Source organism: Mytilus galloprovincialis, chromosome 13 (assembly GCF_965363235.1).
Source record: "Mytilus galloprovincialis chromosome 13, xbMytGall1.hap1.1, whole genome shotgun sequence".
NCBI classification, from domain to species: Eukaryota; Metazoa; Mollusca; class Bivalvia; order Mytilida; family Mytilidae; genus Mytilus; species Mytilus galloprovincialis.
In genome coordinates, this window is record NC_134850.1 from 49,990,802 (window position 1) to 50,279,101 (window position 288,300).

A 288,300-nucleotide genomic window follows, 5' to 3' on the forward strand; every position below is an offset into this window, starting at 1 on the left:
TCGACCCCTACCCCCAATTTGGATAGCCAGAGGCCAATATTGACCATACCTACCCCGGATCTTTTCACCCTAGGGACCAAACTGAGCCTATCATTGGTCTATACAAGGTGTCATTTTCATTGTAAAGGCCTTGGCAAACTTTGAGATGTGTTTTCCAACATAAATAGGTTCCTCATTAAGCGGAAAACACGATAAACCATCCTAAAAGCCTAGAAAACCAACATAAAGGCAAATATCCATAAGAGTGAAAATATTCTCCCAGCGCCGCCCAGGCATGCCATTGGGGTATACTATAGCTCAAACTAATGTTTAGGGTGTCTACTACATACCTGAAACTTTATTTATGCTAAAATATGTGCAGGTAAGCCAAAAAAAATATTTAATCGACCCCTACCCCAATTTGGATAGCCAGACAACAATATTGACCATACCAACCCCGGATCTTTTCACCCTAGGGACCAAACTGAGCATGTCATTGGTCTATACAAGGTGTCATTTTAATCGTAAAGGCCTTGGCTAACTAAAAGATGTGTTTTCCAACATAAATAGTTCCTCATTAAGCGGTAAACACGATAAACCATCATAAAAGCCTAGAAAATCAACATAAAGGCAAATTTCCATTAAAGTGAAAATCTTCCCTCAGCACCGCCCAGACATGCCATTGGGGTATACTACAGCTCAAACTCAAGCTCAGGGTGTCTACTACATGCCTGAATCTTTATTGAAACTAAAATATGTGAACGTAAGCCAAGAAAATATTTAATCGACCCCTACCCCCAATTTGGATAGCAAGAGGCCAATGTTGACCATACCTACCCCGGATCTTTTCACCCTAGGGACCAAACTGAACTTATCATTGGTCTATACAAGGTGTCATTTTCATCGTAAAGGCCTTGGCTAATTTAAAGATGTGTTTTCCAACATAAATAGGTTTCTCATTAAGTGGAAAACACGATAAACACCATCAAATCGATAGCCAGACAACAATATTGACCATACCAACCCCGGATCTGTTCACCCTAGGGACCAAACTGAGCATGTCATTGGTCTATACAAGGTGTCATTTTCATCGTAAAGGCCTTGGCTAACTAAAAAGATGTGTTTTTCAACATAAATAGGTTTCTCATTAAGTGGAAAACACGATAAACCACCATCAAAGCCTAGAAAACCAACATAAAGGCAACTACCCATAAGAGTGAAAATCTTCCCCCATCACCGTCCAGACATGCCATTGGGGTATACTACAGCTCAAACTAAAGCTCAGGGTGTCTACTACATGCCTGAATCTTTATTTATGCTAAAATATATTGAGGTAAGCCAAAAAAATATTTAATCGACCCCTACCCCCAATTTGGATAGCCAGACAACAATATTGACCATACCAACCCCGGATCTTTTCACCCTAGGGACCAAACTGAGCATGTCATTGGTCTATACAAGGTGTCATTTTAATCGTAAAGGCCTTGGCTAACTAAAAGATGTGTTTTCTAACATAAATAGTTCCTCATTAAGCGGTAAACACGATAAACCATCATAAAAGCCTAGAAAATCAACATAAAGGCAAATTTCCATTAAAGTGAAAATCTTCCCTCAGCACCGCTCAGGCATGCCATTGGGTTATACTATAGCTCAAACTAAAGCTCAGGGTGTCTACTACATGCCTGAATCTTTATTTATGCTAAAATATATTAAGGTAAGCCAAAAAAATATTTAATCGACCCATACCCCCAATTTGGATAGCCAGACAACAATATTGACCATACCGACCCCGGATCTTTTCACCCTAGGGACCAAACTGAGCATGTCATTGGTCTATACAAGGTGTCATTTTCACCGTAAAGGCCTTGGCTAACTTTAAGATGTGTTTTCCAACATAAATAGTTGCCTTTCTAAAAGGAAAACACGATAAACCATCATAAAAGCCTAGAAAACCAACATAAAGGCAACTACACATCAGAGTGAAAATATTCCCCCAGCACCGCCCAGGCATGCCATTGGGGTATAATATAGCTCAAACTGGAGCTAAGTGTATCTACTACATGCCTGAATCTTTATTTATACTAAAATATGTGCAAGTAAGCCAAAAAAATATTTAATCGACCCCTACCCCCAATTTGGATAGCCAGACAACAATATTGACCATACCAACCCCGGATCTTTTCACCCTAGGGACCAAACTGAGCATATCATTGGTCTATACAAGGTGTCATTTTCACCGTAAAGGCCTTGGCTAACTGTAAGATGTGTTTTCCAACATAAATAGTTGCCTTTCTAAAAGGAAAACACGATAAACCATCATAAAAGCCTAGAAAACCAACATAAAGTCAACTACCCATAACAGTGAAAATCTTCCCCCAGCACCGCCCAGACATGCCATTGGGGTATACTATAGCTCAAACTAAAGCTAAGTGTGTCTACTACATGCCTGATTCTTTATTTATACTAAAATATGTGAACGTAAGCCAAAAAAATATTTAATCGACCTCTACCCCCAATTTGGATAGCCAGACGCCAATATTGACCGTACCGTCCCCAGATCTTTTCACCCTAGGGAACAAACTGAGTGTATCATTGGTCTATACAAGGTGTCATTTTCATCGTAGAGGCCTTGGCTAACTTAAAGATGTGTTTTCCAACATAAATAGGTTTCTCATTAAGTGGAAAACACGATAAACCACCATCAAATCGATAGCCAGACAACAATATTGACCATACCAACCCCGGATCTGTTCACCCTAGGGACCAAACTGAGCATGTCATTGGTCTATACAAGGTGTCATTTTCGTCGTAAAGGCCTTGGCTAACTAAACAGATGTGTTTTTCAACATAAATAGGTTTCTCATTAAGTGGAAAACACGATAAACCACCATCAAAGCCTAGAAAACCAACATAAAGGCAACTACCCATAAGAGTGAAAATCTTCCCCCAGCACCGTCCAGACATGCCATTGGGGTATACTACAGCTCAAACTAAAGCTCAGGGTGTCTACTACATGCCTGAATCTTTATTTATGCTAAAATATATTGAGGTAAGCCAAAAAAATATTTAATCGACCCCTACCCCCAATTTGGATAGCCAGACAACAATATTGACCATACCAACCCCGGATCTTTTCACCCTAGGGACCAAACTGAGCATGTCATTGGTCTATACAAGGTGTCATTTTAATCGTAAAGGCCTTGGCTAACTAAAAGATGTGTTTTCCAACATAAATAGTTCCTCATTAAGCGGTAAACACGATAAACCATCATAAAAGCCTAGAAAATCAACATAAAGGCAAATTTCCATTAAAGTGAAAATCTTCCCTCAGCACCGCTCAGGCATGCCATTGGGGTATACTATAGCTCAAACTAAAGCTCAGGGTGTCTACTACATGCCTGAATCTTTATTTATGCTAAAATATATTGAGGTAAGCCAAAAAAATATTTAATCGACCCCTACCCCCAATTTGGATAGCCAGACAACAATATTGACCATACCAACCCCGGATCTTTTCACCCTAGGGACCAAACTGAGCATATCATTGGTCTATACAAGGTGTCATTTTCACCGTAAAGGCCTTGGCTAACTTTAAGATGTGTTTTCCAACATAAATAGTTGCCTTTCTAAAAGGAAAACACGATAAACCATCATAAAAGCCTAGAAAACCAACATAAAGGCAACTACACATCAGAGTGAAAATATTCCCCCAGCACCGCCCAGGCATGCCATTGGGGTATAATATAGCTCAAACTGGAGCTAAGTGTGTCTACTACATGCCTGAATCTTTATTTATACTAAAATATGTGCAAGTAAGCCAAAAAAATATTTAATCGACCCCTACCCCCAATTTGGATAGCCAGACAACAATATTGACCATACCAACCCCGGATCTTTTCACCCTAGGGACCAAACTGAGCATATCATTGGTCTATACAAGGTGTCATTTTCACCGTAAAGGCCTTGGCTAACTGTAAGATATGTTTTCCAACATAAATAGTTGCCTTTCTAAAAGGAAAACACGATAAACCATCATAAAAGCCTAGAAAACCAACATAAAGTCAACTACCCATAACAGTGAAAATCTTCCCCCAGCACCGCCCAGACATGCCATTGGGGTATACTATAGCTCAAACTAAAGCTAAGTGTGTCTACTACATGCCTGATTCTTTATTTATACTAAAATATGTGAACGTAAGCCAAAAAAATATTTAATCGACCTCTACCCCCAATTTGGATAGCCAGACGCCAATATTGACCGTACCGTCCCCAGATCTTTTCACCCTAGGGAACAAACTGAGTGTATCATTGGTCTATACAAGGTGTCATTTTCATCGTAGAGGCCTTGGCTAACTTAAAGATGTGTTTTCTAACATTAATAGGTGCTTCATTAAGCGGAAATCACGATGAACCATCATAAAAGCATAGAAAACCAACATAAAGGCAAATATCCAAAAGAGCGAAAATCTTCCCCCAGCACCGCCCAGGCATGCCATTGGGGTATAATATAGCTCAAACTGGAGCTAAGGGTGTCTACTACATGCCTGAATCTTTATTTATACTTAAATATGTGCAGGTAAGCCAAAAAAATATTTAATCGACCCCTACCCCCAATTTGGATAGCCAGACAACAATATTGACCATACCAACCCCGGATCTTTTCACCCTAGGGACCAAACTGAGCATATCATTGGTCTATACAAGGTGTCATTTTCACCGTAAAGGCCTTGGCTAACTTTAAGATGTGTTTTCCAACATAAATAGTTGCTTTTCTAAAAGGAAAACACGATAAACCGACATAAAAGCATAGAAAACCAACATAAAGGCAACTATCCATAAGAGTAAAAATCTTCCCCCAGCACCGCCCAGACATGCCATTGGGGTATACTATAGCTCAAACTGGAGCTAAGGGTGTCTACTACATGCCTGAATCTTTATTTATACTAAAATATGTGCAGGTAAGCCAAAAAAATATGTAATCGACCCCTACCCCCAATTTGGATAGCCAGACAACAATATTGACCATACCATCCCCGGATCTTTTCACCCTAGGGACCAAACTGAGCTGATCATTGGTCTATACAAGGTGTCATTTTCATCGTAAAGGCCATGGCAAACTTTAAGATGTGTTTTCCAACATAAATTGGTGCCTTATCAAGCGAAAAACACGTTAAACTACCATAAAAGCCTAGAAAACCAACATAAAGTCAACTACCCATAACAGTGAAAATCTTCCTTCAGCACCGCTCAGGCATGCCATTTGGGTATACTATAGCTCAAACTAAAGCTCAGGGTGTCTATTACATGCATGAGTCTTTATTTATGCTAAAATATGTGGAGGTAAGCCAAAAAAGTATTTAATCGACCCCTACCCCCAATTTGGATAGCCAGACAACAATATTGACCATACCAACCCCGGATCTTTTCACCCTAGGGACCAAAATGAGCATATCATTGGTCTATACAAGGTGTCATTTTCACCGTAAAGGCCTTGGCTAACTTTAAGATGTGTTTTCCAACATAAATAGTTGCCTTTCTAAAAGGAAAACACGATAAACCATCATAAAAGCCTAGAAAACCAACATAAAGGCAACTACGCATAAGAGTGAAAATATTCCCCCCAGCACCGCCCAGGCATGCCATTGGGGTATAATATAGCTCAAACTGGAGCTAAGGGTGTCTACTACATGCCTGAATCTTTATTTATACTAAAATATGTGCAGGTAAGCCAAAAAAAAAATATTTAATCGACCCCTACCCCCAATTTGGATAGCCAGACAACAATATTGACCATACCAACCCCGGATCTTTTCACCCTAGGGACCAAACTGAGCTGATCATTGGTCTATACAAGGTGTCATTTTCATCGTAAAGGCCTTGGCTAACTGAAAGATGTGTTTTCCAACATAAAGAGTTCCTCATTAAGTGGAAAACACGATAAACCATAATAAAAGCCTAGAAAACCAACATAAAGGCAAATTTCCATTAAAGTGAAAATATTCCCCCAGCACCGCCCAGACATGCCATTGGGGTATATTATAGCTCAAACTAAAGCTAAGTGTGTCTACTACATGACTGAATCTTTATTTATACTAAAATATGTGCAGGTAAGCCAAAACAAATATTTAATCGACCCCTACCCCCAATTTGGATAGCCAGACAACAATATTGACCATACCAACCCCGGATCTTTTCAACCTAGGGACCAAACTGAGCATGTCATTGGTCTATACAAGGTGTCATTTTCATCGTAAAGGCCTTGGCTAACTGAAAGATGTGTTTTCCAACATAAAGAGTTCCTCATTAGGCGGTAAACACGATAAACCATCATAAAAGCCTAGAAAATCAACATAAAGGCAAATTTCCATTAAAGTGAAAATCTTCCCTCAGCACCGCTCAGGCATGCCATTTGGGTATACTATAGCTCAAACTAAAGCTCAGGGTGTCTATTACATGCCTGAGTCTTTATTTATGCTAAAATATGTGGAGGTAAGCCAAAAAAATATTTAATCGACCCCTACCCCCAATTTGGATAGCCAGACAACAATATTGACCATACCAACCCCGGATCTTTTCACCCTAGGGACCAAACTGAGCATATCATTGGTCTATACAAGGTGTCATTTTCACCGTAAAGGCCTTGGCTAACTTTAAGATGTGTTTTCCAACATAAATAGTTGCCTTTCTAAAAGGAAAACACGATAAACCATCATAAAAGCCTAGAAAACCAACATAAAGGCAACTACACATAAGAGTGAAAATATTCCCCCAGCACCGCCCAGGCATGCCATTGGGGTATAATATAGCTCAAACTGGAGCTAAGTGTGTCTACTACATGCCTGAATCTTTATTTATACTAAAATATGTGCAAGTAAGCCAAAAAAATATTTAATCGACCCCTACCCCCAATTTGGATAGCCAGACAACAATATTGACCATACCAACCCCGGATCTTTTCACCCTAGGGACCAAACTGAGCATATCATTGGTCTATACAAGGTGTCATTTTCACCGTAAAGGCCTTGGCTAACTGTAAGATGTGTTTTCCAACATAAATAGTTGCCTTTCTAAAAGGAAAACACGATAAACCATCATAAAAGCCTAGAAAACCAACATAAAGTCAACTACCCATAACAGTGAAAATCTTCCCCCAGCACCGCCCAGACATGCCATTGGGGTATACTATAGCTCAAACTAAAGCTAAGTGTGTCTACTACATGCCTGATTCTTTATTTATACTAAAATATGTGAACGTAAGCCAAAAAAATATTTAATCGACCTCTACCCCCAATTTGGATAGCCAGACGCCAATATTGACCGTACCGTCCCCAGATCTTTTCACCCTAGGGAACAAACTGAGTGTATCATTGGTCTATACAAGGTGTCATTTTCATCGTAAAGGCCTTGGCTAACTTAAAGATGTGTTTTCTAACATTAATAGGTGCTTCATTAAGCGGAAATCACGATGAACCATCATAAAAGCATAGAAAACCAACATAAAGGCAAATATCCAAAAGAGCGAAAATCTTCCCCCAGCACCGCCCAGGCATGCCATTGGGGTATAATATAGCTCAAACTGGAGCTAAGGGTGTCTACTACATGCCTGAATCTTTATTTATACTTAAATATGTGCAGGTAAGCCAAAAAAATATTTAAACGACCCCTACCCCCAATTTGGATAGCCAGACAACAATATTGACCATACCAACCCCGGATCTTTTCACCCTAGGGACCAAACTGAGCATATCATTGGTCTATACAAGGTGTCATTTTCACCGTAAAGGCCTTGGCTAACTTTAAGATGTGTTTTCCAACATAAATAGTTGCTTTTCTAAAAGGAAAACACGATAAACCGACATAAAAGCATAGAAAACCAACATAAAGGCAACTATCCATAAGAGTGAAAATCTTCCCCCAGCACCGCCCAGACATGCCATTGGGGTATACTATAGCTCAAACTGGAGCTAAGGGTGTCTACTACATGCCTGAATCTTTATTTATACTAAAATATGTACAGGTAAGCCAAAAAAATATGTAATCGACCCCTACCCCCAATTTGGATAGCCAGACAACAATATTGACCATACCATCCCCGGATCTTTTCACCCTAGGGACCAAACTGAGCTTATCATTGGTCTATACAAGGTGTCATTTTCATCGTAAAGGCCTTGGCAAACTTTAAGATGTGTTTTCCAACATAAATAGGTGCATTATCAAGCGAAAAACACGTTAAACCACCATAAAAGCCTAGAAAACCAACATAAAGTCAACTACCCATCACAGTAAAAATCTTCCTTCAGCACCGCTCAGGCATGCCATTGGGGTATACTATAGCTCAAACTAAAGCTCAGGGTATCTATTACATGCCTGAGTCTTTATTTATGCTAAAATATGTGGAGGTAAGCCAAAAAAGTATTTAATCGACCCCTACCCCCAATTTGGATAGCCAGACAACAATATTGACCATACCAACCCCGGATCTTTTCACCCTAGGGACCAAAATGAGCATATCATTGGTCTATACAAGGTGTCATTTTCACCGTAAAGGCCTTGGCTAACTTTAAGATGTGTTTTCCAACATAAATAGTTGCCTTTCTAAAAGGAAAACACGATAAACCATCATAAAAGCCTAGAAAACCAACATAAAGGCAACTACGCATAAGAGTGAAAATATTCCCCCAGCACCGCCCAGGCATGCCATTGGGGTATAATATAGCTCAAACTGGAGCTAAGGGTGTCTACTACATGCCTGAATCTTTATTTATACTAAAATATGTGCAGGTAAGCCAAAAAAAAATATTTAATCGACCCCTACCCCCAATTTGGATAGCCAGACAACAATATTGACCATACCAACCCCGGATCTTTTCACCCTAGGGACCAAACTGAGCTGATCATTGGTCTATACAAGGTGTCATTTTCATCGTAAAGGCCTTGGCTAACTGAAAGATGTGTTTTCCAACATAAAGAGTTCCTCATTAAGTGGAAAACACGATAAACCATCATAAAAGCCTAGAAAACCAACATAAAGGCAAATTTCCATTAAAGTGAAAATATTCCCCCAGCACCGCCCAGACATGCCATTGGGGTATATTATAGCTCAAACTAAAGCTAAGTGTGTCTACTACATGACTGAATCTTTATTTATACTAAAATATGTGCAGGTAAGCCAAAACAAATATTTAATCGACCCTACCCCCAATTTGGATAGCCAGACAACAATATTGACCATACCAACCCCGGATCTTTTCAACCTAGGGACCAAACTGAGCATGTCATTGGTCTATACAAGGTGTCATTTTCATCGTAAAGGCCTTGGCTAACTAAAAGATGTGTTTTTCAACATAAATAGGTTTCTCATTAAGCGGAAAACACGATAAGCCATCATCAAAGCCTATAAAACCAACATATAAAGGCAACTACCGAGCTTTAAAATCGAGTGGGTTGTAACAACTGATCAATATTTTTTTCATTTTATGGTAGTATATTGATTACCCTTAGTGTTAAACATCATTATTCCGATATATATCACATGGTTATAAAAATAAGAAGATTTTATGTGTCCTTTTTTTTACTAATTCATCATTCAGTCCGGAATTTTCCGGAGTGTATATTTTTGTAATTTTTTGATATTACATTTCTGGTATTTATATTCATTTATTGAGGGAAAACAAATTGGTTCTTAACAAACAATACATTATCGACCAAAAACACTTGAAGAAATACAGTTATAATAGATCAATAGACAAAAAATATGTATGTATATATGATCGTTGGTAAGCAATATCAAAATCCAAAAATATCAAAATATGACACTAACTTGTTTTACCTTAAAAATCGAGTAGATTATAACAACTGATTGGTGGGTTTTTGATTTTATGGTAGTATATTGATTACCCTTAATGTAAAATATCATTATTCCGATATATATGACATTGTTAAAGAAATATGAAGCTTTTTATGTGTCCTTTTTTTCTAATTTGCTCATTCAGTCCGGAATTTTCCGGAGTGTATATTTTTGTAAATTTTTGATATTACATTTTTGCAATTTGTATTCATTTATTGAGGGAAAACTGATTGTTTCTTAACAAACAATACATAATCTATCATAGACACTTGAAGAAATACAGTTAATACAGCTAAATAGACAAAAAAATGTATTTGTGTATGGCCATAGGTAAACAATATCAAAATCCCAAAATATCAAAATATGACACTAATTTGTTTTACCTTATAAATCGAGTGGGTTATAACAACTGATTGATGGGTTTTTGATTTTATGGTAGTTTATTGATTACCCCTAATGTAAAATATCATTATTCCGATATATATCACGTTGTTAAAAAAATTAGAAGCTTTTTATGTGTCCTTTTTTTCTAATTTCTCATTCAGTCCGGAATTTTCCGGAGTGTATATTTTTGTAAATGTTTGATATTACATTTCTGCAATTTGTATTTATTTATTGAGGGAAAACTAATCGTTTCCTAACGAACAATACATAATATATCATAAACGCTTGAAGAAATACAGTTATAACAGCTAAATAGACAAAAATATAGTATTTGTATATGATCCTTGGTAAGCAATATCAAAATCCCAAAATATCAAAATATGACACTAATTTATGTACCTTAAAAATCGAGTGGGTTGGTGAAATAAATCAATGGGTTCTAATTCGGTCATTCATATATATCCATATGTAAATGTTTAGCTTTGAATGGCCTGTTTATTTTGCGCAGTAAAAAAAATAAAGCATATTTTTGAATGAGGTGTATATCCGGCGAGCGGGAATCCAATTCTGAAAAGGGTTCATAAAATATTATCCTTTTTTCCTCAAATACCAAAGAATAAACAGTTATCGGTGAATGATCAATGGAAAGCAACATATTCAGAGTTTACAAAAAATGTAAGAATGGTTAGTCTAAGTGATACATTATTGAAATAATGACGATTTTATTTTTTGGGTCCGGACCCGGTCGGAGGGAATCCGGATTTACTCGGTCGGCGGGAGGATATAGGGGGATTGACTGGTCCTGCAAAATGCCACTTATTAGGTCCACAAAGAGTTGTTGTAGTGGTTCGAATTCTTTTAACGTGCAAATGGCAGGGCACTCTCAATGCAGGTCATAGGAGTGAATGTCACAAATATAAACGAACGTGTTTGCTAATTAAGACATTCATCATAGCCAAACGAACACCCAATTTCAGAACAGGTTGTACTGCCGGTCGGAAGAAGACCAAGGGGACCATATGTTTATACCCCAGTTACCCTTGACGTCGTCGGTATAAATGATACAGTTGGACAAAGCATCAATCATATACATAACTTTATATATTTGCTTTGTTGCGTCTTTCATGCATGTCTTTATAAACAATCCAAGTTGGTACTGGTGAAACTGCCCTGCAAAATTACTGGAGCCCCATGTGTTAATGACACTCGTATTGATAATGCATGATTGTTGTTTGCTTAACGTTCACTTGCAAATAGTTCATGAATGTCCAGGGTGAACACAAAGTACCAATACTACAGGTTGGTTTTGAAAGGAGGCCGTCCGGAGTAATATCGCGGAAGTTTGAACTGGCACTGGATAAAAGAAAGTATTTTGGATAAGGACAAAAATGTTGCCTTGCAACAGGCGATTTACGGACCTCTCGTAGAGTTTTTCAAGGGTTCGTAAAGTGTAGAGAGGGTGGTGCTCTCTCTACATGAGACATTGCATCTTATATTCCCATTCTGACTGGACGTGGTAGCGTTTACATCCCACACAGCTCAACAGGTGTACCACTTCGGAGAGGGTTTAACCTCTGGTCGGAAAAATACCAAAGTGACCATAACTATTCCCCAGTCAGCCTTTGGGGTCACAGGTACATACTAGTAATGCGCTTTGATGAATCATGTTTGCAAGTCCATCATCTACCTAAACTATGACAATGGTGTAAAACACAAGATGAACCTCGTCATGAAAACCTGAAAATGCATGAAATACTTGTCACCGGATGAAATACATATAACAATCAAGCAATCTCTACTAAATCCGCTCAACCTGTACATACGGGGTTTTTGTTTAGGTGGTTTCTCTATGCACGTATCTATTTACATTGAAAGTTTTAAAGCGGTTATAATAGAGTGTTCCGCGTATACCCGAATCCCAAACGATAATCACAAGTTAATTGTTTGCATAATATTCTTTCTGCTCTTGGTCTACATGTAGTTCTAAGTTTATGACGCCTATAATGGTTACAAGAGGAGAACGACTTGCGGTATCTTTTTGTCTTAAAAATAAATGCAAAAAATCCTGGGTGAAATATAATTCCACACTTCGTTAACTGAAGGCACTATTTTAGAATGTTGAGCACCATCCTGTGGTCCTATAAAAACTACTGCGGGTGAATTAAACGATTTCTATTGTACACAATAACTTGCGTAGGTATAGAATACTGGTATGTGGAGTAAAATTATGCCCAAGGCTCCGAGTGTGGTCTGTAAATGACATGAAGATTGCTGTCGATTGCCGCTATCGCTGTAAGCATAGTATGCCACCCTCCTCGTTGTTTTCACCAATATTCTATTGTCAAATAAAAGGTATTTAGTGCATAGATTTCACACAGAATCGATAGGATAAGCAGATATATGTGCACTCGCAGCATGTGCAGAAAGTGCTAATACAAATGTGCAGGAGTATGTATTTCGAATATCAAACCGGAGAAAAAGGAGTCACATGTTACATATATACCCGTACATTAGAGGGAGTACTTTTCTGACTATTTGAAAGGCTGAATGGTCAAGCGAGTAAGAAAATTTCATACCTCAAGAATTGCGATGCGATTTTTTTTTGAAACTTTACATGACTATGTATAGCTTGATCTACACGTTTGTGTACCATGCACGTTCATACTGCAGTCCTACTACGCTCTCAGTAATACCGTCAATATCATGTACAATAAAACAACTGTTCTATTCCTTCTATTATTCATGCATACGTAGATTTCTGGGAAACAACACAGTTATGCCACAATAATCTACCAGGACTCATTGGCGTGGTAGTAGGGATAGAAGTAGAGGCAGATGATGACCTCTGGTCAATTCCTGCATTATCCAGTAGACAGGTCGACTGACCAATCCAACCTGAATCAACCTATATTAATTGCTGGTCCGTTAAAATTAAATGACGATTTTTTAGTGAACGACAGCGGGTCGTAATATAAACGTAGTCAGTTCGTAAGAAGAGCGTGATGAGGATGGCATGAGCGTACTATACTCGTACTATAAGCTTGAACAGCGTCGTATGAACGTGGAACAGTCGAAGTAGAAGCGTGGTTAAGTCGCAATGAGAATATGATGGTCGTAGTATAAAGGTCGTAACATAGTCGCTGTGAAATCGTAGCGCAGCCTCTTCGACAATAATCGTGCTTTTGCTACGCTCTCGCTACGTAAGTACAGTTACTTTATGATCTTACCACGACCTAACTACACTCTCCCTATCATTTCTACCGCGACCTGATTTCGCCACGACCGCATCACGATTGTTTGGAACATGTTCAAAGTTTGTCCTCGCTCAGCACGATCAAAAAGACTTCATTGATCATTCATGCTCACCACAAACATATACCACTACTTTACTTTGATCTACACGATTGCACTACGATCGTCAAAATTTGCATTTGAGATCATAGTGCGACCGTGACCAAGTGTGACGGGGGTATAAGCCACACACCCTCCTCTCATGCATAATACAAGTTTAATAATTCTATACGTATAGTTAAACTTTTATGCGATTTTGTCACGATTCCAGTTCAAACTATCACAGGCACTTGTCTCAGAGTGTATATATAGGGAGATGTATTATTTTTTTTTACAGACACCAATGAAAACCATCAAACCCAACTTTATTTTCAATCTCGGGGAGGGGGGTGGGGGTCACTTACTATGTAATGAGTGGTAGGGATGGACCCCTGGAATAGGTCACTTTATCATGCTTCATCGGCATGATATATGAAAAGGGGGAGAAATTGAATTCAGATTAAATATATCAATATATCAATAGGTTGTTATTTTTACTTGCTTGATTATATCATAAGTGTCTGAAACTAATCAGATGTCCTTATTTTTTGTAATGCGGTTAAACCACAGTCGTAAATGCATCAACTATTTGTCAAACCATTTAAACTCTATTTAGACCTATGTAGTATTTCCGCTAATGCTAGATACAGATGCTATAAATCTCGTCATTTTGACATTTGCACCTAATTTACATTCAAAGGTTTGTTTACATGAAACATGATAGCAATTATTTAAAGAAATTCCATAGTGTCGGCTATGAGATGGAACGGCAATGTAACTTTTGATAGTTTTACATTAATATAAAACTCAGTGAAAGTGTTTTTCTCTTGAGTGTTACTATACTTATCTGACCAAGCATCTTTTATTTTTTCTTTTGAATTTTTTTTTTTTTTTTTATAAAAGATATAAAAGGGGCAAATAGAGGAAAGTGTTTTAAGATGTGACCAATTTATTAAATTAATTGTGATTATTGCAACTGCGTTGCTTCTAAACAAGAACGTGAAAATAAGTGGGACCCAAAACAAATTATAAATACTAAGTACCTCAATAGGTTTTTTTTGTTCGTTGATATATGACAAGGTATATATTTTTGATAAACAAAACATATGAAAAGGGTGGCCGGTACTTGATGTATCAGCTGCTCAACACTACCAAAAAAAGCTTGATCCCCCCTCCCGAGCTTTCAATATAAACTGTCTTTCAAGTAAAGTTTTTTCCATTCTGTTGGTGTTGTTAAACCACTCCCAAAAGTTGAGGTAACGTTACATAAAACCTTGCAGTTTAAAGTGAAAAGAAGTTAATAGCATGATATTATGAATTTACGTTTACAATATACATTTTTACTTTCAACATTAACATATCGAAACGTATAATATTTCGAAAATAAGGACCACCGTATGTAATGGTTATATCCAGTGGGTAATACACATGCTGGTTCTTTTCTTTTTCTTATCATATTTTATTGCTAGAGATGCTAATTGGGTGGTATATCCTTCTAATGTTACCTCTTTGATTGACCCAATACTCGGAAGGAAGTATTATATTGAATACACCGTATGGTTAACCGTTATCATGTTTATTCTTAAATCAGTAGAACTTTCGCGGTACAATAATAATTTTGGGATTATTGTGTGGCCAGTGATGGATTATGTCGCGTGTTTTGTAATACACGCAGTACTGTAAAGTGAAACGAGGTCATTCTGCTGTGTACTTTAGTCAAAGGAAGAGAAAGATGGAGTCCCTTAGAAAAAGAAAATGAGACTGATGGAATTTCGTTTTAAAGGAAGAAGAGTCTGAAGCTATCGTGTATACCTACGAGAGTTCTGGTAAGATATACTTTTTAATCCATAGAAAATATGAAGAGAACAAAAAACCCAAATTGTGTTGATATTTAAAATATGATTTAATATGATTAGGCAGCAACCATTTGATTTTCTAGGGGGGGGGGGGGAGCTATGGCTTTTTTCTGGACAGCCTTTTTTTTCGTCTGCAGGGAAAAACAATCTTTCTTTTGCGACAAGTCGAACACAATTCTTTTCTTTCAATTTTAGCAGTACATATAGTGGCAGCTGAGGGTGAAACAAGCATTTTTTTCTCAGAATCAAAAACATTTTTTTTTTCCTAAAACTTTTTTTCCCCAAAAAAATCCATAGCCACGAATAAAGTGTCTGAAGCCTATTTAACATTCAAAAAGGATATTTCTTATTAAACTTTAGATTTACTTAGCATGATAACTTAGCACAATAAAAGTGCCAATCTTTATTAATTTCTAGCAGTTATTAAAACAGTTTGGAATGTTATATATATATAATTGTATCTATCTGCGGAAACATGTTATTTGCATTTGTATTAAGAATTCAGTCAAAACTATAAGAAAATATTTGTTAACATCGTTAAGTAATTTATTTACCAAAATAAGGCTCGATCCAGTCAGTAACCATACTTGTACTTAGTTAAAATGAGATAATTTCTAAAGCTTACTGCCATTTATGTGCCAGTAAAACTGTTTTCTTGTGCAATTTTATATCTCTGATGCTCAAATGAGAAGTGGTCAATATGATGAGTACAGATATAATAAGCATAATTGTGGGTGAATTAGTACTTTTAACTTTATATATTTCCACTGCCTATTCTTATTGGTTATGCGTACTTCAAAGCAACTTAAAGAATATAGATTTTCAATGTTAAGATATTTTGCTAGCTCTTTATATTTTGAATTGTATATGTGTTGTTATGAATTCTATCTCATATAGGGTCGATTCGTTTTTTGGAAAGCTTATTGAAAATGCTTCCTATTAATGAACTCTCATTTATAATAATATAATAATGTGATGCAGTCTTACGATTTTTTTTCTTTAATTTTCATTTAAAAACATATAAACAGTAAAAATAGACAATACCTGCTTCATATGCTTAGATATGGTCAAAATATAAAATTAGAAGATATGGTATGATTGCATATTGGCAAAGTCAAATATGTGTGAAAATCCTGTTTTTTCAATACATTTTTAAAGAAAAAAATATATACAATTACTTGTTATATGCACTGTTCTAACTTTTTGTGAAACTCTGTTAAAAACTGTGTAATTTTTATTTAAACAGACGAATCACCAAAGAAAAAGAATAACTCAAAGTTCTGGTGGCCTGGGTGCAGTGAATTCGAAATATCAACAACGACCCTCAAATACAGAATATGAAAGAAAAAGGTGAGGTTACAAAATTTTATTTGCAAACTTAACTTTATAACTTCCAGGTATCACTGCTAACAGTCAGGGGAATTACTTAAATGATCAAATTTTATTAGAGGCTAGCTTTAAATATATATCATACCAAGCGGAAACCCAGTTGAAATCGAAGCTCTTTGTTAGAGAAGGCGATAAATGCTAACTGCAATGTTTACTATAGTAACACAATTTTTAAAAATTAATATAGAAACAAACACAACGACAATTTTCTTCTCAATAACGAAGTGTTTTATTTTAAAAACACTATTTGCATAAGTTTTCAATTTATCTACATAGCAATGCAGACCCAATGCTGTAGAACAATTCGATATCAAGTCGACGACATAGGAATCTATCAAGTTGGATATAGAAAATGCATAACCTCCGATTTTTTTTTAGATTACCGCGAACGGAGAACATATCAATCTATTAGTTCAGTAATTTTCGTGTCTGCCTTTCCATTATGTGACTTGAGAAAAAATTCCAAAAAATGATTTAACAATTGTATCGAAAAGAGAAAATCGAGTGCACCCTTTTAGCTCACCTGGCCCAAAGGGCCAAGTGAGATTTTCTCATCACTTTCAGTCCGTCGTCCGTCGTCGTCGTCTGTTAACTTTCACAAAAATCTTCTCCTCTTAAACTACTGGGCCAAATTAAACCAAACCTTGCTACAATCATCATTGGGGTATCTTGTTTAAAATATGTGTCCGGTGACCTGGTCAACTAACCAAGATGGCTACCATGGCTAAAAATAGAACATAGGGGTAAAATGCAGTTTTTGACTCATACATGTATATCTCAAAAACCAAAGCAAATCTGACATGGGATAAAATTGTTAACCAGATAAAGATCTATCTGCCCTGAAATTTTATGATGAATTGGGCAACTCGTTGTTAGGTTGTTGCCCCTGAATTGGTAATTTTAAGGAAATTTGGCCGTTTCTGGTTATTATCTTGAATATTATTATATAGATAGAGATAAACTGTTACAGCAATAATGTACAGCAAAGTAAAACCTAACTAGAGGCTCTAAAGAGCCTTTATCGGAGCGCAGATGAAATATCACGTTGTGATTGGTTAACGCCGTCACGTGGTGACCCCCTATGAGGCGTATGGGGTTAGTAAGTTTCATATGATATCCATCCGAACTTGGCCATGAGGTTCTTGACGCGTTAATGGCGACGTCATCTATTAATGTTGTTGTATTTCATTGTTTATTTTTCAACAAAACGCCGCAGAAAAAGTCCAGCGTCCGATCAATTCGTTATACGGTTAACTACTGACCCCTTACGGATCCATAGAGGGTGAATAAAATTCATAGGGGACTCGGACTCCGGCCTCACCCTCTACAGATTTTACTAATTAGTTAACCCTCTATGGATCTGTATGGGGTCAGTAGCGAACCATATTACTTATAATGTTACTATACAACAAAAGGGTTATTGCATGAATATTGAGAAATATTGTCCCTCGTAGAACATATACATGTTTTGCACTCGTAAGCTCGTGCAATATAAAATTCTACTAAGAACAATATTCCAGAATATTCATGCAATAACCCTATATTATATGAGATATCTCATTTAGTTTATAAGATATCTTATATACTTTATAAGATATCCAATAAAGTATACGAGATATCTGATATATATTTTTAATATAAGAATATCTGTGGACGGCAACAACTGAATGTATGATCGCTATGTCTCGCTTTTTCGACAAAAGTCGAAGGCTCGACAAAAATGCATTTACAAAGAATGGTATTATTCTCACTATTTAAATGATCTTTTTTTTTCTGAAATAGGTCTTTAGCATAATTTATTTTCGTTTTTAGACTTTACTATCTATGAGAACCAACATAATCTTTAAGCAGATCAATGGATTTTGAATCCAGACCAGACAGTCAAGAGAATTTACCGTAAATAGAAAATTAGCAAAAGTGACAGCAACACACGTATGTTTCGATTGGTGTGTTAGATTTTGGACAGGAGTAGCAGACTGTGGTGCATTGATCCCAAAATCTTGACAAAACAACAACTGAACACCTTTTTGTCTCTTTCAAGTAGGATTGTGCTTTTTTTGTTTTTAAATGCCAGAAATTAATATGGGATAGTTTGAAAGAAGAACTTTCAAAATGACACATATTAGCACAAGGATTCATTGCAATTAGACAATTTCTGATTTTGTGTATTTTCAACTTTTTATGTTTTTATAAACTTTAAATAATTTGATGAACTGCAAGTATTATTTGAATATGAACACGTAAGTCTCAAGTGTGGTTCATGCAGTTTGTAACTGCTTTTCGTTTAAAAAGGGTTTTCCCTTAAAAGAAAATTTAATCAAGACATCAAAATAAAATATTGAACTCGATTTCAAATTCATTTTATTTTCCTATTTTTGCCATGTTTTTATCAAATCTTAGCATATTTTTAAGTGAGAAAAGAAGACTTCTTGATGCTTCTAGTGTTCCACACTCAATTTTCAACATTGTGACATTTCATATGTTATATTCTGGCTTTCAATGTTTTATGTATTTTTTGTTTGTTTGTGAACGTGCAAATTGTGTTCTGACCAATGTAACTTTTCAAGCAGTTTATTGAGCTTGATTTTGTTGTTCTTTAAACAATGAAAAACCATTTTTATTAATCTAAAAAATAGGAGAAATTCATCATCTGTTCATCTCTAAGGTTGCTTCTACTCAATGAGATACTACCATTTTTATAGATCAATAATATTAAATATATCAGTATGTCACGTGCAGGTGAAGTCATTTCTTCTAAATGAAACATCATTACTTTCCTCATTTTCATAAAATTATAAATTCTTGAAAAAAATTAAAAACATTTGGAAAGTTTGGATCTCTTTGGTATGATTACAAATGAGACAGTTATCTCGAAGTATGTGCATTTATTGCTCAATTGAATATAACTGCGTAAACCTAATTTTGTGACTGAATTCAGTCATTCTATTTTTTACTTTTGCAGAATTGGTCTATTTTCAACAAATATTTACTGAATTTGTCTTGACTGAATTCAGTCATCTGTTTTATAAATGTTTTAAATACTATGTAATCTCACTTGGTGTAATTTAAGTCTTATGAAACACTCTTGTTTAGTTCAATTTCTTGTAGCTTCTTTCAAATGTTGTGTGACTGAATTCAGTCAACATTTTGTGAAAATAATGAACAGGATACAGAGTTAATTTCATTTAGCTGTTGTTCTGTTATCATGGTTATATGTTGTTTGTATTTAATCTGTATTCCGAATTCTGTTTCCGAATCTACAGTTTGGGCTTTATTTAAGAAGCAACAAGTACAAATAAGATTTATGTTTCTTTCAAATATACTGATTGAATTCTTTGATATAAAGATGAAATCGAGCGACTGAATTCAGTCACTCAAATAATAATAACAATACAATTTTCTTTTTCTTCTTCATATGTTGTAAGTTAACAATACTAATAAAGTATTTATGCAAATATTTCTTTGCCACGGTTGACGTTTTAATACGTTTTAAATAAAATGGAAATGAAATGATGCCCATTGCAAACAATGTTGAATGTTAAATGGTATAATATAATGAATAATATATCTACTAAGTTCAACCCTTGAGATTTGACAAATCAGAATATTGACAAGTTGAAACAGAATGTGTTTTGAGCCGAACATCTATGCTGAGACTACTATAACACATGTGTTATAGTAGTCTCAGATCTATGACAAGTCGTTTTATTACTTTATTCTAACTTCATGATATCTTATATAATATATATAAGATATCTCATATAATATATAAGATCTTTTATAAGATATCTTATATAAATTAATCTAGTTTTTCTACTGAGAAACTTATATCATGACATTATACACTTTGACATTATATATCATATAGTTTATATAAGATAACTTTTATACTTTACATGAGAGTTTTCTAATACCACATCTTCTTATTTATTTTATAATTATAAGATACATTTAAAAGTTTGTAAGATATTATATACGATATCTACAAAGTATAAGATATTTTACATGCATATATTGTTTATATAAGATATCTTATACACCTTATATGATATTTATCAGATATCGAAATTCTTATATATTCTATAAGATATTTTATAAAGAATATTATATGAGATATCTTATAAATTGTATTAGATATCTAATAAACTATATAAGATGTCTTATAAACCATATTTGATTTTCACATGATGCACACATGATGTTTCACTAAACTGATATAGTTTTGTGCTATAGCATATCAGTAACTGTTAGTGTGTCTTTTGTTAATTTATTTTGTCATTTAAATTTTGCTTATGCGGGGTTCACACATTGCCGATTATTGCTCCCGTTTGAGATCAGACAGCGATACGACACGAAAAGTGAAAAAGTCGGATTAGTATCCTCAATTATCTGGAATGTCCTATTATTGTCTGAACGCAGTCGTTTTAGTTCGTAACAGATTCTTACTGGTCGGGAAGGGTCTGAATAGTTCGGCAAAGCACCCCGACAGTTAGGTGCGTCCCGTAACATTCGGGGAAACTCAGCCGATTTTTTTTTTAGTCGGATTAAAATCGTGCCTATGTCGTGACAGATTCTGCTGTATCGGATCGAATTCCTAACAATGTTCTGTGTATTCGGGACGGTGTCCTTTGGAACGGGAATGATCTGGAGAAGTCCCGACAATAACAGAATACAATACGACTGAGACCAGACAAAGCCGTTTGCAATGCGATAGAGCGGACCGTGATAGGATTACGTTCCTACAGTACCCGATCATCCCGATTATGCCGACAGTTTTCGAACGGATAACTTCCGTCAACGTCGGTTCACTGTCTTGTCACTATCTGATCTCTGTCGGATTACATTCGGTAGAATCGGGACGCAGTCGTGACAGACTCGGTCGAATTTTACCTGGCGAAAGATACAAATCGAATTTCCATCCACGATTCACACGATCTTGATCAGACTTTTGACAAATTTTAATCGGGAATGGTCCTGTCAAGGACGGCAGTAAAAATCGTGAATGTGTGACCCCAGCTTAAGTTTCTTCTGTTACCTATTCTGGTTAACATAGACTGACTCGGACGTCTTTTAAACTGAGAGTATTGCCTTGTTTTCTTTTTTTATTCAACATTTGCTAGAAGAATAGAGCAGGGAGGGTCGAGATCTTACAAAACATGATTAACACTGCCACATTTATGCGTCTGTCCCTAGTCCAGAACCTCTAGCCTTTGTCAGTCTTGGGTTGGTTTTTTTTCTCCATTTGTATATATGTCTCCTCCATTTCGCTGAACTAGTATACAAGTTCTTTTTTAATGGTCATTCATGGAAGTAATATTAATTACTTCCATAACCATGGAAGTAATATTACTTCAATGGGTCAACTAACCCGGCTTCATAGCTCCATGTGGGATATTCTCGTCACCTCTGTTGAAAACTCATTGATGCATGGCCTTGGGTTGTTGTATACTCTATGGTACAGTTGTTGTCTCTTTGGCACATTTTTCATTTATTTGATTCTGAACTGACTCACTGTTTGAGACATAACATTATTGACTAGGCTACATGTATATGTTTTAATAATCCTTACTTTTGCAACTTTCAATTTAAATCCATAAAGAATCTACGTTTATAAAGTAAAGGATTTTGTATATCAGGAATCCTTGATAAAGAAAAATTCAGAAAAACATATTTTATACATAAATATCAAATAAGTTCTATTTCAAGTCGGTACGTTAAATGACAATACAATATAAGCTCTAAGCGAGCGTTTTGACCGAAATACAAACGTACACAGTAAACGAAAGACATGGATATTATAAACAATGCGCGCAAACACAACTGACTATACAACTAAGAAATTTGATCTTCCTCTACATACATGATAAATATTTAAATAGCACTGAATATATATACGGTTACGTTAAATGGTTGAAAAGTTAAATATTGCATATATGAAAACCAGTGATCCGTAACAAAAATACTACCGGGTTTGTGTGATCATCGAATTACCATAAAATAATGAATTCATAACAATGAAGACAGTTTGGATTGTTAGACTTCTAATCTTTGCTATTCTTATTCATGGTAAGTTTTTGGTTTCGAATTTCGAACCGAGTATTCAAAAGATTCGAACATGGCTGAAACCTTTTTGGTTATTGGCAAAACATAACTACGCCATTTCAATATGGAAATTAATTTACCACTGCCCATCCACCCGTCCGTCCGTTCATTCGTCCGTTCGTCCATCCGGATATAGATACATATTCAATATTACTTCCATGGTCCGACTATATATATTTACTACTCTCAAAATTCTAGGTATTTGGAATTGGTCATTTTTGTACTTAAAGTTTGAAAGGGGGATGTTTTGGATATTCACACAAAACGCTATATAATTGAACACATGGTTTGTACTAATAAAGTTAAATGTTTAAATGCACTATACATAAGATTTTTTTTAGTATTGTCAAAAATGTAATCAATACCGGGTAGTTGACAACTGGAAACTGAAAGTTGAACTTGGTAAATATAAAAACTGGAAAATTGTAACCCTCCGACTGATTTCAGAACTGACATCCTGCTGCAAGTGTAGACATTCAGAATAAAAATAAAAGATAGGTCAGCATACATACTGTTAAGTTTATAATTTTTTTATGATCAGACGGGGGCATTATTTGTGTCTTGCAGAAAGTCGTATTAATTTCAAGTCGTACTTCAACATCATTCATTCATTCATTCATTCATTCACAAAATCAATTAATGCACAACGAAAAAACATGTCTTGAAAATAAATCGGGCGACAGTAATCATTTTAAAATATAACATAATTGATCTACACATATAAATGGTTCATGACTACACAATTAAAATGTATTTGAAGATAAGAATATAAAAATCATATAACGTGTATAAATGTATTGTTTGAATTGAATAGACTCGAACGAGGAAGTTTTCACATTTGATCGATCACCAATAAACGTCTCTGAGTAGTTATGTTGGGTTATTATGTGTGGATTTTAAATGCATTTAATTTGTTCTTTATTTATTTACATATTGGTATTCGATGACTAATTAAATCTATGAAAAATGAATTATTTCATTCCAAGAAAATCTTTGAAATTTCAGACATTTGCCACTTTTTAGCTCACCTGCTCCAAAGGGTCAAGTGAGCTTTTCTCATCACTTTGCGTCCGGCGTCGGCGTCGTCGTCGTCCGACGTCGTCTGTTAACTTTAACAAAAACCTCTGAAACTACTGGGTCAAATTTAACCAAACTTGGCCCCAATTGTAATTGGCCCCAATTACAGGTATATAATTGGGGCATCTAGTTTAGAAAATGTGTCCGTTGACCCGGCCAGCCAACCAAGATGGACACCATGGCTAAAAATAGAACATAGGGGTAAAATGTAGATTTTGGCTTATAACTCTGAAACCAAAGCAGTTAGAGCAAGTCTGACATGGGTGAAATTGTTTATCAAGTAAAGATCTATCTGCTCTGAAATTTTCAGATAAATCGGACAACCGGTTGTTGGGTTGCCAATTTGTAATTTTAAGGAAATTTTGCCGTTTTTGGTTATCTTGAATATTATTATTGATAGAGATATAGAGATAAATTGTAAACAGCAATAATGTTCAGCAAAATAAGATATACAAATAAGTCAACATGACCAAAATGGTCAGTTGACACCTTAAGGAGTTATTGCCCTTTATAGTCAATTTTACCAATTCTCTTCTCCTCTGAAACTACTAAAACAAATATAACCAAACTTGTCCATAATCATCAGAAGAGTATCTAGTTTGAAAAATGTGTCTGATGACCCTGCCTGTGAACCATAATGGCAGACATGGCTAAACATAGTACATAGGGTAAAATGCAGTTTTTGGTTTATATCTCTGAAACTAAAGCATTTAGAGCAAATCTGACTGGTGGCAAAAATGTTCATCAGATTTAGATATATCTGCCCTGAAATTTTCAGACAATTCCGACAACCAGTTGTTAGGTTGCTGCCCTTGAGTTAGTAATTTTATGGAAATTTTGCAGTGTTTTTCTATTATCTAAAATATAATTATATAGTATCTAATAATATCTTATACTATAAATTATGATTTTAACCTTAATTTACATGATTTCCAAAGCATAAGAAAAAGCCTCTAGTTGTGGTATTTAAGAATTGATTTCCACACAGTGATAGTACATTATTATGAGCTAAAATTGTCTCCTTCCTACTATTTTATCGTTTTATTTTACATTGTAAATGTATAAAACTTTGACTGTTGATACTGAAATACAGATAATGTATAATTAAAGGCAACTCTTCAAAAACATCACATCTGCTAAAATAATGATTTCTGGATTTCAATCTGTATGTCAATTTGAAATTATGAAACCAAAATTCCGTAGTGCTATATAGATTATCGAATCATGTTTGAAATGAAATATAATATTGATTATATACTTGCAGTTATTCAAACGAAAATATTTTACTATCATATCCTTACTTTGAATTCATTGTAAGTACGCGTACATCTATAAGTGAGTTAGCCCGCTTGGTTCTAGTATACACCATGCTATTATGTATAATTCAAAGTAATACAGATTTCAAATTAAAAATTAGGAGTGGGTATTTCAGAAATTGCCATTGCTTCTTTGAAATGCATGATAAATGCAGAATATTCAATAACAACTAAAGGCATTACTCAGGGTGTAAATATGCTTTCATATGTACCAGCAAAGTAATTGTATATGGCTTGGCTGCTTTTCCTAATGTGTGAACCAAAGCTCCGTGTTGAAGACCGTATTTTGACCTATAATGGTTTATTTTTATATATTGTGACTTGGATGGAGTTTTTTTCTCATTTGTACTTATACCACATCTTCTTATAATGATCTATGTATAAAGATTGGCCAATTAACCTAGCTAACGGTGGCTTGTGCTTCGGAGGTGTGCCTATATATAATTGCCTAAGGTTTAAAATTTATCTTTCTTAACATAAGACATAAGTGAAAGTGATGTGAAATTGATTGTAATTGGATTCTTCTTAAATGTTTCAGAAACACAATGTGAGACTGGTATGTGCTTTGCCTGCAGGGACTCTTCAAGCAACAAGGGTAAAAATGACTGCCAGGTGAACACAAAAAGGATGGAAGAGCTTCATACTAAGCTATTTCATGAGTATGGTAACAATACGGATGTTTTTATGAAAGATTTTAAAGACGACCCGTACGTACAGAATTGTAGTGCTTTAGCTAACCATAGCTATTGTTGCATAGAGGAATTTGAAGGAGGAGGTATGTGATTGAACTATTCATGGCTATTGTCTATATATAAAAAGAAGATGTGGTATGATTGCCAATGAGACAACTTTCCACAAGAGACCAAAATGACACAGAAATTAACAATTATAGGTCACCGTACTGCCTTCAACAATGAGCAAAGCCCATACCGCATAGTCAGCTATAAAAGGCAAATAACAAATGTAGTCTTAATTTTTTTTTAAACATAGCATATACGTTAATAAGATGATAATGTGGATGGGGGTTCACAAAATCAGAATAATGGGTAAAAAATATAAAAAATAAAAAAAACATGGACCCAAAAAATAAAATAAGGAGAATAATGAGGTGCTTAATTATAAAATAAAGAATAATGGACACAAATGTATAAGGAATAGAAAGAAAATGGCAAAAAAATAAAAATATACATAAATGAAATGAAGGACTAGTGATAATCCATACTCTAAGTCATAATATATTCTATACGTTTTATGTAAAATAAAGACGGGAGCATGCAAGGGACATAATAAACATTTGTCGAAGACTATCAAATTCGTATATTCCAAAAACAACGACATTCTCAAAAACACAGGGAAAATCCCACCATAAGGACCATAACAGTTTATTCAAGCTTGCACATTCCGAATAGATAAATATTAGCGTATAACAATTAGAAGCAATAAACAATTGGCCTTACCTACACACTCAATGCAATTGGCTGTAAATGTCTCTAATTCTTTTTCCCGTTTAACTTTCACTGATGAGGGACAAAACACAAGAACAACAAAAACACAACCAAATAAAATTGAATATCAACAGTATTGAACAAGTCAACATTTACTCATATATAAACATTAACTTTTTTTTATTCGAGCGTCACTGGTGAGTCTTTTGTAGACGAAACGCTCGTCTGGCGTAATTAAAGAACTTAATACTGGTACCTATGATGAGTTTATGGTATATATTTTACATTTCAGGATTCATAAAAGCGTATATAAGAACATGTTGTGATGGTATTACCTGGTCGTTTGATACTAATAAGTTAAAAACACTGAAGAATATCGCAACGAACAACGATTCTTTGTGTCAACATAATACAGAAAGTCTAACAACAACTTGTGTTAGAATGTGTCGGGGAAATTTCTGTAATGGACCAACATCCGCGGCAAATAATTTACGCACATATGAAACTTTGACACTATTTTCGTTCATATTTTTTTGCATGTTTTTTTGTAAACATGACAATTGACAATCTCAAAGAAAGCATTTATTAGTGTTATCAATACACAGCCTTATCAAATGTCTTTGAAGAAAGTTTCATAATTTAGTGAAAACATATATATTTCTGAAAAAAATATTATAATATTAATGAATGGTTGTTTTTATAATGGCCCTGTTATATGTCCAAGGTCTGTAATAATGGTCGAGGAAGTCTGTAATGGCCCGAGGCAACGCCAAGGGCTATTACAGACATCCGAGGCCATTATTACTGACCGAGGACATATAACAGGGCCATTATGAAAACACCCTTTTCTTAATACATTTATTAACCAACTGAAAAAAAGTGTATGTGTTGCTGCTAACTTGATGTAATGTCTTACTCTTTTAATGACAGTTTAGTTTGAACAAAATAATGTGTACTTCACCATTATAAAGCTTTAAGTATACCAAATATCCAAGATATTAAGTTGAAAGAGATATGTGTTAAAAAACAGGATGAACAGTGATCCCTTTATATGGTTCTTTAATGTTGGTTGCTGGTTACTAATTTAAATAAAATACAAAAAGGTATTATACTCTTTACAACTTAGTTTTATTAACTTTATTAAAAACCCTAACAGGGCTTAATACAGACAAACTGGGCATTAATACAGGGCCATTACAGAAAAACAGGGCCATTACAGAAAAAACAGGGCCATTACAGAAAAAACAGGGCCATTACAGAAAAACAGGGCCATTACAGAAAAAAACAGGGCCATTACAGAAAAACAGGGCCATTACAGAAAATATGTAATTTTTAATAAACAGTCACTTTTGGCAATAATGCACTTAGTTGGTTAATAAAGATGGATAAAAGTGACGAAAAAATATATATATATTTATGAAAAACTTCCTTCACCATGAATGCTTTGGTAATACAGGGTATCAAATTCAGGGTTGAATATTTTGAGTGACGTGAATAAACTTATGACTACTTCGAAAATATTTGATATTGGTCAGTTCTAGGTTATGAAATATTGGGCTAAATAAAGCAATTCTCAAAGTAACTGAACTCTATTACATTGATATTTGTAAGTCATGGATATCAGATGACATATGATTTGCCTTATCCTACTTTGTTATGTTACCAATGTATATTTATTGTTTCAGATTAATAAAATATGAAGCCTCACGTTTTAAATAAAAAAAAAATGTCCACTTAACTATACAAGTCCATCCCATATACGATACATAGAGAATATCATATGTCTTTTTAATATCGCATCCGTATGAACCCGAGACACCAATATAATCCCAAGAGCTCTGCTCGAGGGATTATATTGGTTGAGGGTTGATATCATCGAATGTCATGTGTACACTAGTCTCTCGTCCTTAGTGAATGGAATATTGGATCATAGAATTCGAATGTTTTTACGATTTTAACTTATATAGAAACTGTAAACTAGAACTTTGGTTCAAATCATTTTACTTCTATCAACAAAAACTTGAATGAACCTCAACTTAGACACATAAGTTTTTTAATGAGTTGTTGTTAGTTTTCAACTAGCTTTCCACTTTGTCTTCACCCGACTTGCCAATGTTCGTCGTCCGTTTGGCTGTGCAGGATGTATAAATACGCAGTCACGTCTTGTCAGAATAGGAACATTAAATCCGATGCCTAGTTGTAGAGAGAATGCAACTCTTTGAGGAGTTCGTAGTTGGTCTACTGAAAGGCAAAATGTTTGCTCCTATCCAATAATCCCTCATTTTCCAATGCATGGCATTCTTAAATTTCCAGACCTTCGTCCTGGACGACACCTACTACAGGACCTATCTCCAAGTTGTATTTATTGTAAAAAAAAAATTTCAACGGTCCTGAACTTGCATAAATATTTGACACTGGATGTAAAAAAATCAATCAATCAACTGGCTTCCAGTAATTTTGAGTACTCTCAAATCTGCGTGTAATGGCCACAATTATTCAAAATTACTAAGCAGGTAGGGATTTTACAGTAGAGGATATATACATTTTTTTTAATTTTGTCTGTATTTGTTTGTGTGGCTAGGGTGAAGGTTTAAGATTCAAAAGATTGATGGTTGATGTCTAGCCAAAAGGATAGTTTTATGTTATATTAGTAGTATGCTTATTATTTTTAATGAAGGATAGTCAAAATGTACTATTAATTAAGTTAAACGTATATATATAAATCAGAACGAAATAGATATGACTATACCAAACAGGGTGTACTGCTTAATTGAAGGGATACGCTGATCTACGCTGGGCAATGCATACTGTAAATATTTTTTTTAATGATAATTACGGATTGCACTGCGTTATTTTATTCACCGGTCAGATGTTATGGTACATTATTCATAATTCTTCGAACTTTTCATCATGTATATGATTAAATAACCAGTAAATTTAATATTTTTGTAAATAAAATTTTGCAGCTACAACGCTGAAAACCGTTTTCCGTCGGGGGGCTTCGCCCCCTGAACCCCCTACAAGAGCTCTGCCCTGGACATGCTGGGGCCTTAAGTCAAGTCAAACATACTTATGAAGTCTTCTCCTTTTAACATTTATAGCAATATAATACAAAAATATATGTAAGAGCATGCATGTATAGAATGGTATATCTACTTATTATATGTATATATATAAATATGGACCTGAAAAGACGGAAAATTGAAGAAAAAAGAAAATAATAATACTACAGAAAAAAAAATTAAAAGAAAATGAATATTTAGAAAACAAAAACACAAAAAATAAAATACACACAAATTGAAAAAAAAAAACGAAAAAAAAGGACAATTAAGGGGAAAGAATTTTACTTAGATGATGATGTGTGTGCGATCATAGTTTGCTATCTAGACAATTTGAAATCTTCCAGAACTTTTGATAAACTCGATGCAGTTCATGTCCATGCAGTGTTTTGGGTTTATTTTTATGCTCGTCCGTCCGGAGCAATGCTGTTAGTGTCCATGCATGCATTGAAATGGGCAATGTTCATGTAGTGGTTTAAGGGCTTGCATGTTGTGGTTTTAGGGCTTGCTCGTCCAAAGTAATGCTGTTTATGTCCATGCAGTGTTAAGTTTCAGATGTTTATGTATGCGTACACGTCCAAAGCAACGCTGTTAATGTCCATGCAGTGTCTTGGGTTTATGTTTATGCATACACGTACAAAGTAATGCTGTTTAAGTCCATGCAGTGCTGAGTTTATGTTTATGCGGACACGTACAAAGCAATGCTGTTTATATCAATGCAGTGTTGAGTTGATGTTTATGCTTACACGTCAAAAGCAATGATATTTATGTCCATGCAGTGTTGAGTTTATATTTATGCTTACACGTCCAAAGCAATTGTTGTTAACTTACTATGTCCATGCAGTGTTTTGGGGTTTATGTTTATGCTTACGCGTCCAAACCAATATTGTGTATGTTCATGTAGTGTTTTGGGGTTTATGTTTATGCTCACGCGTCCAAACCAATATTGTGTATGTCCATGCAGTGTTTTGGGGTTTATGTTTATGCTTACATATCCACAGCAATGTTGTGTATGTCCATGCAGTGTTTTGGGTTCATGTTTATGCGTACACGTACAAAGCAATGCTGTTCATGTCCATGCAGTGTTTAGGGTTTATGTGTATGTGTATACGTCCAAAGCCATGTTGTTTATGTCCATGGAGTGTTTTTGGGTTTATGTTTATACTTACAAGTACAAAGCAATGCTGTTAATGTCCGTGCAGTATTGAGTTTATGTTTATGCGTACATGTACAATCAAATCAATGTTGTGTATGTCCATGCAGTGTTGCGTTAATGTTTATGCGTACACGTACAAAGCAATGCTGTTTATATTCGTGCAGTGTTGGGTTTATGTTTATGCGTACACGTACAAAGCAATGCTGTTTATGTCCACGCAGTGTTGAGTTTATGGGTATGCTTATACGTCATAAGCAATGCTGTTAATGTCCATGAAGTTTTTAGTTTATGCTTGTCCAAAGCAATGTTGTAACAATCCCTGAAGCGTTTTTGGGGTTCATATACATACTAGTAAGCTTACACTTCCAAAATTGTGATGTTACTGTCCATACAATGTGTTGTGTCATAATGTTATTTCCTTTCAACTTTAGTTTTTAGTTTTGTTGGCTTTATCAGGTCATTAAAGGTGACATTTGTTTGGAACTTATATTGATTCCCTCACGGGGTTTTTGCATCGGAAATAAACAAATTTATTTTTGAAATAAGTTGTTGGCAAGATACGGATTATGTTCTTATCGTTTATTTTATGAAGGTATGATATTAAACCCCTAACGGGAGGGAGTGTGCTTTATTTTCATATGATGTAAACATAATCTTTCAATCAGTAACTGCTTAAGTATAAGTAACTCCTTTTTTATACGACCGCAAAAATTGAACATTTTTTGGTCGTATATTGGTATCACGTTGGCGTCGTCGTCGGCGTCGTCGTCCGAATATTTTTAGTTTTCGCACTCTAACTTTAGTAAAAGTGAATAGAAATCTATGAAATTTTAACACAAGGTTTATGACCACAAAAGGAAGGTTGGGATTGACTTTGGAAGTTTTGGTCCCAACATTTTAGGAATTAGGGGCCAAAAAGGGCCCAAATAAGCATTTTCTTGGTTTTCGCACTATAACTTTAGTTTAAGTAAATAGAAATCTATGAAATTTAAACACAAGGTTTATGACCATAAAAGGAAGGTTGGGATTGATTTTTTGAAGTTTTGGTCTCAACAGTTTAGGAATAAGGGGCCCAAAGGGTCCAAAATTAAACTTTGTTTGATTTCATCAAAAATTGAATAATTGGGGTTCTTTGATATGTCGAATCTAACTGTGTATGTAGATTCTTAATTTTTGGTCCCGTTTTCAAATTGGTCTACATTAAGGTCCAAAGGGTCCAAAATTAAACTTAGTTTGATTTTAACAAAAATTGAATTCTTGGGGTTCTGTGATATGCTGAATCTAAAAATGTACTTAGATTTTTGATTATTTGCCCAGTTTTCAAGTTGGTCCAAATCGGGGTCCAAAATTAAACTTTGTTTGATTTCATCAAAAATTGAATAATTGGGGTTCTTGGATATACCAAATCTAACTGTGTATGTAGATTCTTAATTTTTGGTCCCGTTTTCAAATTGGTCTACATTAAAGTCCAAAGGGTCCAAAATTAAACTAAGTTTGATTTTAACAAAAAGTGAATTCTTGGGCTTCTTTGAAATGCTGAATCTAAACATGTACTTAGATTTTTGATTATGTGCCTGGTTTTCAAGTTGGTCCAAATCAGGATCCAAAATTATTATATTAAGTATTGTGCAATAGCAAGAAATTTTTAATTGCACAGTATTCAGCAATAGCAAAAAATCTTCAATTGCACAGTATTGTGCAATTGCAAGAAATTTTCAATTGCACAATATTGTGCAATAGCAAGAAATCTTCAATTGCACAGTATTGTGCAATAGCAAATATTTTCAATTGCACAGTATTGCGCAATAGCAAGAAATATCTAATTGCACAATATTGTGCAATAGCAAGAAATTTTCAATTGGAGTTATCTTTCTTTGTCCAGAATAGTAGTTGAATCAACTTAAATCATTGTTTTATACAATATACAATGTATATTCACTTTTACTACCAACTGATAAATTAAAACAATCTTTACCATTCAGTGATAACAAGCACTTTTTTTACATTTTAATATGTATTTAAATGAGAAGTTTTTCAGTGTTGCAAACTCCATTTGAAATTTGAATTGAGATCAGTTTTGGAATGAGGGAAAGGGGAATGTGAAAAAAATGGGGGGGGGGTCATTTTTTTTCATTTCAGATTTCATAAATAAAAAGAAAAAATTTCTTCAAACATTTTTTTGAGAGGATTAATATTCAACAGCATAGTGAATTGCTCAAAGGCAAAAAAAAAAGTATTTTAAGTTCATTAGACCACATTCATTCTGTCAGAAACCTATGCTATGTCAACTATTTAATCACAATCCAAATTTAGAGCTGAATCCAGCTTGAATGTTGTGTCCATACTTGCCCCAACCGTTCAGGGTTCAACCTCTGCGGTCGTATAAAGTTGCGCACTGCGGAGCATCTGGTTACTTTATGTATCATTGTCATTTTGCTTAGTTTCTCTGACATCGGACTCGGACTCCATTTAAGCCGGTATGGGAGTCTAAATTAAAAATGATAGAATTTGTTCATACTTTGCCAAAATGTACTATTTATATATATTGATATATGTTCAAAAATATATTAAAAATGACAGGTCACCGCGCATTTTCTCAGGCTACAAGTTGTGACAAAATGACACATTTTGTATGGATTATACAGGAAAAAGCATTATTAATTATGTGATTAGAAGGTAAACTAAATAATAGAATTGTGAAATAAAATACGAGAAGATAGCTTTTATGAGATGCTTTTAGAATATCAAAAGAAAAGAAAGGGTCACCGTAGAAAAATCCATGTAGATTCCTTCAGAAAAGAGGGACGAAAGATACCAAAGGGACAGTCAAACTCATAAATCTAAAACAAACTGACAACGCCATGGCTGAAAATGAAAAAGACAAACAGAAAAACAATAGTACACATGACACACCATAGAAAACTAAAGAATAAACAACACGAACCTCAGAAAATGCACCATTTCAGAGTTACCTCCCCTTAAAATGCCGGTTTGAAAATATTAAAAATCAAGCAGAAATAATCTACACTTGTACAAATACTAATATTTATAAGTTATAATCTTATAAATTTGTTGCAAATTCACATTAGTTATCTGCATTCCTGCATTACATTTTGCTAATCTGATTGAAAATCTGGACCTTAGATTTCTCTGGTTTGTTTTACAATCCAAGATGGCGAAAGACACCCATACTACCTTTAAACGAGTTTTACTGTTTGTTTGTTTATTCTACATTGGATTGAGGAATTAGTGGGGAAGCGATCTCACAAAACATGATGAACCCCATCGCATTTTGGCGCCTGTTACTCTTAACTAGTACACTTCTTGCTTTAAGAGCCAGTTGAAACCCGCTTCCGGGTGCGGAATTTGCTCGCAATGTTGAAGATCCATTTGACTTTCACTTTGTGCTCTTTGGTCGGTTTTGTTGTCTCTTTGACACACCCCGTTTCCATTCTCAATTTTATCGTCTTCCTATGGCTCTTCTTATTTTTCAAAGGACCCTTGTTTGCCTCTTATTTCAATTTACCTTTAAAACTGTAGCATATTTCATAATTGCTTATAATGATATATGCAATGGTTATACTGTGTAAACTTTAACGTGTGTGTATTGAACGGCTCAGCGAAATATGATAGTCTGTGCATGTATTCCGATGGTATTTAAATATTTATTCTATTGTTCCTGATTGAAAGGTTTAAAATTACGAAACGTTTACCGAGAAGTTTTTAAAGTGGAAAGCATCGAGTCGTAACATACACATCGAAACAACTACCGGGTTTGGTACACCCTATGTTCTAAAAACCGTAATTAAAAATGGTAGTGTAAGATGGCGAAAATTGTTCTTAGTTTATCTGTGTTCGCTTTGTTTAACTCCGGTAAGTATATTTGACATTTTTGCTATGCTTTTAAACTATTTTAATTGATAATATAGAGCTTTTTTAGTAGATTCAAGAATTTCATAATTATACTTTTAACTTCTTTGTGATGTTCTGATGAATGTAAAAAAAGAACTCTGGATCTTCGAAGTTATATAAAATAGAAAGTTTCCGATAGTACCTATTTGTGTGATGAAATTATTATATTACAATGAAAGGATATCCTTTTTGTGCTCACCTGGTTTAAAGAATACATTTGAATTTTTATATGTTTATAACCATGATAACATGGTTATTGAAAGCTAGTCGTTTCTTTGTCTACCAGTTTGCCTCTTGAGCCTTTAAATCCTCTATAGATTTCAACATTAAAGGAGGGGGTCTTTCAGCAATTGGACTTTATACTGTGGAAAATCATTATGAATGTAAGATATGTGTAGTACTATGTACTTTTTGTTTTGATATTTCAGTTGTCGGAGTAAGTGACTTCTGTTTTGGATGTAGAGACACTTCCGATGCAGAGGGTAAAGATGACTGTCAAAAACAAACAGAAGGAATGGACAGCCTGCATTATACTTATAAGACTCAATATGGAAACAACAGTAAAGACTTTTTAGCAAAATACGGAAAAGATCCATTGGTACATGACTGTCGGCCATACCACAAATATAATATGACACATTGTTGTATTGAAGAACTGGAAAGATTAGGTAAAAGTTGTGAATAGTTGGGAAAATCCTCAATGAGGCAGCAACTGTACAACGAACAAAGTAGAAAGACTTATAAGGTCTTCAGTGGCGGATCTAGAAATGTTCATAAGTGGGGGTCCACTGGCTGCCTAAGAGGGGCCCCGATTTCTTCACGCTTCAGTGATTCCCTATATAAGCAACCAATTTTTTTTTCTCAACAGGACCGCCCCCCCCCCCCCCCCCCCAAATCCGCCTCTGGTCTTCAACAACAGACATTTCAATGACAAGCTTTAAATTGTCTCCAGTCTACATAAGTTGAGTCTATATCCTTTATGTCCTTGCTTTCATTAGCTTTCCAACATATGTCTAAGATTTTGGGTTTTGAAAATATATTGACATCACGTATGATATATTAATAGTTTGCAGTGAAATTGTAACGAAGTCATCATTGGAATAAATAATTTTATTATGTAATACAAAGTCAAGAAAGATTCTAAAGTTCAATTGTTCGAATGTTCACAAACTGTCTTTAAAGCTGAATTGTTCGAATGTTCAATATCTCACACGGGCACGTGATCGTATAGTGGTATAACTGTTCGTTCCTGTTAGAGTATTTCGGATATTAAGCGCATGTTTTCCAGCCTACCCACGAGGGGGGGAGACCTTGGCGGAATCTCCGGTACCAATCCCTTGTACCAATCTGTCCTCTTCCAAGTCCAAAGCTGGATCTTATATAGTCCAGTGGTCCATAAACATTGGCCCATAGCTGATGGCCGGTTACGTATTAGTCTGGATGTTGAATAATTCTAGTCTGTGGTTAATTGTCAAACTATACAATTAACCCCTGCAGGATACATGTTATTTCACAGCAGACATGGTCATTTATTGGCTGCAGGTTATATGTTTATAATATTCGTACAGATCGTTATTAAGTGTCCAAAGGGTACATGTCATTGAATTGTTCGGGTATGCTGTAATTAATTCCTTTTTAATGAATTTCCTAATTAATACTCCGGTAATAATAATAATAATTAATGATATGAAACACAATTGTGTTACAAAATTGGCTCTGTAAGTGTTATGGTAAATGGAGTTGTAAAACTGAATGACATACCCTTAACACCCATTTCTTATAAAAGCAACATAATTAAGATATATATGTGTCAAGTTATTTTAAAAACTTTCTCAACCTTTCCTATTTTAATTTTAAATTTTGTTTATCATGTTCTATTTCTAGTAATATGTTCCTGACTGTTTCTATTTAATTACCCCATAATTTGTTATTTCTGGCAAAGTACATAATGCACATCCAGACGCTGGCAAGGTTTTACTGCCGATTGTTAGAAGACAAATGTATAGCCATGCTATTTTTTTTTTTATACCCAGTCACCCTTTGCCTGTGGGTTATAAAATATCAATGAGAAACATATTGAAGAAAATATTATTTGTACTTGAATAAGTATATAATAGGAAGTTAACATCATCACTAAACATACTATTTTTTTTATATATTCTAGGTACAATCCAGTCTTACATACGGGGATGTTGTGATGGGAAAAACTTTTCGATACCAGCAAATGATATTCCACGTTTAAAGTTTATTTCGGATAACAATCAGACATTATGTGCTTACTATGAAAACAAAGGATTAGTTATGTGTGCGACAATGTGTGACGGTAACTTTTGTAATGGACCGTCTGTGGCTGAATCTGTCCATATTTATTCCATCGGATTGATGGTTTTCTGCTCTTTCATTTTGGCATTATATATGACATAAAATTTAATACAAAAAATATATGTGGAGCAAATGATTTATCTAGAAAGTAAGATTTATGAATTGGTAAAACCTAGTACACATTTACCCTCTAATCCATGCAGTAATACACTTACAGCACTATGACTGGTTAAATTTAATAGCACCTCCCACTCTTACTGCAAATAATAATAAAAGTAGGCGACAATAAGTTTTTTGCCAATAATTATGCATATTTGTTCTTTCTTTTCTGCATAAGTCTCAAAGAACGTACAATGTATAATTATGTAGTTTTGTCCCTTTCCTGTAACCCATGACGGCTGACAAACTGGACCTCGTTTTTTTAGTATTATATATAGATGTATAGATTCTGATTTGTTCATTGATTCATCACTTTAGAATAAATAATTTAACCTGATATTCTTTGTGTGAAATATTTAGATACTCTGTTATTGTGTTACGAAATAAAAGTTTATTATCGAATACCTTGTTTTTTTTACGATGACAAACATGAATCTTAAATCATTTTTTGTACTTACAGTATCATATGGTACAATTATCATATTTGACTTAAATCATGTTTAAGTGCAAATTCAAAATAAGCTTATGATAAATAATGTGTTTATTTGTTTTTATGAATTATTGCCTTACAAATTATTTCCATGAATATGAAAATATATACATGTAATCTCCATGCTTGTGTACTACAGATGAGAAATATGCGATAGAGTATTGCACTGTTATACTTATTCTTTTCAAGAACAATATTTGAAAGATTTCAGACACTCTAAGGCAGCTGACAATTTAAAAATGATTTCTCCGTGCAAATATACTTGAATTTGGAAATGCTGTCATAGACAGAAATTCACTGTGAAATATTATTAGGGACAATATGACAGCGAAAAAATCCCGAACAACCTAACAAAAATTCATAGACGGAAGGACAGCCACTGTGTCATAATGAAATACTGTACTGGACAGTATTCCCTTATTATATATATTGTCTGCGGACGATATCATCTATGAAAGTGTGTCCAGTAGACAATACTTCAAGATGCATATTATTTTATTTCACCCCTACAATCTAGATCATCAGCTATTGATTTATTCACGTATGTGATATAATTCTTATTCGGTGATGTCACATTCGAGGAAAGAGGACAGGATTGTGGTTATGATAATTTGAGCTTATTCAACTATAAAGATTTCATTTTAAATCGGCAAGTTTGATAATAATACAACAAAATCGCTAAACGAGCTTGTTATATGATATACAGTGCGTGCAGATACAATAGGACAACGCAAGACATACAAAAATTTACACGTACGCAATTGTCACATGCATAAAGGGAATAGTATAGCATAAAACATGTAGTTTTAAGTTAAGAAAGTGTAAAGCAAAATTAGATCAGGGTGAAATTTGATCCGGAGGAAAAAATGTCACAGTAGTTGTTGTTATTTCTTTATATGCTGCTGCATACATGTATTGATGGAAATTTGGGCAATATTTAAAAGCAAAAACACAGGAACAGTCATGTTTATCACTCCTTCACGAGATCATTGGAATAAACTTGACTCATTAAAATTTATTCACCGTCTGGATTTCTTTAAGGAAGGAGTTCCAGAGAACTTGAGCATCATACCTAAAAGATTTTTTTTACCATGATACCTTGTTCTTCTTATTTGAGGTATCTGTAAAATATTCATTGTTCTTATCCTTCTAACGTGTAGGCTAGGTCTTAGTCATTGAAAAGGTAAAATCCACGAAAAGACTGTCATGCGACGTCCACACTAAAGTCATTTGTTTGAAAATTAGCAATTAAATTATGATATGATATGTTGTTTTCATCCATTTCTTCAATAAGTAAACTTAGTCAAATATAAAGTCCACGTCCACTTGTATGTTTGTCCATCTGATGAGTTAAGCCTTTTTCAACTGATTTTTATAGTTCGTTCTTATGTTGTACTGTTATACCTCTGTCCCGGTTAGGGGGGGGGGGGGATCCCGCTAACATGTTTAATCCCGCCACATTATTTATGTATGTGCCTGTCCCAAGTCAGGAGCCTGTTATTCAGTGGTTGTCGTTTGTTTATGTGTTACATATTTGTTTTTCGTTCATTTTTTTTACATAACTTGATAAGGCCGTTAGTTTTCTCGTTTGAATTGTTTTACATTGTCTTATCGGGGCCCTTTATAGCTGACTATGCGGTATGGGCTTTGCTCATTGTTGAAGAACGTACGGTGACCTATAGTTGTTAATGTCTGTGTCATTTTGGTCTTTTGTGGATAGTTGTCTCATTGGCAATCATACCATATCTTCTTTTTTATATTAGTAATGGCCTTGACTAAATTGTCAAATTCTTCAATAATGATTTGGAGAAAAATAGAACAGAATATCAGTTATTCTATTCTTACGAATCTTTTTTGTTTTAAAAGATAAACACAAATTGTTTTTTGTTAAATAATTTGTAATTTCTGTAAGTTAAAAGTATCCTAAACATTTATACATTTTTTATTCAGAAATAACTCATATTTATCAAATTGTCATGAATTGAGAAAAAAAACGTCATTTTTTTGCTGTATATTTATCAAAATTAAAAAAAATGCACTATTTACAGTTTTATAAAACTTGGTCCACATGATCTCCCTGGAAAATGAAACAAAATGTCGTTTTAAAAAATAGGGGTCCATGTACTCGTTTTCAAATTAAATCAGTTTGAATGATAAAAATCAGTCGAAAAAAGCATCTTTTCCCGATATGTCACAGTTTGACGTCGCGAAATAACATTTTACGTTAGCAACGTCATTACCTCCCCTGTAACTGTATCGTATGCCCTTAACATGTTAACAACACCTCGATTTTGGCAAAAACAGTTAACAACAAATTAAAAAATGCTGATAACAGTTAACACAGTGGGTTGAAAACAGTTAACAGTTTAAATTCATTTCAGATAAGAGTAAACAACACCTTGAAAAAGGCCAAAACATCAAATCTATATAATCTGTCAGAGCTTAACTTTGGATAAATTCTTTACTTTTTCCTTTGCAAAATTACTATAACAAAGACTTTATAAATAAACAATTTCTGATGGCACTAACTACACACTGTAGACTGGAATCTCCACTGGAACCAGTAATTATTACGTCACTATCAATAGTTATTTTTAGATATTAGACGACTGGCCATGTGATCTAAATACGCATCAACTAGATATTACGCCACGTAATTACCAAAATCATTGGAACAATAAAGTCAGTTATAATCTTCGTCACAGCAAACCAAAATATATATTTTATGAATATAGACTCAAATTGAAACGTATAAATTAAAAAGAAAATAGAACTATTTTAGTGTGCGGAGTAATTATTTTGTTTATATCCGAAATCGGCCATATTTGTTGACAATTTGTTGCATCAAACAGAAAGGAGAAAAATCTTTAAACGTATTTAAAAGAAACAATGAAGTGGGAATATAAAGAAGAACATCCCTTTGAGAAAAGGCGTGCTGAGGGTGAAAAAATCCGGAAGAAGTATCCAGATCGCGTTCCTGTAAGTTCTGAACAAGGAAATTAACAATAATAATGGCGAAGGAAAAAATATAATTTCTATTTCTTATAAAAATGTTGTCTGCCCCAAGACAAGAGTCCTATCATTTGTCACTTAGTTGTCCTTTGTCATATCTTCTTTACATTTGGAGAATTGAGTTAGATTGACAAATTTTTGAAATGTGTCTGTCAAAGCTGTGCACATCCTTTTGGATTTAAGGTGATTAAAAAAGTAAAAACATATTGTCTGTTGTTTTAGGTTTGTCAGCGGTTGACTTACAGTGAACAACGATCAATCCAACTATTGTTGAATACTGCAAATTGCCCTATTGATGAATATCAGACGCCATAGACACTTGTTCTGTCATAGTGAAATTCCCCTATTGTTAAATTTTATTCCATGGAGATCCCTGGTTACACATAGTCCAAATAATTATGCTGTTTTTGTATGGCTTTTTGACAATTTTTTTTGGCAAGCCCTCCTTCAGTCGTAGGAAGGCATAAATTTAATCAGAAATAGCCTTCCTAGATAATTGGACTGATTTTGCCACAAGTTTACTGTAAAGACGCCTCAAAGAAAAGTGATTGTTGTATTGTGTCAATAGTACAACTGTCACATAATATCTTGTCAAGTGTTAAAGATTCCCAAATAGTAATGGATTTCTAAAGCAGTAATAATAATGGGATTTAAACCATTTTACAAGTGGGGCAATTTGGTAAACCAGTTTGGGGTGTTTTTTTTTTTTTTTAAGTGGGACAATTAGGTGTGGGGTGATTTGCCAGTGGGGCCATTTGTCATGGATTCATTAAGGGCATACGATACAGTTTTGATCCCATTTTGAAATTTTCCTGACAATTTGCATATAGACTAATTTTTGCCAGATTAAATAAATTAAATCAATTATGTTATGAAAAATATACCTTCATATGATACTATTTGAGAAAAAAAAGTCAAAATTTTATATATTTGCTCAAAATTCAGATTTGTGGACGTATGTATGTATTTTTCCTGTTTAAAAAGATAAAAACAGTCTGTTTTTTGTTAAATTATTTGTAAATTGTGTTTTATGTCATTGCCCTTTAAATTTGTGCAACTTGTTTTTTTAAAATAACTCATATTTATCTGATGTTCAGAAATGTAGAAAAAAACATATATTTTTGTTGTATATTTATCAAATTTTAAAAAATTGCACTATTGACGTTTTCATGAAAACTGGCACACATAACCTTTTTACGTAATCAAATCAAATGGCCTTTCAAAAAAGAGGGGTCCATGAACTTGTTTTCAAGTTAAATAAGTTTGAATGATAAAAATCAGTTCAAAACTGAATCTTTTCTCAATAAGTCATAGTTTGTCGTCGCAAAAATAACAATTTTAAGTCAGCAACGTCATTACCTCTCCTGTAGCTGTATAGTATGCCCTTAAACTAAGTCCCCCGCTGGCAGCTATCTAGGATGATTGATTGGCTTCAAACTCAAAGGAACATTCATGCTATGTTTGGTTTCAAAGGAACATTCATGCTATGTTTGGTTTCAAAGGAACATTCATGCTATGTTTGGCTTCAAAGGAACATATATCGTTCATTATCACTGAACTAGTATATATTTGTTTAGGGGCCAGCTGAAGGATGCCTCTGGATGCGGGAATTTCTCGCTACATTGAAGACCTGTTAGTGACCTTCTGCTGTTGTTTTTTCTATGGTCGGGTTGTTGTCTCTTTGCCACATTCCCCATTTCCATTCTCAGTTTTATTCATGCTATGTTTGGTTTCAATCCATTCAGTGGTTCTGCAGAAGAAGTTCAAAGTGTAAAAAGTTCAGACAAAAATGGATGACAATATATAATGCCAAGTGAAGAGAATAGCTCACTTGGTCCTTTAGGCCAGGTGAGCTAAAACATGAGGTATTAGGAAATTGGTTGGTTACAAGCAGTTTTCCTTAAAGCTTCATGTCAACAATATTTACTGAGCACCTAGATGCAAATCAGGTTGGTGAGAACAAATTCATTATAAAGGTAGATATGTTTTTACAAATTTACATGTACATGTACCTCCAAATATACAATGTAAATAAATGTTCGACACTGTAAAAAATACATGTATATTTACCATGATTACTTTAAGTTGTCATAAACAGTGTAAATAGTGATGCATTACTTTTATATTATAGGTTATTGTTGAGAAAGCGCCAAAGGCCAGAGTTGGAGATTTAGACAAGAAAAAATATCTGGTGCCATCAGATTTAACAGTTGGACAGTTTTATTTCTTGATCAGAAAGAGAATTCATCTGAGACCTGAAGATGCTTTGTTTTTCTTTGTAAATAATGTGATTCCTCCAACAAGTGCAACAATGGGATCTCTCTATCAGGTATAAAACTATTAAGTTTAACATCTTGAAAGGCTATAAAGCAAGACAAGGTTCTCGCCATACTCACTTAAGGATTTCAGCAGGTCTCATCATTTTTGGCAATGGCAAATCCAACAATAAGAAGATGAAATTGTATTGCCATATATGTATATTTAATTATTTCAGTCCCATTGACAAAACAAAGCAAGGAAATGACAGTGAAGTTAGATTATTTTTAAACTTATGACAATAATGTGCTCAGTTAGTACACCATTTTATAATCTTGATGCATTGCTGGACTCATCAGTTTTGAAATTCATGAGTCTTAGACAGATTTACATGAGTTAGGACTCCTTGACTTACCTAGTAGTAGAATTAATCCATGACATAATCACATTATCATTTAAAGTTGAAATTAATATGAAATTATACATCTAAGTAATCCTCAATCATTCAGTCACACAAGCACACACAAAGACACTTAAGAAGAACATGTACAAGATATCTATGTTAGAAATAAAAAAAAAGATCACTATTGATAGGATCATGGTGAGAAGTACATGATGATGTACATGTATTATTTTATGTATGTATGCTCCGATGATGAAAAGAGACCCACTTGTAGTAAAACATACTTCAAACTAAAAGAGGAGCGAAAGATACCAGAGACATTCAAACTCGTAGATCAAAAATTAAATAAACTGGCTAAAATAGAAAAAAAACCCAGAAAAACAAAAGTTCACAAGACAAAAAGTAAAATAAGAATTTAGTTAAGTTAAAAGTGATCTACTTTCATAATTTCTACAAAAATACCACTAGAAACATCCATGAGAACAACTACACAGACATGTGAGAACAACAGCTAACCACATCACTAATAACTTTATTGACTAACTTTCACTTTTAACTTAACTAGATTCTTATTTTACTTTCACATTCTATTTATATTTATGATGTCGTCATATCAACCTTTATACTGCAACTAGTTGTGTTTATTTCCTAAATATATCCTAAATATAGTAACACAGCTATATTTTGTGCAATGTCAATTTCATCATGGAACACTTTTTCCATAGTCAGGGGTTCATTGAGGGATGAAAATAAGTTTGAAATTTGTGTTACGATTTAAATAGCTATGAATTTATTTATTTAAGTTGCAGTATAAAAACAATATTAGGTCAATGTCAGAAATAATCAACTTTTTTGTACTCGGCGCAAAACTGGGGAAGGGCTCAGTAGAACCTCGCTCTTCCCCAGTTTCTCAGCCTCATACAAAAAAGTTTATATTTTTCTGACATTGACCTAATATTGTATATTTATTGTAACATTACTTCCGTCGAACTGCACAACCCCCAAATTTGTACTTATTATTGGCGAATATGTCGACCAGAATAAACTCTTACCATGCAGTAATTGATCGGTGGTGTTGCCTTTATTATCGTTTTATTAATTCAAATGCAGTTTGTTAAAGCTGTAATTTTAAACATACAAAATGTGTGTAGCACATATTTTAAAAATACACTTACAATATTATTTATTTGTTTTTCAGGAGCATCATGAAGAAGACTTCTTTCTATACATAGCTTACAGTGATGAAAGTGTGTATGGAGCCTAACTAAAGAGTGGACTGATGATGACCAAAACTGTACCGGGAACCAGTTGTTTTTAATCTAATGCTTGTGTATGGTAGATGTGATCACACACGTTATATATGTTGCTTATGCAGAATTTTACCTGACTTTTTAAAGTTTCTGTAATTCATGTGGTGACATTTTATAAACACAATGGCAAAGATCATACACACGTTTTAAATTTAAGTCTCAATACTTGTTCTAATATTTTGTAGTCTTCAAAAAAAATTGCTTTGAAAAAGAAAAAAAGAAATTAAAATTTTACTTCTGACTGTTCATATCTTGATATATTTATAGATTAAAAAAAATCTTATATCCTTTTAATATTATAATTCTCTGTCTAGCAAAGACAACAATTTTTCAACTTTTTTTTATAACTTTGATATTCTATCAATATTCTACAAACACACAGAAAGGTATTGTTTGGATCAAGTGAAGAATTGTACACATTAGTGTACCCCTATGTTAAAAACAGATAACACTGACCCTTTAAAGATACCAGAAATTTGAAGTAAATATACACGTTTTGAACACCCCTCGGTAGACACATGTTTATTCATTAAAAAATTGCTCTTATATTTGTTGAATTCCGTGTGAAAGAAAATTGCTGATTATTTTTGTTGATAACAACAATAGTGTCATGCAATTAATACTGAAAATACAAACATGAAAAGTTATAATGTAAGACTAGAGTGAATTACCAGCATTTATTAAAAATTCACCATTGAAATCAGCCTGTGTGTGTATTGTATATGTTGTTATGATATATTCTACCAACTAACTGATTTTAAATAATTTGTGATAATTATGTATATAAGTAGTGTATATTGTTATTATCTCTTGTTTTATTGTTATTTTATCTGTATGAATGATCAGAGAAATAGATGTAAATATTTTAATTTTGTTGTGGTATCATTTTATCAGCTGGTAACTGGATGTCTCATATCAGTGGGATAGATATGGGATAAGACTGCTTTTGTTATCACAGTACACACAAGATGTTATGGTTTAAAATCAACTTGTATACAATTAGCTACAGCAGTTCACTGTAAAATGAGATATTTTATATTATGACAGCTTTCTACGATTTAAATTTTGTTGTTTTTGGTCTTTAATTTGATACTAATTTTTCATTGGTAATAGTTTTTTTCGCTATAAAAATGACGTAAATAAGTCCCAATTTTGTTTTCCTCATGTGAAGTTTGTCCCCAACAAATTGACTTAAAAAACTGTTTTGGTTATTTACCTTAATTAATTAGTAATTTATTCAAAATAAATCACTTAATACATGTAATATTTATTATTATCAAATTTACCTCAACATGTTGTGTGTATTGTACTAATTTTCATCAGTTTTATCAATCTGAAAGCTTATAATACATGTATGATGTAACAGAGGTCTTTTATGGTGAATGAATTAGTATTACCTTTTATTGTAAAAGCTGACTTAATATGCAGGTTTTTTTAGCAACATGTCTATTACAATCTTTTTGTTTTAATATGTGGACAATGAAAATAAATTTCGTTGAAATCAAAGTTCTGAAAGAGCTGAAGTTAATTTTTGTTAAAATTTCGTTAATATGCCTTTTCTCAGATGGAATAAATAACATTGATAAGTGAATGAAAATATGTGTATAGTATTTTGGTTGTTGCTGTTCAGTTGCAAAATGAATTTAATCTTTCTTATGTGGATTTTTTTGGTCAGTATGATCCATTTAACTTATTTGTTTATGATCTATTAAATGGAATGGTTCTGTCAATAGTTTTCTCATGTTAACCTAAATGATCTATAATTTATATATTTATACAAGATATTTATTCTTAGATGGTATGTACCAAAAAAGGCATTTAGGTTAAAAATAATTGCAATGTTTAGTGTATAGGTCTTTCAACAAATTTCATTGATAGTAATACTGCCAAAAGATTTTGACATATCACATAACTTTCTAAAATTAAATTCTGTTTCTCAGGTCTTTTACAGTAATACTTGAAAAAGGGACCACATCTAGTATTTTATTTGAATTCATAAATTAGATTATATTTGAAAGATATGAATATTATTGATTAATTGTAAGAACAGTATAGATTGATGTGAAGACCACAGTCGTAACATTAAGCTCCTAGATGTTTTTGAGCTCTGTCTCCTTAACATATATACCAAATATACCGGTATTTTATTCAAACATGTATATATTAAAATTATAAAGGCCTGTTAAACAGACTATAAATTTTAGATGTCCTAACTATTTTACATAAAATAACTGATAATGCTAAAGACAGTCTCTTTGTGCAGATAAATTTTAATTTTAAACCACTTTCAACTTACATTTGTTTTGGCATATATTGCATCTTGTAAATGTTCATTAATAAAATAAAATATTGTTCATCTAAACATTCTCAATCTATTTTTCCCTCCATCTCAGAACTGCATTTGTGGGATCATGGTCTCTATTTTTCTCTCCATCTCAAAACTAGTGGTCTCATGGTCTCTATTTTTCTCTCCATCTCAAAACTAGTGGTCTCATGTTCTCTATTTTTCTCTCCATCTCAAAACTAGTGGTCTCATGGTCTCTATTTTTCTCTCCATCTCAAAACTAGTTGTCTCATGGTCTCTATTTTTCTCTCCATCTCAAAACTAGTGGTCTCATGGTCTCTATTTTTCTCTCCATCTCAGAACTGCATAGTGGTCTCATGGTCTTGTTCTCATTTCAAAATTGAAGTGTTGAAGGTTAATCCTGGGCTTGATCAAACAAAATAACTAGAAATTTCCTGCTTCTTTACAAAGCAGATGCCATTTAAACATAGTATGAAGCTTAATGTGAATGGTTCAGAGTCAGAATAATGTGTCTGCTGAATCGTATGTTGTAATCTATATAAAATAAGATGTTGTATAATAGCCAATGAAACATCTCTTCACAAGAGACCAAATAACACAGAAATTAACAACTATAGGTCACCCTAAGACCATCAACCATGAGCAATGCCCATACCACATAGTCAGCCACAAAAGACTATATATGTAATCTAGCTTTTTATTTGTGAGCAGCAAGGTATACTCATTTTTAGTGGAAGAAGACGTCAAGTCTTCTGAAGACTTAAGGGGCCGACCATTGGCTTTGAGTCTCCGTATGCCGCATTCATTTCGTGTATTACAATTTCAAAACAACTTAGATTCCTGACACCGATTTTTACACATGATTGGGCATCTGAATCATTTAATTTGTAAATTATGATTGTAAAACAATCACTATCGTAAATATGACCCTTTTATTTATGTAAATTATTAGATTTCATCTCATCCACATGAACGTAATTTGTTTACTGTAACAGGATGTAGATATTTGTATTACGCATGCGTGAATTTGGTATCGGTACAACTCGCCCTGTTTACAAGTTCGCCCTTAAAGTTACGAATTTGCAATCCTGCAGACAAGAAGATTTTATTTTTATATAAATAAAAAGGATATATAAAGTGTTATCTTTATTCATGGGTTTCCTTTGTCATGTGAATTAGATGCCCTTCGTAACATACATGTGAATCTTCCGTTTAGGAGAAAAAACTCCCGTGTATGAAATTTTTCAGACGCCATATTTGATCATTTCTTACTACTGTACGGGTGTAATTGACACCTGTGTTAAATTTTACCTGAACATCAAAGAAGATGTATAATTATATGGCTTCACTTGACAGCTTGGGTGTCAAACATACTGGTAATCAACGATGTTTACCTCCGGCTAACTGCCGTTGTGTTATCAAAACGATGTGTATTGGGAATATTGAAATACTTTTTTGTTACTTCCCTTTGTTTTATCCTGTTTTCAGTTATTTTGCTTTTAAAAATGTAAATGGTAAAAAGACTATAAATGATTAATATTTTAATCAAATAATCATAAAAGGATGTTGATTAAATGAATTTAAATGATTTTGGACAAATAAAAAAATTAAAATTTATAAATTATTTTATTAATTTAGACCTCCTTTCAAGGATTGAATTGAAGTTTATATATTAAATTTGTTTATCACTGGTTAGATGTTAACATACAAAATGTGCAACTAGGCTAATAGTCTAGCTTCTGCTAGCTTCATGTATAATTTTTCTACCGATTTAATATATAACTAGAATTATGCAAACAGACTTTAGGAAAAGGCATGTAAGTCATGTAAGTTCATACAAATATGACACTTTTTCTAGACAATCCAGATCTTGCAAAATACATCGCTAAAAATTGTAACCTTTAATTTTGTTGTTGTGCAGTAAAAACCCATATGGGAACTTTCAAAAGTTGGCAGGTATGTAACAAGTCTTACTATTTTTATACTCCATTTATGGGCAATATGTTTTCTAGTCTGTCCGTCCGTCCTGCTTCTGGTTATAAAGTTTATGGTCGAGGTAGTTTTTGATGAAGTTGAAATCCAATCAACTTGAAACTTAGTACACATGTGTTCCTCTTGATATGATCTTCTTAATTACTGCCAAATTAAAGATTTTACCTAATTTTCATAGTCAACTGAACATAGAAAATGATTGTACGGATGGGAAATCCATGTACTTATGACCTTTTCTTGTCTGAAGAAAAAAAATACATTTTAACGATAATGGAACAAAGCAGCCTGGGTAAGTGGGGCTGCTTTTATGGTAATTCAAGTTACCTTTTATTCACCTTCTTCCACTTCAGAGCTATCAGCTCTTTGATTCCTCAGCAAGTTATTGTTCTGAAACAGCTGTTAGGAAGCCACCACCTTATCAAGATCAAAATAAGATGCAGTGCCAACAGGACGAATATCTACCAGAGTCCAAATAACATTGATGTAAGCAACTATCATGTGCTGTACAGCCTTCAACAATGAGCAAAAATCACACCCCCACCGAAAGCTTTACAAAGTCTGGACATGAAAATGTAAAACACTATATTCAAATGTCCTAACAACAAACGAAATACAAATATGATACACAGTGTCAGGTCTGACATCTATTTACTTTACAAATAATCTTTCTAGGCCAATAGGAGCCAAAAGTTCACCACAGTCATCTTATAGTTAAAACTAGAGAGTTGATCCAGTGATACCCCTGCTGCATCAATCAGGAAATCCAAAAGTTCAATATTTATCAAATTTAAGGGTTTGGAATATCAAATCCACCAAAAGCAAAGTTTTACTCGATTTTAAAGTCCATTCTTATATTTTTTTTGGTAGATTAGAAGAAACAAGAGGCTGTCACAACGACAGCAAACCGGATTTATTAACATTTATTTGTGTCCTGGCAATATCACAAGAACCATAACTGATGAATGGTGAAAGTGAAAATCGTCAATATCAAATTTGACCTCCATTTTGTCATCAGTATCAACATATTTAAATTTGAAAGAGCTTAGGTTGAATGGTTCACGAGTAAATGCAACAACATGAATAGAAACACAAACGCCATTTTTCAAACTTTCAAGAACCATAACTTCTGAACGGTAAAAGTCAAAATCGTCATTCATGAACTTAACCTCCATTTTGTCATCAGTAACAACATATTAAAATTTAGGAAGCTTTGGTTGAACAGTTCATGCATAAATGCACGGACACGACTGGAAACACCATTTTTCAATCTTTCAAGAACCATAACTCCTGAACAGTAAAAGTCAAAATCGTCATTCTTGAACTTGACCTCCATTTTGTCATCAGTAACAACATATTAAAATTTGGGAAGCTTTGGTTGAACAGTTCATGCGTAAATGCATGGACACGACTGGAAACGCTATTTTTCAATCTTTCAAGAACCATAACTCCTGAATGGTAAAAGTTAAAATCGTCATTCTTGAACTTGACCTTCATATTGTTGTCAGTAACAACATATTAAAATTTTAAAAGCTTTGGATGAACGGTTCATGAGTAAATGCACGGACAACATTTGGTTGCCGCCCGCCCTCTGTACATCCCCAAATCAATAACCGACATTTTTGTCACAAAAATCTGGTTAAAAATGATTAACTAGAAACTACTGTGTGATGGACAGACATTAGGATCACTATACACTCATGAGTATAATTGATATAGTTTACACGGTCAAATAGTACAAAACACTATATTTAAATTTAATCCATTTCTTTATTTATCATCTGGAAACCTACAACTCAGGAATGGTAAATGAGGGGGAAAAAAACAGGTCAGCAAGTCAAGATCTTCAAATAAGTCAACACATGGTCAAAATTTTAACTATATAATATATAATGCTGCCCTTGAAAAATTAAATTTACCATTTGTTGTCTCGCCTTTTAAGAAAGTCGTTGATAGCAAAACAGAAATTACTTTCCATTGAGGGGGTTAATATTGATTTTCAAAACCATGTGTTATTGTCTCATTCAAATAGCAAAATGTAATTAAGAATTGAATGCTTCTTTTTGTAACTTCATTGGGGTGTAAAAGCATTGATCATGTTTTAGAATGAAGCACTTCTACGCATCATAAAAAATGTACTTCAGTACATGCAACCCCCATGAAGTTACAAAAAGAAGCATTCAATACTTATAATTACTTTTTGTCGAGCCTGCGACTTAAGTTGCAGAAAGCTCGACATAGGGATAGTGATCCGGCGGCTACTGCAGCGGCGGTGTTAGCTAACTTCTTAAAAGCTTCATATTTTAGAAGGTAGAAGACCTGGATGCTTCATACTTTGTTTATGGAGGCCTCATGTTATGAAGTTTCTGTCAGTCACATGTCCAATGTCCTTGACCTCATTTTCATGGTTCAGTGACTACTTGAAAAAAAGTTAAAATTTTGTGTAATGTTAAGTTCTCTCTTATTATAAGTAGTAGGATAACTTTATTTGGTATGTGCATACCTTGCAAGGTCCTCATGCCCGTCAGACAGTTTTCACTTGACCTCGACCTCATTTCATGGAGCAGAGAACAAGGTTAAGTTTTGGTGGTCAAGTCCATATCTCAGCTACTATAAGCAATAGGTCTAGTATATTTAGTGTATGGAAGGACTGTAAGGTATACATGTCCAACTGGCAGGTGTCATCTGACCTTGACCTCATTTTCATGGTTCTTTGGTGATTATTTAAGTTTTTGTGTTTTGGTCTGTTTTGCTTATACTGTATGCAATTGGTCTACTATATTTGGTGTATGGAATGATTGTAAGGTGTACATGTCTAGCTGGTAGGTGTCATCTGACCTTGACCTCATTTTCATGGTTCAGTGGTTTTTATACGACCGCAAAAATTTTAATTTTTTGGTCGTATATTGCTATCACGTTTGCGTCGTCGTCCTGCGTCGTCGTCGTCCGAATACTTTTAGTTTTCGCACTCTAACTTTAGTTTAAGTGAATAGAAATCAATGAAATTTTAACACAAGGTTTATGACCACAAAAGGAAGGTTGGGATTGATTTTGGGAGTTTTGGTCCCAACATTTTAGGAATTAGGGGCCAAAAAGGGCCCAAATAAGCATTTTCTTGGTTTTCGCACTATAACTTTAGTTTAAGTGAATAGAAATCTATGAAATTATGACACAAGGTTTATGACCACAAAAGGAAGGTTGGGATTGATTTTGGGAGTTTTGGTTCCAACACTTTAGGAATTAAGTGCCAAAAAAGGGCCCAAATAAGCATTATTCTTGGTTTTCGCACAATAACTTAAGTATAAGTAAATAGAAATCAATGAAATTTTAACACAAGGTTTATGACCTCAAAAGGAAGGTTGGGTTTGATTTTGGTAGTTTTGGTCCTAACAGTTTAGGAATTAAAGAACCTTAGTGAGCACGCTCACATACCCCATGTCCCCACATTGTCATTGGAGAAATTAAATAAGTATAAGAAAAAATATTGTATAAGAAAAAATATTGAATAATAATATACATAGTATGTCCTTATTATCTACAAAACTTCATGAAATTCTGTTGTGTGTTTTCAGAGGAGTTGAGATGACAAACTGTTGCAGAAGTACATTGAAGCAAATAAGTTCAAAGGGGCATAACTCCTAGAAAAAAAATTGAACCGTAATTTCCTGTCGATATGCACAACTACATAGTATGTCCTTATTATCTGAAAAGGTTTCGTGAAATTCTGTTGTGTGGTTTGAGAGGAGTTGCGATGACAAACTGTTGCAGTAGTACATTAAAGTAAATAAGTTCAAAGGGGCGTAACTCCTAGAAAAAAAATTGAATCACGATTTCCCGTCGATATGCACAACTACATAGTATGTCCTTATTATCTGAAAAGGTTTCGTGAAATTCTGTTGTGTGGTTTGAGAGGAGTTGCGATGACAAACTGTTGCAGTAGTACATTAAAGTAAATAAGTTCAAAGGGGCGTAACTCCTAGAAAAAAAATTGAATCGCAATTTCCTGTCGATATGCACAACTACATAGTATGTCCTTATTATCTGAAAAGGTTTCGTGAAATTCTGTTGTGGGGTTTGAAAGGAGTTGCGATGACATCTCAGAACTACATAGTTGTCTCATGGTCTTGTTCTCATTTCAAAATTCAAGTGTTGAAGGTTAATCCTGGGCTTGATCAAACAAAATAATTAGAAATTTCCTGCTTCTTTACAAAGCAGATGCCATTTAAACATAGTATGAAGCTTAATGTGAATGGTTCAGAGTCAGAATAATGTGTCTGCTGAATCGTATGTTGTAATCTATATAAAATAAGATGTTGTATAATAGCCAATGAAACATCTCTTCACAAGAGACCAAATAACACAGAAATTAACAACTACAGATCACCCTAAGACCATCAACCATGAGCAATGCCCATACCACATAGTCAGCCACAAAAGTATGTAATCTAGCTTTTTATTTGTGAGCAGCAAGGTATACTCATTTTTCCTCAGCAAGTTATTGTTCTGAAACAGCTGTTAGGAAGCCACCACCTTATCAAGATCAAAATAAGATGCAGTGCCAACAGGACGAATATCTACCAGAGTCCAAATAACATTGATGTAAGCAACTATCATGTGCTGTACAGCCTTCAACAATGAGCAAAAATCACACCCCCACCGAAAGCTTTACTAAGTCTGGACATGAAAATGTAAAACACTATATTCAAATGTCCTAACAACAAACGAAATACAAATATGATACACAGTGTCAGGTCTGACATCTATTTACTTTACAAATAATCTTTCTAGGCCAATAGGAGCCAAAAGTTCACCACAGTCATCTTATAGTTAAAACTAGAGAGTTGATCCAGTGATACCCCTGCTGCATCAATCAGGAAATCCAAAAGTTCAATATTTATCAAATTTAAGGGTTTGGAATATCAAATCCACCAAAAGCAAAGTTTTACTCGATTTTAAAGTCCATTCTTATATTTTTTTTGGTAGATTAGAAGAAACAAGAGGCTGTCACAACGACAGCAAACCGGATTTATTAACATTTATTTGTGTCCTGGCAATATCACAAGAACCATAACTGATGAACGGTGAAAGTGAAAATCGTCAATATCAAATTTGACCTCCATTTTGTCATCAGTATCAACATATTTAAATTTGAAAGAGCTTAGGTTGAATGGTTCACGAGTAAATGCAACAACATGAATAGAAACACAAACGCCATTTTTCAAACTTTCAAGAACCATAACTTCTGAACGGTAAAAGTCAAAATCGTCATTCTTGAACTTAATTACCTCCATTTTGTCATCAGTAACAACATATTAAAATTTAGGAAGCTTTGGTTGAACAGTTCATGCATAAATGCACGGACACGACTGGAAACACCATTTTTCAATCTTTCAAGAACCATAACTCCTGAACAGTAAAAGTCAAAATCGTCATTCTTGAACTTGACCTCCATTTTGTCATCAGTAACAACATATTAAAATTTGGGAAGCTTTGGTTGAACAGTTCATGCGTAAATGCATGGACACGACTGGAAACGCTATTTTTCAATCTTTCAAGAACCATAACTCCTGAGTGGTAAAAGTTAAAATCGTCATTCTTGAACTTGACCTTCATATTGTTGTCAGTAACAACATATTAAAATTTTAAAAGCTTTGGATGAACGGTTCATGAGTAAATGCACGGACAACATTTGGTTGCCGCCCGCCCTCTGTACAACCCCAAATCAATAACCGACATTTTTGTCACAAAAATCTGGTTAAAAATGATTAACTAGAAACTACTGTGTGATGGACAGACATTAGGATCACTATACACTCATGAGTATAATTGATATAGTTTACACGGTCAAATAGTACAAAACACTATATTTAAATTTAATCCATTTCTTTATTTATCATCCAGAAACCCACTACTCGGGGAATGGTAAATGAGAAAAAAACAGTTCAGCAAGTCAAAATCTTCAAATAAGTCAACATGGTCAAAATTTTAACTATATAATATATAATGCTGCCCTTGAAAAATTAAATTTACCATTTGTTGTCTCACCTTTTAAGAAAGTCGTTGATAGCAAAACAGAAATTACTTTCCATTGAGGGGGTTAATATTGATTTTCAAAACCATGTGTTATTGTCTCATTCAAATAGCAAAATTTAATTAAGAATTGAATGCTTCTTTTTGTAACTTCATTGGGGTGTAAAAGCATTGATCATGTTTTAGAATGAAGCACTTCTACGCTTCATACAAAATGTACTTCAGTACATGCAACCACCATGAAGTTACAAAAAGAAACATTCAATACTTATAATTACTTTTTGTCGAGCCTGCGACTTTAGTTGCAGAAAGCTCGACATAGGGATAGTGATCCGGCGGCTACTGCAGCGGCGGTGTTAGCCAACTTCTTAAAAGTTTTATATTTTAGAAGGTAGAAGACCTGGATGCTTCATACTTTGTTTATGGAGGCCTCATGTTATGAAGTTTCTGTCAGTCACATGTCCAATGTCCTTGACCTCATTTTCATGGTTCAGTGACTACTTGAAAAAAAGTTAAAATTTTGTGTAATGTTAAGTTCTCTCTTATTATAAGTAGTAGGCTAACTTTTTTTGGTATGTGCATACCTTGCAAGGTCCTCATGCCCGTCAGACAGTTTTCACTTGACCTCGACCTCATTTCATGGATCAGTGAACAAGGTTAAGTTTTGGTGGTCAAGTCCATATCTCAGCTACTATAAGCAATAGGTCTAGTATATTTAGTGTAAGGAAGGACTGTAAGGTGTACATGTCCAACTGGTAGGTGTCATCTGACCTTGACCTCATTTTCATGGTTCAGTGGTTATAGTTAAGTTTTTGTGTTTTGGTCTGTTTTGCTTATACTGTATGCAATTGGTCTACTATATTTGGTGTATGGAATGATTGTAAGGTGTACATATCTAGCTGGTAGGTGTCATCTGACCTTGACCTCATTTTCATGATCCAGTGGTTTTTAAGTTTTGGTCTATTTTTTTAATACAATAACCAATAGGCCAACTATATTTGGTGGATGTAAATATTTTATGATCTATATGTCAGTCGCGCAGATTTTATTTGACCTTGACCTCATTCTCACAGTTCATTGCTCAGTGTTAAGTTTTTGTGTTTTGGTCTGTTTTTCTTAAACTATAAGCTATAGGTCAACTACATTTGTTGTATGGAAGAATTGTTAGCTGTACATGTCTGCCTGGCATGGTTTATCATGTTTATCTGACCTTGACATCATTTTCATGGTTCATTGATCAATGTTAAGTTTATGTGACAGTTGTAATAAAGCTTTACATTTAGGACTATCAACATAAAATCAATGATTAGTAAAGAAGGCAAGACATTTCTGTGTGTGCACACTTGTTTAAGCTAGGATCATGAAAACACGATTTTTATCAAGTTTTTATTTGAATTACCTGTCCACTTTATTGTGGGACCTTGTGTCATTATGAATGATACATTTTATGCTGTTATGAAGTTGCTTAAGAAATAATGTGAGATTGCAGTGTAGCCAATAAGAATAACGTAGAATAATGAAACATACATCTAATGTAATTATTTCGGCATATCGATCTCAGTTTTTAATAGCTTCACCATAGGCAAAGCAGAACTGGACTGATGCATCTTCATTACAAACCCTTTCTGATTTGGCTTGCTTATTTATCTAGCTCATTTCATAGGGCCAAAAATAGACAAGCTATAATGTATGAGTAAAGAAATTCTTTATTTCTTTATAACATTTGTAAGTTAATAATAACAGACACATGATTGTAATAGACAGGAATGTGACAAGAACGTTACATTAGATACGTAAATAAAACAAGATCGTAAAAGACGTTATATAAAATACAACATAAGAGAAAAAGTCATATTATATAAAACACATATAAACATATATACTATGTTTTATAAAACAAAAATAAACACATACTGGAGTTCTATGTTTTATAAAACACAAAAAAAAAACATTCTATATTTTGTAAAACTTAAATAAACATACTAAGTCTTAAAGAACAAACAAACATACATATGGTACTACAATACAATTCAAAGAAAAACCTATATATCTGAATGAAATAATTTTGGTTTATTTCAATTTATTTCAATTTTTAAATCAGCTGCATTCATTTTTATAACCAAAAAAAGTCTTAAAAAGATATCTTAAAAGATATGATATCTTAAAAATAAAATAACAATGTTGAAAAGGGTTGACATAGAATTGTAAAAAAAATAAAATACTATTTATTATAAGAAGAAACAATAAACAAGGGTGTGAGATTCCTACACCAGGTTGTTTATGACACTAGTACAAATGAACTTGATATGGTTTGATGAATTATTGTTATGCTGGAAAGGAAAGATGATATCTACTGATTTCTAAATATTGACAAAACTGAGGAAAACTAGTCTCATTGGCGGATCCAGGGGTTGGAACCCCCCTTTTTTGGGACGATCAATGCATTTGAATGGAAGCATATAGTTTAAACCCACCCCTTTTAAAATGACTGGATCCGCCCCTGAGTCTCCCTGGAGGTGTCCACCAATGTACAAGGCAAAGGTAAAATGCTCTACGATAAGTATTAAGTAATCTCTTTTTATTGTATTTTAAACATTTTGAACATGTTTCTTCAGGATATTATTTAGAGTTTTCACAGTTGTTAATTAATAAAACTTGGCAAAAAAGCTAAATTAGCACAAATAAATTATCATGTAACAAGAAATATAAACAAAATATGAGATTCATTCAGAGTTGTATTATGCTATATTATTTTAAAACTTTATCATAAAAAATAGAATATAATGTAACAAGAGTGCACACGCTGAAATGTCTCGCCTTCTATACTAATCATTGATATTATGTTGATAGTCCTAAGCATAAATCTAAGCTTTATTACAACTGTCACATAAACTTAACATTAACCAAGATAACTAAACATAGACCAATGAACCTTGAAAATGAGGTCAAGGTCAGATGAACCATGCCAGGCAGACATGTACAGCTAACAATTCTTCTATACAACATATTTAGTTGACCCATTACTTATAGTTTAAGAAAAACAGACCAAAACACAAAAACTTAACATTTTGCAATGAACTGTGAAAATGAAGTCACGGTCAAATAAAACCTGCTCGACTGACATAAAAGGTCAAGGTCAGATGACACCTGCCAGTTGGACATGTACACCTTACAGTCCTTCCATACACCGAATATACTAGCCCTATTGCTTATAGTATCTGAGATATGGACTTGACCACCAAAACTTAACCTTGTTCACTGATCCATGAAATGAGGTTGAGGTCAAGTGAAAACTGTCTGACAGACATGCAGACCTTGCAAGGTACCCACATATCAAATATAGTTATCCTATTACTTATAATAAGAGAGAATTCAACATTACAAAAAAATTGAACAGTTTTTTCAAGTGGTCACTGAACCATGAAAATGAGGTCGAGGACATTGGACATGTAACTGTTGGAAACTTCGTAACACGAAGCATCTATATACAAAGTATGAAGCATCCAGGTCTTCCACCTTCTAAAATATAAAGCTTTTAAGAAGTGAGCTAACGCCGCCGCCGCCGGATCACTATCCCTATGTCGAGCTTTCCGCAACAAAAGTTGCAGGCTCAACAATTACATAGGTTGAAATATTTGTGAGTATCAATGTAGTGTTTTAAGGGATCTGCTGTTGTAGAACTGTAAAAGTTGATGATTACAATATAAGATACCTTTTAGTGAGTTTGATGGAACAAATTAAGTCCCCAAGTCTGGAATTATGTCCAAAAATTCTTCAAACAATTCAATAATAGCACTTGCACTTGTGCAAAAACATTCTGTGATGTGTTAGGGATCTTGGTTGAAAATTGTAGGAGACATTGCAAAATTCTGCCTTCTTTCAGAAATTTGTTGAAAACGTTCCCCAGTCTGGAGAAATGAGATAAAATTCCTCCATAAATTCCATTATAGCAGGTGCACAACTTCAAAATTTGTGGAATCTTCCTGGGAAGTTTCAGTGATTTGGGTTGAAACCTACAGGAGTTGATTTAGACCTTGTCAAATATGGCCAAAAAATAATTACAATTATACACAATCGATATACATATTAAAGCCTTTATTCATCATACCAAAAAAAAATACATTTTACAGGTTATGACTAAATTCATAAAAATATGGTTTTTGTCAAACATTGCAATTATAATCCAATCAATGAGGAAACTTAATTCAGGAGACTTGCATTATTTACTTTATGCAAATGGTACGAATTCTGTCCCCAATGGAGCCATTGTAGTTTGATTAATGTTCAGTTGCAAATATTTCATGCATATAGTCAGGACATGATTATTGATGAGGAGATTGGAGAAGTAAATGTAACAAATTTTTGCCCATTAAAATAAATATCTTTAAGTGACATGAAAAATATTAATAATAGCATCAAATAAGTATGAAACTTAGCATATTGCTTGACCAACTCTTGGTCTTAATGTGTGTGCTCATATTATATAATTAAATAAAATTGTCCAAACAATGCATTTTGGAATACATCATGGTCGACTAATTCAATACTCTTATTTAATACATGTATAGATGATACCTTGTTAGAATTGGACTAGATATAACAATTTTGCAACCTTTTAATTTCCACACTCACTATATTTTGGACTATAAATATGAAATGATTTTATGGACATAAAATATATGAATTCATTACAACAAACCAATCGTTTTTTCTTATTTGTAGAACCAGTTTGGGGTGTAAAGCTTACAAAATGTAAATCTCCTCTCAATATATTTTTATGGAACAAATTACAAAGATGTATGCATGATTCACATTTAATTTTAACTCTCTCTCTCTCTTTTTAAATCTGATCATTATTTTGCTCATCTCACTTTTATGGAAATGAAATTTTACTTCTTTGACATTATACATAAACCAGGTGCTCCGCAGGGCACAGCTTTATATGACCACAGAGGTCGAACCTTCAATGGCATTGCATCAAAACAAAGTGTAAAATAGATTTTTATAATGCCTCTAGGTTAAACAGAAGGCTTCTCCATTGAAACAAATAATCTAAATTAACCAATTTTGGTACACAAAATATTAATTATACATCACTGATTAGTGATTACCCTTATTCTCAATCTGACATAAAATTTGAAAAGTTAATAATAAATGTAACAACCTTCAATAATAACAATCAACACATCTTTTAACGATGTCCAATCCATTTTCACAATGAGAAAAACACCAAATATATGACATTTAGTGCTTATACATATGATATGATGATATTAAATGTTGACACTGTCAGCTTATCCTCTAACTGACAAACAATGTATGACAAATGAACCTTACCCTCTGATCTTTACTATTCTGAACATTGACCAATCAGACATTGATATCTGTGTAATTTTGTCTAAACAGTCTTAAATTGGGACGAACATCAAATAATCTTAACCATACACTTATCTAATCAAGACAGGTTCCAATGCAGAGCAGCTGTAAACAAGAATGCGTCCCTAGTACACGGATGCCCCATACGAACGGACGCACGGACAAACGAACGGACGCACAGACCAGAAAACATAATGCCCATAAATGGGGCATAAAAAAAAGTCATTTAGAAAAGACATGATAAACATTTTTTGCTCTAAAAGGAAAACAGCTTTATTTTTTCGTACTGTTTCTTTAGTATATAAACACTGGTATAATTCCAGTAACTTTGTTTTTGTTAAGTGATAAGCTTCAAATTAGATATAGATCTGTAAAAATTTGAACACTTTACTATTTGGTTAAGTCAATACCTTTTGGTCCAGTAAATATTGTTTGGTTCTATTTATCTTGTATGTTACATATAACGTTAAACACAGACTGTTTGATCCAGTAAATATTGTTTGGTTCTATTTATCTTGTATGTTACACATAACGTTAAACACAGACTGTTTGATCCAGTAAATATTGTTTGGTTCTATTTATCTTGTATGTTACACATAACGTTAAACACAGACTGTTTGATCCAGTAAATATTGTTTGGTTCTATTTATCTTGTATGTTACACATAACGTTAAACACAGACTGTTTGATCCAGTAAATATTGTTTGGTTCTATTTATCTTGTATGTTACATATAACGTTAAACACAGACTGTTTGATCCAGTAAATATTGTTTGGTTCTATTTATCTTGTATGTTACACATAACGTTAAACACAGACTGTTTGATCCAGTAAATATTGTTTGGTTCTATTTATCTTGTATGTTACATATAACGTTAAACACAGACTGTTTGATCCAGTAAATATTGTTTGGTTCTATTTATCTTGTATGTTATATATTACGTTAAACACAGAGCATTGTCCATTGGATAAATTGAGTCTAAAGTGACTCAGAGCTACTTCCCATTCCTGCTACGATTTTTCACTTTTTTTTATAGCACTATCAATTTTTACTGATATCTTCTCAAGATCTTCGTCTTCTTCATCTAAGCCACGAGCCATCTGTAAAATTAAATATATAAACTGTGAAATTATTGCCACATTTGTAATGCTAAAACAATCATTATATAAAGAACAGGTTCTTGTAGGCTTTATGATTTTTTCTTTTAAAATTGCCTCGTCTGGCAATGTTTTTAATCTGTTTGGAACCAACTGAGTACTAGTTGCATTGAGTGTGTAGGTAAAGGAATTACCTTTGGTGAGTTGCTGAAGTCATTATTAGGTAAGGTATACTACCCTCCTTTCGGAGTAGCCTAATCCTAGACAGATAGATTGATGGTTATCTATTGGACTAGTCTACTCTTAAAGGTAGTTTACCTAACCTAATAATGACTTCATGGTCCAGCTAGCAAGCAAGCACACCAAAGATATTACCTTTACCTACAAACTCATTGCAATCTGCTGTAACAGCTATCTGTTATTGTATGAAATCCTTGTAACAGCTCTTTGTTATATACTCATTGACATTAAATATTATTAATCTATAACTAAGTTTTCACAGACAGAATAAAGTTCTTAAAATCTAAAATTTTTAAAAACTCTGCTTTAGTAATTATAAAGTAAAGATTTGATTAAACACATAAAAAGGTTTTTTTTCTGTATTCATGCCTCCAAGTGTTGGCTTGCTTTGTCTTTGAGAGTTGCCACCCATGAGCATGTCTCATACACAGCAAATCTATGGAAAGGATGTTTCTCAATTCTTTTTCTTCTAAATTGGAATAATTTAATTTTGGACCGTCATCAATGTTTTTTCATGGTTAACTCCTGTTTAAAATGGAATTTTGAATTAAGTTATAAGAAAATAATGATTGTAATATTTTGTCTGTCTATTCGAAACAACATAAATGATTATTTCTAATTCAAAAATATTTCAATTGTGACATAATAAAGAGCCTGTGTCGCTCACCTTGGTCTATGTGCATATTAAACAATAGACGTATTACACTTGTATGCAAATTTGTCCGCCATTACGTAAAATCACACAGGTTCCCGTAAACTTTGACATAATAATTTAAAATATTTGACGTCACAATTTAAAAGTGATTGTTGCTTGACGTCAAAAGGTGATTTGGAGTAGATCTAATGTCATTCGGAGGCAAGATTCAGCTAAATACCAAAAGTGTAAATACGTTTATGGACACAGACTATAATGAACTTGGCCCAGTAATTACAGTGGAAAATATATTCTAAAAATTTACAAAAATTTATGAAAATTGTGAAAAAAATGTCTATAAAGGACAATAACTCCTTAAGGGGTAAACTGACAATTTTGGTCATGTTTGACTTATTTGTAGATCTTATTTTGCTGAACATTATTGCTGTTTACAGTTTATCTCTATCTATTATAATATTCAAGATAATAACCAAAAACTGCAAAATTTCCTTATGTTCTATTTTTAGCCATGGCAGCCATCTTGGTTGGTTGGCAGGGTCACGCTACACATTTTTAAAACTAAATACCCAAATGATGATTGTCGGCCAAGTTTGGTTAAATTTGGCCCACTAGTTTCAGAGGAGAAGATTTTTTAAAAGAATACTAAAATTTTAGAAAAATGGTTAAAAAATGACTATAAAGGGCAATAACTCCTTAATGGGTTAACTGACAATTTTGGTCATCTTGACTTATTTGTAGATCTTTCTTTGCTGAACATTATTGCTGTTTACAGTTTATCTCTATCTATAATAATATTCAAGATAATAAGCAAAAACTGCAAAATTTCCTTAAAATTACTATTTCAGGGGCAACAACCCAACAACGGGTTGTCCGATTTGTCTAAAAATTTCAGGGCAGATAGATCTTGACCTAATAGATTATTTTACCCCAGGTCAGATTTGCTCTAAATGCTTTGGTTTTTGAGTTATAAGCCAAAAACTGCATTTTACCCCTATGTTCTATTTTTAGCCATGGCGGCCATCTTGGTTGGTTTGGCGGGTCGCCGGACACAATTTTTAAACTAGATACCCCAATGATGGTTATGGCCAAGTTTGGTTAAATTTGGCCCAGTAGTTTCAGAGATGAAGATTTTTGTAAAAGAACACTAAAATTTACGAAAAATGGTTAACAATTGACTATAAAGGGCAATAACTCCTAAAGGGGTCAACTGACCATTTCAGTCATGTTGACTTATTTGTAAATCTTACTCTTCTGAACATTATTGCTGTTTACAGTTTATCTCTATCTATAATAATATTCAAGATAATAACCAAAAACAGTAAAATTTCTTTAAAAATTACCAATTTAGGGGCAGCAACCCAACAACGGGTTGTCCGATTCATCTGAAAATTTCAGGGCAGATAGATCTTGACCTGATAAACAATTTTACTCCTATCAGATTTGCTCTAAATGCTTTGGTTTTTGAGAAATAAGCCAAAAACTGCATTTTACCCCTATGTTCTATTTTTAGCCATGGTGGCCATCTTGGTTGGTTTGGCGGGTCACCGGACATAATTTTTAAACTAGATACCCCAATGGTGGCCAAGTTTGGTTAAATTTGGTCCAGCAGTTTCAGAGGAGAAGATTTTTGTAAAAGTTAACGACGACGGACGACGACGACGACGATGGACGCCAAGTGATGAGAAAAGCTCACTTGGCCCTTTGGGCCAGGTGCGCTAAAAAATGACGATTATACGTTTTATTTGCGTAAAAAATGAGAAAATCGTCCACAGAGGACTAAGTTTATGATATATACATGCATTGGTAAAAGAATTGAATAAACATTTTTTTTCACCACTGGCGCGTTTCATATGATTTTAATTAACAGTAACTTCTAAAAATAAATTTACAGCTAACACATCTCAAGCCTTTAACATAATTTTCAAGCAGTGTATAAAAACAGATTTTACACTAAACATTAGGTTCTAAAAATAAAATTTCAAAAGAGATACCCTGCTCCAACCTAAAGCAACGGCAGACTATAGTTTGGTAAGGGAAACTCCAAAAATAATTCATCTAAATAACACTAGAGGCTCTCAAGAGCCTGTGTCGCTCACCTGTTACTCTATTTACTGATGTCGGCCATCTTGGTTGGTAGGAGGGGTCATTAGACACTTTTTTTAAATAGATACCCTAGTAATGATTGTGGCCAAGTTTTGTTAAATTTGGCCCATAGCTTTAGAAAAGAAGATTTTTGTACAAGTTACAAAAATGACGAAAAGTTGTTCAATATTGACTATAAAGGACAATAACTCCTTAAGGGGTCCTCTAACAATTTTGATCATGTTGACTTATTTGTAGATGTTAATTTGCTGAACATTATTGCTGTTTACAGTTTATCTCTGTCTATAATAGTATTCAATATAATAACCAAAAACTGCAAAATTTCCTTAAAATTACTAATTTTAGGGCAGCAACCCAACAATCATCTGAAAATTTGTGAGGGGATAGATCTTATTCTGATGGACATTAAAATCTTGAAAGATTTGCCCTAAATGTCTTAGTTTCAAAGATATAAAGCAAAAACTGCATTTTACCACTATGTTCTAATTTTAGCCATGTCGGCCATTTTATTTGGTAGGCGGGGTCATCGGACACATTTTTTTAACTATATACCACAATGATAATTGTGGTCAAGTTTGGTTAAATTTGGCCAAGTAGTTTCAGAGAAGAAGATTTTTGTACAAGTTACAAAAAAATGACGAAAAGTTGTTAAAAATTGACTATAAAGGGCAACAACTCCTTAAGGGGTTGACTGACAATTTTGGTCATGTTGACTTATTTGTAGGTCTTACTTTGCTGAACATTATTGCTGTTTACCGATTATCTCTATCTATAATAGTATTCAAGATAATAACCAAAAACTGCAAAATTTCCTTAAAATAACCAATTCAGGGGCAGCAACCCAACAACAGGTTGTCCAATTTGTCTGAAAATTTCAGGGCAGATAGATCTTGAATTGATCAACAATTTTACCCCATGTCAGATTTGCTCTAAATGCTTTGGTTTCAAAGATATAAGCCAAAATATACATTTTACCCCTGTGTTCTATTTTTAGCCATGGTGGCCATCTTGGTTAGATGGCCAGGTCATCGGACACATTTTTGAAACTAGATACCCCAAGGATGATTGTGGCCAAGTTTCGTTAAATTGGGCCCAGTAGTTTCAGAGAAGATTTTACGGACGCCGGACGACAGACGACGGACGCCAAGTGATGAGAAAAGCTCACTTGACCTTTCAGGTCAGGTGAGCTAATAAAAAAAATGTATTTCAAACATTTAATTAAAACAAGCATTTTCCATGTTCAATGGACCGTGAAATTTGGTACAAAATCTCATTTGGCATTAAAATTCGAAAGATCATACCATAGGGGACATGTGTACTAAATTTCAAGTTGATTGGGTTTCAACTTCATCAAAAACTTTAACCTGAAACTTGCACTTTCATTTTCTATGTTCAGTGGACCTTGAAATTGGGGTCAAAAGTCTAATTTGGCTTTAAAATTAGAAAGATCATATCATAAGCAACATGTGTACTAAGTTCAAGTCGATTGGACTTCAGCTTCTTCAAAAACTACCTTGACCAAAAACTTTAACCTGAAGCTGGACGAAAGGTACGATGAACGAACAGATGGATGAACGAACAAACAGACCAACAGACCAGAAAACATAATGACCCTCTACTATCGTAGGTGGGGCATAAAAAATTATCAAAAGCACATCACAAACATGAAATAGTGGTTACATAGACAAATATTCCTAAGTACAAATTTAGAGCTATAGATAAACTGCAATTGGATTATACAGAATATTTGTTTACAACAGCTATATATATATTATAGACTATATCTTCATACAAACGCAACATTCATTGTGTTGAAAAATAAAAAGAAAAAATTTCGCTGATAATATTTGAAAAAAAAAATATGTATTTCTAAAATAATACAATGATAATATTTCACTTTGTTTTTTGAGCACTTAGTGGACAGCATATAAAATATATAATTCAGTGGTAAATACATTATAGAAATAAAAACAAAGTTACTTAAAACAGCTGACAAAATAAATATGCAGCAAGAAAAATCTAGTGATTTTATCTAACCATATGAAAACAATATTCTCAATATATTGTGTAAATGACTATATTTGGTACATGAATAATAATTTATACCTTCCATATGCTGAGACGCATACAAGAACCCCAAAATTATAGAAGTATTACTCCACTTTAAGATACTTTAAAGCAAATATGATAATACATTGGACAATTGGATTATAATTTGTCATACACATAGAATTTGTTTTAATGCCTTTAATTTTATTTGGTATTAAATATAAACTTTGTTTTTTTCACACACAATAAAGATAAAGAATGTGTGACAGCTATTATCTACAATAACTGTCAGTACTTATATAACAGTAATTTTCATTGAAGATTTGGATCATTATTACAAAAGTGTCTTAAAAAATATGTAAAGATAAAGTCATCTGTGATGCAATTGTGAAATTTCTAAAATTGTGTGTAAAACAAGAGGCTCTGTGTGCTATTTAACTTACTACACTTCTGTTATATGGTCTTCTAATTCCTTTTGTTAAAATGCAAAAATAATGTTATTTTAAATGTAGCTAACTGATGAAAAAATATTATCTCTGCAGAATTTGGAATGAAATTGTTTTCAGTTGGTTTACATATCCTACAAACAAATGGCTAAAAGAATATGGTATTTTTTCATTCAGAAACACAAAATATATATTTATAGATATACATTTTGACAGGAGCACATGCTGAAAAGAAATACTATAAAGGCAAACAGACATTTCAAATTCAACATCTATAGGCCATAAACAGGAATGAGGTTCTATGGAATCCTTGTAGTACTCATACACATATTACTTCTCATAACTTAGCATTATTCTCTCTAATTAATATTACTAGAACTATTATAGACCAATTTCTCTCCCCCCTTTTAATTCTTCAATTCTGTATTGCATTGAGGTATGAGAATAACTGTATGGGATGAATACAGCAATCCAAAAAGTTCCAAAGTACCTATTCAAGCAGACACACTACAAAAGGCCCCTTCATGGTTAGTAAGGCCATATTGAATAAGGGGCAGATTTTTTTGAAAGATGTGGAAACAGTATGAAAGTATGGGAAATCCTATGCTTGTTTCTAAGCAACTGGTATTTTTCACACACCATTTTTACCTCCATTATGAAAATCTGCCCCTATCCAATATGACTGAACTAACTGTGAAGGGGCCTATTCAATCCTTATATACTGAACAACAAGAGGATAATAATCATATCATCTATACACAGTTGGTCACTGAAATGACAACATTTAGACTTACTTCTACATCAATTACATTATCATCATCATCATCCTCTAGATCCTCACCAGCGTCCGAGGAATCGTTCTGATTCAAAAGGGGGAAATAAGTTCAAAAGGTCAAGTTTTTTAAAAGGGGGAATAATCCATTATTACATGTCTACATACATATATGCAGATTCTTCCAATTAAACATTAAAAATCCTCTATAGACCCTTCACAAGATATTAGGTTTTCGTAACGGTCAAGTTTTTATGAAAGGGGGAATAATCCATTATTACATGTCTACATACAAATATGCAGATTCTTTCAATTACACATTTAAAATCATCTATAGCCCCAACAGAAGATATTAGGTTTTCGTAACGGTCAAGTTTTATTTAAGGGGGAATAATCCATTATTACATGTCTACATACATGTATGCAGATTCTTCCAATTAAACATTAAAAATCATCTATAGACCCTTCACAAGATATTAGGTTTTCATACAAATAATGTCCTCTTATTAAGATCAAATCTTCTTAAGACATATTTGATGTTCGTTTAATTCATAAATATAAAGTACTTTTGAAGTAGAAATCATTTGTCAATTTTTTGTAAGAAGGAATTGAAAAGCAGTGACACTTTTAAGTATATGTTTTTTTTTTAGTCAATTGTTTTTAATCTGTTTTTTAACAAACGGAGTTATTGCAAAGAATGCTTATAAAACAATAACAAATTTTACCACTTTTTAAATATTCATATTTTGGGTCATACTCTGCATAGTTTTAACTACCACTAGGTGGACATTTATACTAACCATCATGATTGTGTCTGTATCAGCAAGAGCTTGCTTAGCCAGATATCTCTCACGTTTTATTTTAATCTCCAAAGCCTCTGGAACATCTGGTACCATAAAGTCTATCAGTCGACAAAAACCAAATACTACATGCTGCAATACAACAGACAATAATTTAATTTTGGATGTAACATGTCTTCTGACTGGCTGACGTCGTTTTGTTTATCATATCAAACTGATAAAATGGTAGCAAAATGCAAACAATTATGTGAATATAAAATACATGTACAATAAAATAATTTAGTTTTGGATGATTCAGGTCTTTTGATTGGCTGAAAGTGTATGGTCTATCAGCTCATATATGTAATTTTGTCATGTGACTGTAACGTAACCGATGTTTTATCAAAGTTTTGTTCTCCTTACAAACTGTAATTAGATTATAAGGAATGATCGTAACATTTTTTCTGTCTATTTGAAATACCCTTAAAAATGTTGAGCACACTTTTAAATAACCAGCTGCATTTGAGCCACAAGGTTATATTTCATTTGCCCCAAAAAATAAAATCAACAATTGTCTGTAAAAATATCTCCACAATCAATATTTCAAAATAAATTTGAACTTTTGATAGCAGTATTAAAATTCTTTTGAAACTATCTATTTAAGGGGTCATCCATAATTGTCAACTATTTTCCAAAGTGTACAAAACATACACTTTTTTCCAACCCCCCACCCTCCTTCAAAAAGTGTACATCAACCATTTTCAGATTTCAAGACAAGAATCAATCATTCTTAATAAAAAGAAGATCCTCTCTATTATGAATTAGTTTAATATAAAAAATTGCATTGAAAATAAACTGAAACATATCTGACTGTTTTATTTTTATTATTTTTTAAAAAGTGTAAGTTGTAAAAATGTTGATTTTTTAACCCCCTCCCACCAAGTGTACATTTTGTACACTTTGGAAAATGGTTGACAATATGGATGACCCTTAACCAAAACATCATCTTACCTCAAATACAATAACAAATCCTAGTCGTATAGCTAGTAAATGCCAGTAAAATAACGTATAATGGCCTTCTTTGTCTCGGAAATCTCTATACCTAAAATTAATAATCAAACAAAATAATTGACATACAATGGAAAAAGTTAAGCAACTTCCTTCTTTCATAAGTCACACTTAAAAGTCAAATCCGAAGTCGACCTTTATCTAGAATTAACAATTGAAAGCTTGTAATGTAAATCCCAAATTTTGGCTAAAAAAAATGTAAATAATTTAAATTTGAACTCTTAATATTTGTCTTAAGGTTGTTTAATAAAAACATACATGGGACCCAGGGAAGGCAACTTAAATTTGCCACTAAGGGTGGGTTATGAAATATTGTGTTGACCTGGCCTAAAATGTATGCAGGACTCTAAAATTGCTTCTATGGCTGGTCACTGTGTTTTTAAAATGCCGTCCCTGGGTACTATGTATGTTTTAATGGAACAGCCCTTATTTGATATTGATTTATAAATCAATGTTTACCACATTTTTTATCAATTTTTTCAAGCAGCCTACCTGCAAGTCTGATTCATTGTACCATTTGGAGAAACGGCTAAAGAGAAATCTGTAAAACCATCTAAATTAGAGTCATACTGAAACTGATACAACAGTCTGGGTAAAAACTCTGATGTAAAGGCTATAAGGAATGCCTGTAATGAGAAAGTAATTATGTAAGTAAATAAAATCACAGCAGTCTTTACAACAAGAATGTGTCCATAGGTACATGGATGCCCCACTCGACTATCATTTTCTATGTTCAATGGACTGTGAAATTGGTATAAAAACTCTTATTTGGCATTAAAATTAGAAAGATCATATCATAGGGAACATGTGTACTAAGTTTCAAGTTGTTCAGACTTCATCTTCATCAAAAACTATCTTGACCAAAAACTTTAACCTGAAGCGGGACAGACAAACGAACGGACAAATGGACGAAGGAACAAACGGAGGCACAGACCAGAAAACATAATACCTCTCTAATATTGTAGCTGAGGCATAATAAAACCTGTTGAACTACAAGCAAGAAAAAAAACTGGTCATAAAATCTCTTAAAATGTAGATGGCTGACGTTTCTTGGAAGGAAAATTAATTAACGACACTTTTGAACAACTGGGCCCTGGTTTATATCCTTAAAATCTTTTCATGCATTGATTTCTTACTAGACATGGAGCCTCCTCTCTAAAAGTCTGTCTTGCATTATGTGTGATCATATCACAAAAAAAAGGTTGAAGTCCAAAATAAAGTTTTTAGAAGATGTGCAATGGACTGACAGTTAGTCATACTAACAGATCAAAAACTAAATACCTCTTCTACTTCTTATAAAAGAGAAATATTAGAAGACATTTAAAGATTATAATTTATTGAGATGTAACTTTTTCATACCATTACATTTTAGTTTAAATACTTAGCAATTTTTTTTAACCTACATTGCTTATTACTGCTAACTGAGCCATGCCATCCAGTATAGAAAACCAGACTCCTATATCTTGTGCCCTGTCAGCCACTGGTCTCCTGGTCTCGCATACATATTTCTGTGCATCCAGGCGAATTTCTACCCAGTTGTTTAACAAAGCAAATAAAGGAGCAAGTGGAAAAGCTGCTACAAATATAGTGATGAATCCAAACTGTAAAACTGAAATAGACAAAGAAAATGTAAGTTATATGCTCTGATAAGTTCACCTGTTAATTCGAAAATGTCTTCTTTTACTTTTATACAAGACTTCATGGCCTTCAACAATGAGCAGAACCTATTCTTTATCACAAAAGAATTACCGGATTAATGCTTTAATGTATAATCAATAAAAAATTGGCAAATATTGAATTGTATAAAACCATATGAAACCCAGTTGATATATTTTTCTGACCTTCGTTGACAACATTAACTCATGAATGCCTAGTCAATGAAAAATGGATAATAAATCATTCCAAATTAACTCTTTAATATCTAAATTATACATAAAGCTTTAAGTATCACTACCTACCCATTTCTAAGTATTCATCAAACAAGCCTTGACTTTCTATTAAGTTATAATCCTCTTCCCACCTTGTTTTTATGGCATTCTTATTCATCTTTATTTTCATATGGTGTATAAAAGTTTTCATTTTTCTGAAATCAAAATAATGGCAAAAGTTAGTATGAAAAGGTAAAAAATATTTCAGAAGTCACATGTAAAAAATAAACCAAAATGTATGACTATTTTGTAATTTTTATTGTAAAAATACTACATCTTTTCATACTACGTGTTATGCAAGCTATGGAGTTAAGAGATTATTTTCCTCATAACTACCTTAGCTTGCAAGTTATTTCTTCAACTTGATTTGAAATTTCGATTAAAATTTATGAGCATGCTCAATAAAACTTCCTAGTTGTGATGTTTTTAATCTTGCAAAAAATGCGACAGGGTTATATAATCGCAATTATTTAAACTCACATTTTGATTTTTTTTATATGAATTAAAATTAGATTTTTCTCCACATCACAAAAATTAAAATCGATTTTTTAGTCTAAAATGATAAAATTGAAATAATAAATGCATGCAATAATTTCTTAATTTACAGTACATAATAGAATAACAGAATAATACACATTGGCAGGCTTGGATCAGATTTTGCAATGAAAAATCCTCTATCTCTTTCTGTGCTCATAAAAGGTCATTTGACAAAATTTAAGCAGATTCTTGATTTTCTTTCTTTTCATTTAAGACCCACATAAAACCAGTTCAAATATAAGGTAAAAGTCTGAGTCAGTCTTTTCCCGCCATATTTTATAAATCAAATATTTCAAAAAAAGCTCCATGACCTATCAATATTTTTAGCTTATTTTGATCCTTAACTAATACTCTTCCAGCTTATAGTATCAATTTTTAATTCTTGATTTATCTAATTTCACCTAAGATCACCTTACATCCTTAAGGGGATTATAATTGTGTCAAAGCAATTCAGTTTCCACATTTCTTTTTCTTATCAGAAATTAAATCAACTCTATATACACCAGTATTTTTATAGTATATTATTCATTATAATAATTAATCACTATCATAGCTAAGAAGTATTATCTTACCTCCTATATATTTCTAGGAATGTGATTGGTTAAAAGCGAACTCGTGTAAACCGTGTATATTTGATATTAGGTTAGTAGGGAGGCAGGGCTTATTTCATACACGGTTAGTAACGGAGTTACGTCCCTTTATATTCCATATAAGGAATGAGGGAGGCGGGGCTTATTTCATACACGGTTAGGAGTGGTGTTACGTACCTTTAGATAAACAAAACAGTACTGAGAAAAAATCTTAAAGGTTTCAACAGACGAAGAAAGTGATGATTAAGATTGAAATAAATTCATAAAACACATTTAAATTTAACAAGTTGTCATTGTTGACATCTGTTTTTGTAGGATCAATGGAGTAATTTCTTAATCGTGTTAATGCTAACTGTATTGAAGACTTGCTCATTTTGATAGATAGTCGGTAAGATAAATTCGTTACATAGTGTGCTAGTGACCTAATACAGTATATATGGGGTCAGTAAATTCCATATGGGGTGAGAGCGAAGCTAACTAATAATATTACAATCTCTCAAGGTCATACCTGTCAACTCACCCGTTTTTTGCGGGTGACACCCGTTATTTTCACCTCTCACCCGGGAGTTTTTCTTTACCCGGCGGGTCCCGGGAATTTCTAACATTACCCGTTTCACCCGGATTTCTGACCGGAATTGTTTCTGGTATTTAGAAGTAATACGACCTTCGGTTTTATCGGTCTTTTTCAATGTAACCAAAAGTCAAAATGTAGGACTGTTTACCTGAGCTACGTAACGATATTTTATTAGATGAACTTCCACTTTGCACTTCCCCTGAAACTGACATTGGTACATTTTGGGGAGAAATGTCCAAGTTGCATGACATTTTTCTTAACAAGCCAAGATTTTTTGTTTTGTCAAAACTTGCTAAAACATTACTGGATTTGCCAAACAGCAATGCAGACAGTGAGAGGGCATTTTCTTTAGTAAAGAAAATAGCTAGAGTTTAGGGCTGATCTTAATAAGGATACACTGTGTGCTCTTCTTTCTTGTAAAATGAATACACATTTGCATTGCTATGAACTGAAACCAAGTGCAGTTCTTTTTAAGAATGCCAAGTCTGCTACTATGGAATATAACAATAGTCTGAAATAAACTTGTATACATGTTCTAACTGTTTCATATACATATTGACTATATAAATTATATGTAAACATATTTTTGTTCTTCAATTGAGCCCGCAAAATGTTGTACGCGTTATGACCTGAGATTTTTTTTCTCAATGCAGGTCATGACCTGACTTTTCATTTTCAGAGGTTGACAGGTATGCAAGGTATTTCTACTTACGGCACTATTATTTCTTGTGCATTATTTATAATCTGTTTACCAATCATAATAACAGCCAACTGTTGAGCTAATTCTACTAGACATCCACCATTATTGCACTAAAATGGAATATTTAGATTTAAGGCTGTATTTAGCTGAACTTTTTGTATTTTAAGTTTTTAATGCTTTTCAACTTTGTATTTTAATTGGACATTTCATCTTTTTTTTATTCAAGCACCACTTGAGGATTCTTATGTAGACAAACAACTTTCCTAAAAACCAAATTACAAGCCTAGTATCTTTAATGAGTTTTTACATTAATGTAATTTGGACTTGGGTGCATAGCTGTCTCATCAGCTGTCATATCACATTTCCATATTTTCATATAACTGTTGATTCATTTATTTTCATGGGTATCAATTTTTGTGAATTTAAGAAAACTTACACGGGTATATATATGATTTCATGGTTTTGTCAATCTCTGCATACAAATTACAAAGCCTATAGAGAAAGTGTAATTCGTTGAAAATTTGAATTCATGGTTCACCTGTACAGAGGAAAACCATGAAAAAATAGAATCAAAAAAATAATTATGATTCCACAGTACTATGAGTAGCTACACATAAAACTTTGCTCAGTGCTCGGAGCACAAAAATCATGCTTGAAACATGAAATCCAGCAATTCGATTGGTTGATTTTCAAGTCTGAGAACAAAAATCATGCTTGAAAGTTTTATGACCGTGAGGCCAGTGCTGAGCAATTATAAACTTGTCAAGAAGAGGTTTAAAACAGTTTACAGTCTTCTAGAAGTAACTTTTTCTGAGTTTTCCCACCTGTAGTTTTCTTTTTGCCTTTTGTGAAAATTTAAAAAAAATAATTCACGACTAAATAATAAATACTATTTACATACCTCTTCACTTCTCAAACCAAAAAATGAATTATAATGACCAGGATACCCAACAAATCTAAAATGGAGATACAAAAATATAATTAATTTTGAGCTGTTATTTCAAACATAAAAGCAATGTTTTAAAACTAAGATATAACTTATGTCTATTGCCTTTCTTTCCCCTTTTTTAAAAGATCAAAATCAATCTACATTTGTAAATTACATATTTTAAAGGCAGAACACATTGTACTTGTTGAACTAAATATTTTTCTGAGAAAAAATGTCTTGAAAATACTAAAAGGATTTCATTAACTGCTTTCTTATTTTGAAATGATTTTTCTTGACTGCAATAGAAATTAAGTTGCAGCATGTACTTTGTTCCTTTTTTTATGCAGACCTGCCAACTATCCCGATTTTCGCGGTATCATCCCGATTTTTATCCCTCAACCCGAATCCTGATATCGGGATCGTAAAACAAGTCAAAAACCCGATTTTCACAAAATATACCCGAAAAAATTATTGGTTACCGATTTTGAAGTTTTTCTGATCAATTTTTAAAAATCTATAATTTTACCTGGGGACATATTATGACAAGTTTATATAAAACCCTGTGCTAATCAACGGTCACAACAGGTGTCATAATTTGTTGTTGCAAGTAATCGGATTACCTGATGGGTCATAACAATCCTCAAAATTAGTTAATATTTGTAAACAGAAATTCAGTCAGATGGCCTTTGATTTTTAACCAATTTATCATATAAGCACAATTTGCAACGTTTACCGTAGTTCCATGACAAAATCATATTAACTAAAAGATGAAAACAGTGTAATGAACTCTTAAGAAAACATCGTTTTAATATCTTGAAATCCATTTAATTTTTGAAATCAGACATGAGTCTGTTGATTTAAAATCGATGCCATTTTGTATACACTTCTACTGTATATAAGCCTCCGCCGGTAAGAGCACCTCTGAACACAAAGAAAGACAACTCAAATTTTATCAATTTTCTCATTAATACTGGCAGACTTAATAAAAATCTGAATTTATTTTTCTAACTTTAGGACATATAGGTTCATGTCTTTTGAGTCGTGGTCTAAAGACAAGCAGGTCTTTGGAGGGGGAAAGGGGGGTCTTCATTTTAAATCCTTCATTTTTTATTGTCATCTTTCTCTTTTCTAAAATTGTTTTGTCAATTTTAAAATAAGTACAAGAAGCATGCAAATAAAAGAAATCAAGGCTTATAAGCTTATCATCAGTATACCAAAAGAAAAAAGAAGAGATATGAGACTATTTGAAGAGTTAAAAACAGTGCACGCAGAAATGCCGGAAAAACTGTAACCCTTAAAAATCTGGTCGCGCACTAAATCCCCCATGGGGATTTTAAAAAGTTGGCAGGTCTGTTTATGTATGAATTCATATAAAAAATTTAATTCCATGCAATACACATTAACTAGAACACAAACTATGGATTGATGTAACAGAAGGTTATTTGGTTAAAAAATACTACTTACCGATAAAAATAAATTCAGTCAATTAATTAGCTCAGTGTTGTATTCATATGATTTTTGGCCTCCTGAAGAATCAGGAATAACGTATTCATGTTTAATCATTAAAAAAGAAATATGATTATTTTACTGGCCATGATTACCCTAGCCAATTTATGTAGATGTATCATTAGCTATACATTTAAAAATTACTTACCTCCCTTTGAAAAAAGCAATATAAAATATTGAAGAATAGAAATTGACAAACTGGAAAATGAACACTTTAAATGTCAGTTGATCATCAAATTCTGTCTGGGTTCTGTGCATTTCTAAAAAAGAATAATAAATGTAGAATAAATGAAGAATATATGAAGAATAATTGACGAATTGTTTGTTTGTATAGATAGAATTTGCATCTTTATTTTGTGAAAGGAAAAACAAGAAAATGTCCATAGTACATGGATGCCCAATCCCACTATCATTTTCCATAATCAATGGACCGTGAAATTGTAGAAAATCTCTAATTTGGCATTAAAATTAGAAAGATCATATCATAGGGAACATGTGTTCTAAGTTTTAAGGTAATTGGACTTCAGCTTCATCAAAAACTACCTTGACCAAAAACTTTAATCTGATTTGTTAAAATTTTATTGATTTCTACATACTTATACTAAAGATATTATCCGGAAACCATCCGTCTTTGGAAGATGCTGAAGACAACGAAGACAACAACATGATACCAATATATGACCAATTTTTTTTTAATTTTTGCGGTTGTATAAAAACCTCATTCATTTCTGTAGGAACAGCAACTCCTTTAAATTCTAAATCTGAGAAACCAACTACTTGATCAGATATCAACATTCTTCATTTTGTTTTAAATTGTTATTCTTGCATCATAGAAATTTAATATCCTGCATATGCTTGTGCATCTCTAATAAACTTTTTCAAATACTGTGGATTTAATTATTTTCATTCATATATCAATTTCTGTGGATTGTGGAACAATTGTAGTTTGCTATTATTGTTTTTCTAACATCTGCATACAAACCTTTAGTAAATGAACATTGAAATACATGATTACCTATATCCACTTAATCAATTGAATTGTTATTTGTCTTTCTAGTGGTCGTTACACATCTTCTTATTTTAATAAAGTCTCCCCAAAATTAGACGAGTCTTTAAGAAAACAATGTAAACTACTGTGGATTCATGTAAATTCGTGGGTACCAATTTTCGTGGATTGAAGAAAAGTTGCATTTTCGTGAATATTTGGTTTCGTGGTTTTGCCAAAGTCTGCATACTGGCCTATATAAAATTTGTCATTCATTGAACATCTTAACTTTGTGGTTTACCTGTACCCACGAAATCCACGAAGATTGGTATCCAACGAATAATAATGAATACACAGTATTATAAACCTACCCCACTGTGTCATTTTAAATGCCAACTTCTCATACACTTTACTCAGTGACATGATCAGGATTAAGTTGACCACTGCCGATGACATACTGGCAATTAGAGATGCTTTGCCTCGTAAAGTTTTACTTTGAAACAATGGTATACTGACAAGAACTCTGTACATTATAACAGCTATTATGAATACTATAACAATGGTTATCTGAAAATAGAAAACATATTTTTTCATATAAAAGTTCTCCAGTTTTAAGGGTGAGGCCTATAGATATTACAAAGACTCTGCATAAAACAAAAGGTAAAACATGTGAAGACTAGTATTTCTACCAGTTACTCAGTAATTTTGTGAATTAAATCATTTATAAATTGTGATCTCAAAAACAATCATAAAACTTCCACCATTTTAAGGATCTTTTATGATTTTCAATGTTTTCAAAAACACCATGCCTTAAATTAATGTTTTTTTATAGTTTTTGCATTTCATTAACTCTTTCTCAAAACATTTAGTAGAGCAAAGTCATATGGCTCTCACCATGATAGTTATTGCAGCAAAACCAGATATAATTCTTGGCAGTCTGGCTCGCTCAGGAAAATATGGTTCCTTCACACCTGTGATAGGGTTCTTCTCATATGTAGGAGCTTTGACAACATACTCTGGTCTTGGTCTTTCCTGGAAACATAAATCATATATCAAATGTCATTGAGGTAGTGAATTTCATTTACTACAAGTATTTATTTACCCTTTATTTTTATATCACAACTTGAAATTCAGATCATGATTAATTAAATCAGATTTTACGAGTCACTATTTATTAAAATGATACCCAATACTATTTACCACAAATCATAAAACAATTTATCGTGTTATTTAAAATTTCTGAAGAAATTATTCATCATATTTTACCATTCAAATTCTAATAAGTGAATGGTTATAAAGTTTAGAAAAATTAAAATTTTGTATTCATTTACTGTTTTAATGTCTACACATCAATATCTTTATGTATGTTAAGAGCTGTGTCTCTCCTTGTCAAAAGGTTCTATCAGCAATCCACAATATATAGTAAACCTTTAAATGAAATGCCACCCTTTTTCATTTTTCATTTTTTTTCACGATTGAGAAACAAGAATGTGTCCGTAGTACACGAATGCCCCATGCGCACTATCATTTTCTATGTTCATAGGACCATGAAAATGGGATAAAAGCTCTAATTTGGAATTAAAATTAGAAAGATCATATCATAGGGAACATGTTTACTAAATTTCATGTTGATCAGACTTCAACTTAATCAAAAACTACCATGACAAAACCTTTACCTAAACTTTAACCTGAAAATGGGACAGGTGGACGAATGGACGAACGAACAGACAGAGGCACAGACCAAAAAAGATAATGCCCATAAATGGGGCATAAAAAAAATGGGTGATAAAAAAGCTGACCTCTTCCTCTTCAAAGTCCAATACATCCCAATGATGAGCAAGACTGGCATTCTTTCTTTTCCAATATTCTAAAAATGTCACAGCTGAGACAGAAATAAAAGAAATTATTCATATTGATAAAAAACTTTAGTAGGGTTTTCTGTATAAATGGGATTTTGAATAAATAAGCATATTCATCTGCTGAAAAAGTATATTCACGGTGCTAAACATTGCCTGCTTTTACATTTATAGTTTTGGTAAAAAAACATTTGATGTACAATAAGTTTTGGGAAATAATTTTCATTACATACATTTCTCTTAATATGGAATAAAACAATTAATGCCCTTTCTTTCAGTAAATATGTGGTTTAATTGACTTTTGAAAAACTGATATTCACTTCACTTTAGGTGCTTACATTTCTTTTTTTGTTGAGAGGGAAAATCCCAAACTGGTAATTAATCCAGATTAATTATCCTGGTTTAGACCCGGAGTATTTTTCATAGTGTGAACACAGTATACGAGATACTTACCCCAAAATGATGTGAAGACAGCATACAATACTGTACCGGGATGATCAAATAAATAAGATATTTTAACATAGATACACACATCAGATATGTACCAATACGGACAACCTATATTTTCTGGACAAATAGGACACATCTTAAATGTCTCGCCACTGTTACAAATTTCATTTCTGTAAAAATAAAAGATTATCAATCAGAATTACAAGCAAACCAAGTACTCTATGTTTCTAAACTAAACCATTATTGTGCTACTATAATAACTACTGGTTTTGGGTCAGGTTATGTCACTCAGCCTTTATCTATATTGTGTTTTGGAGACTGTCAGGGTTTTTTTTCGCCATAAAACAAATATTCTAATTCTAACTGCTTAGGTTTGACAAGACTGAAAAATTGTCATTTCACTAAAGCTCAGTTAGACAACCTTTCAATTTCTAGGATTGATCATTTTGAATAAAATGTATTACTTATTCTGTAACTTTTTCACCATTATATGCATGTAAACATACAAATAGTATCAACAAACACGAGACATCAGTAACATTTTATACCTCTCCCACTCATAAATATAATTGATATGACTCTGTGCCTAAAAATCAATACTATATAACACACGGGGGATGATTTTGATAACCAGTTGGTAATATTTACTTTGAATAGAAAGTTGGATTTTAAAATTGTGCTTTTTTAACAGTTCTGAAAAATTTTTGGTCCTTTCACAAGTGTTTCTAAGATAAATACTTCAGACAAATTTGAACACAATGTTATGAATGTTTCAAGATGTTAGATACATGGGTTAATGTTATACTCACGCTGGCACATTAGATGTCATAGTAAAAACACCATATAAGAACACAATTACACCAATAACAGAAGCTGGCAATAACCAAGCTGTATAAAAACCTACAATTAAAAAAAAATGATATTACTACCGTAGTAAAGAAAATATATTCAACAAAATTATTACACCAGGGTTTTCGATATCACAAACTAGTCAAAACATTTACTAAATTTTATCATCGGTATAAATAAATATAGCTCAACATGCAGACTTCTAATACGTTCAGGTATTTCACATCCAACGTTTTATGGAAATATTCTTTATAAAGCACAAAGGTGTCAGTATTCACCTCAGAAACTTACAAAACCTTTGAATAGACTTATTAAGAAGGGACATAATTACGATACTGTTGTCAAGTCATTAAAGATTGCATATTTTGGCGTTAATATTGAGTCACTGATAAGGTCTTTGCATCGGAACTAAACACATTTATTCTAAAAACAGTTGTTGGCATGACACAGGTTATGTTCTTCTCATATATGTCATGATGGTATGATACTAAACCCCTAACGGGAAGGATTGCGCCTGATGTTCATATGATGAAATCATAATCTTTCAGTCAGTTTAATTGAAGTGTCTGGAGCTGGCATGTCAGTTAACTGCTAGTAGTCTGTTGTTATTTATGTATTATTGTCATTTTGTTTATTTTGTTTGGTTACATCTTCTGACATCAGACTCGGACTTCTCTTGAACTGAATTTTAATGTGCGTATTGTTATGCGTTTACTTTTCTACATTGGTTAGAGGTATAGGAGGAGGGTTGAGATCTCACAAACATGTTTAACCCCGCCGCATTTTTGCGCCTGTCCCAAGTCAGGAGCCTCTGGCCTTTGTTAGTCTAGCTTGTATTATTTTAATTTTAGTTTCTTGTGTACAATTTGGAAATTAGTATGGCGTTCATTATCACTGGACTAGTATATATTTGTTTAGGGGCCAGCTGAAGGACGCCTCCGGGTGCGGGAATTTCTCGCTACATTGAAGACCTGTTGGTGACCTTCTGCTGTTGTTTTTTATTTGGTCGGGTTGTTGTCTCTTTGACACATTCCCCATTTCCATTCTCAATTTTAACATCTTACTATATTAACTTAATTTCTGTACAATAGATTTTTTTTTCATAATTTACCAAAAGGTGCAAGCTTAAAAGCATTAATAAGGTCAGTCTCTTGACAGAGAGAAGTACAATTTTAAAATCCTCAGTAAAATATCACAATTTAACCCTGCTTCCATTTACTGTCTCCTGCCATTAAGGAATATGGAGGGGGCCATAAAAAAAAGACAGTTTGTCTGTCCATTCATCTGTGCTTCTGGCTACTCAGGTGTTTTGTTTTTGTCATTATATATGTTAAGACAGACTGTCAAAATTTGCCAATTTATTAAGTTAAATGTTTGTGTAGAAAACAATTTATAAATTGTAAGCAAAAAAACTTAGATCAAAGTGTATTGGACTAGATAAGCAGATATGTAATTATAATACTTTACCTAACCATGCAAAATATATTCCTACTTTTTCTCCAAAATATTCCCGTATATGGTCTAGTGGTTGGTACTTAAACCATTTGCCCCACCTTGCCCAATATTCATATAATATTTGTCTGTCGTTTAGTTTTTCAGGTCTTATTGGTTGCTTTGGTTTCTCAAAAGTTCCCTGCAATAAAAAAAAAAAAATTCTATAAAGTAAAAATTATTACAGAAGAAATCAAAGTATTTGTAATCAGTTAATCCAAAGGTATTCTTTTTTATGTTAACCCTAAACAGTCTAAGAGTCTTTGGTCTTTGCATCCAATCGTTTCAATATATTTTCATACGTTGTAGATTTTTAAATAATTTGTTGAGAACTTGAACTGACATGTCCTCTTTTCTATAATACTTCCTATTAAAATGTTCAGCTAGTCTTTTTTTCATGTTATCTAATTTTTAATTTTAGTTTCTTGTGTATAATTCAGAGTTTAGTTTGACGTCCATTATCGCTGTACTAGTATACATATTTTTTAAGGGGCCAGGTGAAGAAGGCCTACAGGCAAGGGAGTTTCTCGCTACATTGAAGATCCATTGGTGGCCTTTGGCTGTTGTCAGGTCTTTGGTCGGGTTGTTGTCGCTTTGACACATTCCCCATTTCCTTTCTCAATTTTATATTTAATATCTGTCATACATTCTTAGGTTCTGTATAGAGGGATCTCTGTCATCATATTTTCATTGTGTACAAGGTTTACAATTAAGTTTACATCTATTAATACTGTGGATTCATTTATTTGCGAGGGTTCCAATTTTTCGTGAATTGCTGAAAATTGCCTTTTCATGGATATGTAATTTCATGGTTTTGCCAAAGTCTGCATACAACCTGATAGAAAATTTGTAATTGATTGAACATTTAAATTAGTGGTTAACCTGTACCAACTAAATCCACGAAGATTGGTATCCAACAAATAATAATGAATCCACAATATTGTCTTTGAAATTGAATGTCTCAAGTTTAATTTCTCCTTCATTTCTATAAATATTTCACAATTCGACATTCTTCTATGCATGTTTTGATGATGTTATTGTTGCCAAGTAATTTTCATTTTATTAAGTTTCCCATGTACTTTTTTATTCTAAGTTTCTATCTCTTTAATGTAAGCTGCAAACAGTGGTTCTGGAAAATTTTCTTTCATAAATTCACAGTTATGTGAAAACATTAATCCTATCTTTCACAATGTCATGTATATCTGGTTGTAGAAAGGTATGCATAATAATAAGTGTTGTCTTAATGATATTTGATTTCCTGTGTAATAGTTCTTTACTATTAATGCTGTCTTCTCTTTTCAGTTGGTTTTTTATAAATTTTCTATTGCAACTTTTTGATCCTTGGTTGTTTTGTAACTTCTTGTCTGCATGGTTCTTTGATAGCCTTCTTCACTCTTGCAAATTATTCTGAGTTTTAATACAGAATTGTTCTTTATACCTTTTTCAGATGATATCAGCACAATTTCTGTGTCATTTGGTCTCTTGTGATTCGTCTCATTGCAATCATACCACATCTTTCTTATAAGTTATATAGAAGTGTTTGTTAGTCGGTTTGGTCTAAAGATCTGTCATTATTTTGCTATTTTTAATTTTAACTAGGAATTCAATATGACTGCTGTGAATTTTACTTCTACGATCATGTTGTCATTAATTAAGTTTGCCAAATCATAAATTCCTAAATCTCCCCCCCCCCCCCCCCCCATCCCCCTTTTCCCTCCAAATATTAACACTAGCTTACATCATGTAAAGCATATGCAGCTTTATATATCTCCTCTTCTAGTAATCTCTCCACTCCAATCTCTGCATGTTTACGTTTACCATACGCTGTCGTTGCTAAGATCTCCCACACTATCCTACCTCGTTGTGTTATTGAGAAATATGTCTCCTGATTATCACTTCCTAAAAACCTGCATAGAAAATTACATGACAACTTATTTCAATATTATTTATAAATACAAAAAATTTCAAGTCAAATAGAATTGAGAAAGGAAATGGGGTATATGTCAAAGAGAAAACAATTCAACAAAAGAGCTGATAAAAGCCAAAGGTCACCAATGGGTCTTAATTAACACAGTGAGAGAATCCTGCAACCAGATGATGTAAATAAATTATTTCTTAATATGGCAAACAGAATGTTGTTGCTCTGACACTAATGTATATGATAACAGCTTGATAAAAAAAATCAGTGTTTTTAAAACAAAAATATAATTTATCTGTGAGACTGTAAGATTTAAATATTCCTATAGAGAGAATTTTAGGTCACACTTTCTCAAAAGCTCTTATATTGAGTGGTGATAACTTTTGTCGAGATGAATAACTGCAATATAGTATGGTTCTTTTCATGCATTGGTTATTGCCTAGTACATTGTAGGTCTATTTGTCTCATGTATATCTTAACAATATTCTGTCATCCAAATTAAACTTTATAACTTTAAGGTCATAGATCAATCAGATGAGTATTTTAGTTAGTACTATGGATTAATTTATTTTCGTGGATACCAATATTCATTCACTTGTAAAAAAAATGTTTTGTGAATTTTCAATTTCATTGATGTTCCAAAAATTTAACTTAGTTGAACATATACAATTTGGTGGAAAAACTAAACAGACAAAAGCCACCAAAATGTTCATCCCAAAATATACCTGGGCTCTCGGTCATAAAACTTTACTCAGTATTCCGAGTACAAAATAAGTGCTCGAAACACAAAATCCAGTATTTTGATTGGTTGATTCTTGAGTCTGAGTACAAAAATCGTGCTGGAAAGTTTTATGACCGCAAGGCCAGGTATATAAACTTTACATCATTTATATATGTCTCATTAATAACCTTACCTATTCAATTTAGATTTTTTAAAAGCACATGTATAATAATCTAATGGTTTGTTAGGAACTTCTTCAGCCATCACATTGGGTATTCTCAGCATCTTAAGGATTTTACCTGACCAGTTATTTGAAGGGTTTGGATGTGCCTGAAATAGATAAAATACAATTGTATCAAGATAACTTAGGGTTCAATTCTAGATTATGGTAGTGTGCTTGCCTCAATTGGGTGAGGATGTTGGTTGGTTGTAAGTGTACTTTCATTCCTGTGTGCACAACTTGCATTAAAATTGCATGCACCAGTGTATTCCTCCATCACCCTAGTGAGTTTATTTCGTCGGAAATGAAACCCTAGGTAAAATATGCCAAGAAATGTTTGAACTAGAGTATTTCTTCCAAAAGGAATAAGTACACTGCCGCAAAGGTTCACATTTACACACCTTACTAATGATAAGGGTTGTTTAGAAGCAAATTAATCTAAGAGAAATATTTGTGCATGTACAGTTTCTTATTTGTAGCATATATATATATTTATATATATATATATATATATATATATATATATATGCATATTTTTCTTTAATTTTTTTCTCTTTTTATTGAATTATCTTCAGTTCACAGGCCCTCATATAATAAGACTTTTAACAACCATGAACTTTATATATATATATAAAAGTTCATGGTTGTTAAAAGTCTTATTATATGAGGGCCTGTGAACTGAAGATAATTCACTAAAAAGAGAAAAAAATTAAAGAAAATTATGCACCTAATTGTAACTGGTTGCTTTAATTGTACTTTAGTTAGAATATCTATTCATAGCATATATAAGAAATAAGATGAAAATCTATTACATCTATGCTCTATCAGACTGTCTGAGAGGGACATCCGATGGTTTATGTAAATTCCCAAATCAAAAACTAACTGACTGAGAAACAGCAGGTGTTTCTTAGTGATATTAACCATTATTGAGAGTGAAGTAATGATTTGTCACCACCAGGAGTACTTGGTTTAATGAACAATTCTCCCTACAAAACATTGTTTATGACATCACCTAATAGAGTATCATCTTACGGCAAAAACTGTAATGACCATGCAATCTTCACCACCTGATAATATTTTGCAGAATGAAGTTAACAGCAGAAAATTTAGAAAAAGAAGTTTGACCCTGTTACATATTCATGCAGAGGTTCCGACTTACGGACTAATTAAAAAAAAAATTTCAGGATATTTCATATCTTTAAGACAAATTGTATTCCGGCCCAATTAAATTTGTCATTTGCCTCATCAAATGGCAAGCACAATTTCCAAACAATGAAAAAATTATTCATGTGCATTGCCTAACACAAGAACCCTGTATGTCATACATTGTATCTTAATATGTTTTGTTATTTGGAGAATTGAGTGTTTAGTTTCTCACAATTTAATGTATTCACAGCATTGGTTGAAATCATGATGATTAGAGCTTTAATAAATTTGTATCTGCATCATTACCAAAAAGATAAATGGCAATAATAAGGACCTATTCTTCTTTTAGAGATGATATAAGTGTCATGTTATTCATAAGTATTTGTAAATTATAAATAAGGCCACGGTTTTTTAATTTGATGGTTTACGGATTTTCCCCATGAAAAAGTCGGGTCAGTCGGTCGGGAAAAAAAAAAAAAATCATCTTTGAAGACAGAAAAATATGCAAAATCAATATATATTTCACCTTTCTAACAATATGTTTGTTGTGCTATTTTATCATCAATTCTTCAATTTTAGTTCGATGAAATAATATTGCTCAACTGTTATAAACATCGCATGACATTGTCTAATAATTTACAGTAAAAAAAGGGGGGTGCACGGACAAAGACGAAATTAAATCGTCATTTCAGAAACAAGAAAAATAAATTCGCGTAGCTCTTTATCAATTCCAGAAAACTTGGTGAATAATGATCTTCAAGCACGAAAACTGATAAAGAAAAAAATGTAAAAACGTCGTACGAAAATAAGTTTCAACACACGGGTCAAAAACCTAATAGACTCGTCCACTGGAAAACGAGATTATCGGGTTAATCTGTTGTCTCGCATTCCCGTTTTTTATCCAAATGGACGATAATTTTTTTATTATCTATGAAACAAGAAAATTCCAAATGATTTGTTAATATTCAGTACTTCAACTTGACGCCTTTACCTTGTCCACATTTGGACAAGTCTATTTTTATGAGATGATGCATCTTACGGACTGATGACAAATAAGGGAAACGAACTTATTGTGTAATTGGTTTTAAACACAAGTTTTGTTCCGCAATATTATTTGCGCAAACGACATTTCAAGGTCAGTTATAATTGATTTGTCTATTTTTAGAAACGTAAACTGGAAGTTTTATTTTTTCACAACAGAAAGTGTTATCAATTTTGTTAGTGATTAATGCATTTCATTTCATAAAAAACAAAAATTTAATTATTTTTCAGGGATAATGCATTTGTTAGGGTCGGCGGGAATAAAAAAGCATGAAAAGTCAATTTTATTTTTATTCTGGAAATTGGAAAAATCGGGTCGGCGGATCCGTAAACCAACAAATTAAAAAATCCTGGCCTAAATATCAATTAAAGTTCAGCAGAGTATTTTGTTTATCAATAATTCTAAAAAAAGAATAAAAAAAGAGACTTGAATTTTGTTTTCTTTAAACTTAATAAAACCAAAAACTTCATCCTAAATGTATGTATAAAATCAAGATGATGCGGTAAGATGATTGCAAATAACAAACCCTCCACCCAAGACCAAAAGACATAGAAGGTTGCTTTGGTTATGGATTTAAACTTCAATTGTACAGTACTTCCTTAGAGATTTATTAGGTAGTAATCCTAGGTTTACCTGACAAAAGATATCAGATAATAAAACATAGACATCTAATGCATGGTTTGCATGACAGATATATAATCATACATCAAATTATACCCAAAAGATATTAAATAAAAATTGTAGTGAAAGGCTACAGAATAATTTCTTTACCATTAGTTTATATTTTACTGGCAGAAATTCCCAAGAAATATCTTTGATCTGACTAGGGCCCACACAATAATGGATATACAATATGAATATTAGCTGTAAATGTTGTCTCAAGGCTAATAAAATGGTCATTACCATTTGATAAAGTATAGAACCAAGTGTTATGTAATTCAATGTACTATAATTTGAAATGTACTTAAAACATTATAAGAAAGCATCTTTAAAACACTGTAGATAGTTTCATGAATATATCAGATTATTAAGTTCTTTATGTTTAGTCCTATAAATAGTTTATCATTGATTGATTGATTGTTGGTTGCTTTACGCCTCATTAGCACAAAAAGGCTATATCGCGGCGAGAGCTGAGTCGAATATTTTTACAATTTAAAGCATATTTTTAAAATAAGACATAAAGTCCTTCAATATACTAAAATTCTAGACTAAAGCAAATTGATTATTTACAAATAAAAATCAACAGTAAGATAACTTGATAATAATTAAAAACGACTTAAATATAATAACATTTTTATATTTTATAATAAATTCCCATTTCTTTCAAAATTCCACAATATTTGTAAATGGAACATTATTAAATAAATCATACATATTATTGACATTGATACTTCTTATGAATATCAGCAAAGTCAATATAATTAATTAAAACATGTTTAATAGTATACTTGCAGTTGCAAGGTACACATTGTGGTTCATCTTCATTTTTTAAAAGATACTTGTGTGTTATTCTAGTATGACCTATACGACATCTAGAAATAAGACACTGATCTTTTCTGCACATAAAATTATTAAAAGGTTTGCCTAAATTAGGTTTAATTTCATGTAATTTAAATAGTTTATCAAGTACTATTGACATTGCATTGCATCATCAACAGTTCATAACTTGATCTACCTCTTCTGCTTATATTGATGTTTTTTAAAGGTAAGCTACACAAATCAAGATAAAAGGTTATATGATTGTTTGGTCTTATAGCTTTTCAACTGTTTCTATTCTGATACATCCTTGGCTTTCAAATATTTGGCATTGAGCATTGAACATCAGTCCTGATGAAAGATATTTGTTACGTGTTGTTTTCATTTTTTTCATTTTGACTACATATTTTGTTATTTATTGCAGATTTTACTACCACACCACCAATAATTATCATGGAAAAGGGGATTCATGTGTGGAATGTGTACAAAATATTATTTATCAGTCCTAACTCATACTCATGAGAAATATGCAATACAAATTGAATGCAGTTATGAATATTCTGTAAAGAGAGACAACTCTTAGATCTACAATACACTACTTTGAAACTTTTGAGTATACCAAAAAAAAATTGAACAGTCAGTATAAGGAGAACCATAACCTTTTTTTCTGTGTACCTAACATGCTGCATATCAAAAAATAAAACTAAATATCTATGTTTGCTGCCATTCACATCATTCAGACTCTGGTGGATAGTTGTCTAATAATGACAATAATACAACATCTCCATATTTTACACTTTTTCATATTTAATAGTTTCCCTTTTTATAACTTGCATGATTGTTAAACAGAATAATACTTCATAAGCAAACAATTCATTTATCTAACATCAAATGAGTAAATACTACTTCAAAGGAATAATATCTGGCAGTAATTTAAATATTTGAAGTACTCGTTATTACATAATACAAGTTTTGTTAATTAAGATGCATCTGAAAAGAATTATACCGTCTGACTTGAACACCCCCAACTAACTATAAGAGTCAGATTGCAGAATTGCTCCAACAGAGATGTTATTTGTATTGTGATTGAATGGAAAAGTTGATGAGAAATTTCATCAACAATTTTTTAAACACAGGAAATTGAGTCCCACACGAATGTTTTTTGTCAAAGCTTTGAAAATCAAACATTGGATATTACTGTGGATTACGTGTGAACCACAAAATTAAATGTTGAACGAATAATAAAATTTCTATAGGCTTGTAAAACCACAAAATTAAATATCCACGAACATGTGAGTTTTCCTTATACCACGAAAATTGGTACCCACGAAAATAAATGAATCCACTGTAGGCAATATGTTTTGGAATACCAAGTCTCTTATAATTTTCTTCTTATATTGACATTCTATTCTTCCGTTTGAAAAAAAATCAAATTAAAACCTGAGATTGCCCAACTTCAAACTGTTTTACAAATCCCAAGTATAATCAATCAATTTACAAGAAATAAAAATCTACTTTTAACACCTTCAGCAAATTAGAGATATTCTATAACTCAATCTTACATTCCTGCAGAAGTGAAATAGTTCTAATTTCATTTTGTTTCCTGAAATGTTGATTATTAATCTAGATTTCTTTATAGAACATACCTTAAAGTCCATGCAGTTTATTAAATTCTCATGTTGCTGAGTGGCCAGAATTTTTTTACTGAACTAAAATAACTGAACTTAAAATGTATCAAGCTTAGCTAATAGATCTTACAGGAATTCGCTTTATCGAAAGAAAGACAATTTGTTTATTAGGATTTAATTTTCAGTTAATTTAAGGCTGACAAATAATGAAAATAAAAGGGAAATACATAAAATTTGTAGACACATTTGACAAAACTTAAAGCAAGGGAACACTTAGGCATGAGATAACTAGTCGTGAAAACCAGTAAAATGACACTTTAACCATAAGGGATTCATAGAAAACTTTTACTGATATCGTGCATCATATTTATATAAAAATTATATATACCACCATCAGTATGCTTAATCTGATAAATATATCATTAATCTGTTATCTCATCCTTATACACACATATTATATATATATATATATATATCTCAATATTGCAACTAAATGTTGTTAAAAGTACAACTTTTTAATTTCAAAAAGACTGATGAACAAAAGGATAGAATGAAAACTAGACATCATTGAGATGGGAGCCATCGCTTTGGCCCCAGCTGTATTAAACATGTGGTAAAACAATTGTCTTTACCTAAGACATGGTGTAGTCAACTGAAACCAAAGTTTTTGACCTTGAATTTTGACCTACAAAGTTGTACATATATTATGACACATCCTCTGGTGTTGGTAAATATACATGTTAAGTATAAACTTTGAAATCATTATCAAAATGGTTCTCAAGTCATAGATCAGACACGATATTTACCATTGGACATGGTGTTGTCAACTGAAACCCAAGTTTTGACCTTGACCTTTGACCTAGGATGTTGTACCGGTACATACATTATGACACACCCTCTGATGTTTGTCAATATACATGTAGAGTGTTAAGTAAGAAATCCTAACAGTTCTCTATATATAGCTGACACACTTTGTTACAGACAGACAGACTGATCACTAAAGGGCCCTAATCATGGTAACACTATATACTCTGGTTACAAAAGTAAATGTATCTTTGTAACAATTGTTTTCTTATTGTTCAATGCTTAAAAAATATTATACAAGCACAATAATAAAATGGATGCTCTAAGATTTTCATATCCCCAATCCAGCATACAAATTTTTTAAAAATGGGGGTTAACATATAAATATGGTCAGCAAATAATCTACATTAAAGGGAAAGTCATCATGCAAAAACAACTTACGTTACTTTTCCTATCAAATATCTGTAGTCATAGTCGTAAAAATGTATTAAATTACTCTACTGTTAAATATGATTAATAGACTAAAAATCAAAACTTTTTTTTTCAAATGCCTGCAATCACCTGTATATAAATGTTAAAGGGGCACTAGCTGTCAAATTCATGGTCACCGATTTGACTCAAATTCTCATATTTGATTTATAACAATGTAAAACATTTATCCAAACTATCAAAAGTCTAAAATTAACAGTTTACAGAGCATGGGGTAGATATAAATATATAGGTTCGTTTCGTGTGTATTTTAGTCCAGACGCCATGTAATTACCTATCCATTTGACCTCAGATGACCATATAAGCGATGTAAACATAAATAAAGATATGAATAGATTAAACCAACAAGTGCAATTGGATTTTTATAGGTCTGTTTGATTTTATTTTATAGATTAAAAATAGATGTTTCTCATTGCTTTTAACCGTATAAGAATGATTTTATGTGCATCGAATTAGTAATCAAATGATTTACCGTAGTTTCACTTTCATTGTTGACATTCTTTTTCTTTAAATAACCAGTACACGTACAATGCATGCGTTGTCAACCTCTAGCTAGGGATTAAATTGAAGTTCACATGAATACGGATTTAAAGAGGTCGACTCATTCACTTGCAAGTGAATTCCTAATTATCAATGTTTCTTAGCGTAATTTGACAAAATTGAACCTTTTTGGCTGCAAAAAGCGAATTGCTATTTCACTATTGCACTTTCATACCTGTCAACCTGTGACGATGAAAATGCAGGTCATGACCTGCATTGAAGAATCAAATCTCAGGTCATAACGCGTACGAACTTTTTCGAGCTGAATTTCAGGATTTATGGTACATTTTCTTATAATGTACATCAAAGACACCAAAACATCAATGCATGTTCACTTGGTTAAGTCATTTTAAATCTTATTTATTATTATTTCATTACACTTTTAAAGATTTTTATTATTAAACTTGTGTATCACAGTTTTATGTCCTTTACTTTTTGTCATCATCTAAATTTTATTTTTTCAAATGTAATTTTAAAATGAGACTACTAGCCTTTAAACATACCTTGTAGAGGTATTACATGTTTGAACATTCATCTCTCAAATGACAAGGAAATTAGACTATGATAAAATATAGTAACACAGTTAAAGGAAGTATAAATGTAAAAAATAATTTGCAACTTTTTTTTAAAAATTGTATAAAGGTATAAAAATAATGAAAAGTTATTTTTCAATATGTATTTGAATTTTATATTAGAATGAAATTCAAAACAGTGTGGCTGTGGCCATTGATTGACACATTAAATTCATCCATTGACTGGGACAATTTAGGTAAACGTTTGTATGTAACGACCATTGCTCACTGTGTACTTTTTAAAGACACTTAAACTATGGGGTCACCAAAGGTTCTCAACACCTTAATAAAGTAATTCGAAAAAATTAATCAGAAATAACACGATGTTTTGATTTATATCAATTATATAAATCAAAACATAAAGGTTATTTCTGATTAATTTTTCGAATTATTTTATGATAAAAGCGTTAAGAAACCTTGGTGACCCCACAGTTTAAATGTCTATCGTAGGTACGTCGTGAACAGTGGTCGTTACAGACAAACGTTCACGTAAATTGTCCCAGTCAATGGATGAATTTAATGTGTCAATCAATGGCCACAGCCACACTGTTTTGAATTTCATTCTATTATGATTTAATCTTTTTCACCCATAAAACGTAAATATAAGGAATAATTTTGAATGGTGACAAATAAGGGGAAGTAACTCTTAGTTGAAATATCTTTGTAAAACAACAGGGCAATTTATTTACGACCTAAAGCTAAGGTAATTGGTGTTAATCAACAGTGTGTTTGACACCAAAGCTGTCAAGTGAAGCCATGCACTTAATGGGTCACTTAATTTGACAGTTTACATAGCTAGATGAACTGCATGTTTATGGAAGAATTACGAATTTGCCGGTATTTCAAAGGAATATTACTTATGAAAATCAATCTCAAGGCTAAGAAATACGGGTGAAATCGGGTCATTTTTGGAATTTCCGGGTTATTTCAATGACCCAGCGGGTGATCCGGGTGATCCCTCAGAATTGTGAAAATCTCGGGTCACACCAGCAGAATCCGGGTCAGTTGACAGGTATGCACTTTCATTATTGATTGAACAAACAGAAAAAAATGAAACTTTAGATTTTTTATATATCTCGTAGCTAGTGCCCCTTTAATCACATATAATAATAATAAAAATAACATATCAAAAGCAATTAATTAAATTATAATTATTAGTATGTGATAAGGAAAATGCAAGAAAAATTGTGTTTTTGTGTGTTATAGTTATATATTTATATAAACCTGCAGGTCTCAATTTGCATGCAGTCAATTGTATCATGATAGTTACATTGGTAGCCTTTTAAAGTGAGGAACCAAGTTTAATCAGTACTTGGACTCACATTACAGCTGATTGCATCGAGTGTGTAGGCAAAGGTAATATCTTTGGCTAGATTGCTTGCTAGCTAAACCTTGAAGTCAGTATTAGGTAAGATTTAATACCTTCCTTTGAAATAGTGTATTTCTACAGACAGATAGATTGGTTATCTGCTAGTCTGGTCTACTTTTGAAGGAGGGTAGTTTACCTAACCTAATAATGACTTCATGGTTCAACTAGCAAGCAAGTTAACCAAAGATATAACCTTTGAAATTGAGATATTCAAAACTGCTCTATTGGAAAAATTGATTTTGCTGACTCCAAAATCTATCAGATTTTAGTTAAAAAAGTTGTTGGCTGAATAAATCAGAATAGAATTGTTAACATGCATGCACATTTTGATTAGGTTTAGATGTAAAATTTTAACCAAAATGACAATAAAAAAACAACATGTAGAGAGAATATTAGCTATAAATAATGTGTAATATATATGAAAAGTCTATAATATAAGTCTTGCTAATATTTCAATTAAAAAGTAACATTTATTAAAAAAAAAGATTGCAACAATTACTTCCTCAACTTAACATAAGGAATCAAAACACTCAGAATTATTGCTAAAAATATTGAAACATGAAAATAGAGATCAGTAAAAAATGGAAATTTCTATTTAATTTATGAAAAGTATATATATTTTTTTTTATTTATAAACTACTCATCTACAGATATAAGGCAAAATACGCTTACATCTATAAAGCTAAATTTGCTTCAATTTACCAAAGATCTGTCTCTTATAAAACTTCTGGCGTCATGCAACAATCCCGTTTTAATCATGACTAATGGTTAAAAAATTTGCATGAAAGTGTAAGTACATCTATTCAAACTTTTTCAAAAGTGTACCAAAAAAATAGACTTTTACATATAATCATAATGAAAAGGTGCTTGTTTGTGAGTGTAGGTTTATATGTGAAGACATAAAAAGTTTTCAAAATGAAGAGAATCCCCCACTATACCTGTAATGGGGCTCTCATGCAAAGGTCCTCTGCGTAGAAACAGCATACATCCCATGGCGCATGAAGTTTGATGAATGTTGTGATCTTTTTCTGACTTTGCACATTTTCCTAATTAGAAAAAAAAACACATGATTAGATACTATTTGCCATTTTAAAATGCAAACAATTGCAGTTACTGACTAAGGCCACAACAATATATAGATATGGTCTTTTAAAAAAAAGATGATGTGGTATGATTGCCAATGAGACAACTCTTCACAAGAACCAAAATGACACAAATTAACAACTATAGGCCATCAACAATTAGCAAAGCCCATACCACATAGATCTGGACTTTGAATTTTTCAGAAACAAAAAAGAAGTTAGACAAGCTATTGAAATGAAGAGGAACTTATACAGCATGTAAGAGAGCAGTCTTCCATTAGTTTTTAGTATACTAAATTGAAACCTGGAGTATAAATGTCTCATTGTCTATCACATCACATCCGTTATTTCTATATTACACACTAGATATAGTGCATAGAGAATGCTTTCCAGTTTGCTTGTAGGGAAACAAAAAACATGATATGTCATTACTGTTTTTTTTAGATAAATGTATCTAGGTGACACAACATATTGTCTCAATGTATCTAGTTTGAAATAATTATGTGAATCTAAATGTATCTACTGTCATATAATAATTTTTAATATGCATGTCTTAATGTATCTAATTGATATAATCTTTGTCTGAATGTATCTAGGTGACATAATATGTGTCTATCGGTATCTAGGTGACATAATATGTGTCTTTCGGTATCTAGGTGACATAATATGTGTCTTTCGGTATCTAGGTGACATAGTCTGTGTCTTTATGTATCTAGGTGACATAGTCTGTGTATCTTAATAATGTATCTAACTGACATGGCATATTGTCTTAATGTATGATCTAGTTTGACATAATCTGTGTATCATGATGTGTCTAGGTGACATGACACTCAGTCTTAATGTATCCATTTTGACATAATTATGTTTGTCATAATGTATCTAACCCACATAATCTTTGTCTTTATGTATATAGGTGACATGACAGACTGTCGTAATGTATCTAGGTAACATCATTTGTGTGTCTTAATGTATCTAGGTGACATCATCTGTGTCTTAATGTGTCTATGTGACATGGTATACTGTCTTAATGTATCTATGTGACATGGTACACTATCTTAATGTATCTAGGTGACATCATCTGTGTCTTAATGTGTCTATGTGACATATTGTGTGTGTCTTAATGTGTCTATGTGACACATTGTGTGTGTCTTAATGTGTCTAGGTGAGTCTTAATGTGTCTAGGTGACATGACATACTGGCTTAATGTGTTTGGTTGACATATTCTGTGTATCTTAATGTATCTATGTGACATAGGATTCTGTCTTACTATATCTAGGTGACATGGTACACTGTCTTAATGTATATATCTGACATGGTACACTGTCTTAATGTATCTATGTTACATGGTACACTGTTTTAATGTATCTATGTGACATGGTACACTGTTTTAATGTATCTAGGTGACATGGTACACTGTCTTAATGTATCTAGATGACATGTATACTATCTTAACGAATCTATGTGACATGGTACACTGTCTTAATGTATCTATGTGACATGGTACACTGTCTTAATGTATCTATGTGACATGGTACACTGTCTTAATGTATCTATGTGACATGGTACACTGTCTTAATGTATCTAGATGACATGGCATAATGTCTTACTATATCAAGGTGACATGTACACTATCTTAATGTATCTAGGTGACATGGTACATTGTCTTAATGTATCTATCTGACATAGTATACTATCTTAATGTATCTAAATGACATAATTTCTGTGTTTTAATGTATCTAGGTGACATAATTTCTGTGTCTTAACCCTTTCCTCCATAATGACGCCTTTTGAAGCCTGTGTAGTGCCTCAGTTTAAATGTCTTTTGTCTTTCCTACCAAAAAACTTTATCAGACAAAAAAATAAAATTGTATCTGATATAAAAAGGATATTCATGAGAATTTCTGAGTGGAATTTCATTGATGAAATATGCATTTTCACAATGCATAAATACTTTAAACCTCATGATTCTTTTTTATTGAAAAAATCCTATGCGAACCAGGTATGTGAAAAAAAAAATCCATAGAGGAAAGGGCTAATGTATCTAGTTTGACATAATTGTGTTTCCTAATGTATACAAGTGACATAATCTGTGTGTCTTTATGTGTTGAGAAAGAATTAATATTGATGTTTTAAAGTATCTTAGAACATAATTTGAGTTTTTATTGTTCAAGGTGACAAGACATTTTTTCACTTAATATCTGGTGAACTGTTTTAGAATTTATAACTCTTTAATCAATGGACCTTCCACACATATTACAATAAAAGTTTCACATAAATCACTTCAAACAGCAATAACCAATATTAACTTCTAAAATTCAACTTTATCATGTTAACACTTTACAGAAGAAAATTCGAACTCATTAAAATTGATTAATAAAGCTGCACCATCATATAAAGAATGCAATTATGGACCTGAATTGTCTAATAACATGATCAATAATCTTCTATTTAACACCCTGCAAATTACTTTTAAAGGTTAGATTCTTAATAATTCAATTATTATATCATGTGCAAACCTCTTCCATTTCTAAACCAACTTTGCGTAAATTTTTCATGAATTTTTGTCTCCATTTTCCTACTTTTACCACCTCACTGTTACTGCTTTTAGTTTCTAATAACTCCTCATAAACCAGGATAAAATCTGTGAAACAAAACAAATAAGAAAGATCAATAAAGTAATTAGGAAAAAATACTTAATCAATAGAAATTAATTAAAATTCTATATATAATAATATTATACCTACTTAGTGTTAGTAAGATGTAAACTTTTCAGGTGATGTATTATGTACAGCAGCCCACAATATTCAGTCTTTTTTTTTTAATTTGTGGAATTATGTGAAAACCTCAAAATTGACTATTAATTCAGAAATCTTTATGTAAATTGTACAAGGTTAAAATACCTTACAGAGGCAGGAGGGGTAGCTCTGGGGAATGGACCCTCCTTTATTTTGGACGATCAATACTTTTGAATGGGGACAAACGGTTGGAATCCCCCTTTAATCAAAGAGCAGATTGCTCTGAGGGATATGATTGCCATTGTTTTCATTGACACATGTATACATGTAGCTGGATAACATTATTTTCACAACTATAAATTCAACTGCACATGTAAAATGTAATTTACATAATCTGAATAGTTACAAAATACCGGTAGCCAATCCGGGTTAAAAGTGTATGAACAATGTACTTACGGCATATGGTGTTTTATTTTTGTACTATCAATTTCAAGTTTACTTTCCACAGCAGTCACTGAGATTCAGAGTGAGAGAAGTATTTCACTTCGTATCTTATCACCTATTTTCCTACGTTAATTCTTGGAGGAACCCCATTCCTAACTCTTTCAATATTTAATTTCCTTTGGGTCAGTGATCATGACTCCTTTCTGTACACATTCCTCGGCTTAAATTGCGATCGTTTTTAATATAATACGACGTTGATCGACAGAACGAGTTAATTTTTCTCAACGTGTTGTTTTGATTCAGAATTCACGAAAGAGACTTCCGGAAGGGAGACAAGTCGAAATGATAATATGGAAGACTCCATTTCGCCTGAAGGGGTGTTGAAAGTAAACCTTTACGATGTGGACTACATTTATTTTAATTTAGATGATGCATATGATGTAAAATTATGCAACAACAATAACCCTCAATAGCAGACATACATAGAAAGGATCACATGAGTTATAAATTAATCAATTGAGTGGGGAATCCAGAGCAACCATTTAACCTAGTACCCCTTGAAGTCAAGAAAACTATACGCATGCGCATAATTACCTTAACAAACCCTGCAGTAAGAACGTATATCAAACCTCTCTATTTTTTTCTATGGAAGTACAATATCAAATATCAGTTTAATAACGGTGACATATAAGTAAAACTCCACTTCAGTTCTTATATGACAGAAATAGATTTATCGGAATTCAGAGAACTCTCGCATTTTTATCACAACTGGGGAATCCCCTCTGACGTGTTTCTAAATTTATAAAAACACTAAATATAAATACTGTTTAATTCTGATTTTCCGTGTTGTTAAAAACAGGCATACAAGTCAAGGGAAATATCAAACATGATGATTATGAAAAGAACATTATAGGAAAGTTGTTCAAGTTCAATCCCTTTGTTTGTTTTTACCTTTTAAACCAAGACAATCATAAGAATCTGAGATGGTCCTTAATGTTTAGAATAAAACGGTTGACGTGAGGGTATTGTCCTGAGCCACTGGTATAAGTCTACAGATTGCTTGAAAGCAATCGTATCCCCAAAAAAATGGCTAAATCCACCCTAGCTCATTGACATATATAAACAATTATATCTATAATTATCTTAATATTCTTCAAAATTACCATTAGGTTACATTAATGAGGTAATAACATTTATTTACATCATACAATATCAATAAGTAAACTCAAACAATATCAATAAGGAATCTGATGTTCAGTGGTTGTCATCTGTTTATGTGGTTCATAAGTGTTTCTCTCGTTTCTCGTTTTTCTATATAGATTAGACTGTTAGATTTCCTGTTTGAACGGTTTCACACAAGTAATTTTTGGAGCCCTTCATAGCTTGCTGTGTGGTGTGAGCAGGGCATCCGTGTTGAAGACTGTACCTTGACCTATAATGGTTTACTTTTATAAATTGCTACTAATGGATGGAGAGAAAATTGTCTCATTGGCACTCATACCACATCTTCCTTCATCTACCTATTTAATTGTCAATGACCATAATAAACAATACAACAGGAAAATAAATATACAATATTAGATCAATGAAAGAAAAATATAAACTTTTTTGTATGAGGCTGAGAAACTGGGGAAGAGCGAGGTTCTACCGAGCCCTTCCCAAGTTTTGAGCAGAGTACAAAAAAGTTTATATTTTTATGACATTGACCTAATATTGTTTTTATACTGCAACTTAAATTAATAAAATGATAGGTTTTTCAATTGTAATACAAATGTCAAACTTATTTTCATCCCTTAATGGACCTCTAATTGTGGAGAAAGTGTTCCATGATGAAATTGACATTATACAAAATATAGCTATGTTACTATATTTAGGAAATAAACACAACTTAAGTTGCAGTATCAATCATCAGATAAGACCAATTTATCCTGCAATTGGGTGTTCTACTATACAGATACAGCCCTACAGATATCACTATGCTGTATCTGTATACTATACAGATATCGCTTAAAAGCTCCGCCCACTGCCGGTCTGAGTATTGTATGAACCTGCGTGACCTCAGAATGTGTATTGCATTGCATTCCAATGACGTATCAATTGCGAATTAACGATTACTTTTATACGTTCTGTATGTTTTCAAACATTTCTTTAGAGCAATAAGAATCACACCAATTTTCTGATAACATTCACACATGAACAGCAGTCTTTCTACGATAACAACTATAGATTTCAAAACTTGAATGTGTATGATTGTGTAACAAAAACAACCATGTCAATTTCAGCATGCATGTTTAATGAATGTCGAGTCTGAAGCGTAGGACAACTCGTACACTCCTGTTTCAAATTGGACAATGTTTTGTTATTTGTTTTTACTGTTGAAATTAGTTGTTATGTTAAAATAGATAATTAATCACTTTGAGTGATGAATTATTGTTGACCATTCGAAATTCAAATCGAAAATAAATGCAAAACATGTGTTTTTGTGTCTTTCAAAACACAAATAATATACAGAATTAATTGCAGGATAAAGACAATAACTGTTTAGTGTCTTTAAATATCACCTGTATTTGTACTTGGCTCGAAACAGGTGTAATAGCTTGCTAAAAGCTTGCATACACCTTGTTTCCTAGCCTCGTACAAATACAGCTGATATTTAAAGACACTAAACAGTTATTGTCTATGTACCTCATTCTTACAAAGGCATTATCATCATTAGCTAATGGCTAGTATATATTCACTGACAGGGACTATTTGTCAATTTTACATCCTACATTTAACCAGATTCAAAGGAAATATAGGAAACAAATTGTTATTAATGTAATAAAGAATAACTATACCATTGTCTCTAATCTCTATATATAAAATTTATTTGTAAAAGGTTAGAAACAACAGCTGAACATTATATGCTTTGTCAAGGCTTGGTCAAGCATTAATAATGTTTCCAGATTACAAATAAAAATCTATGTTTTAAAACAATATTTTCTGGCTGTTATTTTTGAATACTGCAACTATTACAATTGTTCAAAACGTTTTGATTGGGATAGACATTTGTCAGTTTGAAGCAAACATTAATCAATCAATCAACCTTAAACATTTTTATTTCATCATGTGCTTCCATTTTTTTAGCAATTTTCATTGGAGAAAAATAATAATGATGATAATGGGAGATACTAACTGAGAACCTATTGTAGACAACAATAGGTCACCTTTAAGGCTTTTTTTTCAAAAATGAGAAACTGTTTAATTCTGTATCAGTAACCCATACTGTACAATAAGCCATCAAAGGCCCCAACATGACAGTTTAACTAATATAAAACCATTTGAAGGAGGAAACAAAATAACTGCATACTTGTTCTTTAGTATTGAAATAAATTGGACCTGTTAATTTAGAACTATGCTAATGTGTTTTAGATTGTCTTCTGGGCTTTTGTTTCTTTGGGTTGCTGTCTGATTGATGTATACCTGTGACATCTCCTTTTGTTTCTTTGGGTTGCTGTCTGATTGATGTATACCTGTGACATCTCCTTTTGTTTCTTTGGGTTGCTGTCTGATTGATGTATACCTGTGACATCTCCTTTTATTTCTTTGGGTTGCTGTCTGATTGATGTATACCTGTGACATCTCCTTTTGTTTCTTTGGGTTGTTGTCTGATTGATGTATACCTGTGACATCTCCTTTTATTTCTTTGGGTTGCTGTCTGATTGATGTATACCTGTGACATCTCCTTTTGTTTCTTTGGGTTGTTGTCTGATTGATGTATACCTGTGACATCTCCTTATGTTTCTTTGGGTTGCTGTCTGATTGATGTATACCTGTGACATCTCCTTTTGTTTCTTTGGGTTGTTGTCTGATTGATGTATACCTGTGACATCTCCTTTTGTTTCTTTGGGTTGCTGTCTGATTGATGTATACCTGTGACATCTCCTTATGTTTCTTTGGGTTGTTGTCTGATTGATGTATACCTGTGACATCTGATTGATGTATACCTGTGACATCTGATTGATGTATACCTGTGACATCTCCTTTTGTTTCTTTGGGTTGTTGTCTGATTGATGTATACCTGTGACATCTCCTTATGTTTCTTTGGGTTGTTGTCTGATTGATGTATACCTGTGACATCTCCTTATGTTTCTTTGGGTTGCTGTCTGATTGATGTATACCTGTGACATCTCCTTTTGTTTCTTTGGGTTGTTGTCTGATTGATGTATACCTGTGACATCTCCTTATGTTTCTTTGGGTTGTTGTCTGATTGATGTATACCTGTGACATCTCCTTTTGTTTCTTTGGGTTGTTGTCTGATTGATGTATACCTGTGACATCTCCTTTTATTTCTTTGGGTTGCTGTCTGATTGATGTATACCTGTGACATCTCCTTTTGTTTCTTTGGGTTGCTGTCTGATTGATGTATACCTGTGACATCTCCTTTTGTTTCTTTGGGTTGTTGTCTGATTGATGTATACCTGTGACATCTCCTTTTGTTTCTTTGGGTTGCTGTCTGATTTATGTATACCTGTGACATCTCCTTTTGTTTCTTTGGGTTGTTGTCTGATTTATGTATACCTGTGACATCTCCTTTTGTTTCTTTGGGTTGCTGTCTGATTGATGTATACCTGTGACATCTCCTTTTGTTTCTTTGGGTTGCTGTCTGATTTATGTATACCTGTGACATCTCCTTTTGTTTCTTTGGGTTGTTGTCTGTTTGATGTATACCTGTGACATCTGATTGATGTATACATGTGACAACTGATTGATGTATACCTGTGACATCTGATTAATGTATACCTGTGACATCTGATTGATGTATACCTGTGACATCTGATTGATGTATACCTGTGACATCTGATTGATGTATACCTGTGACATCTCCTTTTATTTCTTTGGGTTGCTGTCTGATTGATGTATACCTGTGACATCTCCTTTTGTTTCTTTGGGTTGTTGTCTGATTGATGTATACCTGTGACATCTCCTTTTGTTTCTTTGGGTTGCTGTCTGATTGATGTATACCTGTGACATCTCCTTTTGTTTCTTTGGGTTGTTGTCTGATTGATGTATACCTGTGACATCTCCTTTTGTTTATTTGGGTTGTTGTCTGATTGATGTATACCTGTGACATCTCCTTTTGTTTCTTTGGGTTGCTGTCTGATTGATGTATACCTGTGACATCTCCTTTTGTTTATTTGGGTTGTTGTCTGATTGATGTATACCTGTGACATCTCCTTTTATTCCTCATACCATGCAGACATATAAATCAAATCATTGGGGAAGCAGAGTCAAATTTATAGATTTACAGGTTTTTGGTGTCAAATATGAATTTTCATACATCTAAATTAAGTATTATTCACACTGAAAAATGTGTTTATTTAGTGCATTTTTATTTAATATAACTAGGAATAAACAAGAAAGAGTAACGAAAAATACAGTTGACCTCTATTTGGACCCTTCATTAAATCCTATTATTTCCCTAGAGGAAAATAAGTATTTAGAACTCAATAGGATTGTCGATTATAAACCCATTCCAATCTTATTAACATGTAATTTAATTGTCACATCATAAAGATAATACTAATTTTTGTAATTGTTTACCATCTAGTTCATTACATCAAATGTTTAGTCCAATAAAGTCCATATGGAATTGGTAGTATGAATATTTAATTTGCTGGACACGCAAAGGAATGAAGTAAATATTATTCAGTAAGAAGCAAAATAAAAAAACAGTAACAAGTTTTACAAATCACACTTTTTTAATATTCCATAATGCTCACACCCCCATCAAAACCCAATTTAGTCACCAAAAAATTAACGTGTCCTAATTAAATCCCAATTCACCATTTAGGACAAATAGCTTTCCGTTTAGGGCATGACTAGCAAATATGACAGTAATCCCCACCTTTGCCCTTACTTATCTATCACAAATGGTACACTTTAATAAAAAGGTAACTTATAATGGAGCAAACTATATCTTATTCAGACTTGTCAAAGTACTTACACTAAGATGTCATTAAATGCAGTTGAATACAGTTCATTTTATCAGTTTTTCTATAACATAAGATGCAATTTCCACCTAAATTATCGAAAACTTAACCACTTTTGCTTTAAATCATTATATCTTTGTGTAAATTAGATACACCCACTTGGGATAACGCCACCATGGGTGTCTCTTATACATGCAGTCCTGATGTATAATTCATTCAAACAAACCAGTACTTTACATGACAGTAAAAAAACATAACAAATGGCAATAGTAGTGAAGAAGATAAGAAAATAGAAATTTAGACAAACAATTAAGGGCTAAAAAATGTCTTTTTTTACTGAAACAAAGCCATTTATTTTTCTTCATCGTGACAACTTTGTTATTCTACTCAAGTTAATTAAGCAGCCTCATGCAACTTCTGTCTTAATCAGTCACAGTCTCCATTATAATTATTTCCAGTAAAGTATCTAATTTAGAGTAATGCTTAAGGGACTGATGTTGTCAGTTACTTCATCTCAAATGGCATCAATGATTTTACTAACCTTCAAGACAATACCCATGCATGTTAAATAATAATGCAGGTTTATCAAGCAAAACCTCTGTCTAATAGAACTTTTTAAGACATTACCAAACTGTGTTAGTTAATCAGGTACAATGCATCATTTTATTAACAGACACAGAGCAAATTTTGTAGAAATTTTGTTGTAGTCTCCCTCATGACAGAATTGTTTATGGCTGTTAATTGTTATAATGACCAAGTCACATGTATCTGACAGAAAAAGTAATTGACCATTATGACCAAATCTTTATTAGTAATTAAGCACTTGATATACTAGAAAACAACAACTACCCTTTTCTAATTATTAAACACTATAATATATTTACCAATGCAAAGATTTTTGTATCAAAGGTATCATTAGTTTCAACTTTTATTAGAAAATAAAATTCATTTTTTTTAAAATCACCCATGGCCAGATTAAGAGCAGGACAGAATTAATAAGATCAACAATGTAAAGTCTACCAGAAACAGGAAATAAGCCAGAAAAATCCCTTGTTTCCAGATTTCTTACTCAAACGCATTAATGCAAGTCAAATGTCTTTTAGACTTAGTCTGTTGGTCATAAAAGTAATGATAGAATGGGCATTTTGTGTTTATAATTACATTTTATATGACTTTAGAGTGTCACAGCACAAATAACATGTCTCCAATGAATTCACTAGACAGTGCAACCTATTTATTTATCAATAAAGTTAACATAATTTAACAAGGATTGATATTTCTACCATTTTTGCAACTTAAGGCTATTAATAATGGCTCTACTGTCAGTGGACAGTGTATCTAGGATTTTCAAAAAGAGTGTGCGAGTGAAAAATAAGAATTCAGAAGAAAAATAAAATGTTTTAGCCTAAACCTAAGGCCTCTGACTAAGGCCCCTCCACATCTAAGGCTGGGAGTATTGTTCTGATATCTTCAGGGAAAGAAAAACAATCAGAGGTTGATTTAGGGGGCAAGGTGTCTGTGCACTCCCTTATAGCGCTTAATATATGTTTAGTGCAAAGACTTTTTACTGGGAAATTAAGACAAGATTGAATACCACGTACACTCTGTGAACATGGTAAAAAAAATTAACATCTCTTGTAATAGCAATAACTGTACTAATTGTCATGATTGTACTGTGCCAGATCAGCATTTTTATCAAAAAGGTCTCTTAAGTGATATTTTGCTAAATGCTTAAATATTTGAAAATTCAAAACTTGTTTATAATCATTTCAACTGTAACTTTTCAGTTTGTTTAGTGATGAATGTATAAAAACTTCAACTTCAATAAAAAAAATAAAAGAGCAATATATATATGTCCTCCTGCGTTGCCTAACTCTTTTATTACCCTATGGTGTAAGTGTTGTATAAAATTTTGGCAAGAGTTGTACCCTTTAGTGCGCTAACATTAAGACAGAAAAGACTGAGTCAAGGATGGAGGCCCAGTTTTTCCACGTCCCCTACATCATGTTAAGCAGGGGACAAAAACCCAACAACAGCAATGGGAACTGAGTGCCTGTGATTGTTATTTCAACAATTATGTCTATTTTTGTTGTGGAAATATCATTTGATACAACACTGAGATTTTCACAATATCCTTAGATCTGTTATACTAAAATAACAATCAATTCTTCTAATTAAGCTGAAAACTGATAATGGAGTCAATTTAATTACTAAATCAGGTATTGGATATTTTTCATTACATACAGAAATTTTCTTCAAAATTGGTTAATATATTGCCAAATGAAATAGACCATATATTGTTCTGAAATCACGCTGTAAAACATTATGCCTTCCAGGAAACAATACCATCATATAGTTTTCCATTGTAACTTACTATTGACCAATAAAATATTTTGTTACTTCTGATGGTTGTTGAACATGACATGAATTCACAATTAATTTTATTGCCCCAGTATCACATACTTGACAGAAAGGAGCAAAATTCTACTACATGCAATATTCTTTCTTAGTAGTATGTCTGACTTTGTCATTTGGAAGTCTTAAAGTACAGTCATTATGATGAAATAGAATATATTCAGTCATAATTCAGTTCCTGTTCTCATTAAAAAAAAATCATAATTCTTGCATTTTGACAAAATGTGCACATGTCAAAATACAGTTGTCAAAAGTGGAACAAGAAACGCTTACACTTCCAGAGCAAATGACATCATCCTTCCTATTTTTCAGTCTGTACGGTTAGCCACTAGTCCGATGCCCCAGACTAGTAAAATTTCTTTCAGGCTAGTAAGTTTTTGCAAAACTTTGTTTGGACCAATAAGAAAAATGTCAGAATATTTGTCTTCAGACTAGTAGTTGAAAAAGTTTTTGGTGCAGACTGATTTTTCACAAGGTAATTTAACGTGCTTCTTCCTATATAAGTGTTTTGTGTGTTTTGGAGTAGACTACTGTTTGCGTTTTTTTTTTTTTGTGGAATACCTTGACAAAAAACTTTAACCTGAAGAGAGAGACAGACGGACAGACAAATGGGATGGCTAGACAGACGGACAGACAAATTGGATGGCCAGACAGACACTCAGACTGAAATACATAAAGCCCCTAGGTGGGAAAGAAAAAACATTAACTAACTAATTTCTGGAACATTATGCATATATCCATAAATTTCCAGATTTCAATTAATGTGCAATTTGCAAGCATTACAAAGTAGAAAATGTGACAAAATATCAAACCAAATACATGTTCTTGTCTCAATGATTCTGTCCAGTGTCTTTATTCTGCTTTGTTCAGTATGATCCTTTTGAAAACCAGTTGTGTGTTCATTTGTCAATGTGTATGGGTAACAAAAGGTCTGGATCATTGAGTATATATATATAAACATAAATAAAAATTTAAATAAATTGGATTTAATTCTAAAGAAATAAAAGTTTATAACACAACAGTGTAAGCATTTTTAAAGCACCATGAAATACAATACAATAAGTATCATAAACATGTATTTGTGAGAAAACAAATAATCAATGTTACTGGACAATATACATAATATATATCAGGTTTGACTTTAAGAGTTTTTCTTAAAACCAGTTAATATGACATCTACAACTTTGAAATTGTGGAGAAAATTGTAAATTGCATATTCAAAAAGATTTTTATTCTATAAGTTTTTTTTATCTGAAATCATGCACAAATGTATTCAAAGCTATGCACATACACTGTATGTGATTTTCAAGGCAAGTGAAGTGGTAAAATATGCAAGCAATTGTAATGCACCAGTGAAAGGGATAGCATCAATATAGGTATTAAAAAAATTATCAGGATAGCTGAAGACACTAAAGTAACACACAATTTAAAATGCTGGCTAGAACTGTAGCTTAAATTTCTGCCAACCTTCCAAACAAATATAAAACATCATTAAATCATTAAAGTTCTGTATTTCATGACAATAACAAATCAACAAAATAATTTCACCTTCTGCAGAATTTCATCATCTGACCTTTTAGCAGATAAATTGAAAGTTATTAAGTGTGACATTTACACAATTTTACTATTTTATTACATGCAATTGGTGTTTTTTCTCTCACAATGTCAAATTACTAACATGAAACTCCTACATCTTGTCTGATTTCATGACTTTTACGGAAAAAAAGCTACAATTTCAATTCATTTTTTGCATTGGATTGACATATGAAATGTCTACTCCTACTCTTAGACTCTCAGACTTTTCTAAAGAACTTTAATGAATGGAATAAGATTTATCCTGTCTGACTTAAAATCAGTAGACTAGTTTAAATTAAGTCATTAAGTGTATAAATCAAAGTACCCAGTGACTTTTTCAATCTGTGGATCAATGGTAGGCAAGAAAATCGAAGATCAGTGTGAAATTATGGAGTAAAACTTGAAGCCGACTGATCATCTTATTTTATTGAAAGTTGTGATGTTATTGCTGAAGCCTAAATAAAACATTAAACCAGTGTTATCAACATATGGACAAATCAACCAAATAAACCAGTAATTTTTTCAAGAACTCCAGTACAAACAGAAATCAAAATCTTACTTGTATCCAAAAAACTTAGTTAAAAGTCAGTGGCGGATCGAACCCCCCCTTTATTTTTTTGGCCTATCAATGCATTTGAATGGAGACATATAGTTGGAACTTCCCTTTATCCTGGATTGGGAACCCAATAAATGAATCCATAGTAACTGAAGTTTGTACTTTGTAAACAGAACTATTTCACAAGCCACTACTCTTTTGGGGAGATATTATTTGTTAATGTAGACTTCCCAGATATGAACTCATACAGTCATAACTTGGGAATGATACTAGTATAGAAAAACAGGGTAGCGTCTAAAATTTAATTCTTAAGAGGTCCAAAAAGGGAGGTAGGGGTAATATAGAATTTTAGTATAAGTTTAAACTCTTAGAAGTTCAGGTCATATAAATATTGAAAATATGCTGCACAGCAAAATATAATTTGACCTTTGAATAAAATAAAGGTGCAAACATATCAACTTTCTGTTCTGGGATGATTATAATTTTTCACTAAACTTCATAGTAAAAGTGCCACAGTAAATTTAGCCCCAAAGGGAGTTCCTATTGCAGTATTGGAAATTACATTGTTTACAGAATTACAACCTATTTCAAGCACTCATAGAAGCACAAGACAGTCTTAATCACAGACAGTTTATACAGTCATCAAACAAATAATACTATATCTGATACCCAAGGGTAAAACAATTGTCAGTTAATTTACAATATAATCAATGTTTGTCTAATATTTATATGTATAATTATGTAATGATGAATAAAGTAATGAATTTTACATGATAATATGCTATATTTGTCTTATAATGAAATGTGATAAGAAAAATTATTCTAATTAGGAGACTAATTTTGAATCAGTCAGTTATATATATGTCAAGATAAACTGCAATTTTTACCATTGGAGTCAAAACAAAATAGACACGGTCAAATCTAACTGTTGTAGCGCAATGATCATCGCACATTAGCCGATAATGTTACTCATTAAAAATAATAACTGTGTTACGTAATGAATTTAATCTGTCAAAGGAGGAGCTATGCTCAAATCTATTATTTTGCCCTTGCAAATGCAAACATGGAGAAATTCTTCAATAGTTTCTTAATGCAGTTTTAAATTTAGTCATAAATGAATATCATGGTAATTTCTGGTCATTGGCTGGAAGGCAAAACAAGTCGACCAGCATTTTAATAAAATAAAAGCCTCATAAAGTGTTGACAAATTGGTACTTTATGTTAATTTTGTATTATATATATTAATCTAAATCTGAAAGTCAAAAATATTCTATGTAGGGAATAGTTTCTGCTCCCTTTTTAATCTGCATCTCTGCAGCATTTACATTATAGTTGCTTCCTCTGTTTATCATTGTTATCTAATCTTTCAAAGTTTTTGTATTATCTTATACAATGCTGTAGATACAGAAATATACCTCATTTTCAACTTCCATGGGTTTTCTCTTTAGATTTGTATCACATTTTGATATGCTAAGAACTTTTATAGCTTATACTACACACATCAATATTCTCATTGTTGAACGCTGCATGTTGATCTTGATTTATATCCTCATTACCTTTGACCTCTGGTGAAAAGTTGTCTCTATGCAATCATACCTCATGTATCTCCGTATTCATATATTTTGTCTCTATGCAATCATACCACATCTCTGTTCTGTATTCATATATTTTGTCTCTATGCAATCATACCACATCTCCGTATTCATATATTTTGTCTCTATGCAATCATACCACATCTCCGTATTCATATATTTTGTCTCTATGCAATCATACCACATCTCCGTATTCATATATTTTGTCTCTATGCAATCATACCACATCTCCGTATTCATATATTTTGTCTCTATGCAATCATACCACATCTCCATATTCATATATTTTGTCTCTATGCAATAATACCACATCTCCGTTTTCATATATTTTGTCTCTATGCAATCATACCACATCTCTGTATTCATATATTTTGTCTCTATGCAATCATACCACATCTCTGTATTCATATATTTTGTCTCTATGCAATCATACCACATCTCAGTATTCATATATTTTGTCTCTATGCAATCATACCACATCTCTGTATTCATATATTTTACACCAAGTTCTGATTCATTCAGTGCTTATTTAATACTATCGCATCCTAAGCCTCCAATGGGGGGTCTTATTGGGGAGTTCTGATCCTGGATCCTGCTTACTGTTATGTCAGATTCCCGTATCCCGCTTATACATGTACGTAAGCAATTCTCATTTTTTTTTTTTTGTAATTTTCCGTGTCCTGCTAGACTTCATTTCCCATTTTCATGGCACAATAGTTTGACTTTCACATATCACGCTTCAAAAAATCACCAATCCCGTGTTACGCTTAGACCCACATGAGTTCCACTCCAATGTTACCATTGCATCATGAAGCAGCACCCTCTAACACTAGACAAGAAGGGAAATCTTGCAAAGTAAAAGACACCAATTGGCACTGCTCAAATTTGACCTTTGCATCTGGTTAGCTAATGGCTCAGAGCCTCTTTTTTTTTTTTTTTTTGACACAGTATGTGTTATCATAAATATTGAAAACAGGCAATAAGAACTAACAAATAGTACAAATTTAACCACAATACATTCTTCAACAATGAAAATTAGGTTTCTACTTCTGCATCCACTTCATTTCAACTTCATTTGAACAATGGTAGTTAGTTTTCTCATTGGCAATCATACCAAATTTAATTATTTTTATACATGTATAGCAAATTTCCTTATTTTTTATATAAAAAACACTCTAACGGTCCTCACTTAAATACACATAATCATTGGTATATCAGTGACCCACACAATTAAACCCTAACAAAAAGTGACACAATTGAATGTTTAAATCACTAGTAAAGCATAAATATCTAACTTATCTTAAATGTGATATATCAATACAACAATTTCAAATAAATACAATTTAAACCCTTTACAAAAGATGTGAATACATCCATAAAATTTAATATATACATATAAATATAAACATATTTTAATGGTATGTCATTTTGTATATATCATTTCTTAAATCAAAATTTATGAGTTGAAAAAATGAGAAACTTCTGTATTTGTTGCTATAAATTTAAAGAAACTATTTACTAAGAGTAACTTATGTGATGTGCATCTTTTCGAGGTAATTCTTTAAGTAATCTGAACTAACGACTAAGCATCCCTTTCAAAAAGGTCAATCCAGCAAAACCTTTGAATTGCAATAGAAAATATTACAATTTGACTTTCAGTTAATCTAGTCCTGTTGATGAATTAGTAAACATGATTTTATACTTTCTCAATTCCTGTGACTTTTTAACATCAAACATAAAGTTTCCTCACTTTGATCTTACAAATGAAGTTAATTGCACACATGGAAGACAGACAAAAATGAAAAGGAAGGGACATAATTTAGTTTAATATTAAAAAATAAGAATTTCTCCACAAAAAAGTGAATTAAAATTGAGAATGGAAATGGGGAATGTTTCAGAGACAACAATGGTTGACCAAAGAGTAAAACAAAGAGCTGAAGGCCACCAATTGGTCTTCAATGCAGCGAGAAAATCCTGCACCAGATATTTATAGTTATATATACCTATTCTTCTCTCACCATCCCTGAAGAAACATGTGTCTTCTAGTGGCACTGGTGTCTTAGCTTTTGCAGACATCTCAATCCCTCCTTCTGAGCTCTAAAATATATAAAAAATAATATCGTAAAAATAATTTTAAAAACAGCAAACAGAAAGCATCAAGAAATTAATTGAAAATAAAATACAGGGTGTAAATAGATTAGGGTAGGAATTATTCCTTATGAAAACTGAGGTCAAAAGTTGATGAAAAATAACATTTTTAAACATTGTTAAAGTCTGGTTCGGTTTGTCAAAATCTTAATGGTCTAATCATTTCTGATTTATTTTAAGAAAACTGTGAATACCTAGCAGTATCCACTTGTTTTTTACCCTACCACACAATCACCATTCAGGTGTTGGTTCACTTGATGGAATTTCATTTAGAGTAAATGTATAAGTATACTCATAGTCTGATTTGTACTTAAATTGTTTAATAAACAGCTGTGTCATGAGCGCATGATCATACGCCCGACGTCTTGTGTGGAAGTTTTATGCAATAATCATAAATAGTTTCTGAGAAAGTTTTAAGCAATAACCATTTATTTTTTTTGAGACACGGCGGGACATGTGAAACCCCCACACCCTGTTTTTTATTTACAAAAAACTAAATATCACTAAAATAAAATTTTTAATCAAACCAAAAAGTATAAAGATCTTAAGATTAATATAACAAAGAAGTGTGTACAGTTTCAAGCAATAATCATAAATTGTTTTTGAGATACCGCGACATGTAAAAAAAAAACCTCCCCTTTTTTACAAAATACTCAATAACTCAAAAATAAAATTTTGAGTCATCACTAAAAAGTATACAGATCTTCAGATTAATATAACAAAGAAGTGTGTAAAGTTTTAAGCAATAATCATAAATCATTTTTTGAGATACGGCGCGACATGTAAAAAAACCCTACCCCTTTTTTACAAAATACTCAATAACTCAAAAATGAAATTTTGAATCATCACCAAAAAGTATACAGATATTAAGATTAATATAACTAAGAAGTGTGTAAAGTTTTAAGCAATAATCAAGAATCGTTTTGGAGATACGGTGCGACATGTGAAAAATATTCACACCACTGTTTTAGTTACAAAGTGCCATAACTCAAAAAGTTTAAATCTTATTTCACCAAAAAGTATACAGATCATTTGACCATCATAAGAAACAACTATATTAAGTTTCATGAAATTTAGGTAAGTCGTTCTCAAGTTACGGTGCGACATGTTTACGTGGGACAGACAGACGGACACCAGACATTTGTATACCATAATACGTCCCGTCAAAATTTTGACGGGCGTATAAAAACCACATAGCAAGTATACAGGTCCTAGAACCGGGACCTACTAGAACCTGGACTAATTTCAAATTTATGGAACCTTTCAAAAGGTTTACTTCTGAAAGATTAGCACAAGAACTCCAAATCTGATGACCTGCTTAATTAATGCACACTGACTGGCTTATTTCAAAGAATTATTCATGTCAAAACTTTCATATTAATGATTAATAATAAAGGTATTCTAAATTGCACCTACCAGCAGTTTGGTCTTCATCTTTATTTTTTAGAACCAGATAAATTTCAAGTCCATTATTGTACTACATTATAATTGGTTAACATAACAAATATCAATACACAGTTTACATAGTATAAATTCCCACAGTACGTAATTTTCTCTAACTATCTCTATACTGTCATTTTAAAAGCCTATTGTTCCGAGACCTTGCAAGCATGACTCCAAGTTTTCAACTGAATCCATATTTAAATAATAAATAAACAAATGAACACTTGATTGAGTTTATAAGTTTAAATCTCTTATCTCTATAAAGAATGAATTTCAAATGCACTTTTATGTACATGTAAATAAAAAAAAAAATAGATTATAATTAATAACATTGATCTCTGTTGAATTTATTTGTTTAAAAAATCAAGACTGAAAATTGAATCCTTAATCTATAGTAGTGTACTTTCAATCATAGAAATAAGGAGCCTGTAAATCAGTGGTCTTTTGTTCCTGATAATATCATATTTGGTTTTTGTTTTGTACTGTTACAAATCAAGACTTATGTTGTCTCATTTAAAATTTTTACACTTAGTTAAAGCAAGGCTTTTATAGCTCTCTATGTGGTGTGGATTTTGTTCGTCATTGAAACACTGTATAGTGACCTATAGTTGCTACTATCATCAACCTAATGCTGGAAGTCGTCCTTTAATGCAAACAACATCTGCATGACAGGCAGAAACAAGAATGTGTCCATAGTACACGAATGCCCCACTCGCACTATCATTTTCTATGTTCAGTGGACGGTGAAATTGGGGTCAAAACTTTAATTTGGAATTAAAATTAGAAAGATCATATCATGGGGAACATGTGTACTAAGTTTCAAGTTGATTGGACTTCAACTTCTTCAAAAACTACCTTGACCAAAAACTTTAACCTGAACTTCGCACTATCATTTTCTATGTTCAGTGGACCATGAAATTGGGGTCAAAACTATAATTTGGCATTAAAATTAGAAAGATCATATCATGGGGAACAAGTGTACTAAGTTTCAAGTTGATTGGACTTCAACTTCTTCAAAAACTACCTTGACCAAAAACTTTAACCTGAAGCGGACAGACGAACGGAGGCACAGACCAGAAAACATAATGCCCCTCTACTATTGTAGGTGGGGCATAAAAATACCCAGAAAATTCTTATATTGTATAAAAAGTTATGATAAATGCACTTTCTTTTTACAATGTAAATGCACGATTTTTACTTTGGGGGCAAAATCATCCATGGACTTTTTATATAATTATATAAGAAGATGGTTCAATGCCATTAAATGTTTTAATGCATTTTGCTCAGTACAGTGATACTTAACAGAGGATTTCTGGTAGACTGAACGGTATGGTCAAAATACAGTGTATCTAAATATGAACACCTACACAATCATTGAAGTGTAAACTTGAATTCACCATTATATATACAGGGCTTATAAGAGATACCTTATTTCTAACTATTTCTGTCTTTTTAATGTGTTAGAAATAAGGTATCTATGATGTCATTTAAAAGGATGATCTGATAAATGTTATAATGATTATTACAGAGATACATCCTCCAGCTATTTATACATTTAATTCAGTTTTATTTAACAATTGAGGTTGTATGACATTGTTTGTGTTAGTATTTCAAATAAAAATATTTTCACCAGCAGCTGTAGTAAGCTATTAGTGGATTATACTCATTACTAAACAAACTGTAGGGCATATGATACATTTACAAAGGCAGTTATGTTGTTGATAAAATAAAAAGTTATGTCTAGCTTGCCAAGATGCATTTTTCAACTCTAGTTCCATAGCATTAGCTTGATAACAAGTTCATGAACCCCCTTTTTTTCAAAATGACATTTATATATAATGGCTTGATTATGTATTGAAGACTTGCAATAACTTTTTCGAACAAAATTACAATCATATAACTTTTTGTTTATTTTCTACTTGTTTGTTGGTACAGCCTTTGGTAGTACATCATATCAGTAGCTTCTTATCTAATAGCCCTGTGAACTTTCTGAACCCAGGGATACCAGCAACATAGTTAAGTCCTGTGATCTGTGGACTATTGAGCGTACCTATGGGTACCATTCATTTAGCAGTTCAATTTAATGCTTCAATGCTGGCAGCGCATGATTAAAAGATTTTTCTTTTACATCTTACATCAAACACACATATGGTATTGTTAAATTTCATCTAAAAACTAATATCCACTTAAACTTATAATTTTTGCTACCAATGTAATCAGCTAAAGAAATAAGATTAGTTTTAATACCATCATAGATCCTTTCTACATCCCTATAAGCCTTTGAAGGAATAATATTTACTTTTCTTTTCCAATTACCAATCATCAAATATTAAACAAGAGTTTCATCAATCTGAAATATCGCCTAGACTAATACTCTGGGTTCTAGTTTGTACAATAAATGATAAATGAAGCTTCACGTTTAATCAATATAAAATACAATGGTTTCAATTCTGACAACAATATTGCTTAAAATTCTTTCTATTGATATGTTGTACTTTTATTTCTGCAAATATACAAAGCAATTATAATCCTTCATATTGGATATCCTAGTTACTGTAAGTGTAATTAGAACTCCATAATATTGTAAAACCTTTCAGGATGAACAGGATCTAGTTTTGTATTCAAAATAGATTCTAACCTACAAGGATTTGACCTTATTTGGCAAGGCTTAAACAAACAACTTTTATTTTCAGGGAATTTTGTATATAACAAGAAGTAATTGTAACAGGATGCTGTTACGAAGTCTCCCAAACAAAGCTCCCATAACTCGCCATTCATATGGTCCCATGTTCATTTGATTTGATTTTTTGTCCCATACAAGAATACATGTATATATGGCTTACTGGTGGGAATCTCCACCATTTACAAGTATTCAAACAGGAGGGGGTGGTGGTGACCCCCAGGGACTTTACCTACATTTCATTTGATTTGTTTTATTGTCCCATACAAGAATATATATGGTTTAGGGGTGGGGATGTTGACCATTAACAAGTTTTCATACAAGCGTAGGGTGGGGTGACCCCCTAGGGACTTCCCTTTTATTTCATTTTATTTGTTTTATTGTCCCCTACAAGAATATATATGGTTTAGGGGTGGGGATGTTGACCGTTTACAAGTTTTCAAACAAGAGGGGGTGGGATGGCCCCCTCAGGACTTCCCTTTTATCTCATTTCATTTGTTTTATTGTCCCCTACAAGAATATATATGGTTTAGAGGTGGGGATCTGGACCGTTTACAAGATAATAGTACATTCTCAAATTGAACGGGGTGGGGGTGACCCCCAGGAACTTCCATTTAATTTCATTTGATTAGTTTTATTGTCCCTTACAAGAATATATATAGTTTAGGGGTGGGGATGTTGACCGTTTACAAGTTTTCAAACAAGAGGGGGTGGGGTGACCCCTAGGGACTTTCCTTTTATTTCATTTCATTTGTTTTATTGTCCCCTACAAGAATATATATGGTTTAGGGGTGGGGATCTGGACCGTTTACAAGATAATAGCACATTCTAAAATTGAACGGGGTGGGGATGACCCCCGGGGACTTCCATTTAATTTCATTTGATTTGTTTTATCGTCCCATTCAAGAATATATATGGTTTAGGGGTGGGGATCTGGACCGTTTACAAGATAATAGTACATTCTCAAATTGAACGGGGTGGGGATGACCCCCAGGGACTCACCCTATATTTCATGTGATTTGTTTTATTGTCCTATGATCATTTCTGAAGATTGCGTGTGTTTATCACTTACAGTTTTCAAGTTATATTCATTTGAAAAATTTATAAAAAAAAATCCCATAGGGTTCTATAGTAAACCCCTCCCTTCTTTCTGCCCCCCAAAATACCCCTTAATAGACCCAAATGCACAAACGAAAGATTGATGGCTCACCTAGACATATTAGTCTAACATTCTATGAACCCCTAAGTAAATCTGACAAGCAGTTTTGGAGAAACGCTGCGGACAAGTTCATTTTTTAAAAGTGGCGGAAGAAAAAGAAGAAGAAAAAAGAAGAAGAAGAAGAAGAAGAAGAAGAAGAAGAAGAAGAAGAAGAAGAAGAAGAAGAAGAAGAAGAAGAAGAAGAAGAAGAAGAAGAAGAAGAAGAAGAAGAAGAAGAAGAAGAAGAAGAAGAAGAAGAAGAAGAAGAAGAAGAAGAAGAAGAAGAAGAAGAAGAAGAAGAATAATAAAAATAATAAGAACTGAGCAAAAACAATAAGTCGAAGAAGAAGAAGAAGAAGAAGAAGAATAAAAATAATAAGAACTGAGAAAAAACAATAAGTCTCCAAACTTTGTTTGGGAGACTTAATTAAATAAAAATTTGTAAAACATTCAAATTTATAAGGATTATGCTATGCAACATTGATGATTTCTAATCATTTTACATGAAATATTTGGCACTGGACAAATAAAAAGCTTCTGATAGTTTTCAAACGATAGGTCTTTCCAGACACTGATCCATTCCCTGTTGGTCCCTTTCTATCAATACCTTCAAAAGTTTCAACTTTGCAACCATACTTCCCCCTACAGTAAAATAAAAAAAACATGCAGAATCATTGAAGCAACAATGGGGATCGCTAGTTGGCATCATTTCAAGTCAGAACTACACCATATCTGATAGTCTTCTGCCTCTGGATTTGATGTCTGAGCACACTTTTCAAATCAGAATTAGAGGAACTTCTTTTGATAGAAATTGTCGGTAATTTTACAATTATTACATTTTTTTTTCATGTGGTGTGCGCTTCAATCAGTGCCTGTACATATTTGACAAATATGACAAAGTTGGAACTGAGCTCAAGACACTTAAAAAAGATATTTAAAAACTTTTTTTCTCAATTTAGACAGAAGAATCTTGTCTATCTAGATTAGGCAAGGTTATAATATAAATAGATAAAAAAATCTACAATAACAATCTGACACAAAACTATTGAAAGGTTTTACAGAGAGAAATATTGATACATCAGATAAACTGCGACATTATAACTTTTATAGAGAGAAATATTGATACATCAGTACACAGTGACAGTCCAGTAATGATAATGGTTATTGACTTATCTAAAGAAAGAATTACAACATCTGCTACCTCAAATCAAGTCTTTGACCATCAAATCAATAAGAAATTTTGTTTATAAAAACACAGTTATCTAGTGTATCAATTTGTTTATATAAATGTATGACATAATGAGAAACTGATCAATTATTATATTTCCCCTGAAACATTTTCCATTTAAATCTAAGTCTATTTAAGTATTTAAAAAAAAGATCGACAAGAGATTTATTTTTATGTTGTAAATCATTAAAGTAATATTTAACATTCTAGGGGACACCTAGAAGTCTTAATACATCATCTTGTAGTCTAGATCCCTCCTAATCCCTCAATGCCTAATACACCATCATCATATTAACAATGACCAGGAGCTAATATTCACTAATAGCATTGTTAATCTTCACACTAGCTTATAAGAATTCTATCTATAATATATACCGTTCTCTATGACCAAAAGAGTGATGAATTTTTCAGAAGCATGAACATTGTCTACTGAATCTATTTAGGACTTTTTACTTTTACTTATAGATATGAATAAAAAGAAGTGTAAGGTATACATCAACAAGAATCTTGCGCTATTTGCAAATTTAACGCCATTCATAATTTCTAGGAAAAACAAGAATGTGTCCATAGTACACGGATGCCCCACTCGCACTATCATTTTACATGTTCACTGGACCGTGAAATTGGGGTCAATACTTTTATTTGGCATTAAAATTAGAAAGATCATATCATAGTTAACATGTGTACTAAGTTTCAAGTTGATTGGACTTCAACTTCATCAAAAACTACCTTGACCAAAAACTTTAACTGAGCTTCACACTATCTTCTTCTTTGTTCAGTGGACCATGAAATTGGGGTCAATACTTTAATTTGACATTAAAATTAGAAAGATCATATCATAGGGAACATGTGTACTAAGTTTCAAATTGGTTGGACTTCAACTTCATCAAAAACAACCTCGACCAAAAACTTTAACCTGAAGCGGGACAAACGAACGGACGAACAAACGGACGAACGGAGGCACAGACCAGAAAACATAATGCCCCTCTACTATCGTAGGTGGTGCATAAAAAACAACAGAAGTACATATTATACAGGTTATTTTCGCGGTTGTTAAATTTCGAGATTTAACATGAATAACAATGAATAAGGTTTACGAAATATTTTGGCACTTATTAATTTGGCAGATTCAAATCTTTCATCAATACCTTTGCATGTACATTTTTAAATTGGCGGAATTTATTTTGGCGATTTTGTTCTATCTGCGAAAATAAGCAAAAATTTACACTCTGTGGCTGTGAAAATAACCCGTTATACGATATGTTATTGTCATTACAATTTGAAAAGTACACACAGTTTTCTTCACTGTCCACCAAATATGAAATCAATAAGTTCCGCAGTATTCAAGTAATGGGTGACAAAGATTGTTTATAAGTTCGATCAACCAATCGAACAGCTGGAAAGTAAATGACAGCAAACAGGAAGTACGTGTTTGACAGATCCAAGAAGTTCTTACACAAGGCCTAAATTAATATATTGTTTGATTCCCCAATCCTGACCCTGCCATGAAGCCAGGTGTGGATAGGTAGGTAGGGAAATAATTCTATTTTTCTAAAAAGCTTGAACATTATCAGTTTTATAATGGGCAAGCCTGAAAATCCAAAATGAATAAAATAATATTTGACTTAGTTTTGACAATTAAATTTTATGAGTAGCACCATTTTTGCAGAGTCTGTCGGGATTGGGGAAAAACAATATTTTAGGCCCAACAGAACTACATCATTGTCAAGCTGATGGCCAAATGTGTATAGTCATTTTGTTGCCTAGTGTCTGAGAAAGGTGTGATGAAAACATTTGTTTGGACAAATTAACAGACCATCCCCTACAGACAAACATGGAGTAGGAGTGTTAATGGGAGTATAATTAGACAATTATAACTATAAACAAAACAATCATCCAGAAAATACATCTCCATAACAACACACAAACAGTCTTCATTGCAGTTGTAGACAATTTCCTGTGAATTCAGCTATAAATCACCCCTAAGTCTCAGACTTATGTTGTGAATAAAATATAAGCATACACATGTACATACGATATCAATCCCTATGGTCAGGCCTTTTGGTTATTCAAGCATGATTTTAGTACTGGGACTCAGAAATCAACAAATCAAATTATCCGATATGATGTTTCAATCGCACATTTTGTCATTTGAAAGTTGCACCTCGGAGACAATAAATTAACTGTACTATTTCACAAATATCCAGTCAGTAAGTGTTTTACATGTATTATATAGAAAAAGACAACAGACAATAAATGGCTTTGGAAATACCCCATCTTTATATAAAAAACAGAAACCCAACCATATTGTTTAACGTTTACTTCATAAATGTTCGGAAATATTAAGGCTTAAAATTGTCCTGCACTGATGTCAAGCCTAGATAAAATAGGTAAACTCACTGTGACCTCTCAATTCCATATTATAGTACGGTACTCAGACTCAGAAATCAACCTCTAAATTATCGGATAAGGTGTTTTGAACAAGCATTTTCTACTGTGAATACCAATTAAAGTTTTATGACTGAGCTAGGCCCTGGATTTCATATTATCTCACAAAATATTTACAGTTCTCTTCCTGATAGAATATTGATCTAGCAATTTTGTTTACATTGCAGTGCAACTCAATATAAATCAAAATCAACACTTGTATCAAACCCTTCAAACAAAAATTTTAATTTTAATCAGCAATTGTTTATTATCAATAAATGACATTTAGTTTAGGGCTGTACAATATTTCTATTATACATCTGTTATCACATGATATTTTATCGCACCACTGGTAAATTATTACGTTGTGATTGGTTTAACACTGTCACGTGGTGACCCCCTATGAGACTGTAGGGGGTTAGTAAATTGCATAGGGGGTTCATGACGCGTTAATGGTGACGCCATCTATTAATGTTGTTGTGTTTCATTGTTTTTTTTTTCAACAAAACGCAACAGAAAAAGTGCAGCATGCGATAAATTTGTTATATGGTTAACTACTGACCCCTACGGATCCATAGAGGGTGAATAAAATCCACAGTGGATTCGACCTTTGGCCTCACCCCCTATGGATTTTACTACCCCTCTATGGATCTGTAGGGGGTCAGTAGCGAACCATATAACTTATAATATACCAATTAATTTCATTAGATCCACATTCAATATAAAAACATGTAGTTAGCACTCAATGACAAAAACAATCATCAATTATTCAATTACATCACCAATTAAATCGCACACTGTAGCCCTGATGTAATTCAGTGAATTCTGCAATTACAGAGAAAATTAACTCCTAAATAAGGATTGTATCATTCGTATGATTTAATTACCCATAATTCTTTTAGAACAATTTTCTGCCAAAGGATAAAAAAAGTAATTCTCTTTAATACAGATATCTGATGGAATTGATCTTTGCAAATTATACAATATAACCAGTAGCATTGTAAACTGCTTATCAAAAATTGTAGAATGTGACTTTAGGTTAATTAGTACATATTGCAGGTCTTTGTGACCATCCAGTGGCTTCATCAAGGCTGTTGAATCTACATTTATTTTTTATACAACAAAAAAACAAAAAAAAACAAAAATGCATTGCAAAAGTTTAAAATTTGGAGACATATAAAACAATTTTCCAGGAATTATCCAAGGCTTTAGTCTGCTTTAATGGCAAGCCTTAGATAGAAAGTTCATTACAAATTCAACAATTAAATTCGTGGTTAAACTGTAACCGGGAAATCCATGAAAATAGGTACCCAATGAATAGTTAGGAATCCTCAGTATTGGCCTATTCATCCACTGTACATTTATGAACTTTTATTATTGTTATTATTATTTTTTAGGTATGCAATTTTATAATGGGACGAATACTCAGCTGTGATGTGGACAATTTGAATCTAGTTGTGGCTTGCGTTATTTTAAAACAAAAATTATAGACATTGTCATTGCTTTTATCCTTAAATCTTCATTTTTGATCCCATGAATGTCTGTCAATTTTATGAAGTTCATTAAGTATAACCTTTGCATTTCAGAAAAGTCATTATGAGAGACTTAAAAAAAAAAAGTGGTATTTTTATTCCTTTCATATTTCTATTCATGTTAAACCCTATGCATTCATTCAGTTACTAACATGCTAGTTTATAATAGTACTCATTTATATACATATAGACATGAATGCTACCTAAATATTATAATAAACACTTAATTATTAGATGACCGTGCAGACTGTCAAAATATAGGTTCATATTCTTCTATTACAATATTACAAAATACTTCTACACGATTTTTCACAAAACATTGTGACGTCACACATTCAATTTGACGAGGTATATTTAAACTTAATAATAGTTCTCTAAACTGAGCTTTCATGATGTAAATACTTTACAAAAATATTATGTTTTTCAAATATTGAACATTTCACTGTCTACAACAATACTGACTTTAAATATTAAGTTCTTATGAACAAACTGTTTAAAATATGATTTAAACAACAAACAAATTGCTAAAAGTTATTATTTTCTGTAAATATAGCGGACAGATGAAAAAAGTATGCTCTAAAATTAAATACCATTCTAAATTTAAATCTTTGAAGTCGTGTCACACTGCAAAAAAAAATTATATATGCACATCACAAGTAGATAAAGATCATTCTTTTATTATGTGGATACAAATGTTTGTTAATTGAGGCAAAGTTATATTTCAGTAGACATTTGATTTTGTGGTATTGTCAAAGTCTGCATACAAGCCTATTATATACAATTTATACTTCATTGAACATTTCAATTGACAGCTTTTAGAATTAAATGCCAAATCCATCAGTTTGAATTTAACTATTGTCGAGAAATACCTAATTCAATACTGGTGAAGTTGACCCCCACTATAATATAAAAAAAAAATAAAAAAAAAATTATTTTCTGCTTCTCTGCAAAGCAGACAGCTTTCAATTGAATGCCAAATCCATCAGTTTTTATGGTAAAACTTTTGTTGAGACTCAATCCTTTGAGGAGAAAGACCCCCATTATATTAAAGACTTCAAAAAAGTATTATTTGCTGCTTTGCTGCAATGCAGACAGTTTTCAGAATTAAATACCAAACCCATCAGTTTTTTTAAAGAAGACTGTCATATCAAATATTATTTGTCTCCTTCACTACATTGGAAGTAATAACCATTTTCAAGCCATAATGCAGTATATTTCTAGCTTTAGAATCAATAAGAACAGCTAATAGGCTCGTTATAACACTTCAGCTTTTCCGTCTGTAGGAAGTGTTTCAAAGGAGGACAATTTCCGAAGTTGGAAATAATCTGTTAATTGTCCTGTTTAAGAAGATAAATCTGTATGAAAAAGGCTAATCAATATGGAATTCTTACATAAAAGTGTATGCCACATTAATCATCTACACTCAAAACAAGATTCTAAACCAATTATAATATACGCATTTAGGTAATTAATAGGTGTAAGTTAAAGTAGCAGGAAGCAGTCTGAGCTTTTGTTTTACTGCATGTTTAGACATATAAAAAATCTGACATTCACATAAAAAAAAATAGAGTGGCTTTTCTGAACAAGGATATTTAGGACTAACTGTGAGTAATAACAAAATATGTGTCTTAAAAACAGATTACTACAGTAGCTGCAATTTCCACCTCCCCCCCCCCCCCTTTTCTTTTTTTTTCACCTTGAGTATTTAAGGACCACTTACAATTTTCTTACATTTTACAATCTAAAGTACTACTACGTTACTACGTACCTATAAATTCTTTAAGGTTTGAAATTTCAGGCATGAAAAAGGGTAGATATAAACACAAATATTATGCATTAATAATTTTCATTTTACTAAGCCACATTTTTGTGAGATTAAATAAAAGTGCACACACTGAAATGTCTCGCCTTCTTTACTAATCATTGATATTAGGTTGATACTCCTAAATATAAAGCTTTATTACGACTGTTACATAAACTTAACATTAACCAAGAAAACTAAACATTTATCAATGAACCATGAAAATGAGGTCAAGGTCAGATGAACCATATGCCAGGCAGACATGTACAGCTAACAATGCTTCCATACAATAAATATAGTTGACCTATTGCTTGTAGTTTAAGAAAATAGACCAAAACACAAAAACTTAACCTGAGCAATGAACCGTGAAAACCAGGTCAAGGTCAAATAAAAACTGCACGACTGACATATAGATCATAAAATATTTCCATACACCAAATAAAGTTGACCTATGACATATAGTATTAGATAAAAACACAATAACTCAAAAACTTAACTTTGACCACTGAACCATGAAAATGAGGTCAAGGTCAGATGACATCTGCCCGCTAGACATGTACACCTTACAATCATGCCATACAACAAATATAGTATACCTATTGCATAAAGTATGAGAAAAACAGACCAAAACACAAAAACTTAACTATAACCACTGAACCATGAAAATGAGGTCAATGTCAGATGACACCTGCCAGTTGGACATGTACACCTTACAGTCCTTCCATACACCGAATATACTAGACCTATTGCTTATAGTATCTGAGATATGGACTTGACCACCAAAACTTAACCTTGTTCACTGATCCATGAAATGAGGTTGAGGTCAAGTGAAAACTGTCTGATGGGCATGAGGACCTTGCAAGGTACGCACATACTAAATATAGTTATCCTATTACTTATAGTAAGAGAGAATTTAACATTACAAAAAAATCTGAACTTTTTTTTCAAGTGGTCGCTGAACCATGAAAATGAGGTCAAGGACAATGGACATGTGACTGACGGAAACTTCGTAACATGAGGCATCTATATACAAAATATGAAGCACCCAGGTCTTCCACCTTCTAAAATATATAGCTTTTAAGAAGTGAGCTAACACCGCCGTCGCCGGATCACTATCCCTATGTCGAGCTTTCTGCAACAAAAGTTGCAGGCTCGACAAAAACTATATTTCAACCCTTAAAAAATGTCAATTGTATAAACTGAAATAACCAAACAAAGTTTACAACATCAGAAGGATGTATTCAATGCATGTCATTGAACTCTGGTGGATCATTGTCTCTTTGGCAATCATAACACATCTCTTCATTTTTTATGCAGTTTCGCTTCATAAACAATGTACCTGTTCAATGGGTATCAAACTGGGAAAATTTAGTAATAGTATTTCATTTGATGAAGCAACTAAATACAGCTTTACATAGATTTCATCTCAGCAACCAAGCATTTTACCCAATATTTTATGCAAAAATTTTTACTGCCTCCCACTGAACCTTGCATAAATTTGTGTAACAATAGAAACTATTTGAGGATAAAATAATTCTTTATAAAATTGTAGGTTTATTGTCAGTAATAATTTTCACATAACATTTTTATGACCAAAAAAAAAGTGAATAAAGGCAATAATTGAGATCTATTTCCTTTAGAATTGATGAAGAACTAGATATTTTTAGATTTATCTCTATGATACATCTATATAGATGAAAATTTTGAAAAGTTCTTTTTTTTCCTGACTATCTGTTAACCCATTGCATGCATTTGAGCTGTAAAATTTTATCATTTGTCAAAAAAAGTATGCATGCCTTCAAGTTTTCTCCTTGAATTGGTCATTTCATAGACCATACCAGTTTATGACACATACACTGAACAAGCTTTATGAAAAGTTAATCAGTTTATTCAATGACTGCAGCATTTTGCTGTGTAGATCATATTGCTCAAGTTTTGGTTATAAAAAGCCGCTTATTATTGGTGATTGAATTTTCTGGTTAGAATGAACCATCAATACTGGGAAATTGATTAGATTCTATTTTGACTGAGTGTTAATTGATAACAGCATTTTTTACTACCTGTTTTGCAGAACTGCAATAAATTAGATTTCAAATTAATAAAGCATTCTATTTTCAACCTAATCATGAGTTCTTAGAGATAGATCATATCTATCAGAACTAACTTTTCAGTTGACAACAAAATAATACAGGGTAGTTTTTAATGGAATTTTTACGAAAATCAGATGTTTCTTCAGTATACATGCACTTGCTAGGTATACTGAACTTGGTGGTTTTTATTCGATTTTTTTATATGACATAAAACATAAGATGCATGTCTCTAGACATCAAATATGTGGACTGATGCATGAAAAACACTTCAGTTTTACCCTTTATGTCTTGTATGCTATCATAACTATACACTGGTTTAGTAAGGATTATAAATCTCTAGTGATTTTATTATGATCTATAGAAGAAAACTTCTCTGAAATATTGATAGAAAATCATATAGTCTATATTTCAACTACAACACAAAATGTCAATTAATCCTTTTCCTGTCCCTAAAGTAATAATGTTGTCAGCAGGGCTCACGCTACCGGGCGACTTGGGCGAAGAAGTCGCCTTCCCGTCCGTCACTTCGCTTTGCTCGACCCTCAAAAGCGAAGTCAAGTCGCTTTCAAATTTGTGCAAGTCGCCTTCAGTCGCCCGCCGATTTTTTGCAGTAAATCGGTAAATATTTTCATTGAAATCCGTGAATTATTAATAATTATTTGTTAAATTCCCTGAACTGTTTGTGCTTCTGTATCGACTAAACAGAAAACATACTCGTTAGCACCAAAACAATGTCGACATTGTTTATCAAAGGGGAATAACAAGTGTGTGTTTGATACTAAACTAAAAAACGTCAGATGATAATCAAGGCTCCTACAGACGTGTAAGAATAACTTCTGACTTGTATTTAAGGTTCTCATTGCATATTTTATTTTTCAATGTAAAACTAAGAAGATGTGGTATAATTGCCGACCAAAGTTGAAATGAAGTGCATGCCAGCTATTATACGTAACGGTAAAGCCTTCAGCAATGAGAAAAACACATACGGCAGATTTTACAATAAGAAGGAATTATTGTTTTTTTGTATCCATCAAAAAAGCAATTGCTGAAACTGTGAAACAGACTGTGTAATGGAGTAATGCATTATGTTATTGAATAAAATGTGTCTTTCTGAGTAAATAAAAATAAAAATTACTCTGTGCTTGTGTTTTTTGTTAGAATTAGAGGGTTTTCAATTTCAAAATATTGGACATGGAATAGACATCATGACCTACTTTACTGACATCCAGCTTATTTGGAGTGGAATTTTGAAGTATTATTTATAAGTTGAGCCTTATCACATGGACTTATATTTTAATAAAAAGTCTTCTTTTGTGTTTTAATCATAACTTTAAGGCAGATTTTTATTGGTAAAGGCTAAAAAAGGTAATTTAATAATATTGTTGCTAACGTCACGTCTTTTCCGTCCATTGTGGTATGTCACGATCGCAATTTTCTTGTTGGTTCTCAGACAGGCAATTGTAGTTATTTTTATCCCGGGTTTTATAAATAATTGAAAATAGCAATCATATTAAATTTGGATGACGTAAGGGGGTCAAAGGACTTGAGGAATCAATATCATTGGCTGTTTTATTTTTTGCGAACGTTACTACTTGAGGTTTCCGTCCAAATCAGTGTCACGTGAGCAACATATATTTAGATCTGTAACTCTCCTGTATAGGAGTTACGATATCGCCCTTTGCAGAATTAGATTCGGAGTCAGTTCCTTCACATGATGGGGTAGCAAAGAAGGTTAGTTGTATGTAATATCGTTACAAGAGGACCTTAAATGTATTCCGTCCATCAAAAAGACGTTCGCAACAAAACGTAATGTCCTGATAGTAGATGTTGCTAATGTTACTATTACGAATTGGTTTCATGTGTATTCATTTGATATAAAGTACACCTGCAAATGACATTCTGTATATTTAGAAATTCTAAACCAGACTGTACAATTTTATTACTTCAGGCATATATTAAACATCACTGTGTGCATACATTTGAACTTTTAAAGATGTTGTTGCTCATGTTACATGTCCAAATGTCGCTAACGTTACTTATTTTTGTCTCCGTCACGTTAGCAACATGAAAGTAGGAGACAGAACACAATACTGTAAAATCTGCCATACCCTATATTATTCTGTATAATATTCACTGGGTTTTTTTTATATCATAGGTAAAGGAATAGAAAATGTTTGTATATAATATCACTTACAAAATGTGTTTCGATTTCAATTTTTTCAAGTAATTCCTACTCATTTTTAATGTATTAAGTAATTTGTACAACAGCACGACGGGTGACACACAACTGAAGCAGGATATTTTTATCTTCCAAGATCAACTGGATTTTGGTGGGGATTGATAAGTTTTTAATATAAAATGTCATTTAATAATGCTTCTTTGAAAAACAAATTCAAATCTTCACTGAACTATCAATCTTTACAAAAATCAGTTTGTCTTACTGATCAATGACCAACAATTGATTTTTTCTACGTGTAAATGCTGTACTTTCATTGTATTATGTAATTTAAATTAGTTGCCTATGTTGCAATGACTTTTCTTAAACACAGTAATACATGTCCTAATGAACATTTAAACTGTATGTCTATTGCACTTGCCTAATTGGGACTGTATATTTTATTCTATTGAAAATATATATGTGTAATACCATTAATACCAACATTGTGCATAAAACTCTAACATGATGCTGATGCTTAACATTATGACCATCAACAAAAATATTTCAATAAAATTTAAACTAAAAGCTTTGAAAACAATGCAAATACATGAATATACCATGGATATAAATAATGGAATTTTGTATTGTTGTGTTCTTCTGGAAATTATTTTTTGCTTGTCATGATAGTGTATAAACTTGTGCTCATACCAAAGAGTATTATAAGCATGATAAGTGCAAAATAAACATTATGCCAATAATTTCAAAAAAAAATAACAATCTTTAGCATGTTTAGTACACTTTTTTAATTCTTGTAATCATACGGTTGAGAATTATTTAGGAATGAATGAAACTTTCTGGAGATGAGAATTTAGATTTTAAAACTACATCCGTTAACCTTATAACAATGTATAAATCAATTAAATTTCTGTCATACAGATTAAGCATAACCATGATAACCTCAATTTTGACACTGACTAAGGGCTCAGGCATTGTTAATTGTTTACATCAAAATAGACTTACAAGTTCATCCCGGTCAATAATTGGCTGTTTGTCTACTGTTCCATAATCATCGTATTGATGCGGTCCACCATTTAAACCTCGTTTTTCACTCATTTTTCAATGTTTAACATCCATTTCTGTAAAAGACAAACATATTACTGACAATTTTCGGATCAATATTAATTGTGAATGGAAAGTGTTCGTTCAGTCTCCAGTGGCTTACTTGACTTCCTTTAAATAGTTACACTTCATGTTAGTTGAAGTATATAAATTATTCATCCCTGTTTTCAGTTGCATTTGCTACATAAGCTTTCACAATTATCAATAAACTCTTATTACCTGGCTACACATCCGTGACATAAAAATATAACAAAAATTCCATTGTGACCATGGATGCTACGATGAAAAATCATTTATAACAATGAAATTGATACTGCGGAATCTCCAATAATCAATCTACTTATATATGATTAGATCAGGTGAAAAGGAATGCTTTATGAGAGACAATAAATGTAAATTTAGCAATCAGGATCTGACATGGTTTGACATTTAAATTTTTAATAAGGTACAATAATATACATGTACAACGTAGCTTTAGTGGAAAGAGTAGTAGAATCTATCAATAGAGCATTCCTATCATATCACAACTTATACTGAATGGTTCAAGAAATTTAGTAATTGAAATCACAGGCTTTGTAATCTAAAAGTAGAAAAAACTCAAATTGAGTAAAGGTCTACATTTGAACAAGTGTTAATAAATTATCAATTGTGAATACAGAAATACAGTACATAGAAATATAACAGCCAATTTAAATCTTTAAACAAATTTGAAGAAGTGAAACAATCATTATTCAATTAAAGAAAATTCAATGAAGAAAATTCAAAGTAAATTATATACATGTATGATTTTGATCAGTATCATAACTTTTTAACTTTCTTGAAAACTACAAGACCTATTTTAAACTTGGTTGCTGGAAAAGACAATTTCAGTATAAACAGAAAATCAACAACTGACTGAATTAAAGATAGAATCTACTATTGCATCACCCTAACATCACATATTTCTCCTCACAATACTGATTTACTGAGTGATGATGACAGATATGGTTCAATAAGTGTCTTTAAAACACAATCCAGTCATCTTTTCTACAAATGTCACAAACCTAATTAGAGTAGGACTTATCACCATGTTTGTACTTGAGCAACACGACAGGTGCAACATGTGAAGCAGAATTTTCTTACCCTTCCAGAGCACCTGAAATCAAATTCTGACCATGAATAAAGAGCTTAGATCCAGTGAACCACACATTGATTATCAAAAATTCAACAACTTGAGGAAACTATAAAATGGCTTTAAAACAGCAAGATTAGAGCAAACATCACCCTGTGTCAGTTATAGTCCAATATAGGTTTTGATTCCGTCTCTTACTCGAAATAGGTGCATACTTTAAAGTGGATGTGTTATTTATTACTCTTGATTTCTTGTCTATATCTCTGGTTTCATGTTAGATCCTTTTTGGTTTTTAATTCATGATCAGATTTTTAATATTTGTTTGTTTTATTTTTTCAAAAATTTGGCCTCAAGCATCACTGAAGAGACATTTATTGTTCAAATGTGCATCAGAACAGTGGAATAAGTGCAATAAAGTCTATCAATCATTATTTCCATATAATAATTTAATTGGCATGGAATATAATAAGTCAAAGGAATATATTAAATCATGCAACAATTTCAAATAATCGTTTGTTTAGTCATGGTTCATTTTGAACTTTCTCCAACAAAAATGTTCAGTTGGATGCAATCACAAGTTGGTTGACCTTTATGAAATATCTGTTTCATGAATTACAACAGATATGTTTCAATTGTCTTAACCAAAATCCTGTCATCTTTTCTTTTATATGTAACCTACCTAATTAGACCAGGTTTTGTACTTGAGAAACATGTCAGACAGGTGCAACATTCGGAGCAGAATTTGCTTACTGTTCCACAGCACAAATATGATTTTTGGTGGGTTGGTTTTGCTCATTCGTTAGTCTGTTATGTTACAACATGTTTTGTTCCCTGTAATTCATCTTTTGGTCTTTTTTAGATTTTCATATACATGTATGTATGGATTATCATGATCAGTTATTTTCAACTTATGAATTTCAATGTGCCTTTGTTATCTTTTACCTCTCATGGATAACTATACATGTACTCTTAAAATAAGTTTCTCTAAGTTTTTATGATTTTAATCAGAGATAGATTTGAATCATCAAATTAATATTGTATGTTTTTATGCATATGTAACCGGAGAGCATGTATCTACTCTACAAATTCATATCATCACCACCGGGATTCAATTCCCGGTCGTCTGCGTGACAGTCAGTGTGTTAACCCACTGAGCCAAAGAATCGATTCCCTAGCTCAGTTGATTAAGACTGGCTTTATATGTTCTACCTGTACTAAGGAGGGGAAGCATCTCTGCTACACTATTCCCCCACCACAAGAGTCATCATATATCTTTATATATGACTCTAAACAACACAAACCCTGGCTGTACTCCAGATAACCATCATGGATTTTTTAGTCGGGCGTCAAATGTAACCGGAGAGCATGTATTTACTCTACAAATTCATATCGTCACCACTGGGATTCGAACCCCTGTCGTCTACGTGACAGTGCGTTAACCCACTGAGCCAAAGAATCGATTCCCTAGCTCAGTTGATTAAGACTGGCTTTATATGTTCTACCTGTACTAAGGGGAAGCAACCCCGCTACACATATAAATAACTGTACCAACAGTGAATCAATCATGCCATACTGCTCCCTAGATTGCTCGTAATGGGGTGGAATCATAATCTTAAAATTTGAGTGTAGCAGACACAGGGTAACATTATATTGTATCTAAAAAAAATAATACACTCAAAATTTCTTTTTACAATAAGCAAATGTTTCTTGCATCACATACCTCAGAGCAAGAACAGTTATTCAAATAGACATGTGCTAATTTCTGTTTTTTTTTTATCAAAATGTAAAAATAAACACAGTTTCAATGTCCATGTGTTGCAAATTTATCTAAATAGCTAAAAATAAATATCTTCCTTTTCTAATTTTTTTTTTTTTGTTATTTAAAACTTTTTTACAAATATCTAAGAGAAATGAATTAGGCTTGAGGGCAAATACAACATGTGTACAATGTAGTTTCCCATATCATATATAATTCATATTTGCAAGGCACATCAAAGGACTTACATTTTTGTACAAGGCAAATTTTCCAGATAATTAATTTTAAAAGGGCATAACTCTTTCAAAAATAATTAATCCACACCAATTCTAGATATTTAGACCATAAAGACATTGCTGGTATTACCTATGATATAAGTTTCCTTTGATAACTATTTCAGAAGAATCGGGCAAGAATTGTACAAATGAGAGCGATAACAATGAAATTTTCCATGCAATTAACACTACAAAGGGGCATAACACAGTTAAAAATAGTTGATTGACACTGATTTTTGAACATGTCAGACATTATAAGGCTATCAGTCTATCATATAAGTATTATGAAAAATCTGGCAAGAAATGTACAGGAGAATGCACTTACAAAACCAGACAAAAGGATGACAGACATATTGACCAGACGGTCCGACACCAAGTAAATCTGTGTCCCTCAGAATGTTTCATGCTCTAGGACAACACGGTCCATGGCTATGCTTTGACTTTGGATGCATATATATCTCTAGTTTTGAAGATGATGTGTACTCGAAACAAAGCAAACCATACCTATGCATGTGAAAACCATGTACTTTAGTGCACTAATAGTGGTGACTGTCAGGATAAGTTGTAACACACATGCATGCATCACAGGTTTTTCAACTGACCTGGCTGTATCCAAATTGAAAAAGCTATCGGACATTGTCAATGATAATACTGTTCAAGAACTATAAGATAAAAATTACCTGTAGGTAAAAAATACTTGGATCATCTCAATATCAAACCATATCGTATTCAATTATTAACTGGGACAACACGCTCAAAGAAAACCCGTCTGCTAGCATAAATTTAGAATTACCCCGTTTCGCCCCAGTAATTTGTAGTACCCGGAATGAAACGGAAATGCCAGGTATATCCGCACTCTCAACTTTAAGAAAAAAAAATGAGAAAAGTAGCCGTTGAACTTGATTGTAAAATAAAACAAGAATTTATAGATCTTTATTTAGTGCTAATGAAATCATTGGTCATATAAATTTTATTTTCTACCATTTCTTTATTATGAAATACTTTTAATAATCAAATCAAATCAAATCAAATATGTTTATTTCCTAATCAAAGGGCCCTTATAAATGGAGGCATTATTTACGGGGCGCCGAATGGGACTCTTGTGGTTTTGTACAAAATTCAATTCTGTCATGACAAAATCATTTTTGTCTTACAAAACTATGTGATACAGACTTGTTTTATGAGAACTTCAATTTTGTGATGACAAAATTCAGTTTTGTCATGACAAAATTCATTTTTGTAGACAAAATTAATTTTTGTCATGACAAAAGTCAATTTTGTCAAAAAGGTATCATACAAAATTGACTTTTGTTATCTAATATGGAAATTAAAACACAAAAGTCAATTGTGTGAGACAAAATTCAATTTTGTCTCACAAAAGTCAATTTTGTATGCAAATTTGTTTAGTTTGGATTCTGTGAACTAATTTGCATACAAAATCGACTTTTGTGAGACAAAATTGACTTTTGTGAGACAAAATTAACAAAATTGAATTTTGTCTCACAAAATTGAATTTTGTCTCATAAAATTGAGTTTTGTCTCACAAAAGTCAATTTTGTCTCACAAAAGTCAATTTTGTGACGACAAAAGTCAATTTTGTGACGACAAAAAAAGACACACACACACACATAAAAAAAAAAACACAAAATGCAGGAGGGCAATGTGTACAAAAACGGAAATAACAAAACAGAGTGTTATTTTACTGATATTATTTTCAAAAACATGTATAATACAATGTATAACAACTTAATTCGTGGTCACCAGGCGTGTCATGTTTAAGGGCACATTTAAAAAGACGATATGTAGGTGTTTAAGCATTGGCTATATGTGATGAAACAGTAAGATTTTTAACATGCAGGACTAAATTTGACTATTTTGTTTTTAATAAAATAACAAAGAGCATATTAATCCAGGATTAAACCACCACTTGCCTCGAATATTAGAATCGCGCCTGATACGATATGATGATGAATTGGTGTTAAAAGAGGGACGAAAGATATACCAGAGGGACAGTCAAACCCATAGATCATCATGAAAATAAACTGACAACGCCTTTTTATCAGGTCTCTGATAAAACGTCGCATTCACAAGTTGAAAAACTGTGTGAACGATCGACTAAAGTCCGTTTTCAGAGACAAAGAGGCCATGAAATGTCTATCATCTCTTCATGATAAATATGTTGTTGTTCCTGCGGACAAAGCTTCAAATAATATTGTCTTTGTATGTAAATCGTATTACTACGAATGTCTTGTAAAAGAATTGGGTATAAAGGAGCACTCAGGTAATCCCACATACAAAGACATATCATTTGACAAGGATGAAATTTTAACAAATCATAAGTCCTTCGTGGCTTCAATAAACATTACATTGAACACAAAATCGGAGGACTTACCTTGTTTGTATTGGATACCAAAACTTCATAAAATTCCGTACAAACAACGGTACATTGCTGGATCATCTTCATGTTCCACTAAAGAATTGTCCATTAGATTGACTAAAATTCTATCCACAGTGAAAGAGGGTCTTCAGAAATACTGTGAAACTGTTTACTCGCGTAGTGGTATTAACCATATGTGGATTCTTAAAAATTCTAAAGAACTTCTAGGCAATTTTAAATCTCTGTCTTTTTCTGAAGTTAGTTCTATCAAAACTTTTGATTTTTCAACCTTGTATACCACCATTCCCCATGTGAAATTGAAAAATCGCCTAAAAGAAATAATCCACAATGCCTTTCAACATAAAAATGGTAGCATACGCTATAAATTTATTACTTTGGGATTTCATATGGCATATTTCGTTAATAGTGACAAACAAAAAGGTAAAGCATGCTACACAAAAGAACAAGTAGTCAGTATGCTGGAGTTTCTTATCAACAACATATTTGTTCAGTTTGGAGGTAGACTTTTTCAACAAATTGTCGGCATTCCTATGGGAACGAACTGTGCGCCTCTCCTTGCTGACCTCTTCTTATTTTCATATGAATCGGAGTTCCTTCAGACACTTGTCAAAAACAAGAAGATCAAAGAAGCCAGGTTATTTAATTTCACTTTCAGATATATTGATGATGTTCTTTCCATTAACAATCCGAACTTTTCTGATTGGGTTCCATTAATATATCCACCAGAACTAGAAATTAAAGAGACAACAGACACGGCTTCCTCCGCCTTATTTTTAGACTTATACCTCGAATTTGACATACACAGTCATCTTAGTACCAGAATCTATGACAAATGAGACGATTTTGATTTTGAAATTATCAATTTCCCCCACCTTAGTAGCAATATACCAACTTCACCTGCATATGGAATATACATTTCCCAACTTATTCGGTATTCAAGAGCTTGCAGCTCCTACTCAGACTTTGTAAAACGTCACCAATGTCTGAGCAGAAAGTTGATGAACCAGGGGTATGTCAAAGAACGTCTCGTCCTTTTTCTAAAAAAGTTCATCGGAAGGTACCCAGAACTTGTTGATATCCTTTTTGACTTAACTCTGTGCTTATGTATCCCATCATACTTTGAACGACAAAATTATTTTATGATGTGACTCTGTACCTATGTATCTTGTCATACTTTGAATGACAAAATTATTTTATTTATTAATAGTACTTTTACTGTTAATCCACATTTTTGTGATATACATTTGACGTGACTCTGTACTTATGTATCCCGTCATACTTTGAACCACACTATTATTTTATTTATGATTACTTTATACTGTTTAGTCAGTTTTTGTTATATCTATTTTGCGTGACTGTATTTATGCATCCCGTCATACTTTGAACGACAAAATCATTTCGTGTCTACCTGTGCGAATTTCAAACGCGCAATTTTACACTAGTACTGAAAATCCTCCTTCCTTGGTGGGTGCATTTTACATACACAAATAAAATCGTACAATATAATCAAAATGAGGATGTTAATTTGATGTGTGCTTCTTCGTTACATTTGTTGTTTTTATAGTGATTAATATGATAACACAATGTTGACTGCTGTACCCCTATTTTTGACATTTTTAACTATTGTGTCTGTTTGTTCTGTTCAAGCATCGGTGACAATATAATGGAATGTGATACGACTGTCATACAAGTGAGAGGTTTAGCTAGCTATAAAACCAGGTTCAATCCACCATTTTCTACATTTGAAAATGCCTGTACCAAGTCAGGAATATGACAGTTCTTGTCCATTCGTTTTTGATGCGTTTTGTTATTTGATTTTGCCATGTGATTATGGACTTCAGTGGCGGATCCAGAAATTTTCATAAGTGGGGGCCCACTGACTGACCTAAGAGGGGGCCCACTGACTGACCTAAGAGGGGGCCCGCTCCAGTCACGCTTCAGTGATTCCCTATATAAGCAACCAAATTTTTTCCCAAAAAGGGGGGCCCGGGCCCCCTGCCCCCCCCCCCTAAATCCGCCTCTGGACTTTCCGAATTGATTTTCCTCTGAGTTCAGTATTTTTGTGATTTTACTTTAAACGTCAAGGGTCAAATTGATTAAGAACCATAACCATGTCATTACTATGAATATGAAAGGGGGCAACAAATAACATTTTATTTTTTCGGATTGATACCACCGGAGATCGAACACTCAGTTGAAAACATTTTCTCGGGGCAACAATCTGCTCTTTCGCACTCTCAGCTATGTGTTATTCCTATAATGTTTCCCAATTTAGATTTTTTACCATTTCTGTTGTGCTGTCTTCTTTTTTTTTTTTTTTTTTTTGGTTGGTAATCGTGTGCATTATTTAATGATAGTTTGAACATAAACACAAAAATCAAACCTGCAAAATTAAGTTGTAAAAATAAAATGTACAAATTTATGCAATATTTATAACACATAAATTACAAATAATTTAACAAAAAAACAGATCGCGGTTTATCTTTTAAAACAAAAAAAGTTATGTATTTCTATCGCAAGGAAAAATACTTCCACAAATCCGTATTTTGCGGAAATATCTGAAATTTGAACCTGAATTTACCCAAAAAGTAGCACATGAAGGTATATTTTTTATTTCATATTTGATTTAATCAGGTAAAACAAAGCCTACATGTAAATTCCCATCAAAATTTAAATACGGGATCAAACTGTATCGTATGCCCTTCAGTGAAATCTCTAACACTGTATTTCTAGTGTAGAGGAAAGCGCATACATAAATAATTATAGTGAGACAAAAATGTGTATATATATTATATATTTATATATAAACTGCTCAACAATTTGGAATCTCCATACAAACACCAATATCAATATATTGTAATTGGTTCAAAAGAAGGCAGTCAAATTTGTCCTTTACTTCAGTTTGTTGTTTAGTTCACTCCAGGATATAGTTGATGGCTAACTTTTTCAAGAGTTTCCGTGTAAAGTTTCATTTTATAAGTGAATTTTTTCTTTTATCTTTTGTTTGAGGCCTGCATTATTGCGCATTTTGAAACGTTTAATTCCGTTGACTGGACCAGTTTACAAAATGTGTCAAGATCCTCTTACAATAACTATAATGATCTTTATCTGGTCTGTGAATTACACATTAATTCAGCCTCAAACAATCTGGTTGCGGAATGGAGAATAAGCCTGTCTGCGACGAATTAAAACGAGATATAATCTGGGTCCATTCAATACTGTAAAACTTGAAATAAATTGAACTAAGACAGCTAAGCAAGGTTAAGTCAAGTGAAACGTCGTCGAGCCATCGGTGAAAGTCCCATAACTCAGGAACCTTAAATCAAAAAGTAGAATATTAAAATACAGCTACAAATATCAGGTACAATTAGTTTCATGAAATTTTATCAGACATTCTCAAAAGTTATCATGTGAAATGTTGACCAGTTAGACAGTTGTACAATGGTATCGGATTGCAAACAATTTGACTGGATCTAAAAAATGAGTCCATTATCCATGGTATTTCGATGCCTTCTCGAGTGATTGTAATTTGATTTGCGATAGAAACACAGAACCTCAATGTAAGATTTAGGTTAACTAATAATGATATTATAAGAAGCCTTATCAGTCGCGACAAAAACATGCGGCATTTTCTTGTCAATTCAACAAACCAAGTTATCTGATTTGGTACAGTCTCGGAGAGTACAGTAATTTGTTACAGATAAAAGATTACAAACTAATCCGTCTAAATATCTTTTACGTCTTGATGATAATTAATGTTGAAAAAAATTAATCTGTACACACTAATGATTGATCTTCAATAGATTTTAAACATTCTTCAAAATAAAAAAAAAAAAATGAAAAACGAATAGATAATGTCAGTTTTAAAAATAATCAGTTACCCAGAAAAAAAGTCAGAATGCGGTCTCTCCTCTCTCTAGGTATATCAGTTATACATGCAGAAAAAGGGGCATGTCTTATCTCGCTGGGTAAAATCAACGACAAAGAAAAAAAAAGAAAGAATACTATTACATTGTCTTGTCTCGTTGGGTTAATCAATTATACAGAAAAGCGCAGAATACAATGTCTTGTATCCCTGGGAAGATAAGTTATATAGAAAAGGAGAGAAAACCGGGGACAATGTCTTGTACCCTTCGGAATATCAGTTATACAGAAAAAGAATAGAAAATTAAAACTGGGGACAATTTCTTGTTGCACTAGGTAAATCAGTTATAGTTAAGGAAAATTAACAGAAAACTGGGAGCAATATCTTGAGTCCCTGGGTAATTCAATTAGACAGAAAAAGAACAGAACACTGGGAGCAATACCCATCTTGTAACCATTGGTAAATCAATAATTGTTCAGTAAAAGAACAAAAACTTTGGACAACTTCTTTCGATCCTGGAAAATTATGTATACAGAAAAGGAACAAAATGTATACGATCTCTTAATTTGGCAAATCAGTTATACAGGAAAAACACTGAGAGCAATTCTTTTTTGTATCCCTGTGTAAATCACTGGTTAAGAAAAGTCACAGAAAGATGGGGACATTTTTTTTATCTGAGTAAATCAGTTATATAGAAAAAGGACAGAAAACTTGGGTCATTTCCTTCGTTCCTGGGTAAATCATGTATACAGAAAAGGACCAAAATATATACGATCTTTTGGTAAATCAGTTATACAGAAAAAGGTAAAAAAAAACTTCGAGCGATTATTGTTAGTATCCCTGTGTAAATCACAGGTAAAGAAAAGGGTCAGAAAGATGGGGACATTTTTTTTGTATCTTTGGGTAAATCAGTTATATACAAAAAGGACATACAACTTTAGTCATTTTCTTTTTTCTCTTGGTAAATCTGTTATTCAGCAAAGGACAGACAACTGCGGGCAATTTCTTGTGTATTCCTGGGTAAATCAGGTTAACACAAAGATAACAAAATGTTCACAAGTAATTGTCTTTCTACATGGGTAAATCGGTTATACAGAGAACTAATAATTGGACCAATTGCTTGTATTCCTGTATAAATCAGTAATACAACAGAAGTACAGAGTCCTGGAAGCAATGTGTTGTCTGTCTCTCTGGATGAATCGATAAAACTAAAAAGGGACAGACAAATTGGGACAATTATTTGTATCCCTGGGTAAATCACTGGTATACCAAAGGGACAAAAAACTGGGGACAATATTTTGTATTTCTGGGTAAGTTGGTTAAACAGAACCAGATGCTCCGCAGGGCGCAGCTTTATACGACCGCAGAGAACGAACCCTGAACGGTTGGGGCTAGTATGGACACAACATTGAAGCTTGATACAGCTCTGAATGTGGATTGTGATTAAATAGTTAACACAGCATAGGTTTCTGACACAGAATGAATGTGGTCTAATGAACTTTTTTTTTTTTGCTTTTCAGCAATTCACTATGCCGATGAATAATAATCCTCTCAACAAAAAAAAAAAAATTGAAGAAATTCAGATGTAATTTCTGAAATCTGAAATGAGAAAAATTGATTTTTCCATTCATAAAGGGGCATAACCCTAGAATGGTAATCAAAGTGCTTGTAATCACTGAATGGTAAAGACTGCTTTAATTTATCAGTTAGTAGTAAAGTGAATATTGCATTGTATATTGTATATAGCATTGATTTGAGTTGATTAAACTTCTATTCTGGACAATGAAAGATAACTCCAATTTTCAAAGATTTCATAAAGCATTGGTTTTAGGTAATTCAACAACCATTCTGGACAAAGAAAGATAAGTCCAATTTATTGTCTTGAAACTACAAAAATGCTTGTTTTTGGCCCCTTTTTGGCCCTTTATTCCTAGACTGTTTGCCCCATAACCCACAAAATATATCCCAACCTTCTACTTATGGCATTAAACATTGTTGTACAATTTCAGAACAATTGAAATACTTATACACACCTTTTTGTACTGACACAAGATAAATGCTTGTTTTGGGCCCATTTGGGCCCCTAATTCCTAAACCTTAGGGACCATTACCCCCAATATCAATCCTAAGCGTCCTTTTGTGGTTATAAACATTGTGTTAAAATTTTATTGATTTCTATTTACTAATACTAAAGTTAGTATCCGGAAATCATCCGTCTTCGGAAGACGCTGATGACGACGACAAAGACGTGATACCAATATACGGCCACAAAAATTTTGCGGTCGTATAAAAAGGAAGTATCACTGGGATAATCAGTTTTACAGAAAAAGGACAGAAAAACAGGACAATTTGTTCTATCCCTGGGATAATCAGTTTTACAGAAAAAGGATAGAAAATCAGGACAATGTCTTGTATCCCTGGGTAAATCACTGGTATACCAAAGGGACAAAAAAACAAGGGACAATATTTTGTATCTCTGGGTAAATAGTTTAAACAGAAAAAATGACAGAAAACTGGGGGAATGTTTGGTATCCCTGGGTAAATCAGTTTTACAGAAAAATGGACAGAAAACTTGAACAATGTCTTGTATCCCTTTTAAAATTAAATCAGCTATACAGAAAAGGGACAGAAAACAGGAGCTATGTCTTGTAACCCTGGATAAATCAGTTTTCTCAGAAAAAAAGACAGAAAACTTGGGACGAATTCCTGCATCCCTTTATAAATCAGTTATACAAAAAAAGAACAGAAAACTGGTGGCAATGTCTTGTATCCCTGGGTAAATTAGTTTGACAGAAAAAAATAACAGAAAACTAGGACAATGTCTTGTATCCCTGGTTAAATCAGTTTTACACAAAAAGGACAAAATACAATCGCTTGTCTTTTTTTGCAGTTATACAGATAAAGGACAGAATACATACGACTTCTGGTCTCATTTGGCAAATTAGTTATACCATGGAAGTATTATATTAATATCAATATAATACTTTCATGGTTATACAGAAAACAGGCACAATTTCATTTATTGTTCCGCTTGGTTAACCAGTTAGACAGAAAAAGAACTGAAAACAATTTATAGATTTTTTGGGTAAATCTGTTATAAAGGAAAAGGACAGAATCTAATGGGTTGTATCTTTGGATACATCATTTATTGGGGAAAAGGGCAGATTAAAATGCCCTTGTAAAGACATTTGACCTATGCTGGATTTATAATAATCAAACGATTAAGTACAGGATGTTTTAGTTTCACCATGGAAGTATTATATTGTACTTCCATGGTTTCACGGTCATCAGATGTAATTCCAAATCATCATACATTGTTCCCTTGTATTTTTGTCATTTGGTCATTATCTACACACAATATCCCCTTTTTAATTTATTCATCATTTTCTTTTTTCTCACTCCAACACATTTCCTAAAAGTCACTTAAGGAAACTCACTTCCACCCACATAAAAGCCCCATATTAAATATGTTAATATGCAAAGTATCTGAATGTTGATTAAACCAGGTGCTCCGCAGGGCGCAGCTTTATACGACCGCAGAGGTTGAACCCTGAACAGTTGGGGCAAGTATGGACAAAACATTCAAGCGTGATACAGCTCTGAATTTGGATTGTGATCAAATTTTTGACATTACATGGGTTTTTTTATACAAAACAAATGTCAAGATTTTACAAATCAATTAAAGATTTCTTCTTATTTAAATCTAAAATTAAATAGTTGACACAGCATAGGTTTCTGACACAGAATGAATGTGGTCTAATGAACTTAAAAGTTTTTTTTTGCCTTTGAGCAATTCACTATGCTGTTGAATATTAATCCTCTCAAAAAAATGTTTGAAGAAATTTTCTTTTTATTTATGAAATCTGAAATGAGAAAAATTTAACCCCCCCCCCCCTTTTTTCACATCCCCGTTTCCCTTTTTCCAAAACTGATATCAATTCAAATTTCTAATGGAGTTTGCAACAATAACTACTCTTTTAAATACATCATAAAATATTAAAATGTAAAATAAAGTGCTTGTTATCACTGAATGGTAAAGATTGGTTGGTAGTAAAAGTGAATATACATTGTTTATTGTATAAAACAATAAAAAAAACTTCATCAGCAACATTTTTTATTGGCAAATTTCCAATGAAGTTATTTACATAAAGTTATTGGCAAATAAAAATAGAAAATGACATCATAGTCATGTCTGGCAAATTTCCAACATACATTATCTAAAACATTTTAGATAAGATAAGGAAAAAAAGCTTCATCAGCAACATTTTATATTGGCAAATTTCCAATGAAGTTATTTACATAAAGTTATTGGCAAATAAAAATAGAAAATGACATCATAGTCATGTCTGGCAAATTTCCAACATATATTATCAACTACTATTCTATACAAAGAAAGATAACTCCAATTGAAAATTAGTTGCTATTGCACAATATTGTGCAATTAGATATTTCTTGCTATTGTGCAATACTGTGCAATTGAAAATTTCTTGCTATTACACAATACTTGATATGGAATCCTGATTTGGACCAACTTGAAAACTGGGCCCATAATCAAAAATCAAAGTACATATTTAGATAAAGCATATCAAATAAGCCCAAGAATTTAATTTTTGTTAAAATCAAACTTAGTTTAATTTGGACCCTTTGGACCTTAATGTAGACCAATTTGAAAACTGGACCAAAAATTAAGAATCTACATACACAGTTAGATTTGGCATATCAAAGAACCCATTTATTCAATTTTTGAAGAAATCAAACAAAGTTTAATTTTGGACCCCCATTTGGACCAACTTGAAAACTAGGCCAATAATTAAAAATCTAAGTACATTTTTAAATTCAGCATATCAAAGAACCCCAAGGATTCAATTTTTGTTAAAATCAAACTAAGTTTAATTTTGGACCCTTTGGACCTTAATGTAGACCAATTTGAAAACGGGACCAAAAATTAAGAATCTACATACATAGTTAGATTCGGCATATCAAAGAACCCCAATTATTCAATTTTTGATGAAATCACACAAAGTTCAATTTTGGACCCTTTGGGCCCCTTATTCCTAAACTGTTAGGACCAAAACTCCCAAAATCAAACCCAACCTTCCTTTTATGGTCATAAACCTTGTGTTTAAATTTCATAGATTTCTATTTACTTGTACTAAAGTTATGGTGCAAAAACAAAAAATAATGCTTAATAGGGCCCCTTTTTGGCCCCTAATTCATAAACTGTTGTGACCTCAACTCCAAAAATCAATCCCAACCTTCCTTTTGTGGTCATAAACCTTGTGCTAAAATTTCATTGATTTCTATTTACTTATACTAAAGTTATTGTGCGAAAACCAAGAATAATGCTTATTTGGGCCCTTTTTTGGCCCTTAATTCCTAAACTGTTGGAACCAAAACCCCCAAAATCAATCCCAACCTTCCTTTTGTGGTCATAAACCTTGTGTCAAAATTTCATAGATTTCTATTCACTTAAACTAAAGTTATAGTGCGAAAACCAAGAAAATGCTTATTTGGGCCCTTTTTGGCCCCTAATTCCTAAAATGTTGGGACCAAAACTCCCAAAATCAATACCAACCTTCCTTTTGTGGTCATAAACCTTGTGTTAAAATTTCATAGATTTCCATTCACTTTTACTAAAGTTAGAGTGCGAAAACTAAAAGTATTTGGACGACGGACGACGACGACGACGCAGACGCCAACGTGATAGCAATATACGACGAAAATTTTTTCAAATTTTGCGGTCGTATAAAAATGCACATATCACTAATATTTTTGTGACAATATGCCAGTGTCTTTCATTGCTTATAGTACATAATGAGTTTTGCTCATTGTTGAAAGTGGTGAACTACTGTGGATTCATTTATTTTCATGGATACCAATTTTTGTAAATTAAAGAAAAAAGTTGATGAATATTTGAATTCCTGGTTTTGATGAAGTCTGCATACATGCGTACAGAAAATTTGTTAAACATTGAACATTCGATTTCTTGGTTCACCTGTACCCACGAAATCCACGAAATCCACGAAAATTGGTATCCAATGAATAATATCAAATCCACAGTATAGATGCTAACATCACTGTCCTTTGTTCTCTAGGGGAAAGTTACCTAATTGGCAATCATACCACACCACCCTATCTTTACACAGTATGTCAAAGGAGACGAATTGTACACCTATCCTTTTAATATCTTTGGTTGGAAATCATAAACTTTCCCAGTCTTTCCGCACTTGTCTACATTAACTCCCAATAGGCAACTGTCAATTCAAACATTCATGAAAATAATCTATTTATTGGATTCTGGCTTCAAACTTGAGGAGTGCAATGGCTTTAATTCTTACAAAAAATATCTTTCAACCAGAAAGGAACACCAACTCAATCTGTAAGTCATCACTATAAAATTATGTACACAAAAGGAGATTCAGATCTGTACTCGTACAAAAAAAAAAAGTCCAGAAAAGTAAGAAAAAGTCCTGACAACTGTTTTGATTTCAAAATGAAGGAAGGACAGATATAAGTCATATAATATGCACTAGGCACTCAGGGGGCATAAATAAATATGTAAAGGAAATGAATTGGTCTTCTGAGAATAATTTATTTCTTTAATACAATAATATACAATCATGCATTAAATTTCAACATCTAACAATACATATATATGTAAATTGATTGTAGTAACGTCAAAATAAATCAGTAGACTAGTACTTCTGTTCCTGTTTACTATAAAAGATCTGTATTTCATGGCTTTGTATTTTTTAAGTGGAACAAATAGGACATTGTAAAAATCATGTCAATAATGTACCAGCTGTACTATCAATATGTCTTTCTTAAATCAAAGCATTGCAAAATAAAACAATATAATATATATATATATATATATATATACATGTTTTGTTTGTGTGTAACATACAGCTGCCAAAAAATGATTGGATTTTTTTACTTTTAAGGTGGTAGTCCGTGGTACCTAACACTACAGGGAGATAACTCTGTAAAATCAGCTTAACTTTTAAATTACTTTGTATTGTTAAGGAAATTGTAAGCTTCTCAAAGATGAAAATTAGAATTAGTCAAACTGCTATATATACAACCAATTTTTTCCCAAAAAGTGATTGGTTCAAGTTTTCTGAAATTTTATACTTTTTTCAAAGGGCCAAAGTAAATATTTGCCAAAATTTTATAAAAATCAAACAAGCCAAATTAATTTTAGTCAAGGTGTTGGGTACCACCTTAAACCTCATATAAAGATAAATCGTGTTTTCAAAGACAATTAAAGTACATTCCACACATCAAAGACTTCTAAGGATTCATTTTGTTAGTTATTTTCAACCCTCATTGAGGAGCTGATTTTTGTTTAATACTTCATAAATCATAGCACTTGCCTCATGCTTTTAAACAGACTCTATGCTTCAAAACTTAATAACCATAAATGACTCGCAATATTTTAATATATACAATCAATACAATTTTACAGTGCAAATAGCATGGTACCAGTATAAAAACAGCTGGATTTAGACTTTCAATTAAAAATATTTATTTCTTTTTTAATAATAAAAAAATATAGTTATATGAAAGACACTTGATACAAGTACATTTTTGTAAAATGGTTTATACAAAAAATTGTCATACATTTCATACTCATAGTGTATCTGATTTTGACTCTAATGTTTAGTTTCACATTTAATACACTAATTGATCCCTTAATACTTAAATCTTTTACACATATCATGTTCATGTTAATGTTTAATAAACTTTGCATTCAAAAATTGTTTGATACTGATTTGCATTTGTTCAATGGAGGAAATCATAATAAAAATATGCTTAGAAAAATGTTACATAATCTATTAAATTCTTCACAAATCTCCTCATATTTCCAAAATATATATATTTTTCTTTTAAATCAATCAATATTTTGTCACATAAATATATTTAGAACTTTCAAAATAATATCTACTTTTTTAACTATAAAACAATCATTTACTAGTAAATAAACATTTTATCAGGACATCAATTTCTAAATGAACATGTAAAAGTATAAGGGGAGATAACTCTATAATGAAAAGTCATAATGTATGATGATCTTTATGACATATTCATTAATAATTTGTGCTTTTTGCCATTTAAAACATGGTAGTCAGACAAATAAGCTAAGAAAGTAAGATGATTCAAGATTTGACAAAAATGCCTTATTCTTAATATAACATTGTATACCTAAAGCTATTCCAGAAATAAAATACAAAATTGGTCCAGAAGCACATTTTACACACCTCAACTTTGGATTTTTTTCAGGTTTAATCCATAGTCCAATAGAGGGTCTCATTGGGGGGTTCTGATCCCGGATCCCACTTACTTTTTTGTCTGCAATCCTGCGTCACGTTTAGACCCCAATGAGACCCACCCAATAATTCTAACAATCATGGTAATATTCTTATAAAGTACTCCCGACCCTCCATTTCCCTGTATGGTCAAATTTCTGGAATGACCCTTTACATTTCAATTGCATCTACATGCTACCGCATCACAGATTATCTTGGCAGGGTGCAAATTTTGGCAGATGTAGCATTCTTTTTTAATATGCCAATTTTTATACTAAATTTAAATTCACGCTAGCAATTGTTTCCTGCTAAAACCACAATAATGGCTTAAAATTGTTAAATTTTCACGCCCACCAAATAACCTATCATATGATATTACAATTCCTATTGATTGTTTTCTATGAACTATTTATTATCCATGGGGTCAGATAATATATTATATCAGCTGTCATTATACACCAAATATTCCTGTATCATGCAGTTTAAATGACATTAGCAGCTGTTTAAAATCTTCTACGGACCATCTGATACAGTGTGTAGGTACAGCGTGGTGACTGCTACTGGATGGGCTAAAATAAAACAATGTTAGATATTAAATTAAGACCAAAACAATACAAAATAATACACATATGTTTTTTTCAAGGAACTACACTCTGTGGATACTTATAGTTTGGTATTGCACAAGGTCATGTTTTATTCTGACTTTTAATGACATCTTCCCACTAAATCCATTAGATGTTGGATGTGTACTGATTGATATTTTAGTCTTAGGTACTAAGTACATGATTTTTTCTATTAGTTGTTATTAGCTCTAGTGGTCAATAACTGTGAGAACTTCCAGATCTGTACTTTCTGTTTTTTCTGTTTTTGGTAAGTATAAGTACTAGGGATGTCAAAAGATCTGAAATTTAATACTCGGATACTCTGTCATAATATTCGAGTACTCGCAAGTACTCGGATGAATCTTAAACGTCTATTGAAAAGTTTAAGTTAGATTTTAGGTGGGATGCAGTGCTTTTGTTATTACCTTTCATAAACATATTGACGAAAGACAAACGTACTACAAACATAGCTTGCTCCTCTGTTTTTTGTGTCAATGAAACAATAAATTAACGACTGCCGATTTTACAAATACCCTATCATAATAGCAATTATTGTTTGTTTACGTGTTTATGAACCAAATTTCAATAAAATCAAAATATTTTATAAGCAAAAACCAAAAATATTTGCATTTTAAGTTCGACAAAGTAGACAATATATGTAGCATCTGTTCCTGAGGAGTTGGTATTTTTTATAACACGACTTGTCTATTAATTTGTCAACAACAATTATGATATTGGACTTCAAATTACTTGTGCTTTTTCGTGTTGCTCAGTATTACTTTTTCTGTGTTTTTTTTTTTTTTTGCACTATCGTTTGTCTGATTTCCTTTTTTTTCTTTAGCCATGACGTTGTTAGTTTATTTTCAACTTTTGTTGTTGAATGTCGCTCTCATACTTTCGCATATCTCTAAATTGTAAATTAAACAATTATAGTTAAGCTTTAAAAAAAGAGTAATTAAATTAATTTAGATATACATCTCATACCAATCAGAAGTCTTGATTAACAAACAAAGGTAAGTTTTTACGGCTTGTGATGAGTTAATTATTAATCCATGAAAGTGTTGATCCGTGTACAAACACCGTTAAAAATGTCTCAATCAGTTGTGTAGGGTTCCCCGCAGGTTACTTTGATTTTGGGTTTGTTTAAAAATATGATCTGGTCAACAATTTCAGACGAAAGACTGTTTAACTCTCTATTTTTTGGTTACAAGGAGTGCACATGAAAATATTCCCTGGAAAGGAAAGGACGTTGCTGGTACTACTATAACAGATAGTATCCTCAGGATAAACATATTTATGTTGTTAATTGATTTTATTGAGTATTACGAAGGAGAAATTTCAACAGAACTAAAATTGAGTGGAAATAAGAAGAGAACTATCTCAAGATGTATAAAAAGCAAACGAGTATCCGAGTACTAAAACTGTACTCGAGTACTCGGTCTTCCGAGCGAGTACCTGAGTACTCGAGTACTCCTTGCCACCCCTAATAAGTACCCATCCAAGTCAACTCTGTTTTTTTGTTAGATGCATTTCTATTTGTATCCATCTCATGAGTTAAGCCTTTTAACCTTTTTTTACAATTTGTTCTTATGTTGTGCTGTAACACAACTGTCCCAGGTGAGGAGAGGGTTGAGTGCTCACAAACATTTTTAACCCTGCCACATTCTGTATGTGCCTGTCCCAATTTTGGAGCCCATAGTGAAGTAATTGTCCTTAATTCATGTCCGTCATATTTGTTTTTCCTATATGGACCATAATTTGCTATTGGGCTCGTTTCCTATAACAATAGAAAAGTGATAAAAATGTGTATTACTGTAAGAAAAGTTGTAACTACATCTAAAGATGCCTTTATTTTTATCAACATACAAGTGTATGCTACTCTTCCCTAGAAAAAAAAATTGAAATTAACAAATTTCAAAGATTATACGACCGTATTTTTGTGTCGTTTCTCGCGTTACTTTTCGCTTCCGAAGTGCATAACGCTGACTGATTTATAGATAATTGTCACCGGCAAATTCGTAACTTTTGCTTTCAAATAATAAAGAACATTGACCAATAAGAATAGTCAGAAGAAAATGCTGAGAACTATAAGTATTTCTGTAGCAGTGTAAGAACACTAGCGTTACTTTGGTTTCCGATTTCGTAACGCAAATTTTAGATGATGTAATCTGCTTTGTTGTAATAGAATTCTTTATAACAATATGCAAATATGAACTCTCGCGAGATGTTCAAACAGGTAAATCAGAGATTATTTACATTCTAGTTTTGTTCTTCGAAATAATTAAGTTAGAAAATGACGTTATCGTTATGCGTTACATTTCACACGAAACAGAAGTCCAGTTATTTCCTTTTTTTTTATTAAAATTGTTTTTGTCGTTAAGTTCTAATCATTTCCAGTCATACGTGAAACATGTGACTAACATGTGATCACGCCCCTTACGACATATTTAGGAGTTTTATAATACTGTTACATTTAAGATGGATTTTAAGAAAAAGTATACTGTTCAGATTATTTTAAGCAGATTTTGCAATAAAATAAAACTAAAAAAATGCTTTCGGTTTCTTATGGTTTCCTGTCGCGTTTAAAAAAAACTTTAATTTAACATTGAAAATAGATTTTAAATATTAACATGAAGCAAGTAACACTAGTAATGGTGTTCATTTATGTCTTTTGAAATATATTGTGCAAAATAAAGAAAATAAAGATTGGCTTCCTGTTTGGTTTCCTGTCACGTAAACAGTGAATCAAAATGTATTAATTTTTTCTTGAAAAACTCAATTGTTCCATTAATACTATTCTAACACCAACACAACCAACAGAATAAAAGTTAAAGTTTTAGAACTTATAAAAAAGGATACAAAAAGAAACCAAAGGCCGAATACCAAATTATGGTCCATATTTGCCTTAAAGTTAGTCCTCAGGTGCAAAAAGCTTCAATTTTGATGTTTTTTCGATCTTTTTCTCGACCTGTAATTCTGAGAGATGCTAATAGATGCATCCATCTGTAGTTTTCATGTAGAGTGGACACCAGTGAACTTTCATCACAACAGTTGTTAGGCCGGAGTGAAACTGATCTGGGTTCATCAGTGTAAAGAAGGTTATTTACAGCAAATTCACAACATTTCCGATTTTTTCCGATTTTGAACTTTAACTTGACTTGCAACCGGAAGTAGTTGTTTCCTCGGCGTATTTTGATAATGAACACGATTAGTCGTTGTGTGCCTTTAGGTTAACAGTATTTGTCAAGGTTTCAGTCCTCTTAACTCTGTGTTTTAGACCTTGAAGGTAAGCCCACCCCTCCAAAAAAACAAATTTTGTCTGATATCAAATTTTGAAGTTCGTATTTGAGCTCAAAATGAATATCAAAAGTGAGAAACATGACAATCAATAGTGTCAGATTGAGGAAATACAAGTTAAAAGTTTTTTTCTTTACTGGATTTAAAGAATTTTACATTGCCAATGATTTGGAATAAATTGTATATAACTGGAATTTCAAAACCAAATATAAATACATTTTTTTTGGCTAAAACATCAAGATACAACGATTATGGTATCCTGTATCAATGAAGAAAATATGGAAATTTCTGAATAAATTGTACCAATTGTTTTCAAAACAATCACATATTTAGGAGTTTTATAATACTGTTACATTTAAGATGGATTTTAAGAAAAAGTATACTGTTCAGATTATTTTAAGCAGATTTTGCAATAAAATAAAACTAAAAAAATGCTTTCGGTTTCTTATGGTTTCCTGTCGCGTTTAAAAAAAACTTTAATTTAACATTGAAAATAGATTTTAAATATTAACATGAAGCAAGTAACACTAGTAATGGTGTTCATTTATGTCTTTTGAAATATATTGTGCAAAATAAAGAAAATAAAGATTGGCTTCCTGTTTGGTTTCCTGTCACGTAAACGGTGAATCAAAATGTATTAATTTTTTCTTGAAAAACTCAATTGTTCCATTAATACTATTCTAACACCAACACAACCCACAGAATAAAGGTTAAAGTTTTAGAACTTATAAAAAAGGATACAAAAAGAAACCAAAGGCCGAATACCAAATTATGGTCCATATTTGCCTTAAAGTTAGTCCTCAGGTGCAAAAAGCTTCAATTTTGATGTTTTTTCGATCTTTTTCTCGACCTGTAATTCTGAGAGATGCTAATAGATGCATCCATCTGTAGTTTTCATGTAGAGTGGACACCAGTGAACTTTCATCACAACAGTTGTTAGGCCGGAGTGAAACTGATCTGGGTTCATCAGTGTAAAGAAGGTTATTTACAGCAAATTCACAACATTTCCGATTTTTTCCGATTTTGAACTTTAACTTGACTTGCAACCGGAAGTAGTCGTTTCCTTGGCGTATTTTGATAATGAACACGATTAGTCGTTGTGTGCCTTTAGGTTAACAATATTTGTCAAGGTTTCAGTCCTCTTAACTCTGTGTTTCAGACCTTGAAGGTAAGCCCACCCCTCCAAAAAAACAAATTTTTTGTCTGATATCAAATTTTGAAGTTCGTATTTGAGCTCAAAATGAATATCAAAAGTGAGAAACATGACAATCAATAGTGTCAGATTGAGGAAATGTGCATACACTACGAATTAAATGGCATTACAATGACCTCTAAATGTATGGAGCGCCATTGATGCCAAAATAACGGTGGTCTGGGTACGGCCGTAATATTATGGCCCCCGCACTACAAGGGTTAACATTATTCTTAGTTTTATAAAAATGTTATTACAAGTAGCAGTTTTGTTTTGTATCATCCCTACTAACAACTATATTTCTCAAATGGCATTCCCTTCTCCCTTATGGTACCTACTCTATGTTGACAGGATCATTGAATGTTATATCCCTCATGTCATTCCCCTCTCCCTTATGGTACCTACTCTATACTGTTAAGGATCATTAAGATTGAAATAAACAATTAATTTCCCCATAGGCAACAATGATAGCCTTTTTTGAGATACAGACTTTAGAAAGTTGATTTTTTCAACAAAACCTTGGTAGAATTACAGTAAAGTTATTCTGACAGTATTTTTTGGTCCAAAAATATAGATTCCTGTTTCTTTTCTTAAAGTATTTTGTACTTATCTCCCATGCCTATCAATTTCGCACTTAAAAATATGTGTCTCTTCTTAGCGTTGAAAAGTCATCTCATTTCCGTTAGGGCTAAGGAAAATAATTTGTTTGGCCTTTGGTATAATGCAGAATGCACGAAGTCCCTAATAATAAACTAGAGGCTCTCAAGAGCCTGTGTCCTCACCTTGGTCAATGTGCATATTAAACAATGGACACAGATAAATTCACGACAAAATTGTGTTTTGGTGATGGTGATGTGTTTGTAGATCTTACTTTACTGAACATTCTTGTTGCTACAATTATCTCTATCTATAATGAACTTGGCCCAGTAATTACAGTGAAAAATATTTTCTAAAAATTTACAAAAATTTATGAAAATTGTTAAAAATTGACTATAAAGGGCAATAAATCCTTAAGGGTCAATTGACAATTTTGGTCATGTTGACTTACTTGTAGATCTTATTCTGCTGAACATTATTGCTGTTTACAGTTTATCTCTATCTATAATAATATTCAAGATAATAACAAAAATCTGCAAAATTTCCTTAAAATTACTTATTTGGGGGCAGCAACCTAACAATGGGTTGTCCAATTTGTCTGAAAATTTCAGGGCAGATAGATCTTGACCTGATAAACAATTTTACCACATGTTAAACTTGCTCTAAATGCTTTGCTTTCAGAGCTATAAGCCAAAATCTACATTTTACCCCTATGTTCTATTTTTAGCCATGGCCGCCATCTTGGTTGGTTGGCCGGGTCCATCCACACACCTTTTAAACTAGATACCCCAATGAGGATTCTGGTCAAGTTTGGTTAAATTTGGCCCAGTAGTTTCAGAGAAGAAGATTTTTGTAAAAGTTAACGGACAACGGGACACCAAGTGATGAGAAAAGCTCACTTGACCTTTCAGGTCAGGTGAGCTAGAAATAACGGGTGCACATATCAACCAATCAGGATAAGCCATACTCTTAATTCTGAATACCATGTTATGCTCATAAAATGGCTGAACCCATACAATGTAATGGTTTATTGTAACCTATTATGTTATTAGGATATCTGATTCAGTCATTTCATTCCCCTCTCCCTTATGGTACCTACTCTATATTGACAGGATCATTGAATGTAATCAGGATATCTGATTCAAACTCTGATAATCTGATCAGTCCCATGTGGATGCTGATAGTGTTCTTTGCCACCTCATTAAACTTGGCTACATTCTGTTGTCCTAAGATGTACCAGGCACTATCAAAACTGTAAAAAACAAAAAAAATCTAAAAATTAAGTCTACACAACATTCATTGACTTATAGAATTTTTTTTAAGAAAATGTTTTATAAATAAAAAAACCAGGATAATTTCACTACAACATCAAAGTTAACTTTGGACTCAATTCCCTTCTTTGTAAATCAATTCTCAAATAGAAGATTAAAAGCTCTGCAAAACAAATGTCTCCAGAGGACTATGACCTTGACATCACTTTACCATTTTAAGACTGCAAATATTTGGCAGTCACATAAAATCAGATTGGAACAAGCAAGACCACAGACTGTTTAACCTGTATAGTCATCAATAGACTTAGTTTGGTAGTCATTCACAATTCAATCTTTTACATGACTTTTCATATTAATTTTATATTTTTTGTCAAATTTTATATTTTGAATGAAAGTTCTACAAGTTTGGTCTCTTACGTGCATTTTGATATTTTTTTGTATTGAAATGTCTAATTTCTTTTATTAGTCACAGTGAAATTCATGTTTAATGGTGAATAAGGTTTTAATGATCCATTATATCAAAGAGGTATTAATTTTAATCAAAGGTTGGTACAAATCAAACCTTGACATGATTTTTTTTCCATTTTTTTTCTACTTACTGTGGATTCATTAATTTTCGTGGGTACCAATTTTCATGTATTCAGAAAAAACTTGCATGTTTGTTGATATTTAATTTGGTGGTTTTGCGGAAGTCTGCATGCAAGTCTATATAAAATATGTTGTTCCTTGAACATTTAATTTTGTGGTTCACTTGTAACCACAAAAACCACGAAAATTGGTATCCAACGAAAAATAATGAATCCACAGTATTTGTCAAATTTCTTATTTAAAGAATAAGTAAGTGTTGGCTAACTTGTGCCATGATGACTTTGGACTTTTTTCTATTTAAACAAAATTTTACAAAAAAGAATTAGATTTGATAAAAATTTAACAGTTATATCAAATGTAAGGAACATTCAATGAAATCATCAAGTTTCACTGATTATCTCCCCTTGATTAAATAAGTAAAAGTAGATTATCTAATTTATAAGTAAAAATATATAAGTTTGATGTCTTTATAATGGTTTTTTTCAAGGACTGACTATAGCTGTGTACATATATAACATTTGAAATTAACAATCAGTTTAACTTTAATTAATAAATAAGATTGGATCTTTTTATCATGATGAAAAATTTATCAGAGAAACATGACAGTTTTTATTGCACACTTAAGTGAAAATTAGAAGAACTGCCCTTCCCAGCCAAACAAAAATCAAAATTAAATGAGTAAATATAACAATCAAAATCACTACTCCTTATTTATATATATCAAAATTAAACGAGTAAATATAGCAATCAAAATCACTACTCCTTATCTTATATCATTTGTTACTGATTCATTTGATTAACTCTTAAACAATTGATATAAATCTTACTGTTCACTGGACAACTTGTCATCTGATATCTGTTCTGTGTGTGTAATCTCACAACTTACTGTTCACTGGACAACTTGTCATCAGATATCTGTTCTGTATGTGTTATCTCACTACTTACTGTTCACTGGACAACTTGTCATCTGATATCTGTTCTGTGTGTGTAATCTCACAACTTACTGTTCACTGGACAACTTGTCATCAGATATCTGTTCTGTATGTGTTATCTCACTACTTACTGTTCACTGGACAACTTGTCATCAGATATTTGTTCTGTGTGTGTTATCTCACTACTTACTGTTCACTGGACAACTTGTCATCTGATATCTGTTCTGTATGTGTTATCTCACTACTTACTGTTCACTGGACAACTTGTCATCTGATATCTGTTCTGTGTGTGTTATCTCACTACTTACTGTTCACTGGACAACTTGTCATCAGATATCTGTTCTGTGTGTGTAATCTCACTACTTACTGTTCACTGGACAACTTGTCATCTGATATCTATTCTGTAAGTGTTATCTCACTACTTACTGTTCACTGGACAACTTGTCATCTGATATCTGTTCTGTATGTGTTATCTCACTACTTACTGTTCACTGGACAACTTGTCATCTGATATCTGTTCTGTATGTGTTATCTCACTACTTACTGTTCACTGGACAACTTGTCATCTGATATCTGTTCTGTATGTGTTATCTCACTACTTACTGTTCACTGGACAACTTGTCATCTGATATCTGTTCTGTATGTGTTATCTCACTACTTACTGTTCACTGGACAACTTGTCATCAGATATCTGTTCTGTATGTGTTATCTCACTACTTACTGTTCACTGGACAACTTGTCATCTGATATCTATTCTGTAAGTGTTATCTCACTACTTACTGTTCACTGGACAACTTGTCATCTGATATCTGTTCTGTGTGTGTTATCTCACTACTTACTGTTCACTGGACAACTTGTCATCTGATATCTGTTCTGTGTGTGTTATCTCACTACTTACTGTTTACTGGACAACTTGTCATCAGATATCTGTTCTGTGTGTGTTATCTCACTACTTACTGTTCACTGGACAACTTGTCATCTGATATCTGTTCTGTGTGTGTTATCTCACTACTTACTGTTCACTGGACAACTTGTCATCTGATATCTGTTCTGTATGTGTTATCTCACTACTTACTGTTCACTGGACAACTTGTCATCTGATATCTGTTCTGTATGTGTTATCTCACTATCTTGTGGTGATACATCATTGCCTTGGGCTAAGTCTTCAAAATGGGTTCTAAAAAAGAAAGAAAACAATTATAAAACTGTAAAATTTTAAATTGTTTTATTTAAATGCGATTATTTAAATGCTATTATCAAAGATTAACAACATATTACACCACAACATTTTTTAATCATCATTCTTTACTATTTATTTTGACAATTTCTGGCTAATAGAATAATTCTTTATTTAAAGAAACTTTACATGCCATGTGAAATTTGAGGAGAAATCCTATTATCAACAGTTAAAACCACTACTATGTAGCTTTTGCAATACCAAATTTTATCTAATCTTTTGCTAATGTCTTGTAATTGGTGATTGGTGTAATAAAAGATTTTGAGTGTGGCAAAAGAAACATTGTACATGTTAGATTTCTGTTTTGTACAAACAGTTATAAAAACATTTTAAAGTGAGCAGAGGAGAAGAAATTTTAAAATTTTGTAATTTCCTTCTTTTCATCAGTGCTAAATGTACATCATCCAGAGTCTTACTAGGACAAAGTAAGTAAATTTTAGTACTATCACTTTGAGTCTCCTTTTTATTTACTCTCTCAATCTACTGATTTCTCGTTACTACAATTGATCAGGTCTCCTTTTGGCGTACATGACCTTCCGAATTAGACTTATTACCAGGTTTGTACTAACATGAGCAACAGGACGGGTGCCACATGTAGAGCAGGATTTACATACACTTCTTGTGCACCTGAGATCACTGCCAGTTTTCAGTGGGGTTTGTGTTGCTTAGTCTTTCTATGTTGTTTTTTGTATACTATTTTTGTCTTTGTCTTTTTTTTCTTAGTCATGGCATTGTCAGTTTATTTTTATTTATGTGTTTAAATGTCCCTCTGGTATCTTTCACCCTTTTTTCTAATATATGTCTTACTTAATGGCTACATCATCTCCACCTTCTACATATTCCATAATCTCTATTATTACACTTTGGTCAGTTTCAGCATGCGTGAATACTTCTTGATTGTCTGGAATCTGTCTGAAGTCACTGAAAAATAAATAAAGGGAAATAATTACACTCTACTCTAGTCCATTTCTGCATGTGAAAAATAATTCCTGAATGTGTGGAATTAGTGTGTAAATAATTCCTGATTGTGTGTAGAATCTGACTAAAGTTGCAGAAACATATTCGAAGGGGGATAACTGCACTACTTTGTAAAAACTTAGGGATCAGGGTGAAATAAAATATTAAAAATCAATGTAATTTACAAGGTGAATTATAAAAATAGTTTGAATATTCATTAAAATGTTAAAAGGAGAAATCAAATCACAACTCTCCAAAGGGAGATAATTATAACAATCTAGATATATATGCATGCATAACAAATACTAGTTGAGTTCTTTTCCTTAACAATAATCTAGTCCTTTCTATGAGACAAATATGATGTGCTAAAACCTTTTTTAATATCTTAAGTAGAAGAACAAATTTCTTATTTATATATATAGCTGGTGATGTAATTTAAATTTTAAATATATATAGTTTTAAAACTATGTAAAATATTGTATATTATTATTCATTACAAGATTAGTTTGAGACACAAAATATTCTTTAAACTGCTCACATTTTATATTTAGCTTTAGTTTTCGTTTATTTTTACGCAAATCGTAAGTAATATAATTTACCGATAAAAAAACGAGGTCAAAATCAAGTATAGTTTTTTTTTTTTTTTTATAAAACTTTAATGCAATTGAAAGAATTAACAACAACATTTTGCTTTTCAATCTTTTATTTGTTTCAAGCAATTATGTAATCGTAAAATGAAAATTAAGTAGACTTATTAGCATTAGTGAATAATATTTTCTTTTTTACTTGTATTCTAAACTTTGAGATTTGTGTAATTTTCTTTAAACTGCCCACATTTCTTCAGCGTTAGTCTCCGTTTATTTTTACACAATTATATCTCTTTTGTGAATTAAATATTTATTTACTGACAAAAAAAACAAAGTCAAAATCAAATACTGTTGTTTTTACTAAAACTAATCTTAAATGTACAGTGTAATTAAAAGAATTAACAATAACGTTTTGCTTTTTAATCTTTTATTTGTTTCAAGCAATCAGATATATAACCTGATTATCGATAGACAGGAAATACAATTGTTTAATTACATTATAAATCTCACATACCTTGACTCTCGCGTACCGGCATTGATCAGAAGGATTAGGGCAATTAATTGCCTGGTGTGACACTGCATCACACCGGAATGGGAGAGATGTCGCTAATACAATAAACAAAAGGTAGCGAATTTACGCGGAAGTCGGAGGGAATACTCCAAAATTTCTCCGAGGATTTAGGGAGGGATGTCGGAGTTTCCTGGTGTTACACCAGGAAAAAGTTCGGTGTATGGAGTTTGGGATTACAAACTCCGTGGGCGTACTGTAGTCTCTCAATTCTTAGTACATGTATACACTATGTTTTATATATGTTTTTGATTTTTTTATGTTGTATGTAATTTTTCATATATGTATTTAAATATTTTGTTATTCAAGTGATGAGACTTTAATAAAATATTAAAACTGAATCTGTGTTAGTCTCTCAAATATAATTTTGACAGGAATTTGCATAAGCAAGTGTGATAACAAAAGTCATCCAGGAAGAAGATTGGTTTTAGATACCTGGGAGCTTATTCACGAAGCTTCCGTTAACTAACGGACCCGTTAACTTAACGGAGACGTTAACGGGTACGTCCGTTAAAATTTAACGTGGTATTCACAAACGTCTCCGTTAACACTGAGTTAGCGGACGCGCTATTAACGGGTCCGTTAGCATGCAAATTAATTAGGATAGATGAAACGGTGCTTTTTATTGGATATCGATTGCTCATTTGAATAAATTGAATTATTTCATATCAAATATGTTTTGTTCTTCTTTTTTAAATTTTTCTTTTAAGAGTTCCTTCAAAATTTATACAAATGCAGCGATTCAAGGTAGATTACTTAAATATACATGAAACCAGCGAGAAATTAAATATTTCAACACATTTCGCTCATCTGCCTCCCTTGAATGCCAAAAATATTTGCCAAGATATCGACGCCAAAATTTGAGGTAAGTTCGGCATGATGCCTTGGAGTGATCTTGAATTTTCTTCTTTTTCTTTTTTATGTGTTTTGAAAGAAATTTCCTTGGGTAACATAAGAATATATGAATTATAAATTATATTTACTACCTCTACACCTGGGTGTTACAATAAATGTTATTAACAATTTTGATGAACTGCTCGGGGTCAGTTTTCTCTTTTGCTATTCGAATTGATACGCCCCAATGAAAACGCAAAAAAGTCACCTTTTCTGCAATTTCTCACGTTATTTTCGTTTATGACGTTGTTGTATGAATAGACGTCACAATTTTCAAAATCGGTCGGTAAAAAGATGGAGAACGAAAATGACAGAAAGAGAAAGCCAAGGTTTTCACAAAAGGAGGTGGATGTTCTCATAGAGAAGGTTCGGTGTCAATCCGACACACTTTTTTCACGCTTTAGTGACACTTTAACAAACAAAAAGAAGAAATCGGCATGGATGGAGGTTCAAAACTCTGTAAACGCCACATCTATGGTATATAGGAATGTTGATGAAATAAAGAAAAAATGGGACGATGTCAAAAGAAACACAAAGAAGAGGGCAGCCAGTGTAAGACGGGACAGAAATCTGACAGGCGGGGGTGAAAGTTGTGTGGAGCCTCTGTCCTCAGTTGAAGAAGCAGTGGTGTCCCTTATAGGAGAAGAGAAAATATATGGCATTAGCGAAGGACTCGATTGTTTCCAGCAACAGACAGCCGAGGTTCGTATATTAAAAAAAGGAAAACAGTTAAAAAAAAACACTTCTGTGGTCAATTAATTTATATAAAAAGTCATATTCGCATACAGTCGAATGTAAAATTTGCAAACAAAGGAACACTTTCTCGCAAGTCTATAGTTACGCATATAATATTCCCCATTCCTAATTTACACCAACAATTACGGGTAACTATGAAAAGCATTCTTATTTGATAACAAGTCTATTTTTTGTATGTGTATTTATTCTTTTATAAACAATACCCGTAAAAAATAATGTCTTTCTTTATTTTCTACGGGTAAAGTTTTTCATGTTATGATCCTAATGGCTTACCATACACATCGGACGTCATCAACAGTCAGGCAAATTGAAATATATCAGCGTGTTTGATCCATCCGCAGATTGATCTCAAATATCAAAGATGCCATGGCATCTACAACTAAAAAAAACCTTTAGTAGCTTAAAATCACGCATTTTAATTTTAAGGGGCTGTATCTTTTGAGCAACTATCTTGAAAGCAACATTTCATGAGTAGCAACGCTAGAACATTTACGCATGAACGACGGTTTTAAATAAAGATTTTTTTTAAATAATCATTTACCATAATTGATCATATTTCCTTTCAATAGACTACTGTTATAGCAAGTGTACACCAACAACCAGTAAGCCCAGTATGCCATGCAGAAGTACGGGATAGATTTGGAGTGAAAAGCCCGAGACCAGCCTTGAGTGCCCCAGATGAACTTCAATGTGTAGATGCAGACATGCCACAGAATAAGAAACAGAAATTTTCAAAGGTTACTGCAGCAATCCCGGAAAATGAAAGGTACTTCGATACTTAACTAACTGTTACACATTGATGGATATTGGGCTAAAAGTTTCCTGTTGATGAGATCACTATGACCTATATTTTACACATGACTCTTGTATAAACATTTTTTAATCAACATGGCAAACAGTCGGGGAATGCCGTGTTTCAAACATTCTAGTTTTGTAATTTTTACCCACTAAAAGATTATTGTTCAGTGTAAAACTATCCGTACACTAATGACATATCCATTTACGGAATAATAAGATGTCATATTGTTTAACAGTCGTAATACATAGATAAATAAATGACCGTCTGTAACTTGGTGGTTCTTTTTTACCCTCCAAAAAGCCATATTGCTAACACAACACTGTTCTTGAAATCAACCAAAATTTCATCAATACAACTACATTGTCATGAAAATAAGGAAATAAAAAAAGACAACTCATGAGAAACAATTCAAATAGACAAGGAATGATGAGAAGAAGGAAAGTCCATGCACAAGTATTACAAACGGCAATAGCGACTTAGGCATGACCCGGCACCGTGGAAACAACTGCAATGGTCATGACTTGGTACAGACATTTCCCATTTTCCGATGGAGACTTTTTTTTATAAACTTGAACCAAAAGCCTATATCTTTATATATATATATATATATATGCGATTTACTATATACTCGCCTAATTTTCAATTGACACGTGTTTACAATATTTACATTAGGTGTATGTTTCACTATAATACGTTATTTTGATTGGCTAACTGCAATTCTATAATGAATTGAAACATTTATGTTGACACGTGCTTCTACAAAAAAAGTGCACAGGTTTTCATGATCATAGCGAAAAAATCTTAATATAAGTATTGAGTTGTTCTTTTTAGTAATTTCATAGGGATGAAAAAGCGTTGACCGTGCGCACATTTAAAAAAAATAAGGTACCTCGGTCAACCCTTGTACACCCCCAATGAATTTAACAAAACAAGCACCCAATTTTTAATTGTTAGCACTGTATTGTGACGATATGTCAATCAAGCATGTAGTATCAATGGTTGATTGTTAACACATAAAGACGTTACTCGCGATGTTCGTACATGTAAGCGTAACACAACGTCGCGAAATTTTTCGTTACGTTCAAACCAAAACTTCGACTGAAACGTTGGTTTTTAAGCGTGTGCAACTAAACAGTTTAGACGAAAATCATAGTTTAGTGGTTACAATTAATGAAATACATATATGTTACGCGGAAGGTATAAAAAATAGCCGTTTTTTTAGCTCACCTGGCCTACACCTGGCCTAAAAGGCCATGTGAGCTTTTCTCATCACTTGGCGTCCGTCGTCGTCGTCGTTAACAATTTTTCAAACATCTTCTCCTCTGAAACTACTGAATGGATTTGAATGAAACTTAGCATGATTGTTCCTTAGATTATCCTGCACAAAGTGTGTGCTTCGATTTTTGATCCGTCAAAAAACATGGCCGCCGTTACTTAAAATAGAACATAGGGGTCAAATGCAGTTTTTGGCTTATATTTCAAAAACGAAAGCATTTAGAGCAAATCTGACATGGGGTAAAAATGTTCATTAGGTCAAGATCTATCAGCCCTGAAATTTTCAGATGAATCAAACAAACCATTGTTGGGTTGCTGCCACTTAATTGGTAATTTTAATGAAATTTTGCAGTTTTTGGTCATTATCTTGAATATTATTATAGATAAAGATAAACTGTAAACAGCAAAAATGATCAGCAAAGTAAGATCTACAAATAAGTTAATATGACCATAATTGTCAATTGACCCCTTAAGGGGTTATTGTCCTTTAATGACAATTTTTCACAATTTGTTCATCATATTTGCTAACTTTAAAAAATCTTCTCCTCTAAAACTACTCAACCAAATTCAACCAAACTTCAACTGAATGATCAGTAGGGTGTATAAAATAAAGTTTGTGCTTTATTTTTTATTTCGTCAAAAAACATGGCCGTCATGGCTAAAAATAGAACACAGGGTAAAATGCAGGTTTTGGCTTATATCTCAAAAACTCCAGCATTTAGAGCAAATAAGACAAGAAGTTAAAGTATTTATTAGGTCAAGGTCTACCTGTCCTGAAATTTTCAGCCGAATTGGATAACTGGTTTTTCAGGTATAATGCCCCTGAATTGATGATTTTAAAGAAATTTTGCAGTTTTTGGTTATTATCTTGAATATTATTATAGATACAGATAAACTGTTAATAGCAAAAATGTTAAGCAAAGTAAGATCTACAAATAAGTCAATTTGACCAAAATTGTCAATTGACCCCTTAAGGAGTTATTGCACTTTAAAGACTTTTTTCACAATTTGTTCATCATGTTGACTTACTTTAAAAAATCTTCTCCTTTGAAACTGCTGTATAAATTTCAGCCAAACTTAGGCTAAATGAGTTTCAGAGTATCTAGTATAAATTTTATATTTCATTTCCTTGTATGTCAAAAAACATAGCTCCTATGGCTAAAATAGAACATAGGAGAAAATGATTTTTTTTTTGCTTTTGAAGAAAATAGGACGATTCAAAGAACATTTAAATAAATTGAAAAGCCAAAATAATCATTGATGAGAGATTTAACCAAAAAAATTAAGGTGAGCGATTCAGGCTCTTGAGAGCTTCTTGTTTTTAAATTAATCTAATCGCATGCAGCATAAAACATAGTTTTAACAATTGTCGTTTTCGTTTTTATTTTAAAAAAACAACAACATTATTTTGAATATTATATCACAAAATTATATATTTTGGACTTGCATCTTGCCAACTACAACGATTTTCAAATGAGGTACGAACATCGCGCGTAACGTCAAAGCATTGATCGTAATTGAAAGAAACAGTAAACACGTGCAGTCCTTCTGACAGGGGTTTAGAAAGTCAATAATCGATCCGGGATAGTACAAATCCGTTCGACCAATTTCACCTTTTCCCTTGCTGTTTAATTTCGTTACCACAATATATTCCCACTGGCCTGATAGCAATGACATATGATACGATTATTATACGGTAAACTTTAATTGGAAGTGTAATATTTTCGTTGCTTGAGTTTATGGAAGTTTAGTATGTACAATGTTTTTGTATTTTTTTTTTAGTTTAGTAACTCTTCAAAAACAACTAATTGAGATCGAGAAAGAAAGACTTGCTATTGAAAGGGAAAGGCTGAGGATAGAGCGCCGACGTCTAGAAATTGAAGAAAACAGACACGTCTCTTACCAAACACCAGCCCAGTGCAATAACCAGACACAGAACCAGATACCATCTGAATTCGAACTTTTCAGTTCTGCATTTATGCACAACCTGTAGCTACATTGTGTATATGATCATTTGAATAGATGTCAATTTTATATTTACCTAACATCTTTTTCTTATTGCCATAAAAAAGAAGTGGTGTGATTGCCAATGAGAAAACTATCCACAAGAGACCAGAAATAAACAGCCATATAGGTCACCGTACGGCCTTCTACAATGAGCAAGTCCATACCGCATAGTCAGCAATATCAGATCCCTTTTTTGCACCTTTTAAGCTGTCTGCGTCATTATCTTGAAATTCATTTACATTCCTGTCAACTCCATCATCATCTTGTTTATTAGCACTGTACCAGAAAAACTATCAAAGACATTTTTGCCGTTCTTACTGTAATTGACCTTTAAAGGCCAACCATCGGTACAAAAACACTTGTCATGTTGGTCATTTGTAGGTAATGGCTTTTTCATATGTTTATATATAGTTTAGAAATAGTTAACGCCCTACCATATGTACCCTGGGTTTTGTTTAAGCATGTGCGGCCAAATTTGTGTCATGCTGGACATAAAGTTCACAAATCTAATATAATCTATAGACACCACAAGGAACATTTGAAACGAGTTTTGTGAATATCTGTTCAAAAGTTGTTCCAGGGAAGCAATGTTAACAGACGATGGATGCAGATAAGCTGCAATGAGCATCCTTTATAACAAAAAGAATATGTGGTGTGATTGCCAATGAGACAACTCTTCACAAGAGACCAAATAACACAGAAAGTAACAACTATAGGTTACCGTAAGCCTTCAATAATAAACAGATCCCATACAGCATAGTCAGCTTTAAAAATCCCTGAAAAGACAAGTGTAAAACAATTCAAAACAAAAAACTTACGGCCTAATTAAGGTAGAAAAAATGAAGAAGAAAAAAACAAACATGTAACACAGCAACAAACGACAACCACTGAATTACAGGCTCCTGACATTCGGTCATAATAGCTTAAAAGGGTAAGGCTTTAAAATAAACGAAACATTATCTATGATATATGCATTTACCATTGGAGAGACAGTTTAAATGTTGGAATAAGATGTCTTGTACATTATGTTACATGTTTTTAAATACATTTCATTTACAGACTCATTCAAATCGTTCTCTAATCAATCTCGCCCTCACAGTTATTCCTGCATTGTCATCATGGTCATTTACATTAACATCATCTCCGTTATCATTTCGTCCCATGGGTGGTACATCATCTTCAGGAATTGGTACACCGTCTTCTTCACAGATGTTATGCAATACACCAGTTGCAATAATGGCTTTGATAGCGTTCTTCAGTTCAATGGTAATTGCTCCTCCTAATAATGATAATATTTGATAATATAAATACAGAATTCAGACAAAATGTGTAATATAGGGTTATTGCATGAATATTGGGGAATATTATCCCGAGTAGAATTTTATATTGCACGAGCTTGCGAGTGCAATATATGTTCTACGAGGGACAATATTCCCCAATATTCATGCAATGACCCTTTTATTGTATAGCAATATATGTTTAAAAGTAAATTGGTTTAAACTAAGATTTTGTCGTTGACGACGTCATGAATTTTGAAGATTTATTGCACTAGTGCAATATTAGAATTGATTGCACGCTAACTTTTCTGTTGGAAATATTATATTGCTATACAATAATAACATAAACTACTTTTTTTTGTTTCTGTGACTATCTAAAGAGAGAATATACCAAAGTATCAAAACGGTTCGGTAACACGTATTACTTAATCGACATAAAGACAAACAATAAATAAGACAGCAAAATACACAGATGCTTATGGTGTAGAATCACTAATTAGGGCCCGGCAAAAAGAACATATTTTCGGCAAAAAATATTCCTTCGCATATATAGCTGCAACTTTGTTAATCTAAAGAATATTTGTTAATTTCTTTGTATCAAATAAAGCTTTAAAAAGTCATAATTATGAAACGAGTTGTTGAAAAGAAATTGAACATGTTGGGTACCGTATAAAACTATTTTTTGCATACTAGGGTATACTTCTTTGTTTTAATGTAAAATTTCTTGAAATGTACTGCTTCTGAATTATTTGCTTCCAGCATGTAATTGTTTCGAGATTTGCCGAATGCTTTTCCGTATACATGATATAATGTACTTCGTTAACAAGATAAAAGCCGTTACAGCGCAAGTTAAAATAAAGTCAAAGAAAAAGTAAAAGTCATCAAAGGAAGCTCCCTCATTGGAAAGAAATATTTTTAAGCACGATTTTGGTTTAAAAATGTTACAAGGTTTATCAACATACAAAAACGTAAGTTGCACATTACCGATTCAATATAAACAGTAAAAATATGTACAAAGGTACAAAGGTCTTTAGTTTAATTTCGGATCTAAACAACAAAATTAAAAAGGCCATTCACTGACAGATATATGTATGTTCTCACCGAATTTGTGCAGCATTAACCATCGACATTTCCATCGTCCAAACGTATCCTCTACACGCTGTCTTGTTCTCTGATGAAGTCTGTTATAGGCTAGCTCGCCGTCTGACTGGGGATTTCTAACAGGGGTAAGCAAATACGGCTGAAGAGGATACGCCTGATCTCCTAGCAAGTAACCACAGTCTGCATGGTTTTCCATATACCTTTTAACTCCACTTTCATTCCAAATAAAAGCATCATGAGATGACCCTGGCCAACGAACAACAAGGTTTAGGAATTTCTTTTGACTGTCACATATGCCTTGAATGTTAAGCGCATGGTATCCTTTACGACACACATACATGTCTTCTCTGGTGGAGGGTGCTTTAATTTGTACTAGTGAGCCATCCACACAACCTAGAACATTTGGGAATGTGAATTCATTCATGAAGCCTTCTTTAACTGCTTGCTGAAATCTAGGAGTTGTCGGAAATCTGATGTATTGTCCGGCATGACGACATAAAGCAGAAGACACTCTCTGGACAATCCTTGACATTGATGGCTGGCTAATCCCCATTGTATCTCCAACCACTGTCTGGAACGATCCTGTGGCATAATATCTAATCGCTGCAAACGTCTGTTGTTCTGGTGTCAAGGCATATGATCTTTGAGTTTCATGAACAATGTCATCTCGGACCATATCGATCACCCTCATTAACGTTTGTCTAGACATCCTATATCTATACAGCAACTCATGGTCATCATAGGCGTCTAAGGGATTCAACCTGTCTCTAAAAATTCTGTTGCGTCGTAAATTGTTTTGATTATTGGCATGGAATAACTGCATCAAAGCCATTTTTGACAACGTTTCCTAGCTGAGTGACGTCAAATGATCATGACGTCACGCTGACAGTTGTGACGCGATGCTTGCTATAGCTGTGCTCCATTTTAACTGGTGACTATAGGTATACCATTTTTATTTCACATGCAGCCGTGAAGAAGGTTCGTTATTGACCTTGTTTCGTAAAATCGGTAAAAAGAACAACGTGCAAGATATTTTTAAGTGTTCGATCGTTCATAGTGAAATGGCAATTTCATTTCGCGTTCTTTTGTGCGAATAACCCTCCCCCTCCTCCTTTTTACGCTCCTCTTTGAAAGAGAAAACTTGAAAAAAAATATTAAAAAGATATATAAAATTATCATGATTATATACAATCTTTTGAGGTCAAAATACATGCAGTAACCTTATTCATTAAACTTTCATACAAATCGGGATAATTTAATTATTACAAGAAATCGGAAAAATAATGCATTTTATTCTATTATTTTCTAAAATATTACTGCCTGAAATCTGTATGGAAAGGTCAGAGGACCCTCCTTATCAAAAGTTCTGGATCCGCCCGTGACTTCAAAACATAGATTTTTGTGAAAAACGATATGTTATTGATGTATACATTTCCGTGTTAAAGATGTTAAAAAAATTAAAGGTTCATAAACTTCGATTTTTGTGTATGTTCTGTTGTTAACACTTTTGCTTGTGAAGAATAACAATATTTCATAAATTGTTATGTTACATTCATATACCGTCTGATATGTGTTTGTGACTGTATCATTTTTTTTAACATGTATTTTTTAAAATTATTTAAGCGGTATTATTACTGAAATATATAGACAATATAAAGATTGACAAGAAGTCGCAAAGACATATTAAAATGTTGCACTTTTCTTTAAACAATTGTAAGGGGTAACTTTGTGCATAATATTATTTTTCCTGGCTACTCTCAAAAACTATCCATACCCACCACATGTTAAAATATTGCAAAAGTTTACAATCACTGTATTCATTGTATAAAATGTTCTTAGTGCCCGTTTAACGGGTACGTTGGAGTATCCGTTAAATATTCAGGTTAACGTAACATTTAACGGAGACGTTAACGGATGCGTTATTTTACGGAGGCTTTGTGAATACGAAATAAAATTAGCAGAAATTTAACGGAAATGTTAACGGGTCCGTTAGCTAACGGATGCTTTGTGAATAAGGTCCCTGTACTGTAAGGCCAACCTTAAAAATATGTTTGTTTGCAGTTTTCCGACTGTACCTTCAGACTGAAGGGTCGGTAGGTAGGAAAAATATTTTATTTTATCAGCCAAAATACAGTTTAAACAAGCAGTTACACTAAACCAAGTTTCTTGTAAAGAAAAAAAAAACATTTTAAAACAACAAACACTGGACATGCTGAAAACCAACATCAAATGAACAGGCATTTTCAGATAAAAAACTTTTTAACCAAAACTGAAACTTTAACATGGTGTCATTATCCAATTTATGACATAAAATATGGTATAATTATTAAATACTGGAACACTTATAAACAAGGAATGTCATTATGACTAGAACTGTTTTAAAGAAATATATTCAGACATGTATGCTTCTTGACTAGAATGTTTTCATGAGTAGAATATTTTCATCAGAAAAATGTAGATATTAAAGATTTATAAGACAATGTATTAAGGTAGCACAATACAAAGATTTTTCATCCCCAATCAGACATCTTTAAACTGGTGTAATTCCACTCATCTTTCTTTAAATTTTATAAATGAGGTACCAAAAGAAAGAAGAAGGACCAATCTTTCAAATTGTGATAATTTCATTATGACATAATTATTACATCATTAATTGTTATGTAATTAGTTGCCATATTGTGATGTCCATACTTGAATGAATTTAGCTTCTTTGTTATTCATAGCATCCCAAAATATTTTATAGATTCGTGCACAACACAGTTTGACCTCCAAAACTGTGTCTCAGATTTTTCCTATTGTATTTCATTCTCTCATAAATCTTCAATGAAGTTTGCAACATCAATTCATAAGAGACCACTAAATTCAATTGGGTATAAAAATTGTTCTATTGATGTTTTTGGAAATCTGAGACACAGTTTTGGAGGTCAAGCTGTGTTGTACAAGAATATATAAAATATTTTGGGATGCTATGAAGAACAAAGAAGCTAAATTCATTCAAGTGTGGACATCACAATATAGCAACTCATTACATAATAATTAATTATGTAATAATTATGTCATAATGAAATTATCACAATTTAAAAGATTAATCTTTCTTCTTTCTTTTGGTACCTCATTTATAAAATATAAAGAAGGATGAAATGAATTACATCAGTTTTAAGTTGTCTGATTGGGAGTAACAAAATCTTTGTATTGTGCTACCTTAAAGAGTGTATTTTTAATAAAAAAAAAAATAACCATTGAATCTTCCTCAATTGAAAAAAAAGGCAACTTGAAAAAAAAGTATTAAGACATTCGACTGTTTTCATATTTCTAACAATATTTAATTATATGTGATAAGGTTATATTTTTGCCAGGCTTTAATGAAAACCAAAGAAATCTAAAGTTTGGGGTAAAATCCATAGCACCTCATTAAAAGTAAATGTTCTGTACTGAAATGTTTTTAATGCATAACAAAAATTGGCAGCATAGCTCCTAAGGACATGTTTTAATTGAATTCACACAGGCCACACAGTTTGGGTATATTTAATATTGTAAGAAAGAGAATAATTGCAATGAGTGGGGCAGCCCCCCTTATCCTAAAGGAGCATACTCATTGCAATCGAAGATAGATTTAATATAGAGAGTATATTTAATTTTTAAGCTAACCATTCATTTTCTCTACATCTTTGTGTAGTTAGGGTTGCTTCTTATTGATTTGGCATGATCTATATCCATTAACATTTCAAATGAGCCCTTCCTCCGTACAGGCGTGTTTACAATATCCATAAAGATTTAACACAGGGGCTTGTTACAATTGCCGGGTTTACTTTCCATACGAACCCCTAAAAAAACATGTGTTTTTTAAGGGTTCGTATGGATAGTAAACCCGGCAATTGTAACAAGCCCCTGTGGATTTAAGTCACGGAGGAGTGGTTTCATCTTTGTCGTCTTCACAACGATTTGTAGAAAATATGCCATACTTCAAGCTGCTGTCGAATTATTAAACCACTGAAATTGGTTCCATAAAGTCAGGCTCCACAGATTCTGTACCCGATTTGTTTGAGACAGAATGGTTATCGTGTCAGTTATGAATATCCGCTGCATCATCGTCAATGATATCATCACACATCATTACATGTGTGCCTGAATCTGTATAAACAGTTTACTAATAAACTTTTTTGTTTGTTATTTGTCTTAAAATTGACACGAGGGGACAGCGTAAAGTACTCCTCCCTGACTTCATGGATACCTTTAAACAATTTCCATGTGCTTTATCATTAAATGGTCACATGAACGCTTGACGGGAAGCTAAGAAAAAACGAACTTGAAATACGTAATTGACCCAGACTTTAAATCATTTCCGGAAAGGACCCAAAGTTCCGGATCGCGTCAATAGAAGTATTAAAAAAAATTTCTTCAAATTTAAAGCAATAAAATTTTCACAGTCGGGAGGATTTTCAAGGGTCGGTCGGTAAACTGCAAACAAACAATATTTTAATTTAAGCCTAAACAAAATGTTTTATAGATGACATGACAGTTCAGAGTTCAAAGAGTCCATTGAAATAAAGTTAAAAATAAGTACATATATATTGTTGCGGAATAACAAAAGTTATTTCACTTGCTACAAAACAGAAAAAGCCATGCAAGCCTCTTTTTGTCTTGTTTCTAAAGCTTGAACAATTTAATTTTTATATAATTTTTTGCTAAGTACATATATTCTTATTCTTATTACCTGACATCTTTAGCTCCATCAGGTAGAAATGCTGAAAAAGCACCACCAAATAACTCTTTTTCTGGCATCTAAAGAAGTAAAAAAAATCAAAGTGCTTGAAAGCATTGAACAGTAAAGATTGCAAATTATGGTCCATACATTAAATAGTAAAAAAATAACATAAGGACCTACATATACATGAAGAGTAAAGATTGCAAATTATGGTCCGTAAATTAAATAGTAAAAAAATAACATAAGGACCTACATATACATTTGTACATGTACATGATGTATGAGCTACAGTTCCGCAGCTACAAACTGCACACAGAACAAGATTGTAATATAGTCTCTGATCATAACCATTTGGTGAAAGTAGCTTTGTTACCTAATCCTTAAGGCAATATGAAATTTATATTGTAGTATAAACATTCATGTCTGTAAAATGGTCAGAAATTTAAATAATTACATTGAACTTTTTGAATATTGTATATCTTACCACTTATATATCTGTTACTTTTGAGTTTTGTGGTGTTATTAGCTAAGTATTTCTTTAAATCAGCTTCGATTGCACAACTGTAATTTCAGGTTTTTGCTAGATTGAACAAGATTTAACTAGATACAGCATAGTAAATCAGAAATTTTAAAGATTAAAAAAAACGTAATACTTAAAAATAGACTAAAATGATTTGTTTTTTATCAATACCTTTTCGCTGAAAGGCTCATCCAACTGTTTGTCAATATGCCAAACCAAAATAAAGGGTTTTGTTTCACTTTAAAGTACCTACCAAATAATTTTCTGCGTGAATTATTGTGAAATATTACGAAAGAGCTAAGTTTGGAGAGTGAAAATAGCAGGGGAGAGAAATCAAGAAACATGTGTTGAAATAACAAATCAAATCAAATCAAATCAAATATGTTTATTGGATAATCAATATATATGTACAGTGCACAATTGATGTCTTCCACACAATGAACAGATATTAAAACAATTAATACAAAATAAATGCATATACATTAGAAATAATATCTGGACAGAGCTAATATAAGTTGTAAAACATTAATATAGTTCAAAAGCTTTTTCAATAAAAGTACAGATAGCTTTTGTATCAATTTTATTTAAAGGATACATAATGTTATGTAGAATAGTAGATTCTTTTTCCCTTTTATTTAAATCCGAGGGGTCGATATTTAATTTTTTGAAGAGATCTTGTCTTAAAATTGAAAACTTTTTACAGTATAAAATGAAGTGTTTTTCATCATCTAATAAATCACAAGTCTGACAAAGTCTTGAGTTATGCGGAATTTTTGGTCTATGATAACGACCTTTTTCTATTAAAAGAGAATGTGCACTAATTCTTAACTTAGTCAAATTTTTACATAGTGCTTTTGGAATATTAAAGTCAAGATATTTTTGAAGAGAAAAATTTGTGTAACAAAATGAAAAATATTTAAGCTTTGAGTCAGAATTGTAATTAGAATAATTTTGAAGCTGTTCTTTAATTAGTTGGATGGTTTGATCGTGTATTTTCAATTCTAGATTTTCATTTTCCAAATTCTTTACATCCAATTTAAATTTTTTGCAACTATAATCAATAAATGAATACCATGATTTTGACCCCTCTTTGAAAAGTCCTCTATCTACTTTATACACTTGAGCAAGAAATCTATCAGATGGAAGTTGTTGCAGTCTTATGAAATATTTAAAAGCCAATTTAGTAATAAAATTAATAATTGGTAATCTTCCTAATTCACACCTGGAGGCTAAATTTGATGCCTTTTTATGTACTCCAAGTAGATATTTACAAAATTTATTATGTATTTTTTCAAATGGTATATTATCTTTATTTAAATCTTTTAAAGTAAAATCGGATATCCAAACTTCTGATCCATAGGTTGTAATAGGTCTAATTAGAGAATCAAATAACTTTAGCTTAAGCTTGGTACCAGAGTAATTATAATCTAGAATATTTGATTTAAGACTAAATACTGCTTTAAGAGCTTTATTATACATATGTTCTGCGGCATGCTTTAAATTGCCATTAAATGAAATCAGCATTCCAAGATATTTATATTTATCGACTGTTTCTATATTTTGACCATTAATTTTAAATTTGATGGCAGATTTTTTCTTGCCCTTACTAAAAATCATAACTTTAGTTTTAGTAATATTGACTTTCAACTTCCATCTGTTACAATATATTCCCAGGCTGTCCAGACAAGCTTGTAAACCCTTTTCACTCTCTGACAGTAGAATTAAATCATCTGCATATTGTAAACAATTAAATTGTGTTGTAATGAGTGACACAGGAAATGTTTTTGAAAAATCAAATATTTTTGGCAGATCATTAGTGTATATATTAAATAACAGAGGGCTAAGACCATCACCTTGTCTAACACCCCTATTGGCTCTATGAGCTTCTGAAATAAAGTTTTCTTTTTTTACCACAAACTTTGAATTAGAGTACATATGTTTAATTATCTTATAGAAATTTCCTCCAATTTTAAGATTTAATAGTTTTTTAAGTAATCCTGAGTGCCAAACAGAGTCAAAAGCTTTAGAGAGATCTACAAAACAAGCAAAAATAGGCTTTTTTAATTTGTGTAAATATTTATTTATCAAAGTTTTAATAGTGAAAATATGATCTGCAGTTCTATAATCTGGTCTGAATCCTGCTTGAAAGGGATTATAAAGATTATTTTCTTCCATATATTTATGCAGTCTTTTCTGTAATAATGAGGTGAAAAGCTTGCCAAGACAGCTGGTAAGGCTAATACATCTATAATTATCGCATATGTTTATGTCACCATTTTTGTGTAAGAAGGAAGTACAAGATAAATTCCAAGCATCTGGAAATTTTCCGCTTGATAAAATTCTGTTAAATAAATTAACAATAGGTAAAAGTAATAGGTCTTTTCCATATAAAAGGAATTCATTATATATAAGGTCTATTCCTGGTTGTTTATTCTTCTTAAGTTTTTTAATGCCATCTCTGACTTCTTTACAAATGAATGCATAATCTAAATGTTTATTATTAATATTTTCAATTTCTATCTTCGAGATATCTAAATCAGTATTATTTTCTTCATAAAGCTTTTTTAAGTAATTTGACATTTCAGATAGAGGTATAGGATTTTCTTCTCTATTTGTATTTTTCTTCAGATTATTAATGGTTTTCCAAAATAATTTAGGGTTATCTTCATGAAGAGAATCTAATTTATCAATTATATCTGTTATAAATTTCTTTTTTGTATCTTTTAGTAATTTTTTGTACTCCCTTCTTAACTGGTGGTATGATGTTTTTAAATCATGATTATTAGGATGTTGTTGTAATCTACTTCCAAGATTGTTAAGTTCCCTTTTAAAAAATTTACAATTTCCATTAAACCATTTCTGTTTTCCTTTCTTTTTCTTTCTTTTCCCCTTGAATGGTCTAAAATTAAATGTTTTATTTGCTGAGTCTAAAATTATATTGCTCAGATTTTCAGATAAATTATTTATATCCATTTCAGGATTATTGACTTCTAGTAAAAATTGATCAATTAAAAGTTTTGAATCTTGTACGGCTTCTACAAATTTTTCTCTTGAGCCTGATTCCAAATTGTATTTACCTGGAAGAAGATCACAATCCTTAGTATTAATGTTGTTGTTAATTTGTGAGTATATATAATTACTGTTGTTTTTTAAACCAGTCCATAATAAACTATGGTCTGAAAGCTCATTTGGTGGAAAGACATGTAAATAAACAAATTCATGAAAAATATCTTCAGAAACTAAAAAATAATCAATACTACTACTTCCTCTTGGACAGTAGTAGGTATGGAACCCCAGCGAGTCACCGTCAATTCGACCATTAAGTATTCTCATCTTTGATTCTATACAAAAATCTATTAGCATTCTTCCCTGTTCATTTATCTCAGGATCAAGGTTGTTTCTTTTGGGTAAAATTAGATCTGATGTATAATTTGTAGGTAAATTGGACTTGCCCTCAGAATTCTGGTGGTAGTCTGTCTCATCAAGTTCTATATAATCTATTAAATTAGCAGTTCTACTATTACAGTCTCCCATGATTATAACTTTACCCAATTCTGAGTATTTATTCACTAAACTAGATAATGAATCAAAAATTTTATCGTTTTCTGGACATACTGACTTTGCCCTTGGATTTATATATACACAGCCTAAAAAAAAATCATGTGTAAGACCACATTTATCTTTGTCTAATTTAATAAAGATGTAGTTTTTACTTTGGGCTATTTTAATGATAGCATTACTTTTTTTGAATTCATTTTTAAAATAAAGAATGATTCCACCTGATCTTCGTCCTCTTTTACCTTTTTTCTTAATTCCAGGTTGGTGAAAGCATGTATAATTTTTAAAAGATATCGATGACTCGCCGTGGGTCCATGACTCCACTATTCCAAAAATATCAAATTTACTACAATTTATATCATTTAACTTTTGACTAGAGAAACCATTTATATTCCAGCATCCTAGCTGAAGCATTTTATGTATATATATATTAAAACATAACCACAATACTGATTTTGTGAGACCCGATGACATTGATTAGCATTTTCATTATGTATAAACAAGCATCAATCATATAAGTTGTAATGAAAGGTGTGAATTTTTTATATTTCACTTGTGTGTGTAAATTGTCATTAATAATATAAAGTTGCAAATGTGTGTAAAGAGGCATAACTCTGACTGTTTAAAAAAGTACTGTAATATTACAATTAAATAGGCATACCTGGTCATACATCTTGTTGTTTATTGTACACAATTATTTTTGATATTATAATGTGTAAAGGATGACATATATTTGCATACTAATGAAAATTAAAATAGTTTTAAAGATTCAGTAAAAACCTCTTGTGAAATGTTTTCTCCATTGGATACAAAATGTGTAAAAAGGAGGCATAATTCTGATTGGGTGAATTAAGTTATAATATTATTACAATATTATCAAATTGGATTCAATAGACATACACACACATTAATATTAACATAACAAACAATAATAATAATTCTATCAAAGTGAAATTATTTCGAGTGTTATTGATAATTTATATATTCAGTAACCGCATCAGTACATTTCTCTCGTTCGGACTTAATCCAGGGTTGCTTTGTGGATTTCTGCTGTAAAAAGGATCTTCGGATCCTTTATATTGATTGTTCCTATTTAGAGGATCTTGGAATCCTTTAAATCGATTGTTCCTATTTAAAGGATCTTGGAATCCTTTATATCCATTGTTTCTATTTTGAGAACGTTCTGGTCCTTGGTTTGTTGTGTAATTGGAATATGATTCCATCCCAAGGTGTTCATTCAAGTTATTTTTGATCATTTTGGCAAGTTCACTAGTGCCCAGTGCTGTAAAGTGTACTCCATCACTAAAAAAGTATTCATTGAGTTTGTTGATGTATGGATTTTTGAGAATGTAAACTTTATTGGATGCCAGATGTCGAAGTTTGAAATTTATTTCATCCACATTGTTGTTAAATACTTCTTGCTTCAGCCTATGAAATAAAGGCGACACATGTAGCTTACTATTTGGATTTTTTTCTTGGAATTCACTTATGAGGCTTTCAACTTCTTTCATTATTTTTTCCGCTGATGATCTTGCTTTAGATAGATCATTGCTGCCGACAATAACGACCACATTGTCGCTTTGTATTGTTGTATTTAAGATGAATTCTTTTGCACCATTAACGTTCTTTTTTCCTTCTGTCAAAATATGAATTTTTACCTTTTTGTATTTGTAGAGTCTTTTCTCTTTTAAATAATTTGCATGGGAGTCTGATATAATAAGTAGATCAACTTTATTATCAGTGGTTTGAGTATCTTCGTATTTTTTGTCTTTTTGAATACTTTCTAATTGTGTTGGTATTTCTTTCTCTTGAAGTATTGAAAACCGATTTTGAGTGTGTACATTATATGACGTATTTCCTATTTCCTTTTCACACTCCTCTTTTTCAATTATAGCTGGTTTATGTTTGTGGTGTTCCAAGTCTTTAACTCGAAGTTCAAGTTGATGTATTATGTGAAGTTTTTCTATAACTTCTTCTGATTTTTCTTGTAACTGTCTGTTATAGTGATCAAAGTCCTTTGATTTTTCAGTGATAAGTTTTTCTATTGTTTGATCTTTTTGATCTAATTGCTTTTGTAATGCCCTGATTGTTTCTTCTTTTGCCTCTTTTTCTCTCTCTAGGCTTTGTATTTTTATTTGGGGCATCTCACTATTGTCATTTGTAGAATTTGTTTTAACTTGAGTTTCAACTGCTATGATTTTTTGGTTCATAATTTCTATAATTGGTTGAATGTTATCTATATCTATTCTGCATGAGTAGAGATTACAGATTTTTCCTTCTATTCTCTGGATGGAAGATGTCAAATTTTGATTTAATTCTATTTGTTTGTCTAGTTTCTCACTTAATTTCTTAATATCAGTTGATCTTGTTTGCTTTGACTTCCTAGTGGGGCTAGGATTGCACACTTTGTTCAAACTAACTGGATCCAAGTCTATTAGGGTAGTATTTAAAGGGTCCAGTTCATCAGTAGATTTATCACCGAAGTATTCATTTGTATTGTCAAGTGTTTGATCTTCACTGATTGATTCTTTTGTTTCATCTTTTTTTGACGGGGAAGGAGATACATGTACCTGTAGCTCAGATTCTGTATTTAATTCTACAGTTTGTTTTAATTTTGTTTCAGATTCATTTATTACTTTTTTGAGTTTGGTGTCTGAATCTTGGTCTTCTTCACGTTCTATGTTTGTTTTGATTGGGTCTTTGTTATCAAGATTGTCATTTTGGTCCTTACTTCGGCATGCATTAACAAATTCTAATAGTTTAGGGAATTCCTCTTCACCAAAAACAGTATACCCATTTCCTTGAATAGTAATTGTTCCAGTTTTCAAATATATCTTTATAAGAAAAAGTCTTGGGTTATCTACTTTTGTCATCTTGTCATTATCTACCTTTATTTGTATTTCATGTGTTTTCTCAGAGTTAATTTCTTCCCAATTTATGCTGAATTGTTTATTTTTTCCCAATTGTTCCCAGTATCTCATTGTCATACTTTTTATCCAAAGATGTAGTCTTTCCTTACTGGTATGAAAACTGTACATACTTGCTTTTGGTTTATATTGGTTTATTTTGATAGTTTCATACGGAATTTTCTCGATTTTGGATGGTTCAAAGGGAGGTAATTTAAGAGACTGAATGTATTCATCGTAATTAAAAGTTGAGTTATCACTGGTGAACGGGAACGGTGGCATTTCTAAGGAGCTCATCTTGAATTGTTTGTAAATATCTTGTTTATTTGTAGCTATGACTCACTCTTGTCAGTATTGTGATCATTTTATTGTTTAGAGCATGGACGCTGCCATCTTTTCCTTCAACCGGAAGAAACAGTAACGGAAGCGATACGCTTAAAATACGGGTTTTAAATTTGCCAAAAAAAACCCTAACTTAGTGACGCGTTCCTTTCCTTCCTGATCATCTGACAATGAAGTTCTAAACAGTTACATAAGTTAGTAGAATCTACGTTGATTATAGAATATTTCTAAATATGTATAATGCTCCAATATGAAACACACACATCCGGACTACATATATCACGAGCGGGACCAAGAGCAATGTTGCATAAGATATCGGCTCAAAAGATACAATTATTGATGAACACCATCCAAGCATTAAAGTAATACAGTGCGTTCATGTTTCTGGCTGACTGTTTGTTCGGTTGTATAAGACTCTGTTTTTGTGAGGGCAATCTGTTAATGTAAAATTTATTATAATTGAGGTCTGTATCGAGCTGCCGGCTGTCAGTAACTTAGCTACATGTGAGTAGTTTTTTTAGCTCACCTGGCCTAAAAGGCCATGTGAGCTTTTCTCATCACTTGGCGTCCGTCGTCGTCGTCTGTCGTCGTTAACAATTTTTCAAACATCTTCTCCTCTGAAACTACTGAATAGATTTGAATGAAACTTAAAATGATTGTTCCTTAGATTATCCTGAACAAAGTGTGTGCTTCGATTTTTGATCCGTCAAAAAACATGGCCGCCGTTACTTAAAATAGAACATAGGGGTCAAATGCAGTTTTTGGCTTATATCTCAAAAACGGAAGCATTTAGAGCAAATCTGACATGGGGTAAAAATGTTCATTAGGTCAAGATCTATCAGCCCTGAAATTTTCAGATGAATCAAACAAACCATTGTTGGGTTGCTGCCACTTAATTGGTAATTTTAAGGAAATTTTGCAGTTTTTGGTCATTATCTTGAATATTATTATAGATGAAGATAAACTGTAAACAGCAAAAATGATCAGCAAAGTAAGATCTACAAATAGGTTAATATGACCAAAATTGTCAATTGACCCCTTAAGGGGTAAATGTCCTTTAATGACAATTTTTCACAATTTGTTCATCATATTTGCTAACTTTAAAAAATCTTCTCCTCTGAAACTACTGAATGGATTTGGATGAAACTTAGCATGATAGTTCCTTAGATTATCCTGCACAAAGTGTGTGCTTCGATTTTTGATCCGTCAAAAAACATGGCCGCCCTTATTTTAAATAGAACATAGGGGTCAAATGCAGTTTTTGGCTTATATCTCAAAAACGAAAGCATTTAGAGCAAATCTGACATGGGGTAAAAATGTTCATTAGGTCAAGATCTATCAGCCCTGAAATTTTCAGACGAATCAAACAAACCATTGTTGGGTTGCTGCCACTTAATTGGTAATTTTAAGGAAATTTTGCAGTTTTTGGTCATTATCTTGAATATCATTATAGATAAAGATAAACTGTAAACAGCAAAAATGATCAGCAAAGTAAGATCTACAAATAGGTTAATATGACCAAAATTGTCAATTGACCCCTAAGGGGTAAATGTCCTTTAATGACAATTTTTCACAATTTGTTCATCATATTTGCTAACTTTAAAAAATCTTCTCCTCTGAAACTACTGAATGGATTTGGATGAAACTTAGCATGATAGTTCCTTAGATTATCCTGCACAAAGTGTGTGCTTCGATTTTTGATCCGTCAAAAAACATGGCCGCCCTTACTTTAAATAGAACATAGGGGTCAAATGCAGTTTTTGGCTTATATCTCAAAAACGAAAGCATTTAGAGCAAATATTTGTAATATTGAAGAATTGTTAGCTGTACATGTTTGCCTGGCATGGTTCAATATGTTCAATAAGGCATTATTTACCAGGTGAGCGATTCAGGCTCTTGAGAGCCTCTTGTTTTTTGTCAATTTATGTATCATTATCAGTTCGTTTAATTTATTTTGTTTCCTATTCTGACATCGGTCTCAGACTTCTTCAATTTTTTAAACTGAGTTTTACTGTACGTATTGCTGGTGTGTTTATACAAAAGAAGATGTGGTATGATTGCCAATGAGACAACTGTCCACAAGAGACCAAAATGACACAGACATTAACAACTATAGCTCACCGTACGGCCTTCAACAATGAGCAAAGCCCATACCGCATAGTCAGCTATAAAAGGCCCCGATAAGACAATGTAAAACAATTCAAACGAGAAAACTAACGGCCTTATTTATATAAAAAAAATGAACGAAAAACAAATATGTAACACATAAACAAACGACAACCACTGAATTACAGGCTCCTGACTTGGAACAGGCACGTACATGAATAATGTGGCGGGGTTAAACATGTTAGCGGGATCCCAACCCTCCCCCTAACCTGGGACAGTGGTATAACAGTACAACATAAGAACGAACTATAAAAATCAGTTGAAAAAGGCTTAACTCATCAGATGGACAAAAATACAAGTGGACGTGGCCGGGTACTTATACATCCCGACACAAAAAGACACAAAAACAGATTTTTTTTTCTACATGGCTAGAGGTAACCGTATAGTTGGAGAATTGGGATATATTTAAAAAAAAAAAAAAAAACAGCGTCGCATTGTCCCAATAATTTGTATAGCACGACTATAAAAATCCTTGTGATTATGTGCTCGTTGATGTCTTTGTGTTTCTATTTTGTTACAATCATTTCATTCTCTTTAAGTGTTTAGTGATGCTATCCGACAGTTGTCAGTTTTTTATTAAACTTTATGTAAGACATTTTCCCCCCTTTTAAGCTGTCTTAAGTAATGCATAGATGCAGAGTATATTTCTAATTCTGCAAGCTCCGCAAGGTTTGTTGCAACCCTATTTTTACTTAAACGAAAATACTGAGATATCATTAAAATATTTTAAACCGTATCTTGTACATTAAATAACCATTATCGACTGAACTAACAGATTTCAAGCTCAAACAAAATTGCTGCAGGTCACTAGCCGAATTTCAGTTCTTATCCCTTACTGTTAGGTAAAATTCTAAGAGGCGCGACTTTACTGAAAATTACAATTACTGTTTTCAATGAGCTCCTATAACATTCCAGGACCTCCTTTATTACGAAATTTATATTCCAGGACCTGCATAATTCGAATTCAGTCGGGTTTCATAAAACTTGAACAACTCAGTCTGAAATATTAAGGACTGAACACCTTCTGAAATATCAAGGACCTCCGTAATTCCTGTAAAGGATACTCTAAAAATATTCCAGGACTGCATTATTCCAATTAAGGATATCCTGAAATATTGTACGACCTCTATAAATGATTGATCAACCGATTGCTTAATTTCAGGAGGACCATAGGTTTTTTGGATAGTATTTATTGAGCTCTATAATCATATGATATAACAGGACATCCTAAAAAATCCTTAAATATTAAAGGAAGGACCTCTTGAAATAATGCATTTTTGACCATTTAATTTTGGAGGCCCTGTAATATTCAAGGTTATGCTGAAAACGAGGTTGTTTGGTTCCTGAAATATTTCAGAATATCCGTAAATCAAATTATGTAGGTCCTGAACTATTTTAGGAGGTCCTCAATGATTTATAGATACCCTGAATTCGAATTATGGCGGTTTTGAAATATTTCAGAAGCTCCTTAAATTACAGACACAGACTATTTTTGAATAAATTTCCGCCTTACATATATATTTTTTTTCAATAGACAAATGTTTAAAGATCTTCGTCTCAGTTTTTTTCTCAAGTGAACCGATAAAGGAAGGTAATGACCCTTTACGTAGATGTAACATTATGTTTCTTAAGAATTTTGTGGGTGACCTAAATTTCTAGTAAATCATATTATGCATAGGAATGCATCAGACAAATTAACTTTCTACTAGAGGAAAAATTATCATGATCACGACATAAACCTTGAATTGCATGATTATATAATAACTAAGCTAGCCTATCAAGTATATTATAGAAAAGATAAATTTTCCGATTTTAAGGTTAGATTATGTATGTCAACATTGTGAATGTAACATAAAGATTAGAAAAGTGATGGCGTATTTGTTAAATGTTTCGATTACTGAAGTGTTAATTGGAATAACTGTAGGGCTAATATGCTGGCTTTGGATGAGATCACGGAGGCCAGCCGATTTCCCACCTGGACCAATACCACTACCACTCATTGGAAACGTACATCAACTTTCAGGTGGAAATATTGTGAAAGCTTTTCGCAGACTTCGAAAAGAATATGGTGATATTTTCAGCCTTTCAATTGGGTCATCTTGGGTGGTAGTTGTTAATGGAGCCAATGATTTACGTGAATTGTTGCTTAAAAGAGGCGACAGTATTTCAGACAGGCCAAACATTTTCATTTTAAAACTCAGGGATAACCATGGTAAGAATACTTTCAATTGATATGTTATTGGGTGTCTTTCTATGATGTAATGTTACACTATTGTTTCAGGTAAGGGTGAAGGAATGTACCTATTTAAACGTTTAAGGGCATACGATACAGTTTTGAACCTGTATTTACAAGTTGATGAAAATTTGCATATAGGCTATTTTTTTACCTCATTAAATCAAATATGTAATAAAAAATATACCTTCATGTGCTACTTTTTGAGTAAAATGAGGTCGAAGTTTTGTATATTTGCTCAAAATTCAGATTTGTGTCCGTATTTTCCGTTTCGAAAGAAAGACATAACTTTTTTGTTTTAAAAGATAAACACAAAATGGTTTTTGTTAAATTATCGGTAATTTCTGTATTTTGTAAGTATCATTAAAAATTATGCAATTTTTATTCCGAAATAACTCTATATTTATCAAATTAATGTTCATGAATAGAGGAAAAACGTCATTTTTTGCTGCATGTTCATCAAAATTAAAAAAATTGCGCTATTTACAGTTTTATAAAATTTGGGTCACATAATCTCCTTCCAAAATGAAACAAATTGCTGTTTTAAAAAATAGGGGTCCATGCACTCGTTTTCAAATTAAATCTGTTTGAATGATAAAAATCAGTCGAAAAATGCATCTTTTCCCGAGATGTCAGAGTTTGACGTCGCGAAAATAACATTTTACGTTAGCAACGTCATTACCTTCCCTGTAACTGTATCGTATGCCCTTAAACCCGCTGCATGTGTTTGCATCTGTCCTAAGTCAGAAACCTGATGTTCAATGATTGCCGTTATTTGATGTGGTTCAAAAGTGTTTCTCGCTTCTCGTTTTTACATCAGATGACCGTGAGGGCAATCCGATGTAATGTTGCCACAGACATTTCTACCATCGTGACTTTCGTTTTTGACCGATACCCGATTGCAAAATAACATTCCTTATTGTTTGTTATATATCAATTTCATCAATAAATATTCATGAATATAATTTTTAAAAACATAGATAAATGAGATGATTTTTTTTTTGTCGTAGGAAATATATAGATATATTATATAATATCAATAACAAATCATTGAGTTAACACATGCGGAAGAATATCTGAAGAACGATTTGCGGGAAAATATGAATGTCTACTTAAATCCAATCTATTAGAAAAATGGAAATATTACCGTGAGAAGAGTGTCCTCTATGCACTTGCTCTTTACTATTATTAGTATAGTAGAATAGAATAATTATTATATACAAATTGAGGGAAATTTTATATACTTAATTGTAACTGTTATCTACAAAAATTAAATAAGTAACTAACAACAAACCAACCGTGAGTATACTGATGTGCATCACTTCAATATAATAGTTATTACGGTGCTGTTGAATTTCCTGTCATTTATTCATCATCCACGCACGAACTTGTCTCAGAAAAAAATATATTTATGTACCTTAAGCTCACTTTCTGGAATGGCTTTATTTATGTTGGCTGAATGCATGTAAATCATATTTTTTTTTCTCGTAGAGACGGGTCCAGATTTTTTAAAAGGGGACTACAATTCAAGAAAAGGGAATACTTGAAAATTATTTGAATTATTTCTATACTCGGCGATGATATATTTTCCAATTAAAGGAGATGTGTTCGCACTCTACACCTTCCATTGAATCCGACACTGTTTACTATGTTGTTTGTACATAAGTAATTTGAACTGTTTTACTTTTTGATATATTGGTCCTATAACCTAAAGCTTCAGATTTATTTGTCTCTTGTGTATAGATGTCTCATTGTCACTTTTCCTTATTTAAAATAGATAGATAGATACATCGAATTTACAATATTGATAAAACTCATCTTCTGCTGTATGAATGTTTTGGATTTGTGAATATTTGAATATTTGTATAATGTTAAGACAGTAAATATATTTACGTATATTTACACTTGCGAGTCCAACCCATCCAATGTTTTGTTTACTAAAACTACATTTTGATGTACATAGTTTAACTCTTTCAGGCATAATAGCATCAAACGGCACAACATGGAGACAACAACGCACATTTGCACATTTAAAACTTAGAGATTTTGGATTTGGAAGACGTAGTTTTGAATCAAGCATTTCAGAAGAGGTTGATATATTCCTGAAATACTTGGAAGATTTGAAAGGAAAGCCCTTTGATGTCTCTGAAAAATTAAATATCAGTGTGTCTAACAACGTCATGTCAATAATAATTGGACGTAGATTTGATTACGATGACCCAAAGTTTAAATACTTTATTGGCTTACTTACTGCAAATTTCAAGAATGCAGCTCTTGCAGGGCCACTGTATTTCTTTCCAATACTTGCAAAGCTTCCTGGTGATATGTTTGGCGCTAAAAAAATCGTTGATATCTCGGTTAAGCTTAGACAATTTTATAGGGATGAAATCGCAGAACACAAGGCATCATTTGACGAAAACAACATCAGGGACTTTACAGACGCCTATTTGAAGGAAATAGCGCTCCATAAAAATGAAAAGGACACAACGTTTACAGGTATAAAACTAAAGTCACCACGCTATTTTTTTTACTAATTTGATACAGAATTTTTTTTCTGAGACAATTTGTCTGTGGGTAAAACATAGTTTTTCTTACGTAAATGCAGAAATCGAATGCATAACTAATAATTGAAAAATTAACATATATATAGACAAGAACGGGGTTTTTATCGGTACCTCGAAGTTAATTTACCCTTAATATCTGGATAAAATTGACAATAGAAAAATGAGGAAATGCGTCTAAGGGACAGCAACCCGACCGAAGAGCAGAAAACAGCCCAAGGCCTCAAATGGAACTCCAACACAACGAGAAAATCCTCCACTTGGAGCCGAGCTTCGGCTAGCTGGCTCCTATAAACAATAATGTGTATATACTTATTTAGATTTCTAACAAGAAGCTATCAAACCAATTATTTTCACTAGTTATACACAATTTGTAAACTTTTTAGTGAATGCCCAGAATACAGAAACACAAAATGCACATGTTTAGTGAATTTAAAAAAAAAGAAATACATCTTTTCCGTTTCAGAAAAACAATTGATGTGGCTGATATCGGACTTTTTTACAGCGGGGACTGAGACAACTTCAACTACACTCAGATGGGCTATGGTGTTTTTATTAAATAACCCAAAAGTTCAAACTAAAATGAGGAAAGAGATTGAAGATGTTATTGGAAGCGGAAGACCACCGCAGTTATCTGATCAGAAAAACCTTAATTATTGTGTGGCGGTTATTCATGAAGTTCTGAGGCTAGGAAATATTTCTCCAACTTCCCTGCCTCATAGTGTTTCAGAAGATGTCTTCTACAAAGGATATAAAATCCCCAAAGGTGCTATTGTTATGCCTATGTTAGATTCTGTCTTGTCAGATGAAAGCAACTTCCCAAACAGCCACGAGTTCATACCAGAACGATTTATCGATAACGATGGCAACTTAGTGGACTTGGATAAAGTTATCGCGTTCTCTATTGGTAATTATACTATTCTATTGTAACTATATTTTCAAATAAGTTTTATACTCGCCACTTAAAAATTAAAATAATTTAAAAGTTTTATCCTCTCCACTTGATAATTCATGGCAGTGTATTGTTCTCATTATTCGTCCCGTGTTTTAACAATAAAAACAATAAATATATTAATGTAGCAATTTCCCTCGTGGGGGCTATGATTGGGGAATGAAATAAAATAAGAATCCCCATTTTTTTTTTAATTTCAAATTTAATTATCTTTGTTTATTTTTTTTACTGATCAACCATTGTTAAGATTTATATTTTAACCCATCAAGTCTGAGTTCTTGTTTGTTGTTTGTTTTAAAGTCCATTGGAACATATTAATATACATACTCAGTACTTTGACTTATAATGGTTTACTTTTACCCATTATGACTTAAATGGATAGTTATCTCATTGGCACTCAAAACACATCTTCTTATATTTTCTAACATATATATATGTGAATAAACAAACGAAAAAACACCCAACATATAAAAAAGAAGATGTGGTATGATTGCCAATGAGACAACTATCCACAAAAGACCAAAATGACACAGACATTAACAACTATAGGTCACCGTACGGCCTTCAACAATGAGCAAAGCCCATACCGCATAGTCAGCTATAAAAGGCCCCGATAAGACAATGTAAAACAATTCAAACAAGAAAACTAACGGCCTTATTTATGTAAAAACGCGGACTATTTTATGACAAAATAATTAACGAAAAACAGCAGCAACAAATACCACTAAACTACTAGCTTGCCGCGTATTCATTCTGCTACCATGAACTATCCAATACCTTATTTTGTATATGGTTATACATTCAAAACGGTTAGATCTTCAAATGGAATATCCAAAAAGTGTTATTGATGAGATTCCGTTTATTTTACTTTTTCAGGCAAGAGAAATTGTACTGGAGAGTCTTTGGCGAGAATGGAACTTTTCCTCTACTTGACTTCTCTTATCCAGAGATTTGAACTGGTACCTCCAGAGGGAGAGGACCCACCTACGTTAGAGGGATTTTATGGAACTACCCATAGTCCTCTACCATTTACACTCAGGGTACTATCCAGACACAAGTGACGATCAGGATATTAACTAAACTGTCGAATACTTTTCGTACTATTTTTAATTAAAAGTTTACTCGAAAAGTTATTTTTTATTATTAAGTGACTATGGTGAATTTTGCAAACTAAAAAAAAAAATCATACATTGGAATTATTTCAAGCTCATTCCTATGCATAGAATAGAATAGAATATATTTTTTTTATTTCCCAAATTAAAGGGCCCATAAAGGGCATAAAATCAGATACAATTGATTTACATAATTGGTAACAACAGTCAACAACAATAAGTCACATGTAAATATATGTTTTATAGTATATATATAAGCATTGGTCAGAATCAGAGCCTAAAACAACATTTATATTGTGAATAAAAGAATAAATTTACATTATATGCATTATTTCTCAAATCATTTACTTTACTTAGTGTCAATATTCATACCTGATCTCCTTAATTCACAACAGTCACAAATGTAACAGCCTTTTGTATATAGATAGCGTATCCATCTTTTCCAATCAACTCTCTAGTTAGTTCACACCAGATTGTTTCGAATACTTGATATTAAACAGACCTGACCAAAAATCTTCAATCAACACACAATTGCATTAGTACTATAAAACAAGATACAAAAGAGGTATGAAAGATACCAGAGGGACATTCAAACTCATAGACCGAAAACAAACTTACAACGCCATGAATAAAAAGGAAAAAGGCAAACAGACAAATATTTAATGATGATCCAAATTTGATATTCGAGACACGCACATGAAAGTGCTATGAAAAATAACTTGCAATAATTATTTTTATCAATAATTTAAATATTGATCTTAAGACATACAAATGGTGCTAACAGAAATATAAAATCAAGCAGTAACTGTAATCTACGTTAAGAAAAAAGGGACAAGAGACAACACAGGAACATTCAAAACTCATAATTGAAGTAAAATAGACAAAAACGGTCACGCCATGGCAAACATCGAAAAAAAACATGAAAACGACAAAAATAGTTCATAAAAAAACTAACTAAAACTAAGCAATACTTACTGCAGCAAAGATTGTGAGAGATCTCCGATGATCTGATAAGTATGCAGATCCTGCTCAAAGTGAAGTGAAGTGCATGGCACCCATCATGATGTTGCTTATTGTTCAGAAAATTTGGTGATGTCGCAATCGAAGATAAGAGAAAGAGATTGTGATTACGACAGTTTGAACATTTTTGTGGTCATCAATGACAAAGATATTCCATAAAGGCCAACCAAATCGTCATGAAGTATTTAAAATTTTCGAAGTGACGACATTAATTTTACCACCAAGCCTTGATTGAATAGCATCCTTGTAAGCGGCAAGCTTCTTTCAAGGAAATCATGTAAGTAAACATATGATCTAGAATATCGTATCAACTAGTAGATATATATATTCCATATGCAGGGATGTTGCTTCATAGAAATAGAAAATTCACTGTTGGGAATCTGAAATCTAACTTTTGTCATAGTTTTTTGTCCATTATTGTCAATTTCTTGGTGTAAATCAAGATGCGAGATAGACTTACTGTATCTGTGGTATCCTTTACTTCAGGTTCGAATGGGTAGATGGAACCAAACTTTGAATTATATATGGAGTGGATATCTTCTAGATGACTGAACATGAAGTTACTGAATAATGATAATTAAAGGGAAACTTCGCAAAAAAATCAAAAATTGATATTATGTTCATTCTGTATAAAAATGCTCAAATTCATAGATATTAAAGTTTTATTCCGCTAGATAAGCGATCACCATCGATTTTAAATTTAGAGTATCAATTCTCCGAGATCCGCCATCTTGTCTTCTTTCCCGATGAATAAAAACGATATGTCTATAAACCACAAAGAAACAAAACTACAGTAACCGATGTAGTCGTAATTGCGTGTCGATATCTTGTCAATCGTACGGTTGTTTAATCCGACTAACTAACTTGATACGGAAAATATTCTTACTTTTTTTTAAATACCATGGTCTGTTGTTTTTAAACTGTTGATATTGGAATTAGGTGAAAAAGTCAAAGTTGAAATCATAATTAAGTGTTCCGTGAAAATTGTTTTCGAAAATCAAATTTGTTCATAATTCTTTAAAGTAATAAACTTTTTTCAAATATATTTTGATCTTCCCTCATCTGATCACCAGCATGGCTAAAGGTATTACTTCCAAAGGTATTGTGAGGGGTGTGAGGTGACACGTCCAGGTATTCAAGCGATTTCCTGTCGGGCTTGCAAGTTCATGCATCGTTTCACTTCTGCAGGTATTGATCAGTGTACACGGCTGATAACTTATAACTTATAACTTTCCATTTTGAACTATCAGATGTATAATATACAACTCTGTCTTACTTGTCATTACTAAACTCAAACGCTTGTTTATAAATAACATTTCTGGTGTAAAGAATATAATTCATAAAAATATAAATAATACCCAAAAAATAAGATTTGATGAAATTAAAATCTATTTAAATATTTTTTCCAAGAGTGAATTTGGGAAAATGTAATATAGTCATTGTCAGTAGTGAAGGACAGATTGGAACAGACCAGAAATATTGATTTAAAAAAATGTACGCACTTGCCGACGATTCGTTTATACGACTGGATAGAAAGTTACGGAACTATAGCGCAATTTAAAATATATACGTGTATACATTGAACATAAGAAAAAAACATATATTTTGAATAAATAGGGGTAAAAGTGTTGAAAATAGACTAGTCCACGTATGCCAACAGTATGTAATCATCGAATGTCGATAGACTACAGTTGTATACCAAAAGAAGAAGAGAACCAATTTGATTTAAATACAGGTCGATGTATAACTTTTGCTTTGGTTCATTGAAGCTGTGGACCTAGGAAAATCACAGATTTATATTTCAATAAGATTGTTCTCAAACAAAGGAAGGAGTTCGTCATCACAATTGTTATATATGCCACTGGACGAACACTAATTATCCCCAGGGGATGTGAATATTTTGCTGGGAAACTTTTGAGTATCAAAGTTTCAAATTAATTTCGGGATTTATTTTCTTTCTTGGTATTCAATAACAGAAAAAAGAATAAATTACTTGTTCGCTGAATAGGGGTATTCTTGTCAGATAAAAGAATTTAGTTATATTTAAAAAATAGGGAAATATGACATTAAATTGGTTGTCTTTTTTTAAACATCGTTAAAACGATGTGTGTCTAAGGTGAACGCCACAAGAACCCTGTAATACTAGTACGAGAGTATAGCATGTAAACATTCCTTCTCAATAATATAGTTGTATTGGAAATCTTTTCATACAGATTGGCAACTCATTGTCCGATATGCATGTAATATTTGCCACATGACGCCCATAGTTCTTTCTACCATCTTCACCTTATTCTTTGATATTGCTGTAAACATCGATGGTTCACACCCAAACAAAATGGGAGTAATGAACCTTCAGAGCTTCTCCGTGTTATACACTTGTGAAATATATAGACGAAATTTCTGTATTGAAATGAATCTACATCTCACAAACAGGATTTTCAAATAACGATTTTGAGTAATCACCTTACAAACCAATATAAACGTATGGCAAGATATAACCATGAAGGAATTTAGTTTTTGTCAGACGCAAGAACTCATCACTATATCATAAACGTATACGTATATATATGCATACAGTTTCAAATATCAAGAACAAGCGGTCGATGTCGATAGTCTGTTTTCTAACTGTTCAGAGTTAGACATGTCACTTGTTCATTCTTGGAAGCCTTCATATTCCCCGTCTAACGATGGGAACTCTTTCTGATTGTGTTGACTATAAATGCTTGTATGGTAATTCTGTCGTTTATCTGTACAAGATATCAAACAGATGTACAATGGTATATCAAATTGGGTAATATTGCATTTAGTTTTTATTAAAGATTAAAACTACTATTTTTTGCTTCATATTTGAATCTTCACGCCAATTGCCGCTAAGAAAGTAATCAAAAATTGTTTCCTTTTATTTTTATACACTTTCGGAATTACGAATCAGAATTTTATTTTCTATTAATTTACACAATTTAATTATTGTATCTTTATTCTCATCGTGTATTAAATCTTAGTGTATTAACATCATGGCAGCATATACTCTTTCTAATTCTTTCTGTTTATCCTTTCCAAATAACAACATTTATACCTGTGTACGCTTGAACTCACACCTGCGGCTAAATAGCTACAAGGTAAACGAATTGACCTCAAGCCGAGAAATATACAGTGACCTTTACAAAATAATATACACACTCTGCTCACACATTAGTTGCATTGAAATGATTATCAAAACAATAACGGTAAAAAGAATTGAAATATTTTCAGTTCAATATCAGTAAAAATGTTCAATAAATATTTTATGAAAAAAATCTCAACAATAATTAATCAAATTTATTCAAAAACATTTACTAAAGATAATTTTATAGGAGTTTAATTCAATCAATAAAAAACGGTATATATATGCATATTCACTTTCGTTCATTCTTAAATTGTGGTTAATAACTTCGACCATTCGTCAGCTGTGCGCTTTTAATTACGTATATTGTCGATAAGCTATAAGAGTTAAACAGATTTTATTTTTTCCCAGAATTCAATAAATCGGGCTAATACGTCACGACCCACTCGAGAATTCAACCAAAAAAGTTACAAATACTTGATTTTCTCCGTTATTAGAAGGACTATAAATTTAAAACTTTGCAAATGTGTTTTTTATGTTAAGATGAACATAATTAGATGATAAGTAAAAAATCGCGGAATTTCCCTTTAAATAACAGTGGAACAGATAATGAAAACACAAGTAAAAAAGATTATTTCAGGGGCAATAACTCCAAAGCAGATTAACAGTTTTCACCTTGTCAAAGACAATACTGATATAAATTGATGAAACAAATCAAATAAAAATCTGGAAAAATTGTACAGGGAAGAGTTCTTACAAAACCAGAAAAGCACACCTGGTATTTCTATTTTCTCTGCAGCACATTGTGCATGGACAAAAATCAAAAACCAATATTGGTGCATTATCCTAATGACAATTTACGGATTGGATATTTTATTAAGTATTATGAAGACCGTAAAGTCTTCCAATAGTAACAGGTTTGGGAAGGTTGAAGCTCACAATGCCACAACATTCTGCATGTGTCTGTCCCCAGACAGGAGCCTGTAATTCAGTGGTTGTTATTGTCCGATTTTTTGTTTATTGATTGTTCTTAGACCCTTGATTTTTATGGTTTTAATTGTTTTATATGTTGTCATGTTTGGACCTTTTTAAGGATTGGGTTTTGCTTATGTTTAAAGATAAGGTGACTTAAAATTGCTTTTATCTACTTAATTTGGTCTCTGGTAGAAGGTTGTCTCATGGGCAATGTTGCCTCATCTTGTCATTTTATATCTGTCAGACTAATGCTGTATGCACATCTAATGGATTTATTTGGTAGATTTATAAAACTCATTGATTTAGAAATGCATGGGCGAGAAAAAGGCTTGATCATAACTCCTCTTTTCATCCTGTTTGATCTAACTTGAAAATGTTCCTACTGTTGTAACTACAATCCTGTATCATTTTCACCTACATGATCTACTGAATTAAATTTGTTAATGGTTTTGTACTATCATGAGCAACATGAGGGGTGCACATGTTGAGCAGGATATGCTTACCCTTTAGGAGCACAGGAGATCAACCCCAAATTTTTTGTGGGGTTTCATCATGCTTAGTCCTTATTTTTCTATGTTGTATTTTGTGTACTAATGTTTTTCTTTTATAGACATAGAGTTGTCAGTTTTTTTCATAAGTTTGAATGACTCTCTGGTATCTTTTGCCCCCTCAAGTGGAAAAACTGTTTTTAAAAACACTTGAAGTATAAAATTACATAACAAGTTTATCTATGATTTTAAACAATGACACTGCTATCTTTTCTCAATGGGATCAAATCAAGATAAAATGGAAAATGTTTTATTGTTTATCTACTACAAAATGATGTTGATACAAAATCTAACAAAACATCTAAAGGTTGTTTTCAAAGTTTACAATTATTGTAAAAAGTTACATCAGTCACCACTATTCCAAATGGTTAACACTATTGTCTACAATATTAAAAGAATGTGTTTATACAAAGTATGCTGGCTTCTTCACATTTATTCCATATTCGGCTAGAGCAGGAGTTAAATCATCCATTGTCAAGGTCAATCTCTTATCCTGGAAAAAGAAATGAAAAATTTATAGATACATTACATTTTTGTTTTTTTTTCTGTATTATAACGTTATTCAGTTCTGGCAATACATTCTGACCACAATCAAGTTATCTAAAAAAGGTTGCATATGTTAAATTTTTTTTTTTTTTTTTTTTTTTCAAGTTTAATTAAATGACTTATTATTGATTGCTTTTAAAATTTTCTATCCAAGGTCTTTCTAACATGCTATGCATGCATTCAATGTTGATGACACAAGTGAAATTAAGACATGCTCACAATGGTTTGCAGAGCAGATATATAAAATGTTTCACCTTGATCTTTTTGGGGTATCATCTTTGAAATAACAAATTATATTTGGAAATATTTTATTCTTGGTATAATTCTTATTGAATTTTGTCGATATATTTCTCTTCTTATTTGTGCTGCATATTAGAATAAATTTTCCAAGTATTCTGAAACAAAATGTCAATTAATGTTTTGCATTTTGTGAACTTAAAACTCTGTGACTTGAAGTATTCTTTGACTGTTTAAAATGTTTAAATATACAAGGTTTGTATATACATCATATTATTGCTATTTTACAAAATGGATCTAACTGACTAATAATTTCCCTTCTCAGCATGTACAGTCGAGTGAATTTAAATTATTGCTTGAAACTAAGGGTGGATGTGCCGGTCGGCAATGAAATTAACAACATTGTCATAGGTAAAATAGCGATAAAAGAGGGACGAAAGATACCAAAGGGACAGTCAACAGATTATCATTGGTCATCTCAACTCAATTGCTTTTCTCACTTCTGGCGTACCGGCTCCAGCGAGAAAATCATTCTGGTTGTGATGACCAGGATAATCCATAAATATCTAAATATAAGTGAGTTACCTTTCCTTTACTTTTCGTCTGTCCAGATGATGACTTCATTTTACAATGTTGTAATGCTTCATTGGCTATGTCTGACACAAACTTCTGTGCTGCTATGGATACCAATCTTGTTCTACAAAAAGGAAACATTAGTTTGCTAGTTTACAAAATTTAGTAGCACATTGGATTGGTTATATCCAATACAACCCTCTGAAAACCAGTAGTTAAATAAATTGGAACATAAAGGTATCAATCTTTAACTTGAATTTGTTATAAAAATAATCTACTACTTCATACTTTGTTTTTTCAAACCTTTTTGTTTAGAGTGTAACTGATGAATCTTTTATAGATGCCCAGGTATCTGACATACAATATCTTAATCCTTTTATCTATGATGAGTTTAATAATTTTCAATAAAGGTAATAGGACTTCTAACTTTATAATAATGGTATAACAGACAACTTACATTCTAGGATCTGAAGCTTCAAATCCTGCTCTATTCAAGTAAAAGGCTGTTACTGAATCTGGTATCTAAGAGGAAATAAAAGAACATACTAATAGTTAAATGAAATTAAAGGGAGATAAGTCTCCTTTAAAAAAAAAAAAAGAAAGCTAAAAAAAAAAAATCAATATTGTTCAGGAAAACCTATTTTCCCGAAGTCTAGGAGTGAATATACATTATTTATGAAGGAAATTGCCCACTTAATCCTCAATCATGGTAACTAAAGGGAAGTAACTACAACTGTGTCAACTGAAACTTATCTATTCTATATTCAGAATATTATGGTTTTTTTTAACTCAGTGTGTACCTGTTAATTTGCTTTTTACATGTATTTTTTTTAATTAATTAAATCATATGACAATAAATTTAGCCAATCTTATGTCTATGAAACCTTAATTTAAGATATTATTTTTTGTCATAAACTATGAATTAAAAATTTGGTGCTAACTATCTCATTTTTCATAACAACGTTGTTATTTTTAATTTCAGCAGCAGACATCCTGAAATGCACCAATCAGTTCCATATCAAATATCATATGGGAATCAATTAAGCATACATGGTTAACAATATATAAGAATTGATTTTTGTATGTTTTGTATGGCATTTCTTATAATAATAAAACTTAAGTATATATCATGTATATTAATACAAAGTCAATAGTCATTTTGTGAATAAGAATGATGTAACATTTCTAGCCATAAGAATGTTTGTAGTGTATGACCTTCATTTGACCTTGTAAATATTAAGCTGAAACAGCTTCAACTTTCTGTATCAATTCATAAAATATCTTCAGTCCTATCTGGAGTAATTTTTCTTCAATAGTTTTTCCAATTTTCAAAACTTTCTGCTGAATTAAGAGCTTCTTTTGTTCAGAGTGAGAATTATAAAACCCAATGAAAATGTGTTTAATGATTGTTAATCTTACTACTTACAGTTGGTGCATAATCTTCCAGCTGCTGTACAAAATCTGTCAATGGTCCCCCAGCTCTGTTGTCTGATGCCCCACCACTAGGGATCAGGTTACCCTGCTGTGGACTCTCATCTGATAAAGAAAACAATATCATCCATAAACAAAAACTTAAGCTTCATACTATTTTATTTTTAATATAAAATATATCTAAAATGTTCTCTATGTCTTTATTCTTTGTTCATCCTTAAATTACAGAAACAGATTAAAGCTTATATGATAAAATCAATCTCACAATCTCCACTGAAGACGAAAGGAACTGTATAACCAGATGCTCTGCAGGGTGCAGCTATATACGACCGCAGAGGTTGAACCCTGAACAGTTGGGGCAAGTATGGACACAACATTTAAGCTGGATTCAGCTCTAAATTTGGATTGTGATTAAATAGTGGACACAGCATAGGTTTCTGACACAGAATGAATGTGGTCTAATGAACTTAAAATATTTTTTTTGCCTTTGAGCAATTCACTATGCTGTTGAATATGAATCCTTTCAAAAAAATGTTTGAAGAAATTTTCTTTTTATTTGTGAAATCTGAAATGAGAAAAATTTAACCCCCCCCCTTTTTTTTCACATCCCCCTTTCCCTTTTTCCAAAACTGATCTCAATTCAAATTCTTAATGGAGTTTGCAACAATAACTACTCATTTAAATACATCATAAAATATTAAAATGTAAAATAAAGTGCTTGTTATCACTGAATGGTAAAGATTGTTTTAATTTATCAGTTGGTAGTAAAAGTGAATATACATTGTATATTGTATAAAACAATGATTTAAGTTGATTCAACTACTATTCTGGACAAAGAAAGATAACTCTAATTGAAAATTTCTTGCTATTGCACAATATTGTGCAATTAGATATTTCTTGCTATTGCGCAATACTGTGCAATTGAAAATTGCTTGCTATTGCACAATAATGTGCAATAGAAGATTTCTTGCTATTGCTGAATACTGTGCAATTGAAAATTTCTTGCTATTCCACAATACTTAATATAATAATTTTGGATCCTGATTTGAACCAACTTGAAAACTGGGCCCATAATCAAAAATCTAAGTATGTGTTTAGATTCAGCAGATAAAAAAAGCCCAAGAATTCAATTTTTGTTAAAATCAAACTTAATTTAATTTTGGACCCTTTGGACTTAAATGTAGACCAATTTGAAAACGGAACCAAAAATTAAGAATCTACATACACAGTTAGATTTGGCATATCAAAGAACCCCAATTATTCAATTTTTGATGAAATCAAACAAAGTTTAATTTTGGACCCCGATTTGGACCAACTTGAAAACTGGGCCAATAATCAAAAATCTAAGTACATTTTTAGATTCAGCATATCAAAGAACCCCAAGGATTCAATTTTTGTTAAAATCAAACTACGTTTAATTTTGGACCCTTTGAACCTTAATGTAGACCAATTTGAAAACGGGACCAAAAATTAAGAATCTACATAAACAGTTAGATTCGGCATATCAAAGAACCCCAATTATTCAATTTTTGATGAAATCAAACAAAGTTCAATTTTGGACCCTTTGGGCCCCTTATTCCTAAACTGTTGGGACCAAACCTCCCAAAATCAAACCCAACCTTCCTTTTATGGGCATAAACCTTGTGTTTAAATTTCATAGATTTCTATTTACTAATACTAAAGTTATGGTGCGAAAACCAAGAATAATGCTTATTTGGGCCCCTTTTTGGCCCCTTATTCCTAAACTGTTGGAACCAAAACTCCCAAAATCAATCCCAACCTTCCTTTTGTGTTCATAAACCTTGTGTCAAAATTTCATAGATTTCAATTTACTAAAACTAAAGTTACAGTGCGAAAACCAAGAAAATGCTTATTTGGGCCCTTTTTGGCCCTTAATTCCTAAAATATTGGGACCAAAACTCCCAAAATCAATCCCAACCTTCCTTTTGTGGTCATAAACCTTGTGTTAAAATTTCATAGATTTATATTCACTTTTATTAAAGTTAGAGTGCGAAAACTAAAAGTATTCGGACGACGATGACGCAAGACGACGACGACACCAACGTGATAGCAATATACGACGAAAAATTAAAATTTTTGCGGTCGTATAAAAAAGTGTTAGTACTGATTTTGCAGGTATATGAACATACTTCTTACCAAACTTTAAGCTTATATGATAAAATCAATCTCACAATCTCCACTGAAGACAAAAGTAACTATATAAAAAAGTGTTAGTACCGGTTTTGCAGGTATATGAAAATACTTCTTACCAAACTTTAAGCTTATATTATAAAATCAATCTCACAATCTCCACTGAAGACGAAAGGAACTGTATAAAAAAGTGTTAGTACTGATTTTGCAGGTATATGAACATACTTCTTACCAAACTTTAAGCTTATATGATAAAATCAATCTCACAATCTCCACTGAAGACAAAAGTAACTGTATAAAAAAGTGTTAGTACCGGTTTTGCAGGCATATGAAAATACTTCTTACCAAACTTTAAGCTTATATGATAAAACCAATCTCACAATCTTCACTGAAGACAAAAGTAACTGTATAAAATAGTGTTAGTACTGATTTAGCAGGTATATGAACATACTTCTTACCAAACTTTAAGCAAAATAAACCCTTCAAATTAAAAGGTCCTAGTATAAGCAAAGGCTGCTTAACTTTTTGCTTCTTGTCAAATAATTTTTTCCCTTTCTTTTAACGTGAACTGATTGTTAGTTTTGATTAAAGATATAAGCAGTGCTGTGTATTTGCTTATATGCTGGACTATCTGAATTATCACAAAATAACTATAACTAGAGGCCCTGGGAGCAGAGGTTACAAGATGATACCCTGCCCTCACACAAAGCAATGACAAAGTATACAGTTTATTTTGGAAGTTTGGTTAAAGGGGCACTAGCTGTCAAATTCATGGTCACCGATTTGACTCAAATTCTCATATTTGGTTTATAACAATGTAAAACATTTATCCAAACTATCAAAAGTCTAAAATAAACAGTTTACAGAGCATGGGGTAGATAACATATAGGTTCGTTTCGTGTGTATTTTAGTCCAGACGCCATCTAATTAACTATTGATTTGACCTCAGATGACCATATAAGCGATGTAACCAAAAATAAAGATACCCTTTGAATAGATTAAACCAACACGTGCAATTGGATTTTTATAGGTCTGTTTGATTATATTTTATAGATTAAAAATAGATGTTTCTCATTGTTTTTAACTGTATAAGAATGATTTTATGTGCATCGAATTAGTAATCAAATGATTTACCGTAGTTTCACTTTGACTGTTGACATTCTTTTTCTTTAAATAACCAGTACACATACAATGCATGTGTTGTCAATCTCTAGCTAGGGGTTAACTTGAAGTTCACATGAATACGGATTTAAAGAGGTCGACTCATTCACTTGTAAGTGAATCACTAATTATCAATGTTTCTTAGCGTAATTTGACAAAATTGAACCTTTTTGGCTGCAAAAAGTGAATTGTTATTTCACTATTTCACTTTCATTATTGATTGAACAAAAAAAAATCAAACTTTAGATTTTTTTTTATATCTTGTAGCTTTAAATAAACAAACTATATGTATACCATTATATGATTAAAATTCCTGAAAAAAGTTGATATAAATTCTGAGAAATGAAGAGGTTGCCAATACAAAATTGGTACGTCCATAAAAATAATTGGGAAAATCAGTGACATACATCATATAATACACTTTTGTAAATATGTCATTGGTAAAATCTATATTTTGTATGTTTTGATGTTAGGGTGAAGGTTGGCACCTGTCAAAACATTTATACTCGCTGCATTTGTTTGCACCTGTCCTAAGTCATGAACCTGATGTTCAGAGGTTGTCGTTTGTTGATGTGGTTCATAAGTGTTTCTTGTTCTTGTTTTATTTGTACATGTGTATATATATAAATATTAAACTGCTGGTTTAGTGAAAAAACAAGTATTCTGTTTAGGCCTATAAAGTCCATAAAACAGCTGAATCCAAGGTATCTAATAATATGTAAGGGTCAATGTCAATGAGTATTTGTGTTTACTTGTTATATGCTTTGTTACTTAAATACATTATCATCCAGCAATAAATCAAGTTCATTCAAATGGATATGCTAAAGTTGAAGCTAGTGACCAGATAAAATATACAATGCTTAAACCTTCAATTTCTTTTGATTGGTCAACTGATTTTGCAAACCAAATCTGGGCATGCTAGCTACATAAATAGAGAGAGAATGGTTTAGTAGTTATGAATCATATACATGGTAATGAAAATGTTAATACCATACAGATCTACCAACTGCTGCTTCCTGTCATGTCAGTCAGATTATAACTTATAAGAAATGGAAAATCGATATAAGAAAATTGTAGAAATCACACTCACTAGTTTTAGAATGATTGAGGAGCATTAAAGACTCCAATCTTAATATGAATTAGGATTGCCTTTTTACCTATCAATGGAAGGTACTTCTGTCTTGGCACTCTGACTTCCTTTACTAATATAAACTGGTCCTAATAATATACCCAAGAGTGATTGTAGATGAGTTAGTCCTAATAATATCCCCAAGAGTGATTGTAGATGAGTTAGTCCTAATAATATACCCAAGAGTGATTGTAGATGAGTTAGTCCTAATAATATCCCCAAGAGTGATTGTAGATGAGTTAGTCCTAATAATATACCCAAGAGTGATTGTAGATGAGTTAGTCCTAATAATATCCCCAAGAGTGATTGTAGATGAGTTAGTCCTAATAATATCCCCAAGAGTGATTGTAGATGAGTTAGTCCTAATAATATACCCAAGAGTGATTGTAGATGAGTTAGTCCTAATAATATACCCAAGAGTGATTGTAGATGAGTTAGTCCTAATAATATACCCAAGAGTGATTGTAGATGAGTTAGTCCTAATAATATCCCTAAGAGTGATTGTAGATGAGTTAGTCCTAATAATATCCCCAAGAGTGATTGTAGATGAGTTAGTCCTAATAATATACCCAAGAGTGATTGTAGATGAGTTAGTCCTAATAATATCCCCAAGAGTGATCGTAGATGAGTTAGTCCTAATAATATACTCAAGAGTGATCGTAGATGAGATAGTCCTAATAATATACCCAAGAGTGATCGTAGATGAGTTAGTCCTAATAATATCCCTAAGAGTGATTGTAGATGAGTTAGTCCTAATAATATCCCCAAGAGTGATTGTAGATGAGTTAGTCCTAATAATATCCCCAAGAGTGATTGTAGATGAGTTAGTCCTAATAATATACCCAAGAGTGATTGTAGATGAGTTAGTCCTAATAATATCCCCAAGAGTGATTGTAGATGAGTTAGTCCTAATAATATACCCAAGAGTGATCGTAGATGAGTTAGTCCTAATAATATCCCCAAGAGTGATTGTAGATGAGTTAGTCCTAATAATATCCCCAAGAGTGATTGTAGATGAGTTAGTCCTAATAATATACCCAAGAGTGATTGTAGATGAGTTAGTCCTAATAATATCCCCAAGAGTGATTGTAGATGAGTTAGTCCTAATAATATACCCAAGAGTGATTGTAGATGAGTTAGTCCTAATAATATCCCCAAGAGTGATCGTAGATGAGTTAGTCCTAATAATATACCCAAGAGTGATCGTAGATGAGTTAGTCCTAATAATATCCCCAAGAGTGATCGTAGATGAGTTAGTCCTAATAATATACCCAAGAGTGATCGTGGATGAGTTAGTCCTAATAATATACCCAAGAGTGATCGTGGATGAGTTAGTCCTAATAATATACCCAAGAGTGATCGTGGATGAGTTAGTCCTAATAATATACCCAAGAGTGATCGTAGATGAGTTAGTCCTAATAATATACCCAAGAGTGATCGTAGATGAGTTAGTCCTAATAATATACCCAAGAGTGATCGTAGATGAGTTAGTCCTAATAATATCCCCAAGAGTGATCGTAGATGAGTGAGTCCTAATAATATCCCCAAGAGTGATTGTAGATGAGTTAGTCCTAATAATATCCCCAAGAGTGATCGTAGATGAGTTAGTCCTAATAAATACCCAAGACTGATTGTAGATGAGTTAGTCCTAATAATATCCCCAAGAGTGATCGTAGATGAGTGAGTCCTAATAATATACCCAAGAGTGATTGTAGATGAGTTAGTCCTAATAATATCCCCAAGAGTGATCGTAGATGAGTTAGTCCTAATAAATACCCAAGACTGATTGTAGATGAGTTAGTCCTAATAATATACCCAAGAGCGATCGTAGATGAGTTAAACACCAAAAATCAATCAATCATGTAAGTACAATAAATATTAGCAATGATTAGTGCAAGGTTAAAAAGAAACTGATGCAAAACGTCTTTTGTACACACATCCTCTTGGTTTAGGGATCATTTACTCTGTTATGCTCTGTATAGTTTTAAGCGCATAATAAAATATGTTTCAATAAAATTGAGAATGGAAATGGGGAATGTGCCAAAGAGACAACAACCCGACCATAGAAAAAAACAACAGCAGAAGGTCACCAACAGGTCTTCAATGTAGCGAAAAATTCCCGCACCCGGAGGCGTCCTTCAGCTGGCCCCTAAACAAATATATACTAGTTCAGTGATAATGAACGCCATACTAATTTCCAAATTGTACACAAGAAACTAAAATTAAAATAATACAAGACTAACAAAGGCCAGAGGCTCCTGACTTGTGACAGGCGCAAAAATGCGGCGGGGTTAAACATGTTTGTGAGATCTCAACCCTCCCCCTATACCTCTAGCCAATGTAGAAAAGTAAACGCATAACAATACACACATTAAAATTCAGTTCAAGAGAAGTCCGAGTCTGATGTCAGAAGATGTAACCAAAGAAAAGTCTACTTTTAATATTCCAATCACAATTATGATTCTTGAGATATCTGATTCTCTCACTCTGTAACAAATTTTCTTCCTTTATATTTTTCTGAATTGAATTCTGATATCAGTTGAGCAAGTCATGACATATCTCGATTGAAAGCTCAAATGATGTTTTTCAGATAAACAAATATATACTGTTTACTTTAAACTGTCACTTTGATGTAAATAAATGTGTTTCATTTTTGGGAAAGAGCATGTTTTTTACTTTACATGTCAGAATGAAAAGAAGGCAACTATTTGTATAATTTTATTGTATATAAAACAAAAATCAAGCACCTGAATTTTAAAAAGACAAATATCTGCATAGTGCAAACAACAGATCTATATATAGATTAGGATATAAACACAGATATGTTACGACACTAATCAAGTTACAACCCTGGTAATATGTTATATTTAAAACTCATGCAACTCATTTCAAAAAATTTCTAACCAGAAAAAATACCAGTAAATCATCATCAGTTCAGAATAACTTACAATCAATTATTGTCTACAGATTTTTTGTAAAAAGATCCCCTGATCTTAATTGAACATGTTCTAGATTAGCATGTTAGTCAATTCCAAAAAAGTTCTGTTGACTTGTGACTATGAAATTCAAAATGGATAAGCCATTCAATTTAATTGAGTTATCTAGACCTTTTCTTTTAGAAGGGAACCCATCACACTCCCCAATGAGCTCAATGATGTAATTTTTTCACGACCTTGACTGGCTAAACAGCCCTTGCACGGTCAGTCCATGAGCTCAATTAACAATGATTAAGATTTTATAGAAAACAGTAAAAAATAAATTTGAAATGACCAAAAGAAAAATAATGAACAGAACAATGTAAAATATATAACTAATTAGGCAAGTAAAAAATGGCAAAAATGTAACTAAACAAACTAAAACTAATAAAAAAAGTATAATAATGTAAGTAAAGGTAGATAACTTAAAAAACAAAGATATACAATTATATGACTAGCAAATGTTACATAAATCTAAATATCTGACTAGCAAATGTTACATAAATCTAAATATCTGACTAGCAAAATCAAGACCCTAAATATATAACAAACAAAATTCACACTATAAACCAAACATGATACAAGTTAATACCATACAGTCTTTTTACAATATTGTAACAGTACAATCACATAAGTAAATCTTAATTGCAATGGATGATTCCATGATTGGCTTAAAATCAATCATTTTTATCACCATAAGTTGAAACAGTTATTATTTGAAATGTTGTACACCGTAACTCGTAAAAACACTGTTTAAAGTATCTTTTTGGTGCTTTCATAACTTTTAAATTGTTTGAGCATGTTGAGTGGTGCCAAAATTGTTCAAAAAGATATAAATTGTTGTTCAATGCAAAGGATAATTAAGATCTTATCACCAAATAATGAGCTAAAGATCAATTGATTATACTTATTAGGGGATTGATAATTTCAGCTTTTAAAATACATTATAAAAAAAAACATTGTGTAAAACTTAACAGATTGACCATGTTGACAAAACAAACAATACATTTAACTGACTACACATTTTTTTTTTTATCAAAAAATTAAACACTCTTCCCGTCAGTGATTCGCTTGTTCTTTGGAATTCTTAAATGGCTTTGTTAAATATAATATTGACAAGCATGAGACTCAGACAGAGACAAAACTGTATAATTAGTACTTGTATATAAAAGCTAAACTTGCATATAAAGAGTTAAAGTATATAGATATAATATATGATGAACAAAAAACATGGGAAAACACCTAACACACCTAATATAAGTAAATAACAACAAATATAACAACAAATATAAATAGCAAGATATAGCACCATGATCCTTGTTAAAACATATGTGTGCACTTTAAAAACCAAAGTTTAATAAAATGTATAAATGCACATAAATGTATATGTTAAAGATGTGTTAATGTTATTATTAATGAAAAAAATATGAAGCAAATTAAAACTTGGCAAAGAGCAATTAAATGTAAATTTTAAACATTTTTTAGAAAGAATTATTTATTTTCTTCATCTGAATGTTGACTTATTTGACCTTCGACTAGTAGTTAAATAAAATATAATAAAAATTGATCTTGAGTATGAAACAAAAGAGGGATAGCAAATATTTTTAAAAAAGAACTTTTCCCTTCTTACTGCTCATAATATAATCTTTAAAAAAATAATCAAAGTAATCTCCCTTGGATCATATTTTGAAAAACCCTGTGTTAAAAAAAAATCAAAGAAATCTCCATTTGATCACATTTTAAAAACCCTGTGTTGAAAAAAAATATTTTTGTTGTTAACACACTTATAAAGAGTTCAAGGCACTTGTATCTAACAAAAATACCTACATACTTCAATATAACAATGTATATATATATAGATAAAACAAAATTCAGAGACAAGTGGGTTTAAGGTACAATCTTATCAATGCTGTACATGTTCTTAAAGTAAAATAATGCTGAAAATAACTAGTTACTACAACAAAAATATGTAAGGTATATAAGTAGACAAAGCAACATTGATATGCATATTACAAACACAAATTTTAGTACGGCTTAGTTACTGGTATGTCATTTACATAACATGGCTTCATACTTTAGCTAGGACAAACTATTAATTACTACACTTTTACAACATAAAATCAGGAAGAACCTTTTTTTTAAGCAAATATGTATAAACATGATAAATACATATTTCAAAAGTTATCAATAAAAATTTGTAGAAGGACACTTCTTAAACATATAACAAAACTGCATAAGAGACATTTTTCCTTACTTTACTTGTATCTAAGATTCTTTTTTTTCTTTCAAAAACTTAAAAGGATTTCTAGATTGGATTTTTTAAATATGGTTAATCTTCATTGCAGCTAACCGATATAATTTTAAATGTTATCAATGTACAAGGATATAGAAATGTCATTGGAACCTCATAATGTAAAAACATCAGGAGGTACAAACAAAAAATGTCTTATTTTTATCAAGTTTTCTACAGGAGGAATGCCAATTGCAAAAGGATGCAGTATGTACATATGTTTGCTTTATAAATGAAATTTCTTTGAATTCTAACTAATAATATTTTCTGACATACTTCATAAAACAACTTGTACATGTAATGCTGATCATATAACAATACCTTTAACAAATCTTGCAATGTTTTCAACCGTTCAGAGTTAATTCCCTTATTTTTCGATTTTCTTTCTTTCACAAGAGTTATCTCCTATTTTTTAACATTTTATTGGAGTGTCAAAGGAGAACTTTGGCTTGTTGTAGCCGTCAGTGCTGTAATACTTCATCTTTTCTTCAGACAGAGAAGGAGTTTCCGGTTTTGACTCCCAGTGGTAAACAATTTCCTGGTCTGATGGACATGTCTTTCGGAAGGTCTCGTTCTTGTATGCTGCAGCTAAGTACTTCCACAGCCCAACCATATCATCAGGAATTTCAAAATCTTTAAAAGCCTTGGCAGCTACTCTGATATGCTGAAGTTTTGGCAACATTAGGCAATCTAGATGAGTAAGCTTGTCTCCACACAGGTAGCGTGTATCTGCTGTTTCCAGATAGTCATTAATGGCTTGTAGTTCCTTCAGTAAATGATCTGCTGAGTGGCTTACTTGCTTGATAAAATAGGAGAACTTTGAGAAAATGTCTAAACAAACGGAATGGGCTTGCATGTTGCTGTATTGTAGAGATGGATATGGGAATGTTTCATCAACATACTGAACAATCTCATCGTTGTCAGATCTGATTTCATCTCCGTGCTTAAGAACAGGCAAACGATTGGCTAACTTCTTAAAATCCACAGGTGGACGAGCCATATTGATTGTTATCACATCATAATTCAACTCTCCAGACTTCAGATCTAGAATCATATAGAACCTCTGACAGAAAGGACAAGCTCCATAACTTTCTCCATCTTTCCCAGCTCGAACATACAATTCCACATGATTTGTGGGAAGAGAATCACCGTTAACACTCATTTTCGATAGAAAGTGTAAAGATTAAAGCTCCAGAAAGTCAGGATAACTTAGAAATTACTCCAACAGAGAGAGGTTCAGCCGAAAACTAAAAGATAACACTGCTGCAACCAATCACCAAAATGTAGTCAACCTGAAGAGAGAAAGATAGGAAAATGTTAGAAATTCTTTTTAAGTTGCAAACATGCTTTAACAATCGGTTTATTTAAATTCAGCTTTTTTTTTTATCTGTTACAATTAAGGAAGGATGGATATAGCACAACTTATAACTTTAAATAACAAAGCAACTTTTTGCTTTCTATTATATACAGAATTTCTAACATTTTCTCTTTCTTTTTTATACATTTGTCAAATTTCCACTTCTTTCCAAACTGCACAATTTGTATTTTAATCATTCTGACTTTTTGTTTATAACGGAGATTAAAGACAATTGTAAACATGTTCCCTATTCTCATGCTTGTGACCATGATATCAATCATCTTTGAAGAAAGGCCAAGTTGACAAAATTCAAATTTTTAATAAAATAATTTAAAGAAATGTAAGATCAGGATACTATTCTGAAACATTGCAAATTCCTGCTGTTTAATCATACATGTGTAACTTCCGTTTTCCAAGAATTTCATTAATAAGTTACTATGCAAAAATTCTTCAATTTTAAAAGAGGATGCTTTTTCGATTTATTTTAGAGAAAACACTGTAACATGCGTCAACAACTATCATTTAACATATTTTTGAGATTAAAATTTATAATGATTTTACATTTATTTTACTATTACAAAAAAAAATATTTATTATATCATCCCTACATGCAAATAAATCAATTCAAAAACAACAATAATTACCTCTAATGCACTTCCTTCAAATAATCATTATGTTATCCTGACTAAAAATAACTTTTTTTCCACTTTATAGAACAATATCGACAACACCTTAACAATATTTGGTAATTTTTTTCTCTATGACTCTACTTTACCCACGGTAGCAACATTTTTGTCCAACTAAGTACCCATGATATCTACAGCCACACCTTGATTTTATCTTACAACTGGCCTTTAAAGTTGAATATTAGCATAGATAACCCTGTGTACACTGTGACTTATAAGTGTTAGTTCTGGTTTAATAATGAATGTACCTTCAGTATTTTAAATTTTTCAGGTTGTATTTCATTGACGAACTATGTATAAATTAGGCCAGAAGTCAAAGGAGCCAGGTGAACTCATAACCTACTAACTAACCCCATCCCTTAAAGTTAGTTGCATTTCTGTAACTTTGTGTATATATAGGTCACCAATGGTGCATCCTGGTTTAATTATTTAAGAATTTTAGAAGACAGTTAAATTTATTTAGTAACAGAATGGAAACCTCTTATATACAATGTATGTACATGTAAGTAAGGGGTTTATACATTAGTTCTGGTCCAATATCTAGAGAAATGTGATAATAAAGTAACTTGTATAATATAAAAAAAGAAGATGTGGTATGATTGCCAATGGGACAACTCTCCACAAGAGACCTAAATGACACAGAAATTAACAACTATAGGTCACAGTATGGCCTTCAACAATGAGCAAAGCCCAAACCACTTAGTCAGCTATAAAAGGCCCCGAAATGACAATGTAAAACGATTCAAACGAGAAAACTAATCAAATGGCCTTATTTATGAAATGTATATATTTATTTTGTGTGTGAAGGACTTGTTCAAATTTTATGAACCACTATTCAAAGCAGACAAAAAATCTCTTGTTGCTATTATACTAAGGTGGTGAAAGTGTTTAAACAAGTGCATATCAATTGCAACACTTAATTCTACTGCAATAATATCAAATTTGCACAATAAAATCAATACAGATATCTTATGCAAGACTGGTCAAGTCTTTATGTCTTTAAAACAAAGTAGATATATATATATATATATATATATATATATAAGTAAGATAACATGTATCTGAAGAAATTGATCTTTGACAAGGTCTACCATGTCTACCCTTAAAACAATATGCACGTAAAAAGGAGGATAAAATTTAGTTCACAGTCCAATGATAACAAAAAGGTACTGGACTATACATTGCTATACAACCTATAAAGTGTGTCAATATATAAAACTACATGTGCACAGTTCATGCTTCAAACATCTTACATGTTTTGATAGATTAGAAGAAAGTTTTAATCAATCTATAAGACTTCATTAATATGACAGGTTGATCATGTTATTCAAAGGTGAAATGTGCACATCATCTTTATATTTATAATCTGACAGAAATGTGTTGGACCTTATCCAACCTCTTCATAGTCATAAGTGTAATACGCACTGTGTAGCAATGTCATAAAAGATGCATGTATGAAACCTTGACCTAACTGTGTATGTACAATGCCATGAATGCCAGCACTCAACATAAACTATTAAATATCACATCTAGTGAACTTCTGTTATTTTTTTTAATTTCTTTACTTATACATGATAAATATCAGATCAAATATATACATGTATGGATTAATTTCTCGTCAACAAACAAACTCCAACCCTCCCAGACCTCAAGTCATTTTCACACATATAATATCAACAATAAAACTTACCAGATCAAAACAAATAGCTTTATATAAGGTAGTTTGTCAAGCATTCCTCAGCGTTTTGTAAGAGTAATAAATCCAGATAATAAAAGTTTCAGCACCAAGCACAATTTCACTTTAAAACTGTAATTCCCAATATGAAAAATTTAAAATAAGAAACTTAAAAAAAAAACAGGACCAACAATGACCAAGCTTCTGCCTAAAATCACAAACTTCTTATTGCATAATCTCTTTTAAATGTAAAAAATCTGCTAGAAAATCCTTAAGTATTGATGAAAAACGATTATATAACAAGATTTAACTATACAACCTGAATATAATGCATTTTATACTACCATGACTACAGCTGGTTCACTTTATACAGTTTTTAATCTAATTTAGATTACAGTATTACATAGACAATGTGTTTCTTGACTAAAATAACAGGTTTTAACCTTCCACCACATGTGTCTTTTGACTTCCTCTCACTTTATAAAATTACATGTAAGGAGATGTGGTAAATGATAGCCAATTTATTAGACAACTATCTACAAGACACCAAATGATGTGGATGTCAGAAACTATAGGTCTGTCACCATATGGCATATTACTATAGTGTATATACATGTAGTAAGCTATAAAGGGTTCCAACACAGCAAATGTGAAAGCAAAGAAAGGTTTAAGTGACACTACCCAAATTAGTACTTGATCTTAGTTTTAGGGTATTATAAAGCATTGTGTTTAAGTTTCATAACATTTGGTTGAGGCAAACTTAAACTTGGCATTGCACAAGATCATGTTTTTCTCTGGCTGTTTATGACATCTTTACACTAAATCCATTGGATGTTGGATGTGTAAGGATTGATAGTTTAGTCTTAGTTGCATGATTTTTTTATTAGTTGTTAGTGGCTTTGAACTAGATCAGTGTCAGATAACTGTGAGTACTCTCAGATCTGTTCTTGGTGTCTTTTTGTGTCGGGATGTATAAGTACCGGGCCACGTCCACTTGTATTTTTGTCCATCTGATGAGTTAAGCCTTTTTCAACTGATTTTTATAGTTCATTCTTATGTTGTACTGTTATACTACTGGTTAGGGGTAGGGTTGGGATCCCTCTAACATGTTTAAGCCGCCACATTATTTATGTATGTGCCTGTCCAAAGTCAGGAGCCTGTAATTCAGTGGTTGTCTTTGGTTATGTGCTACATAATTGTTTTTTTCGTTCATTTTTTTTTTTACATAAATAAGGCCGTTAGTTTTCCCGTTTTAATTGTTTTACATTGTCTTATCGGGGCCTTTTATAGCTCACTATGCAGTATGGGCTTTGCTCGTTGTTGAAGGCCGTACGGTAACCTAAAGTTGTTAATGTCTGTGTCATTTTGGTCTTTTGTGGATAGTTGTCTCATTGGCAATCAAACCACATCTTCTTTTTTATATTAAGTTAGGGGTAATCCATTGTTAACCATTTTCCAAAGTGTACAAAACATACACTTTTTCAGACCCACCACCCTCCCTCAAAAAGTGTAAATCAACCATTTTCAGATTTCAAGACAAGAACCAATCTTTCTTAACAAAAAAATGATTCTTTTTATTTTAGTTAAGTTTAATATAGATATTTGCATTGAAAATAAACTGAAACATATCTGACTGTTTTATTTTAAGGCCAAATAAAAATATATGTGTGGTTCCAGTAACCCTACCTTCCCTACTTTTTCACCTCAAAATTAGCCTTCTCTAAAGATTTTATTGTGTTTTTTCATTAAGCACTGTTAAAGTCAGAATGTTGCTCCCATCGACTCAATGAAAAAAAAAACCATAAAATAAAAAAAATCCCTACCTACGTACCCTAACTTTTTTTCAGATGTAACTGGAACCACACATACTTTTTTATTTGGCCTTATTCAAAAAAGAAAAGCGTACAGTAAAAATGTTGAATTTTGAACCCCTCCCCCCAAGTGTACATTTTATACACTTTGGAAAATGGTTGACAATTATGGATGACCCCTTAGATAACAGAAATGAAATGCATGGTAAAGGGGCATAACTCTAGAATAGTAAAGCTGAAACCACCAAAATTCCAACTTGTGTTTTGTGGTAATAATCATTTTGTATAAGATTTATATAATTTGGTTGAGGCTTACTTAAGTTGGAGAATGGAAACAAAAAATTCAACAATTTTTCATTTTGTAAAGGGGCATAACTCTAAAAAGGTAAACATAACGCCACCCAAATTCAACCTTTTGGAAATAAGCATTTTGTACAAGTTTCATTACATTTGGTTGAGGCAAACTAATTTCAAGACAAACAGACAGACAAAGGTAAAACTTAATGCACCTCTATTATTGCGGGGGCATAAAAAGAAAAACCAAGCTAAATTGGCCCCTGGATTAAGACATGTAAAATGTACTATGTTACTTTTGTATATCTATCAATTTAAAACTATGTGTATAATTTTATGTATTGCCTGATTACTTTAAATTTTAAGCATATTATAAAAATATTTGAAACCTAGCTACAGCCATGACAGCACAGGGAGGAGACTAAATACCTTTATTTATTGCAATGACGAGATTATAATGTCATCATAATACAGTATTCAAGGTTTGACATTATAAATTTTAAATCTGATTTAAACAAAAAAGATTAAGGCTTTTCCCAACTTGTTAAATAATATCAATTGTACATCATAACAAAACATAGGAATTGATTTTCATCCATATATATATTAATTTCTTACCTGGTTGAGAAAAAAGACATATATATCCTTAATTACTACAAATGTTTAACTTGTGTCAACCCGTGTCACTTGCCAACTACATGTAGGTAAGTGCGTAATGATACAAGTACGACATCATTAGGAAGAAAAACATCATACCTCATTACACTTACATCTGATTAACATCAAATATTTCAGGGAGTAAACTTGTAAATGTATAGACTGAAGGAATTTCGGCCAAAAACATTAATCAAAGAGCTGAAAGCTCTGAAGAAAAATGACGCCACTGTCTCTAATATTGGGATAGTTTTTATGCAAGTCTTGATTTTCACATACCGTAATTAGTTAAACAATGCAACATGTATCGTGAGCATATAATTGATATTCGTATATGTGTGTGTGTGTGAAGTGAAGGTGACAACTGGCTGGTTTTTTAAGACAAATGAATAGGTCAAGACTAGCTGAATTGTACAAATAAATACCGTAGAAAGGCTTGTATATTTCTCACTGGTACATAGTCTGAATCTGGGTCCGTTCGCTTCCATTCACGTTTGCGCCCACTCATTTTCACCCCTGTCACTTTCACACCCTACATTGTTCGCACCCAATCTTAATTGGTTTTGTGTTTAATAACTCTGTAAGCAAGTGTTTTCTTATAAGTATAATTGTTGTCATTGTCTCAAAATAAAGTGAGACAGCAATTTTTTTTTGTGTTGAATAAATCTTAATCATGTTTTGGATAAGGTATTGCTAAAAATAATAATAATCCTTTCTAAATAAAGTGGTATTTTGTCAACGTTTTATTTTGTGTTGAATAACTCTTAATCATGTTTTGGTTAGTGTATTGCTATAACTTGTTTCATTGACTTGTTTCAAAATGAAGTGAGATTCTGACTATGTTTGTTTCTGCGTGTTGAATAAATTTTATCATGTTTTGGTTATATTAGTGGATTGCTATGTTTTATTGTTTCGTTGTTTCAGATCAATGGGACCAAGCTGTTAAAAACAATTATCTTTTGTGTTTTTTCCTTTTAAATCTTCAATGTTTTACTCATACCAAGCTATAAATACATTCAGTATTTACACCAAAGCAATTTAAACAACTACCATGATTTTCCAATTATTCAACTTGAATTTGAATTAAAATTGGGCGCGAATGAGTAGAGTGTGAATGTGCGAACGTGTAGGGTGCGAAAATGTATTGGGCACAAACAGACCTGATACCACACAGTCTGAACCCCCTTCTCCCACAAAATATTAAGTAAATAATCTTTTTGTTACTGCTATCAAAGGTCTAATGAAACTCAGATAGTTTCAAACATTTGTCAAAGAATTCTAGTCAAACTGGCACCTAGTTAAATTGGCACCTGGACAAATCAGCACCTGGTTAAAATCGACACCTGATATAGTCAATTCGTCACCCATGTTAAATATATATTTTTAACAGTATTTTACGCAATAGGGTAGAAATAAGAAAGGGGTTGCCAGAATTTTTTTCAGTATTTAAGCAAAAAGAGTTAAATACTAACTTTCACATTTTTGGGTGTTCATGTACATTTTGTATATATTTATTTTTCTCAACTAATGACTTTTTTGGTGTATTTTTAATGATATATATATATATATATATGAATAGTCCAAATAATTATTACGTCTGGCAAGGCTTTTTAATTTTATTCTGGAACACCTTCCTATAACCGCAAGGCTATGTTAATTTTTTTTTCTGGGACGCCTTCCTACGAACGTCGTATGAAGGCGTCCCAGAAAAATAATAAAATAGCCTTGCCAGACGTCATAATTATTTGGACTAATACATGAGATATTGTGTATTTTTCTGCATTATTTCAACCAGTTGAGCATTTTACAGGATTGTTGGTTTAATGCTGTTTAAACTTTACTGAAAGACAAACACCTTAAATTTGCTAATTATTTGGCATGAAAGTTTGATTTATTGAAAGGGACTCGTAGTTTTCCATTTTATTTTAATAATTGACTTGTTTTTACAATTACACAAATTGTCTAATTGTTAAAACAACAGCTTTTGTAAGGGCTTCGTTGTTTACCTTTATACACTACATATTCACTTTCGTTTCGTGGTTTACCAAAATACACAACAACATATTCACTATGTACTTGGTAACCGTAATTAATTAATTGAATAGAAAATATTATAACAAATATTATTGGATGCCGAATTGACGTCGAATAGGTGCCGATTTGACTAGATGCCAATTTAACCAGGTGCCGACTTGACTTGTACGTTTCAATTCCTCTGCGATCGTTTGCGGTATTTTCTTGAGAAAACCTATTTTCCATCATCAAAGAGAAGAAGAAACTGCTTTATATTGATTCTGGAACGCTTCATGATTGTTAAAATAAGTTTAATTCACTCAAAAACAATTTTAAAACTTGCGATTAAACAGGAAGTTTCCAAAGCACGTGTAAAAGAAGAAATTAACCGGTGAGAGTGGAAATCCGTATATGACAGATATCCCTATAGTACGACTTTGAAAGTAAAACAGTTCAATCCTTTTGTAAAACAATCTTTAATATACCTATCACATTAATGTTTGAAGGGTCTTAAGCTTATTCAAACCATATAAGTCGGTATGAAACACCAAAACGGAATGAACAATAACCGATTACGTTTTGTAGTTTACAAATTTTAAAACTGGTTCCCGTCAAACTACAACACTTTGTTCGAGTGTAGTGGAATACAATCAAAAACCAGTGTAAACTGGGTCCTGGCTGAATTAATACTACACAATGATGCATAATGATAACACAAGCAGATTCCAGTTTGTATGGAAAATAGGAAATACGAAACCAAGCGCGGTAGGCAGAGAAATGTAATGAAGTTCAGGTCGGCAGTTATGGAACAATGACTGCGTCATTTTCCAAAAAAGAAATTTTTAATATGATTTCTTATTTCTAACATTATTGACATCAGGCAGTCCTATAATCTAATATCTAATATTCAATTCAACTTCTTTCTTACATTGTTAAAACTAGAGGATCAAATTTAATAAAACTGATAACCTAATGGGACAGTCACGACAGAAGTATTTGATAGAATACACCTTGTCGCTAATCCCAGCTGACCCGGCCGCTTGAACTTTTGACGCATACAACAATCACTTTTCCATTGCGCCGTCAGATATTTTGTTTTATGACGTCAAAATTTTACGGGAGCCTGTGTGATATCCAGTAATGGCGGACAAATAGCGATAAGGTCTATTCAAAGTAGTATAAGCACAAATACATGTATGAACAAGAATTTATCCATAGTACATAGTCCATCATTTTCTGTGTTCAGTGGAGTGTAAAATGTGGTAAAAACTCTTATTTCTCATTAAAATTAATTTCGCATTAAAACTAGAAAGATCGTATCATAGGGAACAAGTTTCAAGTTGATTGGACTTCAACTTCAATAAATACTCCCTTGACCAAAACTTTAACCAGACGGCCTAAACAGAACGAATGGATGCAGACTTCTACCTACATGCATGTTGCCTCAAAAATAAAAAGATTTAAATTTTGACCTTTGTAAATGTTGAAGATCAGAATAGAATCTTAATTACGGTAGCTGAATTAATCACGTTAACATAAAGTTTCTATAGCTATTCTGTCGACAACTAGTCTCCATCATATGGACAAGGGTATTGGAAATGATGTAAAACAAACAATCAATCAATCTATCAATATTCTAGGAACCATGAGTTGTGCATTATAATAAATCAATGCATGACATTACAATTATTTTCAAGTACAACATGTACAAGTACAGTGTGGGAGTAAAAATATTGACAAATTATATCTTTGAGATATTACCATTCTTTGTATTCAACTATTATACATGAACCTGACATGCAGATAAAACAGAAAAGTTTTGATCATGACTATAGCAAATTTTAAAATTACAATTAATCAATGTTATCATAAAATAATTCAATTTTATATTATGGAAAATAGTTAAGTTGCTGGGTTGGACAGCAGAAAGTTTAATCTCAAAGCACATACTTTTTACTTTTTTGAAGGCTATCTTATTTTATTGAGTATACATGCTATTTTGAACTTGTAACCTATTCTTACATGCAAAAACACTCTAAATACTATCAATGTATACCAGGAATTGATAATTTGACCTCATTTTCAATACAAGCTTTTTGATCTATCTATAGGTATTGGTCATGTTGGTAGTCATTCAATATATATACCTATTCATGTCCATTATACAATGTTCTATAGTACATGGTGTACCTGCATATGATACATGATTGATGGCAGACATAAGATTTTCTTTATTTCAATTGTTTTATCCAGACTTTTACAAAGTGGACATCTGTGATCATAATACAAATCGAGGAGACCTGTGTTTTGCTTCTCCATTATTTTTTGTTGTCCATCTACCATCATGACCATAATAGTTATAATGTCAATGACCGTACCAGCAGTCTGTGCCAAATTTTTTGGGGTTTTGTCTGACCGACAATTCCATTTTTTGTCTCCCACATCAAATTAAGACTAAAATTATAGTACATGTACTTAATTTCAATATAACAGTGGCTGATCCAGAAATTTTCATAAGAGGGGGCCCACTGACTGACCTAAGGGGGCCCGCTCCAGTCACGCATCAGTGATTCCCTATATAAGCAACCAAATTTTTTACCAAAACAGGCTCCCCCCCTAAATCCGCCTCTGTGTAAGCAAATGGTCACCTTAAGCGTAATGTATTTAAATTGGTCTTAGACCATGGGTCTCACTAGATATTTTAGAAGGTAAGTCAAGGGACTCATCATTTTTTACCATGACATATCCAACAGTAAGAGGATGAATTTTATTGCTTCAATTTCATGGCTTCAATTTCATTGCTTCAACATGTTCAATTTAGTACATGTGTATTTCAGTTTCTAAGATAGAGGAAATGATATAAAATCTATTCTATTTCAAAACTTGTGATATAAATGATAATGTACAATGTACGGTATGTGCTCAGTTTATACACAATTTTTAAATCATGATGCATCATTGGACTCATGGATACCAGTTTTGAAAATAATGGTATCTAGCTATTTACATGTAGTCTATATTGATGAGTCCAGTACTCATGGACTCACATTAGTTGAAAACTCAGTCATTTGCCTGTTACACTAACAAAACTGGATAATTAACAAACAGAACAAAGCTATTGACAAGACACAATTAGTTCTTTCACTTCTCTCTACTTTATAATTAACAAATGTCTGTGTATTAATAAGTTTCAAGTTGATGTACATGTGACCAAATTGTTGGAAGGACTATTTACACTACTACTGCAAAATTTCAAATGAGGATGATATCCTTTTTTTAGAATCTTCCCAATAAAATTAAGAAGATGTGAACTTAAAAAGAAAAAGAAGTATGATTTGTCATTTAGCATTGAGACAACTCATCATCAGAGATTAAATACATGTAGCAACTATACATTGAAGGTCATTGTACATGTATGGCCAGCTGCCTTTAACAATGAGTCTAACCCATACCACATGCAATAAGGCATGCACATGACAAATGTAGAACAATTCTATTAAGTTATTTAAGAAATGAATCTGTTAAGAATGTGTCCATAGTACACTGATGCCCAATCCACACTATAATTTTCTATGTTCAGTGGATCATGAAAATGGGGTAAAATCTCGAATTTTACATTAAATTTAGAAAGATCATATCATAGGGAACATGTGTACCAAGTTTCAAGTTGATTGGACTTTAACTTCATCAAAAAATACCTCAACCAAAAACTTTTACCTGAAGAGAAACAGACAGACAGACGGACATACAGACCAGAAAACATAATGCTCATATGTGGGACTTAAAAACAGCAACTTAAGATAACAACTAAATTACAGCCACCTGACAGCCACCTGACTTAATTGGAACAGGCACACACGTACAAAATGTACAAATTGGTAGAATGTTTTGGCCTTCGTTCACCTTATATTAGGGGTCTGAAACCTAATAGAGCTACAAATGTAGATGTAACCTAAACTATCATTTACACTTAACATGCAGGGGTTTCATTATCTTTCACGTTGACCGGTACATTCCTATTTGTAGGTGGTACTTTACAATGTATTCAATGAACATCTTATATAAAAATTCCTGAATTCAGGCGGTACTTATCAGTAGCATAGGAGGGTAAAAGTACCGGGTACCGCCTCCTAATGAATGGCCTGAACATGACCTCACCATTCTTACTCTAACCTAGAACATCCCTATACATTTGTGTATTTACCTTCTATAACCATAAATCATTCATGAAGATCAACCTTTAAGCATAAAGACCCTTCAACAATGTTAAATAAAAAGTCAAGTAAGACATGTGATATGGCTGATATCTGTGACTACCTAATTTAGGAAAATCTTGTCAAAAGATAGCTCTTATCAACACTCACTAATAGAGCCCATAGATAAACAAAATTATGACTCTTGAAGATGTTGATGAAAGATGACCTTTTTGATTTTACAATTATTGGAATAAATAAGTTATCAATGTGCTGATGAATCTTGGATTGATGCAGATGTAGAAGTTTTAAAATTGTGCAGTTGTGTGACATGTTTCAATACACATAGTGATACACATCATTACTCCATGGATGCAAAAGATAAAGAATAAAATGAACATGATGCAGTGGATGTATAAAATACACTATTCTACTGGTGGAGGATTACATGTATACCATAACTATATTTTAGTACTATTAAACAATTGGATTTATTTCCATTGTCACTCAGTGCTCTAATATTAGAGTGATCTATGAAAGAAGGGCAAACAATACCAGAGGAATAGTCAAACTCACAGATCATAATCAAACAGACAACCCTGTCAAAGCCAAAGGAGTAGTACTAGTGCCTTTGTTTTATACTGTCATTACAAACAATGTAGGATGTTGTATTAATAAAACCATTTTGTGACAACCCAACTGTATATCCAGGGTCACTATATAACCTGACCACTGAATGTATGTTGATAGAAATATCTAACATGTCTAAGTAATTCCGATTTAATCAAATTATAGACTAGTCAGGGCCAAAGGGAAGTAACTTGAAGGAATATTTTCATGATTATTCATTTCTTTGATTTTTCATTGCAGGTGCGTGTCAGTTCAATATGACAACAGAAAGCAAAAATATTTAATTAAATGGCGTTCAAGCTAATGTCATCTTAGATTAGAAGATATTATAGTAAATTGTAAAAGTTTGGCATGATTCTTACCAGGCTCTGTGTTCATATTATCATAAAAAGATGAATGTAACATGTATTTTGATTGGTCAATTCGGTCTCACTAATTAGCGACAAGAAGAACTTTAGCGACAAAAAGCGTCAAGAAGCGACAAGAAGAATTATTTTAGCGACAAGAAGCGACAAGAAAACATATTTTTTAAATCAAAATTACTTATTCCAAATAAGTATTAAAAGAATATGCAAAAGAAAACAATTTGAGAAACAAGAAAGTTAACATTCCTTTGATATATATAAAAAAAAATTAAAACATTCATTTAGTAATACATGATATTTTATCATTTATTATGTATGTCACGTATAACAGCCAGTATTACGTTTACCCTGTATTATGAGATTACTTTTCCTTGTGTTTTAGAACAATAATATATTTATCTTATAATTTGGTCTTTTAAAACTGTATTTGTGCAATATATATTAAGCTTGCAAAATAAATCTGTACATCATAATGACATTGTCCTGAAAATACAGACACACATTGTGAAATACAAAGAACTGAAACCAAACAAGAGGAAAACATAATTAAAATGTGAATATGTTTCATCATTTTATTTAGTGTATTGCCTCATTTAACGATATATATCATGTTTATTGATTGAAGATTAAAGGAAATTAATGTCAGACAATCTTGAGTTTTCAACAGATGTTCACTATTTTATTTTACAATGATTTTATATTCTGGCGCGTGTAATTGTATAGTCTGACGCGTGTGCAAAGTTGAAGGTGTTAATTGGATGTTATTGTAGCAATAAAACAAGGGACACGCGCCTCGTTAATCTCATTTGGTGTTTTATATTGTGTATTACCTTAGGGTGAAGCCACAGCTAACGTTGGTCCTATCAGGAAAAATGAATTGAACAGTTAGAAAGGAAATAATATTTCATGTTTTTATTTCAATAAATCCTTCAAAGGAAAGTGAAAAATCTGTTTGTATTTTCATTTTATAGCGTGTGCATTTCCTTTGCTCTTACAAATATATAATTTCTTCATCTATCAATATAATAATAAAAAAATCAATTTATTTCTACCCGTATACTAAAAACGACTAAATGCATATTTTTTATATTTAAAAAAAAAAATGTTTTCTTGTCGCTAAAATTATTCCTCTTGACGCTTCTTGTCGCTAATTAGTGAGACCCGGTCAATTGATTATTTACTCAATCAAATTTAATGTTACAAATATCAATCATGAGGTACCTCACAGGCTACAACAACTAAGTCACGATCACAAAAATGCTAGGCATTTGTAAGACCCACAACTTTCATTATTACATAGATTAAAAAAAAAATCGGTCTCAAGGTATACCATTGTTTTTTCCTAACATAAACATGAGCAATAATTCTAAATTTGGTTAACAGTTAACTCTAAAAACTAAAAATAAAACAAACTTTTTTCACAGTTCAATCAAAGCCTTTAGGCATTAACCATTTGATTTTCTGGGGGAGGGGGATTTTTTTCACCAGAAATTTTTTTTTCGCCTTCCGCAAAAAACGATCTATAATTTTGGCGACAAGTCGAAAACATTTTTCTTTCATTCAATTTTAGCATTACATATAGTGGCAGCTATAGCGACTTTTCCCATGTGTAAGCAGTTCATTATAAGTAAGCACACGAGTTTGTGTTAAAATGTACTACTGATTTCAACTTTTGTTTCCAATTAAATCTTAAATGTGTGTTTGCCAAAAGAAAACAAAATGTCTTTACTGGGAACAAATATATCAGTTACATTTCAAAATGACAGTTACATGGATTGTATGTGTTGCAAAACATTGCTTTGGTTAATTTAAAACTCCAGTTAATACATCATACAAAGCATTCAAGAACTTTTTGATTATCGATGAATCTGTTTCATGTCTAGCGACAAATCTATCAGTCATAATACAAGAATTAAGATAGACACAACGTTAGATTTTGCTACTACCATGAAAACATGGAAAAATAGCGCTTTGTAAATAATTGACAGGAAAAAATTCTTAGAAATGCCGAAATAGATATGTCAAATAATATATGAAAATAAAGATTGGTTCTTAAATTTTCACATTATGATAGAGAGAGAATAAAAATGTAATATTCATAGGCACCGGAAGACACAGTTTATCAGAGAAAAAGGTTTGCTTAGCGTTGTCCCATGTAACAAACTTAAGGGCATACGATACAGTTTTGAACCTGTATTTACAAGTTGATGAAAATTTGCATATAGGCTATTTTTTACCTGATTAAATCAAATATGTAATAAAAAATATACCTTCATGAGCTACTTTTTGAGTAAAATGAGGTCGAAATTTTGTATATTTGCTCAAAATTCAGATTTGTGTTCGTATTTTCTTTTTCGAAAGAAAGACATAACTTTTTTGTTTTAAAAGATAAACACAAATGGTTTTTTGTTAAATAATCGGTAATTTCTGTATTTTATAAGTATCATTAAAAATTATGCAATTTTTATTCAGAAATAACTCATATTTATCAAATGTTCATGAATAGAGGAACAAACGTCATTTTTTGCTGCATGTTTATCAAAATTAAAAAAATTCCTCTATTTACAGTTTTATAAAATTTGGGTCACATAATCTCCTTGCAAAATGAAACAAATTGCCGTTTTAAAAAATAGGGGTCCATGCACTCGTTTTCAAATTAAATCAGTTTGAATGATAAAAATCAGTCGAAAAATGCATCTTTTCGCGATATGTCATAGTTTGACGTCGCGAAAATAACATTTTACGTTAGCAACGTCATTACCTCCCCTGTAACTGTATCGTATGCCCCTGTAACTGTATCGTATGCCCTTAAGGGCATACGATACAGTTACAGGGAAGGTAATGACGTTGCTAACGTAAAATGTTATTTTCGCGACGTCAAACTCTGACATCTCGGGAAAAGATGCATTTTTCGACTTATTTTTATCGTTCAAACTGATTTAATTTGAAAACGAGTGCATGGACCCCTATTTTTTAAAACAGCAATTTGTTTCATTTTGCAAGGAGATTATGTGACCCAAATTTTATAAAACTGTAAATAGCGCATTTTTTTTAATTTTGATAACCATGCAGCAAAAAATTACGTTTTTCCTCTATTCATGAACATTTGATAAATATAGAGTTATTTCGGAATAAAAATTGCATAATTTTTAATGATACTTATAAAATACAGAAATTACCGATTATTTAACAAAAACCATTTTGTGTTTATCTTTTAAAACAAAAAAGTTATGTCTTTCTTTCGAAAAAGAAAATACGGACACAAATCTGAATTTTGAGCAAATATACAAAATTTCGAACTCATTTTACTCAAAAAGTAGCACATGAAGGTATATTTTTTATTACATATTTGATTTAATGAGGTAAAAAATAGCCTATATGCAAATTTTCATCAACTTGTAAATACAGGTTCAAAACTGTATCGTATGCCCTTAAAACATATAACTCGAAAAAATCGTCAAATGTTCACGCAACTCTTTGAAATTTTGCATGAACGTTCTATAACGTGATATATTTCAGTTATGGTTTACATGGCTGTCTCCATTTAGACTTTACATAGATATTTTGAAAAGAATATGATGAAATGAAATGTCCCAGGATAAATTTATTTTGGAAACTATATATTTCAGTTAAAAAATAAAATTTTGAAAGATAATTTATTAAATTGTAAGCACGATCGTTTTGTACTAAGTTTAACCAACCAACATACGGTATAGGAAACGTCTTTAACAAACCCTGATTCATTTTAGTGCGTTTTCGGTGATTAAAGCCACTTTCATCACTATACTGGCTTTTTCATTGCGGACATTTTTTTTATCAGAAAAAAAAACCAACCAAACAAATGGTAGCATCAGTAAAGTGAATATGGCATTTATATATATCTGTAGTCTTTGGGATGCTGTCTCATTGAGGGAAACTTGCTTCTTCTTTTCTCCGTTCAGCGTGCACATGTCGTTTGCATATTTTTGTCACTAGGTTGCTGTCTCATTGACGTTTACCCCACATTCTGTTTGTTGCACATTATACATTTTCAAATATGCAGTTATTTCATGTATACTACAGTAATGAAAAATGCAGAAGAGAAGACCAAAGGACTTAATAGAAAAAAATAATTTGCTATTGTTTTCTTTAAAAAACTACCTGTTTGGTCACTTGTATATTGCTTGTCTATAAATATAGTTCCTGGTACATCTTATAATATCGTATTGCATTCCCGAGAAAGGGACAAAGAAAAATAAAATGATGGAGAGGGTGAGGGTATATGCTAGTGAGGGGAATTTTGAGAGGGAGTGCGAATCTGAGGGAATGTGATTTCATAGTAAGGGTAGGATGTACTGGTCTAACGGAAGTGCAGTTTCTAAATTGTCTCATGTAGTTTCTGTTTTCTTCAACAGTCTGATTACTTTAACTATTGAAATTGCTGCCGTCTAAAAATACACTAAACATATAAAAAAGAAGATGTGGTATGATTGTCACATCTTCTTTCTTGTTACTGTTTATGTGCTGCTTATATATAAACATTGTAGCACTTCCCAGTTGCTAGATAGAGTTGTAGCTTTTCGTCAAATTAAGCAGCAGCTTCTTTACAGTTTATTTGATGTCAAGTGGTGAAAGCCTTATTATCATTTTATCTTTCGATGAACTGAACTAGTAATTACTGTTAATTCAGAAATTATTGAGTGCATTTATACTTGCGATTTTGTAATTTTAGACTGAAATGCGATTTTGATTTTTGCGATATTCAGAAAAATCCTATTTGATTCATATACAAAATTTCAAAATGCGAGTTTTAAATGGACGTCAAGTTGGTTACTTATCCCTTATTCCTTATTCGTTACTTATTCCCTATTCGTTACCTATTCGTTACTTATTCCCTATTCCCAATTCGTTACCTATTCGTTACTTATTCCTTATTCCCTATTCGTTACCTATTCGTTACTTATTCCTTATTACCTATTCCTTACTTATTACTTATTCCTTATTCGTTGTTTATTCGATTTTTAATATCCTTCCCCCTTGTTAATTGTTGATATTCTTATCTCTGGTTATAGTTCTAAATTTGTTGAGGTAAAATGAACTTTTTATAACCAAATTATATGACTTTGTGTTTGTGCTCAACCGATCCTGTTGATTTATGTTCGGTACTTATTTGTTTCTTATTTGATTTTGTATACGTTCTACCTTTTAAATGTTTTATATTCGTATGTTTGAAGATCTGGTTCTTGGTTCGAAGAGGTGAAATCACCTTTTAGCGCTTGTATAAAAATGAAGATATGGTATGATCGCCAATGAGACAACTCCCCACAATAGACCAAAATGACACAGAAATTTAAAACAACTACAGGTCACGATACGGCCTTCAACAATAAGCAAAGCCCATACCAAATGGTCAGCTATAAAACATGTTAGCGGGGTGTACATCGTTTCGGAGCTTGATTAATACCTTGTTTATAACACGCGTATTATACGTTGCACCTTATAGAAAAATGATTTTCAATTGTGTTCTTGTCTCTGGTGGTAACTATGTTTCTCTGATGTGATAAATAATGACTGCGCGATACATTCTCCGAATTTTGCCATTCTTGGTCATAAACCACACCCTTTCGTAGTTAGAAAAAAAATGTATATATAAAGGTGTCGTCCTTAAGTTATATACAACGATCTGACTAGTGTAACTGAAGATAAAGGTAAAACTTAAAAGTCGCTACACTAAAATTGTGACAAATATGCCAGTAACATTTCAAAAAGATAGTAACATGTATGTGTTGCAAAACATTGCTTTAGTTAATTTAGAACTCCAGTTAATAGATCCTACAAAGTATTCAAGAACTTTAATCATCGATGAATCTGCAGCATGTCCAGCGACAAATATATCAGTCATAATACAAGAAGATAGTAACATGTTTCAAAACATTGCTTTAGTCAAGTCAAAATCCTTTCAACGAATTCTTGTTTAACCAACCAAAATACGGTATAGGAAACATAGGAAACGTCTTTAATAAACCCTGATTCATTTTAGTGCGTTTTTGGTGATTAAAGCCACTTTCATCACTATACTGGCTTTTTCACTGCGGACATTTTTTTTTATCAGAAAAAAACTACAAAAAAAAAAAAAAAAAAAAAAAAAAAAAAAAACCAACCAAACAAATGGTAGCATCAACAAAGTGAATATGGCATTTATATATCTGCAGTCTTTAGGATGCTGTCTCATTGAGAGAAACTCGCATCTCCTTTTCTCCGTTCAGCGTGCACATGTCGTTTGCATATTTTTGTCGCTAGGCTGCTGTCTCATTAATAAAGTGATAAAAAAAGCAGAAGAGAAGACCAAAGGACTTAATAGAAAAAAAAGAAATGCTATTTTTTTCTTCAAAAACGACCTGTTTGGTGACTCGTATATTGCTTGTCTATAAATATAGTTCCTGACAGTTTTATGAATGTAAACTGTAAGTACTGTGGAAAATTAGGAGATAACTGTATTGTATTTTAAGCTTGGCCTTCGTAAAACGTAGATTTTACTGTCGCAAATTGAGTTTACCTAGCGACGCGGAGCGGAGATAGGTAAACGGATATTTGCGACAGTAAAATCAAGTTTTACGAAGGCCAAGCTTAAAATACAATACAGTTATCTCCATTCTAATGCCGCATCTTAAAATAAATGTTATTTTTTGGCTTAAAAATGGCATTAATGAAAAAGTCCGCGAAACTGTCGCATTGTTTTTAGCATCTTAACAGTGTGACGTCATGTGTTTAATCTGGATGTCAAACATGAATTCTAAACGTATTTTTACTTTTCGTACGCTTCATAATGGTTTCAATATAGACAAAAAGAAGATTTTGAGGCTCAAAATGAGAATATCTTGTTAATTTTTTGAGAAATTACATATAAAAAAAAAAATCGGAATTCAAAATGGTGGCTTTCTTAGTTACGGACTGGTAGAACGTGGAATCTAACCCCTCAAAATATTTATCAACGTCCAATGAAAATTATCGTTACAAACTAATTGCATTAGAATGTGCTTTTTTCTTGCGGACAGTTTTTTTTATCAGAAAAAAAAAAAAATAAATAAAATAAAAATAAAATAAAAACCAAACAAATGGTAGCATCAGCAAAGTGAATATGTCATCTATATTTATATATATCTGTAGTCGTTGTGGTGCTGTCTCATTGAGAGAAACTCGCATATAAGGTATATAAGACTTCCTTTGTAAAAGTGCTCAGTATCCTTTATTTATGTTTGGTGTCAATAAGTTTTTAATTTCCTTCATTTTTTAAAACGTAAATTCTTCTATATCTGGTACATCTTATAATATCGTATTGCATTCCCGAGAAAGGGATGAAGAAAAATAAAATGATGGAGAGGGTGAGGGTATATGCTAGTGAGGGGAATTTTGAGAGGGAGTGAATCTGAGGGAATGTGATTTCATAGTAAGGGTAGAATGTACTGGTCTAACGGAAGTGCAGTTTCTGAATTGTCTCATGTAGTTTCTGTTTTCTTCAACAGTCTGATCACTTAAACTTTTGAAAATGCTGCCGTCTAAAAGTTCACTTAACAGCCTTTCTTGTTATTGTTTATGTGCTGCTTATATATAAACATTATAGCACTTCTCAGTTGCTAGATAGAGTTGTAGCTTTTCGCATCAAGACTGATGATAAACAAAAGAACAGAACACAAGCCAACTATAAAAGAAACAACAGCATGAGAATAAAACAAAAATGGCAAGAATTAAGACGCAAAATTCACAAAGAAATTGAATCGGCCCACAACAACTATGTTAACAACTTAATAGGCGATATCAAACAAGACTCTAAACCCTTTTGGAAATATATCAACAACTTGAAAGCAGACAAACAGGGAATACCAACACTTAAAACTAAAGATAATAAAACCGCTGAAACACACCAACAAAATGCTGGGGCATTGAATACCCAGTTTACAAGCGTTTATACTGAAACAGAATATGAATCTATCCCATACCAAACTCCTTTTGCAGATAAAATGCATCATAGTAACAACCAAAGGAGTAAAGATACTAAAAAAATGTTAATGCATCAAAAATGGTATACACCCAAGAGTACTTAAAGAATTGGCACCTAACATATCAGAGGTTATGGCTCACTTTTCCCAACAATCCCTCAACATAGGAATCATCCCATATGAATGGAAAAGTGCGAACATATGCTCACTATTCAAAAAGAACCACAGAACCATCCCAAGAAATTACAGACCAGTTTCCCTAACATGTATTACTTGCAAATTACTAGAACACGTCATTTGCACAAACCTAATGCAGCAGTTTGAAAAACACAACATCCTAAATAGCCGACAACATGTATTCAGAAGAAGACACAGCTGTGAAACCAAACTTATTAACGTTATACATGACTGGGCAACTGCCATTGACAACAGGAATTTCCGAAACAAACGGATATATTTATTTTGGATTTTGAAAAAGGATTTGACACCGTACCGCACGAGCTTTTAAAAAGTAAACTTTACAAATATGGCGTGCCCAAAAACATCCTGAATTGGATTGACGCCTTTCTATCTACTAGATCACAGTGTGTGGTAGTGAATGGGGTTAAATCCGAAACATCATCTGTCCTATCAGTAGTACCTCAAGAAACGGTTCTTGGTCCAATCCTTTTTCTAGTCCATATCAACGACATAGCAGAAAACGCAACATCCGAAATTAGACTGTTTGCAGACGACTGTGTATGCTATAGAAAAATTAAAAATGAAGAAGGCTGTGCAGAATTACAGAAAGATATAGATACCCTTGGTCACTGGGCGACTAATTGGGCTATGAGATTTTAGAAATCTATCCGCATGTCCACTTGAAGGTAAACTCCAGGCATATGAAAGACTCATACGACCTGTCCTAGAATACGCAAGCACTGCCTGGGACCCACATCAACTTTATCTCCAAGACCAACTGGAAAATGTACAGAAAAGAGCGGCTAGGTTGATAACATCAAACTACAACTGCGAACCAGGAAGTATGACAGCAATTTTAAATCAACTATAATTACCATCACTAAAAGACCGCAGAACACAAAACAGACTGATCCTTTTCTGTAAAAGTATACACGGCCGAGCAAACTTACCTTCCGACCAACTGAAAAAAAAAAACATACCGAACAATCAAGAACATGCACAGCCAACATTTCCCCAGACTTCAAACGAAAACAGACACTTTAAAATACAGTTTCATTCCAAATACCATTTTAAAGACTGAATTTAGGCAGCAAAAAAACCAGCTAAAACCTTTAGTGAAATTGTAAGGAGGGACCAACTTAAGTAAATTACTTGACGCACGCGCGGTGTATTAATATTCTAGGAGTTTATCACCGTAAACCTATCAAGATCAACACGAAGCAGAAGGGGCGTACGTATAGATGGTAAGTGATTAAGGATATTATGAAAGGATGAAAGGTTGAGAAAGGGAGGGAGAGCTGAGAAACCTCTCTTTCAGTTTTTTTCAAGTCACTGAAGATGCAACATGAATAACCTTTGGTAGTGTTAAAAATTTTATCAAAAGATTTATTTCAGAAGATAAGATAATTCAATTTTGTATATACAGATGCCTAATAATCTGATTAGAAGTATTTTTTATTGCACTTGACCTTATTTCCATGGTTGACTACATAGATTGTCTGTTGTTAATGACTATGCAGAGAAGATCTGTTTGTTTATGTCTCATTGATTTGCTTTAAGAAAGAAGGTAGAAGAGTATGTGGTAGGATAGGATACGTAAGTACAATCTGTATATTTTAAAGTTGTATGCAATATGACGCATAATATAAAAAAGAAGATGTGGTATGATTGCCAATGAGACAACAGTCCGCAAGAGACCAAAATGACACAGAAATTAACAACTATATAGGTCACCGTACGGCCTTCATCAATGAGCAAAGCCCATACCGCATAGTCAGCCATAAAAGGCCCCGAAATGACAATGTAAAACAATTCAAACATGATTAACTATTGACTTAAGTCAAGAAAAAGAGGTAGTTGGATACTTTGGCGAAGTTAAGTCTCTATCTCTGTTTAGGGTTCACAGATGTATACCTTCCTTTTAGGTATAGTAATGTCCCCTACCATACGTATGAAGTATCTGCTATTACTTTTACGAACTAAGTGAGGAAGCTCAGTCTGACTAAGCCTAAGCATGGTGGCTCGGTCTGATCCTCGCCATGAGTTTTTGACTAAGCACATTGGCTAGGTCAAAACACGGGAAAAAAAGGGAATTTGATGTATTTATTTTATCCATTTGGGAATAGGGTTCAAAGGGGATAATTTAACTTTTTATGACATTATTTTTAAATTGTACAGAAACATGATAAAGACTGTTTCCATATGTTTTTTCGATTTTATCTCAGTTAAATTTTAAGCCCCCAAAGTCTAATCGTGGACTCATTAAAAACTGGTTCTCCAAAAGTAAAAGATAGGTGATCCACTACCAGCATTTGTCTTGGTGAACTAGCACCTTAACGTCCAGCTAACCCACAGGCCGGCTGACTGTACAAGCAGACTGGTATTTTTAATACCATTTGGCATTTTAAACTATAACATTTTTCATTTGTTTTTTTTTTGCTGTATGTGTTGTTTTTTTTAACTATTAGGATTTTTATACCATTTGGCATCTTTTATTTATGTGTTTTTTTTCCCCCATTTTTTGCAACATATATTTTCATCAACACACCAAAACACTTCAAAATTAAGAGTCAGATATATACTTTGCCAATTTTTCTTCATATTCTAAGGAATGCTATGATAACCATTATGTGAAGAAAATAAGACTACATTTCTAAAAGTGGCTCAGGATCATATATTTATGTTTGATATCAATCAATTCTAAATAAAATGTTTTCGAGTTTAGTATGATATTTTTTTATCACCGAACTAGAACACATTTTTGTTTAGGGCCAGCTGAAGCTACGATTTTTGCTGTGTTGAAACCCATTGGTGGCCTTCTGATGTTTTCTGTTCTTTGTTTGGGTTGTTGTCTCTTTGACACATTTCCCATTTCTATTCATAATTTTATTTGTGGAAACCTTCAAATTCCCATTTTTAAGGTTTTCCAGGTGTTGTTTCATGTGTGACCACAGTCAATATTGGATTTGTTTTTTGGCAATTAATATTATTCACTGACCCCACACTACACAGTATATAAAACAGCATTTGTAACTGTGAAATCCAGTATTGACTGCTGTAATTCTTTAAACACAGCACCATTATTCCTAAATTTTGAATCAGTCTTGATTCAAAAAGAAAGACGTGTGTTACAAATTCAAATGTTTTATTGATTTAAAATCAATACAAGACACTTTTTATCAACAATAACACAAAATAAACAATTTAAATAAAATAAACAATGATCAACAATGCAAATTTATAAAATGGATAACATATTCAATCTTAAAAATATGATAAAATAAACCTATACATGTAGTAAATAAATGACTTATTATAAATCTCTTAAATCATTAAAAACTTATTTCTTTTATACTCCATGCACATTGTAATATCATTATTTCATATACCCTTATGAATTTAATTTGTTTAGAAAGAGTCATATGTTCAACAATATTTCAAAGGAAGACTGTAAAAAACACACGGAAAAGTGATATTGCACAGTTAAAATACATGTATCTAAATATACAAATCTGAAAAAAACTCAATACTTTGTGATGCAATTGTAACAACCAATTACACGAATTCCAGCTTTATTTCCAAATAATTGATATTAATAAGTTACCTTTTGTAGCTTTTGTATTAGGTTGGTACATATATATTATAACATGGCATTTTTCAGATCAGACCCCTTATCAGCCCTAAGTCATGATATCAATGGAAATCACAGTACAATTGGGCAGGTGTTGAAGCAAACAGTTTTTAAAATATGTGGGCAGTATTTCGCCTGAGCATATGGATGAGTGCGTAATATACAGATTGATAACAGTCTTAAATTGGGTTATTATCTAAAAAAAAAAAATGTTTTCTGTGGAAAAAATTAATTGTTTCAAGGACAAATTTATAAAGTACAAAACACTACATTTACATCACATATCACAAATATTTCCAACTTTGTTTGGTTTTACATGTACAGCAGTTTTCAAAGATACAAAATATATAATTTATTACCCCTTGATACACACATTGTGTTAATATACATATGAATCAAAACAATAGGTCAAGGCCAAATCCATACATTTATAAAAAAAAAAGTGTAAAATAATATGAATACATTATGAACAGTTATTTTTCAAAAAATTACCAAATGCATTATATTTCATATCAGCACAAAAGTCCAACAGGGTTCACTACAATTAGATACATGTTAGAACATAAGCACTTCTTTAACACAATGTTTTCACACTAGCACTAAAATAACACAAGATTTTCACACTAGCACTTAAATAACACAAGATTTTCACACTAGCACTTAAATAACACAAGAGTTCACACTAGCACTTCATTACATCAAGGTTTTACACTAGCACTTCATTATCACAAGGTTTCATCATAGCAATTCATAACCACAAGTTTTCACCACAGGCACTTGTCTCAGAAAATAAATTCCTATATATACCTAATGTTATATAAAGGTATATAGGGGAAAAATTCTGAGACGAGTTCCTGTGGTTTTCACCCTAGTAATTTATAACCACAAGATTTTTATACTAATTTTAAGACTTTATTTCATAAGGTTTTCCCACTTAAACTTTATTACAAGATTTTTACACTTGCACTCCCTTACAAAAAAGTTTTCACACTAGAAATGCATAATCTCTTAGCTTAAAATTACATATGAATAACATCATGATTATAAGACTAGTTCATGCATTAAGTGCCAGTCTTTGTAAGAATCAGGCAATTTTGAAAAAAAATCAAAACATGGCTGAAAAAACCCCACTTACCCAGCCATCCTATTTTGAAGTAACACTCATCCTGAGTTAGAAATGGTAAGTCTTTAGTGTCTGCGTGTCTGGTAACTTGAGAAATCTTTAGATAAACTTTGGTTAGAATGATAGCAAATTACAGAGTTAGCTCCCCTTAATTGTTAATTTCTAGTGCATTGTAACCAAATTTTATCTCCAATTACCAGAACAGGACAAGGAAACAAATGGTATACTTTTGCATCATTATACATTTTGAACATAAATTAATGTCAACTTGAGTGGTTTTTGTTTGTCATGTTTTCACCACTGCCTGATTCTTAAGTAGACTAGCACTTAATATTTTAAACAAGATTTATTGATTGATTGATTGGTTGGTGATTAAAGTCACTTTCAGCAATATATGGCCAATGCATGGTTGTCAGTTTTTATCGTTGGAAGAAGCCAAGTGCCTGTTAAAGAAAATAACTGACAAAGCTGTCAATAAGAGTAAATAGGAATTGGAGTTGACCACACTTGACATGTGTGGGATTCCAACTCGCAACCTCAGGGTTGGCAGACTAGGGATACACATATTTTAGTTGGACTACTAAGACCACTAGGCCTTCAACATAACCAAGTCCCATTTTTGAAGAATATCTGTATAACTGAAAACTTTCAACAATGTTGTCTCTATTCTTGAAATATGATTATATTGAAGTTATATAGTTGCTATTTAAGGTCAGACCATGACAACAGCATTATATGGATAAGGATCTGAATGTAGTTTACAAGATAGATTTTTTTTTACAGAATAAAATTCTCCTTGACACTTGATCCTATTTAAAGTTGGAAACTATCAAATTCAAAGTTTTGTCCAAATTTGTCATTTATGCTTTAACAAAGATATACTAAAATAAATCAGATATTTTTCTTTTGTCATTCATATATATGTATTTAATTAAAAAATACAATAAAAATTAAAATGTCAATTGTTCTTGAACAATTGAGAGGTCTTTCCTTTTGTAATGTAAAATACATGTTCCAATAGACGTAGAATGTATTGAAAAGTTCTTACACAGGTTATGTCCCTTACAGAAAGGTCAAATCTCTTCTGTCAAATGTAAAAAAGTTGCGCATCATCCACCTCAACGTTTTTCACTATTTACTATTTCTGTTAGTACAATCGTTTTTGAGATATCGACTAAAAAAACACACTAAAAATCCTTTAAATAAGGTCAAAAACACATAATTCGCTATATGGGACGTGACCTTGACCTTTGTCAAGGTCATTAGTCCCCAATGTCATTGCTGAAGACCCCATGGGTCTAGGACCTTTAGTTATATAGTAAAAGCTGATTTTCTCTTTTCAGAAACCTAGAACAAGAGTTATGCCCCTTACAGAAAGGTCAAATCTCTTCGATCAAAATGTAACAAAGTTGCGCATTAATGACCCAAACATTTTCCACTATACAACACTTCTGAAAGTATTAAGGTTGCTGAGATTATCCCATAACAAGGTGTTAGGTCAAAGGTTTCTGAGTTTTGGTGGCCAAACATGTGTTAATTTCAATAGGGGCATAACCCTACCAATGAGTCGTTGAATCTTTACGATCCAAATGTAACGAAGAACCAGGGTCTGGTCCTGAACAAATTTCACCCTTCGTTTTTTTTTCTACCTATTACGGTTACGGTGTTGGAACGATAACAGGGTTTTTGGGTTTTGGAGGGATTACTCCGAACTGACAAAATATTTCGACTCACAGGATGAGTTCATTCATGACACCGACACAAAGTGTGAACATGAAAGTGACACGTCTTACGGTTAAGGCTGCTAACTTCTTCAAAGTTTGGCGGAATAATAATAATAATAATTAAAATGTCAATTGTTTTTGAACAATTGAGAGGTCTTTCCTTTTGTAATGTAAAATACATGTTCTAATAGACGTAGAATGTATTGAAAAGTTTTTACACAGGTTATGCCCTTACAGAAAGGTCAAATCTCTTCGGTCAAATGTAAAAAAGTTGCGCCTCATCCACGTCAACGTTTTTCACTATTTACTATTTCTGTAAGTACAATCGTTTTTGAGATATCGACTAAAAAGTTGTAAGGTCAAAGGTCAAGGTCAACCTTACAAAGCTTTAAAACACACTGAAAATCCTTTAAATAAGGTCAAAAACACATAATTCGCTGTATGGGACATGACCTTGACCTTTGACAAGGTCATTAGTCCCCAATGTCATTGTTGAAGATCCCATGGGTCTAGGACCTTTGGTCATATAGTAAAAGCTGATTTTGCCTTTTCAGAAACCTAGAACAAGAGTTATGCCTCTTACAGAAAGGTCAAATCTCTTCGGTCAAAATGTAACAAAGTTGCGCATTAATGACCCAAACGTTTTCCACTATACAACACTTCTGAAAGTATTAAGGTTGCTGAGATTATCCCATTACAAGGTGTTAGGTCAAAGGTCAAGGTCAACATACACATTTGACCTTGAGGTATTTTTCAAAGTCACATCAATTGATGAAGAATGGTGAAGATCCTAGGTGTCTACAACTTATGGTTTCTGAGTTTTGGTGGCCAACCGACACCCGTTAATTTTAATAGGGGCATAACCCTACCAATGAGTCGTTGAATCTTTTCAATCCAAATGTAATGAAGAACAAGGGTCTGGTCCTGAACAAATTTCACCCTTCGTTTTTTTTTCTACCTATTAAGGTTACGTTGTTGGAACGATAACAAGGTTTTTGGGTTTTGGAGGGATTACTCCGAACCGACAAAATATTTCGATTCACAGGGTGAGTTCCGGATAGGTATTCATGACGCCGATACAAAGTGTGAACATGAAAGCGACATGTCTTACAGTTAAGGCTGCTAACTTCGTCAAAGTTTGGCGGAAGAATAATAATAATAAACAGAAGAAATACAGTAAGGTCTTTCCCTTTTGAAAAAGGAAAGACCTTAATAATGGGAGAAAAAATGACCATAAAAAAATTGTAATAAATATATATATATGCGAATGGGAATAATTCAAAAATGAATACATTTTTATCTAAGTATACCCCATTCAATGTAAAAAAAAATGTCCCTCCTTTATACATTTTTTTAAGAAATTGTATTGCACAGTGAATATAAATATATTTTTTAACAGTTTTGTTTTTTAAAGATTAGGAATGCCACAGCCTTCATCATATGAATCAAGTCCATTATCATGTAAATGATTATTTACAAAATCAAGAAAATATTTTAATTTGCAGAATCCTTTTAAAGTTTTATTTTTACAAAATGATGCTTTTGAAGTCACATCTTCTCCATTAAAAAATACTTTGATAAAATAATGCATTTTATTTTCAGTCTTTTTATATAATTCTATGACTATCCTTGAGGCAAATGGTGGCCATTTTCCATTATGAATTCCTAAAACAGTTGCAAGTGGTGTTATGGTCACATCATGGCCAGAGTATAAAACAAAAGATTCTACTGGTTTACGTCTCGCTACCTTTTTCATTCTATCTGCCATTTCTTCTAATAATGGATGCAGATATAAATGAGCAAATTGTATGTAGTTTCTATTTTCAAATACCATTTGTTTTCCTACACGATCTTGTATCTTGAAAATCAAATCTAAATGTGACTGATTTACACACTTTCGTTGATCCTGTGAACAAGGCAGCGGTATCCCATGGCAAGCAAATGTCATGAAAACATCAATTAGAGAAAAAACTGAAATGCTAACAGGTATTTCAGTTTCTAACACTCCCCTTAATCTATTTATCAGCAATTGTTTATCAATATCCTCTCTTTCTGCTTTGTCTGCTTCGTTCTTAGCTTTTCTTATTAATTTATCTGCCCCTGGACAGTGGCAGGACCCTGAAAATAAACTGGGACTACAAAATGATGCTTCTCTGGATCTATTTATTCTGACGAAAGGCAGAAAGGTGTGGTTTAAAAACCCAAGCAGAACAGCCACTGCACTCTGGTAAGTTCTAGAATACCCTGTACTGCGAACATATAACTGAGTTATATTAAGAAGACCTCCATATTTCCCTTGAAGGTAGCGACCAGTCGTAATGTGTTGTTTCATTCCAAATGGCGTCAAATCTGATCCTTGGCATTTGTTCTTATTGGGATAAAGTGAACTGTCAAATCCAAAGTTTTTTTGATTTATCCATTTTTGTCTTGTTCTATCTAGAAAACGAGAGATATTTTCGAACTTTGAATGTATTTTACAACTTAAAGTTGGAACTTGTATTCCAGGTAAACTATGCATACCAGTTCGAGCACCATGACGCATAACCATGTGAACTAGTTCTAAGGAGTATCCAGATATGTTACTATCACCTGAAATATAATGAAATAATTACATTGACTTGTACTACAGTTAACTATATGAATAACAAAAGTGTGTCAATAGTACAAGAATGCCCCACTCACACTACATGTATCCATTTCTATGTTCAGTGGACCGTAAAATTGGGGTAAAAAGTCAAATTTGACATTAAATTGGAAAGATCATATCATAGGGAACATGTGTACTAAGTTTCAAGTTAATTTAACTTCAATTTCAATAAATGGAAAAAATAATGCCCCACTATTGTCGGTGGGGCATAAAAATTGATTTTGTATTAGTTACATTTGTATATAAATCTAAGTATATAAGCAATGACACATGTAGGACTGCTCATGAGAAAATCATTGATATTCCAAAGGACAAAAATATAAACAATTATAGGTCACTGTAGGGTTTTATTGTCCAATAATATTGTAGTGACATTAATATAAACAGTTACATCCGCTGATAATTGATACTGTGACAGTTTCTATGTATCTATTGTTTCGACCACACACGGGTTCATTATCTGCACATAGTTTAATAAGGCTTTTATTAGAATTATAATCATTCTGTAACTGTAGTTCGATCGTTTGAGTTGTATAATAAATATTAGTATTTACTTGGATTCTACTTTTTATATATATGTCAGTAGCGGATCTATAATTTTTCATAAGTGGGGGCCCACTGGCTGTCTAACAGGGGGCCCGATCCCGTCACGCTTCAGTGATTCCCTATATAATCAACCAATTTTTTTTTCTCAAAAGGGAGGGCCCGGGCACCCTGCCCCCCTAAATCCGCCTCTGTATGTAGCATAAGTTGCCACATAAATTGGCCACGAGGATTTAAAACTTTTTTCGATTTAGTGAATACATTGGAGACGAAGCTGCACCACCTATAATAATTCCAACAAATTATGGACGTATTGATTAATTTGATGACATTTCAGAAGATTGGATACAATATACCGAAAGACTTAACCATTAATTTATTGCAAATAACATTGAAAGTATGGAAAAGCAACAAGCAATTCTTTTAATTGCCCGTGGCAAAAAGACATAAACTTATGAGGAATTTAAGTACTCCGCAAAAGCCAGGGGAAAAGACTTATGATGACATTGTTAAGTTAGTTAAGATGAGCCAGTTTGTAGCAGATCTTAGACAGATATCTGAACATTGTGATTACAAAGCTACTCTTGATGATATATCGAGAGATAGACCGGTCTGTGGAATAAAAGAAGACCGTATTCAGAGACGTTTGTTAGCTGAACCTGGATTGACATTAAAAAAAGCAATGGAAGTTACAACAGCAATGGAAAAGACAGCTAAGAACGCACACGATCTGTAAGTTCAGGAACCTAAGCAAGTGCACAAAGTTACAATTCGTAATGAGGAATGTTACAGATGTGGAGGATCTCATAATTGAGGATTGTAAATGGAAAGACGCAAAGTATTATGTGTGCGATAAGAAGGGACATTTAGCGAAAAAATGCCGAAATAAAGGGAAGCAAAATGCTAAAGAAAAACCGAAATATAAGCAACAAACACAGCAAGGGAAAGTGAACCCTAAGCAGCGTCCGACTAAAACACATTTTGTTGAAGAGGATATTGACGATATGGAGGATACCTTTACAATGTATCAATTGGAAGATACAAAAAGGAAACCGTATCTAGTGTCCGTTAAACTCAACAACACTGAAATAAATATGGAAATCGATACAGGTGCATCAGTTTCAGTGATAAGTCAGGAGACATGTAAACAAGTATTTGGAAGTGACAATTCATTCGAAAAATCACCGTGTAGTTTGCGTACATACACAGGAGAGAAAATTGTTAGGAAAACGGATTGTTACCGTTATATACAAAAGTCAAAGTGTGGATTTACCGATCACCGCGGTTAAGGGAACGGGACCGAGTTTAATGGGGCGTGATTGGCTTCATAAACTACAACTCAACTTGCTGGAAATCAATATTCAAAATTGAGCAATTCTCACAATCAGGAACCGGAAAAGGACAAGGAGTTACAAGACTTGTTACGTAAGTACCCTCAAGTATTTAAAGAAGGACTAGGCACATTAAAGGGGACTTAAGCAAGGATTTATGTAGATAAAGACGATACACCTAAATATTTCAAAGCAAGGCCAGTGCCGTACGCACTCAAAGAAAAAAAATGAAAAAGAACTTGATAGATTGGAAAAAGGTGGCAATATCGAAAAGGTTGAATTTTTCGAATGGGCTGCTCCCATAGTGCCAATAATAAAACCGGGCAATTCAGTAAGGATTTGTGGGGACTACAAAGTAACTATTAACCAGGTGTCTAAACTTGACAATTATCCGATCCCTAAAACCGATGATCTCTATGCAACATTAAGTGGGGGACAAGCTTTTTCCAAGTTAGATCTGAGCCAGGCCTATCAACAAATTGTACCCGACGAGGAGTCACGTAAATATGTAACAATCAACACGCATAAAAGATTGTATCAGTATAATCGTTTGCCGGTTGGAGTTTCGTCCGCACCGGGAATATTTCAAGGAACAATGGAAAATTTGTTGCAAGGAATCCAAAGAGTTGTTGTGAGAGTAGACGACATTCTTATCACTGGAAGTTCAAAGAGTGAACATTTAAACAATTTAGAAACTGTATTAGGCAAGATACAGGAATCAGGTATGAGACTCAACAAGGACAAATGCGTATTTCTAGCACCTGAACTAGTGTATGTAGGTCATAGAATTACTCAATATGGAATATATCCTTTAGAAAGCAAAGTCAAAGCGATTACAGAGGCACCGGAACCTAATAATGTTACCGAGTTAAAATCGTACTTAGGAATGCTTAATTACTACAACCGATTTCTGTCGGATTTATCTTCAAAACTAGCACAGTTGCGTGAACTGTTGAAAAGGCAAAACAATGGGAATTGAACAAATCACAACAAGAGGCTTTTGAACTATCAAAAACTTTACTAAAGTCTTCTAAAGTGTTGGTACATTATGACCCGACCAAGGACATTATGCTATCGTGTGATGCTTCAACGTATGGAATAGGAGCCGTCCTGTCGCACATAATGGAAGATGGATGTGACAGACCGGTTGGATATGTTTAGCGCACGCTAGCACCCACCGAGAGGAATTATAGTGTTCTTGAGAAGGAGGGCTTAGCCGTTATATTCGCACTAAAGAAATTTCATCAATATTTGTTTGATAGAAAATACACCATTTATACAGATCATAAGCCATTGATAGGATTATTTAACGAAAATAAGTGTATTCCACCAATGGCAGTCGTAATAATTCAGCGTTGGGCTTTGACACTGTCCGCATATGAATATAAGATAGCCTTACAAAGAAGGAGAGAAGAATTCTAAAGCTGACGCACTAAGCCGTCTACCGTTAAACCGAGAAGGGAAAACGGAAGTACCCGCAGAAATGATCATGCTAATGGATCACATGGATACTACGCCAGTTACTACTCAGCAAATTAAAGCATGGACACGCAAGGATCCGATATTGGGACAAATAACGAACTATGTTTTGAAAGGTTGACCAAATTACAGAGACAATGATGAAATGAAGCCATATTTTAGTCGAAAAACAGAGTTAAGTTTATTTGATAGTTGTCTATTGTGGGGAAATAGAGTTGACTTGTTATTCCAAACCCTGGAAGAGAAATTATTCTTCAAGAACTAAACGAGAGGTCATGAAGGAATTTCACGTATGAAAGTACTTGCGAGAGGTTATGTCTGGTGGCCAAATATGGACGCAGAAATTGAACACACAGTTCGTGCATGTCACAAATGTTAGGTCATTCGACATGCTCCACCAGAAGCTCCAATGCATCATTGTGAATGGCCATCAAACCCATGGTCAAGGATACATATTGATTATGCAGGGCCACTGTACGGAAAAATGTTCTTAGTATGTGTTGATGCACACTCAAAATATTTGGATGTACATGTAGTGAACTCTGCAACCAGTGCAAACACTATTGAGAAATTGCGCACTATGTTTGCAATTCATGTATTACCAGAAAGCATTGTGGGTGATAATGGAACACCGTTTGCTAGTCAGGAATTCCAGGATTTTGTTCAAAGACACGGAATTAAGCAAATTCGTTCTTCACCATATCAACCTAGCACAAATGGGTTGGCCGAGCATGCTGTTCAGACATTTAAAGAGGGAATGAAGAAGGCTACCGAGAGAAGTACAAATGTATAGAAACAAGAATGGTGAAATTCTTATTTATGTATAGACTAACACCACATGCCACAACCGCTATTGCTCCAGCTGAAATGTTAATGGGATGGAGACCAAGATCGTTGCTAGACTTAACATATCCGAACATTAACAGTCGTGTTCAATAGAAACAAAGACAAAAACAATCGCATGATAAGACAGCTCAAGTGAGAAATTTTAATGTAAGAGATAGTGTGTACATTTTGAGTCACAACCGTGAAGCTAAATGGATTACAGGAACTTTAATTAAAAGAACAGGACCAGTTTCGTTTGTCATTGAATTAAACAATGGCCGAACTGTAAAACGACATCAGAATAAGATCAGACACAAATATGATCAGTATAGTGACAATAAATTACCAGATATATCTGAGATTCCAGATATTCCGATTCCAGTCGTATCCGATAATCAAGCAAATGTAGAAATAAAGGCAACAGTAGTATACCGCTGTTCAAAACTCATAAATCCATGGACAAAAAACAAAATCGGGATAACAAACTAAAACCGAGGGAAACGCATTAAATATAAGAGGAGAACAACGACATAACACTAAAATGTAACACATATAGACAAAATCCCACGAGAATGACAAATATAACATATATATATAACATCAAAACCAAATACATGAATTTGGGATAGACAAGTACCGTGACACGTCTTATCGCAATGTGAATTTACACTCAAAAATAAGAGAAAACACCGTCTGGTTCTAGTGACACTAGTGACAATTCAAAATCCATTATAAAACCTACCGTTGAGACTCCGAGACTAACCAGAAAACAGAAACCGCCAAATAGATATGGAGATTTTGTGTATAATTAAAATTGAACGAACTTTAGTTAAGGCAATGGTTAAAATGTTGAAGGGCAGAATAATCCCTTATAACCTTTTTATACAAAGAAATAAGGCAGTCTACCTATTCTTTGTTTTGCATGCAAAATAGATTTACATATTGCTTAGGTATTTTTCAATTTCTAGTAGGATTTAGGAAATATAAACAGTTACATCCGCTGATAATTGATACTGTGACAGTTTCTATGTATCTATTGTTTCGACCACATACAGGTTCATTATCTGCACATAGTTTAATAAGGCTTTTATTAGGAATATAATCATTCTGTAACTGTAGTTCTATCGTTTGAGTTGTACAATAAATATTAGTATTTACTTGGATTCTACTTTATCCTAAGTTGCCACAAATATATAATGTGATCATACACCACATTCACAATTAATACACCTTATTCATGTTATTGCTATTTGTCTGTTTTTTTCTGGAAATCACAAAGGATCCAGTAAAATTTTGACATCAAACTGACTGACGGACGGATAGACACATCTAGACAGACTTTGTTGGTATGGGACTTGTACTGTTTACAAATCAAAGCGCTGTAAGCGCTGAAGGCAGTTAACCAAAAACCAAGGCAACCGTAATTATGAAAACTGTGGCAATGTTGCCTCAACATTAAACATTCATATATAGTACATTCATGTTTATCTAATGATTTATTTATTAAGGCAAATAATTTATATGTTATCAAGGTTTCAAAAGCAATGCATATATCAATGTATATTTTTTATGGTGAGTCTGCAGTGGTACAAGTTCCCAATGATTGCAGTTGTTCTACTTGGTAGTTAACCTTGGTTTTATTTGACTGCTAGAAGTTCAATTTGACTTAGTATGAACATGTAATAGTATGAATGGACTGGTTTCCCTGGAAAGAAAACTGAGTTTGTGTTCTATAGTACAAAAGTTATGAGACACGAATCGGACAAATGTTCACAACAGGGATCAAAGGTGAGGTCTGACTGACCTGCCCATAGTAAATGTAAATGATTTGTTATTTTGTCCCATACATATGAATATATATAATTTAGGGGTGGGGATCTCAACGGTTTTCAAGTTCTCAAACAGGTAGGGTAGGCAGAGGATTTAGGGGGGCAGGGGGCCCGGCCCCCCCTTTTTAGGAAAAAAATTGGTTGCTTATATAGGGAATCACTAAAGCGTGACTGGAACGGGCCTCTCTTAGGTCAGTCAGTGGGCCCCACTTATGAAAATTTCTGGATCCGCCACTGGGGGGGGGGGGGGGTAGGGTGACCCTAGGGACTTCCCCTACATTTCATTTTATTTGTTATATTGTCCCATACATGAATATATATGATTTAGGGGTGGGGATCTCATTGGTTTCCAAGTTCTCAAACAGGAGGGGTAGGGTGACCCCAGGGACTCCCCCTATATTTCATTTAATTAGTTATATTGACCCATACATGAATATATATTGTTTTGGTGTGGGGATCTCGACCGTTTCCAAGTTCTCAAACAGGAGGGTTGGGATAACCACAGGGACTTCCCCTATATTTCATTTGATTTGTTATATTGTCCCATACATGAGTATATATGGTTTAGGGGTAAGGGTCTTGACCATTTCCAAGTTCTCAAACAGGAGGGTGAACAGTGACCTCAGGGACTCCCCTATCTTTCATTTGAATTGTTATATTGTCCTGTACATTAATATATATGGTTAAGGGGTGGCGATCTCAATGGGTTTCAAATTCTCAAACAGGAGGGGTGGGGAGACCCAAGGGACTCCTCCTATATTTCATCTGATTTGTTATATTGTCCCATACATGAATATATATGGTTTAGGGGTGGTGATCTCGACCATTTTTAAATTCTAAAACAGGAGGGGTGGGGTGACCCCTAGCGACTCTTCCTATATTTCATTTGATTTTTCATATTGTCACAAACATGAATATATATGGTTAAGGGGTGTGGATCTCGACCGTTTCCAAGTTCTCAAACAGGAGGGGGTGGGGTAACTCCAGGGACTCCCCCTATATTTCATTTTTTTATTTATATTGTCCTATACTTGAATATATGCAGGGGCAGATTCAGACGGGGGAGGGTTGCGGGCTTGCACCCCCCTTAAATTTGCAAAGCATGGGTTGTTCTCAGCTTAATAAAGAATATTCCGATAATTTTACCTCAATTTTTTTTTAACCTCGCTCTGCTCGGTGAAAATTTAAGTTTGCGCCCCTCCTAACCTAAAATCCTGGATCTGCCCCTCATATGGTTTAGGGGTGGGGAGCTCGACCGTTTCCAAGTTATCAAACAGGAAGGGGTAGAGTTGCCCAAAGAATGCCACCTATATATCATATGATTTACTTACATTAAGGTATATATAATATAGTTGCATTATTTGTGAAAATAAAGAAAGAAACTTTCAGCTACTTTAATTGATCCTTCAAATTGAGAAAAAACAAATAACCCCTCGAAATTGCAGTAATATGTTTACACTTTAAAAGCATCTCACATGCATTATCATCATTTATCATTTATAAAGAAAATTTAGACTGTGACCATGAACATGTATATTGTTAGATATACTGTTCCCAGCTGTCACGTTGTATTGGATTTTTAAATTAAAATTTGTCAAAAAGTAATTTTGAGTTTCTGAATAAAATATTTTTCTGCTTTCTTTTACATATATATTTTAGTTTACAATACTAGTGTTTATATTCATTTACCATGCATAGATGTATTTTTTTCACCTGCTTGGATTTATTTTGTAAAAGATCGCCAAACCCGGAATTACCCTTATCCGCTTCCGGAATCGGATCCGATTTTGTAAAATTTTGTCTTCACGGCCGCCATTGTTATGTGTTTACAATGTTGTTTTTGTCAATCAGATACGATTTTACTCGAATTTATACAATATTTGTCGGCGATTTTCTGTATAAAGCTAGCAGTTGAACAAAATGAACATCGCCGTCATGAATAATAATGATAAAAATAAGTTTTTAGCTCGTTTAATTGGAGACTTTGGTGAACATGGTGAAAAGGTTTTCAAAGTAATTTCTTATTTTCTTTCAAATGGAAGGTAACTACGTCGGGCGTAGCTAGAAACCAACTATCCTAGTCGAAATTCCGCTTGCAAAAGTGGAAGGTCGCGGACCTCGGACCACTCTAATTTGCACACCTGCCTCCAAATTGAAAAGCTACGAAAATTTCTTTTTCTAATTTGAAATTGCCGCCAACAGCATGAACAGTTGAACTTATTATATAATAGACTACTGACGTAGTTGTACTACGTATTGATGACAAACAATATTCCTACGACTTTTGTCATTTGGGAAATCTAAACTACTTGTCTTAAGAGATTTTCGGCGATTAAATATTTCATACAATTGTTCTTTGACATCTTAGCTGAAAGCACAAGTCATAATGAACTACACAAGGATTCTTAATAAGCACTACTTCCTATGTGTAACTTTAAAACTTTTGGATAAATCGACGATCATTTAAGGTTTTTCTGGTCATTTTTTTTTGTAATCCAGAATAAAAAGTATTAAAAAAGTGTTCAATTAGTTATATATAACATAGTAGCAAGCTAGATAATAACAATGGCAAGTATTTCAGGATTTATTGGGTAGAACACAAATCTAGGGTGCTCGCATAATGCAGCTTAACTGCATAAAAACTATACATTGTAACATGAATAACAGAGTTTCATTGCAAAAAATTGATTTTTTAACGTGACTGGTTTTGGGACACCTGAATCAGTGTAACCATGGAAGTATTATATTGACAGGAACTACAACGATTTATTAGCACTTATTTATAACCCGGGGAGCTCTGTAGAAAAGATATGGAAACTGACTAATTAGTATGTTATCGTTAATAGCCCTTTGTGACCATGTGCGATGCCGCCGTCCTAAACTGACCAGACATACTTCTTATCATCACGTGGTTTTTATTGCGAAAGGTTATCTCTAATACCTGTCGGAAAACCCCTTTGTTTATTTCAATCTCGTCTGTGGTCTTTCAGAATTATTCAATTTTTCAAAACAAATCGACTGATGTACAAAACAAAAAAATCGGACGAGAACTTTGAATACTACAACGTTTTGAAATGGTGAGTGACAATATTTCATCAGTTTGTGGGGTAAGTTTAAATCGTAATTAAGGTGTGTTCCGGTTACCGCCGGTTAAAAATAAATATATTTGATAAAAATAAATACTGTGAAGTTTTGAGTAATCTATATAGTTAAGGTACTGGATAATCCTGGAAAGTAGAAATTTCCAGTTTAAAATACGAAAATTAATCGAACAAGTACCAACATCAACAAAATACAGCAGAAGAAAACAGAGATCTCACTTCGTTGTGTAGCTATTTATATAATGTTGGTTAATATCTTTTTAATTGTGAATATAAAAACTTCATGTCTACCCGCAATTGAAAGACCTTTCCGATCATATAAAGCCATGGTCAGTATTTTATCATTTGAACATGTATGACTATGCCAATACTAGCCAAGATTTAAAAAAAGTCTTATGACCCGAAGTTGTTTTCTCACAAGGACAAATCTTAAAGTTATCAACTTCTACTGTAAATCTAATACTTTATATATTCACTTAAAAAACAAGGTTTAATGTCTATATCAAACACGTAAACTGAAACTGTTTTACAGTGCACTTAACATATACATGTCCATGAAATCAGAATTCAGGGATGTATATTTGGCAGTCAGGATATTTCATATATAATTATATACGTAAAGCCTTATTTAACATGGTGTTATACCAACCCTGGATTTGGAGTAAGTCTTATAATTGCTCTATAATCAAATTGTCTTTTTTTAAATCTTGATTAAATCGGCTCAATTTTCAATATGTACAGTCCCGAATATGAATGAAATACATGCCACTGGACGTAAGACAAATAACTTTCAATCACAACTTATGATGTGCTTTTTCTACCCTTCAACCCTTTAAAACAAATCCAATATAGTCTTTTTTGTCAACAGATATGGTAAATAATGGACCCAGACTATAACTGTCGTTTATGTGGAACTACAGAAAAGAGAACTGCTCACCACCTACCATGCGAAAAATCAAAATATGCTAGAGACATAAAACTCTCACTAAACAAATTATGGTCAATTTATAAAACTATTCACAGCATATCCAATCCAAGGGTCCATCGCTGCCAATTTGCAATCCAACACATTGTATGTGATAAAATTTTATTTTGAACTCTTTGCTTTTACATTCGATAAGATGTGACGAATCATCCGATTTACACGAACAATATATCTCACTTTCAAAATGTGAGGAAAAAAAATCATCGGGTATATTATTTGTCTCAAATTCATCCATTGTCAAAGTGTTTTTTTGGAATTAATGATTGTATGTCTCGTTCACATTCATCTATACACGTGTGTATAAACTGTTTCCTTAGGATTTATGACAACATCCGCTTCCTTCGTGTATTGCCGTACCCCGGAAACAACCGACACATGACTTTATCGCAATGTGCCACACGCTGGTGTATTAATATAGTGCCATGTTTCAAGTTAATTAACATGTCATTAAATGGTACGCGGCATCGCAGATGAACCGTTTGAAGTCGGGTCGTAGTAGTTCCTGTCAATATAATACTTCCATGGTATAAACAAGGAATTATTTGAATCTGGAATAATTTTGAATTCTGGAAAATTGATGAGAAATTTATGATGAAAACTAACCCAACTAAATAGGATTAGTCATGCCCGCATGGCTCAGGGGGTTAGTTAGTTCATACTGAAATGATAGTGAAAGTAAAATTAACCTTAGCCATGCACACATGGATAACCCTATTTAGTTGGTTAGTTTTCGGATTAGTTATCACATAAGCGACACGATGGGTGCCACATGTGGAGCAGGATCTGCTTAGCCTTCCAGAGCACCTGAGATCACCCCTGGTTTTTGGTGGGGTTCGTGTTGTTTATTCTTTAGTTTTCTATGTTGTGTCATGTGTACTCTTGTTTGTCTGTTTGTCTTTTTCCCATTTTTAGCCATGGCTTTGTCAGTTTATTTTAGATTTATGAGTTTGACTGTCCCTTTGGTATCTTTCGTCCCTCTTTCATCATACATTTCTGATCAATTTTCCAGAATTCAAAATTATTCTGGATTCAAATAATTCCTTGTTTATATATTAATTATATATTTTGAAAATAAAGCAGAAAAGACCAAATAAATTCTTACCTTCTTCACCACTGTTTATATGATTGAAAGAATTACAATATTCCATTGGACGAAGAAATGTTTTTATTAAATTCTGATGTGGTGATTCATACATCAAGTCTTTTACTACCTCAATATGGACCCAGTTGTCTGAAATATATATTTCAATGAACAAGTTAAGTCAAAAATACAGAAATGGCATATAGCTTGTTGTGATGTTCTTTTTTATTTTCTGAAAAATACTTTTTTAAATATTATTTATTAAATTCATTCAAAGTAGGTCAGCATTTGTACGAAAAGCAAATTATCTCTAATCTTAAACATGGTTAAATTTGAAGTAATATATATATACATGTATGTACATGTATATAGTTAAACAAAATTCAGAACAACAAAAGTTAAACTTCAATAAAAATCAATCCTCCTTCCCTCTTAAAAGGCAGTTCAAATTTTTGTATCCTTCATCTGGTAAAAGACACTTCAGATCAGCACCAAGACATTTGTTCAAAAGTACAAAATTGTAATTCAGCACTTTTTCAGACATATCCATATCAAGACATTGTAAGACCAACACAATTTGGAACCTCATTTCTTTTTATTCAGTAGCTTATACATTGTAAGTTATATGTTCATAATGATAAAAATAAGAAAATAAAAAATTGCAATAAAATAACCTACATGTACATGTTGCTATTTCAAACTTGATATTGTTTGAAGATAAACTGTACATGTAAACATATGTTATCAAAATTGAAATTTTATGCCTTAATCAATATTTCTTATGTACATTTTTTTATTCTTATGTAGCTATAATAATTTTTTTGCAATGAAGATCAAAAGTGCACAGCTTGTCTCAAGTTGCAATTGTAGATGGCCATGATGGCGGTTGTTTGATCTCTGAAATTCTAAAAAAAAAAAAGTTGTTGGTAAAAGATTTTAATATTGTTATTGACATTCAAATATTGAGACATACATGTACATGTAACTTGCAAGGAATATATATTAAGAGAGATCTCTTTTAAAAATAACATAGTACATGTTATTATTTATAAGCCATACTCTAGATCTCCCTGAGTAAATAAAAGTTATGAATAAATTGCCTTGGTATTAAAGTTTGTAAACAGGAAACAATAAAAAAATCATTAAACATTGCTATGGTCTACATTGTATCACATATATAACAAAGAAGATGTGGTATGATTGCCAATGAGACAACTGTCCACAAGCATATGTCCACAAGACTCAAGAGACCAAATTGACACAGACATTCATGTTAGAAGCTGCGCTTTTGTAGATATCATGCAATAAATTGAAAAAGGGTTGGGTTTTTGTAACATCGGAAAACTGGGGTGTACTCTAAAAACAGGGAATATCCCACTTTACCTGACTTGATTGATTTTGATTTTTGGTGTTTTAATGCCACTTTTAAGCACCGCATTTAGGCTATTTTGTTGCATCTAGTTTTCATCGGTGGAGGAAGCCAGAGTGCTGGAAGAAAACCACTGACCTTCAATAGGAAAACTGACAATCCTAGTCAATTAAGATTGGAGTCAAGTGCACCCGCACGAGCGGGGTTCAAACTCACTACCTCAGTGTTGATTAGCCAGTGATTATAGTAGTAACTACTTAGACTACTGTGCCGAACCTGCTGAATACATAACATAAGAAATAATTGCTATTGGACATAAAGCTATCAAAAATCAATCAAAAATATATGGTACATGCACAGGTATTTTGGGCATGGATCCATTACTAGTCGATTACACTACCTTTTTTACTATCCATAAGAGCCCCAAGTGAAAGCTACTTTTTTCACTTGGGGCTCGTATGGATTGTAAAAAAGGTAGTGTAATCGACTAGTAATGGATTGTTGAGACTTGATATACAGGGAAAACGGTACTATTTCATTTTCCCAGCATTAGGTTGGCCTTTTGTGTACCCAAGACAGGTGAAGGAAGTCAACTTAGGAGGGCTGTGATTGGATGTAAGGGTACAATATATTTTTTTATTTATCTATGAATAACTGCAGTGTGTAAATTTACAATATAAATTTTAAAACCTATTGAAATATTTTCTAGAGAATTATTCGAAGAGGCTTTCCAAAATTTCATAAATTTGGTGTAAAATGACAGTGGGCATGGATAACATAAACAAGCTCCGTTCACTGGCGGATCTAGAAATTTTCATAAGTGGGGGCCCACTGACTGCGCTAAGAGGGGGCCCGCTCCAGTCACGCTTCAGTGATTCCCTATATAAGCAACCAATTTTTTTCCCAAAAAGGGGGGGCCCGGGCCCCCCCTCTAAATCCGCCTCTGTCGTTGGAAATTGGTCATGATACTATTTCAATTTGGGTTCAATTTTTAAAACATAGTAATAAAGTACTAACACTTTAACTACGGAAGCCCTGGAGTGCCATGCAAAAAAAAAATTTCAACTTGTGCGCACAAGTTACTATCTTGCGCGCACAAGTTACTATCTTGTGCGCACAAGTTACACAACTTGTGCGCACGAGTTACACAACTTGTGCGCACGAGTTATTAACTTGTGCGCACGAGTTGTACAACTTGTGCGCACAAGTTACACGTGATCTTATAGACATGCGCTGTTTTGCTAAAGAGACTACTTTATGGAACGCCGTAGCTGTCGAATACAAACATATGTTTATATACATGAATGCACATATTTTTCAATATCTGCACATGTTTTTTTCTATGTATACACATACTTTTCATAGTTTACTTTATATGCACTTACTTTATATATATATATATATATATATATATATATGCACATACTTTTCCTACATATGTAAATCGTTTACCTTATATGCACATACTTTTCTATATATATATTTGAACAAAGTTAACCACATATGCATATACTTTTTTCCTATATATGCACATACTTATTCTACATATGAATGTACAAATGTAGTTCTGCATGTGAATACTTTTCTCAGTATATTTCAACGTGATAATTACAATTCATATTATGCTTTTCTGTTGTTTTTTTCAAACTGAACTAAGGGTTCCAATATCATAAAAAGAATGTTTATTAAGAATTTCTTAATGTTGTATGTTGTTCAATTAAGCAACTTTTGAAATCATTTCATATGAATGCAATACTATTTTTGGCATGTATGATGGTATGGCGCTGTTGTCTTCATCTATAGTCACTTGTTTTAATGCCGTAACTTTGTATTTTGTATGAGTCGTTTGTATTACATTTTAACACAAGGAATATTATCACTAATGGTGTGTTGAATTCAGTGGTTTTTGTCCCAACAATTCAGTGATAACGGGTCACAAGTTATATTAATGAATTTAGTTTGGTGTCCGCACTTTGTCGTTAATTTGCCTTATCCAAAATTATTGAAATTCACACACAATGTTAATAATCACACAAAGTTAGGCCGAGTTAGAATTTGGGCAGTAATTTTTTGGACAATTATGCCCCTTTATAACTTGATAAATTGAAAATTTTAAGCAGGGGCATTCGTGTTTTCAGACTTTTTTTATACAGGTTTTATGTTTTATTAGTAAAAACATTAGTAAGAGCCGAATGCACTTTGTCGGTGTGGGAATAATCTATAAACAGTGAATGTAAAATGTCATAGAGTGAGACAAAAGTATTACTGTCCAGCAATGGCGAAAACTATTTCTATAGAGCTTTATATTTTCGGTATTAAGATAGAATACCTGGATGCTTCATATTTTGTTTTTAATAGCCTTATGTTTCGAAGTTTCCGTCTGTCATATGTTCTTTGGTCTTGACCTATTATAAATGGTACAGCAACTGGTTGAACAAAATTATAGTTTTTTTGTCATGTGAATTTCTCCCTTTTTATGAGTGATCAATGTTAAAATTAAGTTATTATGTACGTTGCTCAGATGTAATAACGCAGTAGGTCAACTATATGTGGCACATTTTCATGATTCATAATTCTTTGGTCAATGTTATTTTTTTTCTATAAAGAGTGTACAAGAATGGCCCACTGAATTTCTTGATGTCTTTAAAAAGATGCCCATTATCAAAATGTTAATCACAATCAAAATGTAGATATGTCAAACGTATTTAAAGGGGCCATACTTGCTCGAACTATCAAGGGTTTTACATTTGCAGTAATATCAAGCTGGGCCCTTGGGCCATTTTATCAATTTGATAAGTAATTTTATATTATATCTTAAAGAGACAAAAAATTTGATAGAATCATGTATTCATTTTCAAGTTGTAAGCTTTTGAAAATTGGGGGTCGGGTGGGAGTAATGTATCTCTCTTGAATTTTTCTCTTTGTATACGAAAGTAATTATATATATATATTAATATAGCAAATTTACAGATCTAACATTGTTGGGTTGATGTTAAACGAGTTATATATTAATATATATATATTCGTTAAAATATCAAAAAAATAAACTGTTTTCATAGAAATGGTTATGTAACGCCTTTTTGTAATTTTGACAATGCAAATGTTGAAACCAAAATAGCAATACCTTAACATGTAAGTTATGGAAATATTCAAAGTTGATGAACCACGACTGAAATAACGTGGCTGAACAATATCCATGGAAATGTGACAATATACAACTACATACAAAATACCATGGACTTATCATAAGTCGTTCCCTTTAAACAAATATAAACTTGTTAACTATGTGAAAGTTTCAATGTCAATAAACCATGATGAGGGGTTGGGCTTTATAACCTCCATAGAAATATGACTTGCAAATGCCAATAAATTTTCAAAGTCAATAGACAATTACTGAGGGGACAGGGACAAATATTATCTATGGAAATGAGATGTTCCAATACTTATACAACTGTATAAAACATATCATTGAACCACCACTTGTGGTTCAACATAAACTAGACCTAATCACAAACTAATACATTGCGAAGCCAACGCCGACGCCGTAAAAATAAAATGTATACGTATTGAAAAGCTTTAAAAAGGTGTGAATATCAAATATGATATGATGTGCTAGCATGTAGTTCTAAATTATGATTTGTCTGATTTACTCTGCATTTCTTGTTTTGCGTCTACATTTTCAGCATTTTGAGATAAAGGTGAGAGTGCAAAAACAAACAAAAAAAGAAATGAAATTTTCCTAGTTATAAAGGAGCAGAACTGTAGTACAACAGGTGACTTTTTGCGTTTTATAGTTTTTTACCTTTGTGTATGAGCTTTATCAAATTAAGTAGAGGCAAAGTTGAATTAGAGTGCAGCAAAATCAAATGGAAAGATGGAAGGACAGACGGTAAAACGGACAATCAAGGGTAATACATGTATAATGCCCCATACGCCTATCGGCAGGGCATAAAAAAATTCCACCGTCTTTGGTCCTTTCTATAACATCATAATAATAGAAAACAATTCACATTTTGAGATCTTAGACTATACTGAATACTTTGAAAACACATTAACATTGGTAAAGTAAATGGCAACTTAAATTAACAACTGTTGAACCGTTAGTGGTAATAATCTTTGTGTTAAAATTTAATACAAACAAATCGACTCCTTCAACGTTTTGACATGAAAACCAAGTGACTATAGATGAAGACAACCGCGCCATACCATCATACATACCAACATAATATTGCATTCATATAAAAATGATTCCAACAGTTGCTTTATTGAACAACATACATCATTAAGAAATTCTTAATAAACATTCCTATTATGATATTGGAACCCTTAGTTCAGTTTGAAAAAAACAACAGAAAAGCATAATATGAATTGTAATTCTCACGTTGAAAAACTATGTTCATATATACTGAGAAAAATATTAACATGCAGAACTACATTTGTACATTCATATGTAGAATAAGTCTGTGCATATATAGAAAAAAAGTATATGCATATGAGGTTAACTATGTGCAGATAGATAAAAAAAAAATGCGCATATATGTGCATATATACAAAAGTATGTGCATATAAGGTAAACGATGTGCATATGTAGGAAAAGTATGTGCATATATATATATATATATAAAAAGTAAGAGCATATCAAGTAAACTATGTTCATATATATGAAAAGTATGTGTATACATAGAAAAAAACATGTGCAGATATTGAAAAGTATGTGCATTCATGAATATAAACATATGTTTGTATTCGGCAGCTACGGCGTTCCTTAAAGTAGTCTCTTTAGCAAAACAGTGCATGTCTATAAGATCACGTGTAACTTGTGCGCACAAGTTGTACAACTCGTGCGCACAAGTTGTGTAACTCGTGCGCACAAGTTGTGTAACTTGTGTGCACAAGATAGTAACTTGTGCGCGCAAGTTAGTAACTTGTGCGCGCAAGTTGGTAACTTGTGCGCACAAGTTGAAATTTTTTTTTTGCATGGCACTCCAGGGCTTCCGTACTTTAACACTTTGGTAAATTTAGAAAATGTTAATATTGTCGCCTATGGCAGAATAAATAGTACCGTTTTCCCTATACTCAAGATAGCAAGGGAAATCAAAATCAATCAGTCTTCAGTCATATTATACTATTTTGAAACATTTATATAATAACATTTGATTTTATCACAAAGAATAGAAATTTTTATCTCAGAACAGTACTGTGTTGAGAACAGTGCTGAGTCATCATAATAAGTGAGCTAGGGTCCAACTGTTCCCCAGTAGCTGGTTGTGATTTGTATTATTTTATTGTGTTCCCCCTAGACTATCTAAAAAATAAAATTCCGAAGCCCCTACATATGGTGAAAGTATTCAGGTAAGAAGAAGAATGTGGGAAATACATCACTTTTCACTTACACATAGTTTTGATTCCAATAATTATGCAGATAAAGCAAATTACACAAATTATCAGCAGCTTTTTCTTAACTTTCATCCTCATCATGATGTTTGCACTCGGAACATATAAACATTCTAGACTTTTTATAGTACACGACACTTTCCGAAAGGGAATATTATAATTTTAAAACTATTCCGAAACAAGATGTAAGTAATTCCGTGACAAACTTTGGGAAGATTTTTGTATAAGCGTTTTTTTCATATTCAAATCTTAATCACATAAACATGATAAAGGGGATTGAAAAAAAAGGCTAGTAATTTTGTTATATTTTCATAATTTAGCTATATAGATAAGCTTTCTCGTGATGTGCAAAATTATATAGATATCTTGGAATCACATTTACTCCTAGTGGTATATTTAAGCAGTGTAAAGATGAATTATACAACAAATCTTTAAAAGCTTGTTTTAAGCTACAGAGATGCTTGTCATCATCTAACCCTAGTATTGCCACTTTTTTACATCTTTATGATCATACAATTAAACCCATACTATTATATGGCAGTGAAATATGGGGAATGTTTAGAACGGATTCAGCTGCTTGTAAAAAAGATAATGATTACATATTAGAAAAAGTCTTTGGTCAGGATTCTTCTGAAAAAGCTCATACCAAATTTATGAAATATATTCTTGGTGTAAACAGAAAGTCAAGTAATATTGCTGTAATGTCAGAGCTTGGTAGATTTCCTATGTATTTTACTATAATTTTATCAATGTTAAAATATTGTCATAGACTGGAACAGTTGAAAGAAGGATTACTATTTGATGCATTTATATGTTGTAAACAGTTACATAGCTCTAATGTAAATACATGGTATTCTAGTATAGATTATATTTAGAGAGAGATTGAATTACCAAATTTTGACCAATCAATTGGTTCTTTATGTCAGTATGTTAAAAATAAACTATGTAAAAGTTATTTCACATTTTGGAATAAACTTAAGTATCAAACAATTAACTCCCAAAAAGGGAAGCTTGGTACTTATTTTTCTATAAAAAATTGTTTTAAAAAAGAAAAATATTTAGAATTGCAGGACTTCAAAAAAAGACAGTCAATTTGTAAATTAAGAATAAGTGCTCACTCTTTAAAAATTGAGACAGACAGATATTCAAAAAAGCATATAGAAAGATCTCAGCGTCTTTGTTCTAATTGCTCACTTGGTAAAGTTGAAGATGAGCTTCATTTCTTATTAGAATGCCCTCTTTATGATATTCAAAGGGACGATTTTTTTAAAGACATTTCTAACAATTGTTGTAATTTTATAAATTTAAATCAATCTTCTAAATTTTTATGGCTCTTGACCCAAGAAAATGTTACTCTTATGGAAAAACTGGGCTGTTATATTTGTGACTGTTTTGAATTAAGGAGATCAGGTATGAACACTGACACTAAGTCAAGTAAATAATTTGAGAATAAATACATATACATGTATAATGTAATTTTATTATTCTTTTATTCACAATATATACAATGTATGTGGTTTTTAGCTTCATTCTGACCAATGCTTATATTCCAAATATATATGTATATGCCTCTATTGTTGTTGTTACCAATTATGTAAATCAATTGTATCTGATTTTATGCCCTTTATGGGCCCTGTAATTTGGGAAATAAAAATATTCTATTCTATTCTATATGGGTTGAACCATGAAAATGCATGTCGGATTGTCGGCAAAGTTCGACATTGGCCACTGGACGCAACAAAAAAAAATCAATATATGGAACCATAAGGCAATGTTGTACGCTAAAAGGAATACTCCAACTGATACCGTTTAAAATTCCAGATTATATCAGCATATATATAGCTTCTACAGGTCTCACCCCATTTCACTGAGAATTTACCGTCGTGACCCCATCATATCGGATGAGTAGGTCACTAGCCTGCAAATGTAACTAATAATCCGAGGTCCAAGTATTTTAAGTTGACATATTCTTAAGAATTATCAAGTATCTTGTATTTGATTAAAGGAAAAAAATATAGAACTCTCATACATTGAAAGGAGCAAGTTCCGGCTTCCGTCCGTGTTTATATATATATAATGGGTTTTCCAAACTGAATAACAAGTTTTCAGTAAGCAGTTATACCTTGGTGCGAGACTACGGTATTATATTGATATTTTACAGAAGAAAACTGTGTATGAACCTCACAAAGACAGTTTGCCGATAATATAAAAAAGAAGATGTGGTATGATTGCCAATGAGACAACTGTCCACAAGAGACCACAATGACACAGACATTGACAACTATAGGTCACCGTACGACCTTCAACAATGAATAAAGCCCATACCGCATAGTCAGCTATAAATAGCCCCGATAAGACAATGTAAAAAAATTCAAACGAGAAAACTAACGGTCTTATTTATATAAAAAATGAGTGCCTAGTTATATATAGATGTAAAGTAACAACAATGTATACATACATTATTCATCGGTTCATCTTCAACATCATTTGTATAACAGTAGGTTGTGCTTAGTCGGTGAAGACCTTGGTACATACATCAAATATTTGATATATATATTCAGAATTTCTCAATTTGCTCAATTTGCATTGTCTATATCAATTTCTCAGTTTTCTCAATTTGTCTAAATCAATTCAAATCGGTTTCGAATCCGAAATTTGCTTTACATGAAGGATATGTTTTGAGTTTGCAAATTAGAAAACATTCCCATCTCTTTTTCGTATTCATTACGAACAATATTGTGGCAGATGCACCCAGAATTCGAAGTGCTTAGTCAAAAGAGTATGAAAGCAATATAGGCTAGAAGTTATCACTAAGTGTCCCGGTCTTAAGATATGTGATGGTAAAAGAGAGGCAATAGATAATAAAGTCAAATTCAAACTCATCAATCGAAAATAAACAAACAAGTCAACGCTCTGGCTTCAACAGAAACAAGAATGTGTCCATAGTACACGGATGCCCCACTCGCATTATCATTTTCTATGTTCAGTAGACCGTGAAATTGGGGTCAAAACTCTAATTTGGCAATTAAATAAGAAAGATCATATCATAGGGAACATGTTTTTTTACTAAGTTTGAAGTTGATTGGACTTCAACTTCATCAAAAACTACCTTGACCAAAAACTTTAACCTGAAACTTGCACTTTTATTTTCTATGTTCAGTGGACCGTGAAATTGGGGTCAAAAGTCTAATTTGGCAATTAAATTAGAAAGATCATATCATAGGGAACATGTGTACTAAGTTTGAAGTTGATTGGACTTCAACTTCCTCAAAAACTACCTTGACCAAAAACTTTAACCTGAACGAACGGACGGAAGGACGGACGGACGGACGGACACACAGACCAGAAAACATAATGCCCCTCTACTATCGTAGGTGGGGCATAAAAAAGACCAAAAGACCAAATGAAAGAGATCAGTACGCAAAACATGACAGAGTCTACAGACTGATAACAATGAACCACAACGAAAACCTGAGCGGGATCTCAGGTGCTCCGGAAGGGTAACAGGATTCAGTTGACTGCCAAATTCGTTTTAATGAACTAGGCAAACCAAAGTTTTGTACGTATACTAGTATGTAAAGTTGGATTAACCCCAGCTTTATTCGTGCCCGTTTCAAGTCGAGTTATTTAGACAATGTGTTGTTCATTGTAGGTTTTCTTCGTTTGATTTATTTTTTGTATGAGTTTGGAGTTGGTGATCAATGTGGTCTGTTCTAATGTCCAGTATTTTTGTATGGTTCTTGTTATTCTTTTTTATGTAATAGGTAGTTTTAAATGAACCAATCCTTTTATAATTGGATTTTTATGAGATATGATTCACAAAACAGCACTGTGTTTTTATCCTATGCACCGGGAATTAGTTTATTAAAAAAAGTATGTATTTTGTTTTAAAACGGGTCATATTTGTAATATTTCATATTACATCCAACGTTATTTGAATAATTCCCTCTTGTCTCCCCTTGAACATTTTTTTAACAGGCTATGATGTATAATCAGATGCAGGGATTATTTTGATAATGGTAAGATTACTGGTGATATGCTTAAAACCCGCTTAAGATTCAAATAAAGCCTTGATTAAAGGAGCGATAGGAAATTGGATGTAAACGACTAGCACAGAAAAAGTTGATAATACTCTTCAAACTAAGCAAATCTCTTAGAACAAACAGACCGCCTCGGTGGACTGGTTTCGTAGAGCATGTTCGCGTGAGCTGGAGATGCTGGAGGTCGCAGGTTTGAGCTCTGTTCCGTCAAACAAAAGTTATGTTTTCTCTTTAAAATTGCTTTTTGATGCTTCTCCGCCATCAGGGGCATAGCTAGGCCAAAATGATGTGTACGCAATGCCAGGGAAAGACGTCATATGGCGAGGGGTCTGGGGGCCGCTCAAGGCCCACAGAAGCTCTAGAGTAAATTGTGCAAAATCCTGCATTCTCGCGATTTCCTGGGACTGAAAATGACCTCACAGAAATCTTATTTTCATGAGTAACATTCCCCAATATAATGACTGAAATGTTCGGGTTATACCTTATTGTTGAAAAGATGTGTTTAATATATATGTTTTTAATTTTTGATTGTCTGACCTCGGACTATTTTTCAGTAAGCCGAGTCCGGTCCTCTAGGTACTCGTTTTGAAAGTATCGGAACCGCCATCGGGATTTACTCGCTGTTATTAAGACCCATTGTTGGACCTCGGCTGCTTTCTGCTCTTTGGTCGGCTGATGCATTAATAACACATTCCCCGTTCCCATCTCAATTTTATTTTATTTTACTGAGTAATTTTTCTTTTATGTGGTATATCAGAGACGGGTAGTGTGGGCAAATATTAGTCAATTAAGCATTGTCTGTTTGACCGTGTGAAATTCATTTTATGATTTCAATGGTTTTACTCTATTTTTTATAATCAGATTATAATTACATTAATATATCATTGTTTACATTGTTGTAAATATAGACATCAGTGTTTTTACACGGATATTTTATTATGATCTTGGACAAAGGACTTGATTTCAATTACTTTATTCATTTAATTACTTATACCTTTTGACAGTCTAGAAAACAATTTTGGAATTTTGAAATACGACACCAATCGCTCACTTAATCTTTTTCTCATTTGGCATCTGTTTATAATGAAGTCTGTCGTCTCTGTGACTGAATCGACATTTGTGCTGTATCATTACAATACGGAATCGTAGAAAACTTTGGTTAGAAAGAAAGAAATTTTTACCACAGAACTGTTGGTCAAATCCTAATATCTATTATTTTGATAAACTGTTTGAACATTCAAATATTGTAATAATTTGTAAATCTATCAACATTATAAATGTAAAAGTAGACCTCCACGCTAACTGCAGTTGTACGGTTAACATAATATATATTTAATAATTATACCGTATAATCATGTTCATATATGTTTTCTTTAACTAAGTCATTATAGATTTATGAGAAATAAAGTATTCGTATTCGTTTTCGTTAATCGTCTTACTTTTTTAATTTTGGTTATGTGCTTATTTTAAGGGGCACTAGTTGTCAAATTAATGTTCATCGATTTGACACCGATTGGTTCACCGATATGTTTTGAACAATTGTGAAAAATTTATCCAAATTATAAAAAGTCTATAATACACAATTTACAAGACAGGGACTCGAGAGTATGTAGCTTCGTTTCGTGTGTATTTTAGTCTATATGCCATCTAATTAGCTATAGAGTTGACCTCTGATGGTCATATAAGTGATCTAAATAAACATAAATATAGATATATATGTAACTTGGCATTGCACAAAGTCATGTTTTTCGAATCTCGGGCTGTTTATGACGTCTTTACACTAAATCCATTGGATGTTGGATGTGTACGGATTGATAGTTTAGTCTTAGATGCATGCTTTTTTATTAGTTGTTAGTGGCTTTGAACTAGCTGTTAGATAACTGCGAGTACTCTCAGATCTGTTTTTGTGTCGGGATGTATAAGTACCCGGCCACGTCCACTTGTATTTTTGTCCATCTGATGAGTTAAGCCTTTTTCAACTGATTTTTATCATTTTTTTCCGACCTATGAAAAGGACTTCAGATATAATCATAGGAAATCCTATGGAGATGGTATATACTAATAATTAATATCTGTTCTGAGTATTCAGTTCTCTCCCAACCACGAGTTTCCGAAGCATTGAATCGGGGGCGTGAGAGCCAGGGGTAAAAGGGGGGGGGGGGGGTTCTTGTTGCAAAAGTGTTGGGTTCAAAACTATCCGTCTCCCCACTCTTAATAAAAATAATGATCATAAATTAATGCATAAAAAATGATAGCAGACACTTACGTACTGTAGAAGATTGTTTTGCTTTGATATTTTCGAAAGCTGTTCCCCTACTTTTCAGTCTAGCTGACATTTCATTCATATTATATATTAAAACAAATGTTTAAAATGTATTTCTGATACTAGTTTCTTTCAAGCCTTTAGTATGTTGAAATATAAAGATTCCCCACTATTGTAGATATAATCTTGGACATTATAAAGGTCCTAGATCTAATACTTATATTTTTTATATGTTTTAATTTTATTTATCCTTCGGCGATATATAGTTTATCTACTCATCGAACTTTGTCATGTCAATTTGTATTAATAATCATGCTAACTATGTTAATTTGTCATCAATATTACCCTAAAGGTACCTTATGTAAATTCCAAAGTCACATGACACAAAATAAACCCAAACAAACAACATATGAGAAAAGGTGCGAAAAGTGAGGTAAACATTGTGTTGAAACAGAAATATTGGACTAAAAAGACAAGATGGCATGGAAGATACTTTTACATTTATTAGTTCTAATTGGATTTTTCATCGAAGGTAGGATTTGAATATGCTATTTAATAATTCTCAGTATGAAGACGAATACAGGTGATCACGATTTTAATTACATAAATAATGTACATGTACATACATTGTATCTATACCTACATATACCTATTATATTAATATACCTTTGATATATGGGCTGTTAATTACTATTCACACAAAAAAAAGAAAATTACAGTAACGAAATTCAATTAAATAAACAGAAGCCGAAGTTGGACGTATTTAAACAAAGAGTGAACACAAATAGGTGTTCAATTTGATAAAAGAAAAAAAAAAAACTGAACAATGAGTATTGTTTTTTTGTTAATAACTCTGATATATGTATTTTTTTTCGAAATATTATAACTTAGAAAATGAAAGAACTTCACCCATGACTTCACGTATTCATGAACTAACTAGGGTATTTTTAACCAGACATCACTGTTACCTCATCAACTCAATTTATAGCACAAAAAGAACAAAGTTTTAAAACTTTTGACACCATTTAATAAGAGTACATTGTAACTAAAGAATACATTTTTATTTGTTCAAACCAGTAAAAACATAACAATCACTTTGCCAAGGAGACGTTGGAGACACCAAAAATATGTGTCGAGTTATACATGTAAATATAATATACGCAGGTCATATAAATAGTAAACATGGTAAATCCATTTCGTTGTGTATGTATAAATAATTTATATCATGTGTGTCGATTAACGAACATCTTATAAAACTTTAATAAGATCAACATATGTCATTGATTTCTTTTTAACTACACCTGGTAATGAACTACAATTGAGACGAGAATTGGCCTTGAAGCTTCGTCTTTTTAAATTCGTGTGAATATTCCCATGGCGTATATTTTGATATAAAGTGGGCTAACCATAGCTAAAAAAAAATTGACAAGGTCAAAATTTCTATATAAAATGGTATAACCTATCAGAAAGTGACCCCCTCTTCGATGAATTGATATATTGACGGGTTCTTCACGAACAGTGGCAAATATTTCATGCATATTCATGACAATCTTCGTTCATCTTTTCTCCGAATGCGAACCACTTCATTTTGACATCCTTATTGTGTGTTTTAAAACCAAAAATCGTACGACAAAAAATTACCGTAAGCTAAGCTGAAATGTTAATGACTTACGAGTATTATTTCTCGTACGATATTTCGTGAAATGAGTGTCACTGCTGGATTGGCATTTTAATGAAATTTGATTGCATATATGCAGAAATAAAGGAAGTCATATATAGTTATAAAATACTTTAAGATATATAGGAAGTGAAATTTTGACTCTCTGAAGTGAAATCGGAAGACAGGCTCAGAGTGTTGGATGATCCGATCATTTTCCAGTTTATGAATTATAAGAAACCAAATTAAAAACCGGTATAATAATCAAGATTAAGCTTTATTTCTAAATACAAATCTTTAACATGTATATCTAATGGAAAAAAAATCATCCAGTCTACATTTAACTAATCTCGGAACTATTCAGGCAATCTGTATTAATACATATATATATATATATATATACATGTAAGGATTTCCCCCCAAATAACTTGAGTACATGCTTTATACACGTTTAGCCATGTTAAATGTCCAAGTTAAGTTTCCTTTCCTATTGATTCAAAGAAGGCCTTATAAAAACAAATCCACTGGAATGCGTATTGTATATATAGTAAATCGTTATGAACTAGATGTAGAACTTGTGGTCAACCGATCGATAAAATACAATCATGGCCCCATAGGTCTGTTGCCTGTTTATTAATTGACACAGTGGCGCATATATCAACGGTAATATATCGAATATATTTAACCTACATTTGTGTACTGCCATTTAGTGTTACATGTATGAAAGGTCGATAAGTCATTGTAATACACAATTAATTGAAGGTCTTGCTCGACGATGCACACAAGGCTCAGCGATGCATTTTTAGATTTTAAGAAGACGGTATAAATGCAAGAAAACGAACAATAATAGGGAATACATAGTTGCAATTAATTGAAATAGAGGGATGGTTGTAAAAGCTCGGGGGAGGGCAACTCCTGTATACAATTTGATAGGACGTGCCGCTGGAATAGGTCACCTTTATAAGCATGAATATATGTGGATGGGTTGGGAAAATCGTATGATAAGGTAAACAAAGTTCCTACAACTTCTTCGTCGGTCATCTTCCTTACAAGTGTTTTCCTGTTGTGTTTTTCTCTACCAATTTTTCTCTTTTGACACTTTGGTATACTTTACTCATAATATGAAACCCAAACAATATGGGGAAAGGTGATTAAGACCGCGAAAAGTCACATTTTGTACCATATATGTATATATATATATATAAGTACATCTGAGCCAGTGACTACTCTACAACAGATTTATCCATCGGATCAAAGCAAATTTACAGATCTAACATAAGCAAATTTACAGATCTAACATTGTTGGGTTGATATATATATATACAACTCGTCTAAACATCAACCCAACAATGTTAGACCTGTAATTTTTTTGTTCTTCCCTCGCCGGGATTCGATCCCATGCTACATGTATGAATAGCTACACACAGCAATAAGGTAATAATACCTTTTATATCAGAAAGCTCTATTATCTTCACGAACAAAGAAAACATGATTATATATGTATAATTATGTTTTCTTTATTTGTGAAGATAAAAAAAAAACAAACTTAACTGACATAAAATGCATTCAAATATTTGGAAAAAAAATCATATTTTTATAGAATAAATGAATTATTACATGGCGTGTTTAATTTTTTATATACAGTTGTTGATTTTTATGTAGCCTCAAAATATTTTAAAGTAAGAAATAAATAGTACACACTAAGTAATATGTCAGTTCTTCCTGTTTTACGTAAGAATACAATGATATTGTCCAATAAGACCAAAGTAAGCATGTAATTATCTTCTTTGGTTTCACTGTTCCCCGTATTTTCCCATATACCACTGACGTCTATCACTATGTTATAAAAACGAGACAGAATAAAATTTCTTTTGTAGTCACTTACTTAAATTAAGGTAATTTTTACCGCAAAGGAAGACATTTAAATAAGATAGATGAGAATTACATAAAATAAATTGGCCATGTCATTTTGTAGTTTTCGCACAAGTTATAAGAGAAATCTAACCACTGGTTTATCGGATTTATGTATTCGCATGATTTGGATAAAAACAACACCGATAGCGTTGCTTCTGACATGCATGTTAATCGCATAGAAATTAAAAAAAAAATGTCAAGCCTTGTTCCCCGAAAAAAAATAATGCTGGTATGTTGAACATATCGTCGCTGGGCTTCTAAAATGTCGTATATGACTTTTTTGGCTAAAAATACTTTTTGATACCAATGGTCTGGGCGGGAGGAAATCTTTGGTATTACAAAATAGAATACAGTTAGACCAATCAAAATGTGTGAACTAAGACATATTACAAAATTGCCAATGTCAGTTGTTTGTAAAGTTTGCTTCCAAAATGTTGTATGAAAACTTGAAAATTGTTTTCGGAAAAAAATAATTGTACATTTCTTTATTTCTGTGAAAATAATTTAAGTTCTTGGATAATCCAGAAATGTCAACGTTTTTATTTCACTGCTATTTGCAAAAATGTTCAAATTCACATACGACATTTTGGAAGCATGCATTTTGCCAAAATTTTCAAAGCCTGTTTGTGAGATATTTTTTTCTTGAAAAATTTGTAATTTACAACATTTTAGAAGCCCAGCGACGATATATAGAAAAATAGGTAGTTTCGTTTTTGATACTGGAATATCTAGACGAGCCCGTTAGGGCGAGTTAAGATATTCCACATGATATAGTCAGTATCAAAAACGAAACTACCTATTATTCTGTTTATCGGTAATTATGACGTCACACAATGTATTGTCTAATATTTTTAGTGATAGTCAGTACGTTTATACTCGAAAATATTAGGCAGTAAGATCAAAGGGAAAATATTCGAATTACCGATAATTCTGAGTATTATCGCGATTCCTTAGTATCATTGCAAATCTGATATTTAGCTTCCGTCATGATTAAACTGTTCATTTCGGTGACAGAACGGACAAGTGGATTTAATGAATGATGTTCATGAATAATCTTCGGAGGCATTCTACTTTTAAATTATGTTCGCCAAGTTCGGGATCTACTGACATAATCTCAAATCAAGTTTGCCATCTTCAGAAACAGTCTTTACATTATTTATTTTCGCCAAGTTATCCATCTTTTTAAACATAATGGAACAATACCCCTGTTCGCCAGTGGTATTAGAAAACTGTGACACTGTAACGATCAGCCATGATGGTCACCAAAGAACTGCTTTGTAACCTGAGTCAGTAGTTTTTGAGGTTAGACAGCATCTATGTAAAAAAATAGTGAAAAAGGTGTTATAAGTCCTTCTTGTGTCCACCTTTTTTTCAATTTAAAACCCCTTTTACATTTAGGGGAGACACACTGATTTCGCATTACCTGTATGACTCGGTACATTGTCACATTTCTTGTATATAAGTGAAAACAAGGTTCACATTTGTACATGGTGATTTTATCTTCAGTAATATTAAAATATATCTTGAGGCATATATTGTGTTGACATTTTACCACAACATCTGTGTCTCACTCGTGGTATTAATTGATTGAATAGTATATAGACGTTAATATTACATCTCAAGTCGTGCATCACTTGTTTCATAGTCTCGTATAAAAAGGTTATATTGGCTAGAGGTTTAGAGGGGGTTTGAGATCTCACAAGCATATTTAACCCCGTCGTATTTTTGCGCCTGACCCATGTCAGGAGCATCTGGCCTTTTTTATTTTTATTTTTTTATTTTTATTTTTATTTTAGTTCATTTATATGCTTTGAAGTTTAGTATGACGTCCATTTTCACTGAACTAGTGCACATTTGTATTTAATGGTCTGCTGAAGCCCATCTTTGGGTGTTGGATTTTCTCGCTGCGTTGAAGAACCATTGGTGATCTTCAGATGTTATCTGCTCTTCGGTCGAGTTGTTGTCTCTTTGACATATCCCATTCTCAATTTTATATGTACTTAACAACAGAGTAAAAAGGCAATGCAACAATATGTAACAACAAGATAACCTAACAAGCAAATGTACCGACCCCCCAACAGATTGAAAGGTCACCATGCAAAAATGGAAGTGGCAGTCCAAATAGCTATTTGTTTGCCACATTTAAATGCTTTTCATTCAGTTTTTTTTTTGGATGTTCTTTAATGTTAGTAACTTGTCTATAAAACCATGCTCAATCCACCATAAGAAAATGCTTGTACTAAGTCATGAATATAACAGTTGTTATCCATTCGTTTGATGTGTTTGAGCTCTTGATTTTCCCATTTGATTAGGGACTTTCCGTTTTGAATTTTCATCGGAGTTCAGTATTTTTGTGATTTTACTTTTTATCGATAGTATAAGAGAAGTGCACTGGAAACTATGGCTGGGTTCAGTAGCTATAGTTTTCAGAGAACTCTCAGATTGAATGTTGCCGCCTTTAGATATCTTTTTGGCATTTTTTTCGTTTTATTGCTGTCTTATTGGCTTTCATTATACACCCCCTTTTACTTATTCAGAATCTTATAGCAAGATCAATACTGAACTTTCGGTCCTCTATCTGTTACATAATTTTAGTGAACACTGAGAATCGAGTTTATAGACTTGAATCAGTTTCGAGAAATGCAAGTAATTTCTATTTATTCCTTTATTTGGGTCTTTGCAAAAAGTTCTAACATGTATCTTTATTTAGCTGCATTGAATGGTGTCGATGGATTTATTTTTAGGTTATATTTATGTTTTGTTATCAAAACAGGGATTTTCAATTTTTAGTTTCTGTTTATTTTGGAGGGTGGATTTACGATGATATAAACTAATTTTGAAACAGTTTATGTTTAAACATGTATTGTTTTAATTTATAATTGCAATGATCTTTGTTATTGCACGTTCTGCTTTCACTTCACTGAACACCAGCATAGTGACGCATACATGTACTAAAACATGCACTACTAAATGTCAAACTTAAAAAAAAGTAACACAATTTGTGGACAATAATTTAAAACCCTTCCACGCAAAAAAGTCTGAACTTTCGCATGTGTAAGTGTCGTAAATAAATTATCAGTTTCTCAAATATCTTCTTAAATTTATGTTAACTATTGAATTTAATGAGAATACTACATATAGATTTAATACATGTTTTTGACAATGATATAAAGAAGGCTGAGTCACCTTTTAAGTAGGTGGTAAACCTTTGTGAAAAATAAAGTTTAAAACGTGTTTTCTTCTAGTTTGACGAGCTTGACTGAAAATCTAAATAATATTTATAATATGTATGGTTTACCGTCTATAAATGATGTTAACTCTTAATAAAAAAGTTAAAGTAACCCTTCGACCCTTTAACTTATACAAGGAACTGATAACGAGGAAATATAAACTTATTTGGAAAACAAAAATTTATTTTAAGTAGCAGTTGGTTTCATTCAAAGACACCATTGTTGTGTGGAAACACTATATACTAGTATATAAACAACTTATTTTAACTTGAAGAAACTAGAGGATCTTGAGGACATGTGTCGCTCGCATGGAGCAATATGTTTCTTCAACAATCGCCACCCATTGTGACTTGACTTAATACTCTTCGTTCCTTGTGGAACATAGGGCTGCCACAGTCGTACCCACTGTAGAAAAGAATAAAAATTCTGACTAAAATCTCTGTATTGTTGCTATTCTTTTGGAGATTTATTTCTGTTTAGAAGATATCTATCTATTATAGTCTTCATCTACTGTTTATAAACGTTTGTTCAAGTCCTTCGATTCATGATCTTTCTTGAGATTATTTGAGATTCTTGATAGCTTGTCTTTTAGCTAATCATAAATGGGTTGCAGAAACTCTACAAAGAGAAACAATTAATTGTTAATACCGAATTATTCATTCCCTGTGTCACCTCATGACACACTTCAATATTTTTTTACTACGATGGTGTCTAACAACACTCATATTTGATTTAAAAATATTTATTTATAGTGGATTGGGAAACAAGTTATTACAACTTATATTAATCCCTTTCCACTTTGCGGGTGCGGTTGCTGCCTTTTAGCAGCATTAGCCTGCTCTATTCGAAATGTACAAGGGTGTCTTTTACGTGCAAGAGATATGGCTCTCTCTTAACACAGGTCAGCCATTTATCGTCCCCATCCGACGGACTATCATCGTTTTTCGAGACCATACTCACCAATTCAATGGTGTCAAAATGGTCAAAGGATATGTATTGTATACTGAAGTACTTGTGCATATAAGCAATCACTTATACTTATGAATATCGACATTTTTGTATATTTTCACAAATATGTTAAAGGAGCACTAGCTGTCAAATTCATTTTCACTGATTTTAATCAAATTCTCAATTCTCATATTTGATTTATAACAGTGTAAAACATTTATCCAAACTATTAAAAGTCTAAAATAAAGAACGAATAGGACACGGGCATGAAAATACGTAGCTTCGTTTCGCGTGTATTTTATTCCAGACGCCATATAATTAATTATCGAGTTGACCTCTAAAGTCGTTTTTACCTGTATAAGAATGATTGTTTGTGGATCGAATCAGTCAATCAAATGATTTACCTCTGTTTCACTTTCAATGTTGACATTCTTTTCCTTTGAATAATTTTACATATTCACGTATTATCCATAAAGTTCACATGAATACGGATTCATTGAGGTCGAATTATTTACTTACAAGTAAATAATTCATAATCAATGTTTTTTAGCTTATTTTGACAAAATTGAACAATATTGGCTGCCAAAGGCCAATTATTATTTCGCTATTTGCTTTTCACTAATGATTAAACAAAAAAAAAAAAACAAAAAAAATAATATATTTGATTTTTTATATACCTCGTAGCTAGTGCCCCTTTAACATTAGGGTTCGTTAGAAATATATCTGTGTAGACATATAACGTGTATTTTTAACGAACTTTGTTTATTTTTTGTCCTACATTTTAGTTAAAATTGACAAAACAATTTAAAAAGGGTTAATTATATATATATGTACATAAGACTGTGGTACATGTACTTAGTTGTTATACTAATTTTCAAAACAAATATAGTAAAGACTATAGTTTAAACGTTTTCATGAACGTGACATTTAAATTTAGGTTTGATATTTTGTATAACGTTGAAATATAAGTTGAAAACTCATTGTATTGAAACCTCAAACAATACAAATCTAACTATACGAAAAGTCGACATTTCGGGTAGTATGGGGAAGTTATAGAAATAGAAAGATAAATACAAATCTGTAAAATTTGAACGAATTGAAATATGCTTGTTTGATGGGTGGATATATTATATCAGTGTTCATCGTACAGTGGCGACTATTACATGTATCTCAGGACTAACAAATGCTGATGTAATGGGCCATTCCAGTTAATTTCTGACAGGTGGGGATGGATGGGGAGATTTTTTTTGATACGTATCAGAAAAAAACATCATGAAAAACTACCTATCAGATATAAAAAAATTAAGACCTATCAGATGAAGAGTTCCTGTTCATGTTGGGTGGATGGGCTTTCATGGAAAAAAATGACCTATCAGATTTTTTTTACTGCAAGGATTGTACCCATCATTATTTTAAAAACAATCCCAGATAATGCATCATACGAAACTGTCTACATTTCAAAGCACCCATCAGATCTGACATAGGCATTTTTGTTACCCCTAATATATAATCATTTTTAATTATTTACTGCTGCCAAGACCCTCAGAAGTTTTTTGCGTATAAGTGTACCTGTCAGATGAAAAAACCCAAAATTTCACCCCTAAGATGTATAAATTTTACACCCCTCAGAAAGGACCATCCATCCCCCTTTAGCAGATATTAACTGGAACGGCCCAATATCAATATGAACCCTGCTTTTGACCAAAAGACTTAATAAAGTTTAACGTATTTGTTTGACTACAGTGGAGATCACTTCTAATCTCTCATTAGAACTGTCAGAATAATCTGTCTTAGAACTGTTCTAAGCTATCCTAGAACAGTTCTACCTAGAACAGTTCTGCATAGAACAGTTCTAAGGTATAGAATAGTTCTACCTTAGAACTGTTCTAAGTAGAACTGTCAGAATCAGTTCTAGGTAGAACTGACCAAATCAGTTCTAGGTAGAACTGACCAAATCAGTTCTAGGTAGAATTATCAGGATCTGTTCAAGGGTAGAACTGACTAAATCAGTTGTAGTCGTAGAACTGTCAGCAGAACATACTAAATCATTTCTAACTGTAAATCTGTCAGCAGAACTGACCAAATCATTTCTAACCGTAGAACTGTCAGCAGAATTGCCTAAATCAGTTCTAACCATAGAACTGTCAGCAGAACTGTCTTAAACTGTTCTAGTCGTAGAATTATACAAACCTGTCAGGATTGTAGAACAGTTTAAAATGACGTCACTGCAGTTATGTCATCTCACTGGTCACCATTCAATGTTATTATTATCGTTGATAAAGACAAGCGCAAAATGCTTCCTGTCAAATTAAACAGAATTTCAATGTTTTGAGACACCGAATACCGGTAGTTCTTAAAACTGTTCTAGTAGAACTGTCAGGATCATTTCCAGTTAAAACTGTTCAAAATCAAAATTTCAAATTCTATGTTATATCAAAGCACCTATTTCCCTATTACAAAAATTGTTACTTTTTGAATAAGTTTAATTAAGCATTATTGAGATTCATTTTGATAGAGATTTATGATAACCTTGTTTAACGGAAACAAACAATAAATCGTAGAGGTTTCCATTGACGTTTAAACAAACCACATAAAACTCTTTTAAAGCAGTGATCAACATAAAAATGATCATAAATTTTAATAACCTGTACAGGCATGGAAGTGTTTAAGGAGGGGGAGGGGGAAATAGGCTTCCCGAAACATGAAAGTTACGTGCAAAAATAAATAAGGATAATTTTCGAAAATTTTTGAACAAGTTTAGTTGGTTAGGTACCAGAAAAAGTAATAGACATTTATAATCAATGCGGACGGACTTTAAACCATTTAATTAAGTCTCCCAAACAAAGTTTGGAGACTTATTGTTTTTGCTCAGTTCTTATTATTAGGTCTTTCCACTTTTCTGTGGAAAGACCTATTGTATTTGTTCTGATTATTATTAAGTCTTTCCACTTTTCTGTGGAAAGACTTATTGTTTTTGTTCTGATTATTAAGTCTTTTCACTTTTTTGTGAAAAGACTTATTGTATTTCTTCTGATTATTAAGTCTTTCCACTTTTCTGTGGAAAGACTTATTGTTTTTGTTCTGATTATTAAGTCTTTCACTTTTTTGTGAAAAGACTTATTGTATTTGTTCTGATTATTAAGTCTTTCCACTTTTCCGTGGAAAGACTTATTGTATTTCTTCTGATTATTAAGTCTTTCCACTTTTCTGTGGAAAGACTTATTGTTTTTCTTCTGATTATTATTATTATTATTATTATTATTATTATTATTATTATTATTTTTTTTTTTTTCCGCCAAATTTTGTTCTTGCGATAAATGTTTGTTTCGCAATATGTCGCTTAGATATTTCTCATATTGTATCGTATAATTTATGCGCTTTTAAATTTCACCCTGCGAAGGCGAACCATTTTCTTTGTAAGAGTTATCTCCCTATTCTGTTTATCATCTGTGTGCATCTCCTTCGTAACAAAAAAAGATAGCGACAAAATTCCTTTTACAAATTGTTTGTTATAGTTCGGCCGATCGGTGAAAAAATTGCTCAAATAATGAGGAAAGCACCAATTTTTGCATGATGGTACATTTTTGTGTACTGAGCAATATTAGCTATGGACCCATCCTCAAAATTCAATATGGCGGCCTATTTCAAGATGGCTGCCGTACGTTCTAAAATATTTTCCAGTATTGCACAAACCACAGTGGATTTGGTGCTGGGTGCACAAAAATATTTGAATGACTTGGTGTACTTAGCAAGATTTTGTTTTGTTCTATTTTTGAAATACAAAATGGCGGCTATTTTCAAAATGGCCGCCTTGAAAAATAAGCAAATATTCATTATTGAAAATTGACCTAAATATAAGCATTTTATTGATGTATAGTGTCATTTGGTATCTGTCCCAGTTCTGTCCTTTCTGATTTTGCCTTGCTTGTCATTTCATACACAAAGTAGTAGCTTTCATAAAAAGCTGCAGTAGTTTGACACATTCCCCATTTCCATTTTCAATTTTATTCATTAAAAGCTGCACTATTTGTTGTCTTGGGTCACACATAAAAGCTGTAATTTGGGATTTATCTGCCTTAAGATATTATTCAGTGCCTATCTTATCTCTTGGTCGCAATATTTTGCAATTTGAGACATTAAACTGAATTGAGAATCAGTTAAACACATATCAGTGAAATGGCAGGAATTGAGGACAACAAGGACAAGAAAATTGAAATGGCAGAAACTAAATCACTTGGTGATATTGAGAAACCCACAGCTGAAGACGCTTTAACAGAGGACAGCTCAGAAATGACTATTTAACAATTGTACCAAGAATATTTAACAGATAGAAAATCAAATGCTAAAAGAACAGTTGATATTTACCGCTATATAAAACAGAGCGAAGCGCGAATATATAAAATATGTGTTGGTCTCATTACGTTTCAAGCTGAACAGAAAGAGGCAATGAATATCAATAACAAACAGGTGAAAGCAATATCTCAGCAACTTCAGTAGTCTGAAGACAGGATAGACCACAAGGCTAGTAATAATTGCTTGGCGGAATTGATGGTCAGACCAATAAGATATTCAATGTTGTGGTGAGACGAATGGACAAGCTGACAACAACTGAGGAAGGAGACACAGTTCTATTTCAAAGTGCATTTGAACAGCAGGGTACCTTCCAACAACTGTCATCTGTTGTGAATGAATCAGTGGACAATCGAAATAAAGAAGTTAATATTTACTGCAATGGACACATCATCTAAGCCAAAATTTGACCTTAGCCAGTACAACGCAAGTTTACCAAAAGTACCCATCAAAATCCATGCCGTGGATCTTTCAACAATTGTAGTTCGCATGAACCATAAACCGTGCCAACTCTGTTGAAGGTGTCTTCGCCTTAAGTCAAAAGTCCTATGTCAGGGCCCTTGTGTCTTCTTACGCACACTAACCATCTACTATGAGTCAATAATATTTGGTTTAGATCAGCACACCATTACAGAAACAATTAGCTGCAAATGAATTCTATCAAGTTTCTCCAATGTTGAATGCAGTGCCTACTTACGGTATCATCCCCGTCGAGTCAATGGCAAATCCCACATTTATCACTCCAATTATGACAACCTCGTCCGCTTCTGGAGCTCTAATATACTTCCCATAACATCAAGTTGGCTCCATTGACCGATCTAGGAAAGGGCAGAGGAAAGAAAAAGAGTTTGACAACACCTCTTCTTCAGACTCTTCACTGGAGAGAGAATATACCATGTGGCAAGAAAATCTTTGAGCAAGGGACCGGAGCCGAAGCCCACAGCTGCCACAAATTTAAAAACTCAATTGAAGAGGATCCATCTCTTGGGAGGCGCTCATTTACCAATTTTAACGAACTGCCAGTAGATGACAATGGGAAATCAGGAAAAATGTGTGTAGGCCCCAGATTGCCAGGCCGATGTTGGCTTTGAGTACGCTCACATGGTAAACACAGATGATGATTCCAAGGCCTTAAAAAACATTCATTTGGAGCAGCGCTTCAGCAAGGAAGACGATCAAACCAGATTGCAACCAAAACATTCCGTCGAGGATGTAAAGACAAAGAATCTTCAAGGCATGTAATAGAGAGGAACCTAGAAACATTCAACAAGGCGTTAAAACACGCGAAAACCTCAAAAGCAAACCAGATGGAGATATATGGATAAAAAAGTGCCAATTATGACCATCGACCACCGTTAAAGAAAATATGAGCAGTCCTTTGGATTATGAGTTGCATAACCTCACACTGGATTGGCCGATCAATATAATCTCGGTTCTTCTGATAAAAAAATCATGGAAGATCACCAGTTCAATGGAAGATCACCTGATCAATATAAACATGGAAGATCTATTGAGCAATACAATCGCGGTAAATCGGCAGATAGAAGTACATCCAAGCTTAATGCCTATCGATCAGTAACACTCCCACTAAGCTAGAGATAATATAGTCCCTAAAGACAACGGTTAGCATCTCCACGGACAAACTCCAGAAATCCCGAATATTTCAGACAACGGTCACCTTCACCAGGATACGGAGCAAATCAAAGTGTAACCTCAACAATGGAGCAAAGGGTCGGGCCAGTAGGACAACTCAAATTCCAAAGTCTATTGGCAATGAAACATCATCTTATCACACACTCGAACAGAGGCCCACTGCCTCGTCCAATATTGTCATCAGACGAACCATTTGAAAGAGCTTAGTAGTACGAGGTACTACACATGACCAGAATGTGAGCATGATTGTGGACACTGCTGCAATGATAACATTAGTAAATGAGAAATTAATTCCGGTAGAAAATTGAGATTTGGAGAACGTAACGCTACGTGGTGAGGTTAACAGCTTGTTATTGAGAAGTTTATAAGGAACGACTCTCGACATTAATAGAGTAAACATACAATGGGATGTGTGCAAAGAACCATTAACAGACGATGTTATAGTTAGGCTAGTTATTTTGGACACACTGATCGCAGTGATAAACCTGAGTAGTCCCACAATTACCATTAACAATAAAGTGATAAATGCGTCATTTGTTAATAGTGGAAACGAGATTTTAACTCAGCTAGTTTGCATAAAACGAACCATCACAGTTCCACCAAATTCAAACATGACTGTTACCATTAAGACTAATAAAAGTGCTGACCAGGAGTGCATTTTAGGACCATGCTCGCTGAAATGTTGCAAATTGGTTACGCACGTAGTTGGAAAAAGAAATAGTTGCCCCTTAACCATTTTAAATGATGGCAATCCTAATCCGCCTGAAGAAAGGTACACCTATTGATTACATAGAATAATTTGACGATGTAGTGGGTACGGCAGATGCAAACGCGATAAGTGACGTAAGACGTGGCATTGAAGAGACACGAGACAAGGTGCCCTCGGCACTGCCTCAAAGTTCAGATGAGTTACCTACTATTCCATCACATGTATCCGACCTATATTAACGTCAATCGACTCGTTTCAACCTATTTCATTCCAACCATTAAAACTGAAAGCGTTTAAAGAACAATTACAATAACATGTGACATTATGATATTGATTAACATTTTGAATTTCACTATTTGTTTTTGTATATGCAGCTATATTTGCAACTTATGTGTTATAGAAATAGCCAAATTATGTGTTTTATACTTTTGAATTAATTGATAACAAATTCAAGAACATGAAGTTCATTTTTAAAGAATCATTACTTTAATTTCCGAAATTATATAGAATACTTTTAGGACAATCTTGAATTTTATACCGTTTTTCCGCCATCTTGAAAATGGCAGCCATATTGGATTTTTCAGAGTGGGACCATAGCTGAAATCAAAGGATATATAACCAAGAACTACTATGCAAAGTTTCATGCTTTCCTCATCAAGTGAGCAATTCTGCTCTATATCTGCACCAATCGGCCGGACTATTACTTCGTAAGGAATTTTTGGCTAATTTGGATCGAAGCGATTCGATGACATTTTATAGGAGTTATCTACCTTTACAAAATAAATTTGTCGGTATGTTTTTTTAACTCATAAACAGTTAAACGTATAACCCTGGAATGTTTTTATTTGAGGCCCCTAGGTCCTAACTTAGAAAATGAGGTCAAGGTCAAAAGTCAAGGTAAAGTTCTCAATTGTGACTTTTGCTTGTTTTTGCATTTTCTCCGACACTTTGAGAGATACATATAAAAGAACAAGTGCAAAATGTCTGCTTTATTGTAATGAAGATATGCTACATTTAGTCTTATACAATTAAATGGCATCTTAAGTACCGGTCTTTGTAAGAATCATGCAGGTTCCTGTTGATAGGCGATTCATGACCCATCTTCAAATGTCTTTATATTTTGTTTATGAGGAGGGTATGGTATGAAAATAAGTTTCATGTATTAATTTTTTTTCTTTTGAACCTTGGTTGCCATGGAAACCATCCTTACAAAATGTTGCCTAAATACGTTCATAAGTAGCCTTTGAAAATTGAAATATAAGGAGATTTAAAGTCCCATAGAAATAAAGTTAATCAATACAAACAATATGTATATTTACAGTATTGACAAACAAAACCCCTAACTATACAAAAACGTTAAAATTTTGAATTTACTAAATAGTTTGTTTCCATAGCAACCATTTAAAAATGTGTTAAAATTCGAAAATGAAAAATTTCAAAAAATCTTTAATTTTAAATCTGTTTATCTCCCAAGACCAACAATACCATGAAATGTCATTGACAAATTTTGAAAGACCACATTCTATATATTGATAAAATAAAAAGAAAGTCGTGTGTTTTTTTTTTCTTTAAAAAAATAATTTTAGTCAAAAATTGTCAATTTTCACCAAAATTCAGATTACCAAACAGATGAATACTGAAACATTTTGAACTGAAAAAGCTAAAACATTCCATTTATACGTGCATTTCTGACACAAATTTGGTAATTATAAATGAGAATAAATGATTGATAGAGATATTTTGGTAGAGAAGGAATTTTTTTCTCTCTGGGCATGGTGCCACCCCCCCCCCCTTTTTCAAAATTCAAAAAATTATTAAAAATTTAAAAGATGGAATTCAATTGTGAACATTTTGAGCATTAAAACATGAAATTTCTTCAAAGGGTGAGCGCAATAATAGAAACCCCCTACACCATTTTTATACGACCCTAAAAAATTTTGGGATCGTATAATGGTATGATGTCGTCGTCTGCGTAGTCTACGTCGTCTGCGTCGTCGTCGCCCGAAGACACATTGGTTTTCGGATAATAACTTTAGTTTAAGTGAATAGATCTTCATGAAACTTTTTCAAAAGGTTCAATACCACAAAAGGAAAGTTGGGATTGATTTTGGGGATGATGGTCCCAACCGATTAGGAATTAGGGGCCCAAAGGGGCCCAAAACAAGCATTTTTTTAGTTTCAGGATAATAACTTGTGTAGAAGTATTTCTATTGCTCTGAAATCATATCGCAATGTTTAAAACCACAAGTAGAAAGTTTGGATTCTTTTTAGGGGTAATGGGGCCAAAGTTTAGGAATTAAGGGCCAAAAAGGGGTCAAAACAAGCATTTTTCTAGTTTCAAGACAATACCTTATGTGTAATTGTATGGATCTCTCTGAAATTGTACTACAATGTTCAATACTGCAATGGAAAGCATGGGATTGAGTTTAAGGGTTATTGCTCCAAGGGGGTTTAAAAAAATTGGGGGGGGGGGGATTTTTTGTTTACGATTTTTGAAGGGCTTCCTTTTTTTTAAAAATTTTTCAAATTTCGAATTTTGAAAAGTTTCAAGAAGAAATCTTCAATTGCACAGTATTGTGCAATAGATTTGTTAGATCTTTGACCACATTAATTATGTGACAAAAACCTATATTATTTCAAAAATTTGATCACAATCCAAATTCAGACAGAATCAAGCTTGAATATTGTGACCAAATTTGCCCTAACTGTTCAGGGTTCAACCACTGGGGTCGTATAAAGCTGCGCCCTGCGGAGCACCTGGTTATATATTAAGATCTTTTTTTAGATATGGGGAATGTGTCAAAGAGACAACAACCAAAGCAATCAACAGAAAATAGCCGAAAGGCTGAAACTGAATGAAGGATAGCTGCGTCCCTAATTACACTTGTTTTGTGCAAATTGAAATTTAAAATCTTTAAGTGCTATTTCATGGTCTTTAAAATTGACTCTGTCCTAGTTTTATAAATTTTGCATCAATGATTATTTGTGTCTTTCAATATATATCAATGAGTGGCTTAAAAATTCCATTTAAATGTTCTTTGTATCTGTCGTTTTTTCTTCAAAAGCAAAAAAATGCATTTTACCCCTACGTTCCATTTTAGCCATAGTGGCTAAGTTTCTTGAAGTACAAGGAAATAAAATACAAAGTTTATACAAGATACTCCCAAGTTGGGCCGAAATCGATTTAGCATATTCAGAAGAAGACTTTTTTTAAAGTAAGCAAACTAGATGAACAAATTGTGAAAAAAATTCTTTAAAGGGCTATAACTCCACAGGATTCCATTGACAATTTTGGTCATATAAACTTATTTGTAGATCTTGCTTTGCTGAAAGTTGTGCTGTTTACAGTTTATCTTTGTCATTAATAATATTCAAGATAATAACCAAAAACTGCAAAATTTCCGTACAATTAACAATTTAGTGGCCGCAACCCAACAATGGGTTGTTAGATTTATCTGAAAATTTGCTCTCAAGGCTTTAGTGTTTGAGATATAAGCTACACACTGCATGTTACCCCTATGTTCTATTTTTACCCATGGCGGCCATGTTTTTTTACAAAATTGAAAATAAAACACAAACTTTATTCTAGATATCCTAAGAATCATTCAGTTTAAGTTTTACTGGAATTGGTTCAGTAGTTTCAGTGGAAATGTTTCAAATATTTAACACCGAACAGACGACGACGGACGCCAAGTGATGGCAAATTTCACAGTTCCTTTGAAACGGTGAGCTAAAAAAACCTACGTCCGTCCTATTAGAAATAAACTGAAAATAAAAAATTAAAAACTTGTACCATCGAGAGCGCTAACGAGGCCACTTTCCATAAATTTTAATATTTTTAAGGGTCATAACTCTTTAAAAAAAGTCCATTGTCCATCATTATAGAACTTAATTTCGAATTTTTTATTTATAAAAATACTATTTTTGATATAACAAAAATAAAAAAATATTTTAGTTTTTTTGTCTTAAAACAGTGGTTTTAACACTCTGTAAAGATTAGACCAATGGACAGTTTTAAGCTTGGAACAGTGTATCCAATTTCATTATCTATGGAAAATACATTGCCTTGTATCGTTTCTTTTGTGGACTAGTATACTATTGCGCAGAGTCAGATTATGTACACATAATGGCTGTTACTATTTACCTCCAATGTAAATCGACATGTACATCAAAACCTTTATGCAAACACTTATTTGTCATTATGTCAATTTAACTGGGTTAAAATTGAAATTGAAGAAGAACTACAGAACCTTTCTTTCTATTCTAATATATAATAAATTAATCTAACTTATGTAAAAGATTTGAAATACATGCGGAATGTGTCCATTGGACACAGATGATGCTCCCGCTTGCATATCATAAAAGTTATAAACGGACATAACTGAAGAACAGTAAAAGTGACACTTACCAATTGTGTACTAACTTTTATGGTGATAAGTATTGTGTAAAAGTTTCATAACATTTTGTTGAGGCAAACTAAAGAAAGAAATACAAAACAAAAAATTCAGCAACTTTTTTCCTCTATAAAGAGGCATTGCATAGAACAGTGAAAGTGACACCACCAAAATTCAAAGTTGATCTGTATATGGTGGTTTTAAGCATTGTGTATAATTTTAATAACATCTGGTAAAGACAAACTAAAGTTAGAGAACATAAACGGAAAATTCAGCAATTTTTCTATCTGTAAAGGGGCATAACTCTTGGACGGTTTAAGTGACACCACCAAAATTCAAACTAAGTCTGTGTTTTATGGTAATAAGCAATGTGATTAAGTTTCATAACATTTGGTTGAGGCAAACTAAAGATAGAGAACAGAAACCAACTTTGGGACGTACTGAAGGACGGACAAGGGTAAACCTTAATGCCCCCTCCGCCACTGCGGGGGCATAAAAATGTGTAAATATAACAATTGATTAAATTAGGCAAAATTCAATGAATGGTCATTGCACATGGTTGTCATAAAGGTTTGAGAATCAAAACAGTATATAATAGTTAGGACCAGCAAATTGTCCTCAAGGCCACAAGGAAAATATGTTTTGAGAACCATAAAAAAAAGTCGATTATTCTGCCGTATACAAATAATAATCAGTTAGGTTTTTAAAAATAATAATAATAGACAAGCTGTCCTTTTCCACCATATACAATAGAAACATTGACAAATTCTTGCACAATTTAATGTAGATCGTTGGTATATTTTTCCTCAGATAGAACATGTAGAATTTGTATGCCCCCACCGTAGCAAAGGGGGCATTAAGTTGTACCCTTGTCCGTAAGTACGTCCGTTCCAGAGTTATACCATTATATAAATGGAAAAAAGTGCTGACTTTTTTGTTTCCGTTCTCTAACTTAAGTTCATGAAGTTTGCCACAACCAAATGTTTTGAAACTTATACACAATGCTTATTTCCATAAAATTCAGAACAGTTAGAATGTTATTGGTTTAACATGTACTGTCAATAAGTTATGCCCCTTATAAATTGGAAAAAATGCTGAATTTTCCGTTTCCGTTCTCTCTTTTTCGTCTGTCTGACATAGTTCATCTTACACTGACCTCATTTTCTTAGAACATTGATAATGTTAAGTTAATATGATACTTGTATTAAAATCTTTACATAACACTTACAGAGTTTCAAAAGTAATTCAATGATAAATAAAACCAACCAGACATTTCAGGGTGAACCTTCTTGCTTAACAGATCTTAGTCTAGGTTTAAAGTTTTTAAAGCATTAATCTGTTTCAAAAACCAACAATGAGTTGCATTAAATTGTTCCTGTAACTTTTTTATAGCCATTTTGAAAGACAAAGTATCCTGAGCTATTTTTTTTTAAAATGTTCATTAAGATTTGTTTTTCTAGATAATCATGTTATGCTCATTGTTGAAGGATATACGGTGACCTGTGGTTGTTTATTTCTATGTCTTTGCTCTCTGGTGGAGAGTTAATTGTCTCATTGACAATTACAACACATCGTCTTATTTTTATACATAGACTTACTAGTAATTAAGTTTTGGATTCAACATTATTCTTTTTCACTGACAGCATCAGTCTTAGATACTACAACGGGTTATGCGTATTACCATTTTTTTTTTAAACTTCTGAGAAATCTTACATATAAGATTGAAGGGAGGGGGTACATATGATGCCCTCAACTTTAGAAGTTGTGTTATGCTTAAATTCTTAAAATACTTAGTTCACAAGTAAACTAAATGAGATACCACGTTTTTTTTCAACAAATTTTATAATTTTGAAAAAAAAAAAAAAAAAAAATCGAAAAAAGGGGGGTGGACCATACCCAGAGTGATGATTTTTTATTTTGTACAAGTCTATCTTCATTTACTATATATTTTTGTTTAAAATTAACAAATGCGTGTCAGAATTGCACATATAAATGGAATATTTTAGCTTTTTAAGTTACTAAATGTTTGATTATTCATCTGATTGTTAATCTGAATTTTGGTGAAAATTGACAATTTTTGAATAAAAATTTTTTTTTAAAGAAAAAAAAAACGCACGACTTTCTTTTTATTAGCTCACCTGACCTGAAAGGTCAAGTGAGCTTTTCTCATCACTTGGCGTCCGTCGTCCGTCGTCCTGCGTCCGTCGTCTGTCGTCCGTCGTCCGTCGTCCGTAAACTTTTACAAAAATCTTCTCCTCTGAAACTACTGGGCCAAATTCTACCAAACTTGGCCACAATCATCCTTGGGGTATCTAGTTTAAAAAATGTGTGGCGTGACCCGTCAAACCAACCAAGATGGCCGCCATGGCTAAAAATAGAACATAGGGGTAAAATGCAGTTTTTGGCTAATAACTCAAAAACCAAAGCATTTAGAGCAAATCTGACAGGGTAAAATGGTTGATCAGGTCAAGATCTATCTGCCTTGAAATTTTCAGACGAATAGGACAACCTGTTGTTGGGTTGCTGCCTGTGAAATGGTTATTTTAAGGAAATTTTGCAGTTTTTGGTTATTATCTTGAATACTATTATAGATAGAGATAAACTGTAACCAGCAATAATGTTCAGCAAAGTAAGACCTACAAATAAGTCAACATGACCAAAATTGTCAGTTGACCCCTTAAGGAGTTATTGCCCTTTATAGTCAATTTTTAACAACTTTTCGTCATTTTTTGTAACTTTTCTAAAAATCTTCTTCTCCAAAACTACTTTGCCAAATTTAACCAAACTTGGCCACAATTATCATTGTGGTTTATAGTTTAAAAAATGTGTCCGATGACCCAGCCTGCCAAACAAAATGGCCGACATGGCTAAAATTAGAACATAGTGGTAAAATGCAGTTTTGCTTTATATCTTTGAAACTAAGACATTTAGGGCAAATCTTTCAAGATTTAAATGTCCATCAGAATAAGATATATCCCCTCACAAATTTTGAGTTGAATCGGACAACCTGTTGTTGGGTTGCTGCCCTAAAATTGGTGATTTTAAGGAAATTTTGCAGTTTTTGGTTATTATCTTGAATACTATTATAGATAGAGATAAACTGTAAACAGCAATAATGTTCAGCAAAGTAAGATCTACAAATAAGTCAGCATGATCAAAATTGTTAGAGGACCCCTTAAGGAGTTATTGCCCTTTATAGTCAATATTGAACAACTTTTCGTCATTTTTGTAACTTGTATAAAAATCTTTTCTAAAACGACTTGGCCAAATTTAACCAAACTTGGCCACAATCATAATACTAGGGTATCTATTTTAAAAAAAAGTGTCTAATGACCCCGCCTACCAACGAAGATGGCCGACATCAGTAAACACATTAACAGGTGAGCGACACAGGCTCTTGAGAGCCTCTAGTTTTATGAATATATAGAATGTGGTCTTTCAAAATTTGTCAATGACATTTCATGGTATTGTTGGTCTTGGGAGATAAACAGATTTAAAATTTAGGAGTTTTTGAAATTTTTCATTTTCGAAATTTAACACATTTTTAAATGGTTGCTATGGAAACAAACTATTTAGTAAATTCACAATTTTAATGTTTTTGTATAGTTTGGGGTTTTGTTTGTCAATACTGTAAATATACATATTGTTTGTATTGATTAACAATATTTCTATGGGACTTTAAATTCCGTTATTTTATATTTTCAAAAAGGGTCTTTTTCACATATTCAAGCAAAATGTTGATTTGATGGTTACCATGGCAACGGGCATAATACAGGGAAAATAAAGACAGAATTTTACTCATCTACCAAAGTTCTTATGATATAGGGCAAAAAAAATTACTTCTGTGACATGTCATGAATCACCTTCTGCATGATTTTTACAAAGACAGGTACTTAAAGGAGTTGGTGCCCCTGAAATGTCTTGATATGAGGTTATTTGATTATAACTTCAATTAAGTTCATTATAAAGACATTTGACCTAGTACAAAAGGTTAAGTGACAAATGACCTTGAAAAATGGCTACCGGAAGTGACCTTGAAAAAATCGGAAGTAGTTTTTTTTTGCAATTTTTTCACATAAAAGTTCTCAGAATCCATATATTTTGTCATATGTATACATAAACTGATGACTGAAGACTTAAAATGACTTCCAACAAACCGGAAGTGGCCAATTATCTCCCATTCTACGTACAAAAGTATATAGAAACTATATATTTTTGGAATCACTGTGAAAGAAGCTATCATATGAGACTGGAAGTGACATTCATTTCACCGGAAGTAGCATATTATCTCCCTTATATCACTCATTAATATAATTAAACCATTATACATTGCATCAGAATGAAGAAAGTACCTTATCAAAATTTCTTTGATGTGGAAAGACTTTCAATTGTCCTCTGAACAATTGGTTTTTAATTATTATTATTATTTTTTTCTTCCGCCAAATTTTGTTCTTGAGATAAATGTTTGTTTCGCAAATATGTCGCTTAGATATTTCTCATATGGTATCGTATAGTTTATGCACTTTTAAATTTCACCCTGCTAAGGCGAACCATTTTCTTTGTAAGAGTTATCTCCCTATTCACTGTTTATCATCTATGTGCATCTCCTTCGTAACAAAAAGAGATAGCGACAAAATTCCTTTTACAAATTGTTCGTTACATCCTCAGGAATTTTTGGCTAATTTGGATCGAAGCTATTTGATGACATTTTATAGGAGTTATCTACCTTTACAAAATAAATTTGTCGGTATGTTTTTTTAACTCATAAACAGTTAACCGTATAACCCTGGAATGTTTTTATTTGAGGCCCCAAGGTCCTAACTAAGAAAATGAGGTCAAAGGTCAAGGTCAAGTTCTCAATTGTGACTTTTGCTTGTTTTTGCATTTTCTCCGACACTTTGAAAGATACATAAAAAAGAACAAGTGCAAAATGTTTGCTTTATTGAAATAAAGATATGCTACGTTTAGTCTTATACAATTTAATGGCATATTATAGGAGTTGGTGCCCCTGAAATGTCTTGATATGAGGTTATTTGAATATAACTTTAACTAAGCGCATTAGAAAGGCATTTGACTGTGTACAAAAGGTTAGGTGACAAATGACCTTGAAAAATTACTACCGGAAGTGACCTTGAGAAAACCGGAAGTAGCCTTTTTTGCATTTTTTTTTATAGAAAAGTACTCAGAATCCATATATTTTGTGATATAGATACATAAACTGATTACTGAAGACTAAAAATGACTTCCAACAAACCGGAAGTGGCCAATTATCTCCCATTCTACATACAAAAGTATATAGAAACTGTATATTTTTGGAATCAGTGTGACAGAAGCTATCATATGAAACCGGAAGTGACATTCATTTCACCGGAAGTAGCATATTATCTCCCTTATATCACCCATTAATATAATTAAACCATTATTTATCGCATCAGTATGAAGAAACTATCTTATCAAAATTTCTTTGATGTGGAAAGACTTTCAATTGTTCTCTGAACAATTGGTTTTTAATTAAGTCTTTCCACTTTTCTGTGGAAAGACTTATTGTTTTTGTTCTGATTATTATTATTTTTTTTATTTTTTTCTTCCGCCAAATTTTGTTCTTGCGCAAAATGTTTGTTTCGCAATATGTCGCTTAGATATTTCTCATATGGTATCGTTTAGTTTATGCGCTTTTAAATTTCACCCTGCTAAGGCGAACCATTTTCTATGTAAGAGTTATCTCCCTTTTCACTGTTTATCCTCTGTGTGCATCTCCTTCGTAACAAAAAAAGATAGCGACAAAATTCTTTTCACAAATTGTTCGTTACATCCTCAGTAATTTTTGGCGTATTTGGATCGAAGCGATTCGATGAAATTTTATAGGAGTTATCTACCTTTACAAAATAAATTTGTCGGTATGTTTATTTAACTCATAAACAGTTAACCGTATAACCCTGGAATATTTTTATTTGAGTCCCCTAGGTCCTAACTTAGAAAATGAGGTCAAGGTCAAAGGTCAAGGTCAAGTTCTCAATTGTGACTTTTGCTTGTTTTTGCATTTTCTCCGACACTTTGAGAGATACATATAAAAGAACAAGTGCAAAATATCAGCTTTATTGTAATGAAGATATGCTACATTTAGTCTTATACAATTAAATAGCATCTTATAGGAGTTGGTGCCCCTGAAATGTCTTGATATGAAGTTATTTGATTATAACTTCAATTAAGTTCATTATAAAGACATTTGACCTTATACAAAAGGTTAAGTGACAAATGACCTTGAAAAATGACTACCGGAAGTGACCTTTAGGAAACCGGAAGTAGTTTTTTTTGCAATTTTTTCACATAAAAGTACTCAGAATCCATATTATTTGTCATATAAATACATGAACAGATTACTGAAGACTAAAAATAACTTCCAACAAACCGGAAGTGGCCAATTATCTCCCATTCTACATACAAAAGTATAAAGAAACTATATATTTTTGGAATCAGTGTGAAAGAAGCTATCATATGAAACCGGATGTGACATTCATTTCACCGGAAGTAGCATATTATTTCCCTTATATCACTCAAAAAGATAATTAAACCATCATTTTTCGCATCAGTATAAAGAAACTACCTTCTTATCCAAATTACTTTGGTTTGGAAAGACTTTCAATTGTTCTCTGAACAATTGGTTTTTAATTATTAAGTCTTTTCACTTTTTTGTGAAAAGACTTATTGTATTTGTTCTGATTATTATTATTATTATTATTATTATTTTTTTTTTTTTTTTCTTCCGCCAAATTTTGTTCTTGCGCAAAATGTTTGTTTCGCAATATGTCGCTTAGATATTTCCCATATGGTATCGTATAGTTTATGCGCTTTTAAATTTCACCCTGCTAAGCCGATCCATTTTCTATGTAAGAGTTATCTCCCTTTTCACTGTTTACCTTCTGTGTGCATTTTCTTCGTAACAAAAAAAGATAGCGACAAAATTCTTTTTACAAACTGTTCGTTACATCCTCAGGAATTTTTGGCTGATTTGGATCGAAGCGATTCGATGAAATTTTATAGGAGTTATCTACCTTTACAAAATAAATTTGTTGGTATGTTCATTTAACTCATAAACAGTTAACCGTATAACCCTGGAATGTTTTTATTTGAGTCCCCTGGGTCCTAACTTAGAAAATGAGGTCAAGGTTAAAGG

General features: G+C 32.5%; 8 protein-coding genes and 3 long non-coding RNA genes across 26 annotated transcripts in view; 7 read left to right on the forward strand and 4 right to left on the reverse strand.

The window, feature by feature from the left end:
- The first annotated feature begins 15,062 nt into the window (after positions 1-15,062).
- LOC143056696 (uncharacterized) lies at positions 15,063-18,838 on the forward strand. The gene is made up of 3 exons (XR_012972466.1): positions 15,063-15,366; positions 16,643-16,746; positions 18,598-18,838. It is a non-coding gene; the product is annotated as an uncharacterized LOC143056696 (long non-coding RNA).
- A 3,873-nt stretch (positions 18,839-22,711) lies between these two features.
- On the forward strand, positions 22,712-27,344 carry LOC143057884 (uncharacterized). The gene is made up of 3 exons (XR_012972847.1): positions 22,712-22,851; positions 25,819-26,055; positions 27,018-27,344. It is a non-coding gene; the product is annotated as an uncharacterized LOC143057884 (long non-coding RNA).
- A 7,327-nt stretch (positions 27,345-34,671) lies between these two features.
- On the forward strand, positions 34,672-37,429 carry LOC143055929 (uncharacterized). The gene is made up of 3 exons (XR_012972173.1): positions 34,672-34,813; positions 35,281-35,520; positions 37,017-37,429. It is a non-coding gene; the product is annotated as an uncharacterized LOC143055929 (long non-coding RNA).
- A 2,985-nt stretch (positions 37,430-40,414) lies between these two features.
- Positions 40,415-47,166, forward strand: LOC143055846 (gamma-aminobutyric acid receptor-associated protein). The gene is made up of 3 exons (XM_076228890.1): positions 40,415-40,802; positions 42,967-43,164; positions 44,693-47,166. Exons 1-3 carry the CDS (start codon positions 40,713-40,715, stop codon positions 44,756-44,758), a joined length of 354 nt encoding a protein of 117 aa, XP_076085005.1. The 5' UTR covers positions 40,415-40,712; the 3' UTR covers positions 44,759-47,166.
- A 9,650-nt stretch (positions 47,167-56,816) lies between these two features.
- LOC143055847 (anoctamin-7-like) lies at positions 56,817-134,177 on the reverse strand. Of its 7 annotated transcripts, none has more exons than XM_076228897.1 (24): positions 134,050-134,177; positions 130,129-130,244; positions 112,407-112,500; positions 97,631-97,755; positions 94,971-95,078; positions 91,504-91,524; positions 84,940-85,076; positions 83,846-84,014; positions 82,084-82,249; positions 80,577-80,667; positions 79,771-79,937; positions 79,261-79,343; positions 78,356-78,493; positions 77,833-78,028; positions 76,625-76,736; positions 74,944-74,998; positions 74,055-74,152; positions 71,672-71,796; positions 71,117-71,322; positions 70,206-70,339; positions 69,657-69,747; positions 68,667-68,798; positions 67,092-67,120; positions 56,817-61,604 (listed from the first exon to the last, which is right to left on the reverse strand). In XM_076228897.1, coding segments are annotated over exons 2-24 (2,571 nt in total). In that variant the 5' UTR covers positions 130,222-130,244; positions 134,050-134,177; the 3' UTR covers positions 56,817-61,603. The 7 variants fall into 7 exon arrangements, with proteins under 7 accessions (XP_076085012.1, XP_076085006.1, XP_076085007.1 ...); XM_076228891.1 differs by lacking the exon at positions 67,092-67,120 and adding an exon at positions 67,889-67,954; XM_076228892.1 differs by lacking the exons at positions 67,092-67,120; positions 134,050-134,177 and adding exons at positions 67,889-67,954; positions 130,447-130,594.
- Positions 134,178-146,125: 11,948 nt separating this feature from the next.
- On the reverse strand, positions 146,126-173,455 carry LOC143057944 (ran guanine nucleotide release factor-like). 3 transcript variants are annotated; one of them, XM_076231407.1, is made up of 6 exons: positions 173,357-173,455; positions 172,593-172,660; positions 158,465-158,578; positions 157,496-157,597; positions 154,729-154,881; positions 146,126-148,510 (listed from the first exon to the last, which is right to left on the reverse strand). In XM_076231407.1, exons 2-6 carry the CDS (start codon positions 172,658-172,660, stop codon positions 148,393-148,395), a joined length of 555 nt encoding a protein of 184 aa, XP_076087522.1. In that variant the 5' UTR covers positions 173,357-173,455; the 3' UTR covers positions 146,126-148,392. The 3 variants fall into 3 exon arrangements, with proteins under 3 accessions (XP_076087522.1, XP_076087524.1, XP_076087523.1); XM_076231409.1 differs by lacking the exon at positions 173,357-173,455 and adding an exon at positions 173,275-173,347; XM_076231408.1 differs by lacking the exon at positions 173,357-173,455 and adding an exon at positions 173,068-173,237.
- Positions 160,619-165,668, forward strand: LOC143057109 (uncharacterized). The gene is made up of 3 exons (XM_076230348.1): positions 160,619-161,365; positions 161,989-162,185; positions 165,276-165,668. Exons 1-3 carry the CDS (start codon positions 160,958-160,960, stop codon positions 165,484-165,486), a joined length of 816 nt encoding a protein of 271 aa, XP_076086463.1. The 5' UTR covers positions 160,619-160,957; the 3' UTR covers positions 165,487-165,668.
- Positions 173,456-183,827: 10,372 nt separating the features above from the next.
- On the forward strand, positions 183,828-189,252 carry LOC143057945 (cytochrome P450 2E1-like). Its single transcript, XM_076231410.1, has 4 exons — positions 183,828-184,287; positions 186,286-186,804; positions 187,336-187,776; positions 188,698-189,252. Exons 1-4 carry the CDS (start codon positions 183,945-183,947, stop codon positions 188,880-188,882), a joined length of 1,488 nt encoding a protein of 495 aa, XP_076087525.1. The 5' UTR covers positions 183,828-183,944; the 3' UTR covers positions 188,883-189,252.
- A 5,561-nt stretch (positions 189,253-194,813) lies between these two features.
- Positions 194,814-220,812, reverse strand: LOC143057946 (transcription initiation factor TFIID subunit 10-like). 8 transcript variants are annotated; one of them, XM_076231418.1, is made up of 5 exons: positions 220,748-220,812; positions 197,362-197,471; positions 196,393-196,457; positions 195,948-196,059; positions 194,814-195,072 (listed from the first exon to the last, which is right to left on the reverse strand). In XM_076231418.1, the coding sequence occupies exons 1-5, from the start codon at positions 220,788-220,790 to the stop codon at positions 194,983-194,985; spliced, it is 420 nt and encodes a 139-aa protein (XP_076087533.1). In that variant the 5' UTR covers positions 220,791-220,812; the 3' UTR covers positions 194,814-194,982. The 8 variants fall into 8 exon arrangements, with proteins under 8 accessions (XP_076087533.1, XP_076087532.1, XP_076087534.1 ...); XM_076231417.1 differs by having other exon boundaries at positions 197,362-197,474; positions 220,748-220,805; XM_076231419.1 differs by lacking the exon at positions 220,748-220,812 and adding an exon at positions 220,332-220,371.
- An 11,222-nt stretch (positions 220,813-232,034) lies between these two features.
- On the reverse strand, positions 232,035-256,072 carry LOC143057892 (2-phosphoxylose phosphatase 1-like). The gene is made up of 3 exons (XM_076231352.1): positions 255,968-256,072; positions 249,227-249,355; positions 232,035-237,973 (listed from the first exon to the last, which is right to left on the reverse strand). The coding sequence occupies exons 1-3, from the start codon at positions 256,050-256,052 to the stop codon at positions 236,793-236,795; spliced, it is 1,395 nt and encodes a 464-aa protein (XP_076087467.1). The 5' UTR covers positions 256,053-256,072; the 3' UTR covers positions 232,035-236,792.
- Positions 256,073-262,645: 6,573 nt separating this feature from the next.
- Positions 262,646-288,300, forward strand: part of LOC143057287 (uncharacterized) — a 38,129-nt gene continuing 12,474 nt past the window's right edge. The window contains exon 1 of the mRNA XM_076230572.1: positions 262,646-262,803. Within this exon, the coding sequence (XP_076086687.1) occupies positions 262,749-262,803 (55 nt within the window). The 5' untranslated portion in view covers positions 262,646-262,748. The remainder of the gene's footprint in view (positions 262,804-288,300) is intronic.

Excerpts from the sequence above, each read along its gene's own strand:
- LOC143055846 (XM_076228890.1), top strand. The coding sequence starts at position 40,713 with ATGAAGTGGGAATATAAAGAAGAACATCCCTTTGAGAAAAGGCGTGCT. Across the intron at positions 40,803-42,966 it reads AGTATCCAGATCGCGTTCCT|GTTATTGTTGAGAAAGCGCC; the intron begins GTAAGTTCTGAA and ends TTTATATTATAG. Across the intron at positions 43,165-44,692 it reads CAATGGGATCTCTCTATCAG|GAGCATCATGAAGAAGACTT; the intron begins GTATAAAACTAT and ends TTTGTTTTTCAG.
- LOC143055847 (XM_076228891.1), bottom strand. The coding sequence starts at position 130,221 with ATGAGTGAAAAACGAGGTTTAAATGGTGGACCGCATCAATACGATGAT. Across the intron at positions 95,079-97,630 it reads TTGGTTTAGAAATGGAAGAG|GAAAATGTGCAAAGTCAGAA; the intron begins GTTTGCACATGA and ends TTTTCTAATTAG. Across the intron at positions 69,748-70,205 it reads ACAATGAATCAGACTTGCAG|GTATAGAGATTTCCGAGACA; the intron begins GTAGGCTGCTTG and ends TATTAATTTTAG.
- LOC143057109 (XM_076230348.1), top strand. The coding sequence starts at position 160,958 with ATGGAGAACGAAAATGACAGAAAGAGAAAGCCAAGGTTTTCACAAAAG. Across the intron at positions 161,366-161,988 it reads TCCAGCAACAGACAGCCGAG|ACTACTGTTATAGCAAGTGT; the intron begins GTTCGTATATTA and ends TCCTTTCAATAG. Across the intron at positions 162,186-165,275 it reads GCAATCCCGGAAAATGAAAG|TTTAGTAACTCTTCAAAAAC; the intron begins GTACTTCGATAC and ends TTTTTTTTTTAG.
- LOC143057944 (XM_076231407.1), bottom strand. The coding sequence starts at position 172,660 with ATGCCAGAAAAAGAGTTATTTGGTGGTGCTTTTTCAGCATTTCTACCT. Across the intron at positions 158,579-172,592 it reads GATGGAGCTAAAGATGTCAG|TGACTTCAGACAGATTCCAG; the intron begins GTAATAAGAATA and ends TTTATTTTTCAG. Across the intron at positions 148,511-154,728 it reads AATGATCCTGTCAATATAGA|CCCATCCAGTAGCAGTCACC; the intron begins GTAGGTACCATA and ends GTTTTATTTTAG.
- LOC143057945 (XM_076231410.1), top strand. The coding sequence starts at position 183,945 with ATGGCGTATTTGTTAAATGTTTCGATTACTGAAGTGTTAATTGGAATA. Across the intron at positions 184,288-186,285 it reads AAAACTCAGGGATAACCATG|GCATAATAGCATCAAACGGC; the intron begins GTAAGAATACTT and ends TAACTCTTTCAG. Across the intron at positions 186,805-187,335 it reads AAAGGACACAACGTTTACAG|AAAAACAATTGATGTGGCTG; the intron begins GTATAAAACTAA and ends TTTCCGTTTCAG.
- LOC143057946 (XM_076231413.1), bottom strand. The coding sequence starts at position 208,234 with ATGAGTGTTAACGGTGATTCTCTTCCCACAAATCATGTGGAATTGTAT.
- LOC143057892 (XM_076231352.1), bottom strand. The coding sequence starts at position 256,052 with ATGATGAGGATGAAAGTTAAGAAAAAGCTGCTGATAATTTGTGTAATT. Across the intron at positions 249,356-255,967 it reads TATTGGAATCAAAACTATGT|ACAACTGGGTCCATATTGAG; the intron begins GTAAGTGAAAAG and ends TATATATTTCAG. Across the intron at positions 237,974-249,226 it reads TATAAACAGTGGTGAAGAAG|GTGATAGTAACATATCTGGA; the intron begins GTAAGAATTTAT and ends ATTATATTTCAG.